The sequence below is a fragment of the Hemiscyllium ocellatum genome, chromosome 3, assembly GCF_020745735.1.
Source record: "Hemiscyllium ocellatum isolate sHemOce1 chromosome 3, sHemOce1.pat.X.cur, whole genome shotgun sequence".
NCBI lineage: Eukaryota > Metazoa > Chordata > Chondrichthyes > Orectolobiformes > Hemiscylliidae > Hemiscyllium > Hemiscyllium ocellatum.
Window position 1 is genome coordinate 24062439 of NC_083403.1, and position 255629 is coordinate 24318067.

General features: G+C 43.2%; 1 protein-coding gene across 3 annotated transcripts; it reads left to right on the forward strand.

Moving 5' to 3' along the window:
- Positions 1-48574: 48574 nt before the first annotated feature.
- Positions 48575-158906, forward strand: si:dkey-16j16.4 (uncharacterized). Of its 3 annotated transcripts, none has more exons than XM_060856174.1 (5): positions 48575-49146; positions 64837-64915; positions 74856-75322; positions 136680-136733; positions 158478-158906. In XM_060856174.1, the coding sequence occupies exons 1-5, from the start codon at positions 49078-49080 to the stop codon at positions 158604-158606; spliced, it is 798 nt and encodes a 265-aa protein (XP_060712157.1). In that variant the 5' UTR covers positions 48575-49077; the 3' UTR covers positions 158607-158906. The 3 variants fall into 3 exon arrangements, with proteins under 3 accessions (XP_060712157.1, XP_060712165.1, XP_060712175.1); XM_060856182.1 differs by having other exon boundaries at positions 136683-136733; XM_060856192.1 differs by lacking the exon at positions 136680-136733 and having other exon boundaries at positions 48576-49146.
- Positions 158907-255629: the final 96723 nt, after the last annotated feature.

The following is a 255629-nucleotide window of genomic DNA, read 5'->3' on the forward strand; positions in this document are numbered from 1 at the left end:
GATGTTTGGTAGATGTAAGTGAATCTCTTCTTTCACTGACATTATGTAACTCTGTGCCTTGGATTGCATCTTTCATAATCATTTCTTCATATCTTTCATATATATCTCAAGCCTCAATGTCCAGCTGTGGCATCAAAGTGGCCTCGGTTACACAATTAAAAATGCTTTCCACAGTCTACTGCCACATATTTTAAATCAACGGTTGCCCATTTATATAAAACATAAAACATTTATATAAAACTCTGTACTATGAATCATTTCAACAACCACAGACATTTCAAAGTCTTCAGGTCATTTTTATGTCAGGCTGAGCAGAGGAGGATTGAGTAATCCGAGGTCACTGCCTTCCTTAAAATCTGATCCCCAATTCTTCACTGCTTTCGTCCCACCACTTGTGCCTGTACTTCAAGTATCTAAACCTCAAGATACAGTAGTCTCTTCCCAAATGCCTCCAACTCCTTTACGATCCAATATCCTTATTCACAGCAAGATCACCCCACCCTGTGTTCACTGACCTACACTGGCTGTCAGAGCACAGCTGTCTCGATTTTGAAATTCTCATCCTATTTTTTTAATCCCTTCATGGCCTCTCCCTTCCATTCCCACAAAGTCCTCAGCTCTCTGGAATCTCTACCCCTCCCTTGTCAGATTTTCACCATTAATGGACAAGACTCCATCGATAGCATCTTTCCTCCACTGGTGGTGGTTAATCTGATGACTGAAAGCTTTAAAATTCATAGCTGTTTCCCTCTCATTCTTATTTTGAGGAGCTGTTTGGAACCTACTACTTCCATCTGAAGGGTGATTAGATTAGATTCCCTGCAGTACGGAAACAAGCACTTTGGCCCAACAAGTCCACGTGACCCTCTGAAGAGTAGCCCATCCAGACCCATTCCCCTACCCTATATTTACTCCTGACTAATGCACCTAACACCATGGACAATTTAGCATGGCCAATTCGACTGACCTGCACATCTTTGGATTGTTGGAGGGATATATTTCCTTCTCCACCCCTATCAGCATTCAGGAGAGACCACTCCCTTGTCAGGTCCACACCCCCCACCAACCCAACCTCCACTCCCGGCATCTTCCCCTGCAACCGCAAGAAGTGCAAAACTTGCGCCCACCTCCCTCTAAGGCCCCAATGGATCCTTCCATATCCGTTGCAAATTCACCTGCACCTCTACACACATCATTTACTGTATCCGGTGCACCCGATGTGGTCTCCTCTACATTGGGGAGACAGGCCGCCTACTTGCGGAACGTTTCAGAGAACACCTCTGGGACACCCGGACCAACCAACCCAAACGCCCCGTGGCTCAACACTTTAGTTCCCCCTCCCACTCCGCCAAGGACATGCAGGTCCTTGGCCGCCTCCATCGCCAGACCCTGACCACACGACGCCTGGAGGAAGAGCGCCTCATCTTCCGCCTAGGAACCCTCCAACCACACGGGATGAATGTAGATTTCTCCAGCTTCCTCATTTCCCCATCCCCCACCTTACACCAGTCCCAACCCTTGGATTCAGCACCGCCCTCTTGACCTGCAACCTTCTTCTCGACCTCTCTGCCCCCATCCCCTTTCCGGCCTATCACCCTCACCCTCACCTCCTTCCACCTATTGTATTCCCAGGGCCTCTCCCCCAAATTCCCTCCCCCCTACCTTTTATCTCAGCCCGCTTGGCACACCAGCCTCAATCCTGAAGAAGGACTTATGCCTGAAACGTCGATTCTCCTGCTCCTCGGACGCTGCCTGGTCTGCTGTGGTTTTCCAGCACCACATTTTTCAACACTTGTTGGAGGAGGCCAGAGTAACCCCCCCCATGCAGACACAGGGAGAATGTACAAACTCCACACAGACAGTCGCCCGAGACAGGAAGTGAACCCGAGTCCCTGGCTCTGTGAGGCAGCTGTGCAAACTACTGAACCACCATGCTGCCCCAAGGGTGCTTGGCTGAATAGCTCCTCCTGTAGCCTGGTGTCAGTCATGGTCTGGTTCTACTGGTTTTGAAAATTTTTGGGATTGAATTTATCTGGACCTATTTGCTTGGCAGGGCATACCACTATTTGGGCACCCTATTTCTATTGACTTATGTATTTACACCATGTCAAACTGGAATGTTGGCCCAACTTCAACCCAATGCAGAACTTAAATGGTGCAATCAGTGCTCAAGCACTGCAGTATTGGGTACCAGACCCCATGAATCAGATTGAGGTTGCCACTAGGAACTAAGTGAGCTACAACTCCTAAAACCCATGTCAGGAACTTTGTGAAGTTAGCAACATTAACAAAAATGCTTTCAAGAGAATGAAATGAAGCCATCTTGTAGCAACAGGCCATCTGTTGATTTTTTGACACATGGTGCAGTTGTCCAAGACTTACCCTGGATTCGGGACTGATCTTCAGGGCACCATGCAAAATAATCCCCAGATGATCAAGCATAGGAGGTTTTTTTTAAATGTTCTATTTGAATACTTCTGCTGCAAAAAAAAAATTGGTGTTTAGTCAGTGTGGGTTTTGGTGGTTCAAGGTCTGATCAGTTAGGTCGTTTTGCCTGCTGTAAGGCTGTGGACATTGCTACCAAAGCCAATATTTATTGCCTTGACCTAATCGCTACTGAGCAGGTCATGGTAAATCACTTCCAGCTGAATGACCATTTCGCAGGGAAGAGTCCAAATGAATTGCTGTGAGTCTGGAGTCATATATAGCCCGGAGCAAGTAAGGTACGGTAGATTTCGTTTACTGATGACTTCAATGAACCAGATGGTTTTTGATGATGGTTTGGTTGATATGTGATCATTATTCATGAAACTAGCAATTTATTCCAGATTTATTATTGAATTTCTCCAGCTATTGTGGTGGGATTTGCATTAATATCTCCAGAACATCAGAGCAAGCATTTGGATCACTTGCCAGTAATATTACCCCTGTCAACTGGCATCTTGGTCTGGTGGCATACTGTGGTCTGCATTGGTGTTTAATTAGTCTGGAACTGGTTTGAACATTGAACATGGGCATGATATTTTGTCAATCTGCATCTGGATTTGGGTTGGGTTTAGTAGATTCTATACTCTGGTGTTTGATTGCTTACGAGCTGGTTATTTGGTTGTTTAGGTTGATGGTTTGGTTTTGTGGTTTAGGAGAGATCCGCTTTGGGTTTTAGTGACCATTATTTTGGTAACTTTTGAAGTTTGTTTCTGTTTAAGTCCATGAATATTATTTTTCTGACGAGCCCTTTTTTTTTGACTGGGATTTATTTGTAAAGAAGATATGTTTTGGATTCTAAAAGTGCACCTAATTTAATCTCTGAATCAGTGGGAAAGCTTGTCTAAATTCAATGTATTGTGAAAAACTGCACTGTACTGCCACCTGTAGGTTTGGTTATGTAATTGTTCTCATTCATTCCAGACAAGAGGTCAATACAGTAGATTTTTGGGTCCCAAGGGAATTGTGGGACCGAGACACAACAGGAAGGTGGAGATAAGATAGAATATCAGCCATGGTTGGCGAAGCATGTTCGAAGGGCTGAACGACCGATTCCTAGTCTTATTCTTCTTCATACGTAACTTTTGTAACTTGTGTCACCTTCGTCTGTCTAAGAGACCCATCTAGTGGTTATTTCATGAATAGACAACCAGTAAATCTAACAGGTATAAATTGGGAGGCAGTTCTTAAATTTTGGTGTTAGCCCTAAACATAATATGAAAACAAAAGGAAATGCTGGAAATAATTAGACCTGGCACTTTCTGTGGAATGCTGAAAGGTCCTTTACGTAAAATGTTAACTCCGTTTCTCTCTCCATGGAGGCTGCCGGATCTGCTAATTCCAGCACTTTCTGTTTTTAATCCAATTTCCAGCCTCTGCGACCTTTACACGTCTTTTTCATGGGACGTGAGCGTTGCTGGATAGACCACCATTTGTTGTTCATCCCTAATTACTTTTATTAAAATGGTAGTGCTGAGCCACTTTCTTGAGCTACTGTGGTCTATGTGATGCAGTTACATTCACTGTAGTATTAAGGAAGGAGCTCCCAGGATTTATCCCTGTGACAATGAAAGTGATATCCTTCTGAGTTAATATGGTGTGTGGTTTGGAAGGGAACTCGTGGTGTTCCAACCCATCCATTGCCTGCTCCCTTCTAGGTGGTACTGGTCACAGGTTTGGAAGGTGCTGTTGAAAGAGCCTTGGTGAGTTCGTGCCTGTGCATCTGTAGTGGAGGACGTGAAGATGGATGGGTACTCATGGTGTTGAGCTTCTTGAGTCTTGTTGGAGAATATTCCATTACACTTCTGACTTGTGGCATGTAGATGGTTTTATCATAGAAAACAGTTATGAATGAAGTCTGAGTACAGAAATCCTTTCTTAAAAAAATTAAATCCATTTTGAAGAACTTTATGAACTTTCAAGCGGTTTTTAATTTCTTTCTATTGGTGGTATTGATTTTCTTTGATTATGAACAAATGGACTTGACAGATCTGGAACTTATGAAGAAAGAGCAGGAATAGGTCATTCATCACTCAAGCCTTAACCACCATTCAAAAGATGGTGGGTGAGTAAGTTGTATTCACCTTCTGACCTCCCCCATAACCCTTAATTCCACTGTTTAAGAGGAATCTATCTATGCCCACCTGAAAAATATTTAATGACCCACCTCTACCATCTTCTGAAGCATAGAACTTCAAAGTCGCAAAGCTTTCTGAGTCAAAAAAAATTCCCTGCATAGCTACACTAAAAAGGTGACCATTGATTTTAAAAAGTTGGTCCCATAATTCTGGGCTGATCCACAAGAGAAAACATAATTCCTACATCCATTTTGCCAATGTCATTCAGGATCTTATCCACTTCACAATGCAGTAAACCTTCAGTCTTCTGAACTCCAGTGAAAACAAGCTCAGCCTGTCCAACTTTTCCTCGCATAACAGCCCACTTATTCCAGGTATTAATATAATAGACCCCCTCTGAACCGCTTCCAATACATTTACATCCTTCCTTACATAAGGAAGCTCTTCTGATTCTGTTCCACAACCACCTGATAAAGAAGCAGCGCTTTGAAAGCTGGTGCTTCCAAATCAATCTGTTGGACTTTAACCTGGTGTTGTGTGATTCTCAACGTCCTTAAATAAGGAGACCAAAACTCCACTCCGTATTCACGGGATGTGACCTCGCCAATATAACTGTGTAACTGAAGCAGAAGATCCTGACCCTTATCAGGATCCTCTTTCAATAAAGGGTTTAACTGGCCTTTTCATTTTTGTGCTCTTCGTGCTTTTGTGACTTATGCACTTGAACAACTAAATCCTCTGCACCTCTGAATTCTGCAGCCATTTTCTATTTAAATAATATTTTGCTTTTCCATTCTTCCTGTCAAAGTGAACATCTTCATACTTTCCCACATTACATTCCTTGTGACAGATCCATTCACTCAGCCTTTGATCTGCAACCTTGTTATGCCTTCTTCGCTTTTTCTACACTGCATTGTGTCATCTGCAGACTTGGCTATCATGCCTCTGGTTCCCTCCTTTGGATCATTGATGTAAATGTGAAGTGTTGAGGCCACAGCACAGACCTGTGCAGGGCTCCACTTACTTTGTCTGGCCAAATCAGGCAAAGGCCCATTTATGCACTTGCCAAGAGAGACTGTTGTAAAATACATACTCAAATTAAAGAAACATTCTCATCTCTAAAAGTCAGTACGCATATGTCTGTTGACATATGCGATGAAAGGATTCGAGTACAGGAGCAGGTATGTCTTAGTGCAATTGTGAGGCCATACCTAGAATATTGTGTGCCATTTTTGTCTACTTATCTGAGGAAGAATGTTCTTGCTGTGGAGAGAGTGTGCTGTAAGTTTACTAGACTGATTTCTGGGATGGCAGGATTGAGATATGCAGAGAAACTGGATCAGCTAAGGGCAGTATTAATTGGAGTTTAGAAAAAGGAGGTGGGGATCTCATAGAAATCTACAAAATTCTAACAGGACTAGACAGAGTAAATGCAGGGAGGCTCTTCCTAATGACTGGGGACTCTGGAACCAGGAGTCACAGTCTAAAGATATGGGGTAATCCTTTTAGGGCTGAGATGAGGAGAGATTTCTTCACTCAGACACTGGTGAGCATATGGAATTCTCTGCCCTAGAAAACAGTTGAGGCTAAAACATTGAATATTTTCAAGAAGCAGATGAATGTAGTTCTTTGAGCTAAAGGGATCAAAGAATAGGGGGTGAAAGTAGTAACAGTGTACTGAGTTGTGTGATAGGTAATGAGGGTGGCATTGTGGCTCAGTGGTTAGCACTGCTACCTCACAGCACCAGGTACTCAGGTTCAATTCCAGCCTTGGGCCACTCTCTGCGTGGTATTCTTTTGGGTGCTCTGGTTTCCTCCCACACTCCAAAGATGTGCAGGTGGGTGAATTGGCCATGCTAAATTGCCCATGGTGTTCAAGGATGTGTAGGTTAGGTGCGTTAGTCAGTGAAAATGAAAAAATAATAGCGCAGGGGAATGGGTCTGGGTGGGATACTCTTAGGAGGGTCAGTGTGGACTTGTTGGGTCAAACAGCTTGTGTCCATATGTAGGGATTCTATGAATTACTTAAATGGCAGAGCAGGCTCGAATGGCCTACTCCTGCTCTTATTTTATGTGTTTTTATGTTCCTATTATTATGGGTACGGAGTAAACTTAGAAATCACCCTTAGATACACGTTCATAGAAGACCTGAAAATCAATAAAATCCAGGCTGAGCTTTTGAGTAAACACAATGAATTGAATGGGGAATGGTGAAGGTACCTATACATCATTGGAAATGGTGGAAACATTGTTGCAAATTGTAAAGAAGTTCTTTTGCAACAGGTAGGATCCATCTGATTGCAGTGAGATCCAGAACATGGTGGTGAAATTAGGCTCAAAGTTAGAAAGTTCAATGCTGCCCATGGACATGGTGTTAATCAACCCTTTCAATGTCTCCAATGTGGCGTGCAAACGTCAGACATAAACCAGACAGAACACAAGAGCAGAGGAAACAGAGACACTTCAGTTTGCAAATATGAATCACATTGAGGTCACAGTAAATCCAAAACTTGATTAGGAGTATGAAAAGTCTCAAATGTGTATATGATAGACGTCAGACCATTGTCACACAGGAAGATCAAAAGGGCATGAAAGAAAAAAGTACACATGGAAGATTGGAGTACTAGAGCTCAAGATAAAATTACAGCATTCACAGTAGAAATAAAAGTCAGAGATTGACAACTCACTATCATTATTGTTACAGTTGCTGACATGTCTCTCAAAAGGAGTGTACAGTAAGTCCCTAAGTCGCAGTCAGGAACACAAAACTGACGTGAGTCTAACAAGTTAGTCCAATAACAGTATTGCAATGTTGGACGAATTTAGTTTTAGAGTATAATACCATGATACATCCTATTGGTTATCATTGGTTGTAGTAGGAGGGGACAAAGTCTACCTGAATAGGAAGGAATTGGCTTAAGAAGATACAGTTAAACTGGACAGAGTTATGTATAGTAGGTATGTCTTACATGGAGGACATGCGAAGTGAGCATAAAGTGGACTTGGAGCAAAGAGCTTCAAGATGTTATGACCCCAACTGATGGTAATACTGAACAAATAGGTCCATCAGACTCTTAAGTTTTTTCTTTGCTATTTGTTTACCGTATTGTTCAGCCATTAAATAGTCATATTCGCAAGAAGCTGCATATACTTCTAACAAAAGAATGTAAAAAACACAAGAGAAAAATACATGAACTATAGTTTACTGTGCATGTACTGTATGAAAAATACCACACAAATACCATAAATGAAGACTGAACTCTTTTAACCTTAACAACAATCTTATCAACACTTAAACTTAAGTGAAGGATCACCTCATCTTCACTTTAAAATTCCTTGTTCACTCGGACCATAATCGGTGTCTTTTCAGAAAAGATCTGCATTTGCCCACCACTATTTTTTTAGTTAATACTTCTTTCTGGAACACTTAAATAAACTACTGACACGGCTCACTTATTTCTTATCTTAGGTTTCTTAAACTTCGCTTCCACAGCCTCCTGTTTCTGGAGCTGTTCTCCTACCGACTTGTAAACCACTAATGACCTCTTTTTAGCCCAAACTGCTTTGAATATTTTTACATTGCACTGCCATTGTCAGATGCCTTTTCTCTTTGAATGACCTTCTTCTCTCGGACTGTAAATCCCGCATGCTACTCTACCACTTCAGTGTCCTTGTGTCATGACACACCTTATTGCTAGACAACAGTCCAATTTTGTTCTCACTACCTTTTTTCCAATGCACTGAACTCTTCACCTCAAATGTTGAACCACCTTGGTAACTGCATGTCAACATGTTCCAGAAAACCAGACACCCTGAGTTGTAAGTTATAGCCTTCCATCCTTAGTACACACAATATGGAAATAAAAATCAAACTTAAAGCTACTGATCATTCTTCCAAGTTAGAACCCAAGTTTCCAAAATATGATAAGCTATCACAGAGTATTATTATAAAGAGTTTGGCATCAGAGCCAAAAAGAACAAGAGTTGCTTCATGATGTTGGATGTAACTTACTAGGGTTACTAAGTGAGTGTTGAAGGCATCCACCCACTGTAGGTGAATGTTGAGGGAATTTTGAAACTAAAAAGATCAAAGAAGAAAGGGAATTTTAGAATACTAATAAGGATTGTTGGGTGTTATTCTAAGTTCATCACTGACTTAATAAGTTTGCTCAATTATATCAACTGCTTAGAGTGTGATGATACTATGGCTTTAGGAGGTCCGTTTGATCCTGGGTTTTTTTTATGGCAAGAGGTTGAAACAAAGGTAATGAGCAGTTTGTTCCAACCCATAAAGTAAAAGCTTGTAAGGTCTTGGGATTTTCAAAGAAAAGTTGGAACAATAGAACCAGCATGAATGGGTGGAGTCAGGCTCCCACATCCAGGGCTTTAGTTCAGCTTTCAGCAGTTGCTGGAGTTTTTGAATTTAGTTGTGGAAGCTCTTACATTTCTTGCTGTTTCAGCTAAATGTCAGGGCTCTCTTTCTGCAGCCAGGATCGCATGTGAGACCATCTGTTTTACTGACTCTGCATTTGGCAAGGCTGTGGTTATGGGACGTTCCTACATTGGAACAATCGTCATTTAATAGTTAAATAATCTATTATTCTGCTAAATTTTGTATTAGAGTTAAAGTTATACAAATTCTTCTTTCGTTTGTTTGTATTTTAACTGGGGGAAAGAATAAAGTATGTTTTGCTTAATAACGAGTAATGTGACCAATCGAATTACATCTGGAACACAACCTTACACTTGCTGTTAAATAAGATGAAAGTTAAGTTCTAGGCTATCTCCTTGATTTATTTACAGGGAGTTTGGTCTGGTCTTTAACTAAAGATGAAATAGATTTAGAGTGTTCAATGGAATATTAGAAAACGTTATCCATAAGGTGCTGGAAGTTGTCACCAACAGTGCTACAGGCAGTCCCCACTCAGCAATAACCTGCTCAGTGATGCCCAGTTTGGGTGCTGCCAGGGCCACTCAGCTCCTGACCTTATTATAGCATTGGTTCAAACATGGACAAAAAAGCCCAATTCTAGAGGTGAGGTGAGTGTGACTCTTATGACGCCAAGCTTGCAATTGACCAAACATGTTAACAAGGAGCCCATCAAAACTGGAGTCAATGGGTATCGGGGCAAAATCTCTGCTGGTTGGAGTTATACTTGACACAGAGGAAGTTGGTCATGCTTTATGGAAGTCAGTCATCTCAGCTCCAGGAACATCTCTGCAGGAGTTCCTCAGGGTAGTGTCATAGGTCCAACCATCTTCAGCTGCTTCATCAAGGGCCTTCCTCCATCATAAGGTCAGAAATGGGAATGTTCACCGATGATCATTTAGGAGCAAATGGGCTTCTTAGCTCTAGACAGCATGAGTTTGTGTGTGGGAGGTTGTGCCTCACTAACTTAATTGAGTTTTTTGAAGAGGTGATAAAGATAATTAATGAGGGAAAAGCGATTGATGTTGTTGACATGGACTTCAATAAAACCTTTGACAAGGTCCCTCACGGCAGACTGGTTCAAAAGTTGAAGTCACATGATATTAGGGGTGAGAAGACAAGATGAATACAAAACTGGCTTAGTTGTAGGAGACAGAGGGTTGCAGTGGAAGAATGCTTTTCACAATGGAAAGTTATGACTAGTGGTGTTCCATAGGGATCAGTGATGGGACCTCTGCTGTTCGTGATTTGGAGGAAAGTGTAGCTGATCTAATTAGAAAGTTTGTGGATGATACAAAGATTGGTGGAGTTGTGGATAGTGAGGAGGGTTGTCAGAGGATACAACTGGATATAGATCAGTTGGAGACATGGGCAGAAAAAATGGCAGATGGAGTTTAATCTGGACAAATGTGAGGTGATGCATTTTGGAAGGTCACGTGCAGATGGGAAATTGTACTGAATGGCAGAACCCTTAAGAGTATTGATATGCAGAGGGAACTGGGAGTACAGGTCCATACATCAATGAAAGTGGCAGGGCAAGTAGATCAGACAGTAAAAAAGGCATATGGCATGCTTGCCTTCATTGGAAGGGGCATGGAGTGTCAGGATAGGCAAGTTATGCTGTAGCTTTATAGAATTTTAGTTAGGTCACGCTTGGAATATTGCGTACAGTTCTGGTGACTACACTATCAAAAGGATGTGGATATTTTGCAGAGGGTACAGAATAGAATAGAATAGAATATCCTTCATTGTCACTTATACTCCAGTGCAGAAGTACGGGACTACAATGAAACGTTTTTGCAATGGTTACGTTTTACTGGCACCATCGTAGATACAAATCTTACAGAGTTAAAAAATGTCTTGTTGTATACAAAAAGAGGATTAAAAGGAAAGCAGTAACCTTACTTACAGTTGTCTGAGAATAAGTTAGGAATGAAGTAGTTATAACAATGTGTAAACGATTTACTGTATAGTCCGTAGAAAATTCCAAACAGCAGCAGCTGAGCACATGGCACCAGGCACAAGCCCAACATTGCTCCAGCCTCCAGTCTGCTCTTCACCAGCACTTGGCAGCAACAAGGAAAGTCATACCGTACCAGGATTACCAGGATGTTGCCTGGTTTGGGGGAGTTTTAGTTATGAAGAAAAATTGGATGGACTTGTCGTTTTAACTGGAACGCAGGAGGTTGAGGGGTAACCTGGTAGAAGTTTATAAGATTGTGAATGACATGGATAGAATGGAAAGTATGAGGCTTTTTACCCTGGGTGGAGGGGCCAATAACTAGGGAACATAGGTTCAACGTGTAGGTGGTATTATGGACTAGGCCAGATCACTCAAAACATTCTTAAGCAGGCAACCCAGACCATAACTTTGCAAATTGTTTCAGTAATTTTTACAGTGAACATTACTCGGAGTAAGTTAGCGAGGTTGACTACTAGAATTTAAAACAGACAAAAATTTATTCACAAAACTACACAATGAAACACTAAGAACAGAATAAAGAACACCTACGAAACTCAGTCTATCCAAACTAGACTTAATTATGCTGTTCTGAATATACGCAACATTCCCAATAAACAAACTCCTTTTAAAACCCAGTATAAATGGAACACATGCTTACAGGTTGATGTTGAAGGGCAGAAAAGAGAGAAAAATAGTTTCTACACAGCTCCCTGTTGAACATCCCAGTTCAAGACTGAACTAAACTGCTCAGCTCAGCTAGAGAGCTGACCACTTCCCTTTCATTATATAGGTCACTTCTAAAACATGACCACTTTGGCCTGAAGTCTCATCTGTTTAAAAAGGCCTCTCAAAATCCTTTTCATCTCTGTACCAAACCAGACTGATTAGAGCCCGGCCTGGTTAATTGTCCCTCTGAAACAAATCAAGGACAGAGTCTTCTTGAGCAAGGAACAGCGTTCAGCAAAAAAAGGGACTAGCTTTGTGACAGTGGGATGTGTAAGGATGTGTGAGGCAAAGTTCTCCCACAAATAATGGTAAGTACCTGGAATGTGTTTCCAGAGGAGATGGTGGAAGCAGACCAATAGCAGTGTTGCAGAAACTCATGGATGAATACATGAATAGGAAGTGAGTAGAGGGATATAGATCCTGTAAGTGAAGACAATTGTAGTATGGAAGGGCAAAATGTGTCAGAGCAGGTATGGAGGGCCAAAGGACCTGTGCTGTACAGTTCTTTGTCCTTGACAGCATACTGTTACTATTGACCACAAACTCAACTGGACTTGCCACATAAACACACTGACTGCAAGTAAGTAATTTTTCACCTCACTTCTCAAAGCCTATCCGTCATCTACAAAGCACAAGTCAGGAGTCTGGTGGAATTTTCCCACTTGCCTGGATGAGTGCAGCTCCAACAACACTGAAGAATCACTCAGAGAGTTACAGACAGATTTTTGGAGGGACTTTATCAAGAACTGACAGGGATAGTTCTTAGGAGGGCTGAAGTAATTAATGAGAAAGTAGTAACAACACACTTGGAAATCATAATCGAAACAAATGGAGTGAACGTGGTTTCATGAAAGGAAAATTGTGCTTGACAAATTTATTAGAGTTTTTTGAGGAAGTCTCAATCAGTATGAACAGAGGGGAATAGATTGTTATATTTTGACTTCCCTAAGGTGTTCAACAAGGTACCTCACAAAAAGCTAAATAATAAATTAAGAGCCCATGGTATTGGAGGTAGTATATTGGTGTGGATAGAGAATTGGCTAATGAGCAGGAAACATTGAATGGATTCCCTTTCAAGCTGAAAATCTGTGACCATTGGGGTTCCACAGGGATCAGTGCTGAGACTGTAACCATTTACAATATAAATGACTTGGAGAAAGGAAGTGAATGTACTGTACCAGATTTACAGATGACACAAACATAGGTGCAAAGGCAAGTTGTGAGAGGGATACAAACAGTTTATAGTGAGATGCTGATAGGTTAACTAAGTCAGCAAAACGTTGGCAATATCATTTAATGTAGGAAACTGAAGTTGTTCATGTGGAAGGGAGTTCAAAAGAACAGTATTATTTAAATGGAGCAAAACTGCAGAAAGCTGTAACACAACGGAACTTGAGGGTACTTGTGCACAAAACACAAAAAGCTAGTACACAGGTGCAGCAGATAAACTGGAAGGCTAATGGAATATTGGCCCTTATTTCAAGGAGGTTGAAGTATAAGAGTAGGGAAGTCTTAATGTAACTGTAAAAAGTGCTAATGGGACCATATCTGGAGTGTTTGAGCAATTTCCTTGTTGAAGGAAAAATATCATTTCATTGGAGGAATGCAGAGAAGGTTCACTTGAACGATCCCTGGTGTAGAGGGATTGTCTAATGAGAAAAGGCTAAACAGGTTGGAACTCTACTCACTGGAGTTCAGAAGAATGAGAGGTGATCACATTGAAACATAAAGTCTTCTCAAGGAGCTTGACAGGGTAAAAATGCTGAGAAAATGTTTTTCCTCAGGGGTGAGTCTAGGACCAGAGGGCATAGTCTCAGAATAGAAAAATGCAAATTTAAGACAGAGATAAGGAGTAATTTCTTCTCTCCAAGGGCCGTGGGTCTTTGAAACCCCTTGCCACAGAGAACACTGGGGGCAGAGTCCTTGTTTATGTATAAGATAGGTTAATAGTTACCCACAGCCACATTAATATAGGACTGGAGTAACATCGAGGTCAGACTATGTTTGACAGCAGGTCTCCTTCCCTGCAGAGCTGTAATTAAACATTTGGATTTGCCAAGCCACATGTCAATTTTTGCATTCCTTTCGTTGACATTAGCTAGTTCTTTGCAAGATTTCTGAACCAAATTCATATTCTCAAAAAGCCACGGTGGTATCTGAACTCAATAATTCCATTATGAAGCTATAAATAGAGGTACTGATACAAAAACAGGGAAGTTATGGAGAACCTTTTGTAAGATTCAGTTAGAGCAAGTGTGTTTCCTCACAGAAGTGCAGAAAGGGTTTAAGGGCCCTTGAGAGAGAGCCGAGGAGAATTACCTGAATGATTCCAGCCTGGCCACAGGCATCATGAGCTTATATTGTACAACATCCACAGAATGTCCTTTGACAAAAGCAATAAGAGCTCACAATTATTTAGAAGTCTGTAACACAGAAGAGCAGCTGATGTGCGTCAGAGAGGCACAAGGATGTAAAGACATTGAAGCAAGTCATGAGCTGTTGTTTGCTATGATTAATATCTCATAGTCATTCACAGCACAGAAGAGATCTTTTGGCCCATCACATATATACTGTGACTCCCTCCTGAATGCTTCATTCCCTTGGTCTACCCTTGTAGTCCTGCAGGCTAATTTCCCTCAAGTGCCCCCCAAATTTTTTTCAAAATCATTGATCATCTCCATGTTCATCAGCCTCACAGGTAACACATTCCAGATGATTACCACTTGCTGTGGTAAGAGGTTTTTCCTCAGATTAGCTGCATCTCTTACTCAAAATCTTAAATTTGCATTCTCTAGTCTTTATGCATACTGTTAATGGGAATAAATTTTCTTTAACTACTTCATAAAGTCATGGAACATAGAGATGTACAGCACGGAAAAAGACCCTTCGGTCCAACTCATCCATGCTGACCAGATATGCCAACCCAATGTAATCCCACCTGCCAGCACCCAGCCCATATCCCTCTAAACCTTTCCTATTCATATATCCATCCATCCAAAAGCCTTTTAAATGTTGCAATTGTACTAGCCTCCACCACTGCTTCTGGCAGCTCATTCCATACACATACCACCCTCAGTGAAAAAGGTTGCCCCTTAGGTGTCTTTTATATTTTTCCCCTCTCACCCTAAACCTATGTCCTCTAGTTCGGCTACTACTACAGCTGAAACTGACACCCGGAAGCGGCAAGAATAAACCACTATAAATACCGGAAGAAACATCAAAGCAGCGCTTCACAGGAGGCTCCAATAGCACTGATGATGTTCCCTAGCCAGGGAATGAAACGTTTGCAGCAAAAACTTCCAGCTCGGCGAACAGAACCACAACAACGGACACCCGAGCTACAAATCTTCAACCAGACTTTAAACTCCCTATTAAGGACCTTCATTACCTTCCCAGTGTGTGATGACTAAGACTGGATGCAGTACTCTATACGTGAACTAACTGAACATTCTTAAAGGTTTCACATAACTTTCTGCCTTTTATACTATATGTGTAAAAGTTGTTTCTGTATCTGCATTTACGAATCACATGTTCCACAAAGCTTTGTTACTGCATTTCCCGATAAGACCTGAATCTTCAAACTTGAACATGCGTGCACTTTCCTGACCCCCTGTCCCTGTAAGCTCTTTAGAATTGTGCGACTGTAACTGACTCTTGACTGACTTCACTCTTTTCCTTCTCAACTTGCACTTCTCTGTATTAAATTCCAGCTGCCATCTTTCCTAAATCATGAATATTTCAGGAAAAGAGGCCTGTGAATGGGGAATTATGAATTTCAATGTCTTGGACGTGTGGCTTATAGTTAGCAATAGATTTTGGAATATAGAAGGAATGGGAAATCGGAGGGTTGGCGAGTGTGAAGGCTCTGGGGCTGGAGGAGAATTGTGCTAACGTAGAGGAGTGGCAGATGGAGTTAAATTTAGATAAATGCATTTTGGAAAAGCAAATCAGAGCAGCACTTAGACACTTATACTAATAAAGGAAAGCATACCAAATGCCTTCTTCATTATCCTATCTATCTGTGACTCTACTTCAAAGGAACTATGAATCTGCATTCCAAGGTCTCTATTTCAGTGACACTCCCCAGGGCCTTACCATTAAGCAGGACTTATACACTTAAAGGTAAAGTCCTGGGGAGTGTTGCTGAACAAAGAAACCTTGGAGTGCAGGTACATAGTTCCTTGAAAGTAGAGTTGCAGATAGATAAGATAGTGAAGAAGGCATTTGGTATACTTTCCTTTATTGGTTAGAGCATTGAGTACAGGAGCTGGGGAAGTCATTTTGTAGCTGTACAGACTTTGGTTAGGCCATTGTTGGAACATTGCATGCAATTATGGTCTCCTTCCTATTGGAAGGATGTTGTGAATCTTGAAGGGGTTGCAAAGACCCACAACCCTTGGAGAGAAGAAATGACTCCTTATCTATGTCTTAAATTTGCATTTTTCTATTCTGAGACTATGCCCTCTGGTCCTAGACTCACCCCTGAGGAGAAACATTTTCTCAGCATTTTTCAGAGACAGTGCTTTCTTTGAACCCATCTTGGAATTTCTAAAAACAGCCCTTTGCAGTTTTTAGAAGGTTAATCTGAGAAATAATGACAGTGAAGCTAATGGATTGTCATCAAAAGCCCACCTAATTTCATAGAGTCAAAGGGTCATTAAGCGTAGAATTAGACCTTATGGTCCAACACATCCATGCCAACTAAGTTTCCCAAAAGAAACTCGTCCCACTTGCCTGTTGTTTAGCCTAAATCCCTCTAAATCTTTCCTATTTATGTATCTGTCCAAATGTCTTTGAAATGTTGTAACTGTACCTGCATCTACCACTTCCTCTGGCAGTTCATTCCACATATGAACCACCCTCTGTGTGAAAAGGTTGCTCCTCAGGTCCCTTTTACTTTTTTTTTGCCTCTCAGCTTAAAATATGTCCCCTAGTTTTGAACTCCCCAGCCTTAAGGAAAAGATCTTGACTCTTCACTTTATTTATGCCCCTCATGATTTTAAAAAATCTCTATTAGGTCAACCTTCAACCTCCTATGCTCTAGTAAAAATAATTCCAGTCTATCCAGCCTCAAAGCTTCTAATCCTGGCAAGATTCTGGTAAAACCTTTCCTGAAACCTCTCCAGTTTAATAGTATCCTCAAGTCTTTTAGGGAAGAAAATCAACTCTCCTTATCTAATCTGGTCTGAATCTGACGTCAGATCCATTGTAATGTATTTGACTCCTAATTGTCATCTGCAGTGGCCTTACAGGTGGCTCTAACCATTTACAAAATCTAATAAACTGAAACTAGACCCAACACTCAAGAGATGAGTGGCATAGTGATAATGTCACTGGACTAATAATCCAGACCCCGGCCTAATTTTATGGATTGAATCTCACCATAATGGATGGTAAGATTTGAATTCAAATAAAAATGAATCTGGAATTAAAAGCTCGTCCAATTGTAACTGCGGTCAATTGTCAAAATTGCCCACCTGGGTTACTGTTGGAAGTCTATTGTCTTTACCTGGTGTGGCCTACATGTGACTCCAGACCTACACCAATGTGGCTGACTCTAACTGCCCTCTGAAATGGCCTAATATGCCACCTGTTTCAAGGGCAATATGGGGCAAGCAATAAATGCTGACTCGACTCAGCCAACAAGTCTTACATCTGATCAAACAAAAACAACAAAAGCACCAAAAGCAACAACAGCACATATTGTCCTAACAACTCTGCAAAATATTCATGCGTAACACCTGCTGATTTGTGCCATAGGACAATTTGAGCAAAGTAATCAGTCTCACTGAATCCTATGAATTGTGAAGCGTCATAGCATCAAACACGGGCAAGTAGAAGCTATGCAGATTAACACTTAACATATGCCCTTTAACTGATCAATCAGTTTTTCTCTGTTTTAAAAAGCACTTGGAGGAAACTTGAGGGTGGTAGGCCACAGAATGTACTCAAAGTGGCTGACACCAAGAGTGCCTTAATAACATCAATACTGACTGAGTCCTAAAGTTGAAGAAGAATTCATAGGGGCCATTTAGGATAAGTTTCCCAAAACAATGTATGTGAATTCTACCAAGGATCAGACTGTTTTGGACCTGGTATTGCATAATAAGACTGTTTCAATAAATCATCTCAGAGTAAAAAATTAACTGTGACCATAACATGGAAGAATTTAGCTTTCAGCTTGAGAATGAAAAGCTTGTGTCAGAAATAATGGGACTAAACTTAAATAAGGAAAGTTATGTGGGACTGAGGGTGGAATTGGCTGGAGTGTAGAGGGAAAGGAGTTTATCAGAAAAGACAGTTGATGATCAATGGCAAATGTCTAAAATGAGTTCATGACTCACAACAAAGATATATCCCAGGCAGAATGAAGGATTTTAGGAAGGGGATAAACTAACCCCATGGTTAATCAGGAATTTCCAGCATCCGCAGTTGTTTCAGTTTTTAAATAAATTATGCTGTTTGGGTTATATATGAGCATGGATTGACAATTGGCTAACTAATACATAAGAACATAGGAAAAGTAGACCATTCAGCACTTGGAATCTATTCCACTATTCAATGAGATCATGGCTGATCTGTGGCCGAACTCCATGTACTGCATTTAGCCATGTCCCTTAATATCTTTGCTTAACAAAGGTTTAGAATTAACAACTGATCCAACATCCATTGCCATTTGTAGAAGAGAGTTCTAAACATCTACATCCTTTGTGTATAGAAGTGCTCCCTAACAACTCTCCTGAATGCTCTGGGCCTAATTCTCAGACTACAAAGACAGTGAGTTGGACTGAAAGGGAATTTTCAGATGGCAACCTGTAATTAGTGAAGTGCAATAGGGATCAGTGCTGGGCCACAATTATTTACTTGTAAGAGAAAAGCAAACGTGCTATTGCCAAGTTTGTGGAAACCACAAAAATAGGGGCGGGAGTAGCAAATAGGATGAGAAGTCTACAGTGGGATGTGAACAGGCTAAACTAATGGACAAAGACCTGGCAGATGGAATGTAATGTGGGAAAATGTGAGGTTTTGTACTGAGGTAGAAAGAATAGAGGAGATATATATTATTTAAGTGAGGAAAGACTGCAGAAGTGACAGCACAGTGGGATTAGAGGAACAAATCACAAACGTCACAAACTCCAAGTTCATTGGGTACTGGGGAGGACAAACGGAATTATTTCAAAGGGAGCATGATCACATTGAACAGACTTGACGGGCTGAACAACTTACTTCTGCTCCTACACCTAGACTGGCTCTGCACCAGTGGTGAAGGAGTCAAACAGAGGGAAAAACATCCTTGATTACAGCCTCACTATCTTCTGTGCAGACGCATCTATCTGTGACACCATCAGTAGGCGTGACCACTGTGCATTTCTTGTGGAGACACATTCTGGAGTCACTTTGAGGATATCCTCCATTGTATTGTGTGGCACTACCACTGTGCTACCCGGGATAAATTTGAAGAGATCCAGCGACTCAAAAACCCAGATATCCATGAGACACTTTAAACCATCAGAACCAGCATAATTGTGCTCCAACACCATACGCAAACTCATTGGCAGGAATAGCCCTCATTCTCATATTACAATCAAACCAGAGGAACAACTCTGGTTTGTCAAAGAGGAGTTAAAACAGAGATGCTGAGCCAGGTAATGTGTTATGCTTTCATGATGTGAAGCTATGGAACTCCATTGTACTAAATCATGGCCACATCTGTAGCAAATGTTGGTTGTTGGAGGAACTCCAGCTCAGAGCTGATGAGCTGGACTTTGAGCTTCAAACACTGCAAGGGAGAGGGAGAGTTCCCTGGATGCTGTGTTTCAGGAAGCAGTCACATCTGTTAGATTAATAGGAGGGTGTGACTATAAGTGAGGGGGTACAGGGATCCAGGAGGTAGTGCTGAAGGAGCCTCAAGCCTTGAGCTTGTCCAACAGGTTTGAGATTCTTGCTGCCTGTGTGGACACGAGCAGGGGCTACAAGGAGGACGTGCAAACTGATCATAGGATTGCGGTATGGGAAACCATTCAAGAGGGGAGAAAAGAGAAATGTAGATGTAATCATGGATTGTACAGTCAGGGAAATGGACACTGTTCCCTGTGTGCAGGGTTGAGAGCCCTGAAGGCAGTGCCACCTGCCTGGCACCTGAGTTCAGGATCTGGGCAGAAGAACTTGGAGTGGGAGGGGAAAGATTCAGTTGTTGTGGTCCATATAGGTCCCAAAGATACAGGGAAAGGAGGAAAGAGGTTCTGTGAGGGGAAGTATGAGCAATTAGGAGCTACATTCAAAAGAAGAATGAACAAGGTAATAATCTCCAGATTTAATCGGAGGATAGAGCAGATGAATGCATGGTTGAGGAGCTGGTGTACGGGAGAAGGATTCACATTTTTGGATCATTGGAAGCTGTTTTGGGGTAGAAGTGACCTATGCAAGAAGGATGGATTGCACCTAAATTGGATGGGAGCTAATATGCTGGCAGGGAGATTTGCTAGAGCTGCTCGGTAGGATTTAAACTAGTAAGGTGGGGGCAGGGGGGAGTGTGTGGAAATCAGGGAGGGAGTGAGGAAAGAGATCAATCTGAGACTGGTACAGTTGAAAACAAAGGCAAGTCAAACAGTCAGGGCAGGCTGGGACAAAGCAGAGAACAAGGTAGAACTGATAAATTAAACTGCATTTATTTCAATGCAAGGGGCCTATAACAGGGAGGCAGGTGAACTCACGGTATGGTTAGAAACATGGGGCTCGGATATCACAGCAAATATAGAAACATGGCTCAGGGATGGAGAGGTCTGGCAGCTTAATGTTCCAGGATACAAATGTTACAGGGAGGACAGAAAGGGAGGCAAGAGGGGAGGGGGAGTGGTGTTTTTGATAAGGGATAGCATTACAGTTGTACTTAGGGAGGATATTCCCTAAATACATCCAGGGAAGTTATTTGGTTGGAACTGAGAAATAAGAAAGGGATGATCACCTTACTGGGATTGTATTATAGACCCCCTAATAGTCAGAGAGAAATTGAGAAACAAATTTGTAAGGAGAACTCAGTTATCTGTAAGAATAATAGGGTGGTTATGGGAGGGGATTTTAATTTTCCAAACATAGACTGGGACTGCCATAGTGTTAAGGGTTTAGATGGAGAGGAATTTGTTAAGTGTGTACAAGAAAATTTTCTGATTCAGTATGTGAATGTACATATGAGAGAAGGTGCAAAACTTGACCTACTCTTGGGAAATAAGGCAGGGCAGGTGACTGAGGTGTCAGTGGGGGAGCACTTTGGGGCCAGCGACCATAATTCTATTAGTGTTAAAATAGTGATGGAAAAGGATAGACCAGATCTAAAAGTTGAAGTTCTAAATTGGTGAAAGGCCAATTTTGACGGTATTAGGCAAGAACTTTCAAAAACTGATTGGGGGCAGATGTTCACAGGTAAAAGGGACGGCTGGAAAATGGGAAGCCTTCAGAAATGAGACAACGAGAGTCTAGAGAAAGTATATTCCTGTCAGGGTGAAAGGAAAGGCTGCAGCTATAGGGAATGCTGGATGACTAAAGAAATTGAGGGTTTGGTTAAAAAAAAGAAAGAAGCATATGTCAGGTATAGACAGGATAGATCGAGTGAATCCTTAGAAGAGTATAAAGGGAGTATGAGTATATTTAGGAGAGAAATCAGGAGGGCTAAAAGGGGACATGAGATAGCTTTGGCAAATAGAGTTAAGAAAAATCCAAAAGTTTTTTAAAAATACATTAAAGACAAAAGAGTAATTAGGGAGAGAATAGGTTCCCTCAAAGATCGGCAAGGTGGCCTTTGTGTGGATCTGCAGGGGATGGGGGAAGCTACTAAATGAGTATTTGCTGTGGAAAAGGATATGGAAGATATAGAATGTAGGGAAATAAATGGTGACATCTTGAAAAATGTCCATATTACAGAGGGGGAAGTGCTAGATGTCTTGAAATGCATAAAAGTGGATAAAGCCCCAGGACCTGATCAGGTGTACCCTAGAACTCTGTGGGAAGCTAGGGAAGTGATTGCTGGGCCCCTTGCTGAGATAATTGTATCATCGATAGTCACAGGTGAGGTGCTGGAAGACTAGAGGTTGGCTAACGTCATGCCACTGTTTAAGAAGGGTGGTATGGACAAGTGAGGGAACTATAGACCAATTAGTCTGTCGTTGGTGGTGGGCAAGTTGTTGGAGGGAATCCTGAGGGACAGGATGTACATGTATTTGGAAAGGCAAGGACTGATTAGGGATAGTCAGCAAGGCTTTATGCATGGGAAATGCTGTCTCCCAAGCTTTAATGAGTTTTTTTTTGAAGAAGTAACAAAGAGGATTGATGAGGGCAGAGCAGTATATGTGATCTTTATGGACTTCAGTAAGGCATTCGACAAGGTTCCCCATGGGAGACTGGTGAGCAAGGTTAGATCTCATGGTATGTAGGGACAACTTGCCATTTGGATAAAGAACTGGCTCAAAGATAGAAGAAAGAGGCTGATGGTGGAGGGTTGTTTCTCAGACTTGTGGCCCGTGACCAGTGGAGTGCTGGGTCCACTACTTTTCATCATTTGTATCAATGATTTGGATGTGACCATAAGAGGTATAGTTAGTAAGTTTGCTGATAACACCAAAATTGGTGGTGTAGTGGACAACGAAGAAGATTACCTTACGTTACAATGCAATCTTGATCAGATGGGCCAATGGGCTGAGAAGTGGCAGATCGAGTTTAATTTTGATAAATGTGAGATGTGTTTTGGGAAAGCAAATCTTAGCAGGACTTATACACTTAATGGTAAGGTCTTAGGGGGTGTTCCTGAATAAAGAGAACTTGGAGTACAGATTCATAGTTCCTTGAAAGTGGAGTCGCAGGTAGATAGGATAGTAAAGAAGGTGTATAGTATGCTTTCCTTTATTGGTCAGAGTATTGAGTACAGGAGCTGGGAGGTCATGTACAGGACATTGGGTAGGCCACTGTTGGAATATTACATGCAATTCTGGTCTCCTTCCTATCAGAAATATGTGAAATTTGAAAGGGTTCAGAAAAGGTTTACAAGGATGTTGCCAGGGTTGGAGGATTTGAGCTATAGGGAGAGGTTGAACAGGCTGGGGCTGTTTTCACTGAAGCGTTGGAGGCTGAGAGGTGACCTTATCGAGGTTTATAAAATCATGAGGGGCATGAAATAGACAAAGTCTTTTCCCTGGTGTGGGGGAGTTCAGAACTAGAGGGCATAGGTTTAGGGTGAGAGGGGAAAGATATAAAAGAGACCTAAGAGCAACTTTTTCACTCAGAGGGTGGTATGTGTATGGAATGAGCTGCCAGAAGAAATGGTGGCGGCTGGTACAATTGCAACATTTAAAAGGCATCTGAATGGGTATATGAATAGGAAGGGTTTGGAGGGATATGGGCTGGGTGATGACATGTGAGACTAGGTTAGGTTGGGATATGTGGTTGGCATGGACGAATTGGACTAAAGGGTCTTTTTCTGTGTTGTACATCTCTATGACTCCATGGCCCTACTAGATGTGTCATGAGCTAGTTGGCACAGGCTCAATAAGATTACAGATGTAAAGACATGGATCAAAGATAGACATGGGAGAAATGGGGTTTGAATTCATGTAACATTGGCACCAGTGCTGGGAACTGGGGGGAAGCTGTTCCAATAAGATGGGCTCCACCTCATTCAGGCATTGTAAAGATGTGGCTGCAAGGGAATCAGGGAAGGAAACTAAATATCCAAGGATACACGTCCTATCAAAAGGACAGGCAGATGGACATAGGAGACAGGGCTGCCTTGTCAGTAAGAATGAAATTACATCGAAAGCAAAATTGATACAGATTTATAGGGTTGGAAGGTGCAGATTTGACGAACCGCAAAGGGAAAAAGACCCTGATGGGAGTTGTGTGCTAGGATTTGGGACAGAAAATAAATCAAGTCATGGAAAAGGTATTCAAGCAAGGCACGATTACAATAACCATGAGGCTTTCAAGATGCAGGTGGACTGGGAAAATCAGGGTGGTAGCAGATCCCAAGAAAAGGAATTTGTGGAATATCTACAAGATGGTTTTTTTGGAGCAACTTATGGTATAGCTACTAGGAAACAGGCAATTCTGGATTTGGTGACATGTAATGAGGTACACTTGATTAGGGAGCTTAAGGTGAGATAAACCCTGAGGGGTAGGTGAACATAAAATGATAGAATTCACTCGGCAGCTTGAGAGGAAGAAGCTGGAGTCAGATGTAATAGTATGACAATTGAATGAAGGTAACTACAAAGACCTGAGTGAGGGGCTGGCCAGAGATGATTGGAGAGGGAGCCTAGCATGGAAAATGGTGGAGCAATAATGCAGGAGTTGCTCAAGGAAATCCAGAGGCACAACAGAAACTTGTTCCAAAGCAGAAGAAACATACGAAGTGGAGAATGCAGAAACTATGGCTGGCAAGGGAAGTCAGGGACAGCATAAAAGCAGGAGAGAAAACCTACAATCTTGTGAATATTATGGGAAGCCAGAAGAATCAGATGCCTTTAAAAACCAACAAAAAAGCAATATAAGTGGGTGGGTTATGGGAAGAAGATGAAATATGAGAGCCAGCTAGCTAGTAATATAACAGAAGATTGCAGGAGTTTTTCTTGATATAAAAAAGGTAAGAGTGATGCAAAATTGGAATTGGACAGCTGGAACATGAGGCTGAAGAAGTGGTAATGGAGAACAAAGAAATGGCGGAGGCACTGAATAGGTACTTCGCATCAATTTCCATAGTGGAAGACACATGCAGCATACCAGAACTTCAAGAGTGACAGGGGCGGAGGTGGGTGCAGTGACCATCATTAAAGAGATGGTGCTGGGGAAGCTGATCGGTCTGAAAGTGGATAAATCAACCAGACCAGAGGCAGTACATCCCAGAGTTCTGATGGAGAAAGCTGTTGACATTGTGGAAGAATTGGTGGTGATTGCAGAGTACTTGGAGGTCAGCACGGCTTCGTCATGGGGAGGTCATGCCTGACTAATCTGTCAGAATTCTGCAGTAAGCTATTACAGCTCAGACAGCTTTGATTCAGAGTTCATAATGCTATGACACATCAGAGAGTGGGTTACTTACCTGGACACTTTAGCCCAGGAGACAGAGTAGGGTCTTATGATTTGGTCACTAGTCAGTAAAAGGATGAGCTGCTTAAAGGAGAGAAACTGAAGGGATTCAGAAGGCCAGTAGACTGGGAAAAGTGGCCTGCAATCAGTGTTACAGTGAGGCCTACTGGAAAGAGTGGTCTGTAGTAGGCTTCACAATGAGGCAGACTGGGAAGAGTGGCTGTTGTTCCTCTTGTACTAAACAAAGTGGTAAAATGAAAAGCAATTCTTGTTGAAAAAGAATGGGTGAAGTCACAGAAAAGGAGAAAGTGAGGACTGCAGATGCTGGAGATCAGAGCTGAAAATGTGTTGCTGGAAAAGCGCAGCAAGTCAGGCAGCATCCAAAGAGCAGGAGAATCGACGTTTCGGGAATGAGCCCATTTTCCTGAAGAAGGGCTCATGCCCGAAACATCGATTCTCCTGCTCTTTGGATGCTGCCTGTCCTGCTGTGCTTTTCCAGCAACACATTTTCAGCTCTGAAGTCACAGAAAGTCTATTTAAAGTGATGTGCAAATGAAGCAAGGGAGATATGAGAAAAAATGTTTCAAACAGTGTATTGTTAGGTAATGAATTGCACTACCTGGAAATGTGGTGGATACATGTTCAATTCAGATATGCAAGTGAGCATTAGATGTTGTTTTTGGATAGTAATGGTATGCAGAGACATGTGGAAAATGTAGTAGATTGCCACTAGGGAATACTCTGCAGCTTGGAGGAAGGTTGAGGACAGATGTCAGAAGTAGGTTCTTCGTACAGAGAGTGGTGGGTGTGTGGAATGCACTGCCAGCAGTGGTAGTAGAGTCAGATACATTGGGGACATTTAAACAACTCTTGGATAGGCACATGGAAAATAGTACAATAAAGGGTATGTAGATTAGTCTGATCTTAGAGTAGGATGAATGGTTAAAAAAAACATTGAGGGCTGAATGGCCTGTACTGTTTTATGTTCTATGTTTTAAGTTCAGACACAATGGGCCAAATGGTCTCCTGCCGCACTGCAATGATTCTGAGATTCTGTGAAGGTCAGAGTGCAGGAGCCTGAATTTTTGTAACTGGTTTGAGGTTCTTTCAGTTTAGTCTGGATGAGACGGAGAGTCACAGGGTGGATGAGTTAACTGACTATGTCAACATTGTACAGGAGTTGAGAGTGCAGTGCTGGAAAAGCACAACAGGTCAGACAGCATCCGAGGAGCAGGAGAATCGACAGTTTGGGCATAAGCCCTTCATCAGGCTTCTTTCCTGATGAAGGGCTTATGCCCAAAACATCGATTCTACTGCTCCTCGGATGTTCCTTGACCTGCTATGCTTTTCCAGCATCACATTCGACTCTGATCTCCAGCACCTGCAGTCCTCACTTTCTCCAACATTGTACAGGAGGCCATTCAATCTTTGATGGAGGGGTGTGAAAACAGAGCAAAGTCATAGAATGGGACAGTACAATGAAGGTTATTGACATTTTTTTCTCTGCAGGAGCCAATGAGATTGCAGGGACTGTTGCACACCAGGTGCCAGGGATTGGGATGTCTGCTCAGGGCTGGAGAGGAACTAAGAAGGAAATATGCAGAGAAAAAATGAGGTACAAAGGTAAACTGGCCAAAAATATAAAGGAGGATAGTAAAAGCTTTTTTAGATATGTGAAAGGCAAAAAAATGGTTAAGACCAAAATTGGGCCCTAGAAGACAGAAACAGGGGAATATATTATGGGGAATAAAGAAATGGCAGAAGAATTGATTTGGTACTTCAGATCTGTGCTCACTGGGGAAGCCACAAGCAATCTCCCTGAGGTAACAGTGGCTGAAGGACCTGAACTTAAGGGAATTTATATTTGCCAGGAATTGGTGTTGGAGAGATTGTTAAGTCTGAAGGTTGATAAGTCCCTGGGGCCTGATGGTCTACATCCCAGGGTCTGGCTCTAGAAATTGTGGATGCGTTGGTGATTATTTTCCAGAGTTTGATAGATTCGGGATCAGTTCCTGTGGATTGGAGGGTGGCTAATGATGTACCACTTTTTAAGAAAGGTGGGAGAGAGAAAGCAGGAAATTATAGACCAGTTAGTCTGACCTCAGTGGTGGGAAAGATGCTGGAGTCCTTTATAAAGGATGAAATTACGACACATCTGGATAGTAGTAACAGGATAGGTCAGAGTCAGCATGGATTTATGAAGGGGAAATCATGCTTGACTAATCTTCTGGAATTTTTTGAGTATGTAACTCTGAAGATAGACGAGGGAGGTCCAGTAGATGTAGTGTACCTGGACTTACAGAAAGCTTTTGATGAAGTCCCACATAGGAGGTTAGTGAACAAATTTAGGCGCATGGTATTGGGGGCAAAGTACTAACTTGGATTGAAAGTTGATTGGCTGAGAGGAAACAAACAGTAGTGATAAACGGCTCCATTTCGGAATAGCAGGCAGTGACCAGTCGGGTACCGCAGGGGATCAGTGCTGGGACCGCAGCTTTTTACAATATATATTAATGATATAGAAGATGGTACTGGGAATAACATTAGCAGATTTACTGATGATACTAAGCTGGGTGGCAGGGTGAAATGTGATGAGGATGTTAGGAGATTACAGGGTGACCTGGACAGGTTAGGTGAGTGGTCAGATGCATGGTAGATGCAGTTTAATGTGAATAAATGTATGGTTATCCACTTTGGTGGCAAGAACAGGAAGGTAGATTACAACCTAAATGGAATCAAGGTAAAAGGGCAGTACAAAGAGATCTGGGGTGTCCTTATACACCAGTCAATGAAGGTAAGTATGCAGGTACAGCAGGTAGTGAAGAAGGCTAATAGCATGCTGGACTTCATAACAAGAGTGATTGAGTATAGAAGCAAAGAGTTCTTCTGCAGCTGTACAGGGCCCTGGTGAGACCACACTTGAAGTATTGTGTGCAGTTCTGGTCTCCAAATTTGAGGAAAGACATTCTGGCTATTGAGGGAGTGCAGCGTAGATTCACGAGGTCAATTCCTGGAATGGCTGGACTACTTACGCTGAAAGACTGGAGCGACTGGGCTTGTATACCCTTGAGTTTAGAAGACTGAGAGGGGATCTGATTGATACATATAAGATTATTAAAGGATTGGACAGTCTGGAGGCATGTTTCCGCTGATGGGTGAGTGCCAGAACCAGAGGACACAGCTTAAATATACAGGGTACACCATTTAGGACAGAGATGAGGAGAAACTTCTTCACCCAGAGAGTGGTGGCTGTGTGGAATGCTCTGCCCCAGAGGGCAGTGGAGGCCCAGTCTCTGGATTCATTTAAGAAAGAGTTGGATAGAGCTCTCAAGGATAGTGGAATCAAAGGTTATGGAGACGAGGCAGGAACAGGATACTGATTGAGGATGATCAGCCATGATCATATTGAATGGTGGTGCAGGCTCGAAGGGCAGAATGGCCTACTCCTGCACCTATTGTCTATTGTCTATTGTAATGGGTGGTGAGAGATCCACTTCTGTGGTCTGTGTAAATCTTATTTATGTTGGCAGGGCAAAGGAGGGTTTTCTGCATAGTCCGTGTTAGTAACTAGGCATCTATGGCAAATGGTGCTGGAAATGTGAGTAACTATCAGTGATCATCACCACTTCTGACCTTATAATGGAGACCAGGTCATTGATGAAGTAGCTGAAGGTGGGTGGGGCTAGGACACTATCCTGAGGAACCCCTGCAGAAATGTCCTGGAGCTGAGATGACTAAACTCCAACAAAAAACAGCATACCCCTGCACACTGTCAAATGTAGCCTTGATGCCAAGGGCTGTCACTCTCATTTTGCCTCTGGAGTTCAGCTCTTTCTTCCATGTTTGAGCCAAAGTTATAATGAAGTCAGGAACAGAGTGACTCTGATAGAACCCAAACTGGAGAGCAGTGAGCAGGTTATTGCTAAGCAAGTACTGTTTGTTAGTCCCAATGATGACTCCTTCTCACATTTTTTTTTAGGATTGAGTGGATTAATGTGGCAGTAATTGGCTGGGTTGGATTTGTCCTTTTCGTGTATAGGACACATCCAGTCAATATTCCACATTGTCAGGTGAATGCCAATGTTGCGATTGTACGGGAAGAGCTTGGCTTGGAGTATGGCAATTTCTAGAGCACTAGTTTTCAGGACAGTTGGTAAAGTATTGTTATTGTCCATAGCTTTCGGGGTTTTGCAGATTTCTGTGAATTCATTTGGCTGAAGACTGGCAATTGTGATGTTGGAGACATTTGGATGTGATCAAGATGGTTCATCCACACAACACGTCAGGCTGAAGGTTATTGCAAATTCTTCAGCCTTATCTTGTGCACTGATGTATTGTACTCCCCATCAATGATGATGGAGGCATTTGTGGATTGTCTTCCTCCAGTGTATTGTTTAATGGCCCACCACCATGCATGTATGACTGTGCTGGGATTGCAGAACCTAGATGTGATTGTTGGCTTTGGAATTACTTATCTCTGTATATCATTTGCTGCTTATGCTGGTTAGCATGCAAGTAATCCTATGTTGTAGTTTCACCAGGTTGGCACCTCATGTTTTGATATGCCTGGTGTGTTCCTGGCATGCACTCTTCACTAACATTTACCCTTTTTTTCCTTGTTACTGAGCCAAATGTTAATTCACCTTGCTACATTCTCATGTATCCCACAGTCCTTAATCATCCTTTAAAAGTATGCCATGTGGGACCTTGCTTTTCTGATATCCATGTCGAAAATATTCACTGCACTACCCTCATTAATTCTCCTTGGTACTTCCTCAAAATATTAAATTAAGTTAGTGAGTCAGCTCATTTGGTCTCATTTGACACTTTATTCAGTATAACATTGCTCCTCATAGCTTTAACCAATGATACTATACCTTTTTGTCTCTTTTTCTAACCTGCCTGAAAACTCTGCAATCAGACATCCCTACAACACAGTAGGAAGTGAGGATGCTGGAGATCAGAGTCAGAGTCATGATTCCTGATGAAGGGCTTATGCCCGAAACATTGATTCTCCTGTTCCTTGGATGCTGCCTGACCTGCTTTGCTTTTCCAGATCCCTACAAACCATGCTGACTATCCTGGAGAATCCATGACTCTCCAAGTAACAGTTAATACTGCCTTTCAACATTGAATACAATAATTTGCTGATCACTGAGGTCAAGCAGAATGGCCCTTAACTATTCACCCTTTTAGAAAAGGTATCTCAATGTCAGTGGACCTGCTGCACCTAATAAGGATTGGAAATGATCCTGAAAGCATCTGCTGGTTCCGCTCTGGCTTCTTTTAGTAGGATGACCTGGGAATGTATCCACAAATCATATCCCTCCTCCTTAACTAAAATATCTCTATCAGCTCTCTCCTTTCTGAAGACAGAGACAATATATTCATTTTGAACCTTGCCTGCATCTTCTACCTCCAAGCACGAGTTACCAGATACATCTCAGATAGTTCCAATCCTCTCTCTAGTCATTCTCTAGTTTGTAACGTCCTGATGAGTTCTTCTTGAGTTTTCCTTCTTTTGATGAGCCAGTATCCTTTGTATTCTTTCTCTGATTTCATAACTTCCTTCCTTACTTCACCCCTGTGGATTTTATACTTCACTAAGCTTCTTAAAATATTATTCTGGATTAGTGGTGCTGGAAGAGCACAGCAGTTCAGGCAGCATCCAAAGTGCAGCAAAATCGACGTTTTGGGCAAAAGCCCTTCATCAGGAATAAAAGCCTGATTCTAATATTCTTAAAATATTACTTGTGATGAGTTTGTCATTACTGCAATTTTTCTGCTTTATCTTAACTAGTATACTTTGGGATAAACAGTAGACACGATTTCAGGGGTATCCCCTTTATCACTGAGACATATCTACAGTGTACATGTGGAATCTGACTTTTAAACGTGACCTACTGATTTTTTTAAGCAGCTGTTTTGCTGGATCAGCTTTGCAAATTTCCCCTTTCCCGGTTAGAACTCCTACTCCTGCTCAATCTTTGTCCCTTTCCATAATGATGCTTCTTTTTAATTCATTACTGGGATGTGGGTTGCCTGGCATTTATTGCTTATCCCTAGTTGCTCTTCTGAGCTTGGAGGTAGTGAGAACTGCAGATGTTGGAGAATCAGAGAGGATAAAGAGTGGAGCTGAGAAAGCAGGTCAAGCAGCATCAGAGGAGGGGGCGAGTTGTCATTTCAGATCAGAACCTTTCATCAGGCCTGGGTGAGGGGAAGGGGGCTGCGAAATAAATAGATGGAAGGGGCTGGGGCTGGGGGAATGGTGGATGAGATGGCGATAGGTAGATGCAGGCAGGAGTTGGCTGTGATTGGTCAGTGAGAAGGGTGGAACAGATAGGTGGGAAGGATGATGGACAGGTAGGGTCAGATTAAGGGGGCAGGGTTAGAGAGGAAGGGCTAAGCCTAGGATGAGGTAGGGTGTGGGGAGATTTGGAAGCTGCTGAACTCTACATTAAGGCTATATGGTTGTAAGCTCCCCAGGCAGAAGATGAGGTGTGTGTGTGTGTGTGTGGCCTTGTGTTGACAGTGGCGGAGGACCAGAATGGACACGTGGTGGGTGGGAGTGGGAGGGGGAGTTGAAATAGCTGGAAACCGGAAGGTGAGGTTGATTGGAGCCTGTGCACCATAGATGTTCCCTGAACCAGTTCCTGAGTTGGTGCTTGGTCTCTCCAATTGAGAGGAGACCACATTAGGAACAATGGATGCAATAACTCAGGTTAGAGGGAATGCACGGGAGTCTCTGCTGGGACTTGGAATGATTCTTTGAGGCCTTGGAGGGAGGTGAAGGATGTGTGGGGGCAGACTTTGCACTTTCTACAGCTGCAGGGCAAGGTTCCAGCTGTGGAGGAGGAGTTGGTGGGGAGTGTGGACCTAAGGAGGGAGTCACAAAGGGAACAGTCCCTGGGAAAAGTGGATATTAGGGAAATACCATTTTAGCGGTATGGTCAGACTGCAGGTGGCGGAAGTGGCAGCGAATGATACATTGTACTCGGAGATTAGTGGGGTGTAATGTGAGGACCAGGGGCACTGTATCCTTGTTGTGTCTGGGAGGGGTGGGGTTAGTTTGAGGGCAGAGATGTGGGAAATGGAGGAAATGCAGTTGAGGGCATTGTTGATCATGGAGGAGGGGAAATTGTGGTCCTTGAAGCAGGAGGACATTTGGGATGTCCTGGAGTGGAAATGCTCATCCTGGGAGCAGATACGGTGGAGGAATTGGGAGTAAGAGATCACATTTTTGTGGTGGATTGGGGGTGGTGGGTGTGGTGTGGGAGGATGTGTAATCGAGGTAGCTGTGGGAGTTGGTGGGTTTATAATTGATGTTAGTGCTGAGTTGGTTGTCAGAGATGGAGACAGGGAGGTCAGGTCGTGATTGAGGGGGTGCCTCCTCTCATCACCAAACCATCATCTCGAAGATCATCCACAATCTCATCTCCTTGGGAGATCTCCCATCCACAGCCTCCAACCTCATCATTCCTCAACCCTGCACTGCCTGTTTCTATCTTCTCCCTAAAATTCATAAACCTGACTGCCCCAGTCAACTGATCATCTTTGCCTACTCTTGTCCCAATGTTCTGAACATTGGTGGGGATCTCGTAGATCAAAGTGGACAGGACAGAGTCGAGGTAAGAAGAGACGAGTTCATTGGGGCAGGAGTAGGCAAAGATGATCAGTTGACTGGGGCAGTCAGGTTTATGAATTTTAGGGAGAAGGTAGAAACGGGCAGTGCAGGGTAGAGGAATGATGAGGTTGGAGGCTGTGGATGGGAGATCTCCCAAGGCGATGAGATTGTGGATGATCTTCGAGATGATGGTTTGGTGATGAGAGGAGGCACCCCCTCAATCACGGCCTGGCCTCTCTGTCTCCATCTCTGACAATCAACTCAGCACTGTCATCAATTATAAACCCACCAATTCCCACAGCTACCTCGATTACACCTCCTCCCACACTGCACCCACCACCCCCCACTCCACCACAAAAATGCGATCTCTTACTCTCAATTCCTCCACTGTATCTGCTTCCAAGATGAACAATTCCATTCCAGGACATCCTACTTCAAGGATCACAATTTCCCCTTTCTCGTGATCAATAATGCCCTCCATTGCATCTCCTCCATTTGCCGCACCTCTGACTCCCCTCCAACCACAACAAGGATGAGTCTCTCTGGCCCTCACATTCCACCCCACTAATCTCAGTGTCCAATGCATTATTCTCTGTCACTTCCGCCACCTGCAATCTGACCCCAGCACCAAAATGATATTTCCCCTCCCCGCCCTTATCTGCTTTTCACAGGAATCATTCCCTCCAAGTCTCCCTCCTTATGTTCACACCCCCCACTAACTCATCCTCCACACCTGGAACCTTCCCCTGTGTCTGTAGAAGGTGCAAAACCTGACCCTACAACTCCCCTCCTCACTTCCGTCCAAGACCCCAAAGAATCATTATGAGGCCCAGCAGAGATTCCTGTGCACTTCCTCGAACCTGAGCTATTGTATCAGTTGCTTCTGATCTGCATTAGAGAGATCAAGCATATACCCGGGAATTGGTTCAGGGAACGTCTATGGTCTGTATGCTCCAATCAATTTCACCTTCTGGTTGCTGGCCGTTTCAACTCCCCCTCCCACTCCGCCCACCACGTGTCCATCCTTGTCCTCCTTCACTGTCAACTCAAGGCCACATGCAAACTGGAGGAAGAACATCACATCTTCTGCCTGGGAAGCTTATAACCATATGGCCATAACATAGAATTCACCAACTTCCAAACCTCCCCATTCCCCCCACCTCATCCCAAGTCCAGTGCTCTCTCTCCACCCCACCACCTTAACCCGATCCTACCTGTCCATCTTCCTTCCCACCTATCCTCTCCACTCTTCCCACTGACCAATCAGAGCCAAATTCTACCTATATCTATCACCTTCCCACTCACCATTCCCTAGCCCCAACCCTCTCCCATTTATTTCACAGTCTCATTCCCCTCACCCTGTCCTGATGACAATTTCTGACCTGAAATGTCGACTCCCCTCCTCTTCTCATGTTGCTATTGAGAGCTGCCTTCTTAACCCGCTATAGTCCAATCTAACAGTATCGTGATCACTACCTGCAAAATGATCAGTCAATCTGGCCAGCTTCATCTCCTAAGAGCAAATCTAGAATTGTGCCCCCTCTCACTGGACCTGATAGGTGCTAGCTAACAGAGATCTCAGTAATTCAACGACATGGTGCTTTCTGTGTCTTTCATACTATTTGTTTCTCGGTTAATCTTTGAGTATTTGAAACCTCCAACTATTAATACCTGATCATTTTTGCATTCAGAAATTTGCCTTGATATTTGCTTCTCTACTTCTTCCCCACAATTTGGAAGTCTATGGTAGATATTTAGCAGTATTTGTTTTTTAAAAATCAATCCATATGGCCTCATTTTATGCTTAATTTAGTATATCATCTGTCCTCACAGATCCTTTAACTAATGATGCTACACCCCCACCTTTCTTATCACTTTCTCTATACTGTCTAAAAACCCTATATTCTGGGAGGTTGAGCTGCCATCCTTGCCCCTCTTTAAGCCAAGTTTCTATTTTAGCAATGATGTCATCCTGCCATATGTGTATCTGTGTCCTCAGCTTATCTGCTTTATTCATTACATTCCTGCATTTACTTGTATACGTTTCAATCCTGCCAATTTTTGTGCTGTACGTTTCTGATCTCTGGTTGCTCTGCCATTTAGAGTTACTCATTAAGTTTCTGCCTCTGAATTTGCCCTCGGATATCCCCCAAATCTAGTTAAAACTCTTCCCAACAATCTCTTTGTGAGGATATTTATCCAAGTCCCCTGTTCAGTGCAGTCCATCTGGCTCACACATGTCCCACCTTCTGCACAACTGCTTGCTGTGAACCATAATGTGGTATCCCCGCCTTACATCAACATTCCAGACATATGTTCAATTCATCAATTCTCCTATTTCTGTGCTCACTAGCACATGGGACTGGGGGTAATCCTGAGAAGATTGCTTTAGCGATCCTGCCTTTCAATTGCTAACTTATTCTCTGAAATCTGTTTTCAAGATCTCACCCCATTAATATCTAAGTCATTGAAGTAAGCATGGATCACAATCACTGATTAATCATCTTTCCCCAGAAGAAAGTCCTGCAAGCTCCCTGTTCCATACTTTATCCTGTCACCAGGAACACAGCATACCATCCTTCAGTCAAGTCAACTGCTGCAGAAAAGCCTAACCTGATACCTTGATTAACCCTGATTCAGTGATAGTAATACCATTGAATGACAAGTGGCAACGTTTAAATGGTCTCTTATTGGAAGTTGTGATTGGAGATGGTCATTGACATTGCACACAAAAAGACCACGTGCATGAATAGCTCTTACCTGACAACGATTGTCTGAGGAAGGGTCACTGGACTTGAAGTATTAATGCAGTTTTCTCTCCACAGACACTGCAGTAATTTCTATTTTTGTTTGTGACACCCATTTTCAAGTTCACTTCTCAGGGCAATGCCTTCACCAGTCAAAATCTGCCTATGCTGTGTGCCTTGACTACTCACATGACAGGTTTGATGATGGGTCCCCTTCCCATTGAACAAGGGCTAGGGTGGTTGAGCTTCAAATGTTTACTCCAGTATGATGATCGAGCCCATTTCTTCTTCAATTAGATCTAAATTAACTGCAGAAGCTCTGTGCTGTGTTTTCTAAATGACAAAGTCGCTAATTTTAACACCCAGTTACACTTATGGTCAATTTCAGTTCTTGGGTATATCAGTTAACATCACATTTAGTCAAATATGTGAGGGAAGGAGAATTTGTTGAGCATCTACACACGGAAAATACAATATTGGGAAATAGGAATCCATTAGAAATGTACAAATTCTGAAGGGAATATTTGTTTTGTTCATTCCCTGGATATGGGCATCACTAGCAGAATGGCCACTTCTTCGGAACCCCTCTCCCCCCATCCTTGAGTTGATGACAAGCTTTCTCATTGAACTGCTGCAGTCTGTCTGGTGATAATGTTTTCAAACTATTGTTAAACAGGCATTTATGGAATCTTGACCCAGCATCATTGAAGGACTGATGGTCTATTTCCACCTCAGGGTGGTGTGTGACTTGAAAGAAAATCTTAACGTGATGGATATGCTGCCCTTTTCTTTCCAGACATTAGAGGTCACAGGTTAGGAAGGTGCTGTGGAAGGAACAATGCATCTTGCAGAACAGCTGTTACCCAAGGCACTTATCAAGTGATGGAGGAAATGGATGTTAAGCCTAATAGATCAGCAACCGATAAAGTTGGCTGCTTTCTCCAAAATGATGTTAGCTTCCTTGGAAGTTGTTGCAATGTTCATCCAACTAAGTATGGGTATTCCAGCACAGTCCCGATCTGTGCCTTGCATGTTGGAAAGAAACATTTGGGAGTCAGGAAATGAACTGCTCACTACAGAAAACTCCCTGACTCTTATAGCCACAGTGTTTCTATGGCAAATCTAGTTATATTTCTGGCAAATTGTGACTCCACGGATGTTAGGGAATTTAACAATTAGAATGCCTGAACATCAAAGGGCAATGGTAAACTTCACTCTTGTTGGAGAGATTCGTTGCCTGAAACTTGTGTAGCACTAATGATACTTACCACTTCTTAAGTGGGATATTTCTCAAGTCTCGCTGCATTTGAACATGAAATAGTTCAGTATCTGAATAGTTGTGAATGGTGCAGACATATAAAAGTAGAGAGGCTTTGGTAAAGCTACAAAAAGCACTAGTCAGACTATGGCTTGAATATTGTGAACAGTTTTGGGTCTCTTATCTAATGTAAATGGAGTCATGGAGTCACACAAAAGGGAAACAGGCCTTTTAGTCCAATTCATCCATAACAATCAGCTTTCCTCAACTGAACTAGTTCCATTCACCTGTGTTTGGCCCATAACCCCCTAAACCTTTCCTATCCATGTACCTGTCCAAATGTAATTGTACTCATCTCTACTACTTCCTTTGGTAGCTGGTTTCACATAAACATTACCCTCTGTGTGAACAAGTTACCCCTCAGGTCCCTTTTACATCTTTTTCCTCTCACATTAAACCTGTGCCCTCTAGTTTTGGACTCATCTACCCTGGGGAAAAGACCTTGGCTATTCACCTTATCTATGCTCCTCATGATTTTATAAAACTATGTCAGGTCACCCCTCAGCCTCCTATGCTCCAAGGAAAATAGTCCCAGTCTATTAGCTTCTCCTTATATCTCTCAAATGTTCTGGTCTTGGTAATATCCTTGTAAATCATTTTTCCTCCCTTTCCAATTTAACAACATCCTTCCTATAGCAGGGCAACTAGATTTGTATGCAGTACTCCGAATATCGCCATACCAATGTCTTGTACAACTGCAACATGATGTCCAAACTCCTATACTTAACGCTGATGAAGGCAAGCATGCCAAAAGCCTGCTTCACCACCTTGTCTGCCTGTGATGCCACTTCCAAAGAACTAGGTACCTGTACCCCGAGGTCTGTCTGTATCCTTAACTGTGTAAGTGCTGTCCCGGTTTGTTTTATCAAAATGCAAGACCTCACAATTATCTGAATTAAACACCATTTGCCATTCCTCCATCCACTCGCCCAGTTATAGTTCATAGAGATGTACAGCATCGAAACAGACCCTTTTGTCCAACTCATCCATGCCGATCAGATATCCTAACCTAATCTAGTCCCCTTTGCCAGCACTGGGCTCATATTCCTCTCATCCTTTCCTATTCATATACCCACCCAGATGCCTTTCAAATGCTGCAATTGTACTGGCCTTCACCACATCCTCTAGCAGCTCATTCCATACAGGCACCACCCTCTGCGTGAAACATGTACCCCTTAGATCCCTTTTATATCTGTCCCCTCTCACCCTAAACTAGGCCGTCCAGTTCTGGACTCCCCCACCCCAGGGAAAAGACTTTGTCCATCTATCCTATCCATGTCGCTCATGATTTTATAAACCTCAATTAGGTCACCCCTCAGTCTCTGATGCTCCAGGGAAAACAACCCCAGCCTGTTCAGCCTCTCCCTGTAGCTCAAATCCTCCAACCCTGGCATCGTCCTTGTAAATCTTTTCTGAACACTTTCATGTTTCACAATATCCTTCCGATATTGCATGCAATATTCCAAAGATTGCTCATGATCTTGTTTTACTCTTTGATAACCTTCTTCACGGTCCACTATACCACCAATTCTGATATCATCAGCAATTTTACTAACCATGTTTCTATATTCTCATCCAATTTGTTTATATGAATGATGAAGAAAAGTGGGCCCAGCACCAATCCTTGTGGTACATTGCTGGTCACAGGCCTCCAGTCTGGACAGCATCCCTCGAGCATCATCCTCTGTCTCCTAACGTCAAGCCATTTTTTTTGTATCCAATTGACTAGGTCTCTCTGGATCCCTTGTGATCTAATCCTACCAACCAGTCTTCCATGTAGAACATTGTCAAAGGTATTACTAAAGTCCATGCAGACAATATCTTTCATCTATATTCCTGGTTAACTGTTCAAAAAGCTCAATTAAATTTGTGTGACATGGTTTCCCACTCATAAAGCCATGTGGACTATCCCGAATCAGTCCTTGCCTTTTCAAGTGCAAGTAAATTTCGTCTTTCAGAATCCCCTCCAACCACTTACCCACCACTGCTGTCAAACTCACAGGTTTGTAGTTCCCGAGCTTTCCTTGCAACCTTTTTAAAATAATGGCACTATATTAGCCACCCTCCGGTATTCCGGCACCTTATTTATGGCTGTTGATGTTACAAATATCTCTGTTAGGGGGCTTGAAATTTCTTCCCCAGCTGCCCATAATGCCCTAGAATACACTTGTTCAGGTCCTGGAGATTTATGTGGTTTTATGCATTTTAAGATATCCTACACCTCCTCTTCTGTAATGTTGCCTTTTTTCAAGACTTCAGTATTTATTTCACAAATTCCCTAGCTTCCATGTCTTTCTCCATTGTAAATACAGATGCGAAATGTTAATTTAGGATCTCACCACTCTCCTGTGGCTCCACACATAGACAGCCTCATTGATCTTTAAGGAAACTTATTCTCTCACTGGTTATTATTTTGCCCTTAATATACTCATAGAATCTCTTTGGATTCACCTTTACTCTATCTGCCGAAACTACCTCATGTCCCATTTTTGGACTTCAGATTTTCCTCTTAAGTGCACTGCAACACCCCCTATACTTCTCAAGGGATTCAATTGATCCTATCATTTATACAGTCTTAGAGTCATGGAGGTGTACAGCATGGAAACAGACCATTCGGTTCAATATGTCCATGCCGACCAGATATCCCAACTCAATCTAGTCCCACCTGCCAGCACCCGGCCTATATCCCTCCAAACCTTTCCTATTCATATACACATCCTGATGCCTTTTAAATGTTGCAATTGTACCAGTCTCCACCACTTCCTCTGGCAGCTCATTCCATACATGTACCACCGTCTGAATGAAAGCATTGTCCCTTAGGATTCTTTTATATCTTTCCCCACTCACCCTAAACCTATGGCCTCTTGTTCTGGACTCCCCCACCCCAGGGAAAAGACTTTGTCTATTTATCCTATCCATGCCCCTCATAATTTTGTAAACCTCTACATGGTTACCACTCAGCCTCCGATACTCCAGGGAAAACAGCCCCAGCCTGTTCAGCCTCTCCCTATAGCTCAAATCCTCCAAACCTGGCAACATCCTTGTAAATCTTTTCTGAACCCTTTCAAATTTCACAACATCTTTCTGCAATGCAATATTCCAACAGTGGCCTAACCAATGTCCCGTACAGCCACAACATGACCTCCCAACACCTGTACTCAATACACTGACCAACAAAGGAAAGCATACCAAACACCTTCTTCACTATCCTATCTACCTGCGACTCCACTTTCAAGGAACTATGAACCTGCACTCCAAGGTCTTTTTGTTCAGCAACACTCCTTAGGACCTCACCATTAAATGTATAAGTCCTGCTAAGATTTGCTTTCCCAAAATGCAGCACCTCGCATTTATCTGAATTAAACTCCACCTGCCACTTCTCAGCCCATTGGCCCATCTGATCAAGATCCTGTTGTAATCGGAGGTAACCTTCTTCGCTATCCACTACACCTCCAGTTTTGTTGTCACCTGCAAACTTACTAACTGTACCTCTTACGCTCGCATCCAAATCATTTATATAAATGACAAAAGGTAGAGGACTCAGCACCGATCCTTGTGGCACTCCACTGGTCACAGGCCTCCAGTCTGAAAAACAACCCTCCACTACCACCCTCTGTCTTCTACCTTTGAGCCAATTCTGTATCCAAATGTCTAGTTCTCCCTGTATTCTGTGAGATCTAACCTTGCTAATCAGTCTCCCTTGGGGAACCTTGTCAAATGCCTTACTGAAGTCCAAATAGATCACATCTACTGCTCTGCCCTCATCAATCCTCTTTGTTACTTCTTCAAAAAACTCAAACAAGTTTGTGAGACGTGATTTCCCACACACAACGTCATGTTGATTATCCCTAATTAGTCCTTGCTTTTCCAAATACATTTACATCCAGTCCCTCAGGATTCCCTCCAACAACTTGCCCACCACAGATGTCAGGCTCTCTGGTCTATAGTTCCCTGGCTTGTCCTTACCACCCTTCTTAAACAGTGGCACCACGTTTGACAACCTCCAGTCTTCCAGCACCTCACCTGTGACTATCGATGATACAAATATCTCAGCAAGAGGCCCAGCAATCACTTCTCTAGTTTCCCACAGAGTTCTAGGGTACACCTGATCTGGTCCTGTGGATTTATCCACCTTTATGTGTCTCAAGACATCCCCCACTTCATCCTCTATAATATGGGCATTTTTCAAGGTGTCATCATCTATTTCCCTACATTCTATATCTTTCATATCCTTTTCCACAGGAAAGACTGATGCAAAATACTCATTTAGTATCTACCCCATTTTCTGCTGCTCCACAAAAAGGCCACTTTGCTGATCTTTGAGACGCCCTATTCTCTCCCTAGTTACCCTTTTGTCTGTAATGTATTTGTAAAACCCCTTTGGATTCTCCTTAATTATATTTGCCAAAGCTATCTCATGTTCTTTTTTTGCCCTCCTATTTTCCCTCTTAAGTATATTCCTACTGCCTTTATACTCTTCTAAGGATTCACTCAATCTATCCTGTTTCTACCTGACATATGCTTCCTTCTTTTCCTTAACCAAACCCTCAATTTCTTTAGTCATCCAGCATTCCCTACCAGCCTTTTCTTTCACCCTAATGGGAATATACTTTCTCTGGATTCTCGTTATCACATTTCTGAAGGCTTCCCATTTTTCAGCTGTCCCTTTACCTGCGAACATCTGCCCCCAATCAGCTTTTGAAAGTTCTTGCCTAATACTTGACACGTCTCCTTTTCCTTGATCAGAGCCTCAATATCTCTCGTTACCCAGTGTTCCCTACTCGTGCCAGCCTTACCTTCACACTAACAGGAACATGCTGGCCTTGAACTCTTGTTATCTCGCTTTTGAAAGCCTCCCACTTGCCAGATGTCCCTTTACCTGCAAACAGCCTCTTCCATTCAATCTGTGTAAGTCTTCATCACAAAGGGTTGTTGCGGTTGCCACATAAAGTATATTCAAGACTGAGATATGCAGGTAAAGTAAATAATCAGGAAAGCGAATAGAGTATTAGTTTTATTGTGAGGAGAATTGAGTACAAGTGTAGGAAGGTTATACTTTAGTTACACAGGTGAGACTGCATCTGGAGTACGTGTACAATACTGGTCACTGCATGTATGGAAGGATGTTAATGCACTGAAACCAGTTCAGAGAAGGTTTACTAGACTAATTTCTGGAACTAGTCCATTTCTTTATGAGGAAAGCCTAGACAGAGTAGGCCTGTATTTCTGGAGTTCAAAAGAGTCAGTGTTGATTTAATAGAAACATATATGATTCTGAGGGGACATAACTGTGTGGAGGTCAAAAAATGTTTTATAGGAGAACCTAGAACGGGGAGGGGGTCATTGTTTAAAAATAAGGGTCATCCATTTAATACAGAGATGATGAAACCATTTTTCTATCTGTGGGTTGTGAGTCTTTGAAATTCTCCTCCTCAAGATACAGTGGATACAGGACCTTTAAATATTTTCAAAGCAGATGTAGATAAATCTTTGATTGCCAAGTGAAATTATTCCACGAAGGTCAGTATCTCGTCACCAATTATTTATGTGTGCATGACACCCACCCAACTAGCTCAGAGCCAGCCCCTAGAGTGAACAGAACCGCTGACACTCCTGTTTGTCTCTGTCAGCCAGGGCTCCCTGTTTGGACCAGGTTAACAACCACAACAGGGAACTCATATTCTGTGCGGTCCACCTGGCTGGCCTTGTTCCAATCAATATATCTTTCCCCAACTATGTCCTGGGACCTTGGTCCATTCTTTTTCCTGTAGCTTCTCCTGGGCCATTTTTACACTGGGTCTAGTTCCTCTGAGTCTACCTCAGAGACTGGCGATGTGTCCTGGACCAAGGGGATGAGGCTGCCATGTCCATCTCATTCTCAGAGGTTTCTTTGATGCTAGACAGAAGGGGTGAACCCATGGGTTTCGACAGCCTTGTCAGATGGTCTGAGGGGCCAGGTACATTTTATTCCTGCTCCATCTGTGAAATTGCAGCTTTCTTGTGGTCTATGTGCTTGTTCAGGAATATCTCACCTATCTGAACTTTATATATCATGGGACCTGACCTCATATCGATCATGCCTCTTACCCGTGCGGGGCCATTCCTATGATTTTAACACTGAACGTTTTCTCCTGAAATAAACAACCTCTCTTGCTTAGGGGAGTCATTGACATTCCTGATGCCGTTTCATCCTCCCTTCCTTTCCCAGGCCAGGGAAGATCAGGTTTAACCTTGTGCAGAGTCTTCCCCTCATTAGCAACTCTCCTGGAGCTGTCCTTGTAGTTGTTCGAGGGGTGATGTGGTAATCAAACAGGAACCAGGACAGTTTGGTATTGATTGAAGTTGTAGGCTGTTTCTTTAAGCCTGCCTTCAAAGTTTGGACTGTTCTTTCCATCAGACCACTGAATGCTGGATAGTATGGAACTGTCCTTACATGTTAAATGCCACTTGACTTCAGGAAATACTCAAATTGCTTGCTGGTAAATGATGACTTGTTGTCTGTGACCAGCACCTCTGGGAGTCTGTATATTGCAACAGATGCTTGCAGCTTTTCTATTGTCATCCCCATGTTGGATGAATGAACTCTCTGCACATCTATCCACTTTGAATGGGTGTCCACAATGACTAAGAACATAAAGCCCATGAAACGACCTGCATAGTTGATGTGTAACCAAGTCCAGGGGTTACCTGGCATTCCCATGAATGTGGGGGAGCTGCTGATGGTACTTTTTGTCTTTATTGGTATGCTGGACACTGCCCCACCAATACAGTTATGTCAGCATTCAATCCTGGCCACCAGACATAACTTCTCACCAACATCTTCATTTTTTTGGATGACCCCTGCTGTAGTTCAGCCAGTATCTGGCAATAAACTTTGTTCGGAACAATCATTCTTATTCCCATAATAATATGCCATCCTCTACTGTGATCGGGGTTCACCAGGTCCAGAAAGAACTTCATAAGAATCCCTACAGTATGGAAACAGGCCATTTGGCCCATCAAGTCCACACTGACCCTCCAAAGATTAACCCGCCCAGACCCATTCCTCTACATTTACCCCTAACTAACTACACATCCCTGAACACTATGGGCAATTTAGCATGGCCAGTTCACCTAACCTGCACATCTTTGGATTGTGGGAGGAAACTGGAGCACCCAGAGAAAATCCACGCAGACACAGGGCGAATGTGCAAATTCCACACAGACAGTCACCCGGGGCTGGAATTGAACCTGGGTCCCTTGCGCTGTGAGGCAGCAGTGCTAACCACTGAGCCACCATGCTGCCCCATGTTTCTGGTTGTGATGGCCCTTTTGTTTCCCACATCACCATCAGCTGTTTTAGTTTTGCCAGGATGGGATTTTTTTTGTGTCCAAAGTCTGATATTGTCAGTGATGACTGGAAGAGTGTCAGAATGTTTAAACCAGAATGGACTTTTCTAGTGGTAGCACTACCGGTGGTGTATCCACTAGAGGAAGGTGGCTCAGTGTATCCACATTTGCTACTTAGCCTCCTGGATGGTGTTCCAACTTATAATTGTATGCATTCAGAATAAGAGCCCACTGCTACATTTCACCTGAAGCTATCAGCAGCACGGCCCTGTCTTCTTTAACTAGCCCTTGCCATATGATACTGTACGGGGAGGTATTACATGTCAGCACCACATCTTGCTTGGGACTGTCATGGACCAACACCTTAGATGATGATAGGTACTTCTTCACTTTCCTAAGATTATATTTTGGCTACAAGACCATTACCAAGGCTGGCCCTTTTTCAATAGAAGGTGTAAGGGTACCAGGATGGAACTGGGTTACATATGAATTTTCCATAATAATTTACTAACCAAAAGAAAGACATACACTCCGGTACAGATGTGGAGACCAGGGTAGTTTTGATCACACTTACTTTATCTTCCAATGATTGTAGCCCTGTCTTGTCAACTCTGCAGTCTTAATAGATCACTTGGGGGACCTGGAACACACATCTTTTCTCTCCTAAGGCATACACTTGCCTTGAAAAATGTTTAAGCCCTATGCCAAGTTCTCTAAATGCTCTTTGTTGGTCTTCCCGGCCATTAGCAGATGAATAGTGATCTGGGTAAACCTTGTAAATTGTTCTCCATTTTCTGCTGGAAAATGGCACAGGCTGATGATACCCCAAATGGCAGCTTTGTATATTGGCACAAACCCTTATGGGTATTAATTGTAGCATACTTCTAGGACTCCTCGTCTAACTGTAATTGCAGGTACACATGACTCATGCCCAGCTTCGTGAAGGACAGCCCTTCTGCCTGTTTTGTGTATAAATTCTCTGTGTGAGGGATTGGGTATTTATCCAGCTGTGAAAAGCAGTTTATTGTTTGTTCGAAATCTCCACAAAGGAGAACCAACTCATCATATTTCAGAATCGCTACGAATATTGCAGCCCATTCTGCAAATTATACTGGCTTGATGATTCCTTTGCTTTCCAGGCTCCTAATTTCTGCCTCTACTTTTGCACATAAGATAAATGGCACTGGGTCTTGCAAAATTATGGAACTGCTTCTTGGTCAACATGTAAGATGGCCTTGGCTCTTTTGATAGTCCCCAGACTTTCCTGAAAACTTCTGGGTCTTTCATTAAGACTTCACTCAGGCAGCAATTTTCTCATCAAAAAAGGTTGAGCCAAGCAAGTTGAATCTTTCTCAAATAGTTTCACCCCGTCAATCTTGGGCCAGAGCCTTTTACTACATTTTGTGATATCTGGATCAGCCACTTCTCATATGAGACCGTAACCGATGTTGTACCCTTAATTGCACCAAGCTGAGGTATATGTTCTCAGCTTGGCTGAAGTCTTGCACAAACTTAAAAGTTGGAGTCCTGAATGAATTTTAGGAAAGTCTGGTTCTGCTGTCACTGATACAGCTGTTGCCAGCATTAACCTCCATTAGAATTAGGTGACCATTTAACCAGACATATATTTTGCTTGGTTTTGATTTGGTGCTAAGCAATTTCAAACCAGCTGTAGGTAGACTTTCCAGGGTGGGCACCGTCTTAGATACAGACCTATGAGTTCTCTTACTCAATTAGGTGTGGTGGGACTCTTTAGCTGTCTTAAATCCACATACTGGTAGCAACTACAATGCCCTGCCAACCTGGATCCTTGAGAAATGTTTAACTAACCAATGTCATTTACAAAATACCTTGCAAGAACTGTAACAAACTCTACATTGGACAAACAGGCAGAAAACTAGCCATCAGGACACATGAACATCAACTAGTCACAAAAAGACATGACCCATTCTCACTAGACTCCTTACTTGCAGATAAGGAAGGACACCACATCGACTGGGACAACACATCCATCCTAGGACAAGGTAAACAAAGACATGCATGAGAATTCCTAGAAGCGTGGCATTCCAACCAGAACTCTATTGACAAGCACATTGATTGGACTCCATTTACCACCCTCTGAGAAAAAGAACAGGAAATGGCATCACCACAGGAAATGACATCACCACAGAAAATGGCATCACCAACTCAAGGAACCCTAAACATATAAATAGAAAGCTGGTCACTAAAACCAGTGCTTCACCGGAGGCTCACTGATGACGTTACCTAGTATGGTGATGAAACATCTGAAAATGAACCTTCCAGCTCAGCGAGCAAACATACATCCAGAATCTCAACCTGAGCTACAAATCTTCTAAAAACTCGTGAAAATTTTAACCATTTGGCTGAGGTTTGGCTTTGTTTTGGGGTTTTGCTGTGGGCTGACCTAGAGTCCCTCTGTTCAGGATGTGTGTTAAGGCTATGCAATTGCCTTCATTAAAGTGTGTTCCCCAAACTCAGTTGGCCTGGCAAGACTATCCACATCCATCAGATTACCCTGTAACTCATAAGCTCCACTTGCTACTTTCTAATGACAAAGCCAGTTATAGTGCCTGTTTGAAGTCATGTTGGGCTTCAACGAGTGGGGCTTTTGCATGGTCACATCATTAAACCCACGTACCAAACGGTCTCTCAGCATCTCACTTATGGTTAAACAAAATGACATATCTCTGCCAGATGTCTTAAACTCATCAAGTTTTCCGATATAGATTTCCCTGTGTCTTGAACTGCTGTGTAAAATCAACAGTATCTCAGATTTAGAGGAGACTTGGGGTCGTAATATTCCTTAACAAAAACCATCAACTCTCGAAAGGTTTTAGAATCTGGCGTCCCACGGAAAAATAAGCTCCTAATAACTGATAAAGCTGCAGGTCCACAAGCTGTCAGGAGAATTACTTGGGCTTTTCATCTGTCCCAAGGTAATTTGCCTGAAAAAAAGCACACTCTCCGCATACTGGGTCCAGTCTTTGACAGCAGAATTGAATGAGTCAAACTTCCCAAATAGTGGCATGATGCCAGAAATGCTTACCCTTACACAAGAAATGACTTTTGTGAGTGAATCTCTTCATGGATTTTCTTCTCTTGTGTTTTTCTCTCATTGCCACTAAAATAACTCTACCAAGGCCAGTATCCATCACCAAGTCACCTTTTTTTTAACACATGCATAGTACATGACACTGACCAAACTAGCTCAGACTCACATCCTGGAGTGAACTTCTGACAAACTTGTTTATCTTTTTCTTTTTCTTTGTTTATTTTTCTTTTTTTTATTTAAACCCCCACACTATCACCTAACTGTGGTAGTGCTTATTCTTTCCCCAGTACCCATGGTGTGTGTGTGCAGGTGTGAGTCACAGTGAAAGACACAAGGTGCACAAATCTTTATTCAAGTTTCCACCACCAGGAGGAAAGGAAACACCCGAGTGGCCAGTGACAAGCAGTGCCCTTCACATCAAAGGGCAATGCTGTGTGATCAAACAGTGAAGGAGAGGGCAGGGATCACACTTGTTTATTTTTTTTCTTTTTCTTCCCTTTTTCTTCTTTTTTTTCCTTTCCCCCATACTACCGCCTAACTGCGGTAGTGCTTATTATTTTTATCCCCAGCACCTATGGTGTGTGTGTGCAGGTGTGAGACACGGTGAGAGACACAAGGTGTACAAATCTTTATTCAATTTCCACCACCAGGAAAAATAGGAAAACACCCGAGTGGCCTGTGACAAGCAGTGCCCTTCACATCAAAGGGCAATGCTGTGTGAACAAACAGTGAAGGGGAGGGCAGGGATCACACTTGTTTATATCTGTCAGCCAGGACTCCTTGATTGGACCAGATCAACATCCCTAACCAGGGAACACATATTCCATGAGATGCACCTGGCTGACCTAACTCCAAACACTACACCTCGGAGATGAAAAGTTATCAGGATATACGTAGAGTTAAAATTAAAATCAGATCAACTATGATCTACTGAATGGCAGAGAAGGCCGAATGGGCCAAATGGTGAAATCTTGTTCCTTGTTTGTACATTCGCAATTCTCATCTACAAATCCCCAAAGAATAGCTGTCTGCTTGGAAATATGGCAGAGGAATAGAAGCATTTAAAAGTGCTTGGATGAATATTTGAATAAAAATAATGTCAGGGTCACATGGAAAAGGCAGAAAAAAGGCAGTGAGTCTTCAGACTCATCCAGAGAGCTAGCACAGACACATTGGGCCAAATAGCCTCCTGCACCATAACACTTCTGTGACACTGAATGTCATTGAATGTGTGCAAGTGGAAATAGGATTATGTCGTAGACCATTCAGTCCATTTTGTCTGTGATAGGCCTTTAGTCCCACTATCCTTACTGTATACATAGAATTGCAATAGTGTTCCTCTGAAGTGTACACCTTTATTGAATCAATATGTAAGTAGAGGCACGTATTTGCACATCCATGTCAATTTACATGTCGGCATTTATTTCACATGCAATTACTCCGTCGGTTTACCATGATAAGTCGAAACTAGAATAACGTTGTGCTTATTGGAACTTCACACACAAATCTCTCTTACAATTAACACCTTTAACTTGTACACAGCCCCAAGCGCCTAATGTGTTACAATTACCAACAGGGGGTGTCAAAAGTGCAATATTTCAAGGAATAAGCTTCTTCAGGTTTAACTCCGCCCTGAGGGGTGATACCAGCCTTTCCCTCCTCCCCTCTAATGTGTTTTCTTTTCAATCGGTCAGCCAATAGCGGGCCCTGGGGGTGGGAGCACGGTTGGCTCTCGGTTTTATTCGTTAAAGTTGTGGATGAGGAAGGTCGGTAGCTGATGAGGAAAGAGAAACGCGTGTGGCAACGTCCTAACATCACACGGGTTTCACGCTGTCTGTGCGGGGAGACGGCTTCCTCATCGACCCTCCCCCAATACAACCCTCATTTACAACCTCCAGCAGCGTGTGTGTGTGAGTGAGAGTGTGTGAGTGAGTGTGCAAGATCCTGTAACCTCTCAGTAGCGGAACTGCGTTGTCGTTAAAGCTGCGGATCGCTGTTAGCCCCCACTGCTCCAGCCATTGTATCGCTGAAGAGATCGGACTGAAGGAGGCAGTCAGGAGTAAGGCTGCTCTGGTTTTAGGAGCGTCTGCAGTCAACAAGTTCCTCGTAGCTATTGGTATCTCTCAGGATTCCTTCTAGCCCTGCCTTAAATGACTGATATCGCACACCTACTTCCAACATTCCTGCACTCATTTTTTTACGGATTCTGCAACCCATTAGGTTTTGTTTCACACAATGTTGAAGGTTCTAACCAAAAAACTCAGAGCACAAACGTTGAATGAGATCCAGCCCTTTCAACTGAAGGTGAGTAGGGAGTGCAGTGTATCTTTCCAACTTTGTTGTTTGGCGTGTGGGTAACCTTGCCATCTATGAATGGGCCATGTGACATGTTGAGAAACAAGGCAGTCTCATGGCTATTCTGAAGATATCGAGTTATCAATTATTCGATTAGTTTGCACGATCGCGAGAATATGCTTGAGACCAGACGATTAAGTTAGATAGCATTTTTTAAAAAAAAGTGATACTTAAATGCATTTCTTAATTGATCTCCGGTTTAATGAGACATTAACTTTTGAGACAGCTGTCGATGGACACTACACGTCAGTTATTGGTTTGCTCATTAATGTGCCATTATTGTCAAAAGAAAAGTTCGTGTAAAGTTGCCGCTTTCTTTTTCTGTTTTCCCTTCCTGTACCTCCTTTCACTGCTGTGTCTGTCAAATAATCTTTTCCTGGTGCCGGTGGTCAGTTATGGCTATTCCCTGAGTTGTAAGGAGGGCCTGGATTGAGCCGTGAGTCACTGCTTCCTTCTGGTGTGACGAAGGTGTTGACCTCAATTTGGAGGCTGCTAAATACATTGGGGGAAGTGGGGGATGGATAGAAGAGGGCTTGGCATTTGGACAGCCTGTAACACGGATCCCCTTGGTGGTGCCACAGAGTGGTTAGTTGGCTGGATGAAGTCCATCTATTGACCATTCTTCACTTGGCCCTCCCCCCACTCTTACACCCCAACCTTCACCCTTCAAACCTCACCCCCAAGTCAACGCCTTAGGAAAACGCCTGCCGATTCTGTTGGGGGCGCACAGTGGTCTGGGATTGGGGTGGCAGATAACCCAGTCTGCACTGCTCCCATGGTTTCTGATCCTGTCAGATTCAGCCTGGCACTGGATTGCAGAGGGCAGTGACAGTAGGACTAGGGCACCAAATGTGCTCATCCATCCTGTAGCCCAAGCTGACCAGTCTGATGACTGGAAACATAAGACTTGTGGCATCAGAGGATTTTTTGTGAAACTTGAAAGGGTTCGGAAAAGATTTACAAGGATGTTGCCAGGGTTGGAGGACTTCTTGAGCTATAGGGAGAGGTTGAACAGGATTGGGCTGTTTTCCCCAGAGCATCGGAGGCTGAGGGGTGACCTTATCAAGGTTTACAAAATTTGAGGGGCGTGGATAGGATAAATAGGCAAAGTCTTTTCCCTGGGGTGGGAGAGTCCAGAACTAGAGGGCATAGGTTTAGGGTGAGAGGGGAAAGATATAAAAGGGACGTAAGGGGCAAGTTTTTCATGCAGAGAATGGTGTGTGTATGAAATGAGCTGCCAGAGGAAGTGGTGCAGTCTAGTATAATTGCAACATTTAAAAGGCATTTAGATGGGTATATGAATAGGAAGGGTTTGGAGGGATATGGGCCGGGTGCTGACAGGTGGGACTAGATTAGGTTGAGATATCTGGTCGGCATGGACGGGCTGGATCGAATGGTCTGTTGCCGTGGTGTATATCTTTATGACTCCATGGTGATTTGCTGTTGCACGTAGTAGCTGAGTTAGCATTTGTGCATTTAAGACAAGAGCATGATCCAGATTGATTTGTTGATGGAATAGAAGAAGTGGGGTGAAAGGCAGCTCCTGTGACATTTGGGATGTATGACTTGTTGCTGTGCTGCTTATTCTTCTTCCGTGTCTGAATGGGCATGACACACAAGATGAACCTACATTTCTCAATACTGGCCATTGGAAGACTGTTGGATTGGAAGCCAGTTTTAGTTTGGTACAATCAAGGGACACAATCATGTGAGTTTTTAGCCATTAGATGTGATGTTTCCAAAGCTCTGGGATTGTTCTGTGGTCTCGGAAATAGGAATTTTCCTTTAAGACAGGGCTGGGAACAGCGATCAGATAACTGACAGCATTTAGCAAAACTGTACTTTTATAAAGTGTAATCAAAATGTGATAAAAATAAAGTTAGAAATGATAAATGGTTTTTGAGTTGGATGATCCCTGTCTATCAATCTGCTCATCAGTGTTTGCTTTTCCAATCAGTTGGATAACCAGTGGTGGGTGTATAGAGGTGACTAGAGACAGGAGCCTAGGACAAAAGCTCTTGGATCAGGTCCCACTCAATTTGACAACATGACAAAGGTGTAGAGTCGTAGAGTCACGCAGCATGGAGACAGACCCTTTGGTCTGACCAGTCCACACTGAATATGTTCCTAAATTAAACTAGTCCCATCTACCTGCACTTGGCCCATACCCCTCAAATCTTTCCTATTCATGAACCAAACTTTTAAACATTGTAACTGTACCTGCATCCACCATTTTCTCTGACAGTTCATTCCACACAAACTCTGTGTGTAAAAAAAAAAGGTTGCCCCATGTCCTTTTTAAATTTTTCTCCTCTCACCTGAAAAATATGCCTCTTAGTTTTGAACTCCTCCACCATAGGGAAAAGACCCTTGTCATTTATCTTATCTATGCTCGTCATGATTTTATAAACCTCAATAAGTTCACCCCTCAACCTCCTGTGCTGCAGTGAAAAATGTTCCAGCCTTTCCAGTCTATTTTTCTATCCCAAACTTTATATTTCCAGCAACATTCTAGTAAATCTCTTCTGAACCTTCTCCAGTTTAATAATATCCTTCCTGTACAGGCCAAGCAGTATTCCAGAAGAGGCACCACCAACGCCCTGTACAACTTCAACATGACGTCCCAACTCCTATACTCTAACATCTGAGCAATGAGGGCAAGTGTGCTAAATGTCTTCTTAACCGCCCTGTCTACCTATGACACACATTTCAAAGAACGATGTACTTGAACTCCTACGTCTCTCTATTCTACAACAGTACCCTGAACCCTGCCATGAATTGTTTAGGTCTTTCTGATTTCTGTATTTTCTGATTGCCCATTCCCCCTCATAGCCTAATGCCCTACTAAACATTTTAAATGAAGAGTTTAGTCACACCACCTTGATTTCCAGATCCTTTCATGATGGATTATCTCAGTTTATAAATGTTCGGTGTTTGTGCGTGAATGATTATGAACTTATACCACTCCCATGGGAGAAAAAAGCTTCCTATGTCTGAGTTTATTTCCATTCATGTGAGCCTAACTGGCAAGACTGGTGTTTTTCCATCCCTCATTGCCCTTGAAGGTGGCGTGAGCTGCCATTGTGAAGTGTGGTAGTCAGTGCAGGGTAGGTATACCCATAGGGGTGATGTAGAGTGAAGTCCAGAATTTGGCCAAACAATCATATTCTGATTTGCAGATGATATGACCTGCTGCCTAGTTCTGGGTGGCAGAAGTCATGGGTTTGGGAGATGCAGTTTGAAAGACCTTGGCAAATTGTTGCAGTGCATTTTGTATATCTGTTTCTAAGATTAATATTAATCTGGAGGAAAAAAAATAAGCTGAATCATCAGCAACCCTGAGCAAAGTTGATGGACTGAGCCTTCAGAGAGTAATATTGCTCCAGCCAATACATTGTGCCATTGTCTGATTTGTTGCTTGTTGAATGAAATACGATTTCACACTTTCTAAATGTTGGTGCAGAAGCAACAAATGCAGTGCTCTGACAAGAGGGGCCCACCAGCATATTTGTGGTGCAAAGGAATTCTGTTAAGCTTCATCAGATATAATGTGACAGGGGCACACTTGTGTCAACAAATTGGTGATTGCATCCAGCCTTGTAAACTTACGATCACTCCTCCTCTCATGCAAATTTCTCCTTTTTGTTCCTGAAAAGATTGACTGGGGCACATATTCTGGGAGCCGGCAGCTCTCTAGTACCTGCTGCTTCTGTGTAAACTAGTTCCCTGTCCAGTACACCCATTACCTCTGATCCATGTTTTTCTCATTTTTAAAGAGCCCTCAATTTAAAAAAAAACTTGCATCCTTGCTTTCCGATTCCTTCATGGCCTCATTTTCCCCTCTCCATTCCGTCCCCTCAGTAATCACCTTTGCCTTCTTGCACATCCCTCTGTGTTTTATGATGTTCTAATACATAAAAGGTGGAACACAAATGTCAGTCATGAACCTATTTTTCATGTTATACAATTAGCACAGGAACAGGCCCTTTGGCTTACCAAGCCTGCACCAATTCTAATCCTTATTTAGAACAGTTACTTATTGTCCATATGCTGTTTCTATGTTCTTCTCCCATTCATATGTCTATTAAGGTACACCTTAAATGTTGCGAACATGCCTGATTCCACCGCCTCCACCAGCAGTGCATTCCAGGCACCCGTCAACCTATGTGTGAAAAATTTTCCCGACACTTCTCCTCACACTTCTTCCCTAAACTTTCCTCCTCTCACCTTGAACCTGTGCCCTCTTTATACTTGACCTTTCAACCTGGGAAAAAGCCTCTGACAATCCACCCTATCTATTCCTCTCAAAAAGTTTGGAGACCTCTATCAGGTCACCCCTCAGCCTCCGTCTTTCCAGTGAAAACAATCCATGTTTATCCAATCTCTCCTCATGACTAAAACCCTCCAGACCAGGCAACAATCTGGTAAACCTTCTCTGCACCCTCTTCAAAGCATCCATATCCTTCTGCACCCATGACTGCACTCAAAATTTTAAATGTGGCCTAACTAAAGTTTTGTACAACTGTAACATAACTTGCCAACTTTTTATATGTGATGCCTTGGCTGATTAAGGCAAATGTGCTGTACACTTTCTTGACCACCTGTGTTGCCCCTTTCAGGGATCTGTGTACCTCTACACCAGATTTCTGTGTTAATGCTCTTAAGCATCTTCCATTTATTGTATAATTTGCCTGAATTTGATCTTCCAAAATGCATTATCTCACATTTGTCTGGATTAAACTCCATTTGCCAATTCTCTGCCCAAATTATATGTTATCTTTCTGTCTCTGTAAATGGATGTGGTTGTTTAATCTACTTTTTTTTAAACAACTATATGCATTTGTATATCATGATCTCAGAATGTCTCAATTCCAAAAGTGCATTACAGCCAGTTAAATACCATTTGGAATGTAGTGACTGTTATAATATAGGAAATTCAGCAGCCAATTTGCTCACAACAAGCTCTATAAAGAATAAGTAAATAAATGATCACATATGTTCCCTGAGTGTTGCACAAAGTCTGACACATTTTACAAGTCTGCCAGTGATTGATTGGTCCCTACTCCAGATGGCAGCGTTGCTGGAGTCTACAGATGTTTGACCAACTAACTCATTTTGCTCTGCAGCGAGAAATGGCAAGAAACTGAAGTTTCAAAAACAAACCAAAAAAAAAATCCTCTGGGTCACAAGCTGAACTCCAAATCTCAACAAAGCTGGCTGAGGAAAGGAAGGCCAGAGGCCAAGTGAATCCAAGATGCTCAGAAGTTAGAGTGGCAGAAACAGATGCTGTGGAACAGACTATTTTCTGTTAGCATTAGATCTAATCAGAAATGGTATAGCATTAAAGGGAATTGTTAACTTTAAAGGGTGAGATGGAATGAAAAAAAATCCTGCACTTAATGACCTTTAAAGTACAATTTCTATTTGTCATCCTTTATAAAATACTCCTTAAATTCAATATAATTTGATGTTTCTTTTAAGTGACTCCATGAGCAATTTTGTTTTTTTGCTCCTGTCTTAAGATTTTGTCTTAACGTTAAAGGAGCGAGATAGATTTAAGTTGTTGTTGTTGTTATTCTTTCCCATATATTGAAACTGCAGAGCTGGTATTCTGTTCAGGTGTGACTTTGATCTCTTCTCCTTGTCGATGGTTTCACAAAGGATGATATCAAGTGAATGAGAAGAGCTGTCATATTGCTATTCCTCCAACCTCATAGCTGTGAACAGGAGAATGTGCATATGTTATACATCAATGAAAATGCAGCTTAATTGTGCAAAGTCAGTCATGTCTCTGTACAGTAACAGAATAGTTTGGGATTGCTTGTGGGACTGTGAAGTGTAATAGTTGCACTGGCTGGGCTTGGGAGGCTGTCAAGATGACAGAGCCTGACAATGTGAGAGCAACTGCAAGCAGATTGTGTTTGACAGTACAAGAATTGGCCTTGTTAACATACTGTGAGCATCATTGCACCAACTGCGAAACAATACATTAAACCTGCACGCAGTCAATATCGCACTGATATAAATATTATTTTTCTGCTCTAACTCTGAGGCCTGAAAAATAATGAAAGAATAGTGGAAGGTTATTTTTTATTATGTTACCAGATCTGTTCTAGATCTTAGCTGATTTTGGTCACACAGTTGTAATTGTGCAACACCTGGATATAATGCGCATAGGGGAGAATGTGCATATGGTTTGTGGGTGTGGTGTGGGGTGGGGTGAGTATCATCAGTTAGATAGAAACATCAGAACATAAATAGATCATTCAAGCCTGCTCCACTATTCTAGATTGTGGCTGAACATCTATCCCAGTGCCATATTTCCACATCGTACATCTATCCTTTTAGATGTGTTCCTACTAATTACATCAATCAGTCTCAGTTTTGAACTTGTTTAATGACTGAACTTCCACAGCCCTCAGAGTAGAGTATTCCCAAAATTCACACCCTCTGAGTGAAGGCATTCCTCTCACTTCAGTTCCCAGAAAGTCCTAGTCGTATTTGATAACTGCACCCACTTGTTGTAGATTCCACAGCAAGGGGGAATATCCTCTTTCTTAAATAAAAATAAAGTACTACAGAATCTGCAGTACTGAAATAAAAATAGAAAACTCTGGAGAAACTCCTACTATCTCTTCAATATCTCTTCATAGAACATTTCCACCCAGTCAGGAATCAATCAATTTCTGCTCATTCCAACTGCAGAAAGTATATCTTTTCTTAGGCAAGGGATCCAGAACTGTGCATAATACTCCAGTTGCAGTTTCATCGGTGGTTGACACTGTACTTACACTTTTCAAAGAGACAGTCCAGATATAATCTCAATGCAAGGGCCTTTTTCTGTTGTTATTGTCCAATGCCTTATTCGGAGTGCTGCTGGCTTACAGAAAAGAATAGCTGGTTATTCCATCCTCTTGTTTGTTATTCAGTGTCCTTTTTGTTGCCATATACATGGTTGGATATGTATCAGTCAGTTCAGATGTGTTATTATACTGGTCAGAGTTGGGCTTGAGATAGGGGCACTACCACTAGAACCGTAGATGTTGCCAGTCAGTCATCTCAACTGCAGAACATTCTCCGGCAGATAGGCTGATTAGGAATTGTTTGAGATGTTATTACATGGATCTCGAGCTGTTGGGACATGAATCATAGAGTTAGGAGCACTGCCACTGTGCTACAAAAGCCCTTTATATTTGTGGATTGTGAATCAATCTGTTCATAGATGCTATTGCCCACACTGTGGAGCAAGTGCGACTTGAACCTGAGCCTTCTAGCACAGAATAGACTTCAATTATGCTCATTATGCCTCACACCCCCTCTTTATTCCTTTCCTTTACACTAGGAGAACCTGTTAATGTTCAGACTGAGTAATAGCTTCTGGGTTACACCTGTGAAGGCATCAGGATTCCCTGGAGCTGTTTTGCAACAAGCAGTCAGCGTCTTCCTTTGGGAGAAAATGTACAGCCCATTGAGACACTGAGTCTGTTAGGTAGGCCTGAAGAGTAAGAATTGGACAGAGTGAGAATAGAACCTTCTGAAAACACTCAGCGGGCCAGGAAATTTCAGTGGGAAGAAAAACCTTCTCCAGGTTGAGCACCTTTCAGTAGATTGCGTTTCAGATCATACCTCTGTACGTCTCTCATTGCAGATGCTATCTCACAAATCCCCATCCCCATGGGTTACTTTCTGCTTTTCCTGTTTAGATTTCCAATAATTGCAATATTTTGTTTTTTTTATTTTTAAATGTTATTAAAATGTTTGTCTTTTTAATCCTCGTTGTGTCTGTTTCTCCATTTTTTGTGAATATTTGTCAGTTTGTTTAACTGCCACCTGAAGGTATATTACGGGATTTAAAAAAGGGAAAAGAAACCAAACCTGTTCATGGACGTGAAATATCCCAGCATTCCAAGCGACGGTGAATACCTCCAATTAAATGTACAGCGTCTTGGTTCGAATACAGGGCTTTCAGGCCCGCAGTGGATTCTGGGATATATCGGCCTTCATGCCGGCTTTTTGTTTCTGACAACAAAATGCAAGATAAAATCTGAAATAACCGTCACAATGCGAAGAAATTAGATTACTTACAGCGTGGACACAGGCCCTTCGGCCCAATAAGTCCACACCGACCCTCCGAAGAGCAATCTACCCCACTAACACTACGGGCAATTTAGCATGGCCAATTCACCTGGCCTGCGGGAGGAAACCGGAGCAAACAACACGCAGACACGGGGAGAATGTGTAAACTCCACACAGACAGTTGTCTGAGCCGGGAATTGAACCCAGGTCTCTGGCAGGCAGTAGTGCTAACCACCATGCCACCCAAGTTCACGCTCAGGCTGGGCGTTGGTCTGACTTTTTCTGACCTGCAGTTAGATGAGAATAAAGAAGTTTTATTTTCTGTTGCCCACTCCGTTGTACAGCAAAATGCTGGAGATTGACAGAATGAAAAGGCGTTTTTATCCCTCCCGCGCAGCAGAACAGAAATTGTCCTGTTTTCGAGACAAACTGTATTCGGTATTGTTTTGTGAACTTGCTGGTAATCGTCATGACCTTTTCTCGTTAAACCCAAAGGACGAAGCACTGTGCAGATTGAAATTTACTTGTGTTTTGTTTTTACGGAGTTAGTAATTGACAGGTCTTTACTCTCTCGACAGGGGGTTCGAATAAAGCCGTGGTATCGCGTTTTGAGAATTTTATTATTTTTAAAAGATCTGCAGGTTACAAAAAACTCACTACTGTAAAGGTAATTTGTAAGATTTTTGCAAAAAAAGTATTGTCTCGTTTAGTATTTCGTTTTTTGAGTTCAGTTTTTGTGAAAAGAATACAGCTATCCTTACCTGAGGGCTTGTGCCCGAAATATCAATTCTCCTGCTCCTCGGATGCTGTCTGAACCTGCTGTGCTTTTTCAGCACCACACTCCCGACAGCTAACCTTACCTGGTCTGATTTTTGTGCGAGTCTAATTTTACATCAAATTGATTGACACTCAGTTGCTAAGAAACCCCTCGAATGGAATGGTTGAATAATAAATTCACACCTAAGAATGTCCAGTGCTCTTTTTAATTCAATCAGCTCTAATCAAGAGAGAACCTTCATAGATATGAAAGTCCATTTCTATATTTTTCCTTGTCTGTCTTGTATGATCAACTTGAATGAAGTATTTAGTCTGAGAATGGTAATTATGTGTAGTTGAATCAATCCAAATTAAGCAGTGAGAATGATGCTGATGATTGTAAATAAAAATATACATGACCAATAGAACTTGCAAGGTAGTATAATAGGTGACATTTAAGAGATCCTTCACTCTTAAAAGAAAAACTTACATTATATAGCACCTTTCATGAGACTCCAAAGCACTTTGCAATGTTGTAGAAAATATCAGTGAATTTGTGCAAGGAAACCTTCACAAACACCAATATGATAATGGCCCAAAAATATGGGGTTTTTTTGTGATGTTCGTTGAGGGTAAAATATTGGCCGAGGCATTGAGAATAACCTTGTTCTTCAAAATGCTATGGATAACTTAGAGGACAGTTTAACATTTCATCTAAAATATGGCACAAGTTTAACAACCCAGCACTTCCCCTGTATTGCACTGGATTGTCAAACTAGTCTTTAGGATCTGGGCCTGGAACGGGGATAATGCTCTAACTCCAAGACACAAAGTACTGACTAAGCCATGGCTGGAAACTGAAAGTAGAATGGAAACTAGTAGGTGGAGTCTTAGATTTCGGTATTTAGAGAGATTTGGATGTTCTTGTACACAAATCACAGAAAGTAAACATACACGTTCAAAAAACAATTTACAGTGGCAAAGTAAGTGTTGTCCTTTGTTGCAAGGGAGTGTAAAATCAATATGCATATAGCCTCTGAACCTTAGGAAGGAAGTATTTGCCAAAAGTGGGTACAGTAATGTTTATGAAGATTCCTCAGATGGAAGGTTAGTTGGAAGATTTGAGGGTCCTTTTTTTTGAGGGTACATTGAGTCAATTGGATTTGTATTCTCCGCAGTTTAGAAAGGTGTTGGTTGATCCCATTGAATAGTGTAAAACTTGTCAAATGCCTGAGGCTGGAGAATCTACAATCAGTTGGTGGAGTCATAATTTCTGACATGATATTTGGAATTTAGGGCTGAGAAGAGGAGAAATTTCTGCACTCAGAGAGCCTTAAATGTTCAGTTGTTGTGGATATTTAAGTCTGAGATCTATAGATTTTCCAGAGTTGAGAAATTGAGGGATTTGGGAAGATGGGGTTGAGGTAGAAATTCAGCCATCATGAATTATGGAGCAGGAGCTTTATAGACTTTATGGTCAACTCCTGGTTCTACTTCTTATGGTAACTTGGTGATTCATGGCAACAGGAGTGAAATGTTTGATGCATGCATGGGACAGAGTGGTTGAGTGTTGACACAGGCATAAAGTAGTTGAGACAAGTAGCCTGTTCTCATCCTGTTAGTTTTTCATAAATTCTTAGTTGTACAAAGATGTATAATCCTGGAGATCTACAGTATAGAAAAAGGCAAACAGCCCTTTGTTTTTGACCAGTCCGGACATAATCACCAAACAACCACACACCAATTATATATAGATGCTAGATTTTCTGTGTTGTTTGTGTGAACATGTCATTCCTGATTTCACTACTGAGTAGCCTAGCTCCAATTTTGAGTTCAGATTCTGGACAATCTCACCACGAATAAAAAAAAATAGTCCTCCCTACCTACTTTCATGTGAGGTGATTGCACCTGGTGATTTGTTCCTGGGGAGGAATGCTGACGTGCAGATATGCTAATATTGAACTTCTTTGTGCCATACTGTCATTTTGTGCTGGGTGTAAATAAGCCATTTCTTCAACATGGCTGCCTGAAGCTTTCCTCCTCTCATTAAAAATTTACAATCTGGTGAAAAATTGTAGATCCTTTTATAAGGTATTCAATTGTAGATCGTTTTGATAAGCTATTCAGCACATTGTGCCTGTGCCTGTGCCTGTGCTAGTGCTCAAGGGAGGCAATGACCTGTTCGTATTATTGCTGGGCTGTTAATCCAGAGTCCCAATGATGTTCTGGGGGACCTGCGTTTGAATCCCATCATGGCAAATGGTGGAATTTGAATTCCATTTTAAAAATCTGAATCATGAGCCAATATCGATTGTTGGAAAGACCCATTGGTTCGCTATTGTCCTTTAGGGAAGGAAACTGCCATCTTACTGGTCTGGCTTACATGTGACTCCAGACCTACAGCACTGGTTGACTCTTAACTGCCCTCTGGGCAATTAGGGATGCACTATAAATGCTGGCTTAGCCAGCTAGAATTAAAAAAAATTAGTCCCATTCTTTTTAATATAGTTCTACTTTATAAATATTTATCTGTTCTCTTTTAAAATCATGATTAAACATTTTTCCACAACCTACCAGGCAATGCATTCCAGATTATAAAGCATCACTGCATTATTTTAGAAGAATTTTCTTCGCATCGCCATCTGCTTCTTTTGCGACATCTTAATATCTATCTTTTGGTTACCAACCCTCTTTTCATTTGATAATGTTTCTTCTGATTTACACTTTGAAATTCTCTCATAACTTTGTACAAATAGATCCTGAAGTCAGAGGCTGTGGGTTCAAGTTCCCACTCCGAACATTAAGCAGATAAACCTTGACTGATGTCCCAGTCTAGTACTGAGGGAGTTCTTTCATGTTGAATGTACTTCTTTCGGATCAGATGCTAAACCAAAAGCTGTGTCTATCCTCTCAGGTTGACGTAACTGATCCTGTGGTGAGGTCCTGATCACAAAAAGAATTAGATGGTTCATTAGCACGTTGCTGTTTGTGAGAGTTTGCTGTGTGCATATTGGGCTATTATGTTAAGCAAGATTGCAACACTGATTCCTTATTTGATTTTAAAAAGTACTTTAAGGTATCCAGTGGTCATGAAAGGTGCTGTATAAAGGCACATTTCTTTTACTGCTCTCAATTCTAAGAAATCAGTGATGGCAAGTCTTTGCAGCCATTGGCTGTGTTGTGTTTTACTTGATCAATACTTATCAGTGTTATGTCCCACAAATTGCCAGTCAGTCAATGCTATAGTAGATACGGAGCCAGTCTGTGAGATTTGATTTGATTGATTTCTTTAGATAAATTTACTTTTATTTAAATGTATTCCTGAAGGTTTTATCACATGAACTCCTGTCTGCAAGTATTTCTCCCACTCAACTTGCCATTTCCTTATCCCATCTCCACTATTTCTGTAACCAAAAGAAAGTGGAAAATCCACAGGTTTTTTTTTCTTGTAGTCCAATGATTTGGTTGTGCAGTAATAAATGAGTGGTTGAATGTTTTAATTTTAGGAGACCCCAGGGCCATTGATGAGGGTTAGAAATCATAGTTTTAAGGCATAAGCACGTTTATTTTAAATTAAAATTGTCTGGTCAAAATTTATCCTTTTAACTAACACTGAGTTTAAAAGAAAACAGAAGGACTGTGTTCATATTTCTGTTCTTTGTGGGGTGTTGCTGTATGTAAAATAGCTGCTGCATTTGCCTACTGGCAAACAGAGTGGGTCAGTGTTTTCAAAGTAACCCTTTGTATTCAGAATACTTTGAGATTTTTGAGAGGTGTGATGTGTCACCAGTGATACTTTATAAATGTTTTGGTCTAACCTGTTGTCTTGCCTTGCATTGATAATGTACAACTCGAGTAAAGAGTTATGTGATAAGTACAACATTAATAACACATAATATGCTAAGTGGTATTTATATGTAGATGAGGTAAATCCAGGCTAATTCTTCTAGGCTGAATTACAATTAGTGGAAGGTAAATTTAAACTGTGCTTGAGGATGACCTTCTTTGCTCAGTGTTTGGTATGAATAACTGGTTGCCAGGCAATAGAAGAAAGATTAGGGTCATTGAATCATTTAAAACAGCTTCACACAAGTAATTTCTGAAAGGCAGTGACTGTTGTTACATTGGCAATTTCTGTGCCATTTTTCTCAAGCACCACTCAACATTCTGACCTCCACCACTGAGAAGGACAGAACCTGCAGACATGGTGAAATCCACCATCTTTATGTATCTGTCAAAGCCAAGCCCCACCCTACCTTTGGTATATCACTATTCCTTCATCGTAGCGGAGTTCAGATTCTGAAATGGGCGAGCAATTGTTAATGAGGTTGTATTTTCAACATGCAGCCTGGGAAGCTGCTGACAACGACGCTCCACTACATTCTCAGTGACAAATAGGTACACACAATCCATGCTAGTCTTGTTCTTTCTCTGGGCAAAAAACTTTTTTTAAAAATAAACAACTATAGAGAGATAAATGGGTAGAAGGAATTGGTTAATTCAGAATGATCGACATGATGTTGGCTTTTTTTTTAGATTTTAAGTCAAGTAAAGCATTATTTGATTAAAAAAAGCACATGGAATTATTTCCGAACAGCTGAATAATTTATGTATGTTCAGAAACAAAAGCAGAAATTGCTGGAAAAACTCAGCATGTCTGGCAGCATCTGTGAAGAGAATTCCAGGTCCAGTGACCCTCCTTCTGAAGCATTCTGAAGTTCCTGTAGTTTTTAACATCAATATATTTTCTTAATGAAAAAACAATGCAAGGCCAAAAGCCCTCTTTACTGCCCTGTCTACCAGTGACTCCACTTTCAGAGAACAGTGCTCCTGGATGCCAAGGTACCTCTGTTCCACTATACTCCTTCAAAGCCCTACCAATCATCATGAAACTCCTACCTTTATTAGACTTTTCAAAATACAAGACCACACTTATCTATATTAAGCTTCATTTCCTATTTCTCGGGCCACTTTTGCAGCTGAAAGTTGTCCTGCTGCAATTTCTGACAACCTTCTTCACTGTTCATGATACCACCTATTTTAGAGTCATCTGCAAACTTACTAATCATGCCTTGTACATTCTATTCCAAATCATTCATTTGATAACAAACATGAATGGGCCCAACACCGACCCCTGAGACATTCCACTGGTCACAGGCCTCTAATCTAACAAGCATACCTTCCATTATTACCTCTGCTTCCTACCAAGAAGCCAATGGTGCATCCAATTGTGAGCTCTCCCTGGATTCCATGCAATTTGACCTTTTCAGAGCAGCCTACCGTGTTGAATCTTGTCTTGGGTCTGTCTGAGGATTAGTGGTAGAGAGAGACACTATGGTAGAGTCTCCACAGTATTACTTACTATGTTAAGACTGGAGGAGCTGAATATTATTTAAATGGAGAAAGACCAACTGAAAACTATAAAACGTAGAGATTCATGGATCATTGTGCATAAACCACAAAAAGCTAACATCCACGTTCAGGTTATAAGGAAGATAAATGTAATGTTGACTTCTATTTCTAAGGAAAGGGAATATATAAAATAGTTAGCTCTTGCTAAAACTACATAAGGAAATAATCAGACTACAACTGAAATATTGTGTGCAGTTTTCAGCCTGTTATCTAAAGACAGGTATATTGGCATTGCAGACTGTCCAGGGAAGGTTCACTAGGCTGATTTCAGGTAAGGAAGGAATGTCTTATGAGGAGAGTTTGAGTAGATTTGCCGTGTACTCATTGGAACTTAAGAATGAGAGGCAATTTAATTGAAATGTGCAAAATTCTTTTGGGACTTGACAGGTTAGATGTTGAAAGGTTGTTTCCTTTTTGGCAATGTCTAAGACCAAAGGGTGTAATCTCTGACTAAGTGGACACCCTTAGACAGAGATGAGGTTGAATTTCTTGTGAGGTTAGTAAATCTGTGGAATTGTTTAGTGCAAAAGACTGTAAAGGCTTGGTCATTATGTATATTCAAAAGTGAGGTTGCTAGATGTTTTTTTTTGTCCGTGAAAGAATGGAAGGTTATGGAGGAAAGGCAGGAAAGTGGAGCTGAGTATTGTCACATCAGCCATAATCTCTCTGAATGGGCTGAATTACCTGTTGTTACTCCTCTGTCTTAAATGTGTCTCAGTGTGTGATAGCAACTACCTTCGTGTCAGTTTAAGAAAAAACGTTCATAGTAGGATGCATATTTTGTGAAGGTTAGACTTGGCCCTCGTGTATTTACAGTCTATTTCAGGATCAATATGCAAGAGGGTTATAACAAAGGTCACTCTCGAGCAAGTGTGAGACTGGAGTACATTTGACTGAATCATTTACAAGGAGGAGATCCATGAATGGATTTGTTAAACAAAGGTAGGGTTCGAAAATAAAGTCTGTACTCTTTTCAAAAGAAGATTTTGGCCTGTAGGTGAATTTGTATGCATGTGAGAACTCCATTCAGTCTGGAGTGACTGAAGCACTGGAAAAGATCACATCCTGTGTTCTTATCTGCTTACTCATTAAGGTCAAGTTGAGATTGTTTGCATCCAGTTGGTGGGGAATGTGGTTAACTGAGGATGGCCTTCTGAAACAATTAATGGGATCCGTAATGGCAAGGTGCTTGGAAGTGGGACGTTATTCAGTGACATGTGTCCAAACAGGGTTGATAATACTGCAGAGCCCCTCATTGAACCCTTGGTGCCAATCTTACCTCTCTATGTTTCTAAAGACTGATATGGCTTGGAAACCCTAACTCTCTCTGCATTGCCTAGTCCTCCTTTGATTCCTTTCAATGATGTGCTTTATCTTCCTGACTTGTCTCGGTAGATATCCTACTCGCCAAGAAATGAGGATGACAGTGACGATTCGGAAGGGGAGAATCAAGAATTGGCACTGATTGACCAAGGTAAATAAGGAATGAATGACTGGTTTGTCCTGTATGTTGTTGACTATGCTTGAGGAAATTGGTATAGATTGTATGAGGGTGCAATTTAACCTAAAATATGTAAACTGTCAAGGAAATGACTTTAAGCAAATGTAAATATGGATGTGGTGGGCAATTTGTTCATCCTTTGGCTCTAACCTAGGCTGTCTTTTGACTGCAGACCCATCCACTTCAATTAGGGAAAAAGTGCTGTATTTGGGAGCTTTAGACTTGAAGACATTGTCAGGACTGAGTGTTTCAGTTAGAAAGATTAGAAAGCCTGAGGTTGTTATCCTTTAGAACCGAGAAGACTGAGAGTTGGTGATTGAGATGCCTGAAATGATGAGGGGCATAGATAGGATAGACAGGAAAGCTTTTCCCATTGAGGGAGGGATTGAAGGCACAGATTTATAGTAAGGAGCAGGTGGTTTAGAGGGTGAGTGAGAAAAATGTTTTCACTCTGAGGGAGGTGACATCTGGAACTCTCTGTGGTAGAGGCAGAGACCCTCTAACATTTGAGAAGTATTTAGATATGCAGTTGAGACACCAAGGCTATGGACCAAGTGCTTGAAAATGGGATTAGAATAGTCAGGTGCTTATTTTTGACCAACGTGAGTGTGATGGTCCAAAGGGTCTTATTCTGAGATATAGATCTGTATGACTCTGTTACTAAGTGTTCCCATGCATTCCAACCTTTCTGTTGTCATTGTTTCTACGGGGGCTAGTGGAACCTCTGTTACCTTGCTTGAGAGGTAATTAATGATTGTGAGGAAAAATAGTCAGGATTACATTATTTCATTGAAGAGTGCATCATAGTCTTCACCTAGCCTCTGACCTGCCTCTCTTTTCCCACCCACTCATCATAATTTCACACTTTTCCTATTTGGACTTACTGGTCATTGAGTGTGAGCCTTGATGGATTTTTCCCATTTCTTTCATTCCATCCAATTTCATCCTATCAGTTGATAATAGAGTGACCACCATTACACCACCTCCATTGATTGTCCAACCCACTACTCCGACCACAGGCCTGTTTGAGCTCATATACAGTGTGTGCTTGGACAACGGCAAGTGAATTGCACCTCACCTGACACTGAGGATGCTGTGCATTTCTATAACCAGATAACTGCTTAGGAACACTCTCTTGGCGGACCAAGTAACGGCTGTCTGGTGGTGTTTTTGAAGTCGCGGGGTAAGTCCAGTTCGTGTTTTTTTTCAAACAGCTAAAAGTTTTAAAGTTTTTTTAAGCGCCTAGAGGACCCGGAAGCTGGTGCCGCGCTAGGTAACCTGGGTAGGGTTTTTTTCTTATATAAGCGCGCAGGGGAGGAACCCGAGGCACTACAGGGGTAGAGCCTCCCACCCGCCCTCCTCCTCTAACCTAATAATAAGACCCGTTGTGGCAAGCAGGTAAGTGCTGCATTTTGCTTGTTTGTTTCTTTAGATTTAGTTTTAAAGCTTACTTTTTAGAGGGATGGCAGTGCAGGCAGTGCAATGTTCCTCTTGCAACATGTATGAGGTGAGAGAAGCCATTAGCATCCCTGCTGATTACACTTGCAAGAAGTGCATCCATCTCCAGCTCCTCCAAGACCGTGTTAGGGAACTGGAGCTGGAGTTGGATGAACTACGGATCATTCGGGAAGCAGAGGTGGTCATAGATCAGAGCTTTAGGGAAGTAGTTACACCGAAAGTTATAGACAGATGGGTGACAGTGAGGGGGAGTGGGAGGAACCAGCCAGTGCAGGGACCCCTTGCGGTCATTCCCCTCAAGAACAAGTATACCGTTTTGGATACTTGTGGGGGGGATGGCTTATCAGGGGTAAGCAACGAGGTTCAGGCCCCGTTGCTCAGAAGGGAAGGGTGGAGAAAGTTAGAGCGATAGTTCTTGGGGACTCAATAGTGAGGGGTACAGATAGGTGGTTTTGTGGGGGCGACAGAGACTCACGATTGGTATGTTGCCTCCCAGGTGCAAGGGTACGTGATGTCTCTGATCGTGTTTTCCGGGTCCTTAAGGGGGAGGGGGAGCAGCCCCAGATCGTGGTCCACGTTGGCACCAATGACATAGGTAGGAAGAGGGGTGAGGATGTCAGGCAGGCTTTCAGGGAGCTAGGTTGGAAGCTCAGAGCTAGAACAAACAGAGTTGTTGTCTCTGGTTTGTTACCCGTGCCACGTGATAGAGAGTCGAGGAATAGGGAGAGAGCAGTTAAATGCGTGGCTACAGGCATGGTGCAGGAGGGAGGGATTCCGGTTTCTGGACAACTGGGGTTCTTTCTGGGGAAGGTGGGACCTCTATAAACAGGATGGTCTACACCTGAACCTGAGGGGCACCAGTATCCTTGGGGGGAGGTTTGCTAGTGCTCTTTGGGAGGGTTTAAACTAACTCTGCAGGGGCATGGGAACCTGGACTGTAGCTTCAGGGTACAGGACCTTGAGTGTAGGGAGGTTAGGAACAAGGCATCGATCTCGAAGGAGGGTGCCTGTAAACAGGAAGGTGGCTTGAAGTGTGTATACTTCAATGCCAGAAGTATAAGAAATAAGGTAGGTGAACTTGCAGCGTGGGTTGGTACCTGGGACTTCGATGTTGTGGCCATTACAGAGACGTGGGTAGAACAGGGGCAGGAATGGCTGTTGCAGGTTCCAGGCTTTAAATGTTTTAGTAGGGTCAGACATGGGGGTAAAAGAGGGGGAGGTGTGGCATTGCTTGTCAAGGATAGCATTACAGCGGTGGAAAGGACGATGGAGGAAGATTTGCCATATGAGGTCGTTTGGGCTGAGGTTAGAAATAGGAAAGGTGAGGTCACCCTGTTAGGTGTTTTCTACAGGCCTCCCAATAGTCCGAGAGAAGTAGAGGATAGTATTGCGAGGATGATTCAGGAGAAGAGTGAAAGTAGCAGGGTGGTTGTTATGGGAGACTTTAACTTCCCAGATATTGACTGGGAAAGCTATAGCTCGAGTTCGTTAGATGGGTTGGTGTTTGTCCAATGTGTGCAGGAGGGTTTCCTGACACAATATGTAGACAGGCCAACAAGAGGTGAGGCTATACTGGATTTGGTTCTAGGTAATGAACCAGGCCAGGTGTTAGACTTGGAGGTAGGTGAGCACTTCGGGGACAGTGACCACAACTCGGTGACTTTTACTTTAGTGATGGAGAGGGATAAGTGTGCACTGCAGGGCAAGAGCTATAGCTGGGGGCAGGGAAATTATGATGCGGTGAGGCATGACTTAGGATGCGTGGATTGGAAAAACAGGCTTCAGGAAAAGAACACTAACGGTATGTGGAGATTGTTCAAGGAACACCTATTGAGTGTCCTTGATAAGTATGTACCAGTCAGGTAGGGAGTAAAGGGTCTTGTGAGGGAGCCGTGGTTTAATAGGGAATTGGAATCCCTTGTGAAAGGGAAGAGGGCGGCCTATGTAAGGATGAGGTGTGAAGGTTCAGTTGGGGCGATTGAGAGTTATAAGGTAGCCAGGAAGGATCTGAAGAGAGAGCTAAGAGCAGCGAGAAGGGGACATGAAAAGTCCTTAGTTGGTAGGATTAGGGAAAACCCAAAGGCTTTCTATAGGTATGTCAGGAATAAAAGGATGACTAGGGTCGGTATCGGTCCAGTCAAGGATAGTAGTGGGAAGTTGTGCGTGGAGGCGGAGGAGATTGGTGAGACATTAAATCAATACTTTTCGTCAATATTCACTCAGGAACGGGACTCTGTTGCTGGTGTGAATATTGAGTCACAAGTGATTAGAATGGATGGCCTTGAAGTATGTAGGGAGGAGGTTTTGGGAATACTGGAAAGGATGAAAATAGACAAGTCTCCTGGGCCTGATGGCATTTACCCTAGGATCCTCTGGGAAGCTAGGGAGGAGATAGCAGAGCCATTGGCCTTGATTTTTATCTCGTCATTGTCAACGGGAATAGTACCAGAAGACTGGAGGATAGCGAATGTGGTCCCCTTGTTCAAGAAGGGGAGTAGGGACAGCCCGAGTAACTATAGGCCAGTGAGTCTCACTTCTGTTGTGGGCAAAGTCTTAGAGAGAATTGTAAGGGATAAGATTTATGAACATCTGGATAGGAATAATGTGATCAAGGATAGTCAGCATGGTTTTGTGAAGGGCAGGTCATGCCTCACAAACCTTATTGAGTTCTTTGAGAAGGTGACTAAGGAGGTGGATGAGGGTAAAGCAGTAGATGTGGTGTATATGGATTTTAGCAAGGCGTTCGATAAGGTACCCCATGGTAGGCTAATGCAAAAACTACGGAGGTATGGCATTGAGGGTGCATTAGAGGTTTGGATTAGGAATTGGCTGGCTGGAAGGAGACAGAGGGTAGTAGTTGATGGACTAGGTTCATCTTGGAGTGCAGTTACTAGCGGTGTACCACAGGATTCTGTTTTGGGACCGTTGCTGTTTGTCATCTTTATAAATGATCTAGAGGAGGGGCTTGAAAGCTGGGTGAGCAAGTTTGCGGATGACACAAAGGTTGGTGGAGTTGTGGACAGTGAAGAAGGATGTGGCAGGTTACAGCGGGATATAGATAGGTTGCAGAGCTGGGCAGAAAGGTGGCAGATGGAATTCAATGTAGCTAAGTGTGAAGTCATTCACTTTGGTAGGAGTAACAAGAAGATGGATTACTGGGCTAATGGTAGGCTACTTGGTAGTGTGGATGAGCAGAGGGATCTTGGTGTCCATGTACACAGATCTCTGAAAGTTGCCACCCAGGTAAATAGTGCTGTGAGGAAGGCATATGGTGTACTGGGCTTTATTGGTAGAGGAATTGAGTTCCGGAGTCCTGAGGTCATGTTGCAGTTGTATAAGACTCTGGTGCGGCCTCATCTGGAGTATTGTGTGCAGTTTTGGTCGCCATACTATAGGAAGGATGTGGAGGCATTGGAACGAGTGCAGAGGAGGTTTACCAGGATGTTGCCTGGCATGGTAGGAAGATCGTATGAGGAAAGGCTGAGGCACTTGGGCCTGTTCTCATTGGAGATAAGAAGATTTAGGGGAGATTTGATAGAGGTGTATAAGATGATTAGGGGTTTAGATAGGGTAGACACTGAGAACCTTTTACCGCTAATGGAGTCAGCTGTTACTAGGGGACACAGCTTTAAATTAAGGGGTGGTATGTATAGGACAGATGTTAGGGGTAGATTCTTCACGCAGCGGGTTGTGAGTTCATGGAATGCCCTGCCAGTAGCAGTGGTGAACTCTCCCTCTTTATGGTCATTTAAGCAGGCATTGGATAGGCATATGGAAGTTATTGGGCTAGTGTAGGTTAGGTAGGATTTGGTCGGCGCAACATCGAGGGCCGAAGGGCCTGTACTGCGCTGTATTTTTCTATGTTCTATGTTCTATGAACCTAGGCAATGACAAGGCGATCCCTTTCACAGTATTGGGGCTAAGGTTACATTTTAGTTAAGCATGTTTCCTTTCTATGTTGAGAATTCATGTCTCACCTCCAGGTTTCATTGATACATCGTTGTTGCCTGAGGCTATTTTATCTGTATCATCTCCCTTTGTTCCAGTCATCATGTAGAATTTAGCAATGGACTGTTTCCACCAGTGTCTGCCGATAAGTTTTTGTCAAGTTGCAGCCCCTCCCTGGTCAGTTCCCAGGCCACTCTTGAAGATGTTCAATAGTATGGCACAAGACAGGGGAGCAGTTCAGAGACCCTTCCAACCCTGCAAGATCTCTGCATTCCTCTTGCACATTCTTCACTTCCTCCCTTGTGCCATTGATGACTATGCTTTCAGCTGTATTAATTTTCTTCTTTATGGGTTCGAACCTTTTCTCCAGTCTCTCTTTTTGTTTCAGAAGGACACTTCTCTTCTCTTCCTCTATCTCACGGTTTCTCCATTAACTCTAGCTTGGTGTACTCCCCTCCTGTTGCTGATGAATAACCCTGTGACTGCCAATGTATGAACAAATTGCCAATTAATTGTGGTGAAAGTAACCAGAGAGAGCAGGGATGGAAAAGGAATATCCAGGGTTGTTCAGTTTTAGGGAGGGCAAAGAAGAAACGTTGATGGGGTAGCATTGCTGGTTAAAGAGCTACTTAATACTATAGTCAGGAAGGATATTGGTTCTGGTGAAGTGCAGTCTATGGGTAGAGCTTAGAAACATCAAGGGAGCAGCAAACAATGATGGGGATTGTGCATTGGTCCCTAGACTGTAGTGGTAACATTGGAGAAGGCATTGCATAGGAAGTTAGAGTTGCAAGCAGTGAAAGTACAGCTGAGACTATGGGATGCTTAAATCTGCACTTAGTTAGGCAAATCCAATGAATAACAATGCCATAGGGAAGGAATTCCTGGAGGGTGTATGAGATGGCTTTCTGGATCACTAAGTCAAACCAACCGGAGAACAGGTCTTTCCAGACTGGGTATTCTGTAATGAGAAAGGAATAATTGGCAATCTAGCTGTGTGAGGCTCCTTGGGGAAGAGTGACCATAATAAGATAGAATTATTTATTACAATGGTGAGTGAAGTGGTTGATCACTCTGAGATCAGGATCCTGATTCTAAATGAAGGAAACTATGATGGTATCAGGCTTGAGCTGGCTACAATAGATTGGTGAATGTTACTTAAAAGGACGATGGTGGGTAGGCAATGGAAAATATTTAAAGAGTGCATAAAGAGAACGGCAACAATAGTTCATTCCTGTGTGGTATAAATAAAATCGGTAAGGTGGTCTGCCATGACCGACAAGAGAAAGTAGGTCTTCGGTGCAAGGAAAGAGCATACAAATTGGCTAAAAATAGTAGCAAACAGCAAAAGCAGTTTAGATTTCAACAAAGGAGGATAAAAAGTATTGATTGAAAGAAGAAAAAAAGACAATGAGATAAACTTACAGGGAACATAAAAACTGATTGCAAAAGCTTCTATGGAAAAATGAAGAAAAAAAGGTGAGTGAAGATAAATGTTGGTTCCTTGCAATCAGAAATGGAAACATTATAACAGGGTAGACTAATTAAATACATATTTTTGATTCTGTCATCGAAAAGGCAGACACAAATAACATCACAAAAATGTTTGGCAAACCGTGGTCTAGTGAGAGAGAGGAACTAAACAAAATCAGTATTAGTAGGAAAATGGCACTGGGGAAATTGATGGGATTATAGGGCTCAGTAATTCACATCTCCAAATACTTAAAGAAGTGAGCCTAGAAATAATAGATATATTGGTCATCGTCTTCCATGATTCTAAACTCTGTAAGGTTCTGATGGAGGGTAATGTAATCCCACTATTTTAAAAAGGAGGTGGAGATAAAACAGGGAATCATAGACAAGTTAACCTGAAACCAATAGTAGGGAAAATGCTAGAGTTCATTACAAAAGATTTAATAGCGGAGCACTTGATTCAAACCTGTCACTGTTTTCCAAGTTGAGTATGGTGCTGGAAAAGCACAGCCTGTCAGGCAACATCCGAGGAGCAGAAGAATCAACACTTTGAGCATAAGCACCTCTCCAGGAATGAGGTTTGTGGGCCAAGGGGGCTGAGAGATAACTAGGAAGGGGGGTGGGGTGGGGCTGGTGTGGGGGGAGGGGGAGAGGCGGGGAGGTGGCTGAGAATGTGCTAGGTAGGTGGGGCAGGGGTGAAGGTGAATATAAGTTGGAGTGGATAGGTGGGAAGGAAGGTGGGCAGGTCAAAAGGGTGGTGCCAAGTTGGAAGGGATCTGGGGTAAGGTGGGAGGAGGGGAAATGAGGAAATTGGTGAAATCCATATTGACCCATATGGTTGGACGGTCTCCAGCATCTGCAGTCTTCACTTTCTCCCACAGGATTGCATTGAGTCAACCTGGATTCACAAAAGGGAAAGCATTCTTGTTAAAACTGCTGGAATTTTTCTAGGTTGTGTAACTAATAGAGTTGATATGAGAGAACCAGTGCTTGTGATTTAGTTGAATTTTCAGAAGGCTTCCAATAAGGTCCCACAAAAGAGATGGGCATGTAAAATTAGAGCAAGTGGGAGTTGGGGTTATGTACTGACATAGATAGAGAACTGGTAGGCAGGTAGAAAATAGAGATTAAGAATAAATGGATCTTTCTTTGGAGTGGCAGCCAGTGACAAGTGGGGTACTGCAGGGATCCGTGCTTGAACCCCAGCTATTCGCAATATATGTTAACGATTTAGATGAGGGAACTAAATGTAATATCTCCAAGTTTGCAGATGGCAGGTAGGAGGGTGAACCGTGAGGAGGATGCAGATATGCTTCACTGTGATTTATACAGGTTAGAATGCAGCCAAATGTAAGACAGATGAAGTATAATGTGGATAAATGAGACGTTGTTCACTTTGGTAATAAAAACATGCAAGTGGGGATTATCTGAATGGAGGTTGAGAAAGGAGGAAGGCACAGAGACCTGGATGTCCTTGTACATCAGTCATTGAAAGTAAGCACCCAGGTACAGCAGGTGGCAAAGGAGGCAAGTGGTATGTTGGCCATTATAGTGAGAGGATTCAAATACAGGAGTAGGGATATCTTACTGCATCTGTACAGGTGAAACTATACCTGGAGTATTGTGTGCAGTTTTAGTTTCCTTATCTGAGGAAAGATGTTCCGGCTATGGAGGGAGTGCAACAAAGATTTACTAGACTGATTCCTGGGATGGCAGGGCTGACATCTGAGGATAAACTGAATTGGTTAAGATGATATTCACTGGAGTTTCGAAGAATGAGGAGGAGGATCTCAGAAAAATATAAAATTCTAACATGACTCTGTATGTATGCAAGAAGAATATCCCTGATGATGAGTAGTCGGGATCCAGGGGCTACAATCGAAGGATATGGGCTGGGCCATTCAGGACAGAGATGAAGAGAAATTTCTTCACCATCAGAGAGTGAGCCGGTGGAATTCTCTCCTGCAGGAAGTGGTTGAGACCAAAACATTGAATCCTTTCAAGAAGGAGTTAGGTATATTTCTTAGGGCTGAAGGGATTGAAAGGCAAGGGGAGCAAGCCCAGGGACAGGATACTGACTTGAATGCTCGGGTACGATCGTATTGAGTGGTGGAGCTAGCTTGCTGATGGGCCTACTCCTGCACCTATTTTCTGTGTTGATTAGGGACCTAGAGCTGCTATAGTAAATTGTTGCCAAATGAACAACATTTGAGATGAAGAGCAAAACAATGCGACTGTTGAATGAAGAGTGTGGGAGATCTTGGCCTATGATTTATTCATGGGATGTGAGTGTCCCTATTAAGTCTGGCATATGTTTTCCATCCCCAATTGTCCCTGAAAAGGTGGTAGTAACCTGTCACCTGAATAAATGAGTGGCTTACTGGGCCATTTCAGTTAACAGCTGATGACCTTGCTGAGACTCTGGAGTCATGTGTAGCCCAGACCAAGGTGAAGCTGGCAGATTTCCTTCCATGAGGGACATTGGCAAACCCGGAGAGTTTTTGCAACCATCCTGGCTGCCTCAGGGTCACTTAATGATGACTAGTTTTGTTTTCAGATTCATTTGATGTAAAATCCCCAGCTACTATTTGAACTCTTGTTTCTGGATAATTAAATTCAGATTACCAGTCCAGTAAGAGAACCGCAACACTGCTGGCTGGGATTCGATCCTGTTGCAATAGAATGACTTCAACTTTAAATCAATGTGATGTGTTTTGATTAAAATAAATTAATTTTCAGCTTTTATTCAGTTGCTACTATAAGCAAACTAAGTACATTATCTCATTATCCTGAAAATATGTAGTGGTACCTTTTGAGAATCAGCTAGTTAAGAGTTTTTCACAAGCCGTGGTAATCTTTTTTTATTAAAGTTTGTGGTCTACATCAAATCTGAATCTTGACTCCGCCTACAATGTTTGGCGTGATGGGCTGAATGGCCTCTGTTTGTGCTGTATCATTGTGTGGCTTATTTTTCCAAAAATGTAGTTATGAAAGGCTTCATGAAACAGGATCTTGTTTTCTCAACTCTTTGCAGAAAGTCAAAGGAATTGTCGCTTGTCGTCATTGTCGCCGATATGTCGAGAAAGTCAGAAGCATCTCTGCAAAGTACGGACTGTATTTGATCCACTGGACTGCGAGAGCTCCGAGGAAGAGCTTGAACGCATCAACAGAGAATTTGGAGGGGAGAAGCGCAAGTGGTCGCAGGTGAACCGACTCAGTTGCTATAGCGACAGTGCGTCGTCCAGCGATGAAGAGGTCAAAGACTTGTGTGGTATGTCTTTCAAGCCTGTGCCACAAGCCGATCAGAAATATATCCACAGCAGCCCTGTGCCATTCAGTGCCACCCCTCCTAAAAGACTCCATCCCTTGGTCCAGAGGCCATCCGGACAGATCATACTGCATAGTGTCGGCACCTCAGTTGACCAGGCGACACCCTGCAAACGGCACCGACAGGGCCAAGACTTCAGCAGGCCAAGCCTGGATTTGGAGAAAATGCAACAGGTTGGTGCAAAGTTGACAGTGAATCTAACAGAAGTGAGTCATGCATCCACCATCTGGAAAAGAAATCATAAAATGCAGTCCCTGATGACAGGTGGGCCTGATCAATTGCAGTTCCTGTTAAACGTGGCCTGTTGTTCTGAGGAAATGCATTAAAATAAGGCTCCAGGTGCTGAACTCTGCTCTTCATAACTCTTGAGGATCAGTAGGCTCTACTTGGGAAAATTAATGGGGTTAATAAGTTTCACGTTTTAGTTCCTCAGTGCCCAGTGTACTTACACAAAAAAGACCAGTGATCTGAACTTAATACAGATTTCAAAGCTAGCTGAATGATTGGTTTAGTTGACCTTGGAGCATGAATAATGCAGCCAAAGCCAAAATTTATTGCCAACTCCTAATTAGCCTTGAGATTGTGGTAATGAGCTGTTGCCTTAAACCACTGCATGCAATCTGGTATAGATACACCCACAATGTTATTTTTATTTGTTGCAATTTGATACAACCGAGATGCTCTTTGGGCTATTTCAGAGGAAAGTTAAATATCAACCACGTAGGTGTAGATCTGCAGACCAGGTAGTGACAGCAGATTGCTTTCCCTGAAGTACATTGGCTTTTCATGAAAACCCAGTAATTTCGTGATGATCGTTATTGATGAGTGGTATTTTATTCAAGATTCATCATTAAAATTGAATAAAATATGCTTCAGCTGCAATGATGGTATTTGAACTTGTAACTCCAAAGTATTAGTCCATGCCTCCCAGTTGCTAGTCCATTGGATAGTCCACTATCCACTTCTTCGTATTGAAGTCAGCTCATAACTTTCATGACTCAGATACCCCAAAATGCTTTGCAACAAATGATGTCCCATTAAAGGATTGTCGCTTGTAATGCCGGAAATAGGGCAGCCAATTTCTATACGGCAAGTTTCCATAAATGGCAATGTAATAATGAACAAAACCAGAAGTTGCTGGAAAAGCTCAGCAGGTCTGGCAACAGTTGTAAAGAGAAATCGACCCTTCCTCGAGCCCTTTTGTTTCTGATTTACAGCACCTGCAGTTCTTTTGGTTTTTAATGTGATAATGACCATATCTTATTTTTGACGACATTCATTGTGGGATAAAGATTGACCAGGATATCAGGGAAACAATGGCCCTGGTCATCTACAAAGTGGGGCAGTAGTGTTTTATGCCTGAGAAGAGATTCAAAAGGCGGCACCTTTGCCATTGCAGGATTTTCTCAGTACTGCACATGAGTATAACGATTGTTGTGAGTGCTAAGTCTGATGATCAGAGAGTACCAGGTAAGTCTGTGGTGACAGTGTAGATGAAAAATTGCTGCAATAACAGCAGTCTGTTTGCTCATAACACTGGAAACCATAGTGATGGTGATTTATGATAAACAGGCTGACTATAACAAGGTGCTTTTTAAATTCAAGCTGGTGAAGGTATGGACTCCTGAGCAAACTACTGACTCTCACTACTTATAGCCATTAACTTGGCGGTAATGGTGGAGAACTGTGGGTCTGGACACCGTGTTCAGTATTAAAGGTTTCCTTTAACAAGACCCAGGAGGGACAAGGCGAAGGGGGTATTGTGAGGGGCAGCAAAGGGGCAGAGAAAACATTTAGGTAAAAGGCTTTTGAAGAATAGAGTACCTTGGCGCACATCGGCGCACATCAGCGCACACACACTTCAGAAAAGCTGTCGGCCAACAGTCAGCAATGGCTGAATTCAGTCAAATTCTTATTTGAGCTTTGGTAAACATGACCATTTGCAGCTTTTCTAACTGTTGACTATGGAAGTTTACTTGTTAATGTGGGCAATTGAAAGTTCAAATTTATCTTCAGAAGCATGGTTGCGTTACAAGTAAACAGATCTCGACCTAAGGCCTAACTAGAAAGATAGCATTCCTTCTCCTTGCCAGACTCTGTACAACATTGCACTGAAAAATTCTGGCATTGACTGAAATTTTAAAAGTGGAAAGGGAGTTCGTAATGTAGTTTTGAAGACATACAAGATCTTTTTAAGTTTTATAACTAGGGGCATACATTATGAAAGGAAATATACATTATTTTTTAAAATAGTATCTCTATGGTTTTGCATGCACTTTTATAAAAGGGAGATTTAAAAAATGCAATTTTATGAAACTTTCCAATGTAGTGAGTCTGATCAGGCAAAGAGGTTTTTAGATAAACTGGATTGACATACAAGGGAAGTGTTCTGCAGTTTCACTGGCAATGTTGCAAGAATTGTGACTGCATGTGCAGTGAATGCATCCCCTGAAGATGTAATGGTAACTAATGCCTATGCTAAAAATGTGTTGCTGGTTAAAGCACAGCAGGTCAGGCAGCATCCAAGGAACAGGAAATTCGACGTTTCGGGCCAGAGCCCTTCATCTAATGCCTATCCCTATTTACCCTGGAGAAGTTGGTGATGGGCTGTCTTCTTGAACTGCTGCAGTCCTTATTGTGTAGGGGGCACCCAGCATGTCATTAGGAATCTGTGATAGCGAAAGAGAGACAATGTAGTTTTTGTATGTGTGAAATTGTACTTCTCACAGTTCAGCTCTTCTCTGGATGAGATCTGTGGACACACAACCTGTAACGCAGTCTGTCTTGTTCACTCAACTCCACTGCTAGAACATCTAAGAGTCTCCATGCACCCAATATTCCTGCTACTTTAGGACTAAGAGGAGAGAATGCAGTGGAGGATGGTTCTCCCCAGTCAAAAGCAGAAGCCTCAATTCCAGCCATGTCCGCATGGGAGGCTGGTAAGGACACAGTCATCTAGGGAAGCTGCCATAGAAGAGAGCATTTGGAAGTGAAGTGATCATGCTGCACAGCCTCCTAGTTTTGTCCAAGAAATTCTTTATCACCTACCAGGAGCTGCAGCATTGTCAACTCACTATCAACTGACAATGTAAAATTTCTTCACTGTAGAATCACAACTGTCATCCATGCATGCAGCAAGTACTTTGATTTGCATTTAGAATCATGCGGGGAAAGGGGGATGAGAGTGGCTATCCATGGTTATGATTACACTGTTGTGAAAGGCGCACCACTGTTAGAATTCCACCCGTAACCGCGATTGTAATATTGGAAACCTTCTGTGATCAGTGTTGGCACACTGGCAAAATCACTTTACATCTCATTAAAAATTGAGTAAAAATTGAATGGTCCTTTTGGGCATCTCTAATAATGCGATTTTGTCTCCTGCCATTCTTGTAAACCACTAATCTTGCCTGAAGGATGCAGTATACACACATGTGGTTATTTGGAATTCTGAATGCATGCAGTTTTATGGACAAGAGAAGGAAGCAGAATAAATTCAAAAGGGGGGGGTGCGGGGAGAAATGCTGGGGAAGAGATGGGCTAGAATGTAAGCGAACTTGGGGTATCACGTTAGAACAGTGGTCAACACTGCTCACAGCAGCATCAGGGATCAGGGTTCGATTCCAGCCTTGGGTGACAGTGTGGGGTTTGCACGTTCTCCCTGTGTCTGTGTGGGTTTCCACTAGCTACTCCAGTTTCCTCTCGCAGTCCAAAGATGTGCAGGTTAACTGGATTAGCCAAGCTAAGTTGCCTCCACGTTGACTGCAGCGTAGCTGGAAGAGTGACTTTGATAAATGGGTGACTCCGCAATGGCTCCACATGGAAGCTGGGCATCATACATTGGCCCCTTTTCACAGCACCACATTCTGTTGGAAAACCTTTAACACGTTTTATCATTCACAAAGGACTGACTGTTCTGTCAGTTTTGAATGAAGATTAAAACTGCAGTGGTTGCCTGTATATTGCTGAGTGGGAGCTATCATGCATGCACAATGATCTGTCCAACTTTGCTTCATTGTCGTGAGTGGGGGAAAGAAGAAAGAGGAAGGGTAAGTTGTGGGGGGGGGGGGATCCTGTTTGTGCTTTTATAATTCATACCACTTCCTCTCGATGCTATTGGTTCAGTCTACTTCAGCAGGTGGTTTGATGTACATTGTCTTGTTCTGGGTCTTTTGCTACAGAATATATAATGTAACCTTTTTAAAATCTGATCATGATTACAAATAGCTTCTGTTTATCTTCACTCTCCAATTGTATTTGGCAGGTTTTGAGTATTTGCAATCAGTTATGCAAGTCGAGACTTTATTTAAAGTCATGTGAGTAAACATCAATGTCTACTACAAACCAGTCATTTTATTTCATTTTAAATTTGCTGAATACATGCAATAGTTTGATGGTTGAGAACCCATCATACAAAACAGGCTTTGCAAACTGAGTAGCACACAGTCGTTTCTTACCCACTTCACCCAAGTGCAAACATCCACGGAGTAGCCTGAGTTATAGAGTGGGACCAGGAGAGTGAATTACTTGGTGTATTTTTTACTTGTATATCAAAGGAATCCAAGTCATCATCTGGGGAAGTTTCTGCAGCTTTCCTTTTGCCATGAGTTACCCGGCATGTGATTATAATGGCATTTAGTTCCAAATAGTGGACTTGAATGGGTGCATAGGAATTGAACGTCAGTCAGTTAAAGGTGTCATAATGGGTCCACTGGATTTTCATGGAATGGCAATATGTGGTATGGTATATGAATGGAGAGGTGCTTGGAGCTATTGATTTTCCCCATGTAGGGCACTACACAGTGGGATACTGTCCGAATGATTGAAGGGGAAAGCATTTGTCATGACAAGCAGGACCTTGGGTTTGAAGAGATATTTATGAATTTTGCTATTGTGTTTATGTATTTCTTCATTGGTGGCAAAAAGTGTTCATGAGCTTGCCAAGTGCATCAGTCTAATTTGTAACATTAAGTTTAAGGTCGAGGTGATGGCTTAATGGTACTATTCTGGCACCATGAGACATCTTGGTGTCCAAAATCAATGTTAAGGGCAATCCTCTCCCCCGCCAGTGTATACCAATGAGTGCTGCACTCTGCCGGGCCTGTCGTGCCAGTGATATTATTTAGAGACAAAAAAATTGCAGATGCTGGAATCTGGAATCTGAGATGGATTATTAATCCATAGATCTAGGTTTTTTTTTCCATTCTTTCATGGGATATGTGTGTCACTGGCTGGCCAACACCTTTTTTCCCTTCCTCAATAGCCCCTGAGAAGGCGGTGGTGGTATGATCTGGATTCAAATCCCATCTTGGCAGAGGGTGGAATTTGAATTCAATAAAAGAGTTTGGAATGAGGAGTCCAATGATGATCATGACGCCATTGTTGATTGTTGGGAAAGCCCATTTGGATCGCTCACGTCCATCAGGGAGGAATTGCTGTCTGACCAAATGTGACTCTACACCCTCAGCAATTTAGCTGACTCTTAATTAGAAAGCAAGCCATTCAGCTGTAACAACTGACAGAAAGTCTTTTTTAAAAAAACTGAATAGACCACCTGGCACCGGAAATAACAATAGTAAAAACAACCCTGTCAACCCTGAAAAGTCCTTCTTACTAACATCTGGGAGCTAGTACCAAAATTGGAAGAGCTGTCTCACAGACTAGTCAAGCAATAGCCTGACACAGTCATACTCACTGAATTTTTCCTTTATAATCGGTGTCCCAGACACCACCATCACTATCCCTGGATATGTTCTGTCCTGCCGGCAGGTCAGACCCAGGAGAGGTAATATCGAATCCTTGGATTCCTCAACATCGACTCCTGACCCCATGAAATGTCATGGGTATCAGGTCAATATGGGTTAGAAAGTCTCCTGCTGATTACCGTGTACTGTCCTCCCTCTGATAAATTAGTTGTCCCTACAAAACTGGAAGGGTGGCAAGGGCACAGAATGCACTCTGGAAGGGGATTTCAATGGTCACTAACAACAGTAGTTTGGCAGCAGCACTACTGATTGAGTTGGCCCAGTCCTAAAGGACATAGCTTCTGGACTTGGTGACCGGCAGGTGGTGAGGGAACCAACAAGAGGGAAAAACATACTTGACCTCATCCTTACCAATCTGCAGGCTGTAGATGTTTCTATCCATGACTGGTATTGGTAAGAGTAACCACTACACAGTCCTTTTGCAGCCTCCTCCAGAGGTCCTCTGCATCACTAATACCTTCAGCCAATTTGATTCACTCCATGTGATATCAAGAAACAGTTTGACGTCCTGGATACTGCAAAGGCTATGGACCCTGACAATATTCCAGTCATTGCACTGAAGATTTGTGCTTCAGAGCTTGCAGTGTTTCTAGCCAAATTGTTCCAGTATGGTTACAACATTGACATGTACCCAAATATGTGGAAAATTGCCCAGACAGGACAAATCCTACCTGGCCAATTGCCCTATCAGTCTACTCTCGAACGTCAGTAAGGTTATGGAAGATGTCATCAACATCAGTATAAAAACAGCACCTGCACAGCAATAACCCACTCACTGATGCCCAGTTTGGGTTTGACCAGGGCCACTTCAGCTCCTGACTCCATGACAAATTGGTTCAAACATGGACAAAGGAACTCGTTCCAGAGATGAGGTGACACAACACACACCACCACCACCTTAAGAACATGTAGAGATGAGAAATAAATGCTGGCTGAGCAAATGAAACCCACAATCCATGAGTGATTTTTGTTTCCAAAACTCTCTTGTTCTTTTATGTGGTAGTATAGAATTTTAATTGTCCAACTCAGGGGGCTAGTAGAGTTTTCATTTCAGCATCTCATTAGCAATATGGCACTCCTGCCAATACAGCCCTCTATTAATGGGGCCAACATAGATAGCATGCTTGTGTTCTAGGGTGGGGTTTGAGCTCTTAAACTTCTGTCTTGTAAGCAAGGGTGCAATGGCTGAACCAGGGTTTGTGTTGTCAATGTCAGCCAAGGTACTAACTTTGCATATTGATTCACTCCTGGTTTAAGTAGAATGCTACAATGTCAGGATGGACTTCTTTTTGGCTAGGAATTCTACTAAAGGTTTTGCATGATCTGGGATCCATGGCCCCAGCAGAGTTGTATGTCCCAGGGAAATATAAATATCACTGAAACCAGAGGAGCACATTTTGTACCATATTATATTGTAGCCCACACCACACTGTAATGGAGAGGTGATGCATCTAGCTGTTATTCATAAGGGCAACATAGATTGTGATCCTTGGTTTATTTACCTTGGATGTGAAGTATAACATTGCTTATGAGGCCAGTTATCATAGCAAGTGTCCCGATATCAAATGAGCTGTAACCAACAGCATGTTTAGTGCCTGCAAGTTATTTATTATGATCCCATGCTGCATGCTGATTCAGTTGTTGACGTAGTGATAAGTCATCTGAATTGGACAAGGAGAGACATGATAGCATTGAAATGGTGCGAATGGGCAGAGGACTGCATTTATAAATTGGGTACATGAACAGCATCAAATAGGGAGCTGGAACAGATCCAGTGCTGTTCAGTGTTAACCAAATGGCAACGTGATACTGAGTTTGAGAGTCCTCTGTCTCAGCGAAACTGCTGATCGGTTTCTGTGGGTTTCTGAGTTCGCATTAAAGCTGCACGCAGTATCACACTCACTGACATGCATGAGCACATTCAAACTGAAGAGCACGCATGCATCTGCACGTGCAGGAAAATAGCCAAAATTGGACATTTAAAAAAAAACAAATATAAGAATTGCAAGCGACTTCTGTGAACTGACTAAATCAAACAAACTGCGAGAGCCCTTGGGCAATTTTGATATCGAAGTCAAAGTGTGGCAATGGAAAAGCACAGCAGGTCAGGCAGCATCCGAGGAACAGGAGAGTCAATGTTTCGGGCATAAGCCCTCTCTGGCTCCTCGCACACTGCCTGATTTGTGCGTTTCCAGTGCCACACTATTTGACTCTGACTCTCTAGCATCTGCAGTCCGTGCCTTTTCCTAATTTTTACATCAAGCACTGTGTGGATATCCTGCTCTCTTCTGAAATTCCCTCTCTAACCACCACCAAACTCAGGTGATGGTGATCTACATCACTGCAGTCCATGTAGGTTGGGAGCAAATTCCAGGATTTTGACCCAATGTCACTGAAGGAATGGGCAATATATTTCCAAGTCAGGATAGTGAGTGGCTTCCCAGATATCTATTGCCCCTTGTCCTTTGAGATGAAAGTGGTGTGGATTAGGAAGGTGCTGTATGAGGATCTCTGGTGAATTTCTGCAGCATATCCAGATGATAGTCCACACTGCTGCTGCTACTGAGCATTGATGGGGGAGAGAATGGATGTGGAGCCAATCAAATTGATTGCTTTGTTCTGGATGATGTCAAACTTTTTGAGTGCTGTTGGAACTACACCCACCCAAATGAGTGGGGTTCCATTGCACTCCTCACTTTTGCCTTGTAGGTAGCAGACAGGTTTAGGGATTCAGGTGATGAGTTACTCAATACAGAATTTCTAAGCTCTGACTTGCTTGTTTAGCCATTGTATTTATATGGCCAGCCCAGTTCAGATTCTGGTCAATGGTAACCCTCAAGTTGTTGTTTGGTTCTTGGAGATTCTACAACAGTAATGCCATTGGATGCCAAGGGGTGATGTTCAGATCATCTCCTGTTTGAGATGCACATACCACTTGTGTGCCATGAATATTACTTGCCACCAAATAGGTTCAGGTTTAGATGCATTTGGCTATGGTCTGCTTTAAAAATAGATCAGCTATTATCTTAATGAATAACAGGGCAAGCTTGAGAGGCTGAATGTTTTACTAACTCCACATTTGTAAATTTAGATGTTCAGTATCTGAGGAATCAAATCTGACACTGAACATCGTGATTATCTAACCTTATGAAGGAGGGAGGGTCATTGATAAAGCAGCTGAAGATGTTTGGACCTAGGACACTAGAGTTGAGAGAGTGGTGCTGGAAAAACACAGCAGGTCAGGCAGCATCAGAGGAGCTGGAGAATTGACGTTCCGGGCATAAGCCCTTCATCAGGAATGGCGAATGGCTTATGAAGAACTTATGCCTGAAACATCAATTCTCCAGCTCCTCTGATGTTGCCTGACCTGCTGTGCTTTTCCAGCACAATACTCATGACTCTGATCTCCAGCATATGCAGTCCTTACTTTCTCCCAGGACACTATCCTGTGGGATGTCCTGGAGCTGAGATGATTGATCTTCAGCAATCACAGCCATCTTTCTGTGTGCTACATATAACTCCAACCAACGGAGAGTTCTCTCCTGGTTCTTATTGGCTCTAGTTTTGCCAAGGCTCCTTGAAGCCAAACTCAGTCACTTCACCTCTGGAATTCAACACTTTTGTCCGTGTTTGAATCAAGGCTGCAATGAGGTCAGGAGCAGAACCTAAACTGGGTGTTCCTGAGCAGATTATTGCTGAGCAGGTGCAAAAGACTGCACTGTGATGGGAACTTCCATCACTTCCACTACTTTACTGATGACCAAGAGTACATTGATGGAGCCGAAATTGTTTGGTTTTATTTTGCCCTGTTTCTCGTATACTGGACATACCTGGGCAGATTTCCACTGATAGGCAGATGACAATGTTGTAGCAGTATTGGAACAGTTTGGTTAGGGGAGCGGCAAGTTCTGGTACACACATCTTTGCTGCTATAAGCTGGAATATTGTCAGGGCCCGTAGCCTTTGTGCCTCCAACTGTGTTTTGAAATAATATGGAATGAATCGAATTAGCTAAAGACGATCACCTGTGATTCTGGGAACCTCTGGAAAAGGCTGAGATGGATTTTCCATTTAGCATTTAGAGTCATCAAATCATAAAGCATGGAAACAGACCTTTTTGGTCCAACTAGTCCACACCGACTGTGTTCCCAAACTAAACTAGTTCCATCCGTCTGTTTTTGGCCTGTATCCTTCCAAACCTTTCCTATTCACATACTTATCTAAATGTATTTTAAACATTGTAACTGTACCTGCGGCTATCACTTCCTCTGACAAGTCATTCTACACACAAACCACTCTCTGTTTTAAATAAAACAAACGTTGTCCCTCATGTCCGTTTTAAATCTTTCTCCTCTCACCTTAAAAATACGTCCCCTATTTTTGAACTCCACTACCTGAGGGGGGAAAAGCCCCTTTCTATTCACCTTACCTATGCCCCTCATGATTTTATAAACCTTAATAATGTAACCCATCAACCTCATATGCTCCAGTTTAAAAAAAAGTCCCAGCCTCTACATTTTTTTAAATATCTTAAACCCTCCATTCCCAGCAACATCCTGGTAAATATTTTCTGAACCCTTTCCAGTTTAATAATATCCCTTCTATAACAGGGCAAACAATTACACACACAGCATTCCAAAAGAGGTCTCTCCAATGTCCTGTTTAACCTCAACATGATGTCATGACTCTTGTACTCAACAGTCTGGGCAGTGAAGGAACGTGTGAAATGCCTTCGTAACCACTCTACCTGTGATGCATATTTCAAAGAATTATGTACCTGAACTCCTAGGTCTGTTTGTTCTACAACACAACCCAGAGCACTGCCATTAATTGTATAAGTCCTGTCTTTTGGATGAAGAGCTCATTCTCAAAACATCAACTCTCCTGCTCCTCAGATGCTGCCAGACCGGCTGTTATGTTTCGACTCTGATCTCCAGCATCTGCAGTCCTCACTTTCTCCTAAGTCCTGTCCTTGTTTGTATTACCAAAATCCAATTTATCCAAAATTAAACTCCATCAACCCATTGACTCAATCAATCAAGATCTGTTTGTAATCTTAGATAGTATTCTTCACCAACTTTGGTGTCATCCACAAGTTTATTAACCATGCCTGCTATATTGTCATCCAAACTGAAATATAAATGTCAAACAAAAGTGGACCCAGTAACAATCCCTGTGGAACACCGCTGATCACAGACCTCCAGTCTGAAAAACAACCTTCCACTAGCACCAACCTTTTCACCTGCTGTCAAGCTAATTTTGTAACTAATTACCAAGCTCCCCCTGAATCCCATGTGAACTAACATTACAAATTTGTCAACCTTGCAGAACTTTATTAGAGGCTTTACTAAAGTACCTTTAAACAATGTCTACAGCTCTACCCTCATTAATCCTTTTGGTTACTTCTTCACAAAACTCAAGTTTGTGAGACATAACTTTCACACACAAAGCTATGCTGTCTATCCCTAATCAATACTTGCCTCTCCAATTGCATGTAAAACCTATCTTTCAGATTCTTCTCCAACAACCTACCTACAACTGATGTCAGACTCACAGGTCTATAGTTCCTGGGCTTCTCCTAACAGCCCTTCTTAAATAATGGCACAACATTAGCCACCCTCCAGTCCTCCAGCACCTCGCCTATAGTTATAAATGATACATTTTTTCTCTGCCAGAGACCCGTATTTTCTTCCCTAACAACCTAACATATACTTGATCAGTCCTGGAGATTTATCCACCTTTTGTTTTTGAGTACTGGAGCAGGGATATGTTGTTGTAGTTATACAGGGCCTTGGTGAGACCGCACCTAGAATATTGTGTGCAGTTTTTGTCTACTTTTCTGAGGGAGGATGCTCTTGCTCTCAAGGGAAGATTAACCAGGCTGCTTCTAGAGATGGCGAGGCTGACATATGTCGAGAGATTGACTGACTAGGTTAGGATTGTTTTTGCTGGAGTTCAGATGAGTGAGGGAGGATGTCATAGAGATTTATAAAATTCTAACAGGACTAGACAGGGTAGGTGCAGGGAGGATGCTCCCGATGGTTGGTGTATCCAGAGCCAGGTGTCACAGTTTGAGGATTCGGGGTGGACCATTTAGGGTGGAGATGAGACATTTCTTCACCCAAAGAGTGGTGAGCCTGTGGAGTTCATTACCACAGGAGGTGGTTGATGCCAAAGCATTGAATGTATTCAAGAGGCAGCTAGATATAGCATTTGGGGCAAAGGGGATCAAAAGTTATGGGAAAAAGCAGGATTAGCCTATTGAATTGGATGATCAGCAATGACCACAATGAATGGTGGAACAGGCTGGAAGGGTTGAATGGCTTCCTCCTGCTCCTACTTTCTATGTTTCTAAGACCTCCAGCACTTTCTCTTCTCTAATGTGAACTGCTTTCAAAACATCAGAGTTTTTCCCCCAAGTTTTCTCCATTTCTTTCTCCACAGTAAAAACTGACATGAAACATTCATTTAGCATCTCTCCCATCTCCTGAGGTTCAACACATAGATGACCTTGTTGATCTTTAAGGGCCCTTCTCTCTAGTTTCTCTTTTGCTCTTAATGTTCTTTTAGAATCTTTTTGGATGAGACTTAGCCTTGGCAGATAAGGCTATCTCATATCCTCTCTTTGGCCTCCTGATTTCCTTTAGAAGAATGCCCTTACTTTCTTTATATTCTTCAAGAGATTTGTTTGGTTCAGTTTCTATATGTGATATATGATTCTTTTTTTTATTTGTGACTAGTACCTCAATATCTTTATTCATCCATTGTTCCCTAAAGCTGTACCTTTCACTCTCACAGGAATGTAATGCCTCTGAACTCTCATTGTCGCACTTTTGAAAGCCTCCCATTTGTCAGTCATCCTTTTACCTGTGAACAGTTTATGCCAACCAACTTTGAAAGTTCTTGTCTCATGCTATTTGTCTTAGTCCAGTTGAGAACTTTAGCTTTTATGGAAGGCTTGTCCTTTTCCATAACTATCTGTAGACAGTCAATCAATGTGGCATTTTATAAATTCCTATTTTGGAAATTGGGCGGCACAGTGGCACAGTGGTTAGCACTGCTGCCTCACAGCACCAGGGACCTGGGTTCAATTCCCGCCTCAGGCGACTGACTGTGTGGAGTTTGCACGTTCTCCCTGTGTCTGCGTGGGTTTCCTCCGGGTGCTCCGGTTTCCTCCCACAGTCCAAAGATGTGCGGGTCAGGTGAATTGGCCATGCTAAATTGCCCGTAGTGTTAGGTAAGGGGTATATGTAGGGGTATGGGTGGGTTGCGCTTCGGCGGGTCAGTGTGGACTTGTTGGGCCGAAGGGCCTGTTTCCACACTGTAAGTAATCTAATAACTATTTTAAAGCTAACAGAATTATGATCACTAGTCCCAAAGTGTTCTCCTAGTCACACTTCAGTCACTTGCCCTGCCTTATTTCCCAAGAGAATGTCAGGTTTTGCTCCTTCTCTAGTGGGTACATTTTCATATTGATAAAGAAAATTTTCTTGAAAACATTTTACAAATCCCTCACCATTCAAACCTCGAACACTATGGTAGTCCCAGTCAATGTTTGGAAAATTAAAATCCCTGGCTATTATAATCTTATATTTGAGATCTCTACATATTTGCTCCTCAATATCCCCCCTGACTACTGGGAGCCTGTCAAGGTGATCATCTCTTTCTTATTTCTAATCTTTATCTGTATGGTTTCATTGGACATTCCCTCGGAAATATCCTTTCTGCCGCTGTAACATTTTCCTTAATCAAAAATGCTACTCCCCCCTTCTCTCTTGCGCCTCTCTTTCTATCCTTCCTATAGCATCCAAGAACCAGAAGATTAAGCTGCGAGTCCTGTCCTTCCCTCAGCCAAGTTTATGTAACAGCTTTGATGTCCCAGTTTAATGTTCCTATTCATGCTCTGAGTTCAACAGCCTTATCTGTAAGACCCCCAGTGTTGAAATAAATGCAGTTTAATTCTTCAAGGTTACCTTGTTCTCTGACTTGCTCTTGTCTGGCTTTTCTAATTAACTTTTTTCTGATTCAGAACCATTGTCATCTGTCTTTCTTTGTTCACTGTTATTTTGGAATCCCTGACCCCACCTCCCTATTGGTTTAAAGTCTCCCAAAACAGAACCAGCAAATCTCTGCCGTGATATTGGTCACTTTACCAGTTCAGATGAAATCCACTTATTTTGAGCAGGACTTTTCTGCCCCAATGATCTCGGAATCTGAATTCCTGCATGTTGCACCATCTTAGATTAGATTACTTAGTGTGGAAACAGGCCCTTCAGCCCAACAAGTCCACACCGACCTGTCGAAGCACAACCCACCCAGACCCATTCCCCTTCACCTAACACTACGGGCAATTTAGCATGGCCAATTCATCTAACCTGCACATTTTTGGACTGTGGGAGGAAACCGGAGCACCCGGAGGAAACCCACGCCGACACTGGGAGAATGTGTGGAGTTTGCACAGTCAGTTGCCTGAGGCGGGAATCGAACCCAGGTCTCTGGTGCTGTGAGGCAGCAGTGCTGCCCACAAGCTCTGCTCTGCCATTGATTGATCTGCCCTATCCCTTTATTTCATCCCTCATTAGAATATAGCTCCAGTGGTAAACCAAAGATTTACTGCCCTTTGGGATTCTGTTTCTTTGGTCAATTTTGCTTTCCTTCCACTTTTTAACATTTTGTTGGATAAGACTGGACGATGGATAATTGGGTTGGATGGAAATAAATTGCGGTAAATACTATATTAACTGGTTGTTGAACATATCTTTTACGCTCGTGGGGAACTAATTTACTGATTGAACAACCTCTAATATTGCTATCAATCTCTTTCCTTTTCTCCTTTTTCTCCACGTATGCAACAAAGAAACAAAACTGGGGAGGAGCTGACAAGGTTAGGGGAGGTTTTATGATCTAAAAGTGTGAGCCTGATAGCTGACTCCTTTCAAACATGTCAAGCTACACTAATTTTATGAGCCAGCAACAGTAAAATGGTGTTTTGTTTTAGTGTAGCAATAGTCTAGCAGACCTTGAGATCAAATCCCACCAATGTAGTTGTATTCAACAGATTCGTCAAGATGAATACATGCTAATATATATTTTGTGTAGTTTTTAAAAAATTCTAAATATCTGAAGAGGAGAAATGTGGAGGGACTTTGGGGAAGGGCACATTGAAGTAGCTGTGCTTGAATTGCAACTTGTTGGGGGGGAGGGCAGCAGGGTCACAGTAGACTGAACGCCACCTTCTATGCTATAATGATTATACAATTTCACCACCAGCCTATACAGGAAGAGCCAACATGTGGACTTGAGTAGGTTCTGTTGGAGGAGTTGGAAGGGAGAGCTTTCTTTTGGTTGTACTCTAGAGTTGTAAGGGGAAATGCACATGTTAGCTGATTGTCTATCACACAAAGTTAATGGTTATTAACATCCAGTACAATGCAATAAAGGCTGGATGTCCTTCTTGCCTTTTCATCTTGTTTCAGGTACTGGATATCCGAGTGGCTGTTTCATTCTATTCCGGTTCTGCAGTAGAGTGGTCCTGGAAAAGCACAGCAGTTCAGGCAGCATCCGAGGAGCAGGAAAATTGATGTTTTGGGCAAAAGCCCTTCATCAGGAATACAGGCAGAGTGCCTGAAGGGTGGAGAGAGAAATGAGAGGAGAGTGGGGGTTGGGAGAAAGTAGCATAGCGTACAATAGGTGAGTGGGGGTGAGGACGAGGGTGATAGATCAGGGAGGAGGGTGGGGGAAGGTTGCAAAGAGTACAATAGGTGGATGGGAGTGGGATGAAGGTGATAGGTCAGAGAGGAGGGTGGAGTGGATAGGTGGAAAAAAAGATAGGCTGGTAGGACAGGTCATGGGGACAGTGCTGAGCTGGAAGTTTGGAACTGGGGTGAGGTGGGGGAAATGAGGAAACTGGTGAAGTCCACACTGATGCCCTGGGGTTGTAGTGTTCCGAGGTGGAAGATGAGGCGCTCCTCCTCCAGGCGTCGGGTGGTGAGGGAGTGGCGGTGATGGAGGTCCAGGATCTCCATGTCCTCGGCTGAGTGGGACACCTTCCCGTCCTGGCGCCTTCTTCTGCCACTGCAGGAATTGCAAAACCTGTGCCCACACCTCCTCCCTCACATCCATCCAAGGCCCTAAAGGAGCCTTCCACATCCCTCGAAGTTTTACCCGCACACCCACCAATATCATTTATTGTATCTGTTGCTCCCGATGCGGTCTCCTCTACATTGGGGAGACTGGACGCCTCCTGGCAGAGCGCTTTAGGGAACATCTCTGGGACACCCATACCAATCAACCCCACCACCCTGTGGCCCAACAATTCAATTTCAACTCCCCCTCCCACTCTGTCAAGGACATGCAGGTCCTGGGCCTCCTTCACCGCCGCTCCCTCACCACCAGACGCCTGGAGGAAGAACACCTCCTCTTCCGCTTCGGAACACTTCAACCCCAGGGCATCAATGTGTTGCCCCAGGGCAACAGTTTCCTCATTTCCCCTTCCCCCACCATACCCCAGTTCCAAACTTCCAGCTCAGCACTGTCCCCATGACCTGTCCTACCTGCCTATCTTCTTTTCCACCTATCCACTCCACCCTCTCCTCCCTGACCTATTACCTTCATCGTCACCCCCACTCACCTATTGTACTCTATGCTACTTTCTCCCCACCCCCACCCTCCTCTCATTTATCTCTCCACCCTTCAGGCACTCTGCCTGATGAAGGCTTTTGCCCGAAACGTCGATTTTCCTGCTCCTCGGATGCTGCCTGGACTGCTGTGCTTTTCCAACACCACTCTACTCCAGAATCTGGTTTCCAGCATCTGCAGTCATTGTTTTTACCCATTCTAGGGTTGTGCGAAGATTTGTAGCTCGGGAGCTCGTTGTTGTGGTTCTGTTCGCCGAGCTGGAAGTTTTTGTTGCAAATGTTTCGTCCCCTGGCTAGGAGACATCATCAGTGCTCTGGAGCCTCCTGCGAAGCGCTTCTTTGATGTTTCTTCCGGTATTTATAGTGGTCTGTCCTTGCCGCTTCCGGGTTTCAGTTTCAGCTGTCCGCTGTAGTGGTTGGTATATTGGGTCCAGGTCGATGTGTTTGTTGATGGAGTTTTTACCCATTCTATTCAGGTGTCAGGACTGATTTGTGTAGACCCAGGGGAGGGTCGGCATTGACACTTTTGACTGCTACTTCTAACTCTGAAGCTCAAACCTATTGAGTTTCATTTCACAACTTGCCATTGTGGGCCTTGATTTCATTGTCCCTGGGTCTGCTGGACCCGTAGTAGGACAACCAGTGCATGTTTTGTACCTTTTTATTCTGTAACATGTTCTTTACATGGGAACCCGAATGGTGGCACCATAACTAATCCAAACCTATTCTTTGCCTGGCATCCCCACATTTGTCCATCCACCAGGACAACACCCCTCAAGCTATAAGAGAGAAATGAGATGTAGGTTGTTGATTTTTTAAAAAAAAATGGCACAAAAGATGATGTTGGTGGAAGATGGTCTATGGCTGGATGGGCAGAGCACTTAGGTGAAGAGCGTGATGCTGGAAAAGCACAGCCAGTCAGGCAGCATCTAAGAGGCAGACGAATCAATGTTTCGAGGATAAGCTATTCATCAGGAATGACTGGGTGGTCCAAAGGGGCTGAGACATAAATGGAAGGGCGGTGGGGCTGGTGGGAAGGGAGCTGAAGATGCACTAGATAGATGAAGTAGGGGGTGAAGGTGATAGGACAGAGAGGAGGGTGTAGCAGATAGGTGGGAAGGAAGATGGACAGATGGGGCAGGTCATGACACCTAATTGCGGACCACTTCAGAGCATATCTCCTGGACATGCACCAAACAATCCCTCTGCCCGTGGCCGAACACTTTAACTCCCTTCCCACTCCGCCAAGGGCATGCAAGTCCTGGGCCTCTTCCATCGCCACTCCCTAACCATCCCTGCCTAAATGAAGAATGCTTCATCTTCTGCCTTGGGACCCTCCAACGACACTGGATCAATGTGGATTTCATCAGTTTCCTCATTTCCCCTCCCCCATCTTATCCCAGATCCAACCTTCCAACTCTTGACCGATCCTACCTGTCCATTTTCCTTCCCACCTATCTGCTCCACCTCCACCCCCCGATCTATCACCTTCACCCTCACCTTCATCTACATATTACATCCTCAGCTCCCTTCCCCCACAGCCCCACCCCACTCCCATGTATCTCTCAGCCCCCTTGGGTTACTCCCTCATTCTTGATGAAGAGCTTATCTCGAAACATCGATTCTGCTTGGATGCTGCGTGACTTGCTGTGCTTTTCCAGCACCATACTTTTCGACTCTGATCTCCAGCATCTGCAGTCCTCACTTTCTCCCAGATGGAACTCTTGATCAGGAATTATAACGGAGATTGAGGCCAGTCCAATGAATATCAACTGCTTCTAAGCAAACTGGATATTAGTATATCTCCGGCCACCATCCAGACTAATATTTATCCAGATGTTCAAGGGCCAAAGATGCTTAGAGTGGTGCTATTTTACTAAGTTTTGCTGAAAATGAGTTGGCGGTGCTCGATATGAGGGACAGAATATTAGTGTGTGAAATTGACAGAAGAAAATTTGCACATAGCACATCCATACTAATTCTGATGTGGCATGGCTCAACTATTTTTCACACACAGTGAAGCCATTTAGCCCACTGACTGTAAGCCAGCTTCTCTGTGGAACAATTCAGTCAACCCTGGTCTCCAATATCTTTTTTTCAAAGGCCCTCTTAATTTCTTTTAGAAATCTTTTAACTTCTCCATTAGCAAGTTCCAAGTTGTGTGTACTTGCTGCATTGGGGAAAAAAGGCCACAAACCCATCCACTTGCTCAAAATGTCAAACATTCTCTCCCTATACCTGAGGTGTTCTGTGAACAGCCTTTCTCCAACATATCGCAGTCTTGTCTGCCTCTTTTTCTCTATACCCTCTGGAGCTTCCTTTGCTTTAAGGAGAACAACGCAGGCTTCATTCCCAGGACATTGACCTTGCTGCTGACGATTGAGAGGAGAATAAATAGAGCTACTCAAGGCTGTGAGGATTCTGGCCAGAATGGATGAAGTCACAAACTGTATGCCCAGTCACGAAGGGATCATGAACAAGAGGGTACAAATTTAAAATAATTCAAAACGAAATTTTTACTGTGCTGCATTGTTTAGATTAGATGGTTGGCATGGACTTGATTAATCTAAAGAGTAACCCAACCAGACCCATTCCTGTCCTCTATATTTACCCCTGACTAATGCACCTAACATTAGCATAGCCAATTCACCTGACCTGCACATCTTTGGATTGTGGGAGGAAACCAGAGCACCCGGAGGAAACCCACGCAAGCACAGGGAGAATGTGCAAACTCCACACGGACAGTCGCCCAAGGTGGGAATCGAATCTGGGTCTCTGGTGCTGTGAAGCAGCAGTGCTAACCACTTAGCCACAGTGCCACCTCATGCTTTAATCTGCTATCTGAGTTTATGATGGAGGCAGATTTAAGTGAGGCATCCAAAGCTGAATTGGACTGGTATCTGAAAAAAGAGGAATATGTAGAGTTATGTGAGAAGGCAGGGGAATGGCATTATACACAGAGATCACCAGGAGTGCTGGTGTTTGAATAATGGGCTGAATGGCCCTCCTCTGTGCTGTAGTGATTCTGCCTCTAGCATGGGCTCGCTTGGATGGTCTTTGAAGAGTTGCAAAACCTGAAGGTGTCTGCAAGCAATTCTCATAGATTGCTCCTCTTCTCAGTTCCAGTTTACTCAAAGGTGTCCTCTAAGATCAAGGAAACTTCCTAATTTATTTAAACCTGTAGAGATTCCTGATGAAGGGCTTATGCCCGAAACGTCGAATTTCCTATTCCTTGGATGCTGCATAACCTGCTGTGCTTTAACCAGCGACACATTTTCAGCTGTGATCTCCAGCATCTGCAGACCTCATTTTTTACCCTTAAACCTGTAGAGAGTCATGGACTCCTATAGAACAGAAACAGACCCTTCGTTCCAACTTGTCCATGCAGACCAGATTTTCTAAACTGAACTAGTCCCATTTGCTTGTATTTGGCCCATATTCCTCTTAAACCTTTCCTATTTACATACCTGTCTAAATGTCTTTTAAATGTTGGACATATACCTGCCTCTATCACAATCCTCTGGAAACCCATTTCATACACACATCACCCTCTGTGTGTAAAGGTTGCTACTCAAGTCCCTTTTAAACCTTTCCCCTCCTTAAAGTTTATGCCCTCTCGTTTTGGACACCCTTACCCTTGAAAAAAAGACCTTGGCTATCCACCTTATCACTTGTAGATCATTATGAGTTTAGTAGTTCTCATGATTATATTGTTGGCACTTCTCAACTCCCCTGTGTATTATCAGGAAGATACTGAGATTTACTATTTGAAATTACTTCACTATATTCCATAGTCGTTGTTAAGACAGGCTTGTTCTTGGCAATAATTGTCATTTTTATATTTGAAGGTTGGAGGGTGAGCTATGTTACACTTTTGTACTGCAAATTAAACTATGTGGGCAAGAATACTGTAGCTATGACATGTTCTGACCGAAACTAGTATAACATGAGCCTGCCTCTTCTGGTCCACTACATTCTTGACTCAGTTTAGCAATGTAACAGCTACTTTTCTCCCTCCAGAATTTTTGGGCCATTCTCCCGAGATGTAACAATCAATACAAGATGGCATTGGACTATTCTATGAAACTATTGAATGGTGAAATCTTTAGACATTCTTCTCTATTAAAGGCGCTATATAAATGAACATTGTTAAGTCAACTGTGTGGTGGAGTTTACAATAAGGGAGGAGGACTTGGGAATAGGGAGATATATCCTGAGCTTTAAGTATTTGGAGGACTGATGAACAGTGCCTCTCAGTATGTGGAGAATGGAAGACAGTTACTAAGCGTATTAACAGTAGTTTATCCATCTATGTTGATTTCACGTACACTCATGCATACGTGATATCTGGGGTAGAGCTCGTTTAATGTCATAATGTTTTAGTATTTGGTAAATAAAGCATATCACATGCTAGCCCTGGCATAGAACTTGAAGTCATTGTGATAAACTGGGCTCATTTAAGTTTAAAACACAATAGAATTCTTTAAGAGGTCAGACTGCCATTTATTTCTCATTATAGTAGATAGCCTTTGCAAAGTATGTTTTAAATTCTGACCTTTGGATAAAAATCTTTGCAAGAGTTGTGTTCAGTTTTGTATTTAAAACATAAACTTGAACATGGCAATTGGCAGAGTGTTTGGGGGAGGGTCCATATCCCCCCAAACCATCCCCTCACCAACCCTACCCCTGCAAGTCTCACTTACCACAGGCATTAGTGTCCAGCAGTGTTCTCAGCTCTCTTTGGAGACATAGAATGTATGTGCTGTCTTCTTATTGCCTGTCCAGCTGAAAGGTTTAGAGCGGCAGCATCTTTTGTAGACAAGAACACTTCTAGAACTCTGTCAGAAAGCAGAAGTGTATCATTGCTATACAGAAATAAATTTTATATGAGGGTCTCTAAGAAGTTCTTGTGTAGCATTGAAGTCTGCAAACTGGATGGAAAATTGGTTTGCTTCCCCCATGTATTTCTAAGCCTTTTTCAAATGATTATCTTTCATCTGAGATGATCGCCATCATTGCTCAATAGTTGCTCTTCTATGATAATCTTGCATAAACTCAAGCAAAAATGTATTTTCTTTGTCGCAGAAGATTTTCCTTAAAACATAAGAACATTGATCATAGAATCCCTACAGTGTGGAAGAAGGCTGTTTGACCCATCGAGTCCACACTGACTCTCAGAAGAGCATCCCATCCAGACCTTTAACCCTGCATCTCCGATGGCTAATCCACCTAACCTATACATCCCTGGATCCTAAGAGCAACTTAGCATGTTCAATCCACCTAACAGGCACATCTTTGGACTGTGGGAGGAAACTGAAGTACCCAGAGGAAACCCATGTAGACACGGGGAGAATGTGCAAATTTCACACACAGTCACCCGAGGCTGGATTCTAGCCCGGGCCCTTGGCGCGGTGAGGCAGGAGTGCTAACCACTGATGAGTCATTACTTGTACAGGAATGTTTCCATCAGCTAATAGTTCACAGGAATCTCAGAGCTCTGAGTATTAGAGTGTGACAGAGCTTTTCCTTTGTCAATGTTGTCACTTGAATGTGAATGTTGGCACAGGATGTTTAGAAATATTTTAAACCTGTTCTTTTCTGGGCTTCCAAGGCATGATTGCACTGAGTCACTGCTATAATAGCTTGGCTTTAGGTCATTCATCTCCCTTGAGGTAACTAGGTGACTCTTTTTCTTGTTTAACCTTGAACCTTGTTTTTGATGTTCACTAAGAGCTTGTTTGAAGCTCTGTAGTTTGCTGAGTGGATCCTCCAGCGTTTCTGATGAACCTCCAGCTGTTATTTATGCAGATAAGAATTTCTGGAATATAAATGTTGGCATTGTCCAATTTGGATTTATGACTATCCTTTTCCCTAATGGTTTTATTTTGTTAGTTATTTACCGTTGTTAAACTACCGTGTCCCTTGGGAAGAATGCCTCTTGGTTCTTTGGTGCATCGACAGTTGTAGACCAGATTTTCTGTCAGGTGAGATATGTACTCTTGTAAATGAACTGCAACAAATTTTATTAAACTTAGTTATATGCAAGAGATGATGAGAAAGGACATTGGATCCATCTTTACAGACTTGGGCTCCAGCTCCATGTGATCTGACATCGCTATAATTGAATTCCTTACGCATATGCTCTTAAAATAGTTTTTTAATTCATGTATGGGATGTGGGTGTTCCTGGCTAGAATAGTGTTTACACTTTGCTTAACCTATTACTGCCTTTTATTAATTGCTTTAGAAGTATTATATGGAAGAAATCTCCCTGGAGTGACTGCCATAATTAATGTTAAATTGCTCCCACATTTGGTTCGAGGACTGTAACAACTACTACAGTCTAGTGTTTCAAAATTCAAAATGATCTCTCTAACTATAATGGATAAATACATGAAGGCAAACATTTCTAATTACTGTAGGTTTTGTCCCTTAAGATGGGTACTGCACAGAGTATTTACATGTTGAACAACAGCTGCTGTTGTAAAATATCTTTTTAATGTTTGAAGAAGTCCCAAAGCATTTCATGGGTATCCAGTCAAGGTAAAAATTGGCACTGAGCCAATGAAGTCATTATTTGGAGAGGTAGTTTCCAAAAAGAGGTGTGTGTGTGTGTGTGTGTGTGTGTGTGTGTGTGTGTGTGTGTGTGTGTGTGTGTGTGTGTGTGTGTGTGTGTGTGGGGAATCTGTTGTCAGACTGGGCAGGGAAATGTCGACTGGAGGACTAGATAGCACAGTGCTTGGATCCCTGCTGTTTGCAAATCCACAATGATATCCCTAAAGATGGGAGTGCAGTTTGGGTAGAACTTGCAGTCTACAGAAGGATTTAGATCACTGTGCAATCAGGAAGTGACAGATTGCACTAACTTTAATAATGATGGGTAGAAAGTGTTGTAAATTAAGTGAAAACAACTGGAATGGACTTGTGGAAACTCTGAAAGTGATAAGAATATATAGTGCACTGGTTACTTTCACTGTCAAACAATACAGTGAAATGTAGTGCTTTATAACAAAGAGTTTTGGTCCATCAAAGCTACTTGAGACTTTATGCTGTGCACAATTTTGGTCGCCACAATTCTAAATGTTTCTCTGGTTAGAGAGGCGAAGCATGCCTGATCTCAAAAACAGATGAGAGAAGGTGAAAAGGAAGGTGAAAGAAGCTCTGGAACTGGCATTGAATTGAGGCTGAAAGCAGGCCTTGATCAAGTTTTAAATGCTGCAGTTAAGGCAATTGGAAGGATCTATCAGGGCCTGCCTGTCTCACCTCCTTCCCCCCACACCCCACACACAACCTTTCCTCCCTGCCCCACACCCTTTTCAGGGTAATTCAATAGAAGAAGATGCAGGTTATGTTTATTATAGAATCCGTGAAAATATCTTAAGTTCCTTTAGTAACAATAATTCAATATAATATGTGATCTAGTTTACCAAATGTGAATTGGAGTTTAATAAAATGAAATGTTCTCAAAAAGTAATTGAATGCTAGGCTGGATGATGTGACTTACTACAAGAATCATCCATATTGTAATTTCTGGTCTTTATCATTTAAAATTGTGGTCCAATAGATGACAGCAGCTGGCTTAATACTTCTGGAATAAGGAGTCCCCAGTCCCCCTAACCTGCTTACACACTTTGCTGGTTTAGACATTTTCATCCTGTCTTTTTTGCTTGCTCCCCTCCCCAGTTTTTATTTTCTCTCTAAAACACTTGAAGTATGACTTGAGCATTTTACAGATATTTCTCGATTCTTAAGTCATATTATTGTTTAATGTAGAAAACATGGTCTAGTGAAAGAGAGGATGTTAGCATCAGTAGGGAAACAACTTTGTGGATTTGTCAGCCTTTAATCCTCAAAGGATAATCCACAACTGAGCGTACTTAAGAAAGTGGCCCTAGAAATTGTGGATATGTTGGTGGTCACCTTTTCAAGATTCTATAAACTCTGTAACAGTTTGTATGGATTGGAGAATGGCAAATGTAACCTCACTAGATTTTTTTTTAAAAAAGGCTGAGATAAAACATAATATTATAGGCCAGTTAGCTTGAAGTCAGTAATAGGGAAAATGCGAGAGACCATTTATAAAAGATTTAATAGCAGAGCACTTGGAATACAGTACTATCTCCAGGCATACAGATGCCACAACACTGGGTGGGAGGTTGGACTGTGAGGAGAATGCAGGACGAAGCTTTGCTGTGATTTGGAAATCTTGAGTGAATGGGCATATGCATAGTACATGAAGTATAATGTGGATAAATGTGAGGTTATTCACTCTAGTAGCAAAGACAGAAAGGCAGATGATTATCTGAATGGCAATAGATTGGAAAGGGGAGAGGTGCAGTGAGATCTCGGTGCTTTGTACACTAGTTGCTGGAAGTAAGCAGGCAGGTGCAGTAGGTGGTGAAGAAGGCAAAATGGTATGTTGGCCTTCATAGTGAGAGGATTCGAGTACAGGTGTGGTAACATCTTGCTGTACTTGTGCAGAGCATTGGTGAGACCACACGTGGAATGTTGTATGCAGTTTTCCTTTTCTAAGGAATAGTGTTTTGGATATAGAGGGTGTGCAACAAAGGTTTACCAGACCGATTCCTGGGATGGCAGCACTAATGTATGATGAGAGACTGGATTAGTTAAGACTATATTCACTGGAGTTTAGAAGAATGAGGTGGAGGGGAATCTCTCAAAATCCTATACAATTTTAACAGGACTAGATCGTGTGAACGCAGGAAGGCTGTTCCTGGTGACTGGGTGGTACAGAATCAGGGGTCATCATCTAAGGATGCAGGGTAGGCCATTTAGGACTGACATGAGGAGAAGTTGCTTTATCTAGGGAATGGGCGAGCTTCTTTGCTACAGAAAACATTGAGGCCAATGAATGTTTTCAAGAAAAAGAAGATACAGTTCTTTGGGCTAAAGGTTCAAAGAGTTCAGGGCGAAAGCAGGGACAGGGTAAAGTTAGATGATCAGGTGTGATCATATTGAATGGGAAAGCAGGCTCAAAGGGCTGAATGGCTTACTCCTTTTTACATATCAGCCTGGGAAAAGCATATGTAAACAATCTGTGAACAATCTGGTTTATCATTTACACAACTAGTTAGATGCAAACTGTACAAGTCAAGAAGTCCAAGCTGGAATTTTAATAAGGCCTTTGTACATTAACTTGTTCAAACCCTTACAATAGATAGTTCTGAGTTGCTGTTTCAACCATGACTCAGTTGGTGACAGTGAAATCTGGTCATTTGTGCATACGAGCCCGAGTCCAGAGACTCAATCCGGGTTGGTGTTCTAATGCCATACTGATGGAGTGGTGCATTGTTTAAGCAGCCTCTTGCCAAAAACAGCTTAAACTGAGACCCTGCCTTCCCTATTGGTTGAAAGATTTCCGTGGTGATGTTTTGAAAATAAGCAGAAGTGTTGTCTCTGTTAGCTTGATTTAATGGTTATTCCACTACCAGCAGCAAGAACAATAGATTATGTAGATACAGTTGCATTGTTGTTGGTGGGAGCTTACTGTGTTTAAATTGACAGTTGTATTTCCTTTTACAACAGCAACTACATTTCAGAAGAACTCCATTTGGCTGTAAAGGGCTTTATGTCCTGAAGTCATGAAGGATATTTTATATATGTGCAAACCTTTGTTTTATTGTTTTTGCAGCCTTGAATTTTAAGGCAAATTTTAACGTAATCATATGGTGTATCATTAAAAATGGATAAATCAGGTTGTTTCCTTGCGTAATATCTCCTTTGTTTCCCACTAGAAACATCTTGCCGTTGACACTGGTACCATTTTCATCTTGGTCAATGTCTTGGACTGAAGTCCACAATTTGTAGACTCTGTTCCCTATTTGAGTTTAACTGAGCTTTTGTCCCCTAATGCTCTTGATCAGAAAGATTGTGTACTTTCAATTCCACAACAGCCTTTGTAACATGGGCCACATCCACCCGACCCACTCTTCCCATCTGCTACTGAAACTCTAGACTGTACCTTTTGTGGCACCCAACTTGACTATTGCAACACTTTTTTTCCTGGCTTGCTTTCCATACATAAAGCACTATAGACATTGGATATTTTTAACACTTCTTTTTTCTCCAATGTTGGATTAAAAAAGACTTGCATTTATAATATGCTTTTCACAGCCACTATATGTCTAAAAGCACTTTACAACTGATGAAATACTTCTGAAATCTAGACACTGCAACAATTGAGGAAACCCAGCAGCATATTTTGTACATCTTAAACTCTCTCACTAACAGCAATGTGAGGCAGAAACCCTCATGACGTTTAAAGAGTATTTAGATGTATACTTACGATGCCAGCATTTGGAGGTGCCGGTGTTGAATTGGGGTGTACAAAGTTAAAAATCATACAACATCAGGTTATAGTCCAACAGGTTTTTTTGGAAGCACGTGCTTTTGGACCGTTGCTCCTTCATCAGGTGGTTGTCCATGTTGTCCACCCGATGAAGGAACAGTGCTCCGAAAGCTAGTGCTTCCAAAAACGCCTGTTGACTATAACCTGGTGTTGTGTGGTTTTTAACTTTGCAATGCCAAGGCATGCAAGGTTATGGACAAAATGGGATTAGAATAATTAGATTGTTTGTGTTTGGTGCCTACTTAATGGGTTGAAGGGCCTTTTTCTGTGCTGTATGACGCCAACCCTATAACTATCCTTTGCTTCTGGGATAGAGAAGATGTTTGTCTTTGTGATTTACAGGATTAGTTCCTTTGATTGTTGGTGTAAGGCCGCGTGATCTCTTCAGAGCCCTGTTTAAATCCTTAGTGACAATGCGTCCTCTCAGCATTCCAGATTGTCTCAATGCTACTGTGCTGCAAATCTACTGTGGAATTGTCACTTTATTGATTACTCTCTTCTTTCCAACCTTTCTCTCTTGGCCTTGAGCTTGCTGGAACTTTGCTCAGCAGATGTCGAATTGGTCAAAATGGGTGGGAATGTATTTTCCAAGAAGATACCTAAATCTGTAAGCCAATTGTTGTACTTCTCTAGGAACAGTTCCATGCTCAATGGTTTCGTGTGCTGTGATGTGTTTCAAATCTCTTTATTGGCACAATGTGAGTTATCAAGCTTTGGACTCTGTCCAGCTGTGATTTTGACTTGCTGGGTATGATCTGGAACTCCAAATCTTCATTCTTCTCATAGCATTGGGCTCTGAACAATTTGTGCCCTCAGCATGAACTTGGTGTCATAGTATAGCCTTGACCTCACTTTCCAGTGATATATTTTTGGATCGCTATGTTAAGCCAATTTGTATAAACCTGTGACAGTAGGAAGGTTGCATGACATAATGGTGTTTATCCAATTCTGTATGTTGACCCAATGATCTCCTTCTGCAGGCTTTATCCTAGCAGCCACACCTAGTGATCTGACTGAACAAGCCTGCTATAAGGTGTCGAGTGATTCATCAGAGTTGTTTTTAACTGATAATTATTCAATGGTTAACTGTGCCTACATTATTGCGTGTGCTTCTGTCCAAAATGGTTGGCCACAAGAAATTGGTCTCCAAATTTGAGGAAGGACATTCTGGCTATTGAGGGAGTGCAGCATAGGTTCACAAGGTCAATTCCTGGAATGGCAGGCCTATCATATGTTGAAAGATTGGAACGATTGGGCTTGTAATACACTTGAGTTTAGAAGGATGAGAGGGGATCTGATTGAGTCGTATAAAATTATTAAAGGATTAGACACTCTGGAGGCAGGAAGCATGTTTCCGCTGATGGGTGAGTCCTGAACCAGAAGACACAGTTTAAAAATAATGGGTAGGCCATTTAAAACAGAGTTGAGGAGAAACTTCTTTACCCAGAGAGTAATGGATATATGGAATGCACTGTCCCAGAAGGCAGTGGAGACAAAGTCTCTGGATACTTTCAAGAAAGAAATGGAAAGAGCTCTTAGAGTTGGTGGAATCAAGGGTTATGGGGATAAGGCAGGAACAGGATACTGATTGTGGATGATCAGCCATGATCATAATGAATGGAGGTGCAGGCTCGAAGAGCCAAAAGGCCTACTCTTGCACCTAAATAAGAACCCTGTTTTCCCCTGTGCTGGACATGTCTTTTTTCCATTTGTGTGTACAACATACTATTCACATCCTGCTCTTTGTCAGTCTCCTGTCCTTTAGCTTGGAATGTCCTTCAGCATAATACAAGACTGATCTGCCCTGAAAATGCTATGACTGTTGATTTACAGCATCTGGTGCATCTGCACGTGTTGAGTATGCTCCTGAGAGTATGTTTATTCTCTCTCAGTCAACATTGCCTCACTGCAGGATCTTTGTGCTTAATATGGTCCTATATTTAATTAGATTGAATTTGAACAAGTAAAATGCAAAGAATTCAGAGAGTTGTTTTAATGAAGCCGCATTGATATTGATCTGTTAAGGATATTAAAATATTCAAAATTTCTGCTTTATTGGTCTTTAGAGAGATTTAGGGTAGAACATACTTTGTAACTGCCTCTCCTAAATTGTTGAGAGTGTCACTATTCATAGCTGTTCTGGCTTGTTAATTTCAGTCTCTTGCAATTGCAATTGAAAGATCTGCCAGTTCTCTTTCATATCATTTGACGCCATAGATCACAGAATCCCTACAGTATGGAAACAGGCCATTTGGCCCATCAAGTCCACACCACCCTGTTGAAGGGCATCCTACCCTGTCCCTGTAAACCTGCAGTATGGGCAATTTAGCATGGCCAATCCGCCTATCCTGCATGTCTTTGGACTGTGGGAGGAAACAGGAGCACCCGGAGGTAACCCACACAGACATGAAACTCCCACACGGAAGTTACCTGAGGTTGGAATCGAACCCAGGTCTCTGGCACTGTGAGGCAGCAGTGCTAACCACAGAGCCACCATGCCACCCTATCAGGGGAGGGAAATTTGCAGACATCTCAGCTTACCCAGTGCTTTCAACTGTTGCCATATTATTTATCCTTTACCATGACTTTCTTTGGCTTTCAGCAGCTTTCAATAGCTCTAGACGTGACTCTTAGTAACTGTGGTTCTATATAGCTCTACAACTCTCAAACCCAGCTTCAACCTGACGTGTTACTGATCACAGTCTTGCTTGTGTAGTTTTTGTTGAACCAGCTGTAAGATGGAAATGTATGTTGAGTGCTCCATGGTTGGGCACATACAACTACTGCAAACCAAAAGGGCAAGATGATATTTCTATGCTAAATAGTGATAATAACGATTTTATTTGTGATGTTAACGGAGGAAAAATATTATCTTATTCACCAGGGTTAACTCCCCTGGAATAATACAAAGGGACTCCCTACGTCACCTGAGTAGCACAATGGGGCATCTGTTTAACATCCAAGTGCCAAACTTGACTTTCATGCTCTAGTTTTGAAATAGGCCTTAACCCTGGTACTGTATGATTCTGAGGCAAGAGTGCTACTGCATCTGACACTCTCTTTAGCAGCAAGTGTCTTTCAATCATCATTCCTGTGCTTGTAGATGTACATTTGGCTCCTGGTACACCACCTGTCCATAAATTTTAATAATTATCTCCTTCCACACTCTACAAACCCGTTAATCAATACGTTTCCCCCACCTCACAATTCTCATTGTTCCTGTAACCTGTGCTACCTGTGCAAAGCCCCTCTTTTTACCATCTGTACATAGCTCTATCTTCAGTTCCCTCAACTTCGATTGTAGATGCCACTATTTACAGCACAGGAAAGGCTGTTTGGCCCATCATATCTACTAGAAGTCAAGATCTGACCACACCAGGCCCAAAGTCCTGGAGGCAATGCAAGTGAACAACTAAATACTGCTTTAATGTTATGAGAGTTTCTGACTTCCCCACCCTTTCAAGCACCCCTCAACCTTTCAGTAAAAAAAATTCTTCTCAACTCTCCCCTTAGCCTTCTACCTTTGACCTTAAGTCTATGCCCTTTGTTTGTTGACTCCTCTATTAGTAGAAAAAAATGCCTTCCTATTGTTATGGACCCCCTCAAAATATTATAAGATGGCAGCCTAGTCCCTGACTTATTTTTTAAAACTAATGTAAAATGCCTTGTTCCAGATGCAAGATGACTCATTAAATTCCTCGACATTAAGCAAGAAAACACTATTTATTTAAACACTATTGTTAAAGTACAAACAAAAAGAAAAACATAGAATGACAACTCTATTGGAAAACTTAATCAAATAATAGAGTAACCGTTACTAATTAACTGATCCAGTATGGTATCACATGCTTTGGCAAGAAGGAAAATTCTGAAAAATAGATTTGTTTCGCAAATGATCCAGCATCAGAGAAAAACCCCAGCTTCTAGCTGGAACTGAGAGAAGGAGAAGATCACTTCTACTACTTCAAGCTCGCAACAGCAACTGCCTAAAACTAAACCTAATATTCCTGGTCTGAGAGCTGGCCACACCCATCCAGCTGCCTCCATTATTCCAACTTAAAAAAAAAACCAAAGGCCACACAAGCTGTTTACTATCTTACAGACCACTCCACACCTCTCGTTCAGTTTCTCCAAAGAAAGAACAGGACAATATAACCTCTTAAAGCCACAGCATCATCACACTATTCACACCTGTCTGTGTCTTTTACAATCTCATACACCTCTGTTAGTTTCCCTTTCAACCTTTACTATTCCAATGAAGATACCCTGAGCCTATCCAAACTTTCCCTTATGGCTCAGACCCTTCAGCCCCAGCAGCATCCCAGTAAATCTCCTCTCGAGTACAATCACATCCTTCCTATAAATCTTGGAATTCCTTCTCGCAATCCATCCATCTCTACCTCATGTGTTTAAGAACGCCCTTAAAAGCCACCTATATTTTTGGTCCCCTATTTAATGTGTTCTTTGCTTTGGTATCATTGTTTACCCTGCGCCTCCTGCTTTTCCTCGAGATGTTTTCTTTAAAATTGTCTGCATTATTATGGGTTGCTATGATTATATTGACATCAGCAGTAAATCATCAAAGTTGTTTAAACTGGATTCATCAATCTTTACCACCTCAATCGTCTCCTGCTGTCTGTGGGAGGACAGAAGAGCAAGGAATTTTTGGAGTGTTATCATTGCCAAGAGTTTAAGGTGCCTATCAAGTGAGTGTTGTGTCTCAGAGTTGGTAATTGAGACTGTTCCTCCTCCTGAAGCTTAACCCGATGACATTGTCAGCTTGATGCACGAATTCAAGATTTATGGATTAACAATTCCTATGGCAATGACCCTACAATTTCTCATATTCTGCTATCCTGTATGGGAAAATTAATATAGAAAGGTATGTTAGGAATGTGAAATCTAGCTGCCAGAGGGCTTCAGACACCTATACTGTATCTGAGTCTTGTGAATGCCAATGCTGGCTGGCATTTGAATCTGTCCATCTTTCTTACTTAATGCTGTCGCTTGTCTCAGCTGGCATCCAAACTGGTAAAAGTATTAATTCGAATAGTGATTTATGATAAAAGGTGCTCGCATTTGTGGAGTTTGCATTTTAAGTAAAAGAAGGTGGTTAATCCAAAAATGGCTGAATAGAAATTTCTTGGCCAAAGATGACTCGATACCAATGATTAGTAGTTACACAAAGAAAGAAGTGCCTTTTTATATTTTGCCTTGATGATCCACCATGTTCTAGGGATACTTTGTTGCACCGTAGACAGGTTGTAATAATGACCAGATTAATCGACTTTTGTCATGTTGGAGGGATAAATAACTCAAGGTGAATAACTCCTTTAGTCAACATCAGAATAGCATCATTGAGATGTTTTATGTTTAGCTGAGGGGGTATATAGGCTCTCATTTAATATCTGACCTTGAGTTGCATTGCTTCCAGATGACACATTCCTGGCTCAGTATTGCATTCCGATGTAGGCCTTAATGTTTGTCCTCAAGTCCTCTGGAGTGGGACTTGAACTCTCAGCTTCTGACTCAGAGGCAAGAGTTCTTTCAATAGGGCCATGGCTGACATGGCAACGTTAACATGGTAAAATGTCACCAGCACTTCACAGGAGTTACTGTGGAACAAAATTGGACACGACATATCAGCTGACACTAGGTTATGGGACTGCTGCATGTAACCAGTACAGTAAAGAATGTAAAGTCAACATTGTCCTATCACATCATAGGGCTGCTCCCTCAGTAGTGAGAGATGACTGGTGGTGGTTTAACCTGTGAGTCAACGTGCCTCAGTTGAGTGGAGAGGTTGAGAAGGAGAGGTCTTCATGGTAACCGCGGCTGATGTGGGAATTGAACCTACATTGGCATTACTTTGCATAACAATCCAGCCATCCAGGCAACTGATCTAACTGTTTGTGGAAGCTAGAAAGGGAAGATCAGATTTTGAAGGAAAGGCAATCACGCAGAGATTGCTACTCTGCTCCATCTTAATGTAATAAAACAGTCACAATTTCTAACTCTGTCTTTCCTCTCTTTTTCTCTCTCTTTCTCTCTCCTTTCACTTTCTCGTTTGTTCTCTCGCGCTCGTTTTCTCTCTCTCTCTCTTTCTGTCACTTCTCATTCTAGTTCACTCTTTTCTATCTGTTTTCTCTCTTTGTCTTTTCTCTCTCTTTCTCTCCTTTCCCTCTCTTTTCCCTCTCTTTCCTCTCCCTCTCTCTCTTCCTTGCCCTCCCCTCTGAAGTCAGCAGGTTAGGGTGCAAGGGAGGAGCAGCAGCACACACTGATTGCAGGAGGTCATAACCAAAAAAAACCTTCTGTTGAACATGTATCCAACTTGGGTTGACTACACTTGAAATACTGAAAACCATTCTGTTTGCTGCATTATAATGAGGCTACAAGAGTTGTTTTTGCCCAAGTTCAGGATAGCTCTTTTGGCCTGAAGGGGATAGATCAAATTGTGATAGTCTGCAGGGTACTAATTGGTTGGCCTAAGAAAGAGGTTCTGTACAGAGATTGCGAACAGCGTGGGGTTAAATTTAAAAGCAAACCACAATGGTGATAGTTCCAGATTACTACCTGAACCATGTGCAAATTGGCATGGGGTAAATAAAATGAGAGAAGTAAATGTGTAGCTCAAGGGTTGATGTGGGAGAAATGCATTACGATGAATAGGACCCTATTACCAATACTGGGCAAAGGAAGAGCTACTCCATTAGGATGGGTTTCATTTGAACCATGCTTGTACCAATGTCTTGGAAAATTGTAGTACTAGAGTTGTAGTTGGGAATTTAGACTGATTTGTGACGGTGAGGGTTCAATTGATGGGAAGTTTAAAAATGCAAAAGTAAATGTGGGACCTGAGGTGCAGGGTAGAAAAAGGTGAACAACAATAATAAGGCCAAAGATATAGGAGCAGAATTAGGCCATTCTGCTCCCCCCATTTGATCATGGCCGATGTGTTTCCCAACCCCAGGTGACAGTAAAGGTTGGAAAATATACACAAAAGCATGCAGCGAATGAGAACCAGAGCTTGTAAAAATGGCAAAAAAATTCAGTTATCCAGCATCCGCAGGTCAGTGTTTTATTTCTGGATTAAAGGGTCTTTATTGGGTCAGGAAGACGTAATTAATGGAGTTCCACAGGGGTCGAGTCTTGGCGTCCTTTATTTACAATCTATGTTAATGACTTACAGGAGGACACTTGCTGACAATACAAAAATAGGTGGGGAGGTGCATGAGATGAGGATTATAGATAGTGAGTAGCTAGGAATCTGGCTAATTGTGTTTAATATGAGAAAACATGCACTCCAAAAATCACAGCAAATAGGGGTCGGAATGTTCTTGTCCATGAAACACAAAATTAATGTGTAAGTGCAACAAGTAATAGAGAAAGCAAATGAAATTTTGATTTTCATTGCCAGGAGTTTAGAGTTTACAAGCAGCGAATCTTGTTACAACTGGAAAAGATGTTTGTGAAGATACATCAGGAGTACTGTGTAAGTTTTGGTTTCTGTATCTAAGAAAGGATAGACTGGCACTGGAGACTGTGCAAAAGAGATTCACCAGGCAGATTCCTGGGATGAAGGCATTGCATTATCAGGAGCAGATAATCAGGTTAGACCTTGACCCATTATCGTTAAAGGAATGAAGTCTGACCTTATTGAAATATGAAGCCTTGGTTCACATCCAAAGCTCCATTCCCTATTTGCTTATTCCTGATGTTGCAGTGCCATTGGGCAAACTGTAACCTAAACAATCCGATTTACTGATTGATCCCCAAAGGAAGAAATTATGAACAAGGTTTCACCTGCTGCAAGTTTTATTTCAACACTAATAAGAAACAATATAAACCAAATCACAAATTATAGTCAATGTGATCAATAAATTAGAGCTATGTTATGAAGGTGTAAGTGTGTACTGTACCTTTAAGAGAGACTGGAAGCTGGCATGGACTTAGAGAGGTACAGAGTACTGAAAGAAATTAAAATGTAACATTTGTAAAACCAATACTGCAGCTGTGTTGCCATGATACAAAATTAATGTACAAATTCAAATTCGTCCAATCAGTTTAAATTATACCCCAAGATACCAAAATCCAGTCAAATATGAATTTAGTAATTTTGATATTAAAACCAATGAAATTACCTGATGTTTTTGGGGTATAAAACAGGACATTTTGAACAATTAAGGGGAGAACTGCCAAGCCATCAACAAGTACAGACTACCATCAGAACATCTCTCTCTGAAAGGTACCAGTCTATAAGAAGTTTGCGCAGAAGAACATCGAAAAGATGACAGAAGAAAATCTGCAGAGGAAGATACAAAGAGCAGATTTGACAGCTGCTTGGTTTTGAAAGTTGAATTATTTTTTGTGGATCTTAATTGGGTATTTTTATTGGACTAGTATTGTAGAGTGGGAGGTAAAAGGTTGGTTTAAGAGAAAGGAGTTAATATTCTCTATTGGACTTAATAAAGCTGTTAAGTTTTACTTTAAATAGTGACCTCTGGGATAGTTCCTTGCCTCTCGAATTTTAACAGATTACACACGAGGTGAATTTTTTCTGTGTCGCTGGTTTAAATTATCAGAGGGATTTACCTCCTGTCATAACAGTTATGACAAACTATCTTTTTCTAGTTGCCCCACTCTTCCTGCATAGCCCCTTCAGTCTCAATTCATCCAACTGACATGCCCATGCTTTTTATTCAAGGACTTGGTCATTTTCTACTGCTTCCATATAAATAGGGCTCTTCCCATGCAATCCTCCCTTTATGGTACACCTCTTTCCCATCTCCAGCCCTCTCCAGTTCTTTTGCTGCATTCCTTTGTCTGCATCTCTGTGGCAATCACTTTTTTGCCACTTTACAATAGCAGCTTCTTTTTGTTTGCCTTGTCTGTGTGCCCTGCTGCAGACATTGTGTTGGCAGCCCACCTTTGGGTTTGCCAGTTCACACAGCTGCTACCTGACCATCAGTCCTGCTGGTACTGCTTCCAGGTCAAGGGATTGCAGGCTACGTGGATCAGTATTTATTATCTAAGAAAAGTGTAATTCATCCTTTAGTGATGCAAATTCTTTAAAGTCATTTTCAAGCATTGTTAAAATCAATACCAGGTACGCCAAACATTTTAAAGAGATTACAGATGTTCCTTTCTCAGGTTTCCGGATCAACAGTCTGAAATTCTGTCTGTCACAAAATAGGTAACATATTTCTTGGGCAAAAGTGAGGACTGCAGACGCTGGAAACTAGAAAGGACTTTTGCCTGAAATGTCAATTTTCCTGCCCCTCGGATGCTGCCTGACCTGCTTTGCTTTTCCAGCACCATTCTAATCTAAACATATTTAATGGTCTAAAGAAGAGTCATACCAGATTTGAAATGTTACTTCTGTTTCTGCCTCTGCATATGCTGCCTGACCTGCTGGGTTTCTCCAGCATTCTACATGTCAGGTTCCCAGAATCTGCAGTGTTTTACTTTTATTCTGGTGTCATATTTAATCCTGAGAAGTTTTTCAGACCACGTGATCATGCCACCTCTAAGACTGCCTTCCCGCCCCCAGAATGAACTAACTTTACATCCGTCTTTGCTCATGTGCTGCTGAAACCTTTATTCAAGCCTCCGACTCAATTTCTCCAAGCCATTGCTGGCTGGTCTCCAACATTTTACCTTCTGCAGGCTTAAGGTTAATCAAAACTCTGCCCATGTCTTAATTTGAAGCAAGTTCCACTGTTAACCCTATGCTTGCTGTCCTATATTGTCTTTTGTTCAAACATCATCTTGATCTTAACATTCTCACCCTTGTTTCCAGTCCCTTCTTGGATTTTACCCCTCCCTATTTCTGTAAACTGTTCCAGCTCCTCACCCTTCCCTGCTCCTCGGATGCTGCCTGAACTGCTGTGCTTTTCCAGCACCACTCTAATCCAGAATCTGGTTTCCAGCATCTGCAGTCATTGTTTTTACTTTCTGAGATATCTACCTTCTTCTAACTGCCTGTTTATGAGCATTCCTATCATCATTGCTCCTATATTGGTGGCCATGTCTTCAGTTGCCTTTTGTCACAGATTCTCTCCCTGCACCTCCCCACTTGCTTTCCTTCTGACAAGCAGCTCTTTGATTCAGCTTTTGGACATCTATTCTAATATCTTCTCAAATACCTCCGGATTTGTTCCATAATGCTCCTGAGAGGACCTTCTGATTTTCATTACATTAAAGGCACTGAATGAATATAATTTTGTTATCTAGGACGATGGGTGTATCAAGATATCACCTGTTTCTTTTAGTCCCCCTTGAATAATCCCATGTTCAAGGCTTGTCTGTTGGGGGAGAATGGATCTTCCCACCCTCCCAAATCTTCAATCCTTGTCCACCACCACTGCCCCCCCTCCCCCGCCCCCGCCAACCCTGACTTTCCACCTCTCCTTGCCTTTGCTTTTGCTTTCTAAGAGTCTGTAAGAGCAAGTTTTGACCATAAATCATTTCAGGGATCTGTTGCAGCAAGGATTGCTCAAACAACGACAGGAAAAGTATGTAATTTATTTTCAATGGGTGACTGAGTGTTCAGAATTCATTTGAGTTTCAGATGAATCATTTTGATATGTTGTTTCTTCAGTCCTTTCTTGTTTTTGTATGTGCTTGCCTGCCTTTGTTTCTCTACGCATCTGTTTCTTTTTGTGCTTTTGGGATACTTTGGCTGCAGTCAAAACAGCAGTGGGTGAAACTTGGTAAAGAAAGGGAGAAAATTTTATTAAAATAAGGGTAACTAAGTAGCAAGCCTTAAAGGAGATACCAACGGGACTGAGCCCTGTTTCTGCCAGAGGCACTACAAACATGGCCATTTTCAACAACAGGAGAAAGTGAGGTCTGCAGATGCTGGAGTATCAGAGCTGAAAATGTGTTGCTGGAAAAGCGCAGCAGGTCAGGCAGCATCCAAGGAACAGGAAATTCGACGTTTCAGGCATAAGCCCTGATGAAACGTCGAATTTCCTGTTCCTTGGATGCTGCCTGACCTGCTGCGCATTTCCAGCAACACATTTTCAGCATTTTCAACAACAGTCTAGCCCACATCGGACTTTTGTTTGGATTTCCCAACTGCTCCTTATAAGAGCGCTAATGTCCCTGCTGTCTTTGTTAAATACAGTAATTTGTCCTTCTGTGCATTCAGGTCTACTTAAGAATACCACAATATTAAAATTCTCACCCCCATGTCCATCACCATCTCTGTGACCCGATAATTTTGAGAGAACTCTGCAACTCTGGCCAACTCTTGTGCATCACTCACTTTCTGTTTATGTGAAGATTTGTAGATTGGATACCAATGCTATAGTTGTGGTTGTGTTCACTGAGCTGGGAAGTTGATCTGCAGACATTTCATCCTCTTTCTTGGTGACATCCTCAGTGCTGTGGAGCCTCCTATGAAGCGCTGCTGTACTGTGTCTTCTGGAATTTATTTGGTTTTGTTCCTGCTGCTCCCAATTGCCAGTCCCGAGTGTTGGTAATTCTCTGGCTGTCCTCTGTTTAGTTTGTCCTATGATCATTGTGTTGTCCCAGTCGAATTTGTGGTCCCTGTCATCTGTGTGCATGGCTAGTAGGGACAGCTGGACGTGGCATTTAGAACCTATAGAATCCCTACTGTGTGGAAACAGGCCTTTTAGCCCAACAAGGAGAAAGTGAGGTCTGCCGATGCTCCTCGGATAAAAAGTGAGGTCTGCAGATGCTGGGGATCAGAGCTGAAAATGTGTTGCTGGTTAAAGCACAGCAGGTTAGGCAGCATCCAAGGAACAGGAAATTCGACGTTTCGGGCCAGAGCCCTTCCTGATGAAGGACTCTGGTCCGAAACGTTGAATTTCCTGTTCCTTGGATGCTGCCTAACCTGCTGTGCTTTTTCAGCAACACGCTCTCGCCTTTGGCCCAACAAGTCCACACTGACCCTCCGAAGAGTAACCCATCCAGACCCCTTCTCCGATATTTACCCTAACTAATGCACCTAACTTACACATCCCTGAACTTTATGGTCAATTTAGCACGGCCAATTCACCTAATGTGCACATCTTTGGATTGTGGGAGGAAACTGGAGCACCCGGAGGGAACCCACGCAGATACGGGGAGAATGTACAAACTCCACACAGACAGTTGTCCGAGGCTGGGTTCAAACTTGGGTCCGTGGTGCTGTGAGGCAGCAGTGGTAACCACTGAGCCACTGTGCTGTTTAGTGGCTAAGAAGATATTGATGGTTTGGTCAGATGGGCATACTAGTAACAGATGATATTTAACCCTGATAAGTGTGAGGTGATACACTTTGGATGAAGAAACAAGATGAGGGAGTATTTAATAAATGGCAGGACACAGGGTAGCTTAGAGGAACTGAGGGATTCTGGGGTAATTGTTTACAGATCCCTGAAGATGGCAGAGTATGTGAATAGGATAACTAAGGCGGAATATGGGACTCTTGCTTTCGCCAGTCGTGGCATACAGTGTAAGAGCAAGGAGGTAATGTTCGGCTTGTACAGAGCATTGATCAGGCCACAGCTGGAGTGCTGTGTGTAGTTCTGGTTGCCTTGCTACAGGAAGGATGTGACAGCACATATGAAGGGGGATAGAGGAGGTTCACCAGAATATTGCCTGGGATGGAGAAATTGAGTGATGAGAGACAAGATAGGCTTGAATTGTTTTCATCAGAGCAGAGCAGAGCAGACTGAGGGAGAACATGACTGAAGCATACAAGGTTATGAGGAATTCTGGATTAGTGGTGCTGGAAGAGCACAGCAGTTCCCATGCTGAGCTGTCCCCATGACTTGTCCGGACTTGCCCTACCTGCCTGTCTCCTTTTCCACCTATCCACTCCACCCTCCCCTCCCTGACCTATCACCTTCATCCCCTCCCCCACCCACCCATTGTGCTCAATGCTACTTTCTCTCCACCCCCACCTTCCTCGAGCTTATCTCTCCACGTTTCAGGCTCACTGCCTTTATTCCTGATGAAGGGCTTTTGCCCGAAACGCCGATTTCGCTGCACTTTGGATGCTGCCTGAACTGCTGTGCTCTTCCAGCACCACTAATCCAAAATCTGGTTTCCAGCATCTGCAGTCATTGTTTTTACCAAGGTTATGAGGAAGTTGGACAGGTTGAATAGAGAGCAGCTATTCCCCATGGTTGAGGGGTCAGTCACGAGAGAGCATAGTTTTAGGGTAAGGGACAGGAGATTCAGTGGAGATTTGGGAAGAACCTTTTCATGAGGCAGGTAGAAGGAAGCTGGAATGCACTTCCTGGGAAGGTAGTGGAGGCTAGAAACCTTACAACCATTAAAACATATTTGGATGAGCATTTCAAATATCATTAAAATGTGGGAAAAGTGCAGGAAATTGGGATTAGCATTTCTTTAGTGGTAGTTATGTGGGTGCAGACCCAATGGGTTGAAGGGCCTTTTCTGCACTGTATGAATCTATGGCTCCATCTAAGAGCTAGTCCCATGCTGAAAGCCATGATTCAATCTACCTCCACCACACATTCAGCCAGTGAATTCTAGTGCTTAGGCACAGTTTCTGAAACCTTCTATAGCCTCACCACCTTCCTAATACCCCTCAATCCTCAAGTCCTTTTATATTGCTCCAATGTTGACTCCTTTTGCTCTCTCAGTTGACATTACTAAGCCTGTATCTTCAACGAATGAGCTATCTCAAAGTATGGTTACTGTTGTAATGTAGAAAAGGCGACGGTCAAATAGGCACACAGCAATCTCCCATAATCTGTAAAAAGATAATGAGAAAATAAGCTCTTTGTCTTTAGTGGTATAGGGAGGTGATGGAGAAAATGTTTCTGGAACTCTATCCCATGGAAAGTTCATGTGCAAGCCAGGTTGGATGACTTTTGGATATCTTTTTTTCTGGTCAGTGTGAGTGGCAGTGTTGCCCCAGTCGGGTACGACAAAATAGAAAGGAATTCTGCAACTCCCACCTTATACTCAGGAGGTGGAGAGAAAACGGAATTAATGTTTTGTGCCAGACCTGCTGAGTTTTTCCAGCAATTTCTGTTTTTGTTTCAGATTTCCAGCATCTGCAGTTCTGTCAAAGTGGTCATGTTGTTTTCCAACTCTTTGCAAGTTGCCAGCAGGGATCATGGGATGCTCCCATTCCAGGTATCAGAGGTCAGTCAGGAAACATGTAGTTCTCTTGGGAGCATCGGCCCGTCTTGTGACTTTTATGCAATTTCTACTGCATGGTCTGATATTTGGAATCTTGGGTGAGTTAGCTCAGAGGGTGCTGAGAGCCACACAATTATACCAATGTGGACAGATGATAAAGGTAGACTACTAAACTATCAGGGAAAAAAAAAGCTTTCATTCTTAATCTATCTGGTTTGACAAAGGCATCCACCCAATAAGTTAATCTGATTCTTCCCTTTCCTGGTGTTTCCTGCTCTTGTTTTCAATGGAAATGTCTTTTTGTGCATAAGAGTTCTAATTTAAGGGCTCTCCCCTTGGGAAAATCATTTGCAGGATCCAAGTATATTTTTCGAACCTTGACTTGTACAGGAGAAGTTATATATCACGGAAGTCAAGACGTTTTGCATTTTCACCAAGAATTACGCCTTCTCCTTGCAGAGAAGGGATTCTGCTTTCACTTTCTTTGATGTCTGCTCTCTTGCCCTTCTCCTACTGGCAGCTGAAATTTTACAGCCAATCTCCCCTAAGGTGCTTGAAGATAATGCTGGAAAGAGCATCCCGAGCAAATCAGTCAGTCAGTGCTGAGGGACAGGGTGGGTGGCTGGTGCTAGAGAAGATGCAGCAGGAGGGAGGTTGGTGTGAATGAAAGAAGTGTTCAAGGCAGGCCAGTGTGTGCATTGAGATGAGATTGAGAGATATATAGAGAGAGAGAACAATGAAGGGGAACAGCTGCTTTAAGAACATTGTCATATATATTACATTACTCATAAAACTTACAAAGCTATGTTTCTCTACTTTTCCCCTCAAAGTCGTTGTTTGAGCAACATTGGCCTTTGTCCAGGCCTCTCTAGGTTAGGGGCCATGTGCCAGATAGTAAGGTTCTCCCACTAGTACACAACACTTTACTTTTGCAAGTAGTGGTGTTGATAGTGAAGCTAACATTCACTGTCTAACCCTAGTCACCCTTGAGAAACTGCTGACAGTCCTTGAATCACTACTTTGCATGTGGAGATATTGAGTTATAACGCTGTTGGATAGAGATTTGATTTAATTTACTGTACTGAGATACGGTGAAAAGTATTGTTTTCCATGCTAACCAGACAAATCGTACCTTACATTAAAAAATCGAGGTAATAAAACAGAATGCAGAATATGCAATTGCAGCTACGGAGAAGGTGTAGAGAAAGATTTGTAGAATTTTGACAAAGTGATGAAGGATCAATGATGAATTTCCAAACCATGATAGTGTATGAATTGTAAGGCAACTTGCAGGTGGTTCCCATGTATTTGCTGCCTTACTGTTCTAGGTGGCAGAAGTCCTGGGTTTTGGACCTGGGAGGTTTCCTGAAGGAGCATTGAAGAGTTGCTGCAATGCAGCCCATAGGTAGAGCACACTGCTGCCACTGCTTGCAATGGTGGAGGAAATTAATGTTTATATTTACGGATGGGATGCTGATCAGCGGGTAGCACATAGACAGTAGCGGATCAACACAGTAAATCATTATCACCTTCCCAAGGGCAAATAAGGACAGCCAATAAAATGCTGGCTAGCCAGTAATGCCCATGCCCTATGACTGAATTTTTTTAAAAAGTTGGCTTGTCCTGGATGGTGTTGAGTTTTTTGAGCGTTGTTGAAGCTACGTTCACTCAGGTATATGGAGAGTATTCTATCACATCCCTGACTTATGTCATTGTAGATTTGTGACCGGCATTGTGGAGAGAGGAGAATTCTCAGTCTCTTATCTGCTCTCGTAGCCACAGTTACTTTTAATGGCAAGTCCAGTTCAGTTTCTGACCAACGGTAATCCTCAGGAAGTTGGAAGTGGGAGCTTCAGCAATGGTAATGCCATTGAATATCAAGGCGGGTCAGTTAGATTCTGCTGTTTTGGAGACAGTCATTGCCTGACATCTTTGAGACAAATAATGATACAGTGTCTTATCAGTGTAAGTGAGCATGTTCCACAGGATTTGCTGTATGCAGACTTGGACTGCTTCAGTATCATGAATGATAAAGAACACTAATCATTAGCCAACACCTCTGCTGTGGCTTTATGTTTGATTGAAGGTCACTGATGAAGCAGCTAAGATGTTTGGGCGTAGGAAATTTCCCCGAGAAACACCTGTAGAGATATTCCAGGGCTGATTATTATTGGCCTGCAATAAGCAAAGAGTGCTTGACATCTGTGGAATTAAGCCCTAACAAGGAGCCAATGCCATCAGGAAAGCAGAGGAAATTGGCAATGAGATGAGCGATCGTTGGGTTCTAATCCGGTACTATTTAGAGCAACAGATGAGTTTGTGCAATTCAAAAGTTTTCATTTATTGTTCTGTCCATGTCTGTCCACGTGCTGGGTATGCTGCTTAAAGTCTAAGCCACCCAGCTGTGAGAACCAGGCATCGAGATTTCCGATGAGCTATTGGATCTGTCGTCTTGTGAATGAGGTTACCATTGAGTGAGAAGGATTAGCACCATGGCAGCTCCAGTTACCCAAGAACATCACTAAGGCCACTTGGAGCTTTAAAGTGACTGTAACAAATCAGTTGCACATTCAGATCAAATCCCTCGACAAGTGTTTCGCTTCAGTTTTCTTGGGCAGTTGTCGGCGAGGCAGGCTAGAATCAAATTAAGTTGTTTTTAAAGAAAATACATTTTGGTCAGTTCTTCCCTGCCCATTTCTGTTCATGTTTTAGCCTTTATCAGACCATGTCTTGCGAGTGTTTCCATATACCATAACCTTTTGGAAGAATATTTTGGCCTTGGAGGGGGTGATTGTAAAGATTAAATTTACCAGGAGAGATTTAAAAAAAACCCTGGGTTGTATTTCTCACAATTCAAAGGGTGAAGGAGTGATTTGATCAAAGTTTTCAAGGTATTAGGCAGCAGGAGGTAGAGTGCATGAAGGGAAAGTGGGCTGATTTTTCTTTTTCCTCAATCTGTAATGACAGGTCTAGATGTGACTGTAGGTGTGTTTCCATCACTGGGTGGATGCGGACCTGGATCACTTGCCCAGAAGCAGGCAGGCAACTAAATGAGGTGATCTTGGATCTATTCACAACTAATCTTGTGGGAGCATCTGAGGTGATGTCCATCACCATTTGTGGAGGCTTATTTCCCTGCACAGGATGTGGGGTTGGTCAAAGAGTGACCAGCATCATGTAAGGCCGTACTCTCAGCCAAGAGATCCACCCAGAACAGTCTCCCTCCACTTGAAGGAATGAACAATCTTCTGCTCAATAATATTTTTTCACCTTGAATCCAAGGTGTACAAGGATGAGGCAACCTTCCAATTCCCAATCTTCCAGAATGATTGATTATAGCTCCTAGGGATGCTGACCTTTTTAGGTCATGAAAATTATGGGAAAAATTCAGCCCAATATTTTCCTGGATGGGGAGTGTGAAGATTATATTAGATTCCCTACAGTGTGGAAACAGGCCCTTCGGCCCAACAAGTCCACACTGACCCTCCGAAGAGCCACGGTGCCGCCCATGTGATGTTGAGGGCATGGCCTAAAACTTAGAGCCATTGCTTTCAGGAATGATGCACTGAACAAAAGGACTGTGGATGCTGGAAATTGGAAACAAAACCAGAAATTGCTGGAAAAACATAGAACTGGAGTTCTAAAGAGGGCTCACTGGTTGTGAAATGTTATCTCTGCTTCCTGTCCACAGGTGCTGCCAGGTCTGCTGTGTTTTTCGAGCAATTCCTGTTTCTTTTTCAGGAATGAAGTCTGAAAACCCATTTCTCCATGCAAATATGTAGATATGTGGAACTGTCTCTCGTAAATGTGAATTGTTACTCAAACGCTTATAGAGTCGTAGAGATGTACAGAACACAAACAGACCCTTTGTTCCAAACCATCCATGCTGACCAGATATCCCAACCCAATCTAATCCTACCTGCCAGCACCTGGCCCATATCCCTCCAAACCCTTCCTATTCATATACCCATCCAGATGCCTTTTAAATGTTGCAATTGTACCAGCCTCCACCAATTCCTCTGGCAGCTCATTCCATACACATACCATCCTCTACATGAAAACATTGCCCTTAGGTGTCTTTTATATCTTTCTCCTCTCACCCGAAACCTATGCCCTCTAGTTCTGGACTCCCCTAACGCAGGGAAAAGACTTTGTCTATTTATCCTATCCATGCCCCTCATGATTTTGTAAACCTCTATAAGGTCATCCCTCAGCCTCCGATGCTCCAGGGAAAACAGCCCCAGCTTGTTCAGCCTCTCCCTATAGCTCAAATCCTCCAACCCTGGCAACATCCTTGTAAATCTTTTCTCAACTCTTCCAAGTTTCACAACATCTTTCCAATAGGAAGGAGTCCAGAATTGCAAGCAATATTCCAACAGTGGCCTAACTAATGTCCTGTACAGCCGCAACATGACCTCCCAACTCCTGTACTCAATACTCCGACCAATAAAGGAAAGCATACCAAACACCTTCTTCACTGATTTGCTTTCCCAAAATGTAGCACCTCGTATTTATCTAAGCTAAACTCCATCTGCCACTTTTCAGCCCATTGGTTCATCTGATCAAGATCCTGTTGTAATCTGAGATAACCTTCTTCATTGTCCACTACGCCTCCAATTTTGGTGTCATCTACAAACCTACTAATGCTACCTCTCTTATGCTCACATCCAAATCATTTATATAAATGATGAAAAGTAGTGGACCCAGCACCGGTCCTTGTGGCACTCCACTGGTCACAGACCTCCGGTCTGAAAACAACCCTCCACCACCAGTCTCTGTCTTCTACCTTTGAGCCAGTTCTGTATCCAAATGGCTAGTTCTCCCTGTATTCTATGAGATCTAACCTTGCTAACCAGTCTTTCATGGGCAACCTTGTCAAATGCCTTACTGAAGTCCATATAGATCATACCCACTGTTCTGTCCTCATCAATTCGAAAAACTCAATCAAGTTTGTGAGACACGACAATGGCTGAATGGGCACCGCACAACATTGTTGTAGCCTTTGCTCGGTTTCCCCAATGTACCATGCCTCCGGGCATCCTTGCCTGCAACGTATATGATAGACAACGTTGGCTGAGTCACATGAGTACCTCCATGTACAAGGTGGGAGGTGTTCCCACGCGTAATTGTGGTATCTATATCCACACTCTGAGCTCAAAAACTGCAGGAATTTATGTTATCTCACTTATTAGATTAGAATCAACCTAAACATCAGGTCATAGACAGAGGACACGGGGCTAACACCTTCAACATATTGTCTAGCTATCACCATTGTTAACAGCTAACCCGAAAATGCAATTTTAAAAAGAAGGGTTTAGTGATTTACACATGAAAAAATGAAACTATCACTGTATTCGAACAGATGAAAGGCTTAACAGACAATCAATTTTTCAATGTATAATTTCAGTTACATCACACTGCAAATTTTTGCTATAAATTCTGTGTTACGATCGAGCCCTCCACAATCACCTGATGAAGGAGCATTGCTCCGAAAGCTAGTGTGCTTCCAATTAAACCTGTTGGACTATATCCTGGAGTTATGTGATTTTTCACTTTGTATACCTTACATATGCTTTCTTCTTTTTCTTAACAAAAAACCTCATGTTGACATAACTTTAAATTGGAGATTGGTAGTGTTATCTGAAGTGCTTAATGATTAACATGCAAGTCAGCAACAATTTCATTGAATGGAAGGACAGGCTGGTTAAGTCTCTTCCTGTTCCTATATCTCTGAATATGGAAATTGTTAAAGGTGTTCCCTGAATCCTATTTGGGCTTGCTGGCCTACATCAGATTTCACTGAAGGGAGGAACAGCATTTCAGGATTGACCTGAAATGTTGACTGTGTTTCCACATGATTTTTAAAAGAAAATATATATCCCTCCACATATTCCATTCTTGAGGCAGGAATACACTGAATGATCCAGAGCAACCTGCACAAATGGTGGCAAACATTTTGAACTTGGAATGAAATCAGTGGATGAAACTTTATTTATTCCTTCAAAATTCATGGCTTACTCACGCTGACTACAAACTCAGTGAAGATTGGGGGAGGGGTATTGGGATGGTTAATTTGTGTACCTTGTTGACGATTGACTTTGACATGATAGGCCAAATAGCCTTCTTTCACATAACCTATTTTCTATCATTTCCATGTTATCTCTGAGTCAGACTATTCAAGACCTGTTCTGCTCCTCTGTCAGTAGGAACTTTTGATCAGATGTGACATTAAACCGAGGTCTCTTTTTTTAGCTGGAATTAAAATGGCACTTGAAAAGATCAAGGAAGATCTTGTTGTCCCCCAACCAATATTATGTTTTTTGGTCATTATCGCATCTTTGTTTATGAAGGCTCACATTGTACAAATTGGCTGCTACCTTTTCTACATTACAGCAGTGACAATACTTCACTACTTTGGCTGTATTTGGAAGTTGTGAACAGTGCTGCGTAAATTGTCTTCTTTATCATGGGTTCCTTGTAATCATGTCAGTGCAAAGTGTGTGAATGCGTTGGCAGCTTCCACAAAATTAGATCCCCTCAGGATAGTAAGGCAAGTGCTGGGTTGGGTTAACGTAATGTTGCAAACGTGTCCCTGTCTCAAGAATCCATTGTTCACTGTCACTGGCCCTTTTTTTAAAAAAAAATACCACAAGCCTGTTGCTGTGGCCCCAAAACAACAGCTCTATTGTTGTGGAAGGATCGAGGCCAGAGAGTCCTGTGGATACTTAATGATCGTTTCAAACAGATGCTGTTTTCATCATCATCATCATCATCCAGGCTGCAGATTCAGGGATCAGTCCTCCAGTGTCTGGGTCCTGGTTTGTTTGGGTGATGTTGGTCAACCTGCAGCTGGGGGAGGGGATTTGTCTGTCCCTGTTTGGTTGAGGGTGCGATGCTTGGATTGTGAAGTTTAACTGTGCACTGTGTGCTATTTTCTACACAGCGCATATTCCCCCTCCATGTTAACAACAGGGTTTGAAAATATTTTTGGGATCTGGGCATGGCTGGTAAGACTTGTCACGTCTAGATGCCCCTGAGTAGGCACTGGCAAGCCAGCCTTGTAAACAGCTACTATCTATGTGCACAAAGTTTAAAATCACACAACATCAGGTAATAGTCCAACAGCTTTATTTGCAGATATTAGCCATTGGTGCGCTGCTGCTTCATCAGGTAGCTGTGGAGCAGGACCATAAGACATAGAATTTATAGCAAAAGATTACAGTGTCATGAAACTGAAATGATATATTGAACAAACCTAGATTGCTGTTAAGTCTTTCATCTTTTAGAATGGGTTGCAGCTTTTGGTTCATTAAGATGTGAATCCCAGAACTTCTTTTAAGTCGCATTCTCGAAATAACTTAAGATTTTATAAAAATAGGTGACATCTCAGCTCAGATGTCTGCTCGGATCTTTAATACATTGTCTGAGAAGTGCTGACAAAGAAGCTCCAATGTCTACCGGGGTGTAAAAGTGGATTTCAAGGCACTAACCCACTAAGCTGCTAATTCCTGTTTACAGCGATTGAGATCCTAATTCCAGAACAGCATCCCTGTTTATAGGGATTGAACATGTATTTGACAACAGCAAATCCCTGTTTACAGGGATTGAGCATCTAATCCCATGGCAACAAATGCCTGTTAAAGAGATTGACAAACGTGCAAAGGTGCCAACCTCCCTCCATAATAATGGGTCATCTGCGACGTACTGAACCCCTTCGGATCAATGACTTTAATCTATTGAAGACTGAGCTTTGTTTTTGTGCTCAACATTGTAAACACACGTTGATTGCCTCCGTGGTAACCTCCTCAAGTAGTTCTAAACTGCGTGCTTATATGCCCTTTCCAATTCCAGTGCCTTACCCTACTCACTTCTAAACATGCATCTTTCGAAGAGGGTTAAACCAAGGTCCCAAGGTGGTTCTAAAAGCTCTCCTGGCTGTTTCTCAAAGACAAACAGGAGACTTCAATGGAAATGTGTACCTTTCCTTGCCATGCAAATTTCTGCACACTGGAGCATCCCAGAACTGACATCAGTAACCACCTTATTTGGTTATTATCGCATTGCTCTTTTATGTAAATGTATTTCCTATATGTGCAGGTTAGGTGAATTGGCCATGCTAAATTGCCTAGTGTTAGGTGAAGGGGTAAATGTAGGGGAATGGGTCTGGGTGGGTTGGTCTTCAGAGGGTCAGTGTGGATTTGTTGGGCCAAAGGGTCTGTTCCCACACTAAGTAATCTAATCTAATCTAATCTGTGGAAGACTGCAGGAATAAAAACAGAAATTGCTGGAAAAAAACACAGTAGGTCTGGCAGCATCTGTGGAGAGGTTTCAGAGTCAAGTGACCCTTCTTCAGAACTGTTTTGTTTTGCTGTTCAGTGTAAAAGATTTTTTTTTTGGATACTCTGAGGCCATCATAGAGGCACTATATAACTGCAAGCTTTAGGGTGGATTGTTTGTTGCCCAGCTCCCCTCTTAACTGTCCCATCTGTTCCTGGCTGCACAGGAACCCCAGTTATGAACTGCATTCTCCTTGATTTTCATTCCCAGTGGAAGTGAGGGACCATGGGTTATTTCCAGCTCGGATACCCTTTTCTCTCCCTTGTCTGGATGGCCTTGGAGATAAATGAGCAAATTCTGCTGTTAGACTAGAAGCACTCCATAAATCTGGGGAGCAACATTGGTCACTGGATACAACTCTGGTCACCTATTATCGAAAGGATATCATAAAACTAGGAAGGGTGCAGAAAATATTTACTAGCATGCTACCTTGACTGGAAGGTTTGAGTTATGAGGAGAGGTTAGGTAGGCTGGGACTTTTTCCTTAGAGTGTAGGAAATTGACCTTTATGGGGGTGTATAAAATCACGAGCAGCATAAATAAGGCAGATAGCCAACAGCTTTTCCCCAGGGTGGGGCAGTCTAAAACTAGAGGGCATAGGTTAAAGGTCAGAGGAGAGAATCCGGAGGAGTAATATTTTCACACACAGGGTGGTGAGTATCTGGAATGGGTTGCGAAAGGTACTGGTGAAGGTGTGTACAATTTTTAAATATTTAAGAAACATTTGGACAGGTTTATAAATGGGATAGGTATAGAGGGATATGGACCAAATGCAGGCACATAGACCTAGTTTAGTTGTGAAAACTGGGTAGCATATTGCTATGCTGTGCGCCTCTTTAATTGTAGCCTTCTGAGAATCTGTACCTTCATGAACAGGAAGGAAGGAGACCACATTGAGCATGAGGGCAGAACAGTACCAATTGGGTGTTCAAAATATACGTAATACGTCCCCACCCTCAAACCCTTGAGCGAGTTGATGTACCCTGAGAGGGTTTGTGAGGGTGTTCTGTAACCAGGCGCTGAGCAAGGTGGGGTAGAAGGGACTCCATCCTGGGAATAGGGAGCTGTGATGAGTTAACAGAACTGTATGCTGGGTTTAGCTGAAATCTCCTGGGTTATGAAGAGGATTGTTCCCAAGAGTCTTTCAGTCTGCTGGAAGTGAGGTGAGAATCGGTGCAGGAATAAAACTTCTGGCATCATATTGGAGGCAAATAATCTCTACTTCTGAGACAGAGTGTAACCTTTTCACTGGCTTTGACCCCTTGCGGAGTTGCTGATTCAATGTCTTTTGGGACAGCAGCAGAATGATGAGAGGAAACAAACGTAAACTTTGTTGAGAGATCTATCATGTTGTCTCTTTTGATCAAGTCCATCAGACACTAGGCACCACCATGGGGAATTGTAAAGTATTTGTGTCTTAAAACTGTTTGCTGCCTCTTTTGTCTATGTATTGTTTTTTTGAAATAGAAGGCCCGAGAGACAGAATTAAGAGTTTTAACGTGTGGATTATACAGATTAACACAGTTGCCTCAGCATCTTTACACGGTGTGGCTGCTTTCTGTGCGGCCTGTCTAGTCACAGAGCAGCTATTATGTTCAGCTGTAGCTCAGAAGGATTACTGCTGATTTGTGAGGCTCTGCCAACCACTGCTGATTAGAAAGGGGGGCAAGGCTTGAGATTGAAAGAGAAAGAGTGAGAGAAGGAAAAAAAAACAATTAACTGGAGAGCAGATGTCTTTGCTAAAGTTTGAGCCTCCCCTTCACAAGCAACCACTTACTGTTTCAATGTGGCTGAACTTAACTCGGACAAGAAACCAAACCCACAACCCCCTCCCTCCCTCACCCTGACCCCTCAATCCCATCACAGCATCCCCCCACCCTGGTCCTCCTGTCATCTGCTGCATCAGATGTTCCCCTCTGCCCTATTTTCCAGCAGGCTGTCATTAACTAGTTCAAAACCTTCAGATATTGCAACCCTGTCAGACTGGATTGGCTTTAAGTCGAGTTGACAAGACGTGAAGTTAATTATGCTTTATTTTTCTCTCACCCGTAATTGTGTATGATTTGTCTTTCAAAGGGTAAAACATGTTATTATTTTTCTGGAACCTTGTGCATTATCCCCTGCCCCTTGCTGGCAATTGTTATTAAGGAGTGGGATTGAAACCCTTTTCAGAGACAGTCAGACATTTTTACTTTTTGTTGGCTTTGCCCTCTCTCTGCCAAGCTCTGTCCGAGAAACAGGAGGAGAGTCTACTCCTGGGATTAACGCTGCTCAAAAACCTAAGTCTAAAACATTGAGGCCGGTCTTAGATCTGAGTCTTCTACTCATGTGCCATATTGAAGGGGTGGATAGTCATGACTCTAGCGCTGTGCTGAGTTTAGAAATTGACTATAGGCTGGATGAAATAGAAGGGTCGTTTGTATAATGCAGAGACAAATACATCCTGTCTTTCATTTACTTTTCTTTCTATCCTCTTTCAAAAGTTTTCAATTTCCTTTTTGTTTTTAAAAGTTTTTTTTTCCCACAGTCTGTAGTTAATCATGGTGTTCTAATACCTCTTCCTGACAGAAATATTTCTACCTACTTGGCTCCTCTGTTCTAGGTTTTTTAAAATCATGAGGGGCCTGGATAGGATAAATAGACAAAGTCTTTTCCCTGGGGTCGGGGAGTCCAGAACTAGAGGGCATAGGTTTAGGGTGAGAGGGGAAAGATATAAGAGACCTACGAAGCAACCTTTTCACACAGAGGGTGGTACATGTATGGAATGAGCTGCCAGAGGATGTGGTGGAGGCTGGTACAATTACAACATTTTAAGAGGCGTCTGGATGAGTATATGAATAGGAAGGGTTTGGAGGGATATGGGCCGGGTGCTGGTAGGTGGGACTAGATTGGGTTGGGATATCTGGTGGACATGGAGAAGTTGGACTGAAGGCTCCGTTTCCATGCTGTACATCTCTATAAATAATGTTAATATGGAATCTAAGTTCACAGTTTTCAAACACTGGATCAATTTTACACTCATGTTTTTGGCCATTTTCAGACTATATTTTAGAAATCAGCAGTGTGATGAAATACTCTCCACTTGTCTGGATGAGTGTAGCTCCAACAACACTCGAGAAGCCTGGCACCATCCAGGAGAATGCAGCATAGTCGAGGGATGATTGCACATGATGGAGTTTTGGGATTTGAGGAAGATATTAGCGTGACCCTAATGCTACCAGTTCTGAAGAAGGGTCACTGGATCCGAAATGTTAACTCTGATTTCTCACCAAAGATACTGTCAGACCTGCTAAGTTTTTCCAGCAATTTCAGTTTTAATTGTTGATAATGCTCATTGGGTTTGTGTGGCGCATATACGAAGAAGATTTGGCAGAAGAAGAGTCATATTCGACTCAAAACATTAACTGCTTTTGTCTCTTCCCAGATGCCACTAGACTGCTGGGTTTCTTATTTAAATTTCAGATCTCCAGTATCTGTAGTATTTAGCTTTTGTTGTAGGTGCGTGCAAGTGCCTTGGTGGCAGAAGCAAGGTCAGTATCGCAATGGTGCGAAGCATGTGTCTCCCAGTGAGATGGTGACATTTAAAACTGCATGTTGGATGGAGCTCCAGGATAGTGAATGGTCTAGTTTGGCGAGACTCTCTGTCTGACAGAAGCTGTAATCATGTGGCATAGACATGAAATTTACGGCAGGAGATCATCGACGATATCTTCGGCCTTTTGGGGAAGTGAAAGCCTTGTAGGATTAACGCTGGACTATTAATCCAGAAAGCCGGGCAATGTTCTGGGGACCCGGGTTCAAATCCTGCAATGGCGGATGGTGGAATTTGAATTCAGTCAAGAATCTGGATTTAAAGGTCTAACGATGACCATTGCTGATTGTCAGAAAAACCCATCTGGTTCTCTAATGCCCTTTAGGGAAGGAAATCTGTCATCCTTACCTGGTTTAGTTGATTCTTAATGACCTCTGGGTGATAAGGCATAACAAATAAATGCTGGCCCAGCCAATGACACCCACATTGCTTGAGTGAATACAAATAAATTTTGGCTCACGTGAATAAATGCGGAGACATTTCAGCCAGAGGGTGGTGGGCCTGTGGAATTCATTGCCACGGAGTGCACTGGAGGCCGGGACGCTAAATGTCTGCAAGGCAGAGATTGATAGATTCTTGTTGTCTCGAGGAATTAAGGGCTACGGGGAGAACGCTGGTAAGTGGAGTTGAAATGCCCATCAGCCATGATTGAATGGCGGAATGGACTCGATGGGCCGAATGGCCTTACTTCCACTCCTAAGACTTATGGTCTTATGGTCTTAATAAAGTAGGTGTTCTGTCAAGAGCAAAATAATGCAGAGGCTGGTAGGAATTTGAGCAGTAGCTTTTTGAATTGATAGCGTACCTGGCTAAGCTGCCTAAGGTGCCCATGGATGATGATGTGTGAGGAACAACAGGCAGGTGGGGAATGGGAGACTATTCAGGATGGATCGAAGGCTGTGCTCTGTAAACGCAACCTTGCAAGAGCCCCTCTTCTTTCTTATTTAGATTTCAGTGCGATTGCAGGTCATGGAGAAACAACATCAGGAGCTATTGGAAAATGTAATGGAGAACGTGTGTAACAGTTTCTGTATTGTTTCCAGCTATTGTGGTGTCAGGATCCTAAGTGATGTGTAGAACAAACAGCTGAAAGAGATGGCCTCCCTCTCTCTCTCTCTCTCTCTCTCTCTCCCCGCACTCCTCCAGACATATAATATCATTTAATTGATGGAAAATGTTCTTCTGTAAAGGTGAAAACGTACAACAATGGCCCAGACATCACTCTGTTGGTGTTTCTCATTCACAGAAAGCGTCCTGCCTCGGGTACTCGAGACTCTATTGTGTCAAAGTAGGTCATTTAGCCTGTCCAGCTCTCTCTTCAGAATCTGCATCAACACTTCTGTTTTACTCAAAGATGTTTGAGAGTAAAAAAAAACACACTTTTTAACCCGTTTGTGACCTATATACTGATTCTAGATAGATCACTTTTGTGATTCAGTTACTGTAGTAACTGGGGGCATGGCTAATTCCAGGCCAAGGATCTGACCAATGTATTTGCTAACAGAACCCCATAAAATGTTGAGGTGGTTATTTACAAAAAAAAAGAAAAATGACAGAAAGTGAAAACACGACTGCTGAGATCTTGAGATTTTAAATCAACCTCTTTGTCTCTCTCTCTCTCTAAGGGTCAATAAAACTATAAATATATCCACCCCCTCACCCCTCTAACTATCATCCCACTCGAGAACAGCATGGGTTCTTTGAACCCCCAAACTATTCTGTTGCAGAGTAAATGAATTAAAGAGAGAGCATTTTATTTAGGAGTGACGCGATGATTTGTTTTTTTTAATGCAGCAGGAGGAGTCAGAAAGTGGGAAAAGGAGCATTAGGAAAATGGAAAAACTGTATTCTGTGGCCTGTTGAAAGCACTAGCACTTCGCACAATCCAAATTGTGTGGCATGTTTGGACAGTTAATTTGTGATTAATAGTCATTTGGTAGAACAGAACATTTGGTGAAACATAAACATGTTTCGTCAAAACCTATAATTATCAGGGCAAGAATACCAATTTAAGAGGAAAACCAGGATTTTATGCTTTATGAGAAGACAGTGCTGATTGATTGGCGAGTTGTCTCTGATTGTTAGATGCATCGTCATGGAGAATACACTAGTGAATGGTGATTGACAGTTCACTATCAGTCTTTATTTAAATTTTAAATTAGAAGTTGTCCCTTAATGGTTAGGGCATTGTGCTATGAAATAAGCCAGCAAATGGTTGTTACTTATTTTGTCAAGTTGAATGGGTGCAGTGTGTGCATATACTTTTTCTAACTACAAAGAATATTGTTATCAATGTATTTAACTTCCAGGGTATGGCAGTATGCTACAATATGAGCCTGTCTGACAATTATCATTTGGTTGTCATAATTCTTTCCATACTTGGGATTATCCAGTAAATGTTGTCCAGTTGTGGCAACATATCTAATGTTGGTTATTTATTGATTTTGCAAGCTTGGGCTGATTTGGGTATAGTCAGTACATTGCTTGTTGTAACTAGCCAAAGAGATTCACTGTTTGATATGATCCACCAATCTTTGTGAGGTACAACCCATATATCTGGTATCACACTGGTCATGAAATGCATGCACTACAATACTCTTTTGTCTCATGGTGGTATCCTGCTAGAGGTGAGCATCATTAGTGTTTTGCTACTGCATCGTTGCAATGTGATTCACAAACTTTACCTTTCATAAATTGAGATACCCTTTCAGAGTAATTAGGTTGACTGAACTGAGGTAGTTGCATTGTGTGCTTCACCGTCTGACAGTTAACTGCCAATCAGCTTGAATGAGTGCATTCTCCATGGCAAGACTTTTACAAAGTCTACTTGCCAAGCAATCAGCACTTTTCCCCTCATAACGTCATGAATGTTGGCTTTCCCAATAAATTGACATTCTTTGAAATTGCCCTGTGAGTGAGTATAAGATGGAAAGCTCTGACAAAATAGAATGATAGAGTTTTTACAGCATGCAAACGGGAATTTTGTCAGGAATATTCAAATGCCATTGTTTCTGAACACTTGATGAAGATGCCTCTGGATTATTTTCATTTCATAAATTTAAAGGTAATTGTTAAAAGAACTGTAGGTGAGGTGAGGATTATTTTTTAATGCATTGTGTTTTCATAATCTGGAATGCACTCTGCAATCTCCCCTGAATGAAGTTATTTTTGAATCTACTCCCGCTACACCACCCTGTTAGACAAAGAGTTAAACAAGGAAGAGAATTGCTGGTGAGAAAGATCAGGGGGATAACTGGCTAGCTCTTTCAAAGAGACATTAAGGAATGTTGAATCAAGTGATCTCTTCTTGCACTGTCCAATTCGGATTGCACACTAGCATGAGATGAGCCATTCCTTGAGGAGGCTGCCCTCAACGATACTTGTTTTGGCAACACACTAGTCGCTCCCAAGTCGGGTGCACAGAACTGGGACAATTCCCCGCTCCATAAGTTCACCGTTTAAAAATGGCAGCCTCTAATCCCCATTTTCCATCTGGAGATAGGCTGGATTACAGGTCGGTCCACGCTACCTGGCAGGACCTGAAAGTGTTGCTGGCTCAGAAGAGGTGGAAAAGCAAGCCTGCTTTCAGATTCTAGTGCAGTATTTTAATTTTTGAACAGAAGAATAGAATGTAAACATTCCTGCCACCCTCTGCCAACTCCATACTCACCCAGCTGCATGCATGTCACCTGATGCCCTCTACCCATCCCCACAGACCCTTTTACCCTATGCCAATTTAGTGCCATCTCATACTAACTCAAATTTAGCCACTGTCTTTCATTTTCTGTGCCAAATCATCTATTATCCACTGGTACCAACCGTTATCCACTGGTACCAACCGTTATCCACTGGTACCAACTGTTATCCACTGGTACCAACCGTTATCCACTGGCATATAAAGGAAAAATTCTGGTAGTGGAGAAATAACACACTCGATCAAAAATGCATAGTTTGATAATTCCAAGGTTTTATGCACCTTCTACATAAAATTGTCTTTGTTAATAATCCCAAAGAGTACTTGACCCTTTCCCTACCTCCCAAAGAAAGGTTTTCTGGAACCAAATCCAAAGGGATATCTTGGCTATCCAAACAAGTCTTAAAAAGCTCAGACCTGCTCTTAACATGTCAACTCTCTGGATTATAGGGAAGACAAGGATATGATTTGGAGGTGCTGGTGTTGGACTGGGGTGGACAAAGTTTTTAAAAAAAATCACACAACACCATGTTTTAGTCCAACAGATTTATTTGGAGGCACTAGCTTTTGGAGTGCTGCTCCTTCATCAGATGGACATCCACCGGATGAAGGAGCAGTGCTCTGAACACTAGTGCTTCCAAATAAACCTGTTGGACTATAATGTGGTGATGTGTGATTTTTAACTTTGTACACTTCTGGGGAGGCAGCTGGTGATTTAAAAGGCCAACTGGTTCCATCAAACATGTACAGAGTAGACATGTTAAGAGCAGATCAACTCTATTCTCCTCCCCCCCTGAGGAAGTGGAGGTGCTATGTTCAGGAGCAGGACTTACAAATTCAGGCCACTCACCACTGGTTATCGTAAAGATTTGCCCCCTCCCATCCCATCGCGATACTCACACGCTGTTGAGGGCTGCAAACAATCAATCTCTTGAGTTATTCTTCAAGGGTATGTCAGGAACTGGGGTGGGGGGCCTGCATCTGTCACCATCAAACCAGGAGCAGGAGTAAGTTATACCACTTGTTGAACATGCTCCGCCATTCAATAATGTTATGGCTGATTTGATTGTGATCACTTTCCTTTCTGACCCTCCCACAACCATTGACTCTCTCATTGATCATAAATCTGTCCAAGTCTGACTTGAAGATAGTCAATAACTCTACTTCCACGGATCTCTGGGGAAGAGAATTTCAAATACTAATGAGCTTTGATTGTAGAAATTCTTGCTCCTCCCTATCTTAAATGGGAGACTTATTATTTTTAAACTGTGGCTTCTCATTCTAGATTTCCTCATGTGGGGAAATGCAAGATCTCAGCATTTACATTGTCAAGACTTTTCAGAATCTTCTATTTTTCTAAGATGCATCTGAACTCCAATATATTAAGGCCAAATCTTGTCATCCTTTCATCAATCAACCTCCATTATACAGTGAATTGCTAATAACATGGTGGGCTGAAGGGACTGTTCCAATGCTGACCATTCTATACTCTTGTGAATCTAGTCTGAACTGTTTTCAATGCCTCCCTCAAGGACAGTGACCATATGATTTTGATAATCTCATCATGGGCAGTTTAAAGTGCTGGTTAGATATTCAAGCATGAAGAGGCAAAATATAATATCACTTCTTTGAAAATAGTTGCATTTTGACTGTATTTTTATGAGTGGGGAGAGCATCCCTGGTAACTAGCAGCATTCCTCTTGCCATCTTCTATTCTCAGTGAGTTGAGGTTAAGATGAATAGCAGAATTTTGCAGATGCTGGAAAAGCTAAAATAGAATGTACTGGAAAGATGCAAAGCTTTGGCAGCATCCTTGATAATAGAGAGAGAATTAATTGTTGATGTTTCATCAAGACTGCTAAATTAGGAATCTTTTGAATCCAAAATGTCAGGAATGCCATGGAGTCCAAACCTTCAGGTGGCATGGTGCTTAGTGGTTAGCGCTGCTGCCTCACAATGCCAGGGACTTGGGTTCGATTCCGCCTTTGGGTGACTGTGCAAAGTCCACACCGACATCCTCCTTGTATCTCTCTGCGTTTCCTCTGGGTGCTCAGATTTTCTCCCATAGTTCAACGATGTACAGGCTAGGTGGATTGGCCATGCTAAATTGCCCATAATGTCCAGAGATTAGCCATGGGAAATGTCGGGTTACAGGGATATGGTAGGGGGAATGGGTCTGGGTGGGATGCTCTTCAGAGGGTGGGTGTGGACTCGATGGGCCAAATGGCCTGCTGCCAGACTGTAGGGATTCTATGATTCTATTCTACGATCAATACTTGGAACTACAGGAGAAGTAAAATGATTAAGGGCACAACATTAGGGGAAGTGGGCCATAAATATCTTGGCTTTTATTACAAGCACCAGTTATGTGTTTTTTTTTCTATAGTGTTAGTGGTCGGTGTGTGTCTGTACAGACAGAAGATATAATATGATAAACCTACTAATATTAGTAGGTGTAACCCTTCTCTCTCTCTCTCTCTCTCTCTCTCTCTCTCTCTCTCTCTCCCTCTCTCTCTCTCTCTCACACATTCCTATTCTGTTCCTGTACTCCATAAAACCATCTTCTCCTCTAGGTCTCTGTCTCCAATTATCTATTTACCTTTCCTGGTTCTATCCAGCCTCCTATTTTTTTTCCATTCTGATTTAATTTTCTGGAATTCCACACCCTGAAAAGTGAAAAAACTCTGAGTTGAGATATTAAACAGGGGCTTCATCTGCTGTCTTAATGAATGTTCCAGGTCCTTTGGTCGTGTGGTACCCCTGGTATCCTGGTCAACATTCATCCAATCTGGAATATTACTAAAATAGATTATTTGGCTATTATCACATTGCTGCCTGTGGGAGGCTTGCTCTGTGCAAATTGGCTACTATCGTTCCTATAAAGACACTTCAAACACATTTCTTTGTAAAGTATTTTTTAACCTCATGAAGTTGTGAAAGGTCCTATATAAATGCAATTTATTTCCTTATGTTTGTTCTTAATGTGCTATATGCAGCTATATCCAATATGTGACAGAGTTATAGAACATAGAACAGTACAGCACAGAACAGGCCCTTCAGCCCACGATGTTGTGCTGACTACTGATCCTCATGTATGCACCCTCAAATTTCTGTGACCATTTGCATGTCCAGCAGTCTCTTAAATGTCCCCAAAGATCTTGCTTCTACAACTGCTGCTGGCAACGCATACAATGCTCTCACAACTCTGTGTAAAGAACCTGCCTCTGACATCCCCTCTATACTTTCCTCCAACCAGCTTAAAACTATGACCCCTTGTGTTAGTCATTTCTACCGTGGGAAATAGACTCTGGCTATCGACTCTATCTATGCCTCTCATTATCTTGTATACCTCAATTAGGCTCCCTCTCCTTCTCCTTTTCTCCAATGAAAAAAGTCCACACTCAGTCAACCTCTCTTCATAAGATAAGCCCTCCAGTCCAGGCAGCATCCTGGTTAACTTCCTCTGAACCCCCTCCAAAGCATCCACATCTTTCCTATAATAGGGCAACCAGAACTCGACGCAGTATTCCAAGTGCGGTCTAACCAAAGTTTTATAGATCTGCAACAAGATCTCACGACTCTTAAACTCAATCCCCCTGTTAATGAAAGCCACAACACCATAAGCTTTCTTAACAACCCTGTCCACTTGGGTGGCCATTTTAAGGGATCTATGTACCTGCACACCAAGATCCCTCTGTTCCTCCAGACTGCCAAGAATCCTATTCTTAATCCTGTACTCAGCTTTCAAATTTGACCTTCCAAAATGCATCACCTCGCATTTATCCAGGTTGAACTCCATCTGCCACCTCTCAGCACCTCTCTGCATCCTGTCAATGTCCTGCTGCAGCCTACAGCAGCCCTCTATACTGTCAACGACACCACCAACCTTTGAGTCATCTGCAAACTTGCTGACCCATCCTTCAATCCCCTCATCCAAGTCATTCATAAAAATTACAAACAGTAGAGGCCCAAGGACAGAGCCCTGTGGAACACCACACACCACAGACTTCCAGGCAGAATATTTTCCTTCTACTACCACTATAGCGGAATACAGGGTTAATGATAGGGTTCTTAGTAAGATGGAGGAGCAGAGGGATCTTGGGGTCTATGTTCATAGCTGTTTGAAAGTTGCCACTCAGGTGGATAGAGCTTGTAAGAAGGCCTATGGTATATTAGCGTTCATTAGCAGAGGGATTGAATTCAAGAGTCGTGAGGTGATGTTGCAGCTGTACAGGACCTTGGTAAGGCCACATTTAGAATACTGTGTGCAGTTCTGGTCGCCTCACTTTAGGAAAGATGTGGAAGCTTTGGAGAGGGTGCAGAGGAGATTTACCAGGATGTTGCCTGGAATGGAGAATAGGTCGTACGAGGATAGGTTGAGAGTGCTAGGCCTTTTCTCATTGGAACGGCGAAGGATGAGGGGTGACTTGATAGAGGTTTATAAGATGATCAGGGGAATAGATAGAGTAGACAGTCAGAGACTTTTTCCCCAGGTACAACAGAGTGTTACAAGGGGACATAAGTTTAAGGTGAAGGGTGGAAGGTATCGGGGGGATGTCAGGGGTAGGTTCTTTACCCAGAGAGTGGTGGGGGCATGGAATGCGTTGCCTGTGGGAGTGGCAGAGTTAGAGTCATTGGTGACCTTTAAGCGGCAATTGGATATGTACATGGATAGGTGCTTAAACTAGGACAAATGTTCGGCACAACATCGTGGGCCGAAGGGCTTGTTCTGTGCTGTATTGTTCTATGTTCACTCGCTGTCTTCTGTTGGCCAGCCAATTCTGTATCCAGACAGCTAAGTTCCTCTGTATCCATTCCTCCTGACCTTCTGAATGACCCTACCATGGGGAACCTTATCAAATGCCTAGCTGAAGTCCATCAGTATGATGTGTTATACTGTTAGGCACTTTGCCATTCTGTGCTGGCTTATGGTTTATATAGCTGAAACTAATCTAGGTAGATTTCTTTTTTAAAAGTTCAGTTTTTAATATCTAATTTTATTTTTCTTAGAAGATGTTGCTGAAGAAAAGCTGTGAAGCTAAAACAAGAATTATTAAAATTCGAGTGAGTATATCAAGTCATGCTTCATCTGTACCAGCTCTTACCTTCCCCATTCTCAACCTTTTGTATCTCACTCTAGGCATGACTTTAACTATGGACAAAGATTAGAGTGGCGCTGGAAAAGCACAGCAGGTCAGGCAGCATCTGAGGAGCAGGAAAAATAGTTTCTGGTAAAAGCCCTTCATTTTGGGTGTCATTATGGCGCACAAAAAACCCCATTTAAAGATTTTCAATGTGACTCTCTGGGTCACTTTAATCCTTGAGCACTAATCAATATAACACACCCAAATCACACAAACTTGGATTATACTGTTGCAATTTAATTGACAGTTGGATTGAAGTTTGCATGATATTGAGGGGAACAGATAAAAAGAAATTCTATCTTCTGAATTGTGATTCTAGGACAAGCATCCACGATCTAAACCTTGTAGCTGGACCTTCAGTCAACAACACTTAGAGTCATAGAGATGTACAGCATGGAAACAGACCTTTCGGTCCAACCTGTCCATGCCGACCAGATATCCCAACCCAATCTAGTCCCACCTGCCAGCACCTGGCCCATATCCATCCAAACCCTTCCTATTCATATACCCATCCCCAAATGCCTCTTAAATGTTGCAAATGTACCAGCCTCCACCACTTCCTCTAGCAGCTCATTCCATACACGTACCACCCTCTGTGTGAAAAGTTGCCCCATAGGTCTCTTCTATATCTTTCCCCTCTCGCCCTAAACCCGTGCCCTTTAGTTCTGGACTCCCCGACCCCAGGGAAAAGACTTTTTTATTTATTCTACCCATGTCCCTCATGATTTTGTAAACCTCTATAAGGTCACCTCTCAGCCTCTGACGCTCCAGGGAAAACAGCCCCAGCCTGTTCAGCCTCTCCCGATAGCTCAAATCCTTCAACCCTGGCAAAATCCTTGTAAATCTTTTCTGAACCCTTTCAAGTTTCACAACATCTTTCCGATAGGAAGGAGACCAGAATTGAACGTAATATTCCAATAGTGGCCTAACCAATGTCTCCTGTAGAGCCGCAACATGACCTACCAACTCCTGTACTCAATACTCTGACCAACAAAGGAAAGCATACCAAACGCCTTCTTCACTATCCTATCTACCTGTGACTCCACTTTCAAGGAGCTATGAACCTGCACTCAAAGGTCACAAAGTTAGTAGAAGTTTGGAGCTTACTTTTGCAAAGAGCACTTGATGTTAGATCAACAAATAATCTTAAAATTGACATTGTTAGGTTTGTGTTAACGGAAAGTATTGTGTGATACCTAGCAAATGTGGAGTTAAGTCACAGATGAACCATGATCTTATGAAGAGGGGTGGAACTGCATCAAGGAACTAAATGGTCTCTTCATGTTCCAGTGGTGCTAGTGTGATCAGTCTCATTGATAGATGTCTTCTGCATTTTAAATAGACCTCCACCTGTCAGAGTGGACTGACTCCTGACTCCATTTTGTACAGAAGTAACATAGTATTTATGTGGGTACAAGGCAAAAACTCTACTGCAGGAATAAATTACTGCAGGTGCTGGAATCGGAACTGAAAACAAAAAATGCTGAAGGTCACAGCAGGTCAAGCAGCATCCATGGAAAGAAAGTTAGCTAATGTTTTGAGTCTAGCTGACTCTTCATCACTTCAGCTCTAGATTAGAGTGGTGCTGAAAAACCACAGGTCAGGCAGCATCCGAGGAGCAGGAAAATCGACGTTTCGGGCAAAAGCCCTTCATAAGTCCTGATTTCCAGCAGGACTCTGATTTCCAGCATCTGCAGTCCTCACTTTTGTCCATCACTTCAGCTTTGATGAAGGGTCATCTAAACTCAAAACATTAGCTTGCTTTCTCTGCATGGATGCTGCCTGACCTGCTGTGATTTCCAGCATTTCTTTTTGTTTTCAATCAAAAACTTTCCTGCCATGCATCTTGTTTAGTGAGGACCAGTCACATATGCTGTTAATGCATCAGGGTTGTGCTGTAGAAAGGTCTGAAAGGGTTAATAAGTGATTGAGTGAGTGCATTAGGCAGAGGGGAGCTGTGGTGGAGTAAAGAGGGAGCTTGTAGGAGGCTGGGGCGCTTCTAATTACTCCTGGTGTTTTCTTTTCGTATTTTCTAATAAATTTGCTAGGAGATGTTATGACACACCCCTGGAGCAGGTAAGGCTTGGACCCAGGTCTCCTGGTTCAGAGGCAGGGACACTATCCACTCTGTTACTAATAACCTCTGTAGTCACGTATTCATGTCAGCTGTAATTAGTTGCAATAATACAATAAGTTCCAAACTCTTCATTCAACAAGGTTTTTCCAGTTGGACCAGAAAGGTGAATATCCTGAATCCATACGAGATCATTTTAGATTTGAAGGAACTCCTACACACCTGCTTATAGAGGGAGAGGGTTTTGTTTTTCCTTTCTTTTCAGTTTGCTTTCTGGCTGCTTGTAATACAAGTTCAATGACAAGGCACATCTGTGCGGGAATATGTAAATTGTCAATCTGCTCAAGGGGTATCTATCAGTAAGAGAGTGGAAAGGTTTAAGTATTTCTTGAGTTTAATTGAGCATTCATCTCTTGTTAAAGCTAATCGGCTATAAAGAAGTAGGTCAGGGACGGCTAATTGAGTGAACGCAGGTTGTTTCCAGCTTGGTTAGATAGTGCGTTTCATAGCAAACTAATCTGCACTCTCCTCACATTCAGTAAAACGGATGGATTTCTGCCCTGAATTAGTATTCTTGCAAATTATCCAGATGTGTACAAGATGAAATGCTTTGACTAGTTATCTTTTTCCAACAGTACCCAAATATTTAAGTATTTGAGTTTTGAGCAATTAAAGAGTGATCAGGCAACAGATTTGTGACTTAATTGGAGCAGATCAGAATGCAAAAGAAATGAAAGAGTAAGTAGGAATCGGAAGATGTAAACATGGCATAGGTTTTATTGGCCTTGCCAGCATTTACTCAGAAATATATGTTACAACACAATCCTGTCCTTTGGTTTATTTTAAACATTGTTTTACCTTTGGAAAAGGAATGTAGTGTTTTTTTTTGTGTATGAATGCCCACAGCTTATAGCAATGTTATCACTTTGGATCTGAAACATCTTTGCTGAAAATGTGTTGCTGGTTAAAGCACAGCAGGTCAGGCAGCATCCAAGGAACAGGAAATTCGACGTTTCGGGCCAGAGCCCTTCATCAGATCCTCTGGCCCGAAACGTCGAATTTCCTGTTCCTTGGATGCTGCCTGACCTGCTGTGCTTTAACCAGCAACACATTTTCAGCTCTGATCTCCAGCATCTGCAGACCTCACTTTTTACTCTGAAACATCTTTGTTGATTTGTCCATTCATTTGATATTCAGCTGCGAAGGTGAGTAAATCCCAGTGGTCTGATCCTCATGATATCTTTCTCAGTCTTTCATAGAATCCCTACAGTGTGGAAGCAGGTCATTCATCCCATCAAGTCTACACCGACTTTCCCAAGAGTATCCCACCCAGATCCAAGCCCTAAACTCTGTCCCTGCATTGCCCATGGCAAATCCAACCTACCCACACATCCCTGGACACTATAAGCAATTTAGCATGGCCAACCCACCTAACCTGTACAGCCTTACAGGGAGGAAACCAGAGCACCCGGAAGAAACTCCTGCAGATTCGGGGAGAATGTGCAAACTCCGCACGGATAGTGGCCAGAGGGTGGAATTGAACCTGATTCCCTGCTGCTGTGAGGGAGCAGCGCTAACCACTGAGCTACCATGACACACAGATATGGAGGCAAGGTTAGCCTTCACAAGTTAATTTTGCAAATTACAAATCTCTTTTCCCTCTTCTCCCACTCTTCTCCTGATGCCCTCAGAGATTCCGAATTGGAAACGGACTCTGTTGGGGTTTCCCCAGTTGTCCTCTGGTGCTTTCTAACCATGTATGTGGATGTTTACATGACAGGAGTGGGTCTTATATCTGAGCCTGATTTTGCCAACACCCAATGCTGATGTAACTCTACTTCCCCACAGGAAATTGGAATCTGGATAGTGACTATAATTGCCGGTTGATGTAATTACCTTGGGAAAGATTCAGAGCAGAGCAATGCTTAAAGAAATTAAATTAGTAAGATAAGATTAAAGAACAGATCTGTTATTGTAGACAGTGCAAACTTGGAGATGAGCTCATAGAGTTTTCTACAGTAATGAAAAGACTGGATCCTACACCGATTTTTTTAACAGATTATTCCAGTGTGACAGTCTGGGCTGGTTCAGGAGCATGCACTTGGACTAGGGACAGTCTGGAGATTGTTCTTCCTTCGCCTGGACAGTAATGAGCTTCTGCATGACATTGTATGCTGACGTGGTGGGTCTTGACTTACTGTAGGTTTCCCAGAGAGAGCTGGAGTAGTTCCTGACCTAGACAGAGACTGGATCATGCAAAAGGTACGGATATAACACATGGAAACAAGGGCCAAGGAGAGTGTAGTCCACAAAATCTCTTTTGAAGTTATTAGCCAGCTCCAGATGGGGTTTAATCCAGACAACTTGCTGGGTGCTGCATTTAGAGAGATCAAATGCAAGAAAATTGTTACAATAAATGAGAGGAATATAAGGAGCATTGATATTCAGAGGGATCTAAATATCATGCAAGTCCACAGCCCCTGAAAGTAGGACTCGATTGGAAAAGGTGGGAATTAAGTGGTATGGCATGCTTGCCTTCATCGGTTGGGTTGATAAAAATGCCCACAGCTCACTACAAAGCTATCACTTTGGATCTGAAATAGTTTATAAAAGTATAAAAATTGGCAAATCACATTGTCGCTGTTTAAAACCTTAGGCCACATTTGGAGTATGGTGTGCAGTTCTCGTCACTGAACTATAGGACGGATGTGGAGGCCGTTGGAGATGGGGCAAAAGAGGTTTGCTGGGATGTGACCAGGATTGGACTGTTTCAGTTTTAAGAGGTTGGACAAACTTGGGTTAGAGTCATAGAGGTGTACAGCATGGAATCAGACCTTTCGGTCCAACCTGTCCATGCCGACCAGATATCCCAACCCAATTTAGTCCCACCTGCCAGCACCCGGCCCATATCCCACCAAACCCTTCCTATTCATAAACCCACCCAAATGCCTCTTAAATGTTGCAATTGTACCAGCCTCCACCACTTCCTCTGGCATCTCATTCCATACCCCTACCACCCTCTGTGTGAAAAGGTTGCCCCTTAGATCTCTTTATATCTTTCCCCTTTCACCCTAAACCTATGCCCTCTAGTTTTGGACTCCCTGACCCCAGGGAAAAGACTTTGCCTATTTACCCTATCCATGCCCCTCATAATTTTGTCAACCTCTAGAAGGTCACCCTTCAGCCTCCGACGCTCCAGGGAAAACAGCTCCAGCCTGTACAGCCCCACCCTATAGCTCAAATCCTCCAACCCTGGCAACATCCTTGTAAATCTTTTCTGAATCCTTCCAAGTTTCACAACATCTTTCCAACAGGAAGGAGACCAGAATTGCAGAGCGTTGGAGGCAAAGGGGTGACTTGATGGAAGTGTATAAAATTGAGAGGCTTGGATAGGGTGAATAGTTGGAGCCTTTTTCTTAGAGTTGGAATGTCAAATACAAGGGGGCATAGGTTTAAGATGAGAGGGTGAAAGTTTAAAGGACGTGTGCAATTTAAGTTTTTTACGCAGAGGGTGGTGGATGCCTGGAACATATTGCCAATGAAGGTGGTAGAAGCAGATAGAATAACAGAATTTCAAGAGGCACTTAAGCAGACACATGACCAGGCAGAGAACATAGGGATACAGACCATGTGTTGGCAGATGGCATGAGTTTAGAATAGCATCATGGTTGATGAAGATGTTGTGGGCTGAAGGGCCTGTACTGTTCGATGTTCGTTTTCCACTTCGGTAGTTTAGTATGGATGTGTCAAATGAGGGGGAGTCCGGGTAGAAAACATTTTTAACTTTGCACAGAGGTTGTTAACTGTATGCAATGGACTGCCAGTTAAGTAGGGAATGTGGCAACATTCAAGAGGGAAAAGAAGATTGTCAAACAGAGTGTAAATGATAAGTGGGAGATAGCATTTGGGAATGTTTACGTTTCGGGATTGGACAGATAGAATGAACTGATTCTCCCTTTGCTTTGACGGATGAAGGTTCAGAAATAAAACCATTGTTCACTGTCTAGGTTGGTGCCATTTTATGTATTATAGAGTTGCACAGCACGAAAAGAGACTCTTGGTCCAACTCCTTTTTGCTGACCAATTATCCTAAATTAATCAAGACCCATTTACCAACATCTTGCCTTTGTCCCTCTAAACCCTTTCTATTTGTATACCCATCCAGATGCCTTTTAAATATTGTAATTGCACCAGCCTCCACCACTTCCTCTGGCAGCTCATTCCTTATGTGCACCATGTGAAAATGTCACTCCCTAGGTTCCTTTTATAGCTTTCCCTTCTCACCTTAGACCAATGGCTTCTAGTTTTTGACTCCCCTATCCTGGGAAAAAGACCTTGGCTATTCATCTTACCCAAGCCCCTCATGGTTTATAAGGTCATCCCTCAACCTCCAATGCTCCAGGGAAAATAGCCTCAGCCTATTCAGTCTCTCCCCATAGCTTAAACCCTCCAATCCTGGCAAAATCTTTTCTGAACTCTTTCAAGTTTAACAATATCTTCCCTATAGCAGGAGACTAGAATTGAATGCAGCATTCCAAAAGTGGCCCAAACAATGTCCTGTACAGCTGCAACATGTCCTCCCAACTCCTATACTCAACGCAGGAGGTCATGTTGTACTGTACAGGACATGGTCATTACCAATAAAGGCAAGTGTACCAAATTACTTCTTCATTACCCTGTCTACCTGTGACACCACCTTCAACGAACTATGAACCTGCACCCCAATGTCTCATTGTTTGGCAACATTCTCTAGGGTCCTACCATTAATTGTATAAGTCCTGCCCTGATTTGCCTTAACAAAATGTAACATCTTACACTTATCTAAATTAAACTCCATCTGCCACTCGTCAGCCCAATGGCCAATCTGCTGGAGATCCCGTTGTATTGTGAGGTAACCACCTTCACTGTCCACTACACCACCAATCTGGTGTCATTTGCAAATCCAGTAACCATGCTTCCAATATTCACACTTAAACCAAATCTTGATTTACAAATCAGAGCCCAAGTGTTATGTGTGGTGCCACTGGAGAAGTGAAAGAGGGTACTGGCTTTGTGACATTGCCACTCACCCTGTCTGACTCCACCCCCCTCAAATGTTGTGCTCGCTCGGCAACAGAGTCCATTCTATTTGGATCTTCGGTTTCTTGCACCAAGATTGACTTTCAGAATGTTTTTATTATTGAGGTTAAGGAGTTCCAGTGCTGAAGGTACTTGTGTTCTGTTGACTGTAAAATACTTCTTTAATTTGGTCTGTGGGAAGCCTCTATGTGATGTAAATGAACAACCTGGATCTGAATTGGTTTGAATCTGCTGTCAATATTCAGTGTTAGGGAGTCTGTCCTTCCATTTGATGTTAATCTTGAGCAGCGAAGGTGAAATGCATCTGATTGTGTAACACCAACAGACTGTCCACGACTTGTAACTGTAGAGAAGTGATGCGAGAATCACTGCCTGGCAGACTTTGACCTTTTGTTTTGTGACAAACTCCACGCACTTGCCAGAGTATGTGGATGAGCCTGCCAAATTCTGAGCTTGCATTTGGCAACAGGCCTCATTCAATGTGATGATGTTGGAGTCGACACTCCCACGATAGCAGAACAGCTAAGCTGAGGGGTTATGGGGTGACAGGAGCCTGGTGAGTCAATCCCGATCGAGGAAGGTCTGCCAGATTAAGTGCCACTGGGCCATCATGAGGCCTTTCCCAGGACCTAGGACCTTGGTGATGGACATACCGCTCACTAAAAGCTGCTGGCAAATCAGTGCTGGTCACTGCTGCTATTGCATCCATCCCAGATGAAAAAAACCAGGCTAAAGTGGGTGATTGACTGTGGCAGGGGGAGGAGAGAATGTAAAAGGGGAGGGGAGCACATGTAGCAGCAAGGGCAGGCGTGTGATACCCCCTTTCCGAATGCTGTGTCCCTCACTCAGGTACTGACTCTCTTTGAATGGGTTGGGTTGGTCTTTTGGGGCCAGTAAGAAACTTCCAAAAGGGTTTGTGTTGGGATTAAACCCTACAGTGGGTAAGAGCTTTCATTGAGCCAGCATGGGAAGGCTAACCTTTGGCGTAATTGGGGTGGAGGTGGGAAGGGACAGAGTCTTTACACTCTCTACCTTCTCTCCTGCCCCATCACCAACTTATTGTAAAACTGAAATGTTTGAGTCTTGGGTCAACAAAGCAGCTGGGTGTTCCCAAATTATGTATAATCACCGAAAAACATATTCGCTCAGTGTCTGAGCAAATGGACTGCAATGGTTTCTACCAGTCCTGTACATACCCAGGAGTGGGCTAAGAAGTGACGATGAAGTACAGTGTGGGAAAGTGTGAGGTCATGCACTGTGGTAGGAAGAATAGGGGCATGACCTATTTTCTTAATAGGGAGAAAATTCAGAAATCTGGAGTGCAAAGGGACTTGGGAATCCAATTCCAGGATTCTCTTAAGGTAAGCCTGCAGGTTGAGTTGGTAACTAGGAAGGCAAAAATCATGTCATATGTCTTGGGAGGACCAGAATATGATGTACTTCTGAGGCTTTATAAGGCTCTGGTCAGACCATATTTAGAGATTTGTGAGCGAATTTGGGCCACATATCACAGGTCCAGAGGAGGTTCACAAGACTGATCCCAGGAATGAAAAGCTTAACATATGAGGAACATTTGAGGACTGTAGGACTATACTCGATGGAGATTAGACGGCTGAAGGGGGATCTGATTGAAACTTACAGAATATTGAATGGCCTGGACAGAGTGGATGTTGGGAAGATGTTTCCATTGGCAGGAGAGATGAAGACTCAAGGGCACAGCTTTAGAGTAAAGGGAAGACCCTTTAGACAGAGAGAAACTTCTTTAGCCAGAAAGTGGTCGATCTGTGGAATTCATTGCCACAGAATGTTGTGGAGGCCAGGTCATTGAGATAGACAAATTCGTGGTTGCCAGGGAGATCAAAGATTATGGAGGGAAAAAATGAGGACTGCAGATGCTGGAGGTCAGAGTTGAAGAGTGTGGTGCTGGAAAAGCACAGCCGGTCAGGCAGCATCCGAGGATCAGGAGAGTTGATGGTTCAAGCATAAGCTTTTCATCAGGAATGTGGGAAGAGGCCCAAGAGGGCTGAGAGATAAATGGGAGAAGGGTTGGAGAGAAGGGTGGAACGGATAGGTAGGAAAGAAGATGGACATGTAGGACAGTTCAAGAGGGCGGTACTGAATTGGAAGTTTGGATCTGAGATAAGACAGGGGAAGAGGAAATGAGGAAACTGGTGAAATCCACATTGATCCTGTGTGGTAGGAGTGTCCCAAGATGGAAGATGGGGGTATTCTTCCTCCAGGCGGTGGGTGGCTAAGTGTTCAGCCATGGATGAGGCCCATCTACCTATCGCATATGCAGTTGCCTCCCCACACCCCTCCCATTTATCTCTTACTTCCCCCTGTGCCTCCCCTTCCTCCCACCTTCTGGATGAAGGGCTTATGCTCGATCCTGTTGTCCTGCTCCTCAGATGCTGCCTGACCAGCTGTGCTTTTCCAGCTCCACACTCTTCAGATTAAAGGTTATGGGGAGAAAGGTTTTTTAATCCCATTTTCCCACTGTCAGCCATGATTGAATAGCAGATCATACTCAATGAGCAGAATGGTTTAATTTCTGCTCCTGTGGTCTTATTGTCTTCTGATCCTTGTTTCCAAGAGGAGACAAGTGTTGGCTTGTACAATATCAAGCCAGCAGTTTAATACAGTAAGCAGGAGTGACAAAAGGGCACAGGTCTTTGAAGAGGGATGTTAGATAAAAGTCCTTTGAATTAGGTTTGCGCTGTTAACCAAATGTAGAATGCACCTCCATGAGGATCAGGGAGTGATCTCCACAGTGGCTGGAGTCATGCCTGGCGTAAAGGAAGGTGTGTCTAATTGGCTTTCAACAATCAGGCAATCTGCCATCTTAACCATCCCTTCCCCACACCACCAATGCAAAGTGGCAACAGTGTGTACCATCTACAAAATACACATCAGCATCACTCCAAGGCTGTAGAATCCACAGCAGCTTCAAACCTGTGACCCCTACCATTTGTAATATTAAGGGCAGCAGTCATAGGGAAATACCACCACCTTCAAGTGCCCTTCCCAGCCGCTCACCATATTACCATCTCTTCAATGTCACTGGGCCGAAATCCTGAACCTCCCATCCTAACGGTGGGTGGGCTGACATCTGTGATGGGCTCAAGAAGATGGACTCACTGAAATCTTATCAAGGACAGCTATAGATGTACCTTGAGTGAGTTTCTCAAATCCTGAGAATGGATCCTTAAGAAATGGAGCAATTTAAAGAATACGGCCATAAATTTCTGATACAACAGCTGCAAGTTGTTAACTTCTGGTCAAGTTTAATTTGCAGCAAAAACCCGGGGAACTTCCTGCAGGAGTAGTTACAAGCAGTAGATAATAGGGCTCGGTTATTTTCGAACACCATGAGGATACTGCTGGAGTGGAGGGTGTTAAACACAAAGAGTACTTTATCTGATGCATTGACCTAATGGCTTGCAAGTGTGTAAGCTTGTGTCAATCACTTGAGAAAATAGCTGTGTCCGGCCTGCATCCTGCACAAGAGAGAAAAAAAATACTTTCTTGTGTTAAACAATTAGTCCTCTTTTCAAATTTAGTGTTTATCCCCATTCTATCCTGTATGCCTAGCTGACAATATCCTAATTATTGTAGGTGTGAGATTACATACATTTAAAATATTTCGGTAACATTGGAGTTGATGACAAATGGAACAAGTCTGAATGCATATTGCTCAGCATACAGGTTAAACATTGTCATCGTATACACCACAACAGTCCCTTAGTTCAGGTATTTTCCACAGAGGAAACAGAAACACAGAAAAGCAGAAGTAGGCCATTCGCCCCTTTGAACCTGCTCCACCATTCATGATCATGGCTGATTATCAAACTCAGTAGCCTTTTCCCATTTTCCCCCCCTATATCTTGTGACCCTTTTAACCCCAAGTGCTCTATCTGACTACTTGAAATCATGCAATGTTTGGGCATTATCTGCTTTTATTGGTAGCGAATTCCACAGGCCCACTATTGTCTGGGTGAAGCGGTTTCTCCTCTGTCCTACATGGTACATCCTGTAGGCTTTAGACAGTGACTCCACGTTCTGGACTCCCTGATATTGGAAACATCTTTCCTGCATTTAGCCAATCTGATCCTGTTAGAATTTTATAGGTTTCAATGAGATCACAGACACAGACACAGACACACACACACCTAATGGATCCATTCTGTCATCCCTGCAATCAGTTTTGTCAACCTTCACCCCACTCCCTCTATGGCCAGAACATTCTTCTGCAGATAAAGATGCCAAACCTCCACACAATATTCCAGGTGTGATTGAGGTTCTGTAAATCACAGCAAGGCATCCCTACTCCGTAAAGTCTGATCTGCTGCACAGCATCCATGGGGAAATAGTTGACTTAACGCCATGTAATTGAAGAAGTTGGTAGAGATTTGGTTCCATGAATAGCACCTTGAGCTGGTGGAGAGCTGTGGATGATTGGGAGCTCCTTGCATCTGGTTGGGCTGTCTATGGCGGCAAGGTTTAGGGCAAGGTGCCAGATGGTCCATAGGTCCTCAATGTTAGAACAGGTGAAGGGTCTCAGCAGTTGTAAAGGTGGAAAAAGTTTGCTGCTACAAGGTGGTCCCAGTCATTGTGGCTTAACATCTCGCTGAAGTCTGACGTCCAACCCATCAGAGTGGGGAGAATGCTCCAGGGACCTCTTGTGAGACAGAATCACGCTGGCTTCTTCCAGGCCCCTGTGGAGATGGAGATTGATGACAGGGTAAGAGCGGTGAAGTCTGGGAGTACTAAATGAAGGATCTGCACACTGGTGACAGATGTACTGTATTCAAGTCATTGGATCCCTCTGTTGGGAAAGAAGTGTCATTGGAAGTTGCATTGGTCACTAAGCAGTCTTCTTCAAGATATCCTCTACTCCCCCAAAATGGGGAAGGACTTAGAATCATAGAGCCATACGACATGGAAACAGATCCTTTGGTCCAACTCGTCCATGCTGACCAAGTTTCCCAAATTAACTAATGTTACTTGCCTGCATTTGGCCAATGATCTAAATCTATCCTATTCTTGTACCTATCCAAATACCTTTTAAATATTGTAACTGTACCTGCATGTACCACCTCCTCTGGCAGTTCATTCCACACATGAGCCACACTCTATCTGAAAACGTTGCCCCTCAGGCCCCTTTTAAATCCTTCTCCTGTCACCTTAATAATATGCTTCCTAGTCTTGAACCCCCTCAAGGTGCCCTAGAAACAGGCTATCCCATTCACTGGGCTTGCTGCATTACCATCCTTGGAAATAAAGTTGTTCTGGTCACTGATGCAGCCTTATGTTGTGCATGTAAGGCTTGGTATGAACAATGCTTTCAGCAATGGGCTCAGTAATACAGTGCCCATTCTGGTGAACCAGCAAAGCGCAGGTTTGAGATTTCAAGGCCGGTCAGTTTGGAAATTTGGATTCAATGAAGGTGGTCATTATTGGTTAGACCTAGGATGAAACAACTACAAAAGCAGCTAGATACAATCTGTTATTATAACGCCTTTAGCTTAAAGGGATGTCCTGATCTGGTGTAATTAAATCAAATCTGACAGTGAGCCAGGAAAGGAGATATTAGAACAAGCAAGAAAAAGCTTGCTATAACAAATTGAATTTAAGGAGCATCCAAACCAGTGGTGTGAGCTGTTTTGGGTGAATTCTCCAGAGCTTATGGTCAAGAAAGCTTTAGGAACAAACTATCAACTACTTTTAAGCTTTTAGCATTTTTTTTTGGGTGGGTGCATTCTGTCTTTTGCTTGTTTTCTGAGTCAGTGTGAATAAAGAAGTGGCCTGTTCCAGAAAAAGTGAGAATAGCAGCTAACATGATTGGTGAAGCCTCAGCAAGAAATATTCTCAATCAATCAACAGAACACATTAACACAAACTCTTGAACCTCTTGGGGAAAGCAAGAGAAGCCAGTTGAGTAAAAGATGCTAAGAGAGAAGAAGATGAATTTGAAAAGAACACATCTGAAGATGTTGAACCTGACCAAACTATTTTCTAAAAGCTATTTTCACATGAGAAAGCTGTTGAAGATGATTTGAGAAGCTTAGAGGATGCCAACAGGACTAGAACCAAGGGTAAATGTAGTAGGTTAATGTACTCATTGAATATTTCCTTCAAATATTCACTTAGCATATCCTTTATTAAGTCAGATAATCTAAGTAGTTTTAATAACAGCCCACTAATGAGGTGCCGGTCCAGATAAGGGGGCTTAAAATGAACAAATCCTTCAAAATGAATGAAGATTTAAGATCGGATTTATGAAGTTCTGATGATCACTGTGGGCTATTTGCAAAATGTTGAGAGGTCTCTACTAGATCAGTGGCAAGACCTAATTGTGCTTACATTAAAACAAAAGTCATAAAAAGAAACAGACATGAGCAGCTGCTGTCATGAATATCAGATGAAATAATAGAATTAATTTTCAGGTGAAAACTTGAGGAACCTCTATTGAAAGTGTCATTGTAAATAGAAATTAACAAAGATTCAGATAATGTCGATGAACTCCGAGATGTGTTTTTGAGTGAGCGGATTATAGAAACCCTGATGAGATCTAGACTTCCAATACTTTTGTGTTATTTTGCTTGGAATATTGGAGACTGGAGGTGAACACCAGCTAAAAAGATCGCTGAAGGGAATGAAGCCGAAAAGGGAATGAGGTTGTGACAACTGGGATATGCCAGCATCCCAAGTGGATGTTTCTAATTTAAATGTTGTTAAGCTTCACGGATGAGAAACCATTGGGTATGGTCAAGTTAATTTGGCAGATGAGAACAGACAAATGATCAAGAGTTGAGGGCTCAGCACCACTACCTTCTTTAGCACAGTTTCAGATGGTCAAAAAATGCTGATCCTCCCAGCAGTATCTGCACCTCATCAATGGGTAAAAAATAAAAACCTGGTGAGTAACATGGGTTAAACTGGCAAATAAAATTCAATACCAAACGTAAGAATTTACATATGGGAACAATAAATGGATAGGGTTTACATAGTCTCCTGTACTGGGGGTCTTGTGGTGCAGTGTTAGTGGCTATACATTTGGACTGCAAGGCCTGGGTTCAAGTCCCACCCTGACCCAGAGGTGTATCATAAAGCCCACCCTGGAAAGTCTCTCAAACGACAAATGATCAGGTATTCTGAGGTGTTCATAGACCTCCAGTTGCTGCTGAGCTGTAACCAACAAATTAAACAGCTTTTGAATTACACTGTGAAATGATTGCAATGCAAGCCAAAAGATGTTATGTTAAAATTCTACAATTTGGATCACTATCGTAAGGATGTCCCAGGAGTTAGAATTGGGGCCCTTGCTTTTCTAGATATATCTTAATTATGTGGATCTTGGGGTTTACAGGTGGTATTTAACTTGGAATTGTTGTAATCTGTGAGGAAGACAATATGAAACTCCATAAAGTCATTAACATGCTGATGGAGAGGGTGGACAGGCAACAGAAGAGGTTCAATGCAGAGAAGTATGAGATGATGTACATTGATCGGGAGAACATGGAAGGTCAACAGAAAGAAGATGGTACAATTCTAAAAGGAGTGCAGGAGCAGACAGGAACTTGGGTGAACAAATGAACAGGTCAATGAAAGTGACAGGACAGGAGGAGACAACACTTAACATAACCAATGTTCTCAGTTTCTTAAGAGGAATAGTGTATAAGAGCAAGGAATTGATGTTGAACTGGTACAAGACACTTGTTAGACCTCAGCTAGAGTATTAAGTAGAAGGTAAAGTTGCCATAGTCCTGCCAGACCATTGGGCTGCTCTGTCATTAGCAATGATAACTGGTGGTGATTTAACCTGAAGGTCACCACACCTCTGATAAAGGGAGAGGTTGAGGAGAGTCCTTCATGATAGTCTCAGCCAGTGTGGGAATTGAACCCTTACTCTTGATATCACTCTGCATCACAAACCAGCCAGCCAATTGAGCTAAACCTTCAGGGCAACTGTAATGCTGAGGAACAGAACTTTTCCACCATCAAACACAGAAACTTTAAGCAGATGTCCAGGACGATAGAGAAAATATTTCAAATTGTAGATTATTGCATCCTGAGAACATCTCCAAAATGTTTTACATCAGATGAGTTACTCTGTATTGCAGTCATTGTTTTTTTTTGTGTAGGTAATGGGGCAACCAAATTATTATGGCTAGTTCTCTTTAACAACATGTCATTAATAATGTTGTTTTTGGAAGTACTGGCTGTGGGAAGAATGTTGGCCAGTGCACTAGATATCTTCAAATAATGCAAATATCTGAACATTCCACCTGTGCTTAGATTACCTTTTTCAGTGAGTTGTGCTTTAACTTGAATTACTTGTCCAGATTAACCTTTTCCTATTTTGCACAATGTCACCCTCCCCTTCCAGCCTTTTGTCTGGCTGGATTGATGCCATTTTGTTTTTGTGAAAACCTGCTCAGTTGAATAATGAGCCCTGACATTCTTTGCTATTATTTCCTCCAAACTCTATCTCTAGAATTAATCTCTAGTGAATTTCATTTGCCATTATTCTGCACTTGTAAATCTTATCTAAGTCATTTGGGGAAAGCAGGGGCAAATCATTAGTCTTAAATGGGTCAGATGAGATGAGGAGAAATTTCTTGACTCAGAGTGGTGAACTAGTGGAATTCACTACCACAGAAGGCAAGTAAGGCCAAAATATTAAATGGTTTTTAAGAAGGAGATAGCCCTAAGAACTATGTCTAAAGGGTATGGGGTGAAAGCAAGAACAAGGCGCTGCATTGGATGATCACCCATCATTATTGCGAATAGTGGAGTAGGCTCAAAGTACTTCTGTTTCTAGTTTACAAATTTCGGATAAATTGCACTATGTACCACAATGACTTTTCTCGCTGTCTGCCTGTTTATCACATAATTAATTACATGACAAGAAATGTAAAAAACAGGAAGAGTTACCACTAGTCAGCATCAACAACAACTCAAATTCATACAGCCTCTTTGTCACGGAAGGAACCAAAGGTGCTGCACTCTGCAATATGCGACTCTGTGCCAAATATTGTTTACGAAGAGGCATTAGAGTGGATGGCTCAAAACTTAGTGCAAGAGTTAACATTTGAGGTGCAGCTTTAAAAGAGGGAAGGAAGTTTGGGGTTTTCAGGAAGGAATGCAGAGCATGCTTGAGTAGCTGAAGGCATGGCTACCAATGATGGACCAATGGAAATTGAAGCTGCTCCAGACCAGAATTGGAAGAGCATGTGTCTCGAAGGATCAGAAGAGGTTAAAGAGATGAGAAAGCATGAGATCATGGAGGTGTTTGGAAGACCAGAATAAGAAGCTTAAAATAAACCCAATGATTACCAAAGAACCAAGTGGATGAATGCAGTGTGGTGTAAGTTTGGTTATGGGCAGCAGAGGTTTGGATGATCTCAATGTATGGAGGAAAGGAGGATTGTCTGAATAAAGCTTGATTGAGATATTATAGTGAAAAATAATTACAAGTGTTTGATATAGTGCAAAGCTGTAATTGGGAGTTAGCAAGTTTCAAATTAATAACACTGAGGTATTGTATATAATTGGCTTATATCTAAAAAAAACTTTGATTTTATCATTAGATTTAAGAGTCACTCAAGTGTTTACCACTTTTAAATCTATTTATAAAAGGCAAATTAAATTCTAAAGATGGCCTTGATTAAATGGAGGAAAGCCTTAATCTGTATAATTGGTGTAGACAGATTAATAATATCTTAAATATAAGCAGAAATTGCTGGAGAAACTCAGCAGGTCTGGCAGCATCTGTGGAGACAAAGCAGAGTTAACATTTCTATTTATAATTATATTCCACTTCCTGTAGTTTAGTTATCCTGCAGTTTTTCTCTTTGCCTCTTTAGTCATTTTCCCAGACCTTTCTGTCCTAACATTATCCTCTTCTCTCTCTAAACATGGCTCCTGTTACTTTTTCCCTCTTCATTTTTGTGTCCCAACTGTGTACCCTTTTTCTCTAACGTCTTCCTCTTTTTCTTCTCTCTCTTTCCTTCCAGCTCTTGACTGTCCTATCTGCTTGTTTTATCTTTTACATCCAGCCTCTCAATTTTCCCTTTGTGCAGTCTCACCCTGCTGAATTTCTCTTGTTTCTCTTCCCCCCCACATTTCCCAATTGCACACCCTCACTGCATCTCTTTATGCCAGTCTATCATTTTCTCTCTCTCTCTCTCTCTCTCTCTCTCAGGGTGAAAAGGTACACTGTATCATTGTCTCCCCACTTCTCTTTCCTTGATGATTGCTATTCCTATTTGTCCTCCCCTGGGGATAAATCTCTGATGTGATAATTCTTCCTCCCTCACTTTCAAAATTGGAGAGCTGTCTGGAAAGTACAATGAGTTTAAAGAGAACGTCTGTGGGTTAATGACCTTAAATTCACCAGGCGCGCATTGCAGCTTTAAGCAAACATTCGATAACTGGCCAGATGGAGCTTGATTTTTTTAGCTTTGCACGGCTGAACACTGCTTGATATCATCTTTCATTCCAATCAGTACTTTCTTGGAGCTTCTCAAAGTTCCTTTTGTAGCTAAATTCTCAAGTAGATTAAGTCTTTTGATAGCTCTTCTTTTTTCGAATTTCAAATTTTTTTAACCTTAATTTTATAATTTTATCTGCCTGCATATCTTATATTTCTTCCTATCTTCTTATACATCTCTCTTTTTCAACTTTTTGTTTTAGTGTGCCTTTCCCCATCCCCTCTCTCACTTACATTTCTCAATATCTTTCAATCTTTCTTAATTCCTATCTCTGCCTTCCTGTCTCTCCAATGTTTTGCTAATCCCCTATCTCAAGCCACTGTCATGATCTCCCAATCCTGCTCTTGCCCTGCACGTGCGTGTACAACACACACACACACACACACACACACGCGCACATACACCACACGTGCAGGCACATATACACATATAATGCACATATGTACATATGCACATGCCTGCACAGACATGCATGCACATACCCTCACACCCACACATATGCACATGTACACACAACATAACTTTTAAGGTAAAAACATGGATAATAACATTCTGGGATTAATGGATGTGAGCAACAAGGGAAAGGGCAGGAATTTCTCTTTAGATTTTTCTCATTTTAAGTGTATCAGGTTTCAATTTTTCTGTCATCATAACTGTCACTGTCATAGAGCATGTGGTGGGGTCAGAATCAATTATAGATTTCAGAGTAAATTGGATATTATCTGAAGAGCATGAAAAGGGATGAACAGAATTGCTCTTCATAGAGTTGTTACAGCATGATGGTCCGGATGATTTCCATTTGTGCCTGTGTGTCCTTCTGCAGGAGCAGTTCACACAGTGTCACTCTACTGTCTATTCTCTGTACTCTTGCATGGTTTCCTTTTTGGGAACAATCCAATTTCCTTTTGAGTGCTTTTGATTGACCCTGTCACCACTACACTTTCAGTCATTGCAGATCCTTTCTGGGAGATTGTAGTGCTGTAATAATGTCATTGAACAAGTCTGCAGGCTCACATTCTGGGAGTGTGGTTCAAATCCCACCATAGGAGATGGTGAAGTTTCAATTCAATGTTTTTAGAAATGTTATGAAATGCCTCTTGGTGTTACGTACATACGTCAACAATAGCCTCATTGGTTTTATCAAGAATGATTTTTCCTGAACAGAATTGTGCTGGTTACCCTTCATTAACCCACATTTTTCCAAGATACTCTTAATCTTGTCTTGAGTAATTATCTCTAAAAGTTTCTCTGCCACTATATTTAAACTGTCTGACCTTGAATTGTTGGTCTTATCATTATTATGCCTTTTTTTTGAACAAGGGTGTAATGTCTTATAACTCTCACTGGGTGTCTGGCACCAAGCTAAGCAAGCTGAGAAAATTATGAATTGTGAATTTGCGATTTCTAGACTAACTTCCCTCAGTTTCCATGGATGCAACCCATCCAGTCCTGGTGTGTTAATCAACTTTTTAAATACAGGCAACATATCCGATACTTCCTCGTTATCAATTTTAAACCTTCCAAGAGTTTGAGCTATCTCCTGTTTCACTGTGATCTGGACAGTAGCTTTGTTCTTGTTGAAAACTGATGTAAAGTATTCATTTCACACCGTAGGCTGCCCCTTGCTTCTATGTGTAATTCCCTGTTTGGTCCCTTAATTGAGATCTCTTTTATGTTAGCTGCTTGTTGCTTCTCATACTCTCTCTTTGCTTCTCTTACTTGCGCTTTCAATTCCCTTTTGAGCCTCTATAGTTAGCCTGATTCTCAATTACATTTCCCACCTGACATCAACTACAAGCACATTTTCCCTGCTTCCTCTTAGTCTCTATTTTTCTCATCGTCTTCAGTGATGTTTGTAGTGCAGAACAACGCAGCACCTTCATTGGACTGTCATGTGGATTTTCTGCTTCTGTCTCAAGAGTAGGGCTCGACTCCATGTTTTTTTGACCTCAGGTGCATGTGTCACTGAATAACACTGATGGCACCTAGTTCCTGAAAACACTAGAGAGATTTTTGCTAAAATAAATAAATTGGTATAAGCCGTGATACTGTAGCTTTAAGATTAAATTCTACACCCTCCCTTCCCGTGCCACAATAACCCTGGTAATCAAATCACCGTGTGAATAAGCCTGGAATGGCTGCTGACCAAATCTTTTAACATTTGTAAACTATTAGCACAAAAGCCAAATTAAAAAAAAATGAAAGGCCTTTCCTCTGCTTCACTAAGACTTAGGCTGGTGAAATTTAATTTTGTTCGGGCTCTGAGCTGAGACAGAGAATTTTGCTCTTTTTATTGTTTAATCGAGGTGGGGGGTGGAGGGGGGAGGCGGGTTCCATGTTTGGTTGTGCAACGCTATAGTCCAGGCATTAATGTAGACCCTGCAATACATAGCTCAGCAACAGTACAGCATTTTCTTTACTGAATGAAGGTTACAAGACGCGAGGGTGGTGAGGAATGAAACACCTTCCCATTCTGACACCATTGTGTGGAAGGGGGAGGTCAGCTGCAATGTGAAGTTCTGTTGGCCCCTCCAGCATGCCTCAACTCCCAAGGGGAGATGTAATTAAAGCGCTTACGATGATTAAAGGCGGCAGTGGGGTAGATAGAGAGAAACAATTTCCTTTGGTGGAGGGATTGTTGAGGGTGAGTGGTGGTGATGGGAGCTGCCAAAGAGAGGCACCTCGTTTAAAATTAGTCAATGTGGGTAACAGCAAATATAGTCTTTCTAGCATCTTGTGTCTTGCATTTCAACATCTTTTGCTTTTCACAAAATAAAAGAGAAATTGCTAGAAAAGCTCAGCAGATCTGGCTGGCACTTGTGGAGAGGAATCAGAGTTAATGTTTCGGGTCCAGTGACCCTTCCTCCGTTTTGCTGAGCTTTTCCCACAATTTCTGCTTTTCTTTCTGATTTCCAGCATTCCGGTTTTTATTTTGCTTTTAAGAGTTTTTTTTATTGTTGCTCAGTGAGTTTAACTGTATGGTCTTCTCCTGTTCCAGTATTCCTAGCCTAACAACCGAGTCCAACACTGCAACATTATTGAGATTTGCAAGTCCCATGGTTTGTAAGCCCATTTTTAAAGAAATGATTGTGATCCAGTTGACAAGGTTAAACGGGTAGAAAGCTTTAGTGAACTGGCCTGTGTCAGGCTCAAATCTTCTTTTAAAATAGTAAGTCTGGAATTAGTGACATTGAACTCTCCACTTCTCACTGTCAATATTGTGGCCAGTCTGAATGCCAGGACATTTCCCTTTAATGCTCCATATTTTTTTATGGGTTGAAAGCTGAGTGTAAATTCTGTCCTGAGGAGATCATTAAACGATTGAGTGCGACGGCTTGAGTGTATGTAAATCTGCTGAAAATGCAGTGAAACATGTCCAAGCCTATCATGGGGACATTGTCAGATAATGTCAAGGGTTGAGTAAATGATAGATATTAAAATGATTTAAGAAGCAAGGAGGAAATGTTTAGGGAGGGAATTCTACCTGAAAACCTAACTTCCAATGTGGGAATGTAGGAAATAGGAGCAGCAATAGATCAAATGGCCCCTTGATCCTGCTCTCTCATTCCATATGGTCAGCTTGGAGATCAAGTCCATTTCTCCAAATCCTGGGATTCTCTGGGGGTGCAAAACTCAGCCTTTCTCAGCCTTGAGTTTATTCAGTGATGGTACATCCACCGGGATAGAGCAAATCCAAAGATTCATAACGCTTTGAGTGAAGAAGTTTTCCTCATCTCTGCCCCAGCACTTCAGGTGGTCATGAGAAGCTCCGGATAAATGAAAGTGTTCCCCGTCTGCCTCACTCAAATGACACCATCGGGGGGGGTAATTACTGTCTGTAGAATGGCGGCTGCATTTACTCCACAGAGGTAGCTGTTCTTCAAAATAACTCCTAGCCTGTGAGGATCTGGGAGGTGAAAGCCTCTTAGTTTTCATGAATCTGGTATTAGCTAGGATTCGATTGCTAACGATGTCTTCACCTTGTCTTTCCCCCCCCCCCCCCCCCCCCCCCCAGAGCATCAGTGGCAGCTGCCCCCCACCGCGATACTTGTACAACCCGTCGAGCTTTACGTTTCGCCCGCTGAGCACCTTGACCCCCGTGAGTTCAATGGCTCCAGTTGAAGAACCACCATGTGCCTACTGAAGGATGTGCTGACCCTTTTCTGCAGAGAGCTGCCTGGGAGGCGAGTTGTGACAGAGGAGCAGGACTGGGACTCCCTCGTGGGCACTGCCAGGCTTGTGCCTGCCTATTGGAGCAGTCCGTAAGAACTGATTATTTTTGACAGATTAATGTGATCAAAAGTATGAAACTTTATTGCTAGGAGGGGCTTTGTAACATTCCTAGGTCTGTGCTGGAGCTATTAAAGAACAGTGGATGATGGACATTGAAATTTCTACCCTTGTATAAATAGTTATATTAAATAAAGGAACACCTTTGTATATATTTATGTCTGTGTACTCAACTGGCTGCTTCAGCGGATCAACACAGAAACGTAGGAAAGAGGAGTAGGCCAACTGGTCCTTCGAGCCTGCTCCACCTTTCAATATAATCATGGCTGATCCTCCAACTCACTATCCTGATCCCACCTTTCTCCCCATATCCTTTGATCCCTTTAGTTCTAAGAACTATATCTAAATCTATGAAAACATTCAGCATTTTTTGTGGCCGAGAATTTCACAGGCTCACCACTCTCTGGGTGAAGAACTTTCTCCTCATCTCAGGGTCCTTAGACTATGACCTCTGGATCTGGACTGCCGTCACCTGGAACATCTTTCCTGTGTTTACCCTGGCTAGTTCTGTTAGAATTATATCTGCTTTATTGAGACTCTTTCTCCCCCTCCCCATTATTCCAAACTCCAATGAATATAGTCATAACCGATTCAGTCTGTCTTTATACACCAGTCCTGCCATCATTCGAATAAATCTGGTAAATTTTCATTGCACTCCCTCCATAGCCAGAACATCCTTCCTCAGGAAAGGAGACTAAAACTGCACACGATCCTCTAGCTGTGTTCTCACCTGTACAATTGCAGTAAGACATCCCTGCTCTTGTACTCAAATCCTCTCACTATGAAGACCAACATTCTACTTGCCTTCTTCATTGCCTGTTGCACCTACACACTTGTCAGTGGTGTACAGGGACACCCATGTCTCGTTGCATCTCCCCTTTCCCCAAACTATCGACATTCACATAATAATCTGCCTTCCTGTTTTTGCGACCAAAATATAGATTAGCTCACTATTATCCACATTATACTTCACCTGCCATGCACTTGCCCACTCACCCAAATTTTCCAAGTCACATTGTATCCATGACACAGTTCACAATCCCACCCAGCTTTGCATCATCTGAAGATTGAGATGTTTAGTTATCTCATCTAAATCATTAATATATAGGGTTTCTGTTACCAAGATAATGGTGCTAAACAGGGATGATTCTTGCATTTAACTTTCTCCCCACAGCAGTGGTGGTTGATTACTCCCCAGCTGGCTCTCAGTTTGATATGGTTGCAGGGTAGGCATCATCCTCCAGACCTGATGTCTGTCTGCCAACATTTTTGCGGAGGTGGGAGTGTCAGGAAGGTGAGATCTGTTCTCTTACCCCTCCCCACCTCCCATCCCCACCTATACTTAACCTTTTAGCTGTATCTTCCATCCACTATCTCCGTAACCTCTTCCAGACCTACAACCACCAACAATCTCCAATTTTGACCCTTCCCTCTGCAAGCTCCAATTCTGGCCTCCAGTGCATTTCCGATCACCTTTAGCCCAATGTCAATGGCTGTACCTCCTCCAGCTCCTAATTCTTCTGTTCAGCCTCAGATTCTCACTGATTTCATTGTGTTCAATTAGCGAGTGCAAAGCGTCCTGTGGGATGGAGCCGGAGTTGCTGATGGATGGATGATGTGAGTGGAATAGTGGGCTGGATTTGACCAGAAATCAACCAAGTGTCAGCTTTGGTGAGCCCTCCCAGAAACTCACCAATCATTGTGAGCCCCAGTGAACTTTCTCAGGCTGTTCTCCGAAACCTGTCTCATTGGTCAGGTTCCATGCCCCTATGGTGCTATGCTCGTTGCTGTCTTCCCCCTCGCCTGAGGGGAAGTGTTCTCACCACTGACGGGACCCCCTGAATTCTGGGTACTGAAGCTAGTTTTAATGACCAGCCATGGTTCCCAGTCAAATGCTGGCAACCAGGAGTTACCGTTCACTGTACAGGTAGTGAGAGGGGAGCCAAAATAAAATAGGACAGACGACACGTCATTGCAAATGCATAAGCCCATTAGTACATCTACTGCTATTTAAGAGCCAAGCTATACAGACTACTTGACCCTAGCCTCATTCTATCTTAGAACACTGACTCAGCGAGGGCAACATTCCCCCCCCCGCCAATGCCCAGCTATTCCATAGCTTAGTCATGCTACTCTGTCCCCCACCCTGTGCAATGGTTGTGACCATCAATGATTCTCCTTCCTGCAATAACCTATGCCCTCCATTACACTTGTCTCCCTCCTCTCATAATTATTGCTCCCCGCCCAAAGCATCCCAGCATACTGTCCTTCAATCCCCACAGTTGACTTCCCCAACTTACCGAACGCAGCAGTAGCTGCAATAACCTCCCTCTAATGACTTTTATTAAGCTGATGCCCAGGACAGATCATGGCCACCCCTCTGACTGACTTGGATGGAGAGGCCGACTGATGAGTAGCTAGACCCCCCCCCCCACCCCCGACTGATCTCTGGGGAACTCTCAGACCGTGTCTGCATGCACTGTAGGCTTGTAGGACTAACCGTGAACCACTGCCCAGGCTGTAGAGGTATGAGGGCCCTCACCTTGATCAGCGCAAGTAGCCAACTGACCATGTCCAAACCTCTGGACTGTTAGCCAGGTGATGCCCTTAACATACTCTGTTGGGAGAAGGTGAGGACTGCAAATGCTGGAGATCAGAGCTGAAAATATCTTGCTGGAAAAATGCAGCAGGTCAGGCAGCATCCAAGGAGCAGGAGAATCAACGTTTCGGGCATGAGCCCTTCTTTGTTACTCTGTTGAGACCCTTTCACTGAATAGTATCTGCTGTGGCCTGACTGAGGATTACTCCCTTCAGACTTGAAGGCATTGCTTGAAGTATAGACAACACGATTGAGGCGTACAGTTTTGGCACGTGGTTCCACTGTGATATAGAACTGACTGTGCCATTAATTGATCACTGCTGACAGTCATGACTAGCTGCCTGGCTTTGTGTCTATATTAAACAGCAAGGCAAGACAGATATGATTGGTGAGCCTTTAAGCTCTGGCTGAGGGAACAAAGCATAAAAAAATCGGGCAAGGCAGAGATGCTGTGAGAGTCTGAATAGGTGAACAGTAAGTAGGTGTAAAACAAGGACCTGTGAGGAGTACCCTGATTGGATCCATGAGGTGATAGTTTGAAGATGCACTCCTTTATGAATACAAGCCTTTCTGTATTTCAATCAGCAGAACCCCTTATTCTGACACTTATTCCTCTCAACAGTGTTGCTGTCCTCCTTAAACAAGGGCCTTATCTTGGAACTCCAGTTCTTAGACTGCAGCCTTAAAACCTTGCAGGAGCTCTTTCTCTGGTATGTTGTTAGGCAGACTGCCCCCAGTCATACTGATTCTTATAATTGCAACAACATTACTTCTAAGAACAAGAAGCAATTAAAAATTCGACTGGAGTCCCCACCCTGGAAATTAAGGGGTGTTTAGCTCTGAGCGTGGGAATGGGACATTGGATGCAGATACAATCCCTACACCTAAATGATCGGGTCTAAAGAGGGACAGATATTGAGCCTGATTCATGTCAGCCTGGTGGAGCAGGTGGAGTTCACTGATGAAGAGTGAACCGAGGTCAGTCACTGGTAACCAACTTGCTCTTCGGGCCTGTCGCTGTCTCTCGAAACCACTTCCCCTGGGTATTTGAAGTTTGGAGCTATATAGCTGATTTTCACCTCTATCTTTTAGGAGGTGCCTACAAGTCCAGCATGAAACTCTTCACACACCTTCCTATGCACAGACACCTCAAAATAAGAATTCCCTCTCACAAACAGGCATGTTCACAACACACACACACACACACACAAACAGACATGCATACACAGACTCGCAAGCATAGAAAGAATTCACACACACATGTTCACAACCACATAGGAAACGGATGCATGCTCCACCGCTTGACTGAGAGAGCCAGATGTCTTGATTTATAGAAATATAATGAAAAACTCCCTTCTGCAGTTGCTGCGACTCGTTCCGTAATCTTCAGCGATAGGACACTGTAGCGTGTGCAAAATGTTTGACTGTGCCACGTGTGCCAGCTGAGCTTACAATCTGCTAGCTCATCCTGATGTGTTTCTTCACAGACCTCGAATTCAGTCCAGTTTAGGAATGAAACTCCAATTCTCTCATATCCTGATGCTGCTTAGCTTGGGTCACATTTGGGAATCAAAACCATACAAACTTCCTTTGCACGCAAAGGATGTGACCTGCTTATTTTAAATATTTACAATTTTAGTTAAAGCAGTAGAGAAGAATCTTACACAAACATATTCATTACAAAGCAAAACCTCCAAGAAGATGAATTTTCCGTCATTCTTTGGAGATTCTAATGCACCCTGGTGTGCTTACTGACCCTACAGGTATATAATGCATTAGTCTGACATTCCCTCATGTATTTAACTGTACATCAACCTTCACTGTCAGTGATCGCATTCAAAAATAAATGTGAGTGAGTCATATTAGTCTCTCCTAAGTGGCTTTGTGGGATTGTATTGTATACTGATATCAGTCTATGCCCTAAAGTACAAGTGCGAAGGAAAGAGAGGAAAATGGTACCACATGCAAGAGCAGTCAAAAGAAATAGTGTGGATTTATTCAGCACTTTTCAAAAACTCAGGATATCCTGAAATGCTTTATAGTCAGTGAAATACAGGTACTTTGCAAATGTTACTGTCAAAACATGCAACAGCTAGATCCCACAGGCAGAACTTTATGGATGTTTACTGAGTGTTAAATATTGCAGTTGTAATATAGAGCCACAAATCCAATTAAATGCACTACAGAGGGTATCTGTAGCCTTGGTTTAGTATTTTGCCTGAAAGACAAAGGTTCACCTGCCTCTCCTCCAACGTAGTTTACTGTATCTGGTGTTCCCGATGTGTGGTCTTCTCTACATCGGGGAGACCAAATGTAGACTCAGGGCATGTTTTGTTGAGTATCTCAGCCGAGCCCACAGGAGCCAAGGGGTGGCACAGTGGCTCAGTGGTTAGCCCTTCAGCATTACGGTACCAGGTTCGATTCCAGCTTTGGGTGACTGTGTGGAGTTTGCACATTCTCCCCGTGTCTGTGTGGGTTTCCTCCAGGTGCTCTGGTTTCCTCCCACAGTCCAAAGATGTGCAGGCCTGGTGAATTGGCCATGTTAAATTGCCCATAGTGTTATGTGTGTTAGTCAGAGGGAAATGGGTGGGGGTGGGTTACTCTTCGGAGGGTCGGTGTGGACTGGTTGGGCTGAAGGGCCTGTTTTCACACTGTATGGAATCTAATCTAACCTCCCAGTCACCGTCCATTTTAATTCCCCTTCCCACTCACTTTCCAACATGACCATTCTCGGCCACTATGAATCAGAGCGCAAGTTAGAGGAACAACACCTCATCTTCCGCCTGGGCAGCTCTAGCCTGGTGGACTCAACACTGAGTTCTTCAATTTCAAATAACCTCCCTTCCCAGCCTCTCCCCCTCGCTTCCATTCCTCTCATCGACCCTTCCTTCTAGCCACCTACCAGATTCATTCCTCCCATCGAACAACCACGATGCACCCTCTACCTGTCTTCACCTATCCCAACCTCAAAACCCTGCCCCCCAGCCCCTTTATCTGCAGCTCCCATTACACCCACCCCAAGACCTAAAGAAGGGTTACACCTGAAATGTTGACTTCCTCACCTCCTGATGCTGCCTGGCTTGCTGTGATCTTCCAGCCTCCTGCTTGTCTACCTAGCATCTCCAACAGTGCAGCACTCCATCCCCAGGGCAGGCGAAGGAACCGGTTGCAAAATAAGGATTTTTTTAATGCAGTACATGTTGACTTTTGTCTGAGAACAAGTTTTGAGAGGCAATTTGATAAATTAACATAACTATGGGTGAAGAGACTAGTTGGACACTTTTTATTTCTAGACAATTGACACAGTCATGATGGACAGAATGATCTCATCTGTGCGATATCATTGAATATTTGGCTTTTGGAATATAATTCCAACTTAGAGTCATAGAGTACAGCATGAAAACAGATCCTTCGGTCCAACCCGTCCATGCCGACCAGATATACCAACCCAATCTAGTCCCACCTGCCAGCACCTGACCCATATCCCTCCAAACCCTTCCTATTCATATACCCATCCAGATGCCTTTTAAACGTTGCAATTGTACCAGCCTCCACACTTCCTCTGGTAGCTCATTCCATACACATACCACCCTCTACATGGAAACATTGCCCCTTATCGCTTTTATATCTTTCCCCTCTCCCCCTAAACCTATGCCCTCTAGTTCTGGACTCCCCCACCCCATCTATTTATCTGATCCATGTCCCTCATGATTTCATAAACCTCTATAAGGTCACCTCTCAGCCTCCGATGCTCCAGGGAAAACAGCCCCAGCCTGTTCAGCCTCTCCAACCCTGGCAACATCCTTGTAAATCTTTTCTGAACCCTTTCAAGTTTCACAATATCTTTCCGATAGGAAGGAGACAAGAATTGCACACAATATTCCAACAGTGGCCTAACCAATGTCCTGTACGGCTGCAACATGACCTCCCAACTCCAGTACTAAATACCCTGACCAATAAAGGAAAGCATACCAAATGCCTTCTTCACTATCCTATCTACCTGCGACTCCACTTTCAAGGAGCTATGAACCTGCACTTCAAGGTCTCTTTATTAAGCAACACTCCTGAGGACCTCACCATTAAGTGTATAAGTCTGCTAAGATTTGCTTTCCCAAAATGCAGCACCTCAGCCTTATCTAAATTAAACTCCATCTGCCAATTCTCAGCTTATCTGATCATGATCTTGTTGTAATCTGAGGTAACCTTCTTCGCTGTCCACTACATCTCCATGAGAAGGTTACTCACTGATGACAGTTTGGCCCAAAGCAAACACTAATAGAAAGAATTATGGAATCTCGGAGCATGAGGAGGCGATGTGGGCAATTGTGTATTTGCCATCTTTTAGAAAAATTTATTATCCAATTTAGACCCACAGCTTTTCCACTGAATTCTGCAAACTAATTCTCTTCAGCTGCTTACCAATTGCTTTCTAAAAGATCTCATGGACTCTGATTTCATCACATTTTTACAAGGTACCTTTCAGATTTTAACCATCTTGTGAAATAATTCTTCCTTATTTCCCCTCTGGTTCTTCAGCCAATTATTTTAAATTTTCAGGTAATGCAGAGTTTGAGCATTTCTGAAAACAAAGTAAGTTTTTGTCTTTCACTCAGGACAAATTGCAAGAATACCAATTTAAGGGGAAAACTAACATTTACACTGAGGAGAGGAGAGTGCTGATTGGTTGGCAAGTGGACTACATAGGGAATGCACCAGTTAACAGTAGTTGACAGGGCGAAAGTGGGTACTGCAGATGCTGGAGATTAGAGTCAAGATTAGAGCAGTACTGGAAAAGAACAGCAGGTCAGGCAGCATCTGAGGAGCAGGAAAATTGACGTTTTGGGCAGGAACCCTTCATCAGGAATGAGTCTGGGAGCCTCAGGGATGGAGAGAGTAGCTGAAAGTGCGATAGGTGAATGGAGGTGGGGGTAAAGATGTTAGGTTGGAGAGAAGAGTGGAGCAAATAGGTGGGAAGGAAATTTGACAGATGGGACAGGTCATTAGGACGGTGCTGAGCTGGAAGGTTGCAACTGGGATAAAGTGGGGGGAGGGGAAATGAGGAAACTGGTGAAATCCATATTGATGTCATGGGGTTGAAGGGTTCCGAGATGGAAGATGAAGCATTCTTCCTCTAGGCATTGGGTGGTGAGGGAGCAGCGATGGAGGAGGCCCAGGACCCTTATGTCCTCGGCAGAGTGGGAGGGGGAGTTGAAATGTTCAGCCAAGGGGCCGTGTTGGTGCCGGTGTCCCAGACTAGTTGATAGTTAACTGCCAGGTTTTGCCAAAATTTTAAATAGGTACTTGACCTGCTAGAGGCTATACATGGTGGTTTTCCCTTTAAATTTAGTATTTCTTGTGAATTGTCCTGATGGATGTGAGATAAAATCTTCGATAAAATGTGACTTTATCAGCAATATGTTAAATCTCCCAATCTTTGGTTATTGACTTAGTTGCCAGTGGAACCAGGTTCTCATTGCATACTGTCTCAAAACTGCACATCATTTTGAAAACCTCTACCAGGCATCCCTTCGCAGTAACTGCTCCAAGCAATCTATCCTGGATGCACAGTCATTAACAATGGTTAATATTGTACATGATATTGATGGTAGAGTGTTCAAACCTCTGAGTGGCAGGTAGTAAAATGTAGTCAAATTAATGTTATGATTTGCAGGCACCAGGGAAAAAGGCTGTAAAAACAGCCAGATTGTTGTTAAAAACCAGACCAATGTTCTTTAGTTACAGACACACACTCTCTAAACCCACAGCCTCAGGACAAAGGCCCTGCTATATTTTGGAATTTACCACATTTCCGGTTGGGCACTTTGAACCATGTGCAGTTCACACCAATCTGGGTTGGTGGGGTCAAGGCTCACTTGGGATGCAGGAATTGTCTGGTGTGTAAGTCCTGAAGCAGGTAACAAGTCTGTTTGCATACTATGATTGAGTAAAATAAAATGGCACATTCTAAAGATGTCTGTTTTTTGTGTAATGGGCAGTGAGTGTTCTTGTAAGAGAAACTGCCTCAGCTGTCCAGCCTGACCTAACTATGGCTTTGGTTCCACATTACCTAGTTGACCCTTAAAATTCTGAAACATAAAACACAATAAGAATGGGCATTTTACCATGAGAAGCAGATGGCAATCACTTTCTCAAGGGGAGCTGGCATGGGCAGAGAATGCCATCTTCATGCCATGCTCACACCCCGTGAATGAATAAAGAAAACATATAAGCAGTGCACTAAGGCCTACCACCACATCCTCAGGTAAGGAAGGATAGGCAAGAAGTACCACTTTTACCCACATTCTGAGAGTGAAAATGCACTTCAAAGTTGTTTCACTTCTCTGACTCGTCTATGATGCTTTTTTTGAGAGCTGAACTTCCTCACATTGCACTGAAGCGAGACATGTTTATAATGTCATTGCATTTATCAGACTGACTGTTCCTTTATTGTTCACCTTTTTTATGACAGATGCTTAGACTGTGCACTGTACCGTGTGATAAAAGAGAACATAAATCTGTACAGCACAGAAACAAGCCCTTCAGCCCACCATGTCTGTGCTGACCATGATGCCATTCTAAACTAATCCCATCTGCCTGAACATGGTCCATATCCCCCTGTTTCCTACTTGTTCATGTATCTGTTTAAATGTCTCTTGTATCTGCTTCTACCACCTTCCATAGCAGCATATTCCAAATGCCTACCACTCTCTGTGTAAAACCTTCCCTGCACATCTCCTTTAAATTTACCCCCTCCTACCTGAAAGTTAAGCCCCTAGTATTTGACATTTCCACCCTGGCAAAGGGACCCAACTATCCACCCTATCCATGCCTCTCATAAATTTATATACTTCTATCAATTCGCTCCTCAGGCTCTGATGCTCTAGTGTAAACAATCCAAGTTTGACCAATTTCTCCTTACAACGAATACACTCCAATCCATGCAGCATCCTGGTCCACCTTTTTGCACCCCTTTCCAAAGCTTCCACATCCTTCCTGTAGTGTGGCAGCCAAAACTACAAAGAATATTCCAAATGTGACCTAACTAAAGTTTTACACAGCTATATCATGACTTGCCAGTGCTCCTACCGATTAAGTCAAGCATGTTTTTCACTTTCCTTATCACCTTTTTCACTTGTGCTGCCACTATCAGGGGTCTGCAGACTTACATCCCAGGATGCCTCTGAATACCAATGCTCCTTATGTTCCTGCCATTTACTGTATACTTTCCTCTTGCTTTGACCTCCCACAATGCATCACTGCACACTTGTTCAGATTAAACTCCAATTGCCATTTCTCCACCCAACGTTTCAACTGATCCACATCATACCATATCCTTTGATAGCCTTGTTCGTGATCCATAACTCCACTAATTTTCATGTCATAAACTGGTTTAATTGTAGACATCTTCAGGAATTGAAGGCTTTGAGAGGGCTTGCAGGGGACAAAATTAAAACATGGAGTCATCTGCAAAACTTTGGGTATACAAAGCAAACTGATGAGGTAGGCAGAGCCTCAGACATGTTCCCCGGTCCATCCTGGTGTAGTGGCCAGGGATTGGCAGTGATGTAGTGTAACAGTTTTGTGCCAGAAAGGAACAATCAGCAAGAGATTTTATTCTTGATTGATCAGGGCTGAAACTGGACCCGGTCTAGCTCAGGACCTTAATACCACCTGATCCCCACCCCCTTCATTACCTGTGTGTTATGACATGGGGTAAACCCTCCTGCTTAATTTAAAACCGGCAACACAGAAAAGATTTATACAATACAGTAATCTGTAAAAATCTGAGTGACCAAAAACTATTTAAAGTAAAAATTAACCTTATTTCTTAAAGTATACTGGAGAATAATTAACGAACCATTATTTACAATTCCTTACTCTAACCTATCTTTTACCTTCCCTTCCAAATACTAGTCTGATAAAACTCCCAATTAAGATTTACAGATCAAGACTTCTTATCCCCAAACCAGGCAGCTTTCATGCTTCTATTCAGATCTTCCTGTGTCTTCTTTTTTTCTTTTCAGAAATTTTGGCGTCACAGATTACTGATTGAAAAGATATCTTTTAACAGTGGCTATTTTTCAGGCAGTCTGGGCTTGGCAGTTCTCCTCCCAACTCTTTCAATTTTCCCTGGGCTTGGCAGTTCTCCTTTCAACTCTTCAATTTTCCCTGGTCTTATTCCCCAAAGCATCGGATTGTGTCATTGGCTTTATGATCAATTCAAACTGGATTGGAGTTTGATATTTTTTGGGGTATAATTTAAACTGATTGGCCAAATTTGAATTTGTGTTTTTGTCTCAGCGAGTGCTGTCAGTTCTGAATCAAATATTACTTTGTGAATTCTCCAGCACTCCGTGCACTTGCTAAGTCCTTCACTCTCTTAAATGTACATCCACATCTTCATAACACCGTGCCAAGGTGTAAGGATCCAGTGTTGTATTGTTTAGTTAGCTGAGGACCTATAACACTGGAGTGGAATAAAATCATCCTTGATTCGGAGGGCAGCCTAAGAAGACAGCCAAAGGACTGCAGCTTTATGTCATTTTGGTTGTACTGTAGCACACACAGGCTGAAATTTGAAGGCCATGGATTCTAGCCCTACTTCAAGTTTCAGGGTTAGGGTGCTGGATTAGAGTTAGGGTGCTGGTTTAGGATTACGGCGCTGAATCAGAGTTAGGGTTCTGGGTCAGGGTTAGGGTGCTGGGTCAGAGTTAGGGTGCTGGTTCAGAGTTAGAGTGCTGGGTCAAGGTAAGGGTGCTGGGTCAGGATTAGGGTTATGGTGTTGGTTCAGGGTTAGAGTGCTGGAAAATGGTTAAGATGCTGGGTCAGGGTTAGGGTGCTGGAAAAGGGTTAAGATGCTGGGTTGAGGTTAGTGTGCTGGGTCAGAGTTAGGGTGCTGGGTCAGAGTTAGGGTGCTGGGTCAGGGTTAGGGTGCTGGGTTAAATTTAGGTTGCTGGCTTTGAGTTAGGATGCCGGATCAGATTTAGAGTGCTTGGTCAGGGATAGGGTGCTGGATCAAGGTTAGGATGCTGGGTCAAGGATAGGGTGCTGGGTCAGTGTTAGGGTTAGGGTTAGGTTGTTGGATCAGGGTTATGGTGCTGGGTTAGAGTGAGGGTACTGGGTCAGAGTTAGGGGGCTGGATTAAGGTTAGGGTGCTAGGATGCTGGATCAGAGTTAGCGTGCTCGGTTAGTGTTAGAGTGCTGGGTCAAGGTTAGGGTGCTGGATCAGGGCAAGGGTGTTGGGTCAGGGATAGGATGCTGGATCAGGTTAGGGTGCTGGGTCAGGGTTAGGGTGCTGGATCAGGGTTCAGGTGCTGGGTCAGTGTTAGGGTGCTGGATCAGGGTTCAGGTGCTGGGTCAGGGATAGGGTGCTGGGTCAGGGTCAGGGTGCTGGGTCAGAGTTCAGGTGCTGGGTCAGGATTAGGGTGCTGGGTCAGGATTACGGTGCTGGGTCAATGTTGGGGTGCTGGTTAGGCTTATGGAGCTGGGTTAGAGATAGGATGCTGGGTGAGTGTTAGGGTGCTGGGTTAGAGGTGGGTGCTGGGTAAGGATTAGGGTGCTGGATTAAAGTTAGGGTGCTGGGTTAGGATTGCAGTGCTGAATCAGAGTTAGGGTGCTGGGTCAGGGTTAGGATGCTGGGTCAGTTTGGGATGCTGGGTCAGGGTTATGGTGCTGGGTTAGGGTTAGAGTTAGGGTGCAGGGTCAGTTTAGGGTGCTGGATCAGGGTTAGGGTGCTGGATCAGGGTTAGGGTGCTGGGTTAGAGTGCTGGGCCAGGGTAGGGTGCTGGGTCAGTTTAGGGTGCTGGGTCAGGGTTAGGGTGCTGGGTTAGAGATAGAGTGCTGGGCCAGGGTTAGGGTGCTGGGTTAGGGTTAGGGTGCAGGGTCAGTTTAGGGTGCTGGGTCAGGGTTAGGGTGCTGGTTCAGTTTCACGAGCTGGGTCAGGGTTAGAGTGTTTGGTCAGTGTTAGGGTGCTGGATCAGGGTTAGAATGCTGGTTTAGGGTGCTGGTTCAGGGTTAGGGTGCTGGGTCAGAGTTAGGGTGCTGGGTCAGTGTTAGGGTGCTGGATCAGGATTAGGGTGCTGGATTAGGGAGGTGGGTTAGAGTTAGGGTGCTGGTTTAGGATTACAGTGCTGAATCAGAGTTAGGGTGCTGGGTCCGTGTTAGGGTTAGGATCAGGATTATGGTGCTGGGTTAGATTTAGGGTGCTGGGTCAGAGTTAGGGTGCTGGTTTTGGGTTAGGGTGCTGGGTCTTGGTTAGGGTTAGGGTCAGGATTAGGGTTAGGGTTAGTGTTAGTGTTAGGGTGCTGGGTCAGCGTTAATTTTCTGGGTCAGGGTTAGGGTGCTGTGTCAATGTTCGTGTTCTGGATCAGGGTTAGGGTGCTGGGTTAGGGTGGTGGGTCAGTGTTCGTGTTCTGGATCAGGGTTAGGGTGCTGGGTTAGGGTGGTGGGTCACCTATTTAAGACAGAGATGAATGTGAATTTCTTCTTTGAGAAAGTCATGAATTTGGCAGATTCTTTGCTGCAGTGGGCAGTCGATGGTGGTGAAGCATTTTCAAATCTGAGATAAACTTTTAATCAGTAAGGGAATCAAGGGTAATGTGGAAAGCTCAGGGAATTGGGGTTGAGCAATATCAAAACAGCCATGATCTCATTGTGACGCAGAGCAGATTAGATGGTCTGCTCCTGGTCCTGCATCTCAATGTCTTGAACATACGGGTGTCATGAAATGAGCCATCTTGTTATCTAAGAACAGTGCCTTTTCTGTACACATTCAGTGATAGGGTGTCCTCTACCGCTGACCATTATACAGTGCCTCGACAAAGTGTGGTCAGAGAACTTGTGGGCCTCAGAGTTGCAGTGGTGGCAGTTACCATGAGGTGCTGGTAGTGGCAATCAGTGACAAACCACATCCATGAATCCTAATCGAAGAAACAGCCAAAGCACTGTCATGAATGTTGATAACAGAAATTCCAATAATAATAAAGTCATAATAAAATATTCCACAAAAGAATGAAACTTCCTGCAAAATTCATCTTAACCCTTACAATTTTTGTTTCCTCCTTGGCTGGTGCAAACACTGGACATTCCTAGACCCTAAAACAAAGCCTGATGCCACCAGGGATTTTTCTGTCCCTCTTACGCTGCCAGTCTGAAATGTCTCGGATTCCGAAGAAGAGTCGTGTTGGACTTGAGCCATTAACTCTGTTTCTGTCTCCAGGGATGTTGCCAGACCTGCTGAGTTTCTCCAGCTTTCTCTGTGTTTGTTTAAGATTTCCAGCATCCCGAGATTCCTCCAGTTGTTTTGATTTCCTCCAACGATGTGCAGGTTAGTTGGATTGGCCATGCTGAATTGCCCCTTAGTGTCCAGAGATGTGCAGGCTATGTGGGTTGGCGATGGGAAATGTGGGTTATGGGAGTAGGATGGAAGGCTGGATCAGTGCAGAATTGATGGGCCAAATGGCCTCTTTCCACACTGTAGGAATTCTATGATCATTAGCATTTTTAATTTATTTGAGGAAAGATCTGACTAGTTTAAAATAAGTGAATTAACATTGCAGCTAAAGTAGTGATTAGAGGAACTGCAAGCATGACATGGCCATGATGAGTTATGATCCATGCTGTTTTTATTTAAATTAAACATTTACTCCAGCCAACTTTTCATCAGAATGAGCAGGGTACAAAACTGCCACAGCTCACTCTTCAACAAAACAAAACTTCTTCATAAAAATGTACACCACCAAGAGGCTGTTGGGGCAACAAAACAGGTAGCTGAATCCAACCGAAAGTCTTCAAATGTGTATAACAAAGTAAACTTTAGTTTGAGGCCCTTGTCAAGTTTGGTGCCAATATCACATTCACTGCAATATTAGTTTGACCAGTAGATGGAGTGCAAACAATCCCCGAGGAAAGTTTGGAGTATGTCTTGGAATCTTACAATGTGTTGGCCCCAGAAATCTGCATCGACCTTTTTGTTTTTTTCATCAAAGTTTCAGACAACTTCCTTGCACGACCCCATAGACCCTCTTTTACTGGTGGGGTGAGAAGCTGAGACCCCCAGCACAAGTGGGTGGTTAAGTGCAGGATTAGGCACAGACAGGAAAAAAACAACTCTGCCTTAGAAAAATACTGCTTCGTGTTGGATGAAGTGTAGTATGACTGACCAAACAGGCCTTTCCTGCCCTGGCAACTCAGGGTATAATCATACCAACAGTTTGTGACAGAAATTCTGCCAAGTGCAATACAATGAAGCCAGAGACACATTAAGACGGGAAAATCAGGTTTTCCTTTTGCCTTGCCTGATAATTATTTATTTTTAAAAAACTTTCGAATGTGAGCAATTATTTGGTGAATTTAAGATGTTCGAAGTAAAAATGAATCTTGTGGACTTTTAATTCGGGCCAATAGCCCTTTGCCTGTTCAAGGAGCCTAACCAAATGAATTGGTCCGGTCATGGTAAATTTAGCTACTTTCATAATTCTGTTTGTATTTACAGGAAAACAAAAAGAGCCATTTTACCCCACATACTGTGCTGTCATGGCAACGAGTTTCGCTTCATTGCTGAGGGAAACTTGAATCTGTTCAAGTATCGGTCGATTATTTTGACTGAATTCTCTACAGTTGTCATTTCCGCTGGGAGCTACTTTTTGCCGTCTCCACCTTTGATTTTGCAGAACATTGTTTCAGAGGTGGTTACGCTGCATCCTCTTGAACAGTGTTTCACTTAACTCTTGATACTTAACATCAAACAACTCACTGCTAAGGTGCATCAGAACTGTTTTCTTTAGAATGGAAAGGAAAGATGGCCACCTCATGTTGAAGTGGTGCTATGACAATTAAGCGCAGCTCAAACACCACACCACAAAGTGTAAACCAACACGGCTTCTTGCATCTCAAATGTACCTCAGAGGCTTCCAAACACAAGGACTTACTTTGCAGTAGAAAGATTGATATTGTACGAGCCAATGCAGTGGCGACGTTAGGCACAGCAAGATCCCATATCCCATTTCTTATTTGCGGTACTACCCTCAATTGAATAGTTTCATGAGACTAATATCCACTTGGAGAGGGCAAGCGCATATCTAATTCAAGTTGCACTTGAAAATCTCAGGCAATGTAGCATTCCTTCAGTGCTCTGCCCCAGTGCCAGTCTGCATTACCCTCTCAAACTCCAAGAGTAAGGCTTTGAACCCGCAAGCTTCTATGTTGGGAGATATCATTTAAGATGCGTCTGAGCCTTTCTTGCCGGGCGTCAGTGCCAGACTTCACAAAGTCAGTAACCTGTGTAATGGAAGGTAAACCCTCACTTACCGCACTGAGTTAAAAAAAAATCACACACCAGGTTATAGTCCAACCAGTCTAACACCAGCACCTCCAAATCTTAATGCATTGATATATTGATTGAGGTTTGTTTCTCTCGTTCTGTTTCTTCAATCATGGTGTGCTGGCATCTTTGGCTGGGTCAGCATTTATTGCCCCATCCCTAACTGCCTTGATGCAGGTGGTGAGCTGCCTTCTTGCAGGTGTTGGGTGGGGGTGGGGGGGTGTACTGTGTCCACAGCAACACTGAGGTTCTTCAAAGAGTTTGTCCCAAGTAAACAATGACTTTCTTAGAGCTTGTTTGATGGCATTAGGGAGACAAGTGGGATCTTCCTGAGTTTTCCTGACAGTGTGTTCAACTTAGGGTTTCAATGAATTTCCCTGGAAGTTGGCTTTGTTAGTGACTGGAGAAAGTGGGAATAAAGTGGCACTGTTCAATGCTGGAAGGAGATTTTTTTGGACTAGCTCCGCATTACCTTTCCTGATGCTTGTAAATCCATAGGTTGGATGTGTTCCTGGAAGCAAAGAACACAAAGCCAATCAGAAACAAGATCACAATAATCTTAGAGACAAAAACAAACTGCAGATGCTGGAATCCAAAGGAGACAGGCAGGAGGCTGGAAGAGCATAGCAAACCAGGCAGCATCAGGAGGTGAAGAAGTTGACGTTTCAGGTATAACCCTTCTTCAAACCCAAACTTTGAACACCTACGGGCGAGAGACGCTAAGACAAGCCAGGAAATGGGAATCCTGTGCCAACTGCCTAAGCACCACATCTGAACAACTCCAGTTCCTGCATGAATACCGAAAGAATCGAATCCTTCCACCATGTGTCAGATACAGACCACCAGTCAACAACCCACAAGCCACGGACACAGTCAGACAGAACGGATTCAGGATAACCCAGGTAATGATTACAGATGCTTACAACAGACTACACAAATACAGACAAGAAATTGCGCGCCAAAAATCATTAATTTCAAAAACTACCAATCAGGAATGGATCCGGACCATAGGACAGGCCGTCACCATAGGACAGAACAGGACCACACACCGCAAAAAAATGACACTCAAAGAAAAAATGGCCAAACTAACACACAACAGAGAGGACACCACAACACACATCTGGGTTAGAAACCTCTCCCACAGACAGCTCACAGACACGGAAAGAACAATACTGGCCAAGGAACTCAACTACAACCACAGGGACTCCAAGACAGCAGACTTCCTAGCAGTACTAGAATGCACACTCCGGAACAATGGACTGACAGAAGAGACACAACAGTGAGACAAAGTATTGTACCTCTGATAACAAGGAAAAGACAAACACACAACCTCAACACCAAGGAGAGGGAAGCACTAAAATCACTAAGAAATGATAAGAACATACTCATACTACCAGCAGACAAAGGCAGAATGACGGTCATACTGGACAAAGCAGACTACATCCAAAAAGCGCAACAATTACTTGCAGATACCAACACCTACCAAAAGAGGGAGTTTGACCCCACCCCACAGCTCACCAATAGGATAAACAACACACTGAGGAACCTACAAAAAAACAGACAGATAACCAGGTCGGACCTACAAAGAATGAAACCTGAAAGCAACAACACCCCCAGATTCTATGGACTACCTAAAGTGCACAAACCAGACATCCCACTCAGACCCATAGTATCACTACCAGGGACACCATCACACAAACTGGCTAAAGAACTATAGCAGAAACTGAAACACCTGATCAGCGGATCCAGACACTCTATACAGTCAACACAGGAATTCTTGGACATCATCAGAAAAATACACAAAGGAGGAAGCCATGGTCTCATTCCATGTAATGGCACTGTTCACCTCTATTGACAAAACCCTAGCCAGAGAAACAATAGCCAACCTGCTGGACATACAGATCAGACAACAAGACTAGGAACCTATCAACAAAGACAGCATACTCAAACTACTGGACCTGTGCCTCACAACACACTTCACATTCAACTACGAAATGTATGAACAAATCAATGGCACACCCATGGGGCTCACCTGTCTCTGGACTCATAGCAGAAGCTGTAATGCGAAGATTAGAACAAACAGTCTTACCACAAATTGAACCCAAACTCTGGGTCAGATATGTGGATGACACCTTTGTAATCATTAAAAACACAGAAATAGAGAACACACACCGAATCATCAATGCCACATTCACAGGAATCCGATTCACTAGAGAGGAAGAAAAGGACAACCAACTCCCATTCCTAGACGTGATGGTACAGAAAACACCGAACGGAGAATTCACCACAAAGGTATACAGGAAAGCCACACACACAGACCAAGTCCTGAACCACCCCAACACACACAAAATAAGTTGCATCAAGACACTGTTCAAAAGGGCCACAACACACTGCAGTACACCAGAACTGAAAAAAGAGGAAGAAGAACACCTATACAATGTATTTGCCAAAATTGGATACCCCGCAATTTCATCAACAGATGCCTAAGGGAAAGACAACGGAATGAGGACATGCCGCAACCCAAAGGACTAGCCACACTACCATACATCAAGAGCATTTCTGAACTGACAGCCAGACTATTGCGACCACTAGGACTCATAACAGCACACAAACCAACAGCCACTCTCAGACAACAACTCACCAGAATGAAGGACCCGATACCCAGCATAAGCGAAACCAATGTAGTGTACAAAACCCCATGCAAGGACTGCACAAAACACTACATAGGACAAACAGGAAGACAGCTAACGACCCGCATCCATGAACACCAACTAGCCCACGAAACGACACGACCAGCTATCCTGAGTAGCCACACACGCAGATGACAAGCAACATGAATTTGACTGGGACAACACTACTATTATAGGACAAGCCAAACAGAGAACAGCCAGGGAATTCCTAGAGGCATGGCACTCATCCACAGATTCAATCAATAAGCACATCGACCTGGACCCAATATACCGGCCACTGCAGCGGACAGCTGGAACTGACAACCGGAAGTGGCAGGTATAAATCACTATAAATGCAGGAGAAAACATCACAGAAGCGCTTCACAGGAGGGTCCCAAGCACTGAGGATATCACCCAGACAGGGGACGAAACGTCTGCCACACAAATTCCCAGCTCGGCGAACAGAACCACAACAACGAGCACCCGAGTTACAAATCTTCTCACAAACTTTGAACTTCTTCAAGATTGGATATGGGGGTAGGAGGTGTTGCAGATAAAGGGGGGGGGGGGGAGTCAGGGTTATGAGTGGGGAGATGGGTTGAGTAGTGAGGTGGTGGTAGGTGAGTACTTACCAGGTCATACCCACCACCTGGATTGACATATCACCACCTTACCACTCCACCACTCTCCCCACCCATAATCCTTCCCCCCCCATTTTCTTGTAACTTCCCCTATCTCTATTCCTGAAGAAAGATCACAATGATAGCACAAACATACCTCGAATACATATTTTTAACAGTCAAAGCATTAGGAAAATGCCACTTGCATAAATCTGTTTAATTGAGTCGCAGAGTCCTACAGCATAGAAAAAGATCCTTTGGCTTACCAACAAACACCAAACTACACTATAGGTCATTCTGCTATAACGCAACCGTTATATTCCTCTGTACACTCACATTATAGAAAATCACACTATAGAAATCTGCGTGGTAGAAGAATGTTAATAGAAAATCGCTATACCCATTCAGTAGGAAGGTTGTGTTGTCCAAATAACATCTACAATTCGTCAATTGTCTTATAGTCATTTCACGCTGATGAAATGTGCATCTTGGCAGAATGACCTGTAAACCTATTTACCTGTGCATGGTCCATAGCCCAGTATACCCGACATTTTAAGAGCTTGTCCATATGCTTCTTAAACATTATGAGGGTACCTGCCTCTATCATCCTCTCAGGCAGCACATTCCATATTTCTGGGTGAAAAAAATCTTTCCTGAGATCCCCAATAACTTGTTTACTTCTCACCTTAAACGTATGCCTTCTGCTGTTATGCTATGGGGAAAAGGTACTCATGATCTACCCTATCTATGCTTCTCGTAATTTTGAGCATCCCAGTCAGATCCCTCCCTCAGCCTCCTTTGCTCCAAACAAAACAAACAGCCTATCCAATCCTCCTCACAACTGAGATTTTCCATCCAAGGCAATATCCTGGTGAATCACCTCTGCACCCTCTCCATTGCAGTGTCGTCCTTCCAATAGTGTGGCGACCTGAACTGTGCACAGTGTCCCACCTGTGGCCTACCAATGTTCAGTATGTGTTTATGATGCATAAATGATTGTTTTACTGGTGATTGTCCTGCTATCACTGATTGCACTCTCCCTCTGTCAGAAACCCACTTGGGAGATTTGAGTGCAGATTTTTAAAAAAAATTATGCATTCACATTTATGCTAGGCCTGTATTCATTACCCAGAGGCCAGTTGAGAGTCAGTACCTCGGGAGTCAAATGTAGGCCAGACCAGGTAAGGATAATAGTTTCCTTCCCTAAATGACATTACTGAACCAGATAGGATTTTCCAGAAAATCGACATTGGTTTCATTGTAACCATTAGACTTGTTAATTCCTGATTCTTGTTGAATTCAAATTCCACCATCTGCTGTGGTGGGATTCAAACCCAAGTCCCCAGAGGATTACCTGGATATCAATATTTCTAGTCCTAGGATGCATTCTTACCGCTCTCCAAATAAAGAAATCCCTCCTGAAGTCTTCACTGAATACCTTCCATCTGTGGGACTCATGCTAACACTTTCCATAGAGCCACAATAGGCCTCCTTCTATCCTGCATGATCCGGAGATTTATGGCCATTTAGATTTAGTTCTGCTTTATGACCTTTTGGTTTTAGAGCTCCACATTAGTGGTGCAATCAAAACACTACAAAATTATTGAGTCAGTCAAGCCTGGGTGGGTTACTCGGTGAGGGCAGCAGTGGAATGCCAGGTCCGCACATCGCATTGCGTTTTCCATTCATAATCACTCACCCAGCCCAAGGATCAATATGCCATCAGGACTAAACAAATCCCATAAAAAGCTGATTTGCATTTATACGCTTACTGATGACAGGGGAGCAACAAGAAATCTTTCTTATTTTTATTGCATTATTGATTCCATTCAGTTAAAGGAGTGAGAAGTGTGACTTTGACAATATTTTGGTTTTGCTCTGTTGTATTTCCCTCAGAGATGTGCAGTGGGAATCACCCAAGGCCTTGCTCTGCCTCATGAGTCCAGTCGAGGAGGTGCTGGGATCTGTAGTTCTTAGAGCTTCAACAGTGACAACTAGTGGAGCAGGATGTGACAAGGTAGTGATAAAATGGGGCTGCCATCTTCAGCATGTGGTCAGTAATTGGATCTTTTTCTGTCTGTGGTGCTGGCTGAGGGTTAAATATGAGGATGACTCCTCTTCTCTTTTCCAAAATAGTAACTTGAGGAAAGAAGATGGGTCCTCAGCGCAATGTCGCCTTCGGCAGAACAGCCCTGCCTCAGTATGGCTCTGGGAACCACTGACCTGGTTGGTATGAGTTCACATTTCAGGACTTAAAAGCTCCTCATCTTTTGAACCAGAGGCCAGAGTGAGCCACCCTGTTTGATAGCAGCATATAGCTTTACTTCCTCTTGGATTAACGCCAAATTTCAGACTGAGGAGTGATTGGTTTGCAAACTGCTCTGATAAGATGGCAACACATAGCTAGTTCCCCTCATCCGACAACTCATGCAGTCTCAATGTGTTAGCAAGCTGCACATGTCTGAGGGTGCCTCACAACAGCCACAAAATGTTGCAGTAATAAACACATGCACACAATGTTCCAAAGTCAATATTTGTATCTCTATTGCATGCCTCAATATTTTAATATGTGAGTCAACTTATTAAACTATTGAACTAATAAAATACCTTCAACTCCATTGTGTATACTTAATCTCCTCTCACTGGTGGAAATTCAACAATAAACCACTGTCTTTGAATCTAACTTGGTCAAGGAGGATGTGCCAGGAATTTCTTTTCATTATTCATTTATAGGATGACAATGCCACTAGCTCGGCTAGCATTTATCACCCGTCCCAGAGAGCACTTAAGAGTCAATCATGTTGCTGTGGGTCGGGCGTCAGATGTAGTCTAAACCAGGTGAGGAAGGCACTTTCCTTCCTTAAAAGACATTAGTGAACCAGATGGGTTTCCCCCCTCTAAAATAAAATCCACAATAGTTTCCCAATCATCATTAGACTTTTAATGCATTCAAAATCCACCAACCTTTGAACCGCAGGTGATCAGAACATTACCCAAGTGTCTGACACAACAGTTCAGTGAAAATACCACCAGGCCATTACCTCCCCTTTGACCAAGTGACAGTCATTATTTCTCAATAAACTTCAGGGGAGCATGTTAAACTGATGGCACAAAGAGCAGTTATACAAAGTTTGTCTGTGATACAGCAGAATTTAACTGGGCGCCCTAAATAGCTTGGGAAAATCAAACAGGTTAAAAAACAGGCGAAGTTAACTTGCAGATCTGCCCACAGTTCCCATTGTGGTACCTGTTTGCTAAATCCACATGTAAGCTCCTTGCAATGAAAGAAAAATTAGCTGAAGTGCTTTTTTAAAATGACAGTCTCTTTCTTGAGGTAAATATGGTCCTTCTAAGGCTAGGCCTGAGATTACTTCCATCTCACCACTTGACTCCTTTTCCTAGTGAATTTTAACTTAGACCCTAGCAGTTTGTCACACAATGAGAGATGTGGGTGGAATTGATGCAAGCAGGCATTGCTGGAGGAACTCAACAGGCCATAGAGTCATAGAGATGTACAGTCTGGCAACAGAAGGCAGCAGAGTTAATGTTTCAAGTCCAGTGTTCAGAACTTAGAAGCAGCTAAAAAAAAGTGAGGTTTATTCTGGTGACTGGGGGATGGGAGGGGTTAGAGACGCAAACAAGGAGGTTGAGGTGGAGTCCAGAGAAAGAGAAGGGAGAACAAAAGGGTAGGAAGATGGAGGGATTGCAGATATTAAGGCAGGGAAGGAGAGAAGCAAGATAAGTGATAATGAGGAGAATGAATAGTTAAAAATGAGTTGACAGCAATACAATTCATTTTAGGACCTGAGGTTGTGGAGATGGGTGATGGACACAGAAAGAGATGTTCATGCCCTGAAATTGTTAAACTCATCATTGCGTCCTGGAGGCTGTAAGGAATAGAAGATCAGGTTCTGTTGGAGTGCCGTTGAGAGATCGGTGTGGAGTGGGTGAGAGTTTGTGGGCATTAGCAATGGTGCATGCTGTAAAAGTTAAAAGAAGGAGCTACGTTATGTTGCAAATCTGCAAATATGGTCCAAAAGGAAATCACACTGCTCAGCAAGTTGATAAGAAGACAAATAAGATTTCTTTTCACTCGGCTAACAACGTGCAACATCTGACCAGCGAGGAGAGACGATTTTGAGTGACAACCAAAGCTGAGGGTGAACCGATGGCAGCTTTAAGAAAATTGGCATCATGGTTAATTCATTTTAAGCACAGTAGAGATTCTGTCCGCTTCTCACACTCGCTGCCAATTCAGTAAAACTTTTTTGACATAATCTTGGGTGCAGCTTTAATGGTCTGAACTCTGGGTAGCATCAGCTCACAGCCTGACTTTAATTTAATAAAACATGCCCCGCTTACTGGAAGGAAGCCATGTTGAAGTGAATGATTACAGGCCAGACTCTTTCATTACTGTCCTTTAGATAAGCCCGTACAGCTGCAGCAATGCGGGGGTGGGCTGCAACCCAATGGATATCCCATTGCAAGGCACTGAAGCCTTCTGACCCAAGTCCTTTTCCTCTTGGCTTTGCCAGCATCAGTACAGAGCATCCCCATGATACCTCCATCAAAGAACTTTTGTGGCTATTTCTAATATTTCCTTAATGACACAGATTAGAAACAACCTATTAGCTACCAGAAGCAATCAGGCTGCAACATGGAGATGGCCCAGTTTTGGGCACCTCATCAGTGTCCTAGTGCTGGTGCGCTGCTCCAAACTGGAAAACCCAATGACAAAGGAAAATGACCCTCACTGTCACAGCGGGGGTTTGTGCAGCTATGAGTATGATTTCCTCCAAACTTTCCCATTCACTCTAAAGCATGGGAAGAATTTGACCCCTTACCAAGGTGCAAGGAGCAGCTGTGACCTGGGGGTTTACCTGAAGGCAACTCTATTGAGATAAAGCATGATTATTTGGTCTTTGGCACCCTTGTGCATGTCAGTCCCCTGTTCCTTCTCCTTTGCTCAATGGCATAATAATGCCACAGGCCTTCAAACGAATAAGGGAGAGAGTAGGAAAGGTAAGGAACTTTACAACCACATCTACGGTCGAAGAGCTGGTAAGGTGGGTGGGGGTGAGGGGAGACCTGGTGAGGGACTGTGTTGGGAATGATGTAAGGATGACCCTGAGTGATGCAGAGTGATGGTGTGAAAGTGAGTCCCTGCACCGTATGTGATGGAGAGAATTACACAGACCCCAGCATCAGCTCGGGCTCAAACAGGCACTTGTTTAGCCTGGGCTAGCAGCAAGGAGGCAAACACAGTTACAGAGCTAGGAGCCTTTTCACATCTGACTCATTTCTCCATATTGCATCTGATCTGCCGGTTGGAGTCATATCTGGCACACGGAAAGATAGTTGTGGTAGTTGGAGGTCAGTCATCTCAGCTCCAGGACATCTCTGCAGGAGTTCCTCAGGGTAGTGTCCTCAGCCCAACCATCTTCAACTGCTTCATCAATGACCTTCCCTCCACCCATAAGATCAGAAGTGGGGATGTTCACCGATGATTGTACAATGTTCAGCACCGTTCGGCACTCCTCAGGTACTGAAGCAGTCCATGTTCAAATGCAACAAGATCTGGACAATATCCGGGCTTGGGCTGACAAGCAGCAAAGGGGTGAGGGGAATGGGAGCATGGAGAGGGTGTGAAGGATGGGGAGGGTTAAGGGACAGGTGAGGGATGAGTGAGGGAGTGAGGTCTCCCTGACAGGTTGAGGGCTGATGGGGGCACGAGGCCTTACTGACAGAATGAGGAATGGTTGAGGAGATGTGAGATGAACAAGAGTGAGGCACAGCTGAGGAGGCAAGAGGAGTGATGTGCTGAGTGGACAAGACGTAGGTTGGGAAAGGCAAATTTTGAGAAAATGTTCGCTAATAAATCTAAAAAGCCAGTAATTTCCTTTATTGGTTTGCATATAGAGATTAAAGATTCATCATTGTCTAAGTGAAGTGTGTTCTAAAATGAAGATAAACATAGCAGTTTTATTGAGTATTTCAAAACGTTTTTGGGAAATTGTACTGGGTAATGAATGTAATCAGGAGAAGGAGATGAAACACTTCAAAACTGAGATGCCTGCACAGCACTACAGCTTACCCCCACCACCCGGCCCGACTGATTTACAAACTTTTAATAAAGTGTAGCAGATTTACAACCCTCACACAATCAAGCCAGCGTATCCAGGAATCCTTGAGAGGGTTAGAGCTGATCCTCCCCTGCATTCTGGGCTGCGAATGCAATCCAATACCGTGCCAACCTGCCAAGTTTCCACAATTGTAGGCCGCACCCCAGCACTGTGCCCCACAGATGGATGGTGCCAGTCAGTGATGGAAGGCAGGAGGGAATAGAAGCATTAATCCACTTTTGTGTCTCATCAACCTCCTGAGAGGCTGAAAAATATAGAAAGTACAGCCAAATCCGACTCTCGACAAGTGAAAATATGGATAGTTTTGGCTGCAGAGTCCGGTTTTTAAAAATATGTTTGTGTACATATAAACAACATGCAGCTTTCAGTAATTTGATAGCAGAGGAACAGAGCCTGCTAGTGAAGACAGTTTCCTTATGTTTGCCAATAAGAGCTATATTTAGCAGCTTTTAGGAGCACTGGGGTAATGCTGTCCTCAAAATCCTTGGTTTGGCTGCTCAGCTCATAATTGGGATCCTGAGGATGACTGGATTCGGAGATGGGTGTCTCACTGATTAATACCAGGCCTTTTAAAACAGGGCACTTTTGGCAAAAAACAAAGACTCTCGGGAATAATCTATTTGCGGCAAGTTAAATGCCAAATCGTACAGTGTTGAAGCAGGCTGTTCAACCCCTCCTGAGCCTGCCAGCTGTTTGAATAGTCATGGAGGTGTACAGCGAGGAAACAGACCCTTCGGTCCAACTCGTCCGTGCCAACCAGATATTCTAACTAATCCTGCATCACGCCTGCAATTATTTCATATGGGTGGCATGGTGGCACAGTGCTGCTACCTCACAGCACCCAGGGCCAGAGTTTGATTCCAGCCTCGGGTGACTGTCTGTGTGGAGTTTGCACATTCTCCTTGTGTCTGCATGGGTTTCCTCCGGGTGCTCTGGTTTCCTCCCACAGTCCAAAGATATGCAGGTTAGACGGATTGGTCATGCTAAATTGGCCCATAGTGTGCAGGGATGTGCGAGTTGGGTGGATTGGCTATGATTGATGCAGGGTTTCAGGGATAGGATAGGGGCTGGGGCTGGGTGGGATGCTGTTTGAAACATTGATGCAGACTCGATGGTCCGAATAGCCTCTTTCTACACTGTCAGGATTCTACCATGTGCTAATCTTTATCCTCTTTCAAAGTTACCAAATTTGCTTCCAAATTTGGATCATGCTGTAAGGTTGAGTGAAACAGGAGTTGATGGGAAAGGTGAGGGCAGTAAAAAATTAAAAATACTATACATGAATGCACGATGCATTAGAAATAAAATGGATGAGCTTGAGGCTCTTTTGGAAATTGGCAGATACGATATTGTGGGGATAACTGAGACGTGGCTTCAAGTGGACAGGACCTGAGAAATGAATATTCAAGGTTACACGTGCTATCGTAAGGGCAGACTGACGGGCAGAGGGGGTGGGATGACCATGTTGGTGAGGAATGATATTCAGTCGCTTGCACACGGGGGACCTAGAATCAGGGGATGTAGAGTCAGTGTGGATAGAGCTGAGAAATACTAAGGGTAAAAAGACCCTCTTGGGAATTATCTACAGGCCCCCAAACAGTAGTCTGGATGTCGGATGTAAGTTGAATCAGGTGCTGAAATTGGCCTGTCGCAAAGATGTTACTACAGTTGTTATGGGGGATTTCGACATGCAGGTAGATTGGGAGAATCAGGATGGTATTGGACCTCAAGAAAGAGACTTTGTGGAGTGCCTCAGAGATGGATTCTTATAACAGCTGGTGCTGGAGCCGACCAGGGAGAAGGCAATTCTAGATCTGGTATTGTGCAACGAACCAGAATTGGTCAGGGACCTCGAAGTGAAGGAGCCGTTGGGAAGTAGTGACCATAATACAGTATGCTTCAATCTGCAATTTGAGAGGGAGAGGGTACAATCGGAAGTGACAATTTTTCAGTTGAATAAAGGGAACTATGGAGCTATGAGGGAGGAGCTGGCCAAAGTTCAATGGTGCAATACCTTAGCAAGGATGACAGTGGAGGAACAATGGCGGATATTTCTGTGTATAATGCAGAAGTTGCAGGATTAGTTCATTCCAAAAAGGAAGAAAGATCCTAGGAGGAGGCATGGGTGGCCTTGGCTGATGAGGGAAGTTAAGAAACATATAAAGTTAAAAGAGAAAAAATATAACATAGCAAAGATAAGTGGGAAAATGGAGGGCTAGAAAGCTTTTAAAGAACAACAGAGGATTACTAAGAAGGAAATACGCAGAGAAAAAATGAGGTACGAAGGTAAACTGGCCAATAATATAAAGGAGGATAGTAAAAGTTTTTTTAGGTATGTGAAAGACAAAAAAATGGTTAAGACTAAAATTGGGCCCTTGAAGACAGAAACAGGGGAATATATTACGGGGAACAAAGAAATGGCAGAAGAATTGAATTGGTACTTCAGATCTGTGTTCACTGGGGAAGCCACAAGCAATCTCCCTGAGGTAACAGTGGCTGAAGGACCTGAACTGAAGGGAATTTATATTTGCCAGGAATTGGTGTTGGAGAGACTGTTAGGTCTAAAGGTTGATAAGTCCCCGGGGCCTGATGGTCTACATCCCAGGGTATTGAATGAAGTGGCTCGAGAAATCGTGGATGCGTTGGTGATTATTTTCCAGAGTTCGATAGATTCGGGATCAGTTCCTGTGGATTGGAGGGTGGCGAATGTTATATCACTTTTTAAGAAAGGTGGGAGAGAGAAAGCAGGAAATTATAGACCAGTTAGTCTGACCTCAGTGGTGGGAAAGATGCTGGAGTCTATTGTAAAGGATGAAATTATGACACATCTGGATAGTAGTAACAGGATAGGTCAGAGTCAGCATGAATTTATGAAGGGGAAATCATGCTTGACTAATCTTCTGGAATTTTTTGAGGATGTAACTCTGAAGATGGATGAGGGAGATCCAGTAGATGTAGTGTACCTGGACTTTCAGAAAGCTTTTGATAATGTCCCACATAGGAGGTTAGTGAGCAAAATTAGGGTGCATGGTATTGGGGGCAAAGTACTAACTTGGATTGAAAGTTGGTTGGCTGATAGGAAACAAAGAGTAGTGATAAACGGCTCCATTTCAGAATGGCAGGCAGTGACCATTGGGCTACCGCAGGGATCAGTGCTGGGACTGCAGCTTTTTACAATATATGTTAATGATATAGAAGATGGTATTAGTAATAACATTAGCAAATTTGCTGTTGATACTAAGCTGGGTGGCAGGGTGAAATGTGATGAGGATGTTAGGAGATTACAGGGTGACCTGGAACAAGTTAGGTGAGTGGTCAGATGCATGGCAGATGCAGTTTAATGGGGAAAAATGTATGGTTATCTACTTTGGTGGCAAGAACAGGAAGACAGATTACTACCTCAATAGAATCAATTTAGGTAAAGGGGCAGTACAGAGAGATCTGGGGGTTCTTGTACACCAGTCAATGAAGGTAAGTATGCAGGTACAGCAGGTAGTGAAGAAGGCTAATAGCATGCTGGCCTTCATAACAAGAGAGTTTGAGTATAGAAACAAAGAGGTTCTTCTGCAGCTGTACAGGGCCCTGGTGAGACCACACCTGGAGTATTGTGTGCAGTTCTGGTCTCCAAATTTGAGGAAAGACATTCTGGCTATTGAGGGAGTGCAGCATAGGTTCACGAGGTCAATTCATGGAATGGCGGGATTACCTTACACTGAAAGACTGGAGCGACTGGGCTTGTATACCCTTGAGTTTAGAAGACTGAGAGGGGATATGATTGAGACATATATGATTATTAAAGGATTGGACACTCTGGAGGCAGGAAACATGTTTCCGCTGATGGGTGAATGCCGAACCAGAGGACACAGCTTAAAAATACGTAGTAGACCATTTAGGACAGAGATGAGGAGAAACTCCTTCACCCAGAGAGTGGTGACTGTGTGGATTGCTCTGTCCCAGAGGGCAGTGGAGGCCCAGTCTCTGGATTCATTTAAGAAAGAGTTGGATAGAGCTCTCAAGGGTTATGGAGATAAGGCAGGGAGCGGATACTGATTAAGGATGATCACCACTTTAAAGATACGAGGTACGCCCTTTGGTACTGAGATGAGGAGAAATTTCTTCAGCCCAGAGAATGGTCAGCCTGTGGAATTCTCTGCCATGGAAAGCAGTTCAGGCCAAAATATTAAATGTTCTGAAGAAGGAATTAGAGATCGTTCTTAGGCTGAAGAGATCAAAGGGTAGGAACAGGGAACTGAGTTGGAAGATCATCTCTGATCAAATTAAATGGTGGGGCCGACCTGAGGGGCTGAATGGCCTACTCCTGCTCCTATTTTCGATGTTTGCATGTTTCTAAGAGACAGAAAGGGAGAAACACCACAAAATGTTTGCTATTCATCAATTATAATAAGTTATGTTTTTACAGCAGTTACACTTCAGAAGTATTTGATTGCCTACAAAGCCCTTTGTGATGTCTTGAGGTTGTGAAAGGCCCTATTTACTATAAACTTTTTTTTCTCTGAATGCAGTAAACTACAGCCCTTCTGTATTGTTATCTGACCAGAAGATTATTTTGAATTCATTCATGGGATGAGAGGCATTCACTGCATCTCCCTAGTTGCCCTTGAGAAAGTGGTGATGAGCCATCATCAGGAATTGCTGTAGTCCATTTTGTTTAGGAACATCAAATGGGGTGGAAGCCCCAGGATTTTGACATATTTCCAAGTCAGGATGGTGAGTGGCTTGGAGGGGAACTCGCAAGTGGTGTGTTCCCTTGTAACTGTTGCCTTATCCTTCTAGATGTCATCCCTTTACTAATTTTGGACATGCCCAGCTGCTAATACTCACCAAGTGAAGGATGGTGGGGCCCTTTTGCAACTATTCAGAATAGTATTGACTAATTTCCACTGCTATAATATAAGTTGACATTGCCTGGAAGCACTCAGCAGGTCAGGCATCATGTGTCAAGAGAGAATGGAGTTGATGTTTCCAGCAAACGCTGAAGCAGAGGAAGGGTTGGGGAGTTGGCCCTGGTGGGGCTGCCATTGTGAAGGAACACAGTTTCCTGTGACCTCCTCCTGCACAATGATTGTCCGGGAACTCTCTGGTTCTGACCTCCTGCGCGTTCATATTGATCAGTCAGTGCAAGGAGTGGATTGGGTGGTGGTCTTTGGATAGATGAGGGGCTAAGATAGGCTGGTTAGGTGGAAGGGATAGGGAAAAGAGCTATTCTTTCCCATTTTGCTGAAGATTCAGTCGAAAATAAAGCTAGACTGGCAACCAGGGGCCTGTTTACCACAAAGATGCTTGCCAAAAACTATACTCCACCCTGCTGCAATTAGCTGCTTAGTCTGCTGTCATGCCAACTGGACGATCAACAGAAACAATAATAATATTACAATAATACTTATATGACAATATTGCAATGTACAGCAGGGTCTATCTCAACTACTGGGTGGCGTGGTGGCTCAATAGTTAGTGATAGTGCCAGGGATCCAGGTTCAATTCCACCCATCGGGCTACTGCCTCTGTGGAGTTTGCATGTTCTCCCTATGTCTGTGGGGTTCCCTCTGTTGCTCCAGTTCCCTCCCACAGTCCAAATATGTGACAGCAAGGTGAATTTGCTGTGGGAAATGCATGGTTACTGGGGTTGGGTGGTGGGTCATCCTTATTTACTGACACCCACCATCCCTCATTACCCTCTCTCTCGAATTGCTCTGCCCCTTCCGGCCAGATGAGTACTCTGAGATCATTGGCTGAAGCTTGTCACATTGGCTTGGCGGTAAGAGGATGTCGGATGTTTTCTGCGTATACAAAGCAGGCTCCTTCCTATGATCCCTGACCAGCAATTTGTGGGCCTTGTCACTGAGTATCAAAACCCCTCTCCCAGCCTGCACTCATCTCAGGTTGACATCTGAGCCAATCCTGCTGGCAAGGCATGCCGCAAAAAATGGCCACGCTGTGCTATATTATGAATTGAAGGCTTGGGATTTGGGGAAGGGTTGGGGGTGCAAGGTGATGGTTTCAGGATGATCTACTGATTGCCAGTAGCCCTGCTCCTTCAAACTTTCCAATCTGTCAGTCACCTTGATGGTTTCTCCACTGTTAAAGAGGTCACTGGTTTCTGGGTTCAAGGGGTTCACTCAATAAGAGCCTAATTAGGCTATGACTTTGCTCATTAGATTTGGAAGAATGACATAGTTTGCCAACTGATGGCAAGATGGCAAGAAACTACAGAGAATTGCAAACACAGCCCACTCCATCTGAAAACGAGCCTTCCATCCATTAACTCCATCTGTAATTCCTACCGCCTCGGGAAAGCAAACAACATAATCAAAGACCCCTCCCACCCCGACTGTACTCTCTTCCACCCTCTTCCATCAGGTAGAAGATACAAAAGTTTGGATACATGTGGAAATAGATTCAAGAATAGCTTCTTCCCGGTAATATCAGACTTTTGAACAGACATTTCAAATAGTAATTCTGATCTCTCTCTCTCTCTCTTTCTCTCTCTTACTCTCTCTCTCTTTGTCTCTCTCTCTCTCCCCACCTTCTCTGCGGCTGTAACATTGCACTCTGCTCTGCTACCCTGAGGCACTTTGTGCGGTACAATCTGCCTGTAGAGCACGGAAAGCAACATTTATCAATGTATCTTAGTACATGTGACACCATGAAATCAATCAATCAGTGCAGATAATCAGTTTGAAACATACGAGATTCTGAAGTGGCTTACCAGGATAGATGTGGAGAAGATGTTTCCGCTAGTGGGAAAATCTTGAACTTGGAGATGTAGTTACAGAGCAAAGGGACACTTATTTAAAATGGAAACGTGGAGGAATTTCTGTTCCCAGAGGACAGTGAATGTATGGAGTTGGGAGTGATAGATCACTGCAAGTACTGTATTTAATTACAGGGCAGATTGATTGTTGTTAAAGAATCAGGAAGTTGAGAGTGAGGAGGAATTGGGGTGAAAGAGGAGTCAAGGCCTGGGGCTAATCAGCTGTGATCTTGTTGAAATAGCAGGGGAGGATTGATAGGTCTACTCCTATTTCTTGTTACAAAGGTGCTGCATAAGTGCAAATTGCTGATGATATAATTTCACTAATTTCCATGATGCGAAAATGTTTTGAGCGTGATGCTGATAACATCTATGGCATGGATCATGCATGTGAGTTCAAATCCCACTTTAATAGGCCATCTTTGAGGAGCCCCCTTGTGGCACAGTGGCAGTGTTCCTATCCTTAGACCAGAAGGCCTGGGTTCAAATCCCACCTGTTCTAGAGATGTGTAATAACATCTCTGAACAGGTTGATTAGGTAGGATAGGTTGTTCTAAGTAAATGTAATATAAAGTCACTTGGTTAAATAAATGAAGGAAATACAACACAGATCTCAAATCTTTTCACCATTGTCCTTGCCCATTTCTCTGCAATAAAACCTAATCTCGCTCACTGCCTTGCTTATCGATTTATCAGTAGCCCCATTCAGCATTACTCCTTGCATTAATACCTACACATCCACTTTCCTTCTTATCCACCATTTGCAATATGTTCAACAATCAACATCTCCAATCTGGTTTGCCATTGACCAGAATCTGAACTGGACTAGTTATATAAATGTAATGGCTCCAAGAGCAGGTCAAAGCCCAGGACCCATGCAGTGAATAACTTGCCTCTTGATTCCCCAAAGCCTGTCCACCATTTAGAAGGAGCAAATCATGGGTGTGATGGAATATTTCCGACTTGCCTAGATAAATGCAGCTTTAGGAACACTTAAGAAGCTTGATACTATCCAGGACAAAGCAGTCCACTTGATTGGCTCTGCTACCACCCTCAATCAGTAGCAGCTATATATACCATCTACTAGATGCATTGCAGAAATTCACCAAAATTCCTAAGACAGCACCTTCCAAACCTACAATAACAACCATCAAGAAGGACAAGGGCAGCAGATTCATAGGAACACCATTACCTGGTTTCCCTCCAAGTCACTGATCATCCTGATTTGAAAATACATGTCCGATCCTTCACTGTTGCTGAGTCAAAATCCTGGAACTCCTACCATAATAGTACTGAATTTTCAACCCTTTTGTGTTCCAAAGCTGACATTTTGTGTGTCCTACCCATTCTTCATCCTGCCCTTTGAGTGTGATGGCAATGGTGGTGTCTGGGACATTGACCAAAGGCCGGAAATGATAAGGCAGTTGGATTTATTTTCTTTGACACTTCTGAGCGAATAAATTGAGTTGTGTTGATATCTCAGTGGAGTCAAAAGAATTTTGGGGGGGGGCACAGTGGCTCAGTGGTTAGCACCACTGCCTCACAAAGCCAGGGACCCGGGATCGAGTCCTACCTCGGGTGACTGTCTGTGGGGAGTTTGTATCGTTCTCCCTGTCTCTGCGTGGGTTTCCTCCGGGTGCTCTGGTTTCCTCCCACAATTCAATGATGTGCAGGTCAGGTGAATTGCCCATAGTGTTAGGTGTGTTAGTCAGGGTTAAATAAAGGGTAGGGGGAATGGATCTGGGTGGGTTACTCTTCGGAGGGTCGGTGTGGACTGAAGGGTCTGAAGGACTGAAGGGTCTGCTTCCATACTGTAGGGAATCTAATCTAATTACTCACAGTGAGAAATGATTCCAGTAGTGTTTGGAAAGATATTAAGTATGAGGAAGTTGGAGCTAAGAAAGGGAGCCAGGTAAAACTTCTATTTGCAAACCTTAATGGAGATTTAATGTAGTGTCTACTGGGCACCTGAATGATGTGGCTGTGGTGTGAAATGAGATAGAATTGTATGAGAGGCAAGGTGAGATTCTTGCTCAACAACAGTGAGGTGCCTCTTAAGGGGGATTATGGCTTGTTAGTGACTTTATTAGCTGTACATCTCACCTCTTTGATATGCAGCTTCCCATTCGACTACCCACTGGGAACAAACTAGACACCAAGACATCTCGAAATGGAAGTCAGAATGGCCACATGGTGATTTTCTGCTTATTGAAATTTAACATGTAACAGCATCTCAAGGTAGGACTCAGGAGCCGCTCGTGCACCTCCTACATGGACATTTGAGGGGGGGAGGAAGGAGCCGGGGTGCTGCTTGCTTGATCACCTATCTGGAGGTTCACAGAGTGCCAGCCTTTCATTGCTTTGTTTGTTAGCGCAGTCACAGAGCCAGAAAGCTTGCCTTGTTGGTCAGCAGGCTTCCATCAAGGGGGAGCACAGTTTGCTGTGACAGTGTATATCACCCTGCACCATGTAGCAGTGGCTTGCATAGTAAACTGTCTGCAGTGCAGCAAGCAAACAGCCATGTGTCATTTTGTTAGGGGAATAGTCCTCATTGAAGCCCGTGGAGGCACTGAGCAAACTTGGGATCTGAGTACTGTAAGGCAGCCTCTAATCTCAGTCCAGGGGATTGGCCATGGTCAGGCATCTGGTCAGGATACATGATCACAAAATTACAGAGTCAGAAAGATGTACAGCACGGAAACAGATCCATCAGTCCATGCTGATCAGATATCTCAACCCAACCCACCTCCCGGCCCATATCCCTCCAAACCCTTCCTATTTATATACCCAACCAGATGCCTTTTAAATGTCTCAATTGTACTACTTCCTCTGGCAGCTCATTCCATACACGTACCAACCTCTGCATGAAAAAGTTACCCCTTAGCTCTCTTTTATACCTGTCCCCTCTCACACTAAACTTATGCCCTCTAGTTATAGACACCCCCACCCCAGGGAAAAGACTTTGCCTATTTATCCTATTTATGCCCCTCATGATTTATAAACCTCTCTAAGGTCACCCCTCAGCCTCCGACGCTTCAGGGAAAACAGTCCTTGCCTTTTCAAACTCTCTCTATAGCTCAAATCCTCCAACCCTGGCAACATCCTTGTAAATATTTTCTGAACTCTTTCAAGTTTCACAACAACTTTCCGATAGGAAGGAGACCAGAATTGCATGCAATATTCCAACAGTGGTCTAACTCATGTCCTGTACAGCCACAACATGACCTCCAAACTCCTGTACTCAATACTCTGATCAATAAAGGAAAGCATACCAAATGCCTTCTTCACTATCCTATCTACCTGCGACTCCACTTTCAAGGAGCAATGAACCTGCACTCCAAGGTCTCTTTGTTCAGCAACACTCCCTAGGACTTTATCATTAAATGTATAAGTCCTGCTAAGATTTGCTTTCCCAAAATGCAGCACCTCGCATTTATCTGAATTAAACTCCATCTGCCACTTCTTAGCCCATTGGCCCATCTGATCAAGATCCTGTTGTAATGTGAGGTAATCTTTTTCACTGTCCACTACACCTCCAATTTTAGTGTCATCTGCAAGCTTACTAACTATACATCTTATGCTCACATCCAAATAATTTATATAAATGATGAAAAATAGTGGACCCAGCACCGATCCTTGTGGCACTCCAATGGTCACAGGCCTCCATTCTGAAAAGCAACCCTCCACCACCACCCTCTATCTTCTACCTTTGAGCCAATTCTGTATTCAAATGGCTAGTTCTCCCTGTATTCTATGAAATTTAACCTTGCTCACCAGTCTCCCATGGGGAACCTTGTTGAATGCCTTACTGGAGTCCATATAGATCACATCTACCGCTCTGCCCTCATCAATCCTCTTTGTTACTTCTTCAAAAAATTCAATCAAATTTATGAGACATGATTTCCCACACACAAAGCCATGCTGACTATCCCTAATCAGTCCTTGCCTTTCCAAATACATGTACATCCAATCCCACAGGATTCCCTCCAACAACTTGCCCACCACCAATGTCAGGTTCACTTGTCTATAGTTCCATGGCTTGTCCTTGCCAGCTTTCTTAAACAGTGGCACCATGTTTGCTAACCTCCAGTCTTCTTGCACCTCACCTGTGACTACCGATGATACAAATATCTCAGCAAGAGGCCCAGTAATCACTTCTCTAGCTTTCCACAGGGTTCTCGGGTACACCTGTTCAGGTCCTGTGGATTTATCCACTTTTATGCTTTTCAAGACATCCAGCACTTCCTCCTCTGTAAAATGGACATTTTTCAAGATGTCACCATCTATTTCCCTACAGTCCACATCTTCCACGTCCTTTTCTACAGTAAATACTGATGCAAGATACTCACTTAGTATCTCCACATCTCCTGCGGCTCCACAGAAAATCAGCCTTGCTGATATTTGAGGGGCCCTATTCTCTCCCTAGTTACCCTTTTGTTCTTAATGTATTTGTAAAAATCCTTTGGCTTCTCCTTAACTCTATTTTGCACAGCTATCTCATGTCCCCTTTTTGCCCTCCTGATTTCCCTCTTAAGTATACCCCTACTTCCTTTATACTCTTCTAAGGATTCACTAGATCTATTCTGTCTATAGCTGACATATGCTTCCTTCTTTTAACCAAATCCTCAATTTATTTAGTCATCTCACATTCCCGACAACTACCAGCCTTTCCTTTCACCCTAACAGGAATATACTTTCTCTGGACTCTCGTTGTCTCATTTCTAAAGGCTTCCCATTTTCCCGCCATCCCTTTACCTGACAATATCTGTCCCCAATCAGTTTTTGAAAGTTCTTGTCTAATACCGTCAAAATTGGCCTTTCACCAATTTAGAACTTCAACTTTTAGATCTGGTCTATCCTTTTCCATCATTATTTTAAAACTAATAGAATTATGGTGACTGGCCCCAAAGTGCTTCCCCACTGACACCTCAGTCACCTGCTCTGCCTTACTTCCCAAGAGTAGGTCAAGTTTTGCACCTTCTCTAGTAGGTACATCCACATATTGAATCAAAAACATTTCTTGTACACACTTAACAAATTCCTCTCTATCTAAACCTTTAACACTATGGCAGTCCCAGTCTATGTTTAGAAAGTTAAAATCCCTTACCATAACTACCCTATTATTCTTAGAGATAGCTGAGTCTCCTTACAAGTATGTTTGTAAATTTCCCTCTGACTATTAGGGGGTCTATAATACATTCCCAATAAGGTGATCATCCCTTTCTTATTTCTCAGTTTCACCCAAATAACTTCCCTGAACGTATTTCCAGGAATATCATCCCTCAGCACAGCTGTAATGCTATCCCTTACCAAAAACATCACTCCCCCTCCTCTCTTGCCTCCATTTCTATCCTTCCTGTAGCATTTGTATCCTGGAACATTAAGCTGCCAGACCTCTTCATCCCTGAGTCATGTTTCTGTAATTGCTTGATATCCCAGTCCCATGTTCCTAACCATTCCCTGAGTTCATCTGCCTTCCCTGTTAGGCCTCTTGCATTGAAATAAATGCAGTTTAATTTATCAGTCCTATCTTGTTCTCTGTCCCTGTTTGCCCTGACTGTTTGACTCGCCTTTGTTCTCAACTGTACCAGTCTCAGATTGATCTCTTTCCTCACTGTCTCCCTCGGTCTAATTCCCCCACCTTACTAGTTTAAATCTTCCTGAGCAGCTCTAGCAAATCTCCCTGCCAATGTATTAGTATCATTCCAGTTTAGGTGCAATCCGTCCTTCTTGTACAGGTCACTTCTACTAAAAATGATTCAAAAATGTGAATCCTTCTCTCATACACCAGCTCCTCAGCTGTGCACTCATCTGCTTTGTTACCTTGTAAAGGATGACGTTTGGTTTCCTTCCCTAGTGCCAATCTCCTGTCTTTTCCTATTGGCCTCTGAGCATTCTTTCTATCCAAACAGCCATCCAATGCCCTGTTGAACGTGGAGACTGCACTGACCTGGTTGGTGACCTTAGACGAGGGTAGGGATGGCATGGGCTCCCCTGTCATCCTCTGGGCAGAGAAATGCCATTCCTTTAGACCACCTTGTCCACCAGGATCTCCAGATAGCTGTTGGTGAACCATCATGTTATTTTACCCCCCACCCTTCTCCAACCTCTTTGGAACGACTGCCCGTCACTGAGCTGGGCAGGTTTATAATGCCAGTTCTCAGCAGTAAGTTCTAGGGATTCTGGTCATTTGGTGAGTGCCAAGTGACCCAGGGTACACTAAGTGATAGGATTGGGCAATAGACGAGAGTGCAGGGTGCTGTAGCAGGGGTAGGGGAGATCATCAGTGAGGTGAGTTGGTTAGGCACAACGAGAGATCTCACTTAGCAGTAGGGAGTGAAACCCTCCACCAAACCTAACAAAACTGGCACAGTCAAAAAACAACGTAAGATTCACAAATTGGAATGAGTTACTTGGGAACTTCAGTGAAGCAGACAGTAAAATATGGCAATTGGAATTGGCCTCAGGAGAGAGAGAAAAAGAGAGAGAGAGAGAAAGAGAGAGATGGGCTTGGTGCCTGATTCCTAATCTTTTCAGCCCCGGTCTCTGAACAAATCTGGCTGAAGCATTCCAACTTTCCTTCCTCCTTCCCTGAACTTTTCCTAAAACAATCAGTATGAATTTTTTGTCACCCATCCTAGTCCCTCCCTCCTTGTCTCTGTGGCTGTCCCTTTACCTTTTGCTTTAGGCTTTAGGACATTTTCCTATGTTAAAGTCTAAATGCACCTTGTTATTTTTTGTTGATGGTGTTATGTTGGCCTGAAGCTCAGTCACTTTTCAAACTTTATTTTCTCAGGCTTTGGACAACAATCTTCAAATTTGGCACAAGAATATATTCAATCATTGTCTGATATGAGGGCTGGATGTGAATAATAAGTATACAGGGAAGGAGGAAGGAAAAGATATCAATTCCACTTGGGATGCAATGAATGCTGGACAATTAGACTTCATATCAAAACAAAGATTAAAGTCAAAAATAACAATACGGACATGTGGTGCTCTGAAAGAACAAAGATCTGGCCCATGAGATAATTTTCAAGGAGAATTAGTGGATAAAACCATGAGAAAACAAGTAACTGAATAAAGACAGGTCTTTAGGAACACATTACTGCAGATGCTGCAATCTGTACTGAAAACAAGAAGTGCTCGAGATCACAATGGGTCAGGCAACAGCCAAGGAGAGAGAGCAAGCTAATGTTTGGACTGTTGGAGTGTACATGACTCAGAGCTGAAGTGTGGTGTGGAGGGATAGCATATAAGCTGTAGTTTAGGGGTGGGGGTGGAGGGGAGGTGTAGGTGGTGGGTGAGGGGGGTGTCTAAGTTGCTGGTGGAGAAAAGATGTTAGTTGTTTACATTAAGTGATCAGAATGTGAGAATGGTAGAACAGTGGGGTGTCTCCTGCCAGATGTGGAAGGACAGTAAGTGGGATGGGGAAGGGGTCCTCATTATAACAAGCTGAAAGAAAGGGAAGAAATGGTTCTCAATTTGAAGGTGTTGAACTCAATGTTGAGCCCAGAAGGTTGTACATTGCCTGGTCTGAAGATGAGATGTTGTTCTCCAGTTTATGTTGTGATTCACTGGAACACTGTAACACGCTGAGGACAGGCATGTGGCCATGTGAACATGTGTTGTGTTAAACTGACTGGCTACGGGAAGGTCAGGATCATGCTTGCACATGGACTGGAGGTGTTCTGCAAAGCTACCACCCAGTCTGCATTTGGTTTCTCCAATGTAGAGTAGGCCATATTGGGTGCAGCGAATACAATACACAAGATTAGGGGAGGTACAATTCCTGTGAAATGCAGACAGGGGGAGTGAGGGGAAGATGGGTTTGGTAGCATTCTGCTGGATTTATCATTGGCATGCTGCAGTGTTCCAGTGAATCACAGCAAAAACTGGAGGAACACCACCTCATCTTCAGACTAGGCACCTTACAGCCTTCTGGACTAAATATTGAGTTCATAATGAGTTTAAATTGTGAACCATTTCTTCCCTTTCTTTTAGCTTGCTATCATGTGATCCCCTCCCCCATCTCACTTACTGTCGCTTCAAGTCTGGCAGGAGACACCCCACTGTTCTACCACACTCCTAATCTGATCACCTAATGTAAACTGTTGTCATCTTTTTTCCACCAGCAACCTAGACACCCCCCTCACCACCCCTCACCCGCCCTGAATCCGAACTATAGCATAACTGCTGTCCCTCCACACTTCACTTCAGCTCTGAGTCATGTAGACTCAAAACGTTACCTTGCTCTGTCTCCACGGTTGCTGCCTGACCCATTGTGATCTCTAGCACCTTGTCATTTTCAGGAAAGACAGATCTTTGGCTTCTTTAAGGGATTTGAGACAGAAACATATTGCTGTGAGGATTATACAAATTATCGCTACCAGGAAAGTGGTGATTAAATAAAAGATGTGAAACATGAAAATGTGTGAATATTTATTATGGACAGATGTATTCCACTAAGTTTAACGGGATCTACCTGCATTTTCTGTCACCTCCTTCAAGCCCATCCTCAGGTAAATCCCATTGCTACGTCAACCGATTTTACTGTCTGCTTCACTGAACTCTGCAAATCACTTACGCCAAATTGTAATGAATGGTTGCTGATAAAAATATTAAAAACCACATTTGTCCATATTCTACTTCATCTGACAAATCTTTGTTTGCTCGCTTAATTTCTTGATAACTTCTGCATCCTTGTTACTGCCATCTTTGTATTTTCTGAATTAACTTTGTGTCGGATGCAAATTTTACCACCATTCTTTCAATTCCCAGATCTAAGCCATTTGAAATGTTGTAAAATGTTGAGGGTCCAGCACAGATTCCTGCAGAACCCCATGAGTCACACCCTGGCTATCTAAAAAGACCTACCTATGCATACTGTCTACTTCATTTTAGATATGATTTCAATCAGCACACGCTGTGACCCTGATTCCCATTGACTCTAGCTTTGCTCCGACTCCTTGATGCAGTGCTGAGTTAAATGGTGGGACATTGGTATATTCGTAGTATCACTGGACTAAGTAACCTGGAGGCCTAGTCTAATGCCATTGACTATAGGTTCAAATCCAACCACAGCAGCTGGTAGAGATCAAAGCATTTGGGCTGCACAGTGGCTCAGTGGTTAGCACTGCTGCCTCACAGTGGACCTGGGTTCAATTCCACCCTCAGTCAACTGTTTGTGTGGAGTTTGTACAGAAGTTACCCTGTACCCATGGCAAAATGTTCTAAGACCTACTGTGGATAGTAGTGAACGTATTCATTTAAATGGGAAATTTATCTTCTGGCAGCTCCTTGGTCCCTGGTTCTGGAAGGTTCCCTGTAATATGTTCGGGCCTTGGGTAACTGAAACCACGGAAACTGGGGTCGTGGATACAGAGGTCGCCCTGTACGTTCTCCCTGTATCTGTGAGTTTTCTCCCACTGTCCAAAGATGTACAGGTTAGGTGGATTGGCCAGAGGAAATGCATGGATAGGGTGGGATGTTCTATGGATGGTAAGGGCACAATGGGCTGATTGGCCTGTTTCCACACCGTAGGAATTCTATGAAATGCTGTCTTCAAGTCAAGGGCTGTCATTCTCACCTCACCTCTTGGAGTCAACTCTTTTTGTCCATGTTTGGACCAAGACTTTACTTAGGCTTGGAGCTGAGTGACACTGACGAAACCCAGACTGAGCACTGATGAGCAGATTATTATAAACAATGTCCAGTAGCTTAGATAATGGATTAGCAAAAAGACAAAAAAAATGTTAGCTAGCAGGGCTGTCTTAAACTTTCATGGAGATTGAAGTGGATGGTGTCACACTGCAACAAGGAGATAAATTTATTTTGTTAGATAAATAATGACTGAAGATAGTAGACGGCTGAACTAAGGAGAAGAGCAGAGGCAAAGTTGAAAAATGTGATACAAAAGCTCAAGTTGTGACAAGGACAAATCTCTTCAGATGCTATGGTCTATCCATTTTCCTTTCTGCCTCAGAAATGAGTAAAGATCAATAGGTAAAGGTGGAATATAAGGATGTCCAAAAGTTAAGATGATTGCTACAAATCCATCTACAGACTGTAATGTAAGTGAGGAGGTACTTGGAATTACAAAAGCAAAAACAATAGTAAAAAGTGGTTTCCAGAAAAGAAAATATCAGTATTTCAGCCATTTGATCAGATTTACAGAGAGTCTCTTTAAGCAGGAAGAGGGTGATCTCGATGTTGTTGGATGATAGGCTACAGGAGAGCTACAGGGGATGGGTGAGGATAATGCAAGCCATGTGAGCAAACCATGGAGTGGCTATAAGCAGGATAAGGAGAATAATGCTATTGTTGATAAATCCCATCCCTTTGCTGATGATTGAGAGGAGATTGATGAGGTGATAGTTGACTAGGTTGGAGTTGTGTTCCTTTTTTTTCGTAAACAGGACAATAGGTGGGACAGTATCTGGAGAATTTTCCAGATTGTTGACACTTTCCAGTTTTGCAGCTGCACTGAAAGAACCTAAGATGCTATTCTGTTGGCTTTGTGTAAAGATGTCCTAGAATGGAGATGAAAAAACTTCAACTATCTTTATTTAGTGCCAAATATGACTCCAAGCAGCAGAGAGTTTCCCCTTGCTTCCCATTGACTCCAGTTTTGCTACAGATCCTTGATGCTATATTTGGTTCAAATGCAGTCTTGATGCCAAGAGCAGTCGTTCTTTCCTCACCTCTGGCATTCAGCTCTTTTGTCCATGTTTCAATGAAGGCAGTAAGGAGATCAGGAGTTGAGTGGCCCTGGCAAAACTCAAACTAGGCATCAATGTACAGGTTATTGTTGAGCAAGTGAAGCATGATAGTATTTTGATAATCCCCTCCGTCACATCACTGATGATCAAGAGTAGACCGATGGGGTGGTAAGTGGTCAGGTTAGATGTATCTTGCTTTTTATGCATTGGACATATTTGGGCAATTCTTCACATTGTCGGCTAGATGCCAGCATTGTAGCTGTACTTGAACAGCTTGGCCAGGGATGGTGCAAATTCTGGAGCATGTTTACAGTACAATTGCCAGAATATTGTCAGAGTCCATAGCTTTTGTAGTATCCAATGCTTTCAGCTATTTTGATATCATGTTGAATTTATCCAATAGGCTGGAGACTGGCATCTGCGATGTCAGGGACCCCTGATGGAGATTGAGATGGATCATCCACTCTGCCCTTCGGACTGAAGATGGATGCAATTGCTTCAAATGTTTGCCTTTTGCGCTGATGTGCTGGGCTCTCCCAGTAATGTTGCATTGTGTTCCACTAGATGGGAGAATGTGAACTAAATAGTCCTTGATCTTTCATTGCCGAGGGATTACAATGTACGGATTACGGAGTATGCAAACCTCTTCAGAAAAGTTGCCAAAATGGAGTGTTACGTTGATCCCAGTATTAGCTCCTGGAGATAATCATTGACATTTCAACAATCACTGGAAGCTTCAAATGCGTTCTGGATGCAGTGGAGGAAGTTGCTGTGATATTTTTAAAACATAACATTGCTGCCAGGTTCTTACCCAAGACTAGTTTGTCTGACAGGCAGCAGGAAGCTGAGAGATTCCTCATCTACTGATGAGTAGCTCACACCTCCCTTGTCTAGGTCTCCCCTACCTCAGTTTGTTATGGCTGTTCAAGTGTGATACATCCCTTAGCAACTACCCAGGTTCCGTGAGGCGATCACTGTTTTCTGCTGTTCCTTTTGTTGGCATAAGGATGTTTTCCAGTTGGCAGGCTTCTGAGTTTGTTCTTTAATTCAATGACAGGATGTGGTTTATCACTGGTGAGGATGTCTGCACCTTCCGTGTATTACAGAGGAGATATATCAGCGGCATGTGGTCGGAACTCATGGCTTCCCCTCCCCCCCTCCCCCTCTCCTCCACCCCCAACCTCTCCTCCCCCCCCCCCCCCCCCACCCACCCACCCATGCCACTTTCCAACTGCCTGCTCATCCTTGCGCTGCCACGTTGACTTCCTTTTGGTTCTCACTGTGCTGTGAGGAGAGATTGATTTTCTGCGTTGGGAATTCCACAAGTTCAGTCTGCTTTTGAGGGAAAAAAAGTTTTCCTCAAGTGTTTGCCAATCTGATTCCTGATACTCAAAGTTGCCACCTACCCTGCCATCATAGTGGAGGGGGAAGGGGTGGGGAGCAGAGAGAGAGAGAGAGAGAGAGAGAGAGCAAGAGGCCTTGGCTGACTGTCTGTGTGCAGTTTGCATATTCTCTCTGTGTCTGTGTGAGTTTCTTCCGAGTGCTCTGGTTTCCTCCCACAGCACAAGGTGAGCAGGTTAGATGGATTGGCCATGCTAAATTGCCCCTTGGTATCCAGGGATGTGTAGGTCAACTGGGTTAGTCATGGGGAATGCAGGATTACAAGGATTAAGGTTGGGAGGGGATGGGTCTGGGTGGGAGGCTTTTCAGAGGGTTGGTGTGGATGTGATAGGCCAAGTGGCCAGCTTCCGCACTGTCAGGGTTCTGTGAGAGACAGGATCAGTACCAGTAAAGAGGGTCCGACACTTGGAAACATAGGATCAGGAATAGACCATTCAGCCCCTCAGGCCTGTTACACTTCATCTGATACTTATCAGTTCAGATATTGGCAATCCCAGATGCCGTGGAGCTATGTGAGGACATCAATGGGTTAGTCTACAGTGGGAGTGCTGAGGGGATTGATACTGAGGGTTATTCCTTGCTCCTGCCACTATTGAGGAGCATTGAGGAGTCCAGCTCCAATGAGACAGAGGATGTGGTACAGAACTTGTTCTCTCCGCAAGTTTTGCTCTCTCTCTTTCTCTCCCATCTCTCTCTCTGTCCCCCAAGGGTACTGCAGCTGTTCCTCCCCCGTACGTGTTGGAGCCTGGGTGTGGTCAGGCTGCTGACCCCTCTGCTCTGTCAATGAGAATGGAGCAAAATTCCTGCCAAATCCAGAAATTCACCACAACATCCACAAACGCATTTGACGGTACCTCCATTCCATTGTAGTTCCAAGTTTCAGACTGTCAGCATCCACAGTTTTCTTGTTGTATTTTGGTACTCCTCAGTAATCTAGCTTGCATTCATCAGGATGGGTGCAAGATTGTCAAATTTCAAATGCAGTAACAATTTCTAAAGCATAAGAAAAATGTGCTGAGTGATTGGCAAGTGGACTGATTGATTGAGAAGAAGATACCAGAGGAGTATAATTAACTTTGCACTTTGAATCAATTTTGATTCAGACTTCGATTTTATTGTCAAGTGTACTGAATACAAGCGTGCAGTGAAAAGTGGATAAAGTCACCACTTTCTGGCATCATCTTAGAATACAAAAGGCAGGATGAAAAACAGAAGCAGAAATAAAAGAAATAGCCGAAAGAAAAGGAAACGTCACTCCTTGCCAAGCGTCGATGCTACCAGAAACGTAAAGCCCCCAAGTCGACCCCTCTGCCTGTGAACACGCAGGTTCCCCGAGTGCCCACACACTGCCACAGCCAGAACGCCAACACCTCCAGCCGTCAGGTACCCAGGACCCAGCCACGGGCTGGAGCCATTGGAACTGTGTTGGCATTCTTCACAGACATCATTGCGGCCATGAGTCTGCACTGGGTTAATCTCGGCAAACCAACTGTCGCTGGAGCTGCCGGATCCCGAACTAGACTCAAACCAGTCCCTGGGCCTACCTTGCCGAAGCAGCCGGTGCATCATTCTGGCTCACGCTGCTGCCGCTGCCAACTCCTGGGACTGCCATTTCAGCAAAGGAAGCCGTTACTACTGGCACTCGGGAAGGAACCGCTCCTGCTGCTGGCACTCGGGGATGGAACTGCTCCTGCTGCCGAATTCCAGGTAGGACCCGCTCCTGCAGATGGCATTACGGGAAGGACCCGATCCTGCTGTCGGCACTCTGGGAAGGACCCGTTCCTGCTGCCAAATTCCAGGAAGGACCCGCTCCTGCTGCCGGCATTCCGGGAAGGACCTGATCCTCCTGCTGACATCCCAGGAAGGACCCGCTCCTGCTGCTGACACTCCGGGAAGGACCTGCTCCTGCTGCCAACACTCCGGGAAGCACCCGCTCCTGATGCCGGCACTCCGGGAAGGACCCGCTCCTGAAGCCGGCATTCTGGGGAGGACCTGCTCCTGCTGCTGACATTCCGGGAAGGACCCGCTCCTGATGCCGGAATTCTGAGGAGGACCCGCTCCTGCTGCTGACACTCCCGGAAGGACTCGCTCCTGCTGCTGACATTCCTGGAAGGACCCACTCCTGCTGCCGGCATTCCGGGAAGGACCCGCTCCTGCTGCTGACACTCCGGGAAGGAATTGCTCCTGATGCCAGCACTACAGGAAGGGCCCGCTCCTGCTGCTGACACTCCGGGAAGGACTCGCTCCTGCTGCTGACACTCCGGGAAGGACTCGCTCCTGCTGCTGACACTCCGGGTGGGAAATACACCTGATGCTGACATTGCGGGACCGATTCGCTCCTGATGCTGACACTCCGGGAAAGACCCACTCCTCATGCCAACACTCGGGGAAGGAATTGTTCCTGATGTCGATATTCCATGAAAGACCTGCTCCTGATGCTGACACTCCGGGAAGGACCCAATCCTCTTGCCGACATTCCGGGAACGAATCGTTCCTATGCTGACACTCAATGAAGGAATCGCTCCTCCTGCCGGCATTCCAGAAAGGAACCGCTCCTGTCAGTGCAAACACTCTGGGAAGGAATTGCTCCTGCTGCCGACGCTCCAGGAAGGAATTGCTCCTGTCACTGTGAACACTCCGGGAAGCAATTGCTCCTGCTGCTGACATTATGGGAAGGAATTGCTCCTGGATACGACACTCCGGGAAGGACCCAATCCCGCCGCTGGCATTCCGGGATGGAACCGCTCCTGTCACTGTGAATACTCCAGGAAGGACTTGCTCCTGCTACCAACACTCTGAGAAGGAACGGCTCCCGCCACTGACATTCCAGGAAGGAATTGCTCCTGCTGCTGCCAACCCCTGAGAAGGGCATTGATGCTGCCAAAAAAAGGGGGAGAAAAGAAAGAGCAAAAGTGAAAGAAAGAGAGAGAGAAAAGAGAAAGGCAGGAAAGGAGTGGACGAGATCCGGGCAGGAGCTCTGCTACTCTGCTGTCACCACCTTTCTAGAATTTTAATAAATTTGCAATACCTGGAGGTGGTATTATTTGCTACAAACAACAAGACTGTGTGTATGAGTTTATGTAGTTTACTGGAACGACCTTATCTGCAAGTTAGGTTCCCATCCCTTTCTGTAATTTTAGTGATGGACTGCTGTTCTACCTGAAGGTTTGATCTTTGGTGAGTGATAAGCAAATCCCCTCAATGGATCTGTATGGTCTATGTTTGGCAGATGGGCATCACATGAGCCAGTTGGACGAGTGAAACCAGTGTGGGACCACATCAGTAGGTTCATGTACCAACTGGATATACCCAGTGGTGCTTTTCTCAACAAGGTTTGCCTTGTATAGGGTGTGTGGCACAGCGAGTGCGCTCAGGAGAGTGGCCAGTTTCTGAAGCACCTTCTGCCCTGGTGCAATGGATCTACATTTCCCACCATTATCCTCATTCCAAGCCTCTACCTCCATTGCCAAGTTACTGATTCCCTCTCCCACCCTGGTAACTGCATGTGACTAAGCCAGACTGATCACAACCTGGGGATCAAATTTGACCCTAAGTTGAACTTCTGACCACATTTTGATGAAAACTACCTATTTTCACCTTCATTAAAAGTAGTCCAACTCAAACCCTGCTACACAGAATTTGCTGCCGAAGCTGTCAAATCTGCCTTTATTGCCTCTAGGTGTGGCTATTTCAATTACTCCAGGCCATCTGTACCCCTAAGTCAGAGCCTAAGTCTGTTTTCTGCAGACTTATTTGTTTTCTTATTTGTCCTTTTCCTAATCATCCATCACTCATAGCTTTACTGGCTAATGCTTAGAGGAAATTTCCTCAAATTAGAGTGAAACCTTCAAGACCATCAATAATACCCTTACCGGCACAAAATACATTAAAGAGGAAGAAAACAACAACAAACCGTCATTCCTAGATGTCACAGTAGAGCTTCAAACCAGATTCTACAGGAAAACAACACATACGGACCAAATACTGAACTACAGAAGCAATCATCCCAACAACCACAAACGAAAGGGCATTAGAACATTATTTCACCACACACTGCAGCACAGAGAAACTATGCAAAGCAGGGGAAAATCACCGAGACAGTGTATTCAAAAAGAACGGGTGCCCAATGAACACAGTATGCTGATTTCTCAGCAACAAACCCAAATGAGCAGACAAAATGTATCCAGAAACCCTGTCCACTCTCCCCCACATCAAAGGCATCCCGGAAATGACTGCCAGATTACTCAGACCTCTTGGCATTATGGTAGCCCACAAACCCAACAACACACTAAAACAGCAGCTAATGAATTTGAAAGGCCTGTACAGACAAGAAGCAAAACTAATATCATTTGCAAAATACCGTGCAAGAATTGTAACAAACACTACATTGAACAAGTGGGCAGAAAACTAACCACCAGGATACATGAACATCAACTAGCCACAAAAAGAAATGACCCACTCTCATTAGTATCCTTACATACAGATGGGGAAGGGCACCACTTCGACTGGGACAACACATCCATCCTAGGACAAGCCAAACAGAGACATGCATGAGAATTCCTAGAAGCATCAGAACTCTACCCACAAACACATCGACATGTACCCTATTTATGAGGTATGCTCTGAGAAAAAGGGCAGGAAATGACATCACAGCCACAAATGACATCACCAACCCAAGAAACCCAAGGAAACCTAAACACACAAATGGAAAACAGGTCACTAAAATCAGTGCTTCACAGGAGGCTCACTGATGATGTTACCAGATAAAATGTCTGAAAATGAACCTTCCAGCTCAGCGAGCAAGCATACATCCAGAACCTCAATCTGAGTTTACACATCTTCTCAAAACTTGCTAACATAATTGAGAACCTTTACCTTTAAAAAATCTACATTCACCAAAATGTTAAAAACTGAGATTGTTCAAAGGGGATAATGGTTATAGAAGCAGAAGAGGTAAATAGAGTCATTCAGACCAGCCACGACCTAATCGGATACTGTTTACAGCTCAGAAGGGGAATGAGCTACTCTTGATTTTATGTTCCAATGGAGGAGGTGGTCAGTAATCCTGGCTGGTTGCACCTCATGGTCCTTATTATCCACCTGCTTCACGTTCTGGATGAGCTCAATGTTGGCTGGGATCAGAACCAGACTTTCTTTAGTTGGGGATGATACAAGCCAGCACAGAGCATTTAATAAATGAGCCTTCCAGGAGATTTTAGAAGCATGAAATTTCGTGGTCCTTTCTATTCATTAGATCATATCTGACTATACCATATGGAACGCTTCAACCCAATAACCTCTTGATAAATATCAATAGTGACAACATCTCATTTCAGTTGGGATATTATGGCTGAGCAAGCAATAACAAAATGATTAAAGGAACATTCCTTTCATAAACAGAGTTCCAGGCACTGGAGTTAGGAATAGAGCTGACTGCTGGTAAATACATGGGCAACTCGCCAAGGGTTGTCAGATTTGTACAAACTGCAAATGAAAACAAGCATCTTCACTATCCATGTATCAACTTCACTCTGCAAAGGGAGAGGGGTCAGAAGAAGTGGTGTGTCATAAGACGAGAGCAGGTCATGTATGGTGAGAGGCAACACTGAAATGACAAGAAACTAATTAAAATGCCAATTATCTGCAGTTTATTGGGTTTGATCATGGCATGGGACAATGCTTTTGCTTATTCATTAACTTAATTTGTGCATCACTGCAATTGTTGCTCATCTCTAATTCGAGGAAGTAATGAGCTACCTATTGCAGTCTTTAGAGTTTAAGAACACCCACATTGCTGTAAGGAAACAAGGCGGCAAAGACATTGGGAGGTAAGTGCTGACTTTCCACTAAACCCATCAGGAGAGCCAACATGCAGTGGTAAGAAGAGTGATGCACACAGGAAGCCAAAACATTTACTAAGGCTGGTCTAGCATGGTTTTCACTTATGAAATCCATGCTGACTTTTCATTTTTGTATGTCTCACTGAAAATTATTGGAAAATCTGTAAGAATAAACTTTAGCTCCCATTTTTTCCCATTTAAAATTAACCATCTTGTTCACATGGTAACATTTCTGTCCTGGGTCTATTACAGTATTCCAACAAAACTCAACTCCCAATAAAGGGACAAAACACCATTTTCCTCTTAAACATTTTACGGTCTTCTGTACTGAACACTGACATCAACAGCTTCCCAGCATGACCTCTATCCTCCATCTTGATCACTACCCCACTCTCCCTTGTTTGTTTTGTTGGCTTTGCTTCCAGAAGAATAGATCCATTTTCTCCTTTTCACACCTGTTATTTGCACTTAATTTATATCTCTATCTCTCCCTTACCGCCATCGGCATATATTTCTATTTTATATTTTGTTCTGGGCACCCCCTCACAACCTGTTCTGCTTTCCCTTCCTCCCTCTTTGTCAATAGCACCTAAAGCACTATTTTCCAACCCCTTTCAGTTCTGGAGGAGGAGCACTGGATTCAAGATGTTAACTCCGTTTCCCATTCCGTAGAGGCGACCAGACCTACTGTGTTTCTCTAATATTTTCTGTTTCTCTTACACATCAATGATGCCTACTGTGGAGCTCAATGTGTCCAGAAGTGATTAGATTAGGGAACACCACCAACCACATGCAAATTCCTTTTCCAGTCACTCACCATCCTGACCTGGAAAAATATTGCCATTGCTTCAGTGTCCAGGTCAAAGTCCTGGAACTCCCCCCTCCCCCCCTCCCCCCCACCCCCCCACCCCACTAACAGCATTGTGCTACAGCACATGGTCTGCAGGGGCTCAAAAAAGTACTTCACCACCAAATAGGCTTGAGCAATAAATGCTGACTCAGATAGTGATGACCACATTCCATGAGTGAAAAAAGAAGCTCCTTCTCTTACCATCTTGGATTGGCACTCCTGTCTTGCCCTTAGCAACTGTGTGACCATGTCGTGTCTTGCTAACCCAAAGGTCTCCACCACCATGAGAATGAAGATGCAGAGGTAGGACATCCTTCTGCTGGTCTTGGCCCCCTCTGTCTTGTTGTTTACCAGCTATCCTTGCATGGACAAGGAGGAAGATTAGCCTCCTCATAGCGCCAGTGCTAACGATAACCCAGCAAAGACAAGTAGGTATTCCTTATTGAGATAGAGACATGCCTCGAACAGAAGGTGCTGTTCTTGAACCCCTGACCACTGAGTAGATTGTCACTCTTTCTGCACCAAGTGCAGCTTCTCTGTGAGCAAATGCAAACAACAAAAGGAACAGCAAATTTGGAGTACTCACATTGGTACCTGGCTAAGGTACTGGCTAAGGTCTTGGCTAAGGTACCTGGCTAAGACTTGCTTTCAGCCTCCAGAGCGTGCTCAGAATACTGAGTGTAAAACCCCCCAGGGATTTTATTTGCCTCCTCTCGGTGTATTGTGAATCTCTGCCATTCTCACCTGATCTGGCCTACATGTGATTCCAGGCCAACAGCAATGTTGCTGACTTGTTCCTGGCCTCTGTTTAGGAATTTGAATTGGCAATTAGGGATGGACAATCAACTTAGCAAGTGATGTCCACACCCAATGAATGAATAAAATAAAAGAGTCCTTGGTGGCTGGTACTGTGTCATCATGTATTGAGAACTAACTAACTAATAGAAGGCAGGGAATTGGGATTTGGAGATAATGAGGATTGCAGATGCTGGAAAATCACAATCGATGAAATGTGGAGCTGGAAAAAGCACAGCTGGTCAAGTAGCATCAGGAAAGCGGGAGAGTCGATGCTTCAGGCAGGACCCTTCATCAGGACTGGGATTACAGAGGAATTTTCAAGATGGAAAACTTGTAACCAGTGGAGTGCAACACGGATTAGTGCCAGGGCCACAATCATTTACAATAAAGTTGGTTCTGCTATAATACGTGTTTTGTCAATGCAATTTAGGTTTAATTTAGCTGAAGAATTTAGACCGGTATTTGCAGAATGTGTTAGTTTAAATTGAGTGGCTATTGTGCAGTTTTCTGATAAGGTGAGATGGCAAGGGAATGGAACTATTTTTAAATTAGACTCCCTACAGTGTGGAAACACGCCCTTCGGCTCAACCAGTCCACACCCACCCTCCGAAGAGTAACCCACCCAGACCTATTTCCCTCTGACTAATGCACCTAACATTATAGGGCAATTTAGCATGGCCAATTCACCTGGCCTGCACATCTTTGGACTGTGGGAGGAAACCCACATAGACACAGGGAGAATGTGCAATCTCCATACAGACAGTTGCCCAAGGCTGGAATTGAACCTGGATCCCTGGCACTGTGAGGTAGCAGTGCTAACCACTGAGCCACCGTGCCACCCCACATCACATCATATTGGGCCGATTGTATATATTAATGACTTGGATGAGAGAAGTGAATGTGTACGGCAAAGTTTGCGGATGACATACAAATAGGTCGGAAGGCAAGTGGTAAGGATGAATCAAATAATCTGCAGAGGCATGTAGACAGGTTAAGTGAGTGGGCAAACAGTTGGCAGTTGGAATATAATGTAGTAAAATATAAGGTTATGTATTTTGGAGGAAGAATAGGGGAGTATAATATTATTTAAATGGCGAAAGACTGCCCCAAGCTCGAGAATCGAAAGATCTGGGGTTCCTTGTGCATAAACCATAAAAGGCTTATGTACAGGTTCAGTAGGAAATAGGGAAAGCAAATGGAATGTTGGCCTTTATTTCAAAGTGAATGGAGAACTAAAATTAGGAAATCTTGCTAATACTGTACAAAACACTATTTGGACCATATTTGTAACACTGTGAACAGTTATGGTCCCTTTACCTAAGGAAAGATATACTGTCATTGTCCAGAAAAGATTCAGTCAGATGATCGCAGGTATTGAGGAACCGTCTTATGAGGAGAAGTTGAATTGGACCATGATTCATTGGAATTAAAGAAAATGAGAGGTGATTTAATTGAAATATGTAAGATTCTTGGGCAGCTGGTCAGGGTGGATAATAAAGATTGTTCCCCCCTTGAGTGAGTATCTGGAACTATAGGGCATAATCTCAGGATCGGGGTCACCCATTTCAGATGAAGATGAGGAAGATTTTTGTTTTTCTCAGAACGTATTGAAATTGTGAAATTCTTTACCTCAGAGAGCAATAGAGGTTAGGTCATTATGTATACTCAAGGCTGCGATAGCCATGCTTTTAACCAGACAGGGATTATGGGAAAAGGGCAGGAGAATGGAGTTGAGGATTATCAGATCAACCATGATCTCATTGAAAGCTGGAGTAAACCTGATGGGCTGAATGGCCTGCATCAATTCCTATATCTTATAATCTTTTGCACTCAGTTCCATAAAACCAATCAATCAGTCAGCAACTTCATGTACCTTGGCTGCAGGAGGAATAGATCATCACATTAAAACTTCATAAAGGTTTCAAATCTCCTTTGCAGAACTGCACAAAGGAATTACAAAAGAAAAAAAAGTTACGTTAAAGCAGAATCTGGGGCAGACCATAAAGCGCAGTAGTAGATCAAATTAAAAAGACTTTTCAGTTCTGAGGAAAGATCAACCTCAAAACATAAACCTGTCTATTCTCTTCACCACTGCTGTCTGATTTGCTGTCTTGTTTAAGCATTGATCTTTTTATGTAACAGTATTATAATGGACTGTTTGTTACAATAAACTACAGCTTCCATACTATTTATAGTTTCCTCATTATTGGAGTACAACAGAATCCTCACTGTGAATTGTTTATATACTGTGAATCTCAATATAAAGCAAATGCACAGTTTGCACTTTAATATGCAACACTGTCAGAGCCACCCATATGCTTCATATATAATATATGCTCGATAAAATTCCCCATTCTGCACAGTATAGGAGGCCTTACTGGAGTCACTTACATACCTCAAACTGCAAATATTAAATATACAGTTACAGCTTCTTAAATAACACAATATTACAGACCATCGCTGTACCCTGAACCTCATTAAACACACACACACACAGACACACAGACACGCACATGTGTGTGTGCACACACAGAAAGTGAAGTGTCAGCAGCTCATTGGACAGGGAAGATTGTGTTTGAATAAGGGACTGTAAGGTGATGAAGAGTACAAAACCTCAGTAAAACCAAACCGAAATGGCTGGAGAAACTCAGCAGGTCTGGCAGAGTTAACATTTCAAGTTTGCTATGACTCTTCAGTTCTAAAGCTTTCAAGTATTGGAGCCATTTTTTTTAAACACTGGGTTTTTTTGGGATTCGTAGTGGCAGCTATTTTGATATACTGTGGGAAGGCAGCAGTGATTGAGATGATGCCTTTCAGATAAGATTTTAAACTAAGGTTTCTCCCTCAGGTAGATGGAAAAATCCATGGCACTCTTTTTGTGCATTCCTGAACAAAGAGTTTTCCCTCAACCAACATCATGAAAGAAATCGAATTAGCTTGTCACGATTACCTTGCTGGGCTCAATTTGGCTGCTTTATTTCATACATTACAACAATGACTCTACTTTGAAAAAGGGCTCTGTTGGCTGTGAAATGCTTTGGGGCATCCTTAAGTCATAAAAGACACAGTATAAAATGCAAACATTTCTTTAACTGGCTTTTGTCAGTTTTCTTGGTGAACCTGCTTGAGATTAGGCAGCAAAGGAAGAGAGAGAGAAATAGAGAGAGAGAGAGGGATTGGTGAGTGGCTAGGGAGAAAATCATAAGCACTCTTACAATACTGAAAGTTGTTCAGATCATCAAGTTGTGAAAGAAATGCCTGTATAAAGACTGACAACATCTGAGGGCAGTTAGAGCTGGCAAGAGAGCATAAATTAAATCATAAAATACATTCTCATATTGATTTTATTAGGACTTGGGTTTATGGGCTTTGTGGGAGGGGTGGATCCGGTATTAGAGAGTTTCTCTATACTTTATATATATTGATTACCATGTGTTGAGTTTTCATGACTGTTTCTGTTCCTTTAATCACAGCCCATTCCTTCCCCCTTTTCCCCCAGGGAGAGCCACTTTAAACATAGAATGTGTTTCTGATTGCATTGGTAAACTCCTTTTCAGTCAGAGACTCCACTTACATTAATTATTGCAAAGACCTCCAAAGTGCCTTGTAAATAGATATGACCTTATTGGAAGATGTTTGGGATTGGTCCTGGGGAAGGAGTTTGGAGGGGATACTGCGTGATGATTGTGGTTCTAAATGATTGTTTGACTTATGTTTGCATCTATCCAGGTCAGATGTGTTGAAAGTCACCTCCTCCCAATCATTCACTTGACAAGCACAATGCTGAACTCAGCCATACAGACTTAACACAAATACTTTGCTCAAGATCTTTGGCAGCATGGATGGTTCAGTGGCTAGCACTGCTGCCTCACAGTGCCAGGGACGTGGGTTCAATTCCCACTTCAGGTAACTGTCCGTGTGGAGTTTGCATGTTCTCCCCGTGTCTGTGTGGGTTTCCTCTGTGTGCTTTGGTTTCCTCCCACAGTCCAAAGATGTGAAGGTTAGGTAAATTGGCTATACTAAGTTGCCTGTAGTGTTAGGTGCAATAGTCAGGGGTAAATGTAGGGGAATGGGTCTGGGTAGGTTGCTCTTCAGAGGGTCGGTGTAGACTTGTTGGGCTGAAGGGCCTTTTCGACACTATAGGGCATCTAATCTAATCTAAGTTGCATCTACAATTGTGAACATTGACCTGTATATTTCTAGAGCAGAAAGTACATTATCTGTGCCAACAACCAAGTGCTGACTACATGGTTAGCCATGTTAAGATTTCAGCATCAACCTCAATGCATTTACAAACGGTTGGATTGTCTTCATTAGTACAACATTGATATTGAGTATCTTGTAGTTTTAAAAACCGAGTTGATCACCACAACCTCAGACTTGATGACCTTAGCATAGACATTGGAGAATTTATAGTTCCAGGGACTTTTTCTGTAATTAGAATAGATGCAGAATGTTTAATTGCTGAATAAAAATCAATTGTGCTTGAAGTCGGTTTACTATTGATGCTCACTGTGTTTGATTAGTTAAGTCTGGGTGTGGTCTCAGAGGAAAGTAAATAAACCTCTAGAAGGAAGCCAGAACTGCAGCATGGAGCAAATATTTTGAAGCACTGCATTAAGCATAAACATATAAAGTGGCATCATCTCTGCATGAATCTGAGATATAAAATATACAAAGTAACCATCTCTTCTATTTCTTTCTTCCTTGCCTATGTGCCAAGTTTTTCCCTACATATATTTATATCACTCAGTTTAATTGCTCACTGTAGTAAGGAGGTCCACATTCTCACCACAGTTTGTGTGAAAAGGATTCAATTTTCTTTAGTCATTCATAGGATATGAGTGTTGATGGCTAGAGCATTGATTGCCCATTCATAATTGCCCAGAGGATGTACTAGAGTATCACCATGTTAAAACCTTTCACAATTTAAAGACCTCACTCAGGTCACACCTCAGCCTTCTTATCTAAAGGGAAAAGAGAACTGGGCTTTCAGTTCATTCCTGATATGTACTGTAATACCTGTCTGGTACCTTCCTTGTTATATTTTCTCCATATTCTTTTATAATATGAAAGTCATATTATTTGCCTTCTTATGTCCATCACAACTTTTAGTGATTATTGCCTTTTTATTTCAAGATTACTTTATTCTTCAGCTCCACATGTACTCGCACCTTCGGAGTATTCAATGGCATTAACCATCTTACAATCTCTGTCGAGATTGACCAATTTTAAAGAGATTTGGACTTTCAGTTATTAGTTGAAGAAATGACACAAGATTTAGAAACACAGAAAGTAGGACCAGGCATTGGCCCCTAGGCCCTTCGAGCCCTTAAATCATGACTGATCCTCCATTTTAATATCATATTCCGCTTTCTTCCTCCATCTCTTGATGTTTTTAATGTCTACCTGTCTGTTTCTTGATTATATTCAATGAATGGGCCTCTATAGTCTTCTGTGGTTAAAAAAATCCCAGAGATTCACTACCCTTTGAATAAAGAAGTATTTTGTCATCTCAGTCCTAAATTCCCCAACAAGAGAAAACATCCTCCCTGCATCTAGTCTAGCCCAGGAGTACTTGACATGTTTCAATTAGATCCCCTCTCAGTCATCTAAGCACTAGTTAATATGGAGCCAGTTGAAACATCTTTCTTCACTGGACAGTGCTGCTAGCTCAGGTACAAGCCTAGTGTATCTCTACTGTATTCCCTCTATGGTAAGTGCATTCTTTCTTCGGTAGAGAAACCAAAACTATGTGCAATACTCCAGATGTGTTCTCACCAAGGCTTTGTCTAACTGTCTAAGAGATTACCACTTATGAACTCATATCCTTTTGTAATGGAGTCCAACATATCATTTGCATTCCTAATGAAAGTATCTGTCTGATTACTTTCATTGACTGGTGTATAAGAACATCCTTTGTACATCCACACTTCCCAGTGTATCACTACTTAAAAAACACACTGCCTTTGTGTTTCACACCAAAATATATAAGATCACATTTAGCCACATTATACTGTATCTGCTATGTGTTTGCCCCCTAGCTCAACTTATTAATATCACCTTGAAGACTCCCCGTAGCCTCTTCAGAGGTCTGCCAAGCCGCAGGGGACAGCATGAAAGGAAATCTGTAACTAAGTAAAATTAGGACAGAAATGCTTTTAATAATTTTTGAGGAATGAAGCAAATTTGGGTCTCACAGCAGGAGAATGAGACAGAAATGCTGACAGTATAGTTCACTGATAGTTCAGGTATGATTCCAAGTTCTTCTTCTTTGGTAGTCTCTCTGAGGATGACTTGCTTCCACTCCGGGGTGGTGTATTCAGCGGTGGCTGAATATTCTAATCCTGGAACGGCAGGCTCTGTCACAGGTGGAGTGGATGTGGTTTGAGGCATGGGGGTGTGATGGGACACTCTGGATTCTGCACATTCTTTCCACTACTTACACGTGGCCTCCACATAGAGTCATAGAGATGTACAGCACGGAAACAGACCTTTCGGTCCAACCTGTCCATGCTGACCTGTTATCCTAACCCAATCTAGCCCACCTGCCAGCACCTGACCCATATCCCTCCAAACCCTTCCTATTCATATACCCATCCAAATGCCTCTTAAATGTTGTAATTGTACCAGCCTCCACCACTTCCACCAGCAGCTCATTCCATACACGTACCACCCTCTGCATGAAAAGTTGCCCCTTAGATCTCTTTTATATCTTTCCCCTCTCACCCTAAATCTATGCCCTCTAATTCTGGACTCCCCCAACGCAGGGAAAAGACTTTGTCTATTTATCCTATTCATGCCCCTCATAATTTTATACCCCTTTATAAGGTAACCCCTCAGCATCATAGGCAGCATAGTGGCACACTGGTTAGCACTGCTGCCTGACCATGCCAGAGACCCAGGTTCAATTCCCACCCCAGGAAACTGTCTGTGTGGAGTTTGCACATTCTCCCTGTGTCTGCGTGGGTTTCCGCCAGGTGCTCAAGTTTCCTCCCACAGTCTAAAGATGTGCAGGTTAGGTGAATTGGCCATGCTAAATTGCCCGTAGTGTTGGGTGAAGGGGTAAATGTAGAGGAATGGGTCTGGGTGGTTTGTTCTGCGGAGGGTCCTGTTTCCACACTGTAATCTAATCTGATGCTCTGCAGGGCCTGTTCAGCCTGTCCCTATAGCTCAAATCCTCCAACCCTGGCAACATCCTTGTAAATCTTTTCTGAACCCTTTCAAGTTTCACAACATCTTTCCGATAGGAAAGAGACCAGAGTTGCACATAATCCACATGATGGTAGTCAAGGTGATTGCCATCTTCACGAATGCTTCTTCTCCAGATGATGAAGGGCTTTTGCCCAAAACATCGATTTTCCTGCTCCTTGGATGCTGCCTGACCTGCTTTCCCAGCACCACTCTAATCTTGACTCTAATCTCCAGTATCTGCAGTACCCACTTCTGCCACAGACTACAGCAAGTCAGCCCTGAACAAAAGATTTCAATAAGGTAGTAGCTATGAACTTAAAGCAATGGGATGGTTTACGTTTTGTAGATTAGGCAATCAGATTTTGTCAGTTGGCAATAATGCAAAGTAAAGATAAGATCCACCAGTAATAAGTGATTAGGCCCCATCTTGGGATGACTCAGGTGGGAGGAGAAAGATTTGAAAAGGACACAAGGAACAACTTTGTTACTCAGAGAATGGAGTAAACCGCCAGAGAAAGTGATGGATGCAGGTACATTTCCAACAGTTTAAAAGACATTTGGATAAGTTTATGGATGGGAAAAGTTTGGAGGGATATGGGCCGAGTGCAGGCAGATGGGACTAGTTTAGTTTGGGAACATGGACAGATTGCACAAAAAGGTCTGTTTCAATGCTGTATGACTGTATGACTCTATAAATACTATTAGCTCTTTTTTTTTCCGAGCATTTGAATGTGCTACATTCAGGCAGGAAGGTTATCATTAAAGCTATGGTCTCAGAAAGAATCTTGCATGCCATAAGGAATAACTTTGGGAACTGATTTCAATCAGGAAGATGTGGTTCATTGCAAGAAAGAATGGGCTTCAAGAGTGGAGAGGACTGAGGAAGGTTATTAGTAAATATGGAAAAGGTATTGTACAATGAGAACCAGACTGTCTGGGCACAAACTTCAAAGTTGCTTGGTATGAATTACAAATTTGCAAATTACAAAGGTGTTGTAGAAAGCAACAAGGAGTCAGGTGCCTCTCAGATCTAAATGTTGCACAGACTATGAGGATCAAACTGTTGCAATTGACAATTTGTTTGACGATGAACAGTTCTGATGATCAAAACGAGGCCTTTGGTTCCAATGGACAACTACTAAAGGTGGGCACTGAAGTCAAATATTTATCGGAAGGGGTTAGTCAATGAATGACTATCATGGACAGAGCCGGGAAGGTAACTGAAACAAAAAAGCTGCTGGATTGTACACGATAAGGGGCAGCAGGTTAGACTCACAGACTGGGAACATGAAATACTAACGTGGAAGGCAAGAAAATGCAAAGTAATCTCAAGCAGTGGAAATGGGAACAGACATGCTCCTAGATCATGAACTGTTGAAAGAAGGAGGCAACTGTCAAATAGTCAAGCTGTATGCCCTGTGACTGAGGAGCTATTTCACAGCATGATGGGAACTGGTCAAGCTGGTATACTGGCTTTAAAAGATGCTTGGATCTGTCTCACAAACTGCGCAGAGCTGCAAAGTCAAGCCATTAATGGGATAAACAACCAACAAAAAGGAGGTCACCGCAAGACTCGATCATGTCTCATTCAAAAAGTATGGTACTGGAAAAGCATAGCTGGTCAGGCAGCATCCGAAAAGCTTAGGAGAGTGGACATTTCAAGCATAAACTCTTCATGAGGAATGACAGGCTGTGCTTTTCCTGCACCACATTCTGATCTCCAGCATCTGCAGTCCTCACTTTCTCTGAGATCATGTCTCATGACTAACATAAGAAGAGATAGTTGCGAGATGAGGTCATGTCATAACAAGAGATGGGATGGGTAATCGTCACATCTGTGACCAATGGACAGCAGTTTGCAATTGATTCAAGCCATTTTCCAAATCTAAGGAAATGGTTTAAAGGACCGGGGGTATTTCAATAATTTGAGAGCATTAGCTGCAGACCAATAATCGTGTTGAGAGGACCCTTAGAGATTATAATCAAGAGAAGATTCCTTACACTGAAATGGCTGACCAGCTGCCCAGCGTGGGCAATATCAGTTTTCTCTGAGTGTTTTAGGCAAGAGATTAGTATGAGTGCTTAGATTTCCACACTGTAAGAGTAGTCCTTCTCTGTAAATTTAATGTTTAATATTTAACATTGTACAGTATAGTTAAATTAGTGGTGTGCTTTTGTATCCTTTCACATTGTGAGGGTTTATATTGATCAATAAAATTACAATTTTAGACTGAACTCAAATCACAGCTCTGACTCGTTTATCTGGTCACATATTATTGTCCATAAAGCAAGGACTTTTAACAACCACACTAGTAGCAGTCCAGAAAGAGATAGAAGGCAAGATCAAGGATATAGTTTAAGGACAAGAAATATAGTGCACTCAGGCCTATTTATGATGCATTTAGTTTTTTTTCTGGGGAGGAAGTAGGAAATTTGAAAACTTTGTCATGAATGGACTTAAAGCAGAATTCAACACTGAAAGTCAGACTACAAGTCTTTTTAAATATATAGGATTGAATATTCAACAGACAAAGTTGCAAGTAACTTTGAATCAACAGTATTAACTGGAGAATGTTAATAGGATCCCAATAAATTGGACCAGATTCTCACAAAAAGAAGACTCTACAACCAAAGAAGTAGCAAATCAGTTGAGAAGTTTTAATTGGGCAATTAAGCTGGTTATGTGCACAAACCAGACCAGATGTGTGATGTGATATTTTAGAAACAAGCGCCCCATTGAAACATACTATGGTTGAAGTGCTGACATCAAAAAAAGAGACTAAAGTAATTAAGCTTCGAACAGTGTCCACTCAGACTCCAGGCCTGGGTGATCCAGAAGGGAAGAGTTTAGTCATTTTTAGTCCATGCTAATTTTCCTGACCATTATTAAAATGCAGCAGGAATCATTATATTTTTAGTGGGAAGAAATGACAAATGTTGTCCATTAATTTGGGACTCGAAAAACTAAAACTAATAACAAGACCATAACAAGACAATAAAACCAGAAGAAACGGGAACAGGAGGAGAGCATTCTGGGTGTCCCATTACCAAAAAGATATGGAGGCTTTGGAGAGGAGGCAGAGGAGGTTCACCAGCATGTTACCTGGTATGGAAGGCACGAGCTATGAAGAGAGGTTGAATAGATTAGGATTTCATTAGAAAGATGGAGGTTGAGGGCTAACCTGATTGAGGTCTACTAAATCATAAGCGGTATAGAAAGAGTGAATAGCAAGAAGCTGTTTCCCAGAGTGGGGAACTCAATCACTAGGGGTCATGAGTTCAAGGTGAGTGGGGAAAAGTTGAAGGAAGATATGCATGGAAAGGTCTATATGCAGGTCTATATGGTGGCTGCCTGGAAGGCGTTGCCTGTGGAGGTGGTAGAGGCGGGCATGATAGCGCTGTTCCTGTGCTGTAATTCTCTTTGTTCTTGTTCTTTGTTCAGCTCCTTGAGCCTAGTCCATTATTCAACAGGATCATGGTTGATCAAACATTCCACACACCCATGTTCCGACATTTCCCCCATAAGTCTTGACTCTCCCACTGATCAAGAATCCATTTTTCCCAGCCATAAATTTATGTAGGGACTGTAGCCCTACGGTTTTCTGTGGCAAGGACTTCCAAAGACTCACAACCCTTTGCAAGAGAAAATTCCTCCTCATCTCAGTCTTAAATTGGCACTCCTTTATTCTGTGACTATGCCCTTTTGACCTGGACTCTCTCATGAGGGGGAACATCCTCTCAGTATATATCCTGTCAGGTTTAAAAATCTTACATGTTTCCATGATTTGGAGAAGGCAGTGTTGGACTGGGGTGTACAAAGTTAAAAATCACACAACACCAGGTTATAGTCCAACAGGTTTATTTGGAAGCACTAGCTTTTGGAAGGTTGCTCCTTCATTAGGTGTTTGTGAAGAATATGATTGTAAGACAAAGAATTTGTAGCAAACCTTTACAGTGTGATTGTACATTGAAAAAGACCTGATTGTTTGTTAAGTCTCTCATCTTTTAGAGTGACCATGTTGGACCATGGCAACCTTGTCACAGTAGATGCTGCAAGATGTGTCAGAATGTTGACACGGATGCCACCATTGCGCGTGGGGACATTGCCCACCATGTACGTGGCAGATACTCATGTGACTCAGCCAACATTGTCTATCTCATACACTGCAGGCAAGGATGCCCTGAAGAATGGTACATTGGCAAGACCAAGTAGAGGCTATGCCAATGGATGAATAGACACTGCACAAAAGTCAACAGACAGGAAGGAGTGTTCCCTCCCAGTCGGAGAACACTTCAGCGGTCCAGGACATTTGACCTCAGACCTTTGGGTGACTGTCCTCCAAGGTGGACTTCAGGATAGGCAACAACGAAAATGGCTGAGCGGAGGCTGACAGCCAAGTTCAGTACCCATGGGGATGGCTTTAACCGGGACCTTGGGTTCATGTCACACTACAGGTGACCCCATTGCACTATATATACACACACACACACACACACACACACACACACACACGTGTTTGTAGGGTGGATTTGTACTTGCAGAATTACATTTTACTTTGTTGAAAAACTGCATGAATCCATGTAAGATTCTGTAAATCTACTGTTTAGATTAGAGTCAGTCTGACCATTGTGGCACAGACAGTCTCAGACCTTCAAAACATTATCTGGGCCGACATGACAGCAATTGTTAAAGTTCACTTGAGGATGTAACTTTTTTTTATAAGTTTTGCGATTTACATATGAAAGAATTGAAACCAACATGGCCATTCTAACAGATAAGAGGCTTAACAAACAATCCAGGTCTTTTTCAATATATAATTTCAGTTGCATCACACTGTAAGCTTTTGCTATAAATTCTGTGTCTTACAATCTTATTGTCCACAACCACCTGATGAAGGAGTAGCACTCCGAAAGCTAGTGCTTCCAATTAAACTTGTTGGACTATAACCTGGTGTTGTGTGATTTTTAAATATGTTTCCATGAGATCACCTCTCTTTTTTCTAAACACCAGTGTGTTGGGTCCCAGCCTGCTTAACTCATTTAAGAAGATCACTCCATACCATGAGTTATCCCAGTGAACTTCTAGTCTATAGCAGTGAGAGGCAAAAATAATGGACAATGACCAGTGAGAAAAAAAACGAAAAGATGAAAAATTGGGACAAGGTCATGTGATCTGAAACTGATTTGAATAATATTGAATGTAGAAAACTGCAAAAATGCCTAGTTGAAGGATAATATACTGTTGTCTGTGAGAACACTGGAGGAGCCTGAGAATAATGGATAAGAGGTTGGTGGATAATTAAAATAACAGGCCATCACAAGCTCAGGGTCATACTGGCAGAGTGAATAGAGATGTTCTGCTCAGTGGCTCTGCAGCTTTTGTATAATCCCTTCTAAGTAGAGGTGAGCTTACCTCACCAAATTGAACAAACAATTATGGTATATCTCACTGAAAGGAGCATGGGTGTTTGAAGGCAAGTTTGGTGAAAAGGGGCAGATGTTGCATCTCGTACATGGAAGGGTGCTGTAGGAGAGGGGTAGGGAGTTGCAATGGGAACAATGAATTAGATGAGCAAGAGAAGGTGCCTTTAGTGGTAGCTTTGTGCTGAAGGTGGCCAACATGGCCGAAGATGAGCTGTGAACAGAGAGGCAGGTGGGATTGAAGGTGTGGTTTGGGGAACTCTTTCAAGGTAGGACAGGAACAGGAGAAGTGCAGGAAATGGACCTGGCATGGTTGAGGGTCCTGTCACATTGAGCAGTGAAATTCCCAGTGGAAGGAAAGAAGGAGAATGCAGAAGTGCTGACATGGAAGCTTACATTGATAGACCAGAAACAATGGAGTCAGAGAAGCTAGAAGAATGGAATGGAGTCTTGAAAGGAAGGAAGGTGCGAGGAAATGTAAATCGGGCAACTATAGGAGTGGGCTCATAGTGACTATGAGCCTGTGCAAGAAATTGGGGAGGAGAGTGAGAAAGGCAAATTGCAGATGAACTATTTGAAGGTGAGAGAGAGGTGGAAATTGGAACAGGGGAGTTGTCGGAATTTTCCAGTTTAGGGTGAGAGTGGAAACAGTAGTCATCAGGGTACTGGGAAAAGAAGTGAAGGAAGGGGCCTGGTTAGGACTGGATTCAGAAAAAAAATCTTCACATATTTGAAGGTTGTGATAGAGTCCAAAGCAAAACAAACTGGAGCACTGGAGAGAATGCACCATATATTTCTCAGTAAGTTAGCCATAATTGGGCTTGTTTGGTTACAGATAAAACATTGTCAACAATTGCAGGATGAAAATGCCATTAGAATCTACAAAAGCAAAGGATAGTTTCACAATCACTAAGTATAGTTTCTGTTAGTTGAATTTCAATCTCATCAGTTGCCATTGGGAGATTTGAACACATGCTTCTACAGCCATTGCCCTGGGTCTCCATGTCATTGGCATTACCATTCCACCACTGCCCCCGTGGTTGCTTTCCAGACTGTTCCCTGTTGGAGCACATTGGCAAAAGCTCATTCTACCCCAGCATCCCCAGAAAAGGATGGATTGTATAATTTGTCATTCTTATTTGGCTCAGTTGAACATGATGATACATTGAAGGGTCGCGTGCCAATCTGCAGCATTGCAGATGCTCTGTTTAAAGACAGGCCACTCATTAACCGGTTAGGACATCTGCTAAGAGTCACTTACATTGATTCACCACCTTTGCCCCATGCATGCACTTGGCTGCCACAATCAAAGACCCTTTGGTTTAAAATGAGAAGTCTCCGCAGGCCTGTTCAAATGTCAGTTAATCAGCAATCCCCGCCAGTGGGTGTTTATTTACAGATTCCTATGTGTGCTGGCCTCTTGCCCTTTTGGTCCTTGTTTTGGAGTGGATGGTGATGTTAGTAAGGCCCTGGCATTGTATGAGAGTGACAGGCTTAAGAGTGTTGGATTGTCAGGAGTTTAGTGGGGAGGGTGAAGCTGAAAGTGTGTTTGAACAGTCAGATTTTCTTTTAAAAATTTACTTATTCGTTAGGGAATTGGGAAAAAAAACATAGCCATGGAAACTCTAATGGGCACTCTGGGGCCTTTGGAGCTCTATTCTCTGTCTTCAGCATGATATACAGCTCCCATCTGTCCAAACATAGCCCGAAGCCTTCATCCGTTTGCATGATCTGAATCTTAATGCTCTGCTTTAATCCACTGAAACGTTGAACTTTGTTTTGAAGACTGACGCACTCTAATATGGTTTCTGCCACACTGCAACTTCAAAAGGCCAGTGCTTCTTGCTTAGGCATCAAAGGCCATAACTTAAACCATCAACAACAACAAAAAAGGACACATATAAATCTGCATTTCATGATAAAGCTGATGTACAAATCTCTCTACACCAAAAGTGGTCAGTCATTGTTCATTGTCTTCATAAATTAAGGGTGCAACACCAATAATATATAATGTCAGAGTTGGAACAGATAGTTTCTTCTTACCAACACTGGGAAATGGAGTAGGCCATTCAGCCCCTCAGGATTACATTGCCATTCAATTAAACTATACCTCAGTTCCATTGATAGACCCATTTAGTGAAAGAAATCCTTACTAAACTGCATCTTGATATGTTCTTGATGCAGAAACTAAGAACATAAGAAAAGGAGCAGGAGTAGGCTGATCATGGCTGATCTCTTCGTGGACTCATCTCCACTTACCCACCCTCTCACCATAACCATTAATTCCTATACTGTTCAAAAACCTATCTTCGCCTTAAAAACATTCAATGAAGGAGCCTCCACTGTTTCACTGGGCAGGGAGTTCCACAGATTCACAACCCTTTGGGTGAAGAAGTTCCTCCTCAGCTCAATCCTAAACCTGCTCCCCCTTATTTTGAGGTTATGCCTCCTGGTTCTAGTTTCACCCACCAGTGGAAACAATCTCCCTGCTTCTATTTTATTTATTCTCTTCATAATTTTATATGTTTCCATAAGATCTCCTCTCATTCTTCTAAATTCCAATGAGTTTAGTCCCAGACTACTCATTCTCTCCTCATAAGCCTATCCTCTCATCTCCAGAATCAACCGAGTGAACCTTCTCTGCACCCTCTCCACTGCCAGCACATCCTTTGTCAAGAAAGGACAACCTTTGGAGTACAGACAGTTATCTAATTTGCATATCCTTAGTGTGAGAAAAAGGTCTCTTAATTTCACTTTTGAAGATATGGTCCTATTTTCTTAATTGCTACCATTCTGATACTTGTTTGATAGCACAATGCAACAAAGGGTCTCTTGCACCATCTCCCTTGTCCTCCTTCACTGCTTGCTGTTCTTCCACCTTCCCTCTCTGTAACTGTAGGTTTCTGAAGTACGTGTGATCGCTCTTGACGCATAGAGGATATTTTTGACGATATGTGCACGGATGGGAAATGATGCTTTGCCAGAGTTTTGGGGAGAGAGGAGAATGTAGGCCTAATTAGATGACTTTTTCAAAGGGCCAGCATGGGTACAATAGGCTGAGAAGACTTCTTCAAATGCAAGTGCTCCCTATGATTCAAAGTCTGCGTCCTATTGGGCGTGAACATCCTTAATTGACAGTGCAGTCAGCAAAAATATGGCTAACGATTCTCAGCAAACTTCCCTACGAATAATGCTTCATAAGTTTAGACGCAATATCATCAAATAGCAGTTACAGGGCAGGTGATGACTTAGTGATCTTATAACTTAACTATTAATCTAGATAGCTGCAAATGTGTTGCTGGTCAAAGCACAGCAGGCCAGGCAGCATCTCAGGAATAGAGAATTCGACGTTTCGAGCATAAGCCCTTCATCAGGAATAAGAGAGAGAGAGAGCCAAGCAGGCTAAGATAAAGGGTAGGGAGGAGGGACTAGGGGGAGGGGCGATGGAGGTGGGATAGGTGGAAGGAGGTCAAGGTGAGGGTGATAGGCCGGAGTGGGGTGGGGGCGGAGAGGTCAGGAAGAGGATTGCAGGTTAGGAGGGCGGTGCTGAGTTGAGGGAACCGACTGAGACAAGGTGGGGGGAGGGGAAATGAGGAAACTGGAGAAATCTGAATTCATACCTTGTGGTTGGAGGGTTCCCAGGCGGAAGATGAGGCGCTCCTCCTCCAGCCGTCGTGTTGTTGTGTTCTGCCGGTGGAGGAGTCCAAGGACCTGCATGTCCTCGGTGGAGTGGGAGGGAGAGTTAAAGTGTTGAGCCACGGGGTGATTGGGTTGGTTGGTTCGGGCGGCCCGGAGGTGTTCTCTGAAGCGTTCCGCAAGTAAGCGGCCTGTTTCACCAATATAGAGGAGGCCACATCGGGTGCAGCGGATGCAATAGATGATGTGTGTGGAGGTACAGGTGAACTTGTGGCGGATATGGAAGGATCCCTTGGGGCCTTGGAGGGAAGTGAGTGTGGAGGTGTGGGCGCAAGTTTTACATTTCCTGCGGTTGCAGGGGAAGGTGCCGGGGGTGGAGGTTGGGTTGGTGGGGGGTGTGGATCTGACGAGGGAGTCACGAAGGGAGTGGTCCTTGCGGAACGCTGATAGGGGAGGGGAGGGAAATATATCCTTGGTGGTGGGGTCCGTTTGGAGGTGGCGGAAATGGCGGCGGATGATACGTTGTATGCGGAGGTTGGTGGGGTGGTAGGTGAGAACCAATGGGGTTCTGTCTTGGTGGCGGTTGGAGGAGCGGGGCTCAAGGGCGGAGGAGCGGGAAGTGGAGGAGATGCGGTGGAGGGCATCGTCGATCACGTCTGGGGGGAATCTGCGGTCCTTGAAGAAGGAGGCCATCTGGGCTGTGCGGTGTTGGAATTGGTCCTCCTGGGAGCAGATGCGGCGGAGACGAAGGAATTGGGAATATGGGATGGCATTTTTACAGGGGGCAGGGTGGGAGGAGGTGTAGTCCAGGTAGCTGTGGGAGTCAGTCGGTTTATAATAGATGTCTGCGTTGAGTCGGTCACCCGAGATAGAAATGGAGAGGTCTAGGAAGGGGAGGGAGGAGTCTGAGATGGTCCAGGTGAATTTCAGGTCGGGATGGAAGGTATTAGTAAAGTTGATGAACTGTTCAACCTCCTCGTGGGAGCACGAGGCAGCGCCGATACAGTCATCGATGTAGCGGAGGAAAAGGTGGGGGGTGGTGCCAGTGTAGTTGCGGAAGATGGACTGTTCCACATATCCTACGAAGAGGCAGGCATAGCTGGGGCCCATGCGGGTGCCCATGGCAACTCCTTTAGTTTGGAGGAAGTGGGAGGATTGAAAAGAGAAGTTATTCAGGGTGAGGACCAGTTCAGTCAGTCGAAGGAGGGTGTCAGTGGAAGGGTACTGGTTGGTGCGGCGGGAAAGGAAGAAGCGGAGGGCTTTGAGTCCTTCGTGATGGGGGATGGAGGTGTACAGGGACTGGATGTCCATAGTGAAAATAAGGCGTTGGGGACCGGGGAAGCGAAAATCCTGGAGGAGGTGGAGGGATACACAGGTAATGTTCCGAGGGACCTGGGTTTAAATCCTGCCATGGCACATGGTTGGAATTTGAATTCTAAAATTAAAAAATCTGGAGTGAACAGTCTGATGAACCCATCTGGTTCATGAATGTTCTTTAGAGAAGGAAACTGCCACCCTTACTTGGTCTGGCCCACTTGTGACCCCAGACCCACAGCAATGTGGATGAATCTTAGAGTCATAGAGCCATAGAGATGTACAGCACAGAAACATACCCTTCGGTCCAACCTGTCTATGCTGATCAGATATCCCAACCCAATCTAGTCCCGCCTGCCAGCACCTGGCCCATATCCCTCCAAACCCTTCCTGTTCATGTACCCTCCAGATGCCTCTTAAATGTTGCAACTGTACCAGCCTCCACCACTTCCTCTGGCAGCTCATTCCATACACGTACACCCGCTGCGTGAAAAAATTGCCCCAATAGGTCTCTTTTATATCTTTCCCCTCTCAACCTAAACCTATGCCCTCTAGTTCTGGAAAAGACTTTGCCTATTTATCATATCCATGCCCCTCATAATTTTGTAAACCTCTATAAGGTCACCCCTCAGCCTCCGACGCTTTAGTAACTGCCCTCTGGGCAATTAGGGGTGGGCAATAAATGTTGGCATATCCAGTGCTGCATGTATCTCATTAATGTATTTAAAAAAACAAAGTTGATGCCCTCAGTGCTAAACAATTTTCAAAAAATGTTGTGGAGATGTGTAGATCTTGAACTTTGATTGGCCAGTTAGATGGGGGAGGGGAGGACTGGATAGGACAGGAGATGGCCTATATTTCCTCTCATTTATTTTATTTTCTGCTTGGAACGCTGAGGTCTGTCCACGGTAGTGACTTCCAGAATCAGACATCCAAATGTCGGCACGTTGATCAGTGGAACCGTGGAGTCCAGGGAGAAGGTAGGAGTGCTTTCACTCGTTTCACCATAGAGTTTTAGTTCTCTCTCTTGTCATCCTCTCTATCTGCCTCATCTATCAATTGGCTGGGAGACTCTTTAAAAGAGTCATCAAAGTCACTAGCAACAAGGTGTGAGGGAAAGAAGACAGTGGCATAATGGCATTGTCTGTGGACTAACAAACCTACAAATGCCAGGTTAATTCCTGGAGATACAGGTTTGAATCTGACTGCAGTTGATGGTGAAATTTGAACTCAATAAAAATGTGGAATCATGCAACTACCTTCAATTAGCTTCAGAGAATGAAATCTGCTAGCCTTGCCTACATCTGACCCCTGACCCACAGCACTGTGGTTGACTCTTCGCTGGATGGGATGGGCAATGAATACAGGCCATGAATCAGCAACACCCACATCCCATGAATAAATTAAAGAGAAAAAATACAGGCAGTGAAAATCCAGATTCAGCGATAGCCATTATTCTATTATCAATTATTTACAATTCCACCACAACTGTACCTCCTGGAAATACCATTCATGGCAAACTTAAGCCAAAGACTTAAGAGGATGCTCAGTTTCAACAGAGGGAACATTGTAGGAATTGTTAGTGGAGGCAGAGTTGGCCAGCACTTGGGAAGGCATAAGTTGATTAGAGACAGTCTGATTTTGTGAAAGGCGGGGAGTGCCAAAGATGGTTGTGATGTGGTGGGTAAAAATCAATCAATCAAACATATTCCAGAAGGATAAGGTTCTGCCCAACAGATTATTCGCTCCAAGTTTGTCACAGCAATAGGCAACAAGAGCTCTGTCATGGAATTGTCTCACTGAGGCCAGTTAGCAGCACATTGTATGTTCAGGTCTTGCCTCACATACAAAATAAAGCAGTACAGAGGAGGAATTGCTGGATGTCTTGAAATGCATAAAAGTGGATAAATCCCCAGGACGTGGTCAGGTGTACCCTGGAACTCTGTGAAGCTGGGAAGTGATTGCTGGGCCTCTTGCTGATATACTTGTATCATTGATAAGTCACAGGTGAGGTGCTGGAAGACTGGAGGTTGGCTAACATGGTGCCACTGTTTAAGAAGGGCGGAAAGGACAAGCCAGGGAACTATAGACCAGGGAGCCTGTCATCAGTGGTGGGCAAATTGTTGGAGGGAATCCTGAGGGACAGGATGTACATGTATTTGGAAGGGCAAGGACGGATTAGGGATAGTCAACATGGCTTTGTGTGTGGGAAATCATGTCTCACAAACTTGATTGAGTTTTTTGAAGAAGTAACAAAGAAAATTGATGAGGGCAGAGCGGTAGATGTGAATTATGGTCTTCAGTAAGGCGACTGACAAGGTTCCCCATGGGAGACTGGTTAGCAAGGTTAGATCTCATGAAATACAGGGAGAACTCACAATTTGGATACAGAACTGGCTCAAAGGTTGAAGACAGAGGGTGGTGGTGGAGGGTTGTTTTTCAGACTGGAGGCCTGTGACCAATGGAGTGCCATAAGGATCCGTGTTCAGTCCACTATTTTTCATCATTTATATAAATGATTTGGTTGTGAGCATAACAGGTATAGATAGTACGTTTGCGGATGACACCAAAATTGGAGGTACAAAGAACAAAGAACAAAGAAAATTTACAGCCCGGGAACAGGCCCTTCAAGCCTGAGCCGATCCAAATCTACTGTCTAAACCTATCGGCCAATTCCTAAGCTTCTGTATCCCTCTGCTCCCCACCTACTCATGCATCTGTCCAGATGCATCTTAAATGAATCTACCATGCCTGCCTCTACCACTTCTGCTGGCAATGCGTTCCAGATACCCACCACCCTCTGTTAAAGTACTTGCCGCATATATCAATCTTAAACTTTTCACCTCTCACCATGAAAGCGTAACCTCTCATTATTGAATCCTTCACTCTGGGAAAAAGCTTATCTCTATCTACCCTGTCTATGCCCTTCATGATTTTGTAAACCTCAATCTCATTTTTCTAATGAAAACAAACCTAACCTACTCAACCTCTCTTCGTAGCTAGCATCTTCCATACCAGGCAACATCTTGTGGGCGGCACGGTGGCACAGTGGTTAGCACTGCTGCCTCACAGCACCTGTAGACCCGGGTTCAATTCCCGACTCAGGTGACTGACTGTGTGGAGTTTGCACGTTCTCCCCGTGTCTGCGTGGGTTTCCTCCGGGTGCTCCGGTTTCCTCCCACAGTCCAAAGATGTGCAGGTCAGGTGAATTGGCCAAGCTAAATTGCCCGTAGTGTTAGGTAAGGGGTAAATGTAGGGGTATGGGTGGGTTGCGCTTCGGCGGGTCGGTGTGGACTTGTTGGGCCGAAGGGCCTGTTTCCACACTGTAAGTCTAATCTAATCTTCGTAAACCTTCTCTGCATCCTCTCCAAAGCGTCCACATCCTTTTGGTAATGTGGTAACCAGAACTGTACACAGTATTCTAAATGCGGCCAAACCAATGTTTTGTAAAATTTTAACATGACCTGTCAGCTCTTATACTCAACACCCCGTTCGATGAAGGCAAGCATACTGTATGCCTTCTTGACCACTCTATCCACCTGTACAGCAACCTTCAGGGTACAATGTACCTGTACTCCCAGGTTAGGTTAGATTCCCTACAGTGTGGAAACAGGCCCTTCAGCCTAACAAGCCTACACCCACCCTCTGAAGAGCAACCCAACCAGACCCAGTCCCCCACATTTACCCCTGCCCCTAACACTACGGGCAATTTAGCATGGCGAATTCACCTAACCTGCACATTTTTGGACTGTGGGAGGAAACCGGAGCACCCGGAGGAAACCCACATAGACACAGGGAGAATGTGCAAACTCCACACAGTCAGTCGCCTGACGTGGGAATTGAACCCAGTTCTCTGGGGCTGTGAGGCAGCAGTGCTAATCACTGTGCGACCGTGCCGCCCACAATCTCTCTGCTCATCAACTTTTCCCAAGGCTCTTCTGTTCATTGCATAATTTGCTCTAGAATTAGACGTGCCTAAATGCATCTATCTCACATTTGTCAGGATTGAACTCCATCTGCCACTTTTCCGCCCAACTCTCCAGTCTATCTATATTCTCCTGTATTCTTTGATGGTCCTTTATGCTTTCTGCTACTCCATCAATCTTTGTGTCATCTGCAAATTGGCTGATCATACCAACAGTGCCCTCTTCCAGATCATTTATGTATATTACAAATAACAGTGGCCCCAGTACTGAGCCCTGTGGAACACCACTGGTCACCTTTCTCCATTTCGAGAAACTCCCTTCAACTACTACTCTCTGTCTCCTGTTGCTCAACCAGTTCTTTATCCACCTAGCTAGAACACCCTGCACACCATGTGACTTCACTTTCTCTATTACGTTACCATGGGGAACCTTATAAAGCACCTTACTAAAGTCCATGTACATGACATCAACAGCCCTTCCTTTATCTATCACTTCCTCGAAGAACTCTATTAAGTTGATAAGGCACGATCTCCCCCGTACAAAATCATATTGCCTATCACTGATAAGCCCATTCTTTTCTAAATATAAATAGATCCTATACCTCAGTACCTTGTCCAGCAACTTCCCACCACTGACGTCAGGTTCACTGGTCCATAGTTATCCGGAATATCCCTACAACCCTTCTTGTACAGAGGGACATCATGAGCAACCTTCCTCTGGCACCTCACCTGTATTTAAGGATGCCACAAAGGTATCTGTCAGGGCCTCAGCTATTTCTTCTCTCACCTCCCTCAGCAACCTGGGATAGATCCTATCTGGTCCTGGGGATTTGTCCACCTTAATAACCTCTAGCCTACCCAACACATCTTCCCTACTTATGTCAACATGATCCAGACTAATCAAACTATCTCTAATCTCAAAATTCACCATGTTTCTCTCCTCAGTGAACATTGGTACAAAATAATCAGTCAGAATCTCACCTATTCTCTCAGGTTCGACACACAGCCTTCCTTCCTTACTCTTTAGTAGACCAATACTTTCTCTAGTTACCTGCTTGCTTCTTATGTAAGAATAAAATGCTTTAGGACATTAATTCTGCTCACTAAAGCTATTTCATGACCCCTTTTAGCCCACTTGATTCCTCGTTTAAGACTGGTCCAACTCTTCCGATATTCCTCCAGGTCCCGTTCTGTTTTTAGCTGCTTGGACCTTATGTATGCTTCCTTTTTCCTCTTGGCTAGTCGTACGATTTCTCCTGTCATCCACGGTTCACGAATTTTGCCTTTCATATCCTTTGCCTTCGATGGGACATGCCTTTCCTGCACTGCCATTAACCTACCTTTGAAAATCTTCCACATATAAAATGTGGACTTCCCTTCAAATAGCTGTGTCCAATCCACATTTCCCAGCTCCTGCCTAATTTTGATATATTTGCCCTTGGCCCAGTTTTAGTACTCTTCCCTGAGAACCACTCTCATCTTTGGCTACGAGTATTCCAAACCTTACAGAATTGTGGTCACTGTTCCTAAAGAAGTCCCCCACCACATCTTCTACCACCTTTCCTGGCTCATTCTCCAGTACCAGGTCCAATATGGCCCCTTCCCTTGTCGGATTATTGACATACTACTCTAGAAAACTTTCCGGGACGCTTCTTACAAATTCTGCCCCATTCAGAGGTCTGACACTAAGTGTATCCCAATCAATGTTGGGAAAATTAAAATCGCCCATCACCACTACCCTATTGCCTCCACATATTTCCATAATCTGTTTACCTATTTGTTCTTCTACTTTATGCTCATTGTTGGGAGGTCTGTAATACAGCCCCAACAATGTAACTGCCCCCTTCTTATTTCTCAGCTCCACCCATAGTGCCTCAATACCCAAGACAGCCATAATGTCCTCCTTTTGCACAGCCGCGATATCATCCCTGACCAGCAATGCAACTCCACATCTCCTTTTAGTTCCCTCCCTGTCCTGTCTGAAGCATCAATATCCTGGAACATTTAGTTGCCAATCATCATGCCTTTCCTTCAACCAAGTCTCTGTGATTGCAATAACGTCACACTCCCAAGCACCAATCCAAGCCCTAAGTTCATCTGCCTTACACACTACACTCTTTACATTAAAGTAGATGCATTTCAGGCCACCAGTTCTTTTGCATTCATCTGCTGTCTGCCTACTCTTCTCTTATTAATGCTAGCTTCATGATTCTTACAGTCTCTAGTCTCCACCTCGCTGCCTACTTGTTTTCTCTTCTGGTTCTCAGCCCCTTGGCATATTAGTTTAAAACCTCTCCAACAGCAGTAGCAAAATCTCCCCCAAGGACATTGGTTCCAGTCTGGTTCAGATGTAGACCGTTCATTTTGTAATAGCCCCACCTTCCCCAGAATCGGTCCCAATGTCCAACAAATCTGAACCCCTCCCTCCTACACCATCTCTCAAGCCACGTGTTCATCCTGCCTATTTTTTCATTTCTACACTGGCTAGCACGTGGCACTGGTAGTAATCCTGAGATCACTACGTTTGAAGCCCTTCTCTTTAACCTCTCTCCTAGCTCCCTGAATTCTTCTTTCAGGACCTCATCTCATTTTTTACTTATATCGTAGTTGCCCATATGCATCAAGACAACTAGCTGTTCACCCTCACCTTTTGGAATGCTCTGCAGCCAATCGGTGACATCCCTGACCCCAGCACCTGGGAGGCAACATACCATCCAGGAGTCACGTTTTGAGACACAGAACCGCCTATCTACTCCCCTCACAATAGAATCCCCTATGACTATGCTGAAAATGTGTTGCTGGAAAAGCGCAGCAGGTCAGGCAGCTTATGCCCGAAACGTCGAATTTCCTGTTCCTTGGATGCTGCCTGACCTGCTGCGCTTTTCCAGCAACACATTTTCGGCTCTGATCTCCAGCATCTGCGGACCTCACTTTCTCTCCTATGACTATGGCCCTACAAGTCTTTTCCCTGCCCTTCTGAACAGCAGTGCCTGCCACAGTGCCATGATCTTGGTGTAGTGGACAGCAAAGAATGGGATCTTGATCAGAAAGTGGCAGATGGAGTTTAATTCAGATAACTGTGAGGTACTGCATTTTGGGAAAGCAAATCTTAACAGCACTTACACACTTAATGGTAGAGAGTGTTGCTAAACAAAGAGACCTTGGAGTGCAGGTTCATAAGTCCTTGAAAGGAGAGCCGCAGGTAGATAGGATAGTGAAGAATACATTTGGCTTTCCTTTATTGGTCAGAGTATTGAGTACAGGAGTTGGGAGGTCATGTTGAGGCTGTACAGGATATTGGTTCGGCCATTGTTGGAATCTTGCGTGCAGGTTTGATCTCCTTCTTATCGGAAGGATGTTGTGAAACTTGAAAGGATTCAGAAAAGATTTTAAATGATGTTGCCAGGGTTGGAGGGTTTGAGCTAGAGGAAAAGGCTGAATAGGCTGGGGCTATTTTTCCTGGAGCATCAGAGGCTGAGGTTTATAAAATCATGAGGGGCCTTGGTAGGATAAATAGACAAGGTCTTTTCCCTGGGGTCAGGGAGTTCAGAACTGGAGGGCGAAGGTTTAGGGTGAGAGAGAAAGATATAAAGGAGACCTAAGGGGCAATTTTTTCACGCAGAGGGTGGTGCATGTGTGGAACGAGCTGCCAAAGTAAGTGGTGGAGGCTGATACAATTGCAACATTTAAAAGGCATTTGGATGGGACTATGAATAGGAAGGGTTTGGAGGGATATGGGCCGGGTGCTCGCAGGTGGGACTAGCTTGAGTTGGGATATCTTGTTGGAATGGACGAGTTGGACCGAAGGGTCTGTTTCTGTGCTGTACATCTCTATGACTCTACGACTCAATGACTAGCATCTTGCTAATGTTATATCTCGTGTTCAGACACCTTATCACATCATTGCCACATTACTTTTTGTGGGATCTTGCCATTTGCACACTGGCTCTTGCATTCCCTGCCTAGATTGATGAAGGAGCTTCAAAGTACTTCATTGGACATGAAGCACTTTAGGATATTTTGAGATTATGAATGGTGCTATGTGTCTGAATAACCCTAGCACCTCAGTCAAAAAACTTATTTTCCTACCCTATATTACCATTTACACATTTCTCCAAGTTCCTCAGTGTATTCCTATCTTTCACTCTCATGCATCCCTGCAACCAAATGTCATTTCTATATTGGCAATAATCTTCCACCGCTCTGGAGGCCTATCACCACTCTGAGCTTGCAGATCGACATCAGTAAACCTCAGCTTCTTGCAACTTGACAGAGACATCTCCTTTTATACAGCCCCTTGCCTTGATAATTACTTCACCCCATCATGTCCACTCATTCTGACTGTACATGACCATGCCAACAAAACCTTGGTTCCTGAGTTCAACAAGAGACAAGATTCAAACCATGCAACATTACCAGCTGGCAAGCCAGTTTATTTATCCTATGCACATGGCTCATCTCTCCTCCTACCACAGCCTCTCTGCCATTGAAACTCTTCCCCTTTTGTCATTTCCACTGTTCCATGCCTTTCCTTCTGCTGTCTTATTTCAGTAAGATGGTGGCAGAGTAGGGCTCCTGAGCCTGGAACTCAAAGCCTCTGTCCACGTGTCTTTTTGTTTCCTTTCTTCTTTGTCTCTCTCCCCTCTTTTATTTTCTTTATTGTATCTTACTTATGTCTTGGTGCAGGGCTGGGTTGCTGTGAAGGTATTGGTGGTGATGAGTAGGCCCGGTAGAGCAGACTCGCTTAGACCCAGCAGCACTGGCTCACATAGGTCTGGAAGCATGGTTCACATAGGCCCAGCAGCACAGATTCATGCAGGCCCGGCAGTGCAGTCTCATGTAGGCCCAGCAGCACAGACTCACATAGGCCCAGCAGCACGGGCTCACATAGGCCCGGCAGCACAGACTCACATAGGCCCAGCAGCACAGACTCATGTAGGCCCAGCAGCACAGACTCACATAGGCCCAGCAGCACAGATCACGTAGGCCCAGCAGCACGGGCTCACATAGGCCCAGCAGCACAGACTCACATAGGCCCAGCAGCACAGATCACGTAGGCCCAGCAGCACGGGCTCACATAGGCCCAACAGCACAGACTCACATAGGCCCAGCAGCACAGACACATGTAGGCCCAGCAGCACAGACACACATAGGCCCAGCAGCACAGATCACGTAGGCCCAGCAGCACGGGCTCACATAGGCCCAGCAGCACAGACTCACATAGGCCCAGCAGCACAGACACATGTAGGCCCAGCAGCACGGGCTCACATAGGCCCAGCAGCACAGATCACATAGGCCCAGCAGCACAGATCACGTAGGCCCAGCAGCACAGACTCACATAGGCCCAGCAGCACAGATCACGTAGGCCCAGCAGCACGGGCTCACATAGGCCCAGCAGCACAGACTCACATAGGCCCAGCAGCACAGACACATGTAGGCCCAGCAGCACAGACACACATAGGCCCAGCAGCACAGATCACGTAGGCCCAGCAGCACGGGCTCACATAGGCCCAGCAGCACAGACTCACATAGGCCCAGCAGCACAGACACATGTAGGCCCAGCAGCACAGACTCACATAGGCCCAGCAGCACAGACACACATAGGCCCGGCAGCACAGAGCCATGTAGGCCCAGCAGCACAGACACATGTAGGCCCAGCAGCACAGACACATGTAGGCCCGGCAGCGCAGAGCCATGTAGGCCCAGCCGCACGGGCTCATGACAGTGGCGTCAGAGGTTAGTTTGGGTTCCTGGTGGCTTCTGTTTTGTTGAGGCGGTCCTAGCACCAACTTAACATCAAGTTCACCTTGCCTTCTTTTGGCGGCTTCAGGTGAGGAAGAAGGTTCCGTTTTGGTGGCAGCTGAAGACGAGATGGGTCAAGGCCTGGTATTCCAAAGGTCTGGGTATTCCATGAGATTTCTGGCATGGTTGATCTGGTCTGGCCTGAGTCTCCTTGTGGCAGCTTCAGTCAGTCTGTGACTCCATGCAGCAGTTTCTTCAGCATCGTCTGATCCATGACTCCATTGGGGGTTCGTATCCTTATGCCAAGAGCCGTGAACTGGACTAAATGGACTTTGTCTTGGTTTTTTAAAATTCTTTATCATATTATCGTGGAAGGACGGTTATTCTGAACTTTTAATTTCTTTATTTTTCTGGTTTATTGCTATGATTTTGTGCTTTTTAAGGTCTGGACTTCTTATTTCTTCAGCTTCTAACTTTTTCTCTCAGAATTTGTTCTCAAGAATCTATAGCTAAAAATGTGTTGCTGGTTAAAGCACAGCAGGTTAGGCAGCATCCAAGGAACAGGAAATTCGACGTTTTAGGCCAGAGCCCTTCATCAGGAAGGGCTCTGGCCCGAAACGTCGAATTTCCTGTTCCTTGGATGCTGCTTAACCTGCTGTGCTTTAACCAGCAACACATTTTCAGCTCTGATCTCCAGCATCTGCAGACCTCACTTTTTACTCTCAAGAATCTATACCTTGGTACCTTTCTACTGACGATGGCGCCGTAAGATGACATGTAAACTTTTCACCATACTCACATGACTACATGTGACAATGAAGTCAATGCAATTAACACTAATTCAATGGCAGGCAGTTCTGCTATAATGTGTCATTCGTTAACGCAAATTGGTTGTAATGCAATTGAGTGAATAGGGAACACTTCTAAAATGTGAACTTTTAAAGTGTGTGTTGGCTTTAATGCGATTACATCGCCTACACCTTTGATGTATTTGTATTGTGCGATTTTTGTAGGATGCAGAGTCACACAGGAATACGGCTGAAAATGTGTTGCTGGAAAAGCGCAGCAGGTCAGGCAGCATCCAAGGAACAGGAGATCTGACATTTCGGGCATAAGACGTTCTTCAGGAACGGCTGAAGAATCTCCTGATGAAGGGCTTATGCCCGAAACGTCGAATATCCAGTTCCTTGGATACTGCCTGACCTGCAGCGCTTTTCCAGCAACACATTTTCAGCTCTGATCTCCAGCATCTGCAGACCTCACTTTCTCCTCACACAGAAATACAACCATCACATTCTGTAACCAAAGACTGTATTAACAAAACTCTTTCATACCAAATCCAACCTGCTTATCATATTGTGCTCACTGACCTGTTCTGAAGTCCCATCTGCCAACATTTGTTTGAAATCCTCCCTCTCATCTTCAAATCTCTCTATCAACTCACTCATGCTACTGGTGCAATACCTCCAGTTTGACGTGATCAGACACATTTAGACCCTGACATCCAGGGTATGATTTCAACAAGTTCAGCTGACTCAGAACTTGGATGTATTCTGACCTGTTAAGGATGATGGTGACAGGCAGTTGAAATGGGCCTAGATTAGAGTGGTGATGGAAAAGCACAGCAGGCCAGGCAGTATCCGAGGAGCAGGAAAATCGACATTTCGGGCAAAAGCTCTTCATCAGGAATAGAGTTGAAATGGGCCGACAAGTGGCAGATCCAATTTAATGCAGAGAAAGGTGAAGTGATTCACTTCTGGTTGGAACAGTGAGCGAGGAGAGGCAACATGAAATAAAGGATGTAATTCTGTAGAAGTACAGGATCAGAGACACTTTGGCACATGTGCACAGCTCCTTGAATTTGGCAGTTTGTGAAAGTGCTTTGGCTGATCTTTATAAATAAAGACATCGAGGGCAAAAGCAAGAAAGTAATGAGGAGTCATTAAAATAGTTGGTTGGATCTCACCTGGAAAACAATGTCCAGCTCACATTACCAACAGGTTCCAACATTTAGGAAAATATGGAAGCCTCAGAGATATATGAGTCCAAGATTGAGGGACTTCAGTTATTTGCATTGATTGCAGAAGATAAGGTCCTAGACAAGAGAAGGACAAAGTGAGGACTGCAGACGCTTGAAGACATTTAATTGAGGTGCTCATAATCATGGGTTGACCATACGAAAAATATGGGGAGGGATGTTCCCATTGATGGAAAGGTCATAAACTAAAGGATAGCAAAGTAAGGGGACTGACAAAAGAGGGAAGGTCACATCAGTAGCAATTTGTTTTTGTGCAGCTGGAATGCACAGGCTGAGGCTTTGGTGGTGAAAATTCAATCGTAGCTTTCCAAAGGTGATTGTATAATTTCCAGATTTTCTGTGTGCTCTTGGCAGCATTTTTTACTTCACATAGATCTGCAAAAGTCACGATGCTGCCCCATGTACCTGTATCTATTATGTTCACGTGCTCCTCAATCAATCTAAAATTCACAAACTATTTATACCTTTAGAGTTGGCTATGCCATCTTGTTCTATGGTGGAGAGTGATTCCTCAGTTGCCATCTCACATGAACCATATGTATCGATTTGTTTTGCTTCTTTCTAGTTAAACACTGATCTGGAATGTGATTCAGTTTCTTGTCTTTTGCGTTTGGACATGTTTTCTTTTATCTGATGCCCTCTGAAATAGTTTGTCCTCTGAGCTTGACCTTTCTGCCGGCTTTTCTGCAAGTATTTCTTCCTTCCTCCTGTTCTGTGTTTGAATTCATCCTGAAATGTATCTCAGCAATATATAAATACATTCTCTCATTACTACAGTCTGCCTGAAAAGGAAATGTTTGCAGAACTATGGCATGGACACAATGGGTTGAGCAGCCTTGTCCAATGCTATAATCATTCAGTTCTATTCTATTTATTCCATAGGACTGGAAGAAGAAACATTCATGCTTAATGCTATGTACAAACACCAACGGAAATATCCTTTGTGGGATATGCCTTCGTGCAGGTGATGGCTGGTCGTAGAGGAGAACCTGACTTATTGACATAGATAAGGAATGAAAAGAGCTTCTCACCACTTGGAGTACCTTGGGCGTCACAGTCAGGGAGATGAAATGCCTCAATGTCATCCCAGATAGGAGTGCCCTCAATGCCACAGCATAATGCCAGGTTCATCCTCGATCAACACCAACATAGCTGAACTCAAACAGGGCACTCGGGGTTAGGGATGTTGCCTGACTTCAGCAACCCAGGCGGGAGAAAGGCAAAACTTCCATCGGAGGATTTCGGGGTCTGATCATTGCCCAGCGACTGATGGTGGAGATTGGCTTTCTGTGAGGAGCTTGGGCCAAGGGCATCTACTAGCGCTCTCAGTCCAGGCTCCCATGTGAAAGAAGGTAACTTGTGACACAGAGTGCATCCAGAGTCAGCTGACATATTTTACGCTAACTAGATAAAAGAACAAGAGAAGTTTCAGAATGAAATAAGAAAGAATTAATTGTAATCACCAATGAGTAAAGCAAGATATGAATTAAACGGGAGTGAAATCTTCCCTCCTGTTACAAAAGAACTTGTTTATTTTGTTTTATTTATCCTCTAGGCTGACATTGTTGGCAAGCCTGATAACACTCATTGTCCACCCCTAAAACATCCTTCACACGATGGTGGTGAACTGCTCCCACCATCTGGTTTAGAAACATCAACAGCACAGTGTTGTTTAGGGAGGCTGGTAGAGGGTCTTAACCAAAAGTAGTTTAGCTCAGTTGGCTGGATGGCCAGCTTGTAACACAGAGCACGCTAACAGCATGGGTTCACTACCCATCTACTGGCTGATGTTATAGCTTCCTCAATCCCCTCCCCTCACCTAAAGTATGGTGACCCTCAGCTTAAAGTCCTACTAATTATCTCTCTCTCCAATGAGACAGCAGTTTTATGTTCTGGTAAAACAAGGGTGACTTTACCTTTACCAATATGACCATAGGATATGAGAGTAGAATTGGGCCATTTGGCCCATCTAGTCTGCTCTGCCATTTGATCATGGCTGATATGTTGCTCAACTCCATTCTCCTGCCTTCTTCCATAACCCTTGATCTTTATACTAATCAAGAACCTATCTATCTCTGTCTTTAATAAAGGAACAGCAGATAATATAACTCCAACCAAGTTGTTGTGTGGTTTGGAGGGTTACTTGTGCTATTCCTATGCATCAGTTGCCCAGGTCTTTCCAGGTTGCAGTGGTTTGGAAAGAGCTGAATCACTGCAGTGCGTCTTGTCGATGTTATACTCTGCTGCATCAATAGAGGATGGAATAAGGTAATGAATGAAGTGTTGGTCAAGCAAGATGCTTTTTCTTGTATGAGACTGAGATTCTTGAATGTTGCTGGAGCTGCACTCACCCAACGTAGATTCTTTCACACTCCTGGTGCAGAGAGTGTAGGCAGACAAAAGGTTCCCCTTGGCTTTTTTGGTCACTGGGGAGGGAAGTGCTGTGGAATGCACTGTTCTCTAAACTGCAGCCAAATGGTAAAGCTGAAGCTGAAATTAAGACAATTTCCAACGTAAGGAGAGCAATGTTTCCACAAAGCAAAATATGTGTTGATCATTATTAGCTGGGTGAGTGTAGACTGCTGGGTGGACCGATAATATTGAATTAGTCAGGGAAGAATGATGCCAGCAATTTGCTCTGATTCCCTTTTATAGACTTTTCCAAGATGAATGACTTTGGTGGGAAATAATAAATCGCACTAATCTGCTCTGCTGCTGCCACTGTTATAAAATCATTAGCTCTTCCAGATATTCTTAAACAAACAAGCATGAGATTTTAATGCAAACTAGAAACATCAACATGTCTGATTGACACAGGAATGCTTGGCTCAGATTTCACCCACGTATTAACTCTTAATGTGTTGACGGTCTTTGAGAGGCTTCTGGCCTGTAATGTCTGTGAAGCCCGACGATTACCACAGGTATGTTACTCCATTGGTTTATTTGGTGTTCTTAAAAAATACTTGTTCTTGTCTGTGTGGCTGGCAGTATCTCTTTTACTTCACACAATTCGACCAAATCATGATTTGGAGATGCCGGTTTTGGACTGGGGTGTACAAAGTTAAAAATCACACAACACCAGGTTATAGTCCAACAGGTTTATTTGGAAGCACTAGCTTTCAGAGTGTGTATACACACACACACACACACACACACACACACACACACACACACACACACACACACACACACAATCCTACTCGCACACACATTCTCCTACAGACACACACAATCATGTAGACCCTCTCTCATACGCTCACACATACATTCCCGCACACACCCTCTCATAGACTTATACCTCTTTACCCTCACACACATACACAGACTCTCTCACAGACACTCATAACCTCCCCCAACACACACACACCCACATGCACACATATACATATAAGTTTGTGGGGTGAATTTGTACTTGCAGAATTATATTTTACTTTGCTCAAAAACTACATGTATCCATGTAAGATTCTGTAAATCTGTTTTTTAGATTAGAATCAGTCTGACCATTGTGGCACAGACAGCCTCACACAGGGCAGCTTGCACCTTCAATACATTATCTGGGTTGACAAGACACCAATTATTAAAGTTCACTTGAGAATGTAACTTTTAAAAAAAGTTTTGCGATTTACATATGAAAGAACTGCAACCAACATGGTCAGTCTATAACAGATGAGAGACTTAACAAACAATTCAGGTCTTCTCAATATAAAATTTCAGTTACATCACACTGTAAACTTTTGCTATAAATTCTGTGTCTTACAATTGTGTACTCCACAACCACCTGATGAAGGAGCAGCGCTCTGAAAGCTAGTGCTTCCAAACAAACATGTTGGACTAAAATCTGTGTGATTTTTAACTTTCTGCAAATTCATTATGCTGCACAACGTACCTGTGTGTATCTAGCCCTTCATGCCTGTTTGATCCTCTCTTTCTGCAGTCATCTTTCTAACAGTCACAAATCATTTACAGTAGAACTTCGATTAACCAAACAAGATGGGTGGGAAGTGTTTTGTTTGGATAATTGATCATTTGAATAATCGATCTTATCATAAACAAGTGATAATTTATGAGTGCCGGTTAGCGAACATTTCTTGGTTACCCGACAATGCACACTATCGGTGTGGCATGGTGGCTCAGTGGTTAGCACTGTTGCCTCACAGCGCCATGGACCCAAGTTCGATGCCAGACTCGGGTGACTGTGTGGAGTTTGCACATTCTCCCTGCGTATGTGTGGGTTTCCTCCCATAATCCAAAGATGTGCAGTTTGGGCGAATTGGCCATGCCTAAATTGTCCCTAGAGTTCAGAGATATATAGGTTACATGCACTAGTCAGGGGTAAATATACGGGAATGGGTCTGGGTGGGTTACTCTTTGGACAGTCAGTGTGGACTTGTTGGGCTGAAGGGCCTGTTTCCACATTGTAGGGATTCTATGATAATGTGGTTTAATTGATAAATGAATGCTGAGTTTCCTAATGATGTCTTTACAGGACCTTGAGATCTTATTCAGACAATCGAGCTTATACTGTATCACCTTGACAATGCCATCCTGTTCCATGGTGCAGAAAAGCTCCTCAGAATCGTCAGTTGCCGTCTCTCCAGGAACCATATTTCTAAACTTATTTTGCTTCGTTATAGCTAAACTCTTATCTGCAATGTGATTTAGTTTCTTATGTTAAAACCGTACCTTTTGCATTTGGACATGTTTCTTTTATATGATGCCCTTGAAATATTTTGCCCTCTGACTTTGACCTGTCTGCTAGTTTTTCTACAAATATTTCTTCCCTTTTCCATTTCAGTCTGGAAGGTCTCTCAGCGTAATATAAATCCATATGCATTCTCCCATTACTACAGCCCACCTGAAGACCAATAATCTCAGAACTTTGCACATGTCAATAGCTTTCTTCATAGTACATTTCTGACAGGCTCTCACAGCAAGATCTCTCTTACCTATGACAATCTCTGAGATTATTTCTCTGTAAACCAAATTCAGCTATATTTATCAATGTGGTCTCAATCTCCCACTGAGCTTTGACGTTGAACACATGTATTCATAATTAAAATCAAGATGGTGTTTAAACTGTATCTTCATCGCCTTCAAAATCTCTGCAATCTGCCTTTTCTGCTCCCCTATGAGATCTATGTTACAATACAGCTGATGGCATTATTTCTCAGCACAGATAGCTGGGTTGCTACTCTTGTTTACTAAGGCTTTTTAAAAATTAATTCGATAGCTATTGCTGGTTTGGACACTGAGAATGGAAAAAATCCAATCAGTCGGGAATTGAAAATGCACCCCCCCATGGTAACTCAATGTTGCTGTCTGGTATTTTTCATTTCCTTGCTGTTTTCTTTCAATATTTAGCTCTTTGATTGTACTAAAAATCCACACAGTTTCATATTTTTTAGCTGCAGTTTTCCTGACACCATATTTCAGTTAATTCAGTGTCTCTTGTCAGCCAACATTCCCATATCATACCATCCATATCTTTCATCCTTACAGGAACATGACTCACATGTCAGATATGGATTCACCCGGAAACAGCAAGCTAACTTTTCCTAATACTGCTGTAATTCGCCTTCCCCCAGTCTGTCCTTGTTACGGTTGGTGGGGTGGGGTTTGAGGGCGGAGATGCGGGATGTGGACGGGATACATTGGAGGGCGTCTTCAACTACGTGGGAAGGGAAATTGCGGTCTCTAAAGAAGGAGGCCAACTGGTGTGTTCTGTGGTGGAACTGTTCCTCTTGGGAGCAGATACGGCAGAGGCGGAGGAATTGGGAATACGGGATGGCATTTTAGCAGGAAGTAGGTAGCTGTGGGAGTCGGTGGGTTTGTAAAAAATGTCAGTGTCAAGTCGGTCATCATTAATGGAGATGGAGAGGTCCAGAAAGGGGAGGGAGGTGTCAGAGATGGTCCAGGTAAATTTAAAGTCGGGGTGTGGAATGTGTTGGTGAAGTTGATGAACTGCTCAGCGTCCTCATGGGAGCATGAGGTGCTGCCAATGCAGTCATCAATGTAGCAAAGAAAGAGGTGGGGAGTGGTATGGAAGATGGACTGTTCTACATAGCCAACAAAGAGACAGACATAGCTGGGGCCCATACGTGTGCCCATGGCTACCCCTTTGGTCTGGTGGAAGTGGGAGGATTCGAAGGAGAAATTGTTAAGGGTGAGGACCAGTTCAGCCAAACGAATGAGTGTGTCAGTGGAAGGGTACTGTTGGGGACGTCGGGAGAGGAAGGAACAGAAGGCTTGGAGGCCCTGGTCATGGCAGGTGGAGGTGCAGAGGGACTGGGTGTCCATGGTGAAGATGAGGCCTCGAGGGCCGGGGAAACGGAAGTCTTGGAGGAGTTGGAGGGTGTGGGTGGTGTCTTGAACATATGTGGGGAGTTCCTGGACTAGGGGGGATATGACAGTATTGAGATAGGTGGGGCAGGAGCAGGCTGAGACAATGCACCTTTATCTATTTGTCCAACAATCGCGAGTGATCTGAGACCATGAACTCCACAATTCCTCCAAATAAAACCGAAAGAACTGTGGATGCTGTAAATCTGAAACAAAGACAGAGGTTGCTGGAAAAAACTCAGTAGGTCTGGCAGCATCTGTGGAGAGAAATCAGAGTCAACGTTAACTTTGATTTCGCTTCATGGAGGCTGCCAGATCTGCTGAGCTTTTCCTCTGTTTTTGTGTCCACAATTCCCCCTGTTCCTTTATATTTTGTGGATCCAATGTTTTATTATGTATTCCTTTTCCTTGTTAGTCTTCCTTAAACACATTTCCTCACATGTACTGTTAGCTCCTGTGCAGACACTGGGTAAAATATTGGCAATTCGCTCACTCCTTGTACTATTAAAGTCTCTTTACGCTTTGGTGCCAGTTACTACACGTGTAAAGTTCACACTATGAGCTGTTAAATGGTTACATTACAATATTTGGCAAATGTTCAGTCGCTGTTATTCGTATTTGAAAACAGAAAGAGGGAAAGCAAAGACATTGCAGGGGTGCTTTTTAAGAGAAAATATTGTTCATATTCTACTAAGATTATGTAGATATTAGATAAAATTCATTGAAAGTGGCCAGTGATTTACATTTAGCATGGCCAATTCACCTCACCTGCACATCTTTGGACAATGGGAGGTAACCCACACAGACACGGGGAGAATGTGTAAACTCCACACAGTCACCCAAGGCTGGAATTGAACCCGGGCCCCTGGGTTCAGACAGCAATGCTAATCACTGTGCTGTCCCAGGAGCCATTGTGCTGCCCCAAATCTTCGAAACAGGAGCTTTTTGTTGTGGTGGTGTCAATGGGGTGTGTGAGGTACAGACATCTCTTTGAGGCTGGAGAAGAAATGGGAATAGGAGAATCCAGACTCTGTGCTCCACATGAGAAAGCTGAGATGTAGGTGTGGTGGAGAATGAGGCTCTGCTGAGAAAGCTTGAGGAATTAGGGATCCAACTCAAAACACCAACTCTTCAAGGTATCTCCAGGTCAATCCAAAACTAAGGCTTCAAATGCAAAAATTATGTGAGGGCAAGTTCATTTCTTTTTTTTCCTTTCATCTAAACATCACTGGCAAGTCCAGCATTTGTTGCCATTCCTCATTCCCCCCAATTGAGCAGCTTGTTTAGTCATTATGGAAGGCAGTTTAGAGTCAATGATATGACTATGGATATTTAGCCTCATAAAGACCATATCAGATAAAGACAACAGTTTAAAACTGAACAAACTGTGGAAGCTGTGAAAATGAGAAACAAAAACAGAGTTGCTGGAAAAACTCAGCAGGTCTGGCAGCATCTGTGAAGAGAAATCAGAGTCAATGTTTCAGGTCTGCCCTTCCTCAGAACTTCCTCAGAATAACAGATTGCTTTCTCAAAAGTTCATCAATGAATCAGATTTTTAAAAATCCTTTTACAACACTTGGCAATGGGCATTAGACCAACATTAAAATAAAATGCTGTATTAACTTCAGGCTTATCTATCATGGTGAGATTTGATCCCATGCATTCCAGGCTTTCATGTAGACCCCTAGTTTATGAATTCAGTGTCATTATCACTACACCACCACCTCCACAATGGAAAATTAGATCGAAAGCTGTCATAGGAATTGAGAAGCAGTGACCACTGAAGTAAAGTTTTCATAATTTCCATTGCATTGACATTCCAGCGAGAAAGAAAACTCAGTGTGAGAAAATCAAGTGAATGTAAACACAATTTGTCCAATCTCTCTCCATAGGACAGCTCTGCCATCCTACTCTCTCTCTCTGGCAATATCTTCCCTGAGATGAGGAGACTTAAAACTACACGCAGTTATCTTGGCATAATCTAACAAATTGAAGCAAAGCTCACTACTCCTGAACTCAAATCCTCTTGCAATAAAAAAACTAACATTTCTCTTGCCTTCCTGCACCTGCACGTTAACCTTCAGTGACTTATCAACAAGGACATCCAGGTCCCTTTATACATTTACATTTTCCAACCTCTTAACATTTAAGAAATGCTCTGCACCATCTGATTCTCCAACCAAAGTGGATTGCCTCACATTTTTCCACATTATATTCTGTTTTTACTCTAACACTACCCTCACACTGTCTGTTCAACTCCCCCTGAAGCCACTTTATGCCTTTGTCACAACACACCTTCTCATTTAGCTTTGCATCAATCACCAGTTTGAAATATTACATTACTTAGTATTACTGAGGCAGAGGTACTGATCCTCATGGACCACATCAGTCACTGTGGGAATTACGCACTTATGTCATGTCTCTGTTAGCTACCTTTAGCCAATCATTAATCCATGCCAGAATATTACCTCCTATCCCATGTAACGTAATCTTTCAAATCCACGTTCTGTGGAGGATTTTATTAAAAACTTTCTGACAATCTAAGTACACCAATTCTATTGGCTCTCCATTTTCAATCACCAATGCTTCAGTTATCTCTGAAACTCGCACCTTCAACAGTCTGGGAAATAAACTATCAGATCCTGAGAATTTATTTGCTTTCAGCTAAATTAATGTCTCCAGGACAATCTACTTAATAACGCTAATTTAGTTCAATGTCTCACATTCCCTAGTTACTTGGATTTCCGAGCTCTGGGAGATTTCCTCAGTGAAAACAGACCTGATGTGCAATCCCCCTCCAGGAAGGTCTCAGGGCTCTCCACTCCTTCCTGGAACAAAGATCTGACCGTCCCCATTCACTACCACCCTCTTCTGTCCAGCCGAGCTCGTCCTCAATGGAACAACTTCTCTTTGAGCTCTTACTTTATTCAGGTCAGAGGAGTTGCCATGAGTACCCACATTTGCCCCAGTTATGCCTGCCTCTTTGTGGGGTATGTGGAACATTCCTTGTTCCAGTCCTGTTCCATACCCCACCCACACCTCTTTCTCCAGTACATCGACAATATTATCACCGTCGCTTCCCTCTCCTGTCTAGAATTGGAAACGTTTATCTATTTTGCTTGCCATTTCCACTTCGCTCTTACCTTCACCTGGTCCAATTCTCAAACCTTCCTTCTCTTTCTCAACATCTCTGTTTCCATTTCTGACGATAGACTGACCATCAATATTTCCTACAAACCCTGCGACTCCCACAGCTACCTGTACTATCCATCCTCACACCCTGTTTCCGGCAAAGATTCCATTCCATTCTCCCAGATTCATTTTCTCAAGGCTCAGATTGTAGTCCCATGTTTATTATTTCGGAGGTTCAGCTTTTAAATTCTTCATAACTGTTCAAATTCTTGAGTGTAGTGGAACCTCATAGAGCCACAGAGTCATACAGCATGGAAACAGACCAAGCTTTTCAAACCAAATGATTCCCACTTACCTCTGCTTGGCCCCATATTCCTCTAAACCATTAACGCACCTTTCTAAATAACTTTTAAATGTGCTTATATAGTGCCTTGAGTAAAATTTCCCAAGGAATATTATGAAATTAAGAAACATAGTTTGATATTAGGCCAGGTAAAAGTTTGGTCTAAGACATAGGTAATATGGAGTGTTTTAACAAGGTGGCAAGGTAAGGGCATTTAGGGAGAGAGCTACCAGGAACTCCATTTTACTCTTAGGTTTAAGACTGTAAGGGATAGGATCAGAAGTAGGCCATTCAGCCCATCCAGTCTGTTCTGCCATTCAGTGAGATCATGGCTGATCTGACTATCCTCAAGTCCATTTTCCTGCCTTTCCCTGATAACCCTTGACTCCATTACTGGTTATAAATCAATCTCAGCCTTGAATATACTTTTCTCAGCCTCAACAGCCCACCTTGGTAAAGATTAGAGTGGTGGTGGAAAATCACAGCAGGTCAGGCAGTATCTGAGGAGCAGGGAAAATCGACGTTTTGGGTTAAAACCCTTCACCAGGAAAATTCCTGATGAAGGGCTCCTGCCCGAAGTGACGATTTTTCCTGCTCCTCAGATGCTGCCTGACCTGCTGTGAGTTTCCAGCACCATTCTGATCTAGATTCTGACCTCCAGCATCTGCAGTCCTCACTTTTGCCTCCACTTGTACACTCCCGTCAAGTAGTAGTTCAGGGAAATTTTTAACCTGTATGTATATCACATTGGTGTCTAAAGTTTGTGCGAAGATTTGTAGCTCGGGTGCTTGTTGTAGTGGTTCTGTTCGCCGAGCTGGTGTCTTCGAGAAGGAAAAATAAACAGCAAAACTGCCAAATATTAGGACATAGAATATAGATCACTGCAGCCCAGAAACAGGCCCATCATATAGAAACCAAAAGAGAAAATGCTGGAAAATCTCAGCAGGTCTGGCAGCATCTGGAAGGAGAGAAAAGAGCTGACGTTTTGAGTCTAACTGACCCTTTGTCAAAGCAGCATATATAAAACACTGCAACCCAGCAACAGGCCTTTCATTTGGAACACTGCAGCCCAGAAACAGGCCCTTCTTATTGAAGACTGTAGCTGAGAAACAGGTCCATCATATAGAACACTGCAGCTTAGAAACAGGCCCTTGATATAGAACATTGCAGCCCAGATACAGGCCCTTCATATAGAACACTGCAGCTCAGAAACAGGTCCTTCCTATAGAACACTGCAGCTCAGAAACAGGCCCTTCGTATAGAACATTGCAGCCCAGAAACAGGCCTTCTATATAGAACACTGCAGCCCAGATACAGGCCCTTCTTATAGAACACTACAGCCCAGAAACCGGCCTTCACACAGAACACTGCAGCCCAGAAACAGATCCTTCTTATAGAAAACTGCAGCCGAGAAACAGGCCTTTCATATAGAAAACTGCAGCCCAGGTACAGGTCCTTCATATAGAACACTGCAGCCCAGAAATAAGCCTTTCATATAGAACACTGCAGCCCAGAAACAGGCCTTACATATAGAACACTGCAGCCCATATACAGGTCCTTCTTATTGAAAACTGCAGCTGAGAAACAGGCCTTTCAAAGGGAACACTGCAGCCCAGAAACAAGCCTTTCATATAGAACACTGCAGCCCAGAACCAGGCTCTTCATATAGAACACTGCAGCTTAGAAACAGGCCTTTTATATATAACACTGCAGCCCAGAAACAGGCATTTCATATAGAACACTGCAGCCCAGATACAGGCCCTTCATATAGAACACAGCAGCCCAGAACCAGGCTCTTCATATAGAACACTACAGCCCAGAAACAGGCCCTTCATATAGAACACTGCAGCCCAGAAACAGGCCCATCATATAGAACACTGCAGCCCAGATACAGGCCCTTCATATAGAACACAGCAGCCCAGAACCAGGCTCTTCATATAGAACACTACAGCCCAGAAACAGGCCCTTCATATAGAACACTGCAGCCCAGAAACAGGTCCTTCATATAGAACACTGCAGCCTAGAAACAGGCCCTTCTTATAGAACACTGCAGCCCAGATACAGGCCCTTCATATAGAACACTGCAGACCAGAACCAGGCTCTTCATATAGAACACTGCAGCCTAGAAACAGGCCCTTCATATAGAACACTACAGCCCAGAAACAGGTCCTTCATATAGAACACTACAGCCCAGAAACAGGCCCTTCATATAGAACACTGCAGCCTAGAAAAAGGCCCTTCATATAGAACACTGCAGCCCAGATACAGGCCCTTCATACAGAACACTGTAGCCGAGAAACAGGTCCGTCATATAGAACACTGCAGCCCAGCAACAGGCCTTTCATATAGAACACTGCAGCCCAGATACAGGTCCTTCATATAGAACACTACAGCCCAGAAACAGGCCTTTCATATAGAACACTGCAGCCCAGATACAGGCCCTTCATATAGAACACTGTAGCCGAGAAACAGGTCCTTCATATAGAACACTGCAGCCCAGATACAGGCCCTTCATATAAAACACTGCAGCCCAGATACAGGCCCTTCATATAGAACACTGCAGCACAGAACCAGGTCTTTCATATAGAACACTGCAGCCCAGAAACAGGTCCTTCATATAGAACACTACAGCCCAGAAACAGGCCCTTCATATAGAACACTGCAGCCCAGAAACAGGCATTTCATATAGAACACTGCAGCCTAGAAAAAGGCCCTTCATATAGAACACTGCAGCCCAGAAACAGGCCCTTCATATAGAACACTACAGCCCAGAAACAGGCCCTTCATATAGAACACTGCAGCCCAGAAACAGGGCCTTCATATAGAACACTGTAGCCCAGAAACAGGCCCTTCTTATAGATCACTACAGCCCAGAAACAGGCCTTTCATATAGAACACTGCAGCCTAGAAAAAGGCCCTTCATATAGAACACTGCAGCCCAGAAACAGGCCTTTCATATAGAACACTACAGCCCAGAAACAGGCCTTTCATATAGAACACTACAGCCCAGAAACAGGCCTTTCATATAGAACACTACAGCCGAGAAACAGGCCCTTCATATAAAACACTACAGCCCAGACACAGGCCCTTCATACAGAACACTGCAGCCCAGAAACAGGCCCTTCATATAGAACACTGCAGCCTAGAAACAGGCCCTTCTTATAGATCACTACAGCCCAGAAACAGGCCCTTCATACAGAACACTGCAGCCCAGAAACAGGCCCTTCATATAGAACACTGCAGCCTAGAAACAGGCCCTTCTTATAGATCACTACAGCCCAGAAACAGGCCTTTCATATAGAACACTATAGCCCAGAAACAGGTCCTTCATATAGAACACTGCAGCCTAGAAACAGGCCCTTCATATAGAACACTGCAGCCCTGATTCAGGCTCTTCATATAGAACACTGCAGCCTAGAAAAAGGCCCTCCATATAGAACACTGCAGCCCAGATACAGGCCCTTCATATAGAACACTGTAGCCGAGAAACAGGCCCTTCATATAGAATACTGCAGTCCAGCAACAGGCCTTTCATATAGAACACTACAGCCCAGAAACAGGTCCTTCATATAGAACACTACAGCCCAGATACAGGCCCTTCATATAGAACACTGTAGCCGAGAAACAGGTCCTACATATAGAACACTGCAGCCCAGCAACACGCCTTTCATATAGAACACTACAGCCCAGATACAGGCCCTTCATATAGAACACTGCAGCCGAGAAACAGGTCTTTCTTATAGAACACTGCAGCCCAGAAACAGGCCCTTCATATAGAACACTACAGCCCAGATACAGGTCCTTCATATAGAACACTACAGCCCAGATACAGGCCTTTCATATAGAACACTGCAGCCTAGAAAAAGGCCCTTCATATAGAACACTGCAGCCCAGAAACAGGCCCTTCATATAGAACACTACAGCCCAGAAACAGGCCCTTCATATAGAACACTGCAGCCCAGAAACAGGGCCTTCATATAGAACACTGCAGCCCAGAAACAGGGCCTTCATATAGAACACTGCAGCCCAGAAACAGGCCCTTCTTATAGATCACTACAGCCCAGAAACAGGCCTTTCATATAGAACACTACAGCCCAGAAACAGGCCCTTCATATAGAACACTGCAGCCCAGAAACAGGGCCTTCATATAGAACACTGCAGCCCAGAAACAGGGCCTTCATATAGAACACTGCAGCCTAGAAAAAGGCCCTTCATATAGAACACTGCAGCCCAGAAGAAGGCCTTTCATATAGAACACTACAGCCCAGATACAGGCCCTTCATATAGAACACTGCAGCCCAGAAACAGGCCTTTCAGCCATGATTTCTTTACCCATCGTGATGCCATTCTAAACTAATCTAAACTCTGCCTGCACATGGACTCTATCCCTCTGTTCACTGCCTGTTCAGGTGTCTGTCTAAGTACCTCTTAAACATTGCTATTGTATCTACTCCTCCTCCTGCCCTTACAGCTTCTACCATCCTCTTGGTAAAAGACTAGCCTTGCACATTCCCTTTAAATTTTTTGCCTCTTACCTTAAACCTAAGTCGTCCAGTATTTGACATTTCTACCCGAGAATAAAGACTATCCATCCTATCCGTGCCTCTTATAATTTTATATATTTCTATCAGGTCTCTCATCAGTTTCCGTTGCTCCATTGAAAACAATCCAAGTCTGTGCAACCTCTCTTTACAGCTAATACACTCCGAAACAAGCAACATTTTGGTAAACACCTTTTGTACAAAGCCTCCACTTTCTTCCTATAATGTGTCAACCAGAACTACACAAATACTCCAGATGTGCCCTAACTAAAGTTTTGTACAGCTGCCAACTTTTATGCTCAATGCCCAGACCAATAAAGGCAAGCATGCTTTTTTTTAATCACTTATCCACTTGTATTGCCACTTTCACGGAGTTATAGCCTTTGACCCTGAGATGCCTCTGTATATTGATGCTTCCATCTGTTGTGCCATTTGACCTCCTGCATTTGAACTCCTAAAATGCATCACCTTACACTTGTCCAGACAAAACTCCATCTGCCATTTTTTTTTGCTCAATTTTCCAACTGAGGTAGGGGTGACCACCGATACTCCTGCCGACTTCACCTGCAGGAAGTGCAGCCAGCTCCAGCTCCTCACAGACCGTGTTAGGGAACTGGAGCTGGAGTTGGATGAACTGAGGATTATTCGAGAGGCTGAGAGGGTGATAGATAGAAGCTGCAGGGACATAGTTATACCAGAGAACAGAGGTAGCTGGGTAACAGTTAGAGGTGGGAAGGGGAGGAAGCAGGCAGTGCAGGGATCCCCTGTGGTTGTTCCCCTCAACAATAGGTATACCGCTTTGGGTACTACTTTGGGGGGACGGCCTAGCAGGGGTAAGCTGCAGTGACTGGATCTCTGGCATGAGGTCCGGCTCTGAGGCCCAGAAGGGAAAGGGGGAGAGGTGGAGAGTGCTAGTTATAGGAGACTCTATAGTTAGAGGGACAGACAAGCGGTTCTGTGGGCATGGGCGAGACTCTTGGATGGTTTGTTGCCTCCCGGGTGCCAGGGTCCAAGACGTCTTGGACCGTGTCTTCAGAATCTTCAGGGGGAGGGTGTGCAGCCAGAAGTCGTGGTGCACATTGGCACCAATGGCATAGGTAGGAAGAGGGGTGGGGAGGTCATTCAGGAGCTCAGGGAGTTAGGCTGGAAGCTAAAAGCTTGGACGGACAGAGTCGTCATCTCTGGGTTGTTGCCGGTGCCACGTGACAGTGAGGCAAGGAATAGGGAGAGAGTGCAGTTGAACACGTGGCTGCAAGGATGGTGTAGGAGGGAGGGCTTCAGGTATTTGGACAATTGGACTGCGTTCTGGGGAAGGTGGGACCTGTACAAGCAGGACGGGTTGCACCTGAACCAGAAGGGCACCAATATCCTGGGAGGTAGGTTTGCTAGCACTCTTTGGGGGGGTTTAAACTAATTTGGCAGGGGGATGGGATCCGGACTTGTAGTCCAGCAAGTAGGCTAGCTGTTTTTCAGGATGTCCAAGAATGTAGGGAGGCTGTGGAGAAGATAGCACTGATA

Coding starts and splice junctions, on each gene's coding strand:
- si:dkey-16j16.4 (XM_060856174.1), top strand. CDS start 49,078: ATGTTGAAGGTTCTAACCAAAAAACTCAGAGCACAAACGTTGAATGAG. Junction 64,916..74,855: donor ATTGGCACTGATTGACCAAG/GTAAATAAGGAA, acceptor AACTCTTTGCAG/AAAGTCAAAGGAATTGTCGC. Junction 136,734..158,477: donor CAAGAATTATTAAAATTCGA/GTGAGTATATCA, acceptor CCCCCCCCCCAG/AGCATCAGTGGCAGCTGCCC.